The sequence below is a fragment of the Myotis yumanensis genome, unplaced genomic scaffold (genome assembly GCF_028538775.1).
Source record: "Myotis yumanensis isolate MYYU_CA2020_CCGP unplaced genomic scaffold, mMyoYum1.0.hap1 SCAF_7, whole genome shotgun sequence".
In the NCBI taxonomy this organism is placed as follows: Eukaryota; Metazoa; Chordata; class Mammalia; order Chiroptera; family Vespertilionidae; genus Myotis; species Myotis yumanensis.
The window spans coordinates 69,980,427-70,267,839 of record NW_027223758.1 but is presented as its reverse complement, the minus strand read 5'-3'; the positions used below and the strand labels follow the sequence as shown (position 1 = coordinate 70,267,839).

General features: G+C 47.8%; 4 protein-coding genes across 17 annotated transcripts; 2 read left to right on the top strand and 2 right to left on the bottom strand.

The window, feature by feature from the left end:
- The first annotated feature begins 43,861 nt into the window (after positions 1-43,861).
- TOX2 (TOX high mobility group box family member 2) lies at positions 43,862-156,778 on the top strand. 4 transcript variants are annotated; one of them, XM_070420910.1, is made up of 9 exons: positions 43,862-43,972; positions 89,965-90,030; positions 118,245-118,490; positions 150,268-150,507; positions 151,881-152,108; positions 152,539-152,619; positions 153,625-154,020; positions 154,719-154,846; positions 156,411-156,778. In XM_070420910.1, exons 1-9 carry the CDS (start codon positions 43,874-43,876, stop codon positions 156,475-156,477), a joined length of 1,551 nt encoding a protein of 516 aa, XP_070277011.1. In that variant the 5' UTR covers positions 43,862-43,873; the 3' UTR covers positions 156,478-156,778. The 4 variants fall into 4 exon arrangements, with proteins under 4 accessions (XP_070277011.1, XP_070277012.1, XP_070277009.1 ...); XM_070420911.1 differs by lacking the exon at positions 156,411-156,778 and adding an exon at positions 156,235-156,379; XM_070420908.1 differs by lacking the exon at positions 43,862-43,972 and adding an exon at positions 65,931-66,740.
- Positions 156,779-167,930: 11,152 nt separating this feature from the next.
- Positions 167,931-226,304, bottom strand: JPH2 (junctophilin 2). The gene is made up of 6 exons (XM_070420906.1): positions 225,094-226,304; positions 202,878-203,661; positions 172,158-172,276; positions 170,275-170,990; positions 169,406-169,500; positions 167,931-168,165 (listed from the first exon to the last, which is right to left on the bottom strand). Exons 1-5 carry the CDS (start codon positions 225,470-225,472, stop codon positions 169,420-169,422), a joined length of 2,079 nt encoding a protein of 692 aa, XP_070277007.1. The 5' UTR covers positions 225,473-226,304; the 3' UTR covers positions 167,931-168,165; positions 169,406-169,419.
- Positions 226,305-233,745: 7,441 nt separating this feature from the next.
- OSER1 (oxidative stress responsive serine rich 1) lies at positions 233,746-244,736 on the bottom strand. Its single transcript, XM_070420905.1, has 4 exons — positions 244,626-244,736; positions 240,860-240,975; positions 237,622-237,735; positions 233,746-234,569 (listed from the first exon to the last, which is right to left on the bottom strand). Exons 2-4 carry the CDS (start codon positions 240,934-240,936, stop codon positions 233,882-233,884), a joined length of 879 nt encoding a protein of 292 aa, XP_070277006.1. The 5' UTR covers positions 240,937-240,975; positions 244,626-244,736; the 3' UTR covers positions 233,746-233,881.
- A 203-nt stretch (positions 244,737-244,939) lies between these two features.
- GDAP1L1 (ganglioside induced differentiation associated protein 1 like 1) lies at positions 244,940-284,599 on the top strand. Of its 11 annotated transcripts, none has more exons than XM_070420899.1 (8): positions 244,940-245,445; positions 249,130-249,240; positions 252,809-252,994; positions 271,125-271,317; positions 272,403-272,576; positions 277,071-277,168; positions 277,959-278,073; positions 283,189-284,599. In XM_070420899.1, exons 3-8 carry the CDS (start codon positions 252,989-252,991, stop codon positions 283,530-283,532), a joined length of 930 nt encoding a protein of 309 aa, XP_070277000.1. In that variant the 5' UTR covers positions 244,940-245,445; positions 249,130-249,240; positions 252,809-252,988; the 3' UTR covers positions 283,533-284,599. The 11 variants fall into 11 exon arrangements, 10 of the variants coding, with proteins under 10 accessions (XP_070277000.1, XP_070276994.1, XP_070276995.1 ...); XM_070420893.1 differs by having other exon boundaries at positions 249,130-249,323; positions 252,825-252,994; XM_070420894.1 differs by having other exon boundaries at positions 249,130-249,323.
- The last annotated feature ends 2,814 nt before the right edge of the window (positions 284,600-287,413 follow it).

The window sequence follows — 287,413 nt, the reverse complement described above, 5'->3', positions numbered from 1 at the left end:
TCTGGTTCTTGGAGCCTCAGTGTTTTCACCTGTAAGATGGGGGCAGAGACATGCCTCTCGAATGCTTGCCCTGAGGATAGGTGAGATAAATACTGTGTCATCTACAGGTGCACGGAAAGCATTTGATAACTGCACAAAATATCCAAGACACAAGGCACCATCAGGTCATGAAGAGCAGCTTCTCCAGCCCCACCACAAGGCCATTGTCATCCCATCGGTGCCCAAGCCTGGTGGGGATGGTGACACCGTCACCTCCAGCGAGCCCTGTAGTCCAGGGCCCTTTTGCACCTGCAGCCTTAGATCTTAGGGAGGAAGACCCAGCATCAGGACCCAGGGCATACTAATCAAGAGGTCCAATAGCACTTGGAACCGAAAGCTATTAGCGATTACTATCTGCTGAACTTAATGCCTTTGTGCCTCAGTTTTATCACCTGTAAAGTGGGGATACGAACTGTGCCCATCTCATTGGCTGTCGTGAGGATGCAATGAGTAAACCATGTGCCTAACACATGGCGAGTGCTCAATAAAGGTTAGCTAATGTTTTCCTGGACACCTAACCCGCTGGCCCCAGGATCCAGTGATCCCTGCTCAGCACCAGCAAGATGCCTTAATGTCTGGCTCTGAGTGGCCCACGGAGGGCCAGGCCCAGGCTCCAGGCGGCAGTCTCTTCCAGCACCCTGGTGTGATAGACTTTGTCACCGGTTCTGTCTATCTCACTGCGATTTATGAATAGAACTAGGAGACCCATTTGTAAGTGGAGAGACTGAGGCTGTGAGGGGCCGAGAAATTCTCTCTTGTTGGTAAGAGGTGGTCAGGACCAGAGCCCAGGTGGGCTGGTTGCTCATTCACGCATCTGCCACCATTCACCTGAGGCTGATTGAGAACCTGCTATGTTCCAGGTACTGTCCAGGTGCCAGGGCCACAGTGAGAGAAACATGGATGTGACTTCTGCCATCCTTGGATTTTTACAGAAGCCCGCTGCCTCAGGAGTGAGGGAGCAGCCAGGCCTAAATATTTCTGGCCAAGCATCGATCACAACATCAGCTGAGCTGTGGGTCATCAGTGATGAGCTTGAAGGGTTACAAAGAAACAAGAGCCTGATACTCTTCTAGCTACTGATCACTGCTTTATCTGCGTGAAGGGAGAAGCAAAGATTGGGATGCCCCGAGCTTCAGTGATAGAGTTATAACACCCAGAATACGGGAGACGCGAGTCCCACTTGCTGCAGTTCTGGACAGACCTCATCAGTTCTGTCCTTCGGGTAAGTTGAGCATGGGTCATTAGAACACATGTCATGGCCTACGGGGCATAATTGAGGGAGCTAGGGTGCCACATCAGGCAAAGAGGACTTAGCTGGGGCATTATTGTTTTTAGCTTTCCAAAGGCGTCTTGTAGACCAGCTTGGAGTAACTTGGCTGGTCTTAAAGTACACCTGGACCAGTTAGTGAACATTACAGGGTTCATATGAGAAAGAACGTTTGACCTATCAATGTTCTTAACAATGGGTGAGGCAGTTCCCATAGGCAGTGAGGTCTCTGTCACCTAAAGTGTGTGAGCAGAAGCTAGAAGATCATTTGACCACTGGACAGGGGAGTTGGACTAAGGAGTGCTCCAAGCTCCTGAGCAGTTCGTGTCTACAGTCTTTGCACGTACTCTTCTGTCCGTCTGGAAGATTGTTCACATGTGCCCCTTCATCCTCCAGGTCTCAGCTCTAATGTCACCTCCTCAGGAAGTCTCCCTTGATTACTCACTCAGTCTCTTTCTCTCCCGTCTTGCCATTCTCTGTTTCAGAGACCTATTTGATTCCTTCATAGCATTTCCATTATTGGTAAACATTTAGTGTGTTTACTTGTTTAACGTATGAATCCTGGTGGAGACCAAAATGTCTTGTTATTATCTGTATCCCTAGGGCCTGGCACATAGTAGGTTGTCAATAAACATTTCTTGCATGAATATATGCATTATGTATAGATGTTTGTATGGATGGTTGGGTGAATAGATGGATGGAGGGGGGGTGGGTAAACTGATGGGTTACTTCCCAGGGTTTCAGATTCCAGCTTCTCCTCTCTGTGCCAGGACATCCATTTGTGTAAATTCTCTGCAGAGAGGTGAGCAGTGTGTGCATTACATCTTCAGTTCCCGTGGACAAGAATTATGACTTGTCCTTGGAGATTCACTGCAGTGAACCGATTAGGAGCTAATTACAAGAGAAAATTTTTATGTTTTCAACCCCAGAATTAACCACCTGAACTTTGATGAGGAGGAATATCAAGGACTGGGCAAATTCATTAGTTCTTGTTTAACATGCCCTTTCAGCTTGTAGGCTGCTAATAAGCATGACTATCTTTCACATCCAAATCTCTTCTAAAGGGACCCTCCTGGGTGTCCCGGAGTCACTGCCAGCTCTCTTTGAAGTGTGTCCCAAAGACTTCCGGAAATAGGTTCACGCTGAGCTTTGTTAAAATGTAGATTCCGGGACCCACCCAGACCCAGTGAATATGAACCTTAAAAGGGGGCTCAGGATGGGGAATTTCTGAAGTACCTGGCGATGATCAGGAATTCACCTCGATCCTAGAGGGTGTCAGAGCTTTGGCATCTGGGAGACCATCTAGTACACCCTAACAGGTACTGAAACTGAGGTTCAGAGAGGAATAGTGAGCTCTCTGCGGCCACACAGCAAGTTCATGACAGAGTGCAGACTAGAACTTCCTCTTTCTTCTGCTAGAGTTATAGCCTCCTCTCGATAATGGGCCAGAGGGAAGGGGATTTAGGGTTAAAATAACCATAATGCTCTCAACCTTAAAATTATATTTAACAGTTAGTCTCAATTTTCTACGAATAATGTCCATTAAATAATTAATGTTCCTTAAAATAGCTTGGGCTCCCTCATGCCTTTTTATTCTTGGATCATCAAACCCTTTCAGATCATAATTAATTAAGAAGCTTGATGGCCCCATGAGGTAGGCAGAAGCTTGGTGATTGGTTCTGAATGCCAAGAGACACCGTCTGCATTCCAGAATTTTCCTGATTTGAGGGCTGCTGAAGGAAGGAAGACGGGGTGGGATTGGAGAGAGGTGATGTGGGTCGCCACACACCAGTAACATTCACGGTTCTTTTCACCAATCCTGGCAAAGTCTCTCCATTGTACACATGGAGGCCACGGAGACTCAGACCACAGGGCGGGCTCCTCAGCAGAGGGGCACTGGAGGGGGAGGGAGATCTGTGTCACAGACTCACGCCCCCCGGTGGCGGTCAGGCTGGTGATTTACCCCACGCTGTCGTAAAACACTCTTGGCTTGTGGTTTGACTGGTCCTTGACCAACTTGGCTGAGGGGAGAGGAGCGTGTTCCTCCTGGGGTCAACCATGGGGGGAGGAGGCGGGGTCTGCAGAGTTGGGGTCTGGGCTTGCAGAGACCCTTCCTCAAGGTGAAGGCTTCTTTGTAAGTCTGTTTCATCATCTTTATAAAGAACCTCCCCTCACATCCATTGAGGCCTTTACAGGCTGCAACGCACAGCCACCCCTAGCTATTTGTGCATTTATTCATTCAACCAATGTTAGTTGAGCACCTACTATGTACCAGGCATTGTTTCAGCCACTGGGGAAATAGCAGTGAGCGGGACAAACTTGTGGGTGAAACAGACAGCAAATCAGCAAGCACATTAATGAATTACCATTGTGGCCCGTGCGATGAAGGTTCAGGGCACCCAGGGGTCAGGCTACCCCAGAAGGGTGGACAGGTGGTCAAGGCCTCTCTGAGGGGTGGAGGTTTTAGGCTGAGAGCTAAGGACTCAAGGACGGGGCAGAGGAGTGAGGAAGGACAGGGAGGGGCCGGCTGTTGGCAGATGGTGAGGAAGAGTGAGCCGGGCACATGCCGCAGCTGAGAGGTGAGGGACAGCTCCATCCGTGTGTGGGACTAAGGGACTCACATTCCTCCAGGGGTGGTGGGAGGTGGGAGGCCGGAGAGGGCAGGGCCCTCTGATCTGGGCCAGGCCAGCAGGATGGATGTGCACGCGGGTGTGTTAGCCCTGGGTAAGGAAATGGGGGCCACTGGAGGGGTCAGAGCAGGGGCTGACACAAACTGACTCACGCTGTGCAAGGTCCCTCTGTCTCCAGGGTGGACTGGAGGTAGAGGTGCTGGGGGCTTGGTCTGGGGATGGGGTGAGGTCAGACCCAGACATACTTGGAGGGGGAAGGGACACCACCAGAGCTGTCTCTGGGTATTCGGAGACCCCTCCGGGCCAGGGAGGGGACTTTTCTCCCATTTGATAGGTGATGTCACCTCCTCAGGAAGTCTCCCCAGTTCTCTCCAGCATGTGTTGCCCGAAACAAGGCCTCTGTCCACCCTGGGGCGTGGCCAAACCCGGGACCTTGTCCCTCAGGATGTGAGTGAATCCAGCTTAGGAGCGACCCCAGTCCTGCAGGCGCTGAGGGCTGACCCGACTGTGTGTAGAGCGAGCCCTCCGCTGGGCGGGACAAGGAGGCTCAGGGGGACGGGAGGTCCAGTGGGCTCTGGAGGAGCCACAGTCCAGGGGGAGGGAGATGAGAGGCCCAGGCCTGACACAGTGAAATAACCGCTCAGCAGCAGTGAGGCCTGGACACGCCCTGGCGGTGGGCAGCAGGAGGCCCTTCCCGAGGGGGTGAGTAGCCGGATGGGAGAGAGGCCAGTGAGGGTAGAGGGTGGTGGCCCGTGGGCAGCAGTTGGGAGAGACCCTCTGGTTGAGGGTTTGGGGGAGGGAAATGTTTTAAGATTGAGGCTTGAACCTGGTCCTGGCTGGGAGGCAGGAGACCTGGCTTGTTTGTGACCTCGGTTCTGCCCCAAGTAACCGGCTGAATGGTGTGGCCAGTCTCATCTCCTCTGCAGAGTTCTTCCCCCACTGAGGTGCCCATCGGCATTCCCCACTTGTGGTAGAAATAATCGCTCCAACCCTCTGAGATGTATAATCTCTTTCACTTCTTTTATATGGTATATGGTAAAAAGTTGTTAATTATTTAGGCCAGCATGCTATTAAAGATTGCACTCATATTTAATACAATTGTTATATAGAAGAGATAATTTTTATCTTGCTCCTTTAAAAAGAGATACACACAATTTATTTCGAATTAATTACGTAATAAACGGCACCGTTTGCTGACAAATACATCCTTGGATGACGCATCATGTTGGATTTGGGGAACAAACGCGTATTAAAATGTAGATGGACATTTAATCATGTGCTTATCATTGAAGAAGAGTAAAGCTGCTTTCATGGCCTGATGTTAGGGATTTTTGTATTTTGTGGCTAAAATGAAAGCCATTGGCTGATTAGTTAGTTTTGAGGTTTTGTTTCAAAATGACTAAATAGGAAAAGGGCTTCAGGCTGGTGTTGGCAAGACCTAGTCCAGGAACACACTGTGGGCGCCCCCCACCCCCACCATCATGAGTGAAAAGTCAAATTGATAACACTCATCCCTGAATTCCCTCTCTTTATAACTGGTTTCCGAGGAAGCATGTGGATGTGCTTTGCAAGGACTCTGATGAGATGACACCAGTGAGTGTTACCATGAGGCACAGCGCGTGAACTGGCATCATTGCAGCAATGCTCATCAGCTTGTATTTCAGATTCACCGTTCTCAGGCTTCCTGCCTTGAACCGATATTCTGTTGTGGATATAAACCCAACAGGGTGTGAGAAAGAACGTGAACAACTCGAGCTGTCATACGGCCCAAATCCTGCAAACAAACGTAAAATCAAGCAGTGATGCTCGTAAGACGCGTATCGAAGCGCCTGCGATGTACTCGGTGCCCAATTGGCTATGGTAATGGCGACGGTCGACACTACGAAGTAAAGGAACGTGGAGTGGAGTGTGTGTGACATGGGATTTGGTCCAGAGAGTGAGGGCTCGGGAGCCAAACTTTTATGTGTGACCACGGCTCACCTTTCTGTGCTGCAGTTTCTTCATTTGCAGCCTGGAGATGATTAAGGTGCCTGTCTCAGAGTTTTGTTGTGAAGTTTAAATGAATTAATACATGCAAAGTACTTAGGATATTCTGAGCATATGGTACGAGCTCCAAATGTTACTTTTTAAAAATCATCATCATTTTATGATCATCATCATCATCATCATATTGCTATATTAGCCAAGGGAGGCTTTCCAGAGGAAATGACTTTGAGATGAGCTATGAAAGGTGTCAGTGGTAGCTAGGCAGCAACAGGAAGGACAAGCATCCCAGGCTGAAGGAACAGCATGTACAGAAGCCCTGTGGTGGTTAGGATGGTGGTGCATTGGGGGAGCTGAGTAAAGCTAATGGGGCTGTGATCAAGGGGGAGCGTGGTGAGAGAGGAGGCTGGCCAGGTCAGCTGGGACCACAGCAGTTAGAGCTCGGGGACCTTTATTAGGGCTTTTGGTGTTTTACCCTGAGAGCGGTGAGTAACAGCAAAGGGTTTTCCGCAGGGAAATGCCAAATCTGATTTGTGATTTGAAAAACTCCCTCTAGTGGCCGTGGGAAGAATGAATGGGAAGAGAGAAGAGGGTTTTGGTGGGGTGGGGCTGGCAGGGATAGAGAGATGACAGCAAAGAATCTAGTAGGTGACCCCTCCTGAGCTCAGACCGGCCTCTTTGCAGCGTTAACATGGAGGCTGCCTCCCTGGTGGACACGGTATGTTGGTTCTGTCTGTTCCAGGCTCTGCCTTCAGCTGCTGAGGCCAGAGTTCACTGACCGAAGGTGGCTGACCCAGATCCCAGCCCCTCGCATCGGTGACGGCTCTGCCCACCAGCCGCCCGTGTGTTCAGGACTGAACAGGAGGTAATGAGTCTGCTAGAAAAGTGGGTCAGAGGCCCATTAGCTCAGGCTCAATGCTGCTGAAAGCCCCGGCCACCAGTGTCTGCTTTACCTCTCACGCGGGCTCCCCGACGAGCACAGCTGGAGTGTTGGGCCTCTTGAGAGAGGGGCCTGGGGGGCACGGGACTTGGAGATGAACCAGATTCCTGCGGCAACTTCCCAGGGCCCCGTTGCCAGTCCTGCCACCTGGCACCTGCCCCACGCTTAAGCTCTGAGTACCATCTGAGTATCATCTCACTTCACCTTCTCAATGACCCCAGTGTCGCCATGGGGCTCTTCCCATGACCTCATCCAAGCCTAATTACCCCCAAAGGTCCCACCTCCAAACACCATCACATTGACTATTAGGCTTCAACATATGAATTTGGGGAGGGGCACACACACATTCAATCCAAAGTCTCCTCGGACCTTCAATCTCTTACAATCCTCCGGGTAAAAAAAAAAAACAAACCCCAACCTGCCCAGCCCCTGTGGCTCAGTGGTTGAGCTAGCCCCATGAGCCAGGAGGTCACGGTTGGATTCCCAGTCAGGGCACATGCCCGAGTTGCAGGCAGCCAACCAGTGATTCTCTCTCATCATTGATCTTTCTACCCCTCTCTCCCTCTTCTTCCCTCTCCTTGAAATCAATGAAAACATATTTAAGAAACAAAAACAAAAAAAAAAACCCTAACCTTTCTGAGCCATAGACCTCTTATCTGAGCACAGCTTTTAAAAGCATGAAATAAAATGCAATACGAAGGGTTCCAATTATATTGAAATGCAGTTATCAAAATATTTAAAAAACATTTTTGATTGAGTAATAAATGTGCTTCTTTATTAACACACGAAGTTACAGGAGCGAGGGACAGGTCTAATTAGCATCATCATTTTGAAACAGTGGTGAGCGCACACGATCCTTCGAGATAGCTGTGGTGACAGTAACGTGACATGAAAATATCTGTGATTTCTCTTGGTGACAAAGTCCTGGGCAACGCAGAAGTCGTTTTCTGTCGGCCTCCGCAAGGGAAGGAAATGCTGAATTTTAGTGAGAAGTGAGTGAAGAGAAAGATGTAATTTTTTCCCCTCTGAGTTTACCAACCCCTCCACTAGATTCCCCACCGTTGGCAGGAGTTTGCAGCGAGCAGAGGAGAGCATGGACCCAGGATTTTTCAGAGCAGAGAGCGGCTCCTGAGGAGTGTACCGTCTGCAGCTAAACGGGGACAAGAGGGAGCAGGCCCAGCAGCCAGCAGCCCTGAGCACTGCAGCCCCCCCCCCCCCCCCCCCCCCCCGCCCCGCTGTCCTGGTGAGTCACCCCACGTCCCTTCTCAGGAAGACCAAATATAAACAGTTCAGGATTATCTTGAGAACAAGATGTTTGTTTACTTTTCAAAACTGCAGAGATGGCAGAGTGCTCAGGCCCACAACTGCAATTAATAATAATTTAGGTCAATCTCTCCTGGGAGAAGCTGCTTCTCAATATCAGAGACAGAAACCAATCTTTTCCTTGTTTTTGTGTTCAGGTACCGGTGGGTTGTTTATTTCTTCTTAGTGCCTCCGCCCCCCTCCCCACACACCCCAGATTATACAAGCAATACATGCTCATCGTAAAAATTTCCGAACACGACAGAAAGTGAAATTTCCTCCCTTTCAACTCCTTCCCCAGAGAGAACCACTGACAATGGAGTGGAATATGTCACACATGCTTTTCGTCACCATACATGTAACTTACACACATGACCACTCGTGTAATTCTTTATTTCCAAGTAGCATCCTATGAAAATTATTCTACAATCTGTGTTCTTCACCTAATATATCACAAATATTATTTGTCTAAATGTCTGTTTCCTCAGCTGGAATTTGAGGTTTAAAGGGGGAAATACAGTCTTTTTTAAATCTTTATAAATCTTATACATTGCACAACAACCTGTGCAAAGCAGGATTCAATAAATGTTTGCTGAACTCATAACCAAATTAATGAATAAATACGTTTTTTTCCAAAATGATAGCATACCTGTCTATGTTTGTCCTTTTTTAAAAAAATTAAGTATTTTATTTCAATCAAATTAACTAATTAATCCAAGAGCAGTTTGACTTTTAAAAAATTTTTAAATATATTTTTTATTGTTGATAGTATTACAGTTATCTTCCATTCCCCCCCTCCCCATCTTTACCCCCCCCCCCCCATCTTCACTATCCTATTGCCTGTGTCCGTGGGCTATGCATATAAGTATTATAAGTTCTTTGGTTTACCTCTTTTTAAAAAAATATATTTTATTGATTTTTTACAGAGAGGAAGGGAGAGGGATAGAGAGTTAGAAACATCGATGAGAGAGAAACATCGATCAGCTGCCTCCTGCACACTCTCTACTGGGGATGTGCCCACAACCCAGGTACATGCCCTTGACCAGAATCGAACCTGGGACCCTTCAGTCCACAGGCCGACACTCTATCCACTGAGTCAACTGGTTAGGGCTGGTTTACCTCTTTATGTTGTCCTTTGAATGATACTTCATTGTTTCAGAATAGCTGAGAATTAAGTTGTATGAACATGATTAACTTTTAAAATAATAACAAATGAATCCTTGGACTTAGGTTATTTTCAGTTTTTCAAGCTTATATCTGTGGTGCACTGAATATCCTTATAACATATGTATCTTTGCATACTTCTTTATGCATTTTTTAGACTCAGAAAAAGGCTTATTTTGATAGATATTGCCAAATTGCTCTTTCTATATAGGTCAGACCAAATTACCTGTCACTAGACAATCTGTTTTTCTGCTCTCTCACTAACATTTAAAAAATATTTAAAAAATATGCCGAAACCGGTTTGGCTCAGTGGATAGAGCGTCGGCCTGCAGACTGAAAGGTCCCAGGTTCGATTCCGGTCAAGGGCATGTACCTGGGTTGCGGGCACATCCCCAGTAGGAGATGTGCAGGAGGCAGCTGGTCGATGTTTCTCTCTCATCGATGTTTCTAACTATCTATCTCTCTCTCCCTTCCTCTCTGTAAAAAATCAATAAAATATATTAAAAAAAAAAAAAAAAAAAATATTTAAAAAATAATATACTTTGAAATTTCAAGCTTATGAAAAAGTCACCAGAACAATACAAAGAACTCTCATATACTCCTCACCCAGATTCCAAAATTGTAACATTTTATCACAATTCGGGCATGCGCTATCTCTCTTCATAATTCTTTCTCTGAATCTTTGGAGGGCAAGATGCAGACATAATATCCCATCATCTCTAAACATTGCAGCGTGTGTTTCCCAAACCACATTTATTCTGCTACATCTCCTCCATGCAGCCCTCCAAGAATACCCAGCCCCATCCACTGCACAGACCCCATTCAAATAACTGTCCCAACTCCACACCTTTCCCCTGTGGTCCAGGATCTTCTCCAAGAATATGCATCTCCAGTTCCTCCCAAACTGCAATAGTTCCTCCCCTTTACCTGTCTTTTGAATCTTCTACAGTTTGAAAGGTATGGATGGGCCTTATATTGTCTACGATGACCCGCAACCCAGACCCACCTGATGCGTCCTCAGTTCCAGACTCGGGCCATGCTCGCGAGACAGGAAGACCACAGTGCACAGATGTGCTGGCGTGTGCTGTGCTCCCTCAGTGCCTGTGGCAGGAGGTACCTGGCAGCGACCCATCGCACCCTGGAGATGTGAGCCTTGCTACCTGGTTATGTCGGTGTCTGTTCCGTATCCTACCGTAAGCTCACCGCTTCCATTTAGTAACCGATCAGTCTGTGGTGGGGACTCTTTCTGAGTTTATGCCAGTATTCGGTTCCTAGTCATCCTCCTCCGACGGATGACTCCTGCAGGATCAACTACCTCGGTGCAGCGGCTAGGTAGGATTGTCTGTTTCCATTTTTCTTACTATACTTGTTAGGTTTCTGTTGGAAGGAAAAGCCTTCCCTTTGTCACATTTATTTGTATCAGCAGGAGCACATGGATTCTTATTTTATAATCCTGTCTGTCCTTAGTTATTTTGATGTCCAGTTGTCCCAGATTTGCCCGGGAGGGAGCCCAGTGTCCTTTGATACGCGTCCGTCATTCATTAATTATTTCTTTACTTTCTGGCACAATGAGATATTCTAGTTTCATCTGCTCATCTTGCATTTTCCCTACCTCAGCCCTGGAATCAATCATTTCTTTGATCAGCTCTGGTTCATTTCAGTGGAGGCTGATATTTAAAGCCAAGATATGGGCACTCACTATGCACGTGCTACTGGGATGTCACTGCCTCTGTCTATCTATGTATCTATCTGTCCATCTATCTATGGATCTAAGTATCTATCTGTCTGTCTGTCTGTCTACCTACCTACCTACCTATTCCCTGTGTACAGAATTTAATATATCATATATACTCATATTTGATTAATTTTACTATTAAGCATATTATTTGGATTATTTATATTCTTATTATTTTTACTTTGACCTTTTATTTTTTATATTATTTTTCAAATACAGTGTACCTTTAATATTATTTTGAATTCATTTCAGGTGTACAGTATAATGGTTAGACTTAACTATCAAGTACCAAGAGAGAGGAGTTCAAGTTTCCTACTCTTGTATTTCTATTGGCTTCACATTGTATTTATCAATAGTTTTTCTTTCCTATATTTTGATGCTACATTATCTGGAACGTAAAGTGTCATGACATGTATTGTCACTGTGTTTATATCCTCTGTCATTACGGGTGACGATTTTTCTCATTAAATAATTTTTGGTTTCAATTCACCATTTCCTGATATTCCTACCATGGATCCTGGTTTCTTTCACTTTGCATTTGCCTGGCATATCCTTGAAAATCATTTTAATTTCAACTCCTGTCCAGTCCTTGTCCTTGCCTCCCACTTTCTCTATTCTCAACTCCACTCACCAGTTACTGATACAGTTTATCATATGTCTTTACTTTTTTATTACAGTGGGGCCTTGACTAACGAGTTTTTCGAGATACGAGCCGTCTCTCGGCCGATTTTTTGCTTTGAGCTAAAATTCGGGTTACGAGCCAGCTTCAGATACCCCACCGCTAGTTGGTGCAGCGAACGTCACAGTGAACGCCACAACATCAGCCCAGCATCACGTGTCTCACTCATTCACTTTTAGATTTGACATACCAGTAATTTGAGTTATGAGCTCCGTCACGGAACGAATTAAACTCGTAAGTCAAGGCTCCACTATATTTTTATTATTTTTTATTTTTTTGTCTTTGCTTTTTAAAAAAGTAGCATACTCAAACCTCCGTTTCTTGATTTATCAAGAAACAAAACCGTAGATAATAATATCAATCAACTCTTTACTAAGAAAGATTACCAATGTAAGGATTCATATTTCCTCCCCATCCCAATTTTGTTATGATCTGAGATTTTTATCACAGTGCATTATATGCTTTTTTAATTATTCATTTTTACATAATACGGATATCTAAAGGAATTATATACTTTTCATTTTGACTTAAAATTAATGTTCACAGTTATGGAGCCTTAGTTTTATATTTAAAAGAATCCGAGACTCAGTTCTTGTTCTTTCGTTCAGTAACTTCCTTATTTCTGACTAATTTTGAATTATCTTTTGGTTGTCTGAGTTTTATTATAAAAACATTTAAAAAGTTGTTGGTGGACCTAATGATCCCCAAATGAATATTAATAAGACAGTTCTTGGGAATAAAATTCTTAAGTCACAGTTTTGCTCCCTCAAAGCTTTGCAGATGCTGCTTGGTCTTCTGACAGCGAATGTTAATATGGAGAAACCGAGGGGTCCTGGGTTCTTCCTCTTGTTGATAACTTGGCCTGAATGCTTATATAACTCCTTAAATCCTCTCAGTTGAGCATCTTTTATTGCTTTTTAGAGAGAGAGGAAGAGAAAGAAGGAAACATCGATATGAGAGTACAACATCGATTGGCTGCCTCCTGCACGCCTCTACCCAGGATCGAGCCTGCAACCTGGGCATGGGCCCTTGAGCGGGAATCACCCCAGCAACCTTCTGGTGCACAGGACGACACCCAACCAACCGCTCCAGGGCAAAGTTGAGCATGCTGATCAGAATACATCTTGCTTATCATCTTCCTGTAATGGTTTTGCAGTGCCATATACTCTTTCCATCTTCATATTCAGTTTTTTCCTTTATTATATGATGGATTATTTTTTTATGATGCATTTGTTTTGTTCTCTTATTTAAGGCTACTCCTCGGTTTGTTTTACTTCCATTGTCTGTCACCCATAACAATCATCTTCTCTAATTGTTCCTAACTCTTTGACCTGAAACTCATCCTGGATTCTTCCCGGCTTCACCATCCAACTAGTGACCCTGTGTATGCTCTGCCCCACAGGCAGCTCAATAACTTTTTGCACAACCTCCAATCTCTCTTGAACTCAGTTTCCCCATGAAGGAAGAGGCATATATGTATCAGATCCATGTAGTGTTTTTCCCCCATCAAAATTTCAATCATATGATATATGCAGAACATACTGTCCTACATGATTTTTTCATGTTACGGTGTATCATGTATGTCCTTCTATATCATTGAATATTCTTCTACCTAATTGTTCCGTGCTCTACAACATTCCATTGTTAAATAATGAAATGGTTTGCTTTTTTTTTCATTACTATGGTCACCACTGCAATAGACTTCCCAGAAACTAACTCTGAGCATGACCGTGACTATTTCCCAATAGTAAATTCCTAGGAATGGAATTGCCAGCTCGAAGGATAAGTACTTTTTGAGGCTGTTGCCGCATATTGCCAGTTTGTAAACGTTCACTTTTGGACATTGCAACCATTTACCCAGCTACTCAGACCAAAATTCTTGAGTCATGTTGTACTTTTGCACTTTGTGTATCTGTAGGATTTCTGTAGGATCCCTGGAGATGGGTGTGTTGAACAGAAGGGTATGCTCATTTTCCATTTTGGTAAACACTGCCAAATTGTCTTCTAAAAGTATTTACCCAATCAAATGTTTTTATCCATAAATGCGCTCTCTCTCTCTCTCTCTCTGTCTCCTCCCCACCCTCCCTCTCTCCCTCTCTCCTTCCTTCCCTCCCTTCCTTTTTCCTTCTCTCCCTCCTTCCTTTTTATGACTAAATACTTTATTTATTTATTTATTTATTTATTTATTTTTATTTATTTTATTTTATTTTTGCTAAAAGTATTACAAAGGGTATTACATAAGTGCCCTTTTTATCCCCCCCACCCTTAACAAACCCCTGCCCTCCCTTACCCCCCAGTGTATGACTAAATACTTTCATAGTGTTAGGTAGTTTTTCCCTTTTTCATATAGACCATGCATATTTATTTTCCAATTGATTATTGCTGGAAATCTAAGAAAGCCATTGATTTTTGTAATTTTTTTTGGCCTTACTGAAACTATTATTATTTCTAACAGGTTTTTAATTGATCTTCTTGTGTGTGTATTTCTAGGGAGAAAATTATCTAATGTGCAAATATTGATCATTTTGCTTTTTTCCCGTAATATCTACTGATATACCTCTTATTTTGTTGTCTTGCCTGGTGACTTTAGTAGCACTTCAGAAGAGATTGCAAAAACTATGGTAAATAGCAGTGTCCTTGTCTTTTCTCATGATTAAAGGGAAATGCTCTTGGTCGCTCCCCACTGAGCATGATGCCAACAATCATTTGATGGGCAGTGTGTAATTTTTTGGGGGGTCATGCTACAAAAATATCCTTTTATACTAATCTTATGAAACATTGCTCTCAGGGATAGATGTTATGTATTTACTTTTAGAAAGAGAGGGAAAAGGAGAGAGAGAAACATCGATGTGAGAGAGAAGCATTGATCAGCCGCCTCCTGCACACCTCCTACTGGGGGTCCCCATTGGACATGATGACAACAACCCGGGCATGTGCCCTGATGGGGAATCAAACTGGGGACCGTTTGGTGTACAGGACGATGCCCAGCCAACTGAGCCACACTGGCCAGGGCTAGATGCCATGTATTTATTTATTTATTTGTTTGTTTGTTTGTTTATTAATCCTCACTTGAGAATATTTTTTTCCCATTGCTTTTCAGAAAGAGTGGAAAGGAAGGAGGGGGAGAGTGACAGACGAGAGAGAGAGAACATCGATGTGAGAGAGACACATCAATTGGTTACCTCTCACAGGTGCCCCAATCAGAGCTGGGGATCCAACCTGCAACCTAGGTATGTGCTTTTGACTGGGAATTGAACCCTCAACCCTTTGGTACTTGGGCTGACAGTCTAACCGTTGTGCCATACTGGCCAGGGCGGCTAGATATTATTTTAAAACATTGTTTTTTAGGCGTTTATTGAGATTGTTCTTTTTCTTCTTATGTTAACCTTCTATCAAATTTTGAACAATCATCACTTAATCTCACATTTCTTCTTTTGACATGCTATTTAATTTAGTTGCTAATATTTTACTTAGTCTTTTGCCAGTGTATTCATAACTGAGTCTGCGATGTTCCGTTTTGTGCTTTGTCTACTTTTACATCAAGTCCTGCATAATTGATAAAAATAATTGAAAATTTTCTTTCATTGTGCATTGGTGTTGTTTAAATGGCAACAGACTTCTATGATGGTGAACACTTGAGAGGATTCTACTTTGTCTGATGCGAACACTGTGGCTTTGCTTTTTTGTTTTCATTCCCTGGAACATCTTTGTTTTTCCTCGTACTCATAATCGTTCTGAGTCATTTTGTCGTACTTAGTGTTTTGTTGGCTTTCTGAAGCTGTATTTTGTGTTTTAACTAAGTTTTTCATAAAGTGTGTGTTTATTCCATTTATGGTCATAATAATTTCTGTTGTTTAAAAGTGTCGTTAGGTTATTTTATTTTTTGTTGTGATTCATTGTGGAAAGATAGATTTGTATCTTTTGCTGTGTTATTTATAATTTTAAAGTAATTCAATGGCTATATAGATTCTGTTTTTTAGATCTCTTGACCAAATAAAAATTAGCCCTACATTCTCCAATCCATCAATTTTATAAGCAAGACCTTGTCCATTTTCTCTCTCTCTCTCTCTCTCTGAAAGAGGAAGAAAATGACACTTTTTAACTTCCCTTTATTCTCTCCTCTGTCAAGCTTAACTCCAAATCGATTCCACCAGATTTGTGTATCCTAAATTTCTGTCCCAGTATATAATAATGAAACTAGAGGCCCAGTGCACGGATTCGTGGGGTCCCTCGGCCTGGCCTGTGCCCTCTCGCAATCTGGGACCCCTAAGGGGATGTCGGACTGCCAGGCTAAGGGACCCCACCGGGTCTCTAGTATGCATATAAGATCTTTGGTTAATCTCTTCCCACCCTCCCCCCTTCCCTCTGAGAGTCATCGATCTATTCCATGTTTCCATGCCTGTGCATTGAGCATCTGCCCCCTGGTGGTCAGTGCACATCAGAGCTATCGGTCGAATGGTGGAACGGTTGAATGGTTGAACAGTCGCTTAGGCTTTTATATATATATAGATTATTATCAATACTGTATCATGTTCCTTACTCTGTCAATGAATTTAGTATTTTCAGTTTATAACTATATTTCTCACAGTGACTGAGTCTTATTTCCATGTTTAGAATTTGGATGGATCTGGCTCTCATCCCAGCCCTCCCACACACAACTTTCATGTTTAAAAATACTTATTCATTCAACTAGTTCTTGAGAAAGAGTGTTTAGGCGCTCTCCTCCTCGTGTCCTCCAATGTTTAGCATCTTGTCTGTTTCTTAACAGGTGACTGGCACCTTGGCTGGGTGTAGAATTCTGGGATTATTCTTTTTATTCTATTAAACCTTGTTTTGTCTTCTGGCAGCGAATTATATGGCAGAAAAGTCAGAGTCCTGCTTCTTCTGTATGGATATTTACATAAAATGAAATGATTTTTATCGGAATTTGGCTTGGTCTTGTTTTTTATTTTGTCCTCTCTGTGATGGACTGCTTTGAGCTTCAGGATGAGGTCCTGTTTTATATTAGGAAAGATCTCTAAGTCTTTTGTGTTTCCAACACTTTTTCTGTCCAGTATGTTCTGATCTCTTTCTTAGGAATATCTATTATCTTATGTTGACTGTTGTCTTTTCTTCATGGGTTTTCTCATTATTGGTCATTTGTCTCTATATTCTGCATTATTTTTCTTATGTCTACCCTCTACTTCACTGATTTGGGTTTCTTCAATGAGAGTCTGTTTTTCATTGCTTCTTATACCATTTTTAAAAAATGTTACAATAGCATTGTGTGTTTCCTTAATATTTTTTTCTTAGAATTCTGTCATCCTGATCTGTTTTTATAGGATCTCATTTTGCATCCTTTTTTCTTTGGAGTCCTTGACCTTTTCCCCATTCCAGTGAGAGTAGAAAGTAGATTGGCCCCAAATTTACATCTGTCCTATGGGTTCGCTTTTCAGAGACATGCTCTTCATATTCTTGTGCTGCTGTGTTTATTTCATTCTGTTGTAAAGTTTTCGCTTATGTCTCCTTTTTTCAACTTCAAATAGGATTCTATTTAGGTTTTTAATTTGCCTCAGACTAGCATGGACAGATTTCCTTTGATGATTCCCTACACCTCACACTCCACCCCTATTGTTCTGAGTAGCTTTGAATTACATTACTAGAACCATATAAGTGTCTGTACATTTGGATGTGTTTAAACAAAGATTTTAAAGGATACAAAACCAACAGAAAATATTGGTTACTTCAAGGCAGAATTGGAAGGAGAGAGAGACTATTAACTTTTTCTTTAAAAATATCTTTTTTAAAAAAATAGACGAACATTATGAATATCAGATAACATTTTAAGTGACTAATTACCATGTAAAAAGATGCTTGACATTGCTGATCTCCAATGAAATGCAAATTAAAATGACACTGAAACATCGTCTCTGGCACATCAATTGGAAAAACCATTAAAATTTTATGAAATCTAATATGGCAAAGATATGGGGCAAGATGCACTATTTAAAAAAATGTTTTAAGGACCGTATTATGTAACTTTCAGTACTGCGTCAGGCATTTTAAGATTGAGATGGGACTGTGGACAGAGTGCGTTCATTTAGTCTTTGTGTATTTTGTTTTCACTTAAAGAAATATTTTATATACTTTAAAGAACACTCTGATCAAATTCAAGATCAGACCTTACTTGCCTTAGGATGGCCTTCAGTTTTTCTGGGCTGTTATGTTTGTTATGTTTTGCCTAAAATGCTGACCCCTCCACTGCTTTATCAAGAGCTGGACTTGACCAAACACATCAACATTATAAAATAGACACACACAGAGCCTGAGGGCTTCCAGTTCCTGTCAAGGTGACCTTGTAGCCCAGGTTGGGGGCTCTTGCCCTCAAACTCTACCCTGGAGAAACCGTAGAAATGTGAGGAAATGTGGATTTGTGGAATGGTTAGCAATCCCTGGGGAGGCTGAAGGCTACCTTGAGCTGTGTGTGTGCCTGTATGGTGTGTGTGTGTGTTGTGTGTGATGTGTGTGTATAATGTGTGTGCTCTCATGAATGTTGAGGGCAAGGGGAGAAGGCAAGCAAAGGCTACGGAGGGGAGATAGGTTAGAGCAGCGAATCTCCGTCTTGACTACACATTACATATGCATGCACTAGATAACAATGTTTGTAGGGGGATGTCCTTATTCTTAGGAGATCCATGTTGAAGTATTAGGGATGAAAAGTTGATGTCTGCAACTAGTTTTAAAAGATTCAGCCAAACAAAATACTTGAGAGAGAGAGAGAGGGAGAGAGCACAAATCGGGCAACATTTGGTGAATCCTGGTGAAGACCATACAAACATTCATTGTACTATTTTTTTCAACTGTTTTGTAGATTTGAATCTCTCCCCGCCCCCCTCTCCCCTCGACCCCATATACAATGTTGAGAAAATCTATACTCCCCTCCAGGCCTCATCTCAGGCATTCTGGTTTTATTAGTCTGTGATGCTGCAGCATTTTAAAAATCTCCATGTGTGATTCTAGTGCAGAACCAGGATGAAAACCCACTGGGTTTTAAAAGTTCTGCTCCTGCCCTAGCCGGTTTGGCTCAGTGGAAAGAGCATTGGCCTGCGGACTGAAGGGTCCTGGGTTCGATTCTGGTCAAGGGCACATGCCTGGGTTGCGGGCTCGATCCCTAGTGGGGCATGTGCAGGAGGCAGGCAATCAATGATTCTCTCATCATTGATGTTTCTATCCCTCTCTTCCTCTTCCTTCCTCTCTGAAATCAATAAATATATATATTTTTTAAAAGTTCTGCTCCTGCCACTCCTTCTGAAATGTCCCGATAGCATCTTTGACGCCCACTTCACTGTGGAGGTAGGAGCAGCAGCCCTGAGTCCGGTGTCAGTGCAGTAAACAGCTGGGTGCGCTGCGGCCATTCTGGGACCGCAACCTCTCAGGCTGAAAGAACTGGACACCTTAGAAGTCCATCTCTTCTGAAAGAAAGACAAGAACCTGAGTGCATTGCATTGAAGCAGAACTACTGAGACCAATGGATCCAGAACTTAAAATAAGCATTATAAGAAGAAGGAAATAAGGGAAGATGTTAAGAGTATGAAGAAAAAGTAGGGAATTGATCTTTTAAAAAACACACAAAAAACAAGTGGAGCCCGGCTTGGCATCGCTCAGTGGTTGAGCATCTACCTAAGAACCAGGAAGTCATGGTTTGATTCCTGGTCAGAGTATATGCCCGGGTTGAGGGCTCGGTCCCCATTGTGGGGCATGCAGGAAGCAGCCAATCAATGATTCTCTCTCATCATTGATGTTTCTATCTTTCTCTTACTCTTCCTTCCTGTCTGAAATCAATAAAAATATATTTTTAAAAAACCAAGTGGAAATATGAAGCATGAAAAAATATAATAATTGAAGTAAAGAATATAAGAAATGGGATTGAGAGCAGGATGGAAACAGCTGAAGAAGAAATTCAATGAAATGGAAGTTAATGTTGCGGTCCCAGGGAATGATAAAGAGGAAAAAAAATATTTAAGTGCTTTGAAATATAGAGAATGGAATTAGAACTGCTTATTTTCAGACTATAAGGACTTTAGGAGAGGAGAAAAATGAACAAGATGAAATGTTTGGGTAAACAGAGATGATCCAACTTTCTAAAATTGGAGCTGAGAGGCTCTGGCTTGAAAGGCCTAGAGAACACCAAACAAAAGAGATGAGATGCCCTGCTGGCATGGCTCAGTGGTTGAGCATCGACCTACGAACCAGGAGGTCACGGTTCAATTCCTAGTCAGGGCACATGCCTGCGTTGTGGGCTCGATCCCCAGTGTGGGGTGTGCAGGAGGCAGCTGATCAATGATTCTCTCTCATCATTGATGTTTCTGTCTCTTTCTACCTCTCCCTTCCTCTCTCTTTATAAATCAATAAAAAACATTTAAAAAGAGAGAGAGTGGAGAAGAACCCTATACCTTCATTAGGGAGAAAAGCAAGGGAAAATTCTAGATGTTTTTGGAGATGAAGTAGATTGCCAACAAATAAAAATCAGACTGACATGAAGAGACTACAAGAAGTAATATGGAAAATAAGGAATAGATATAAATATTGTCAAGGTCAATGCACAAATAAGGGAAAATGAATTTGAGTATGGGACTTAAACTAAGGACAACCACCACAAGACCAAAAGCTAAATGTATTCTTTTGAATCAACAAAAGGAAATTCTCTTTATCTTATGGGAAGCAGAAAAGAAAAACATTCAAATTCTTGTAAGTGTATATTGTAAAATATGTTCTAATGTAACAATAATTGCAATAAATGAAAATGAATCAAACTCACTAATTAAAAGACAGGGACCTAAAATTAGATTTTTTTTAAAAAAAAGAGTCAGTATTATGTGTGTGTTTTTTCAAAAATAAGAAATAAGTTAAGTCCAGCCGGCGTGGCTCAGTGGTTGAGCATTGACCTATGAACCAGAGGTCAGGGTTTGATTACTGGTCAGGGTACATGACCGGGTTTCGGGCTCGATTCCCAGTGTGAGGCGTGCAGGAGGCAGCCAATCAATGATTCTCCTCATTGATATCTCTATCTCTCTCCCTTTCTCTCTGAAACCAATAAAAAAGAAGAAAGAAAGAAAGAAAGAAAGAAAGAAAAGAAAAGAAAAGAAAAGAAAAGAAAAGAAAAGAAAAGAAAAGAAAAGGAAGTAAAAGAAATACAGTTAATACAAAAGGCAAAGAAAGTTAGAGAAAGATTGCTTCCAGGTAAATATCAAAAGAGATCTAGGGGGGTAATTTCATTATATGACAAAATAACATTGAATGTAAATATTTCATAGTGAACAAAGCAAGAGGTTGTAAACTAGTAAAAGGAACAATATAAGAAGAAAATATAACCAACACAAAAATATATGCGCTTTGCCAAAGGGGAGGTGGTTGGGGAGCTGGGTAAAAAAGGTGAAGGGATTAAGTACAGACGGGTAGTCACACAATAGTCCTGGGGGTGTAAAACACAGCATAGGGGACGTAGTCAATAATATCGTAATAACTACGTACGGTGCAGGTGGGTACTTGAAATACCAGCAGGACCACTTTGTAAAGTATATGATTGTCTAACAACTGTGCTGTACACCTGAAACTAACACAACATAATATTGAATGTGAACTGTAATTGAAAAATACAAATTTTAAAAAGTATACACTATAAATATATGAAGCAACAATGGACAGAACCTCAAGGAGATGTTGATTAGTCATTATTTACTGTTGGACATTTTAACATGCTCCTCACAGAATGGACAGGTTAGGTGGCCTAAAAGTGATCAGGAATATTTTTTAAATCTTCTCTTTGCTACCAGTGTTTTGTTCTTTTGGTTTTGGTTTTGCTCCTAGTGTTTTGAAATTTCACGATGCTACACAAAAGCAGATGGGGAATCTGCTTTTGTCCCTGTCCCTGGGTGCTAATGACCCTTTTCAATCTGGGAATCGATGTGTTTCTCTTTGGGGCAAGTAGTTGTTTTGTTGCGGACACTCCCTTTGTTTCTCTGGAATGCCTCTTTTTTGCAGGGGCTGTATTTTGGACTTTTCTTTTCTTGCCTATTTTCTATATCTTTGTCCTTTTGTTCTATTTTCTGGGAAACGTCCTCATATATTTCTTTCGGCCCTGCTGTTGATTTAAGAGAACACATTTCTCCTATCGTATTTTTAACTTCAACAGCACCTTATTGCTCTCAGAGTGTTGCTTTTTAAAAAACAGAATCCTGTGCTATTTCATGCCTGCAATGCTTCATTCCTTTAATACTTTTTTAAAAGATTTTCTTCTTCCTGAATCCTATCTCTTTCTTTAAATCCCCCTGTGTTGGTTTTTTTCTTGCTGCTGTAACAAATTAACACGACACACATTGATTATCTTCTTATTCTGTAGGATAGAAGTTTAATACAGATTCCACTGGGTTAAATCGTGTTGTCTGCAGGACTGTGTTTCTTTCCAGGGCGCTTGGGGAGAATCTGTGTTCTTGCCTTTTCCAGCTTTTAGAAGCCACCCGCATTCCTTCTCTCATAGCTTCCTCACCTTCAAAACCAGCAACATCACATCACTCTGACTGGTTCTAGCTGACATATCTCCCTCGGACCATGGCCAGGAAGGGTTGCAGGCCTTTAAGGATGCATGTGACTAGATCGGGCTCATTGGGATAATCTAGGCTAATCTCATCTCAAAATCAGTTGATCGGCAACCTTAAGTGCATTTGCAACCTTTAACCCGCAAACGTGCCATGGAACATAACATATGCCCAGGTTGTAGATAAGGACATGGGAGTTGTTGGGAGGGCATTATCTTGCCTACCATATCCTCCCCCCTTTTTTTTTTGTTCTCTGATTTTCACATGAAAGGTTTTCCTCAAATGTCTGGTAGCTCTTAGTTACCTGAACATATTTAATAATAGGGAACTAAGAAATTTATTGGAAGCTTTAAAAACATCAGTGAGTGGAGCTTGTTGGCTGTATCACGTTGGGTAGTTGGCCATTTCCTGGGACAAAGCCAATGTCAGGCTCTCGGGTCTCTCCCGTTGGGCTGGTCAGACTCGCCGGGGAAGAGGAGACTGTGAGAGTGTCCTGCCCAGAGGAAGGGGATTGGCCACCACTGTTCTGCCAGCTGAGTAGGGAAGAGGCGTGGGGACTTCAAGATCCAGAATGTGTACATTTACTTCTTTTGTTTTCTTCAACTAGGCTCGCTGGTAGCCTTCCCCAGAGGGCAGACATTCAGCCTTGGGCCTGGGTGTGAGGAGGCAGGGAAGGACTGGGGAGAGAGTCCAGCTGTCTCTCTCTCTCTTTTTTTTAAAAAATGTATTTTATTGATTTTTTTACGGAAAGGAAGGGAGAGGGATAGAGAGTTAGAAACATCAATCAGCTGCCTCCTGCATACCCCCTATCGGGGATGTACCTGCAACCAAGGTACATGCCCTTGGCCAGAATTGAACCTGGGACCATTCAGTCCGCTGGCCGACGCTCTATCCACTGAGCCAAACCGGTTAGGGCTCCGGCTGTCTCTTAAACAGACTTTCAGTGCATCCCCAACTTTTAGTTGAATCCCCATCCTACTTCCAGAGATACCAGACAACAATGGCTGGCACTTGGGGGGAATTCTTGTGTGTAAATTAAATTTGTCCTTGGACTTACTTCCTGCTGTCTTTGAATTCAGCTTTCTTAGTGCTGGGCTAAATAAGTTTTACTTTTCATCTGCTCTTCAGCTTCCAAAATATTGTTGTTGCTTTTTCTTCTGTTAATCCTTGTTAATATAGGCTTTATTTGTTGTTGATAGATTCCTTATTGTCACTTTAATAGAATTTCTAAGGGGAGCGGACCTCAAAGCTTGGGTTCAATTCATCATTTTTAACTGAAATTTGGTACATTTTTCTATATTTGTTGAACCCGCTGGGTAACATGGAGCTGGGGAAGTGCCACAGCCATAGTAATATCCAGGATCATATATGTTTAAATACCAGGCAACCGAGACTATTAAGCCCCCCTCCCCAATCCATTTTCTAATTTACAACAGCCTCCAAAATTTTGGCCAACTTAAATATCAAAGACCATTAGGTCATCATTGAAATAGATATTTACTTAAAAATCTTACAGGAATAATTTCACTTACATACACACATTGTGACTTATATGTTATAAACTATTCTAATATACTGTCTTCTACTCCTTTGTAAAGAAGCGGTGCTATTCCCACCCTTCACTGGCATCTTGGCCGCCAGTGTCTGTCCTGACAGAGCCGTGTTGGGAATCATCCGACACGGTTTTCCACAGCGCGTGGCGCTCACATCCATTTGAGGCATCCAAGATGCATTCATGTTTGAACCTGTGTGTTTGCGCTCACAGAACTCTCTATCCCAAGCCACAGTGATCCATTAAGTCAGGACGGGTTCGGGTTGTTTAATTTGCTCCGGTGGCGTCTGTGCATGATTTCCACAGACAACCACTTCCTGTATTGATTTTGAAGGGAGCTTTCAAAGGCTTGTTTACGAAGACATCTGACACTTGCGATTCTGAGGTGCTACCTGCAGCAATAATTACTAAATCTCTGTCAAGTGTCTCTGCCTCCCCTATTTACTGATTCTGTCAGGTGCCGTCCCGAATCATCCCAAACCACCACTGACTGAGGTCATTTCAGGTTGATGTTTCTTCCCCAAACAGGATTTTTGTTCAAGATAAAGAAGTCAAGAGCATGGTCTCCTCTGAACCCAGAGTCCTGCCTTGAGCTCCGGTCTGGTTGACAGCCTTTGACCCCACCTTCCCTCTTCTGGCTCCTTTGGGAGCTCTATTTTTTAAAATGTATTTGTATTGGTTTCAGAGAGGAAGGGACAGGGAGAGAGAGATAGAAACATCAACGATGAGGGAGAATTATTGATTGGCTGCCTCCTGCACGCCCTACTCTGGGGAACGAGCCCGCAACCCGGGCGTGTATCCTGACCAGGGATCGAACCGTGACCTCGCAGATCATAGGTTGATGCTCACGCCAACCGGGCCATTCTTTATATTCCCACCTACTAGCCAGGGTCCCATGACAAGGACTGTCACACCGGTTTCTCCCTTGTTGTGAGGTTAAAGAGGGACACACAGACATTAAGTCCAGAATCTGGCCCACCCCAGGATGGAGGGTGTCCAGGGGAGGGTGACTGACAGCGGCTGAGATGGAGGAGCTGAGAGTCTACGGCTCTGTGAACAGTGTGTGGTCCTTGAGAACCTACCCCTGCTCTGCAATGACTAGCATAGTCCCAGCATTTAGAGATCTAGGTTAGCGCCCTAGATCCAATATTACACCCTTGCTCAGAAAACCTCGCTGGCTTCTCAACAAGAGACGAAGTTTAGTCTCACATTCACATTTCTCTGGAATAAGACCGCAGCTCACCAGTCCATTCTCCTGTGCAGTTTCCCCAGCATCGCCCATCCTTCTTTGGTACACCTGGACAAACAGTCCGCAAACCCGCACTTCTCCCTCGTGCTTCTGATATGCATTCAACACAATACAGCAGACAGCGTGGACTTGGGATACAGGGAGACCTGGCCAGGAAGTCCATCTCTGCCATTGGCTAGCTGTGCGACTGTGAGAAAGCCACTTCAACTTCCCAAGTCTTAGTTTAGTTTTTTTAAAAAATATATATTTTTATTGATTTTAGAGAGAAGAAGGGAGAGGGATAGAGAGATAGAAACACTGATGAGAGAGAAACATTGATTGAGCCTGCAACCCAGGCATGTGTCCCGACAGAGAATCTAACCAGCCACCTCTTGGTTCATGGGTCGACACTCAACCACTGCATCACACCGGCCGGGTGGTTTTAATTCTTTTATCTGTCGAAATGGGGAATAGGCCCACCCCTCCCACTCAGTGGTTGTGAGATTTAAGTGGAATAAGGTCTGTGAAAGCTGTAGGGAACGAGGTTTACCTGGTCCCACCTTTCTGTTGTTGGGAGAGAGGCTTCCCATCCTATTTCCCCTTTGGCTCTGTGGGCTGTCAATCATTGCAGCTTACTTCCCCAGCTGGACCACAGCCCGGGGCAGAGATCCTGTTGGGGCAATAGGAGCCTTCCTGGGAATTTTCAAGTTGGAGTTAAGGGAAGAGGTGTGACAGCTTTCAGATGGGATAGCTTGGAAGATGTGAGGGAGGGAACTGGTGTATCGGTGGCCCAGGAAGCCAGCGTGTAAGAATGAAGTCAGGAGAGAGTCCCGGTGGCACTTCACTTTGGGTTCTGGTTATTTCTGAGGCCAGCTGCAGCTCTTTCCACGTTCAGCAAACTTAGCCATCAGTTATCCTTTTTGCCCAGGGTGGGCTACCATAGGGTCCCGATTCCTGCATGAAGTCACCTGCTCCAGAGGTCAGGGGTGGGGAACCCTCCGTTGAAGGCTTTTGCCGCCTGCATTCCCTTCCCTCCTCAGAGCCCGCATCACTCCAGGCCTATATTACTGTCCTCTCTGTGATATCTTCCCATCAGGTCTGAGACTCTGTGGGAGCAGAGAAACAGGCCCCCGACTTGGTCTTCCCGGTGAGCAATGTTTGAGGATGTATTTCTGAACTCACAAGGCTCAGGCAACATCAGCAGGGCACCCACGTCCTCCCTAAGGGGCGAGGGTTCTTAGCAGCTCCAAGAAGGTTGCCGGGACTTCTGCCAGCTCCCAAGGAGGGCTGGATTTGGACTTCGAGCAATCTCAATGGACCACCTTCATTTCCACTGGGACTCACCACGTTTCTGGAATTGGAGCCTGAGCATCCGCATGTTTGCCAAGCATCTGGATGATAGTAACGTGAACAGGGCTGTCTTTTACGATGCCCTGCGTTAGCAGTTTTAGTTCTTCCAACTCCTGAGCAGAGTAGTTGGGAGAAAGTTACGACTAAAGCAAGCCGGTGAGCTCAGCTTCTTGTGCTGATGGTCACAGAGGCCTCCTAATTACACGACTACACAAGTGGCCCATAATTAGTGTCTGCTGTCCTGTTCCCGGGGGTCGATTGTTCTGCGACAATGGCCATGCTCAGCACTGGGCAGCCACATCCCGCTCAGCTCACTCCCCTCCACATTCCATTCTCATGAGAGAAGAGCCCCCGAGTTCTCAGCACTTTAACCCTCTCCTGCCAGGACCCCGAGGACTGGCGCTGAGGTGGGAGAGGGCCGGGATCTGGGGCTGGGCACCAGGGGAGTGGGAGAGAGACCCTGGAATGACCGAGCACTGGGGGCAGCCAGCGTGTCGCCCCTAAGGCTATGTCTCACTCAGAACAATAAAGCACACCTGGGGGGCTGAGGCACGGCTTCCTCTGGGGTCTTCTGATTGTACCAGGATTGGAGCCGCGCTGGCTAAATCCTCACCTCTTCCAGGCTGGAAAGCTGGCTAAGAGGGCAGCCGGCTTACTTCCGACACGCCTGAGCAGCAGTGTCATGGTGCGGTGACACAACACACATTTGGAGCCCTCTCTGGGTAGCTCAGTTGGTTAGAGCAGCATTCCCATCGGCCAAGGTTGTGGGTTCGATCCCCAGTCGGGGCACATACTAGAATCAATCAATGTATGCATAAATAAGTAGAACAAAAATATATGTTTCTCTCTCTCTCTCTCTCATAATTAAAAAACCCATACAGTTGGTCCTAAAACATGTGTCAAATCCTGGCTGCCAGTCACCATCTATGTGATTTTTGGAACATTGTTTAACCTCTTAGCTGCAGGTCCCTCGTCTATAGAATGAGGATGAGAACACCCACCTCTATCATTTGGATATTCAGATTGTTTCCACGTTTGTTCTTTCTTTACAATATTCTTGGCATTAGGGGTTTAGCATTCAAGACTCTGACCAATGGATATACGTGGGGTGCCCATCAAAGCCGTCTGGGACACTTTTACAAAATAAAGACCCAGATCCACTGAGTTGGAATCTATGAGGGCAAAACTAACTCAGGAATGGGTATTTGGAGAAAGTTCTGCAGGCCCCCTGATAGACACGGTTTGTTAAAACCCATCTCTGAGAGGCCTGGAAGGACTTAGACCCCTAAAATATGGGTGATGTTGCTGCGGCATCAATTTAAAGTGTGCACCTGAAATACTGGAGCAAGTTAGCAGGGAGTGAACCAGCATAGACCTGTGTGTCTCTTTTCTAAGATGCTCGGTGTCCTAGACACCTCATTTGATTCTCTTATTTAACCCCAAGTTTGTATTGCTAGTCGGAGCCCCTCCTCTGACCTCCAGCCCCAGGTATCCCGCTATTTGCCTGCTGTCTCCCCAGGGAACTGAATAGACATCCCCAGGGGAATGTGTCCTGATTGAATTCCTGATATCCTCCCGAACCTTCCTCCCCCTCAACCTCAATGGCAACTTAATTGCAACTGAAAACTTATATATATTTTAAGAAAAGCTTACCATACTCATGGCCACCCCTCTATCCTAAGCCACCATCACCTCTCTTATGAATAATTGCTGTAACAGCTAAACAGTCACCCTGTTTTCACCCTTGACCTGCCCTAGTCAAATGTCACCTTCACCAGAGTCCATTCCTGAACAGTCCACCGCACATGTAATCCCCTTACTCCATGCCATTCACCTGCTTAATTTCTTGTATGCACTTACCATTAGTGCTTTGGAGGCTGTGAGCAGCAGTGGGGAAGGCTGTCCAGGAGGGGGAGTTTTGGGGGTGGGAGCCACAGGCAGGGAGGGTTCAGAGGCAGAGCAGAGGTTGAGGGTCACAGGCCCTAGCGCTGTCACTTGCACCTTCCAATCCTCCGATTTGCAACACGCTTCCTTTGCTACAGGAAAGTTACTCTCGTATCCTGTTTTCAGGAAATATTATTATTCGTGAAAAGCCCATCTTGAAACTAATTACTTAATGGGTTCATACACTCAACAAACGACTTATTGATTATTTAACTCTAATCCACACCAAGCTAGGCCCTGGGGGTACTCTCCATATTGATGTGTTTATAAATTTTAAGGCAATGCGAGACTGCTTGGATTTAAATGGGAAAACCAAGGAGAAATATGCAAATATGACTACGTCAAAATAAAAAGCTCTGCAGGAGAAACTAAGGAGAAAATAAACAAATGGGACTCCATCAAAATAAAAAGCTTCTGCACAGCAAAAGAAACCATCATCAAAATGAAAAGTGAACCTATGGTTGGGAAGAACATATTTACCACTGGTACATCAGGTAAGGGGTTAATTTCCAAAATTTATAGAGTACTCATACAACTTAACAGAAGGAAGACAACCCAATTAAAAAAACGGGCAGAGGACCTAAAGAGGCACTTCCCCAAAGAGGACGTACAAATGGCCAAGAGACAGATGAAAAATTGCTCAACATCACTCATCATTAAAAAGGCAATAAAATGACCTCACACCTGCCAGAATGGCTACCATCAATAAATCAACAGACAACCATTGCTGGCGAGGATGTGGAGAAAAAGGAGCCCCAGTGCACTGCTGGTGGGAATGCAGACTGGTATAACCACCATGGAAAACAATGTGGAGTTTCCTCAAAAAACTTCCATTTGACCCAGTGATCCCATTATAGGAATATATCCTAAGAAGCCTAAAACACCAATCAGAAAGAATATATGCACCCCTATGTTCACAGCAGCATAATTTATAATAGCTAAGATGTGGAAACAGCCCAAGTGCCCATCAGTAGAGGAGTGGGTAAAAAAGCTGTGGTACATTTACACCATGGAATACTATGCAGCTATAAAAAAGGATCTCTTACCCTTTGAGACAACATGGAGGGACCTGGAGATTATCATGATCATCGAGATAAGCCAGTCAGAGAAAGGTAAATATCACATGAGTTCACTTATATGTGGGATCTAATGAACACAATAAATTGACAAAATAGAGCCAGAAGCATGAGGGGGAAGGGAGAGATTAACCAACGAACCTGTATGCATATATGCATAACCCATGGACCCAGCCATTAGTGTGGTGAAGGCCTGGGAAGGGGTTGGAGTGGGGAGGTCAGGGTCAATGGGGTGGGGGGAAGGGGCATCTGCAATACTTCCAACAACAAAGATAAATTAAAAAAACATATGGGAAAATCACAAATCACAGTTTTCTCGGCCGACTCAAATTCGCTGCCTTCCAGAGGGCTCAGAGGGTTTTGTATCCTAGGTTTACTGGACCTGCTGTGTGCTGGACACTGGGCGGAGCGCTGGAATCGCAGCCCTGTGATCCTCATGTGGCTGTTAATTTAATACGAGGCCCGAACGCAGCGTCCAAAGTGAAACAACCTTTGGACTGACACAGCCTGTTTCAAAGCAGCTGAGATCGGTTGCCTTTTTGGCCTTTGGTTTTTGGTGCTGCGCAAAAAAAAAAAAAGAGGGTGTGGGGGGAAATCTCATCATAGATGCTGCTATTTAATCCACTGTCACTTTGTGAGGGTCCCACTGAATTTTTGATGGGAAAGATGTCTGGGTCCACCTTCAGGACAAAGGGGAATGTAACAAACACAGGGACAGAGTTGATAGTGTTTAAAAACATGTTCAGAGACCTTTACTATGTAACGGAGTTGCTGAGCAATAACGGAAGAATTCCTGACACAGCAGGGGAGCCTGGCCAAGCCCAGCCCACGGGGGCTGGGGCACAAAGGCCCCTCCTCCCAACTTCGGGGGAAAGAAAATGCGAGTCCTGCAGGCTGCTTGCTCCCCCTTCTTGCCTGGGGAAGTGTTGTGATGTGACAGGCTGTCTGCCGGTTTTAATTACTTTAGATGCAGTGGATCAGAGGCGCTAGCAGCAGGGCCCTGGGTTCCAGTTCTGGCTTCACCCTGGTTGACTTTGCTTAGTGCACTCTCTCTGAATCTGTTTCCTCATCTGTAAAAAATGAGGGTCAAACTTAAGGTAATTAATTTTATACACCTGCAAATTGTATAATGCTACGAACCAATGTTATCCCAATACATTTAATAATAATATTTTAAAAAGAACAATGAGCAGATGAGCTCCATTTCCCAAGCTAAGTGAGGATCAGATGTACCGTAACGACCTTCGGTGAGACAGTCATTCCCTGCTCCCCCCCCCCCCCCCCCCCCCCCCCCCCCCCCCCGCCCCACCACACACACACAACTCATCTCCATGTCCCAGACAGACGCTCAAGCAAGGCCAAGAGTTGCATTCAAGGCTCACTTGGTGGCTGCCCTTGTCCGTGGCCACTACCACAAATCTGTTCCCTGAACCTCCGATTTGTTCACAGACCTGTCACTTCCCCTGTAGGTGCACCAAAAATCTGTGCTGCCCATCCGTGGGGGAACACTGTCTTCAGAAGGTAACTTTCCAGTCTGGAACTACATTTCCCAGCCTGCCTTGCCTCTAAGGTTAGCCCGGGACTAGTTCTCACGAAGGAAAGCTAAGTAGAAGTCATGCATCATTTCCTGATTATAAGCAACTGTGACTTCTCACTGTCCCCTGCCTTTGTCTGCCAGCTCGAGGCAAAGGACTCCAAAGCCTTAAGGGATGGTGGCAGCTAAGGTAAAGCCTGGGTCCCTGAATCACCACATGGAGGAAAGCTGTCAGCCAAGGGAGGAATAACTAGACAGTACTCTCCAGTGAGGTTAAACCATTGAAATTTGGGGGCTATTTGTTACATCATCTAATGTTACCCTAAAAGATGCATATTCTCCAAATAGACTCCTCTCCTGCACACCCTTCCCTGCTTCCTTCCCTTCCAAATCTCTCAGACATAGACAGATGCTATTCAGAACATCTTGATCACTCATGTTATCGATTTAGTCATGGATGGAACAAATGTTTATAGCTCATGTACCACGTGTGAGGAGCAGGGATGAGCATCTGGGACACAATACAGATTCCACCCCTATCCTTTGGGAAGACCAGGGTCTGGCTGCTCCCTCACCGCTGAGTCCAGCTGCTGGCCTGCGGTCTTCTTCTCCCACCTTGGGATCTAGCCCATCCAGTCTTCTGGTTCTGGACTTCCCTTTCTCCAAAGACATCCCATCCTCACTGCCAAGGATGCACCTAGAGATGACCTCCCCCTTAGTACTGCCACTCGCCCATCTTGAATTAATATGTCTGACTTGTAGGCCTCACTGTATCATCCTCAGCCTTCTCACTGTTCCTCCAGCCCCATCCCATGGAGACTTCCAAAACCAGAACCTCCTCCCTTTCTCAGAATCTGCCCCATCCTGCCTTGTCTTCTTTCTCAATCTAGAATTGACTTGAAGGCTGAGAGTTTCCACTGCTCCTTTGCAAATGCCTCCACCCACTGGTGCAGATGGCTGGAGAATCTGGGTGGATTGGGGTGCGGGGGGTGGGGTGGCTGCGTGTTCAGACATCACTGGCAGCCCAAATGGCCCCCCGTGAATTGCTAGGGCCTTCTCATTTATCCTCATTCTTGCCCAGCCTCCTTTTGGACTTGGTACCTCCTCCCTCCAACATACTCTGTTTGAAGATTGGACTGAGGACACTGTTGCCCACCCCTGGGAACAGACACCTGAGTTACTGATGCCTTTGCAAGCTGACCTTGGTGCCTCTTTAAGTGGAAGGATTCAGCCATGGCCACCGGCTAAAGTTAAATGCAGGCTGGATGGCAACTCCACTCATCCCCTTTACACAGTACACGACCTGTACAACTGTGCATGGTCCACTTGACTTCAAGCTCTGAAGCCTGGCTCAAAGGGTCCTCTCTCTGGCTTTGCCTCTCCAGCTGTATCAAGGCCCCTCCCTGCCATGCCTTGTATTCTCTACCAATGACCAGCTTCATAGGAGCAGGGAAGGTTGTACATAACAGGCTACCTCACACCACTCTGTCTCTGTTTGGGCTGTTTCTTTGACCGAAGCGTTCTTCGTTGCTTAGGCAGCTCCTGGTCATTCCTTTGTTTGGGAGTGTCCTCATCCTGGAATTCTTTCTGCACTCCTTACATCCTTCCTTCTTGCCTCCTGCAGCCGCCACCCCCCAGCTCCTACAGATTCTGGGTAACCCCCTTTGGGTACTCACTGCCCTCAACTGCCCACACATCTGTCTGAATGCAGCGCCTCTCAGCAGGGGCCACATCTGTCATCTTGGTAGCCTTCCCCAGCTCTGGACCTGGCAACAGAGGACCGCAGGACATGGAATTCCATGAGGAACATGGCTTCAACCTCTAGGAGGGCCTGATAGGATGAAATGAGTCCATACTGATACTGTAGACTCATTCATGTATGATTTACTGGTTCAACAAATCCTTTCTGAGTACATACTGCGCGCCAGGCAGTGTGCTGGCGCCCGATGCACAGTGACTAAGACAAACACCTTTCCTGGTTATGTCGGCGCTCCCAGTCTTAACGTCCACACACAACTCTGCATCAGAGAGAACTATGAAAGGTGGTTCTGGTGGGAGCAGTGATAGAGGAAAGAAAAAGGGGCTACAAGAGCCTCAAATGGGCTCAACCTATAAGTGGTGGGGGTAGAACCCCAGGGATCTGGCAGCAGCAGGAGACACTGGCCTGTAGCCTGGGCCTGGGGCTGCTCCCTATCAGCCTGTGACCTTGAAAAGCCTAGGCCCGGACGCCTACATGCTGGGCCCCAGCCTTGCTCTCCGGGGACCAGCTCAGCCAGCTTGGGCAAGGCACTGCCCCTCGGGCTTCAACTTTGAAGGAGGAGAGTCCAAGGCTGAAAGGCACTTGAGCCCCAGCTCTCATCCCTGTAATGGGGGGGCTGCCCTTAGTGCAAGCCCCTTGCTTTGGGGTCTAGAGCCTACTCCAGAGCCAGGGGCCATCAGGACCACTTTTAGGGCCAGGGCCAGGCTGCTTGCTAAAATTTGAACAACGCATCTCCTCACCACTGTTGCTAGAGTTGCCATTTTTAATAACCAAGTTCAGGAGACTCAATTAAGATTGGGAGCCTCTCTCCCCCCCAACCCCCACCTCTTTCCAGGGAGGCCTCACAATCAGTGTTTTTCTTTGCGGGAGCACGAGTGGGGCCCTTTGCAGGGGTTTTTGTATGGCAAGCTGCACAGAAAGAGAAAAAAGAAAAAAACAACTTTGGTCCAAAGATGCCCATAATAGGGGGTTTCTTTTCCCGTTTCCCTATGGAAGGTTGTCAACAGTGCAGGCATAATCGGGCGGGCGGCTGCCCTGCTCAGAGAGTGGGACGTGTGCTCCTTTGTTGCGATGGGCTGAATAGGATGTCCCTGCACCCAGACCTGGCCTCCCGGCTAACAAAGGGCCCCTTTGTCACCCTGGCAAAGAGTGCTGCAGAGGTTGCCACAGCAACTCAGGGACACAGACTTAACGTGCAAGTGACATTTCAGATGGGAAAGCGGGCATTCAAAAATTTCAAATTTCTTTATGTATAAAGATTTCCTTCTCTGGATATTTTAAAGGAACCATACAACAGACAAAAGAGAAAAACAAGTAAGCCAACAATAAACACACAGCCAAGCAAACAAACATCATTGCAAGTCAGCATGCTAGTTCCTCCTCCCTTGATGAAAAACTTGGGGAAAAGCCTCATCAAGGGCATCGCCGAGGCCCCTGGGTGAGCTGTGGGTTCTTTTTTACCAAAAGGCAATTGGACACCATTAAAGAAAGTTTGGGGGGAAAATCTGGAATTCCACCTGGGGGACACAGGACACTTGTTCCTCTCTGTCTGTGCTTTCCCTACACACTCCTAGCAGATCCACTGCACGCCAGGCCAGGAGCTGGGGCGGGGGGCGCAAAGATAAATCCAGTGCTTGCTGTCCAAGGTTGCCGGTAGTGGGGTTCCCGTGTGCATGTGACCTCCTTACAACTCCGTGCGCTTTCGGTTGCAGTCTAAGCAGTTGCCCATCGGAAGGAGTAACTGATCCTGCATGGGGGAAGGGGCTGAGCAGGGCTTGATGGGCGGGTGTGGAACCTGAGAAGGGATTTGCTGCCAACCCAGCGTTGGACTTTGTTGCTATTTGCTGGATGGAATGAGGGAGAAAGGCAGAGAAGGAAAGAAGGACTATTTTAAAGGGGAAAACATCATAAATAACATCATAAATATTCAGGCATAAATGTTTGCACACAATCGCCACCACAACATACAACTTTTAATACTCTACTATGACAGTTGAATAAACAATGTTGAAAGAATATTACCGTGAGTGCCTGCATATCCACTACCCAGATTCTGGCCATCAACATTTTACTCTCCTGGCTTTATCACATACTTATCCACTTAGCCATTTCTCTACCCATCTATCAATCCATCTTTTTTTGTTGTTGTTAAAATAAATTTCAAACACGGATATCCTTTAACTCCCCCTAAAATACATCAGACCACATATCATTAATTAGAGTCCAATATTTGTTTACATTTTTTCTTTGGACTTGAAATTTATATGCAATGAAATGTACAAATTTTAAATGAAAATTTGCTGAGTTTTGACAACTCCATCTGCCTGTGTAACTCAAAACTTTATCAACAATATAGAACATTAGGATCAACCAGAAAGTTCCCTCATCCTTCCCAGTCAATCACACACACACACACACACACACACACACACCATTTTGTTATTTGCTTTTCACTTACCATTACAGCAAAATACTTTTTCTATGTTGCTTTATATATATGTGTATATATATTCATTGAGGTTATATATTTTTCTGAGATATATTAATTAATACTTATACATTATGTGAATATATAATATACTATATGTATTTCTTAATGTGTAGGAATACTATTACAGTTTTGAATGTTTATCTTGTATAGAGGAAACTTATTAAACACTCTTATTTTTAAATAGTTTTTCTGTAGAGTCTTTTGGATTTTTCTATATAGATTATCATGTTATCTTGAGAGAGAGAGAGAGAGAGAGAGAGAGAGAGAGAAGGGAGATTGATTTTGCTCTTCCTTTCCAATCATCTTACTATTTCTTTCCTTGTCTTTTCTTATTGCGATGTCCAGCACTCCTTAGAATGGATGTAAAATAGAAATGCTAAAGTCAGTCATTCTTATATTGATTTTAACTTCAATAAACACACAGCTTATGTTTCATCATTAAGTCATTAAGTAGGATACTTATTGTAAATTTTTGGTAATCCTCTTCATCAATTAATAAAGTTTATTGGCACAATTTGGTTATAGTTTACAATGCTTTCTTAGCATCTATTGAAATGATCTGGATTTTATCTTCTAACCTATTGATATAATGTATTATATTAGTAGGTACTATTCATGTTAAACCATCCTTGAATTCCTGAGATAATTGTCAGAACTTCTAATGGGTCGTAATTTATTTTTTAATATGCTGAAAATTCCATTTTCATTTATTTCATTAAGAATTATTTTGCCTCTACATTAATAATTGAAATTGATCTTGAATTTTTTGTGCTGCTATTGCCAAATTTTATGTGTCAAGGTTATACTGATTTTGTCTGAGTTGGGGAAGAAAATTTTTTTTTTTTTTTTTTTTTTAAATATATTTTATTGATTTTTTACAGAGAGGAAGGGAGAGAGATAGAGAGTTAGAAACATCGATGAGAGAGAAACATCGATCAGCCGCCTCCTGCACATCCCCTACTGGGAATGTGCCCGCAACCCAGGTACATGCCCTTGACCGGAATCGAACCCGGGACCCTTCAGTCCGCAGGCCGACGCTCTATCCACTGAGCCAAACCGGTTTTGGCGTGAAAATTTTTGATAATTGATTCAACTTCTTAAATTATAATTGGATTATTACATCATGTTTTTCTTAAGCAGATTTTGGTAAATTATAGTTTTCTAGAAAGTTGCCTATTCCCTCTAGCTTTTCAAGTATATTCCTGTAAATATATTTATAGTATTATCTTATAGTTTTAAAACTCTCCTGTATCTATTACCTAAGCCTTTTCTCTTCTTTTCTTAATTAATTATACTCATGGTTTGTCTATTTCATTAGATTATATTTTTCTATATTCTATATTTTCCATGGTTTTCCAAATTTTCTGCAGTGACTAGCTAAAAAAGAAATAATTAACTTTTTAAAAGAAAATCACAAAGAAAAAATATATAAAGTACCTGGCACTTAGAAGTATTTGGCAAATATTGGTTAAAGTAATATATAAAAAAAATTTTTGAGCACATATCAGAGACTAGAGATTCAACTATGATCAAGACATAATTTGTGCTTTCAAGAGGCTCACAGCTGAATTGGGGAGATAGGCAAGTAAATAATCAACTAACTACAGTGCAGTAAACATAAAAGAGGTGAGAGTACAGGGTGAAATGGGAACACAAAGAAGGGTTTTTGAAGGAGTTGACGTTGAGATGATCACTGTAGGATGAGGGGGAGTTAGCTAGGTGAAAGAGCCGGGTGTCCCTTGGCCCTATCCTTGGAACAGGTTGGAGTGCTGCTGGTGGGTATAATGGATGGGACCCCACTAATGCCAACTGCTGCCCCAGATAATAGCTAGCCACTCAACTAAGTTCCTTAGGGAGATGTATGCAGCAGACATATATGAAGCGAGACTACCTAAGGAAAGCAGAGTTCTCTATTGTTAGATGATCTGAGCCCTGTAGCAGACACTACAGGTGCTCCATTCACATTCATACAAATTCACTCACCATTTCAGCACATGGAACCCCAACTTCTGACAGTTGTTAACCTGCATCTCTTTGTCTAATGTCTTTCTCTGGTTGCCAGAGCCCTGGTCTGCTTAGCAGGCTGAATTGTCTGGGAATTAATGCCCTCTGGGAGCAGCCTTCAGCCATGATTGTCAGGAGTTGGTGGGTAAAGACCCCAACTCCTCGCCTCTCATGTGTGATAACTCTAAGTACATGTTTTCACATTGTTTCCCAGAATTTCCCCATGGAGTTAAACTCCACTTGTCCACGGTGGTAATTTGCCCTTTGTTGACTATCTTCCTTTCCTTGTCTTCCTTTTCCACTCCCCTACCTGTGTGTCTTGGGAATCACTCTCCAATAAAGTATTTGCAATAAGATCCTTGTCTTCGGATCGGCTTTTGGAGGACCCCAACTAAGAGAGGTAAGTTTTCCCAGGGGACCTCCATTTTGCACACCCCAATCTGGCTTTACATATCCCACTACATCTTAACCTGAGTCAGCTCTTATGCACGCTGGCTCCTGGGAATGAAGAGGCAGAGGGGCAGGTATGGCTGGACTTTACCGGCTAATTTGTGACTCCAGTCACTGTCCAATGTGGCTCATCTGTGCCCTGGAATCTGAATAATTTGGAGGCTCCTTCTTCCTGAGCTCGTGAGTGCTTAGATAGGAAGGCACTTGAAAGCTCGCCTCCTCTGGAGGAGGGCATAAAGCATCCATATGGTGTAAGCCCCTGTGCTAGTCAATGGAGGCACCAAAAGGAGTGAGCCATTGCCCCTGCCCCAGAGACACTCATAGGGCAAACGTGTTATTATAGTTTGCTGGAATTGACATTAATAGTCTTGTGTGCAGATGGTTATTGGAACAGCAAATAGGAGCACTGAGTTGGAGTCTTGGTGGTCTTCACCAAAGAGGTGTTACTTGAATAGGGTCTTAAAGAATGGGTTGGAATTTGCTAGGGTTAAAAAAAGAAGGGAATGGGGTTAAGTACGCCCAGACTCTAAAAGCTCCCACCTGGAAGTAACATACCACTTCACTCATGTTCCCTTGGCTAAAGCAAGTCACATGGTTGCTGGGGGCCAGCCCCAGCGGTCCAGGGGTTCCCAAAGGTGTGGACGGAGTCGGCCAAGAATGTTTTACACAGAGACAGCGTTCAGAACTCTCTAGCTTCCCTTAGTCTCCGTGGAGCTTCCCTGTGCCTGGCTGAGGCCACAGAGAGAGATCCCAAGGCAAGCTGGGCCTTTATTTTATAGTGAGAGGTAAACAAGGTAGTGGTTTCCATAGTTACACAGTTCTCGTGAGTTTCACTTGTTTTGGCCACTTCCTGCACTTCCCTCAGCCCATTAGCTTCCCAGATAAGATCTAGAGAGCCTCATAAGGTCAAGCCTAATTATGCTAAGAGGACTGTGCCCTCTAAGCTGGGAATTGTTTGTGACTTTGCCCACAGGTCAGTCCGAGGCTTAACCCTATATCAGCTCCCCACACATGGTCATCCCTAAATTCAAGTGGGAGAAGCACAATTCTATTATAAGGCAGACCATTTATGAACAGGCCTTAGCTCCTCTGCCACAGCTGTTCTTCAGTGGTTGGTCATTTTTATTTAAAGCCAAGTCTTTCCCCAGGTAAGGGTGGAGTGGGACCCATGGGTAAGTGACCACATGTATTAACCATGTCTTTTCTGTATTTGATGCTTTGACAACAGGGGCCTTGAAGACAGACCCTTCCAGGGTTAGCCAACGCCTAGAGAAGGTAAACAATTCTCCTGTGCATGTGCTTTTCCAGTGTAAACAAAACAATCCAGAACCCACACCACCAGCCACCTCCTTCATCCAGTTCTCATACCCCAGGCCACCTGCCCTCATCACTGAGGGACAGGTATCAGACAACTAGGGACAGCCCCTTGGCCCTAGAGCCTGTTAAAATTATTCAAATTAGCCAACCCTAAATCTGCTTACCGGGCCTCATCCATCATTTCCTGCATAAACCACAATTCTGCCTTCTCCCTCCTGACTGACCCTGGTGCTTCCCCCTGTGGTCCCCCAGGGCGTGGCATGCCCCCTCCTCTTGGGAACTGTAACAAATTATCTTTTTAAAAATATATTTTTATTGATTTCAGAGAGGAAGGCAGAGGGAGAGAGAGACACAGAAACATCAATGATGAGAGAGAATCATTGATTGATTGCCTCCTGCACGCCCCATACTGGGAATTGAGCCCACAACCCAGGCATGTGCTCCAACCAGAATTGAATTGCAACCTCCTGGCTCATAAGTTGACGCTGAACCACTGAGATATACTGGCCCGGCCAAACTATCTTTTCAATGGCAACTGTCTCCTTATCTTTTTGCCTTGCTGCACCTAAATAATAATAAAGCATAGTAAGATATATCTATATTTTGATATCTCAGCTATTTATGATACCCAAAACTGAGAATTAGAAGATAAACAAGCAGATATTCTGGGTTCCTAAACTGGGTTGTTGCAGGCAAGGCATGACCAAGCTGTCCTGAGCCAGCTGGTCACTGTCTGAGACCTGGGGCTCTGCTCTCACAGATCCCACATAGGGTTAAGAGGTAGAGAGAAGAAGGGCTCAAGCCCTACCTCCATCCTGAGGACAGTAAATGAGGCTGGGTGTTTCTTTGGGAGAACGGAATCATCAATTTCCTATCTGATCAACTGCCAACATAAGAAGGCAAGTCCAAGATTTGGGGTGTGCATAACTTCCCTGCTGGGCTTCACTGCCAGACTTCCCAGAGACCTCCTTGGTGCTGTGCTCTAGGTGGGATCTTCAGGCTTAGGTACTGCTAATTAGTCCTGCTATTAACACTGTGATGGTGAGCATTCCTCCCTGGGCCTCATTCTTCTGATCTATAAAATGGCCACAGCAGTCCTATTTCCTGACCCAGAGGATGGCTGTGAGGATTGACCTCCCCAATGCACAACAGAGCAGGCATCTACACAAAACAAAATAAAATGGGGAAAAAAAAACCCACCACAAAACAACACCCACATAAAACCTCCCAATGTTACACTAAGTAGTATAATTATGGTGAAATATTGATAGCTTTACTTTTGAGATCAGGAATGAGACAAGGATGCCTGCTATCATTACTTCTTTCCAAAATTATACTAGCAATACTAGCCAGTGTAATAAGCCAAGAAAAATAAATTGAATGTATAAGGACTAAAAAGGAAAGGTTAAAACTCGTTTTTGCAGATGAGATAGAATATGGTATATATATTTTAAAAGCCAAAGAATCTACAGATTGTTAGAATAATTGAGTTTGGCAATGTTGCTAGATACAAGGGCATTATACACAAGTCTACTTCTATATACGTTCCAGAGCTATATTGCTGAGTAACAAATCATCCCAAAACTTCAAGGATTAAAATAGCAATAATCATTTAATCACTTATTATCTCTCGTGGTTTCTGTGCATTTTGGATTCATGAAGGGCTCAGCTGGATGTTTCAGGGTTTTCATATGGTTGCATTCAGACAGTGGATGGAGCTGGAATAGCAGGGGCTGGCCCTACTGAGGACTGGCTAGTCATCTTCCTCTTCATTTTGTCTCAGGGTCTCTGCATGTGGCCTAGGGTTTCAAAGACAAATGTCCCAAGAGAGGGAGTCATGCAGCATCACTTCTGCCACGTTCTATTTATTAAAAAACAAAACAAAACACTAAGACCAACCATTTTAAAGAGGAAGGCTATTAGACTCCACCCCTTAGGAAGAGTGTCAAAGAATTTGTTGACTTGTTTTAAAGCCACCATGCAATACAGGCAACAAAATAAAACACCATATAGAGAAACCATTGATAATAGTACCAAAAACATAAACACTCAGGACTATATCTAGTAAAAAATGTACAAGGCCTCTACATAGAAAACTACAAAACATTGCTGAGAGAACCTTAAAGAAAACCCCTAAACAAAGGAAGGGACATACTATGTTTATGGATAGACAGACAATATTGAAAATGTCAATTTTACCCAAATTGATCTAAAAATTCAATGTGATAGCAATAAAAATTCCAGCAGGATTGTGTGTGTGTGTGTGTGTGTGTGTGTGTAAATAGACAAGCTGATTTAAAAAAATATATATTTTTTATTGATTTCAGAGAGGAAGGAAGAGGGAGAGAGAAATAGAAACATCAATGATGAGAGAGAAAATCATTGATCATCTGCCTCCTTGATGCCCCACACTGGGGATTGAGCCCACAACTCAGGCATGTGCCCTGATTGGGAATTGCACTGGGACCTCCTGGTTCATAGATTGACATTCAACCACTGAGTCATGCTCCTGGGCCAGACAAGTTGATTTTAAAACTTCTATGGAAGTGCAAAGGTCAGGGACAGCCAAAGCAGTCTTGAAGAAAGAAGTGGGTAGACTTTTCTATAGGAATTAAGACACTCAAAAGCTACAGTAATCCAGTCAGTGTGGGAATGGCACAAGGAGAGAAAAACGGACCAATGGAACAGACTAGAGAATTCAGAAACAGTCCCATGCACACACGGACTACTTGATTTATGACAAAGTTAACACTGCAGAGAAGTGGCAGGGGGAGTGATCTTTTCAACAAATAATGCTGGGTCAGTTGGATGTCCAGATGGAAAAAAGGAAAGGAGCCAGTGGGAAATTCCTTCTGATGAGATATGGCCATGTATTTCTAGAAACAATGACTGCTGAAATTTATTTACTAGTTTTTTCCTTTCGGAGCTGTAATTTCCCTCTGCTGTTCCACAATCTTTGGTGAAAACGTTTCTCAGACATAACTTGTATTAATGGATCCTTATGGCCACTGTTGACAAAATAAAGTCCAAACCTACAGAAATACTTTATAAGAGTTTATTTGAGTCAAATCTGAGGCCTGACCCAGAAGCAAAATCTCAAAGCATTAAGAAAATGCTTTGAAGAATGGCTGTTTTGCAGTTCTTTTTATGCATTTAGAATTAAAGGCGAGAATGTAAGCAAAGTTACATGAAGTCCATTGGTAGTAGCTTAAGGAAGTGGAAGAAAGCAAAGTGGGGAAATCTCTAGGACTGGAAAAAAGTAAATGGAGAGATACATATTTCCTTTACATTGCTGGGTACCGGAGAGTTTACATTAAACAATTATAGTAATTAGAGATGGTGTGTAGGCAACAAGATAACAGTGAGGGGTCTCCTGTGGTTTTGTGCTCTGGTGCTGGTGGTTGTGCCTCTGAGGGACCTGGAAAACAAAATTATTCTGACAGTTCAAAGGTATGTTATCCTAAATGCAAAATAATGGACAGGGCTTGCTTAAGGTAATAACTGACCTTGCTAAAGAAGCTATGGGCCTGAAAGGTTACTACCCACTAGAATGCAATCAGGAATTTATGATCACATCATCCTATGTGGTTACTTTCCATCACTGAGTTAGTTAGGCTTGCCTTGAGGGTGCCCCCCGCTCCCCTCCCCCCCCCCCCCCCAACGGTAGCCTGTCAGGTCTGCTATGTAGCACCTTTTATGTTCACCTCACAAATAGAGGACCAAGTAGCAGCTGGGGGCTAAGTTCCACGCTGGCTCCTGAGTGAGCAAAAGGCTCACTCCCTTCTCTCCAAATAGCATCCCCTGCTCCATCCTGACCCACTTCCGGCCTCCTGGCCCTCCCCAGCCAGGCAGTGGTGGAGCGGTCGGTAGGAGGTAAGGGAGTGCAGACTGCCAGTGCAGACAACTCTTGGATAAAAAGGGGAGGAGCAACAGACCAGCTGCCAACAGGTGATGTGAGGAGTGAGGGGGCTTCTTGTGGGTGTGCGAGAGGGACCCTGCTTCCGTCACCTCTTGCCCGGCCATGGGAGCCATCCCATTTCTGTCCAGGATCCCATGAGGTGGGGCAGGTTCTGGACCCCTCCTGAGAACTTCAGTTTCTAGACCGTTCCTATGCCCCCCCCCCCCCCCCCCCAGTCATTAAAGGGGGCAGCATCCTTCTTCCTTCTCCCAGTGGTTTCCGTCTTGGGAACTCTGGAGGCAGCGGAGCCCATGCATCTGGAGCTCCATAACTGACAAAAAAGTCCTTGCCTCAGTTTCCTCTTATGTAAAGTGAGAGATTAAGCGAGCAATCTCCCAGGGCCCCTTTCGCAGGGACTCGGATCAGTGGGACAAGTAGGCAGCCCCTTGCCCCCTGACCCCCACCCCAGAAAGCACCCATCTCCGAAGGTGTTCCTCCCTCTCCCCCGCCACCCCAAGCCGCGTGGGGCCCACTGTCGCCTTAACTATTTAGGGCGAGGGGTGCCCCACTTCTGGGGAGGAGTGGCTTAGGGGCTTCTCTCTCCTCTCACCCTTGGTGGCGAAAGGCGGGACGGAAAGGGTCTCCCGGACAGGCGCACAGCCCTCCCGGACTCCTGGGGCGGACGGCCAGACCCGGGACCCTTCGGTGGCCCGGCCAGGAGGAGGGGCCTCACCTCTGCGTCCCGGCCCCGGGCCCCCGGCCCCCGGCGGCGCCCGAGGCCGGAACAATAGCGCGCGCGGGCGCGGGCGGGGGCGGGGGCGGGGCGGGGCGGGGCGGGGCGCTCCGCCGGGCACCGCCCCCGGCCCGCCCCCCACGCTCGCACACCCGCTCTCACACCGACTCCCACCCGCCGCCCGCCCAGGCACTGCCCGCGGAGCCGCCGCCGCCGCGCCCGCCATGGACGTCCGCCTGTACCCCTCGGCGCCCCCGGTGGGCGCGCGGCCCGGGGCCGAGCCGGCCGGCCTGGCGCACCTGGACTACTACCACTGCGGCAAGGTAGGGCGGTGGGGGCCCGCGGGGGGCAGCCCGCGCCTTCGGACCCAGCCGAAGCCCGAGCGCCCCGGGCTGGAGCCCGGGCTGGAGTCACCTGGCGGCGTCCTCTCGGGGACACGCGCGGGGGAGGGGGGTGCCGGCGGCGCCCACGCGCGGAGAGGCGCAAACCGCAGCCCCGCCGACGGGCACACGCCGCTCGCACGGATCCCTGCGGTGACACTCACGCCCCGAGTTGCTCTCATCACAGGCAGAAGTCACTCCGACAGGCGCTCACGCGACGACAGGGACACTCGCGCGTACCCATGCCCCCCGACAGCCACCATTCATTCACCAGCGGACCCGCGGTCACACCGACAGCCACGCACCCGCCTGCAGCCTCGCCGTCCCGCCCGAGCCACCCTGGCAGTCACGCACAGTGACACGCGCCCCTCGCCCACACGCACACACGGTCACACCGCCGCGCACAAGCCACCCGCGCGCCACACACCTCGCTCCACGCCCGCCCGCCCGCGGTCACGCCCAGCCACAACTGGGGACGGGCACACAAAGAAGGTGCTCCGACAGCCAAACGCTCGCACTCCCGACGACTCCCACGGGCACACGCCGCCACGCACAGCCGCCCAGGGACGGTGACCCTCGGGCACACTGACCGCCCTGACGGCCACGGCCACACGCGGTCACGCAGGGGCAGCCGCAGCCGCAGCCCCGCGCCGCCCCTCCCCCACCGGGTCAGCCACCCTCGCGCGTCAGGGTCCAACTTCTCTGGCTTCGCGGCGCACTAATTGGGCCGCTGACTAATTGGCTGTTCCTGCCCGGCGGGCCGCGGATTCCGAGTTTTCAATGGCCAATCCAGGCCTGCTCCCTCCCCGAGCGGTGCACGGGGCGTCCCTCCAGGCAGGGGCTGCCGTGAGGGGCGCCGCCCTCCCCTCCCCAGACCGGCTCCCCCCACCCCCGCCAGGTTCCCGCGGCGCTGCGTGTCTGGAGCCCAGGGCAGGAGACGTCCACTCGCGCTCCCCACGCTCAGCAGCCCGGGTCCGTTAGGTGCACCTGCGCCCTCTGCATCTCTTCCTTCGCCCGAGAGGAAACTTTAAAACTTAGTTAGGAGCGAGACTGTCCGTGCGTCCGCGGGTCGGTGCATCTGTCCGGGGCCGGCTGGAGCCGAGCGCGGCTCTTCGTCACTCGGAGCCCGGATTGAACGGCGCGCGTGGGTTTCCTCGCGGCCCTGGCGCAGATGCGCGGGCTCGGTGGCGCTGCTCGGTGAGTGGTGAGTGCGCGTCGGGCGGTGGGATCGCGGCCCTCCCAGGGTCTTAGCCCCACCCCACCCCCTGGCGTTTCCTCCGGCCCCTGGCTGTGGGGGTGCTGTGGCACGCGGGGCTCCCGCGGCCGGGCCTCTGAGTGCGTCCCGAGGCCCTGGGGAGCGGCTGGAGGAGCCCTGGCAAAGCCCTCCGCAGTTTGCCCCTGGCGGGGCGTGGGGTTGGGGCCATAGGGCCTGGGGCGGCCTGGGGGTGGGCGGCTAGTGAGGGCTCTCCAGGATGGCTGTGATTATCTTTTGTCCCGTGACCGGCAAAGTTGGAAGTCGAAGAGGGGGATGGTGTGTGTCCTGAGGAGAAGACTGGTTCTCTGGCCGTTTCCAATATGATGGAGGAAAAATTGATATAAAGTAGCAAGTGAAGTCTTCAGGGAGGAGAAGACAGTTAGGTGTGGGGGCAGCTGGTCTGTCTTCTGCCCTTGGTTTTGTTATTTTTTAAAATATGAAGTTGGCAAGGCTCCAGCCTTTGGTTTGGGGATACGTCTGGGGATTGGGCATTTGTGCCTCAGAGTCTCGTTGGGTGGGTGTCCCTCGTCCAGGGAGTCCTCCTTGGGGGGCTGGTGTTTCTGTAAACCTCTCTAGAGCAGGGCAGTCCCTTATGGGAGCCTTTGGGAGGCGGCACTCAGCCAAGGGCCCTGCTCTATCCTGATGCTCTGTAAAGCTCTGACTCAGCACCAGGAACCCGTGTGAAAACCCTGGCCGGGAGGGAAAGGCACAGGGAATGAGAAACTGGTGATTCCGGCTTCTGTCTGTGGTCTAGGACCCGCACCTGTCCCAGGGCTGAGGGTGTGTCCAAGTGGAGCAGGGTGGCCAGCTGAGCCAGGAGGATGGGCGAAAGAAAGGTCTGACCTTGCACTTGGATGTGCGGCACGCTTCTCGGTCCTTCAGGCTTGTGGCATGGAAGGCATGGCAAGTCACTTGGCTCAGCTAGGGGTGGGTCAGAGGCCTGTTAGAAGCAGATCCCAAGTGGTCAGGGGCCTTCTGTAGTGATGGTTGGGGAATGGGGCGTTATGACCAGAAGCTGATGGGGAGGGATTGGGGAGGGGAATGCCCAGGCTCCATCCTTCAGCTGCTCACTGTCAGAACCGGAGGAGAAACCAAAATGCAGCCGTGGTCGCACTTAGGGCCCGTAGATGGGGCTGCAGAACCAGGACATGGGCCGCACACTGGGGGCTGGGTCCTTGGTGTCCAGACAATAGGCTTGTCCCCCGGGGACCCAGGCCTGAGAAACACAAGGGCAAGCATTTGCCCAAGTGATACCGGACAATCACTGTGCAGTTGACCTGGAAGGGCCCTTGGCGACTGTTCCCTTGGTGACTGTCCCCTTAGCGATCCTCTACACAGAGATTCCAGCCTCTTTAAACCAAAGTCATGAGCAGTGGCTGTTCTTTTGGTATCTCTTGTTTGAGAAAATACACAATGGCAAAACGCTGCTATGGTTTTATTTTTGCTTTAGATGTGTATTTTATTAATCAATAATATTAGCATGCATTTTAAAAAATAGCTTACCAAGATGTGAGGCAGGCACATTACTTATTGTATATAATAACAGTGCTTGGTGAGCAGAGGTGCTTGTGGTCCTGTGGCCCCTAGGATCTGGGGCACCATTCTGGGAACCATCGATCCCCTCCTTCCTTGCTTCACAGAAGGGGAAACTTAGTCATGGAATAGTGTACTCAGAGGTTACAAGGCAAGAAGAGAACAGAGCTGAGGCCTGAACGCAGGTTTCTTGCCTCTCAGCTTGACACTCATCTGGCCTCCCCACAAGCCTCTGTTGTGGTTGGGGGACTCGGGGGCTGTGACAGCCTTCCTAGGGTAACTGTGAATACCCTTCATTCAGATTTTGGCAGGGTACTTCACCACACTGGGCATTGTCTTAGGCTCCCTGCTCCACTAGGGCAGACGTATGTAAGCTGGCCATTGGTTTGGGCAAACCTGGGTTCAAATCTCCATTATGTCTTTGTGACCCAGGGCAAATGATTTCTTAGCTCATTTTTTGTTGGGATATGATTTACATACTATAAAATGCAAATATTAAGTGCACAGTGGTTTTGATGGCAACCACCATCCCATTCCAGATATACTAGTAGAAGCATTTCCATCACCCCAGAAAGTTCCCTCATACTCCTTTCTAGTCTATACCCCTTCCCCCCCTCTAGAAGAAACTGCATATCTGATTTCTATTATCAAGCTTTGTTCAAGTTCAGTTTAAGTGTACGAAGTATATTTAAGTTTTACAACTTCATATGCAGCATATGTATTTTTGTCTGGCTTCTTTTTGCTCAACACAGTGTCTTTAAGATTCATTGTATTGTGTATATCCATAGTTTGTTCCATTTTATGGCTAAGTTATATTACATTGTATGATGTAGCACAATTGCATTATCTATTCACCTGATGATAGATATTGGGTTTGTTTCCAGACTGAGCTATTATAAATAAAGCTGCAGTGAACATTCTTATAAAAGTATTTTTGTGGGTGGGACAAAGAATTTAATATCTCTGAGCTTCGTTGTTCTCCCAAAGACAGCATTGACTGCCTCAGAGGTTTGGGAGGGTTAAATGAGAATGTAGGCTAGGATAGTCCTTGGTACATGCCAGCTATGAATTACATAATGATGGTACCAACCACCTGGAACCTATCCTGGTAAGAGGCTTAGCATCTCTGTGTTTTAAGCATCTTTCATCACTGGTCCAAACATCCTTCAAGGCCAACCTGGGTATGACTTTTTCCCATGCAGTGCTCCATGGCCAACCACCTTCTTTCTTCTCCATGCTACCCCCAAACTGGTACTGCATGGGATTCAGCATGTTCTGCCATCCATCAATAGATCAACAGTTATTGAGCATCTCTTTGTGCTAGGCACTGTGCTGGGCAACCGATGCTATAGCATTGAACAAATATAAGTCAGATCGCTGCCCCCTGGAGCTGATAAATAGTATGGAAGTCATAAGTACTGGTGTATGGGTGAAATATGTGGTATTGTGACCAATGGCAATACAGTTATGGAGAAAATGAAGCCAGGAAGAGGGTTAGGGTTGCCAAGGCCAGATGCTGGTTTGCAAATAGGGAGGTTGGGGAAAGCCTTGTGGTCTCAACCAGTGGTTCTCAAATTTCTGTACACGTTAAGAATCACCTGGCCCTGGCTGGCGTGACTCAGTTGGTTGGACATCATCCTGTGCACCAAAAAGTTGCCGATTCGATTTCTAGTCAGGGCACATGCCCAGGTTGCTGTCTTGATCCCTGGTAGGGGGTGTGCAGGAAGCAGCTGATCGATGTTTCTCTTTCACATCGATATTCCTCTCTCTCTCTCTCTCTCTCTCTCTCTCTCTCTCTCAAAGATTAAAAAAAAATCATCTGGCAAGATTTTAAAAACAGATTTCTGGGCTCCCCCACCAGAGATTCTGATTCAGTGGGGCTGGGGTCCTGAGAACTTGCATGTTTAATGAGCTCCCAGGTGAGGCTGCTGCTGGTCCAGCAACCACACTGTAGGTAGTAATGGTTTGGTTGTTTGTGGGCTCCCAGCAGGCAGGAACCATGCCCAGCACCTGGCACAGTGCCTGGCCCATAATTATTCAGGAAATATGTGCTGGTGCGTGAATGAGTCAACTCTTCACCCACCCACACAGCTCTGGAAACAGCATCTTGTACCTGGCTGGGATCTACACAAGTTTGGTTATGAATGATTGGCGTCTCCTTGTGATAAAAATCCATGAAGTCGGAATTGCTATTCCCACCTTATCTGGACTGGAGATACGTGGGCCCTGCTCAGTGTCCCTGCTGGGTGAGGTCCTCACAGCTTTTTTCTGCAGGGGCACAGGTGGATGTGGGTGGACGTGGAAAGAGCCCCGGGCCAGGTGAGCTCTGAGCTGAGATGGCGGGTCCCAGGGAATTCTGGAAGGATGCCTGCATCTCTGTTAGGGGGTTCTTTTTTACTTTCCATCTATAGCTCCTCCCCCAGCCTGTCCTGAAGGATCCTCTAGGATCACACTTCTGTACCTTACCAATCTCAGGAGGGGTAGCCCAGCCTGGTACTGCTGCCCCCAGTCTACTGGCTGACCTTGAGCGTGGCAGTGGCCTTCTTTGAGCAAATCAGTGACTATGAGCCTAGTGAGATAGGGAGCTGTGGTGTGGAAACACAAGGAAATAAAGGCTGGGCATGTCTTTTATAACTGTTGGAGTGTACCCAGCAAGGAAGAGGATGATGATGAGTCCTCACAGGGCAGTCACCACTATCTCTACCTTAACTTTTGTATCCCCATAAGTCTGGCACATAAGTGCTCAATAAGTACAGGGTGGGCAAAAGTCGGTTTATAGTTGTTCATAATTAATCAATAATAATAAAAGAATGAACTCGGTTTCCCATATTCACAACTGTAAACCCACTTTTGTCCCACCCCGTATTTACTGAATGAATGAATGAATGAATGAATGAATTCAGGGTAGCCTGTTGTACCCTCTGGCTCAAGGAACTTAGCATCTGTTTGGCTCATAATCTGAAGACTTTGTGGTGAGCACATTAAGTCCACAATAGGGCTGGGGCCAGCTATCTTTTGGCTGACCTGTCATTCTTAGGGGGCCATCCCTGACAGAGAAGACCCCTGGACAGAGCCCAGCACAGGGAGCAGCCAGTGCGTCAGGATGAGCAGATTTGAGTCTGTGCACGCAGGATAACGCCCCAGGCCACACCCTTGTCCCAAGGACTCTCCTACAGTGTGACTGTCAGCTCTGTGTGACTCCATAGGGCCATCTGTTTGCTTCTCTGATTTCCTAGAACTGGTCTCAGAATAGGAAGGCAGCATATGTTCTGGAGCCCGGCAGACCTGGGTTTGCACGCTGCCTTACCGTGGTCGGCACAGGCAAGTCAATAAGCTCCTCTTCTGCAGAATGGGCACATCAACCCCTTGTCCCCTATGGGGCTGCCTGCTAAGAGGGTTGGAAATCAGGCACGTACAGCACGTAGCCCAGCAGGAAATGCGCTCATTTCTATTCACAAAGAGCAGCGCAATTGAAAGTTAAAATGCCAGGGGAGCCTAGTTTCAGCGGGGGCTGCTGGAGGAGGGGCCATCCCCCCAGTGCAGGGGGTCCTCCTAACATCAGGTGTTCCCAAGCCTTGGCCTCTGGATTGGATTTTCCCGAGCCTCTGATTTAAGAGGTCTCCTGTTGGACTGTTCAGGATTATGAATTGACAGGCAGCTGCTCATTTCCTCTGCGCCTTTCTGTTTTCTTCTTGAATCTGTGTGGGAGGGGAGGCAGAGAAGACTGGTTCACATCGAAGCTGCCCCGTTCACTGGCGTGGACTGGTGACCCGTGCACATCACGTAGCCACTGCAGGTCTCAGTTTCCTCATCTGTACCAGGGGCCCTAATGCCTTTTTCATAGTATTGCTAGGAAGCTCCGATTGAAGTAGCAGATACGGGAATTCCCTTTAGTTTAGAACAGTGTTTCCCAGCCTCGGCACATTGACATTTTAGACCTGATAGCTCCTTGTTGTGGCGGTCGCCCCAGGCATTATAGGATGTTTTATAGCAGCCCTGGTCTCCATCAACGAGATGCCAGTAGCAGCCCCTCTCTAGTCATGAAAACCAAAAATGTCTCCAGACTTTGCCAAGGAGCCCCTGGGGGAGAAGATCGCCCCGATTTGAGAACCACAGATCTAGGAAGCGTGGTGCAGGCAAAGTAGACAGCAAAGGTGATGAGAGCGGCAGAGGTTTAGGGTTCTTGCTTTCTCTCCAGTATTTTAGTTCTGTGTCTCTCTGTCAGTAAATTCTCCATGTGGCTGACAGTCATCTTGTTTACATGGACCCAAAACCTACACAGTGGTTTTTCAGCATGGTTAGGAGCAGCAGTAAAAACATATGGTAAGTAATTATTAACTTAATGAGTCGTGGTAAATTGTAATTTTATATCTTATGAAAACATGTGGTGTAACACAGGGTAATAAATTCTGATCAATTATCCTGAAGCTTAAACTTGCTCTTGTACAGTTGTGATTTCTGGTGTCTGCTAGAGTGAGCAACGTTGCAATTTTCCAATATGTAATTACCTGTTTGCTGCTGGTTGACAGGTGTTCCACAGGTCTTTATTGAGTGCCTACTGTGTGCTGGGGGTTTCAGCCATGTCCTGAAGGCTCAGTGACTCAAGGGGAAACTTGTCCTTCTTGGATGAAAGGATCTGTAATTTGTTTTTCATTTTATATGTAACTCAAAATGTAATTCATAATTAAACATATACTTGTCTGGGGAAGCGACAGTGCCAGGGGCGTGGGAAGGCTTCACAGGGCAGAGTCTTACAGGAAATGCCAAGAGGCCACATGGCGGGTGGGGGTGGGTGTAGAGTGGTGGGAGGGCATTCTAGGCAGAGGGAGCAGCCGTTCCAAGGTGGCTTGGAGGGTGGTCTGGGGCTACTGTCAGCCTAGGGTGGGGAGGCCTGCCTGCAGGGAGCTGGGACACCAGCAGAGACCATCCTGAAGAATGGCTCAGGCCAGACTGGGGAGTTTAAGTAGCAGAGTTCCTTGGAGCCCGAAGTGTGGGGCAGGTACGGAGTGTTTGCTGTTGCAGGATTCAGACTGTTGTCAGCAACTGCGCCTTGGTCTTCTGCTGATGGGAAAGTTTAATAACTTGGTTTGACTTTCCCCGGTAGCCAGGGATGCTCTGCTTTAGTGCAACAGAAGCACCTGGAGGGCAGTTAGAACACAGATTGCTGGGCACCAACCTCAGAGTTCTCAGCAGGGCTGAGGAGGGGCTGAAAATGCACTCTGCTAACTAGTCGATGATGCCAGTGCTGCTGGGCTGGGAGGCACACTTAGAGAACACGGCTCTAGACTAGATTATGGGAGGGTTGTCCCTCCTTGCCGTAGGGCCATAGGGATGTACTGCTGGCTTGGGCATGTAGCTCTGGCCAGGACATGGTCAGGTATCCCGGAGACTCCTGCCTTCGTCAGGCCGCCTGCAGGTCATGGGGGAGTCTCCTTCACCTTGGAGAGACTCTTACATTGGGTTCCCTGGACACAGACTCAGTTGGAGAGTTGCTGTGGGAGGTTTCTTTGGGGGGATGTTCTTAGGAGGTGCACTTCTAAGGGAGTGAGGAAAGCTTAACTGATCAGAGGGAGATGCTGGCCCAGAATGTGGTTACCGATGAAGGCAACTCACCGGGAGCTCTGGGGGCCAGGGGGCTGCCCATGCCTTAGATTCTTGCCCTCCCCTGTCAGTGGCTGTGGTAGTTCCCTGTGGCAGGGAGCAGTTCCCAGTGGAAGCTATAGCTCTGAGCCCAGCAATGACATTCCCAGCAGTTGGGGGATGAATGCATAGAAAGGGGAGCACCACCATTTCAAGGGGATGCATCTTGGGGAGAAAACTCGCCTTCCTCTTGTTTCCAAGAACCATGAGTCACTCACTGAAGGTTCTTCTCTATTTCATGGCGTGAGTGAGAGCTGCAGGATAACTGCTTCTCAGGTCCTAGTGGAGTGAAAAAGATCACAGTGGAATTTTCTGGGGCCTAAGGAGATTCTCCTAACGTTCCATGGTAGGAGTCTAGATTCTTGGGCTGTGATGTCACATTTTCCTGTTTGGTGTGGAGGACTCCAGACTGGTTTCTGATGAGCTTCTGGGACATGCCTCAGGGGGTCACCTCTGGGCAGGGCACCATGGCTTTCTCTTGGGGCTGGAGTCCTGTCACATTCTTCAACAAGGGGCTCTTTGCCCTGCCTCCGCCTTGATGTAGGTCAGTGTCCATGGCTTTGCCCTTCACCATCTCTGAGCTCCCAGGAAGGTCAGAGGCAAAAGAGTGGGTCCCTTGGAGCCATAATTACAGCATATCATGGCACATCTTTTGCTCATTACTCACTCCAGATTGCATTTCATTCTTCTATCATTTCCCCCTTTTATCCTGAGTACCCCCATTCTTTATTTTTAAAATTGTGTTTTTGACCCTGGCCGGTTTTCTCAGTGGTTAGAGTGTCAGCCTGTGGACCAAAGGGTTGTGAGTTCGGTTCCTGGTCAAGGGCACGTACCTGGGTTGCAGGCTTGATCCCCAGCCCCGGGTCAGGGTGCGTGTGGGAGGCAACCAGTAGATGTGTCTCTCTCATATCCATGTTTCTTTCTCTCTCCCTCTCCAGTCTCTTTAAAAATATCAATGGAAAAAAAATCCTTGCGTGAGGATTAACAACAACAAAAATTGTGTTTTGTTCTCCGTAAGATACACAGAAATAAGAAATTAGGCAATAAAGGGGGAAAGTGGGGGTCTAGAAGAGAGGAGAGGTAAAATGTATGTGCTGTATCTGCCATCTTGAACTAAAAGTCCCCGCTAATGGATTTTAATTTTTAAAATGTATTCTATTTTATGGAGAAAAGTGGGATAGAAATAAGCACAGATTATTCTCTGAGCTCTCACCACATCTCAGGTACATTCACTCGTATTATCTCATTAAGGCTTCATAAGAACTATGATAGGCAGATATGTCCCCATTTTGTGGGTGAGCTCCAAATGGGTCAGGTTTCAAAAAGCGGCAGAGGAGTGGTCAGCAGAGCTGGGCTTGGCCTGTGCGCACTCTGCCCCTCTGCCCTGCAGCCTCCACCCGCCAGGTGCCAGGAGCGCCACCCTCTGCAGGGGTGGAGGAGTAGGGTCAGCTTGCCCTTGTTTTTGCTGTTGGTGTATTGGCTCTTCCGGGGGGCCAGGGGGTTCCCAGCTAGGCCTCCTGCCTCGGTTTTCAACTACAAACATCATTTGCTAATAGAGTGCCTCCACATTAGAGCTAATTAATACGTGCTTATCCCAGAGTGGGGCCTAATTTGCAGGAATGATTTAGAGACTTGTTGGAAGTGAATCCAACCCAGGAGCATCGCCCGGGATCAATCTCGTGCATACACTCCGCTGTTCCGTTGTGCTGTGCTTTGGCTCGAACTGAACTTGATAATGTGGAAGGTGGACTCTGGGCCTTTTGTCGCTTACTCTGCAAATTTATCGAGTGCCTATTGGGTGCTACCTACAGTCTTTAAAAATATCCCTCCACCCCCATGCTTTCCCTGTTCTATAAGACCTCCTGAGCTGTAAGTTAATTTTTATGCAAAACCAGGTAGTGGATTCCAATGTGACTTTCGAGTTCAGTGGAAGTGCCTGAGTTCCTAACCTGGCACTTGCAGGCTGTGTGGCTTTGGACCTGTCACTTAAGTTCATGAAGCCCCTGTTTCCTCACGTGACCTTCACTTGCATCTCGGATTGTGGTGAGGCCTCTGGGACATCAAGTAAATCGCCCCTCCCTCATTCCTGCTGCCAGGTGCTATTCAGGCCATCGAGGCCCCTCGTAGGACAGCGAGTGTGGGCTCCATCCCAGTTTTATTTTTTAAACAACAATAGAGTCCAAGGAGCTTCCCAGTTCAGAATAGGTGTAGTGCTTCTGGCTGGGAAGGTCTCCTTTCTCTCCTGTATCGGTTCCCTTTTGTCTCACTGCAGCTCCCACAGGGACTCTGTAAGGTCCCATTAAACATTCAGACACACAAGACTCACACAGGTGACACTTGGGACCTGTCTCCTCCAAGGAGCTGGGACAGGAATCAGCACCTGCCAGCAGAGCACATGATTGCTCCTCGGTCTCTGCAGTCGCCCACCGAGGGGGCCGGGCGTGCATCTTTGCAGGCTCCCCACCCCCATTCCAGGTTTTAGTTCAGGGGCAAAGGAATGAGACCCACAGAGGGTGAGCTGGGAAGCCACCCTGGCTTAGAAGCCCTATTCCCCCAAAGGACTCCTGTTGTTTGTTGCAGTTTCATTCTCTTTCCTTTAAGGGTCCCTGCAAGGGGCGTGCCAGTTTCAAGAGTCACTGTGCTCAGGAAAACCTAAAGCGTGGCTTCTTTATCAGATATTTATAATTTATTTATAGTTTCTTCCAGTCTAGATGCAACTTACCAACCAAGGGTCATTTTTACATAAACAGAGTTGCCTAGTAACATAGTTAACATCCCAACTTCATCAGATTTCCAGGGGAATTATGCTAGGCAATAACAAAGGTGAAATTCTTGTGCAAAAGGGAAAAGGGTTTGGTTAGCTTTTTACTCAGATTCGCATTCTATTTCTCCCGAGGGGTGGTGCTTTTTGGCCTCTATTTTGGAGGAACGAATCCCTCAGTGTGTTTTGTAATATATCCCATGTTTCTGTACAGTTTCTGGTTGATCCATAGAAGATACATACACATTCTGGCCAAGAGATATGCTTTGGGATCATTGGCCTCGGATCCAATCCTGGCTTCTTAACTTAATGAGTTATTTCATTTATTCATTCATTTGTTCAGCTACCCAAAGAACATTCACTGCCTGCTGTCTGCAGGGCTGTGTGCTAGATGCCAGGCATGGGCAGGTGACTAACACCTGGTTCTAGCTCTTAATGAAGAGACAGGCAAAAATAAGCAATTCCAAATGGGTGTGGGGCCATCACACCAGGAGTAGTCAGGGAGGTCTTCTCAGAGGAGGAGACATGGGCCTGTATTTAAAGGTGAATTTGCCACATGAAGAAGGTAGAGAAAAGCATTCCAGGTAGAAGGAACAGCATGTGCAAAGGCACGGGAAGAGATGACAGTGTCAAGTGATGAGGCTGGAGAGGGGAGCATGGGCATTTAGAAAGCTACTTTATATCTCTGGACCTCAGTGTCCTCATCTACAAAATGGGGTTAACAGTGCTTCCCTGTTTGTGAAATTAAATGAGATAATAATGCATGTCTAAGCACCTGGGATAATTTTAATTTCCTTTCAAAATATGTCTGTGGATGCCTAAGGTCAGGCTTTGATTTTAATACTGAAGGGCCTGGCCACCCACCTGTGCAGTGCAAGCACTTCCTCCCGGGGCTCTTCTGTGAGTTGTCTCATCTCTCTTGGATGAAGCACTAAATGTTTGCACGCTATCTTGGATTATGTCTTACAGTATCAGTGAAGCACATAATTGTGTTTTCCTAATGGCTCGACATTAACAATAAGCCGTGACCCTGCTGAGGCGTTCTCTGGGACGATTTTCCATCTGCCGACAGCCACGCATCTGTCTGATGCCCTGTCAACACGTCCTGTCATTTGCTGCTTTGTCTTGCTTTTCTCAAAGGTGGCCGGCCACCTCCCACATACCAGCTGGGGATGCTTAGCTTTGGGGGCATTTACTATCCAGTGACCACGCGTCACACATCAGGATGAGCTGAGGAGCCATCCTGGCCACGATCGAGATCCTTCTGATCTGTAAATTGGATCCTGTCATTTCTCTGGGCAGTACCGCCCAGCGGGTCTCCCTTGTGGCACGGTGAACTCTTACCGACCTGTCAGACCTCTGCTTACAACCTTCCAGTGGCTTCCCCTAGTGTGTAGATAACATCAGAGGCCTTTCTTGGCCTCTGGATTTTTGTGTGATCTAGCCCCTGCCTGCTCTTCCAGCCTGTCCAACACACCAGGCTTTGTGCTGGGGATACTGTGCTGAGCAAAGCCGGCCCTCCCCCTGTTGATTCCAGTCTAGCTCCCCAGGCCTGGGTAGTTTTCCAGATACCCGCATCCCTACTCTTTATTGCCCGAGGGCCTTGCACATGCCCTTCCCTTTGCGGACATGGCTGGCTCCTACTCATCCTTCAGGTCTAAGCTTTATCCTCACTTCCTCAACGACTCTGGTCCCCTAATCTGTGCAGATCCCCCATTATTCTCTATCATAGTCTCCAGTGTATTTTCCTCCCACTGCGTGAGGTATCTGTGAGATTACTTGAGTGTCTGCTCCACCTTGAGGACAGTGAGCTTTCAAACCACTGGAGTCGTGTTTGTTGGCTGCATCCCTGAGTCCCAGCACCTGAGCATGGTGTCCGCTTGTAGTAGGTGCTCAATAAAACACTGTTGACGGAATGAATGAATCAACGTGGTGGTTATAATTTCCAGAGATGGCCACTGTAACATATCCCAGGCTGTGTGTTCAGGAATAATTCTCTCACCCTCTCTGGGCCTTACTTATTTGGGCACCGTTGCCAGGAGGCATAAACACATCTATGTGAGAGACATGGTGCCTGGGGCTGCAAGTGCTAGTACATGTGAATTAACACTGGAACACCATGCCTCACCTCCAGCCCAGCCCAAGGGAGAAAACTGAAATGGGAGTCGAGAGGGTTGATGTTCGAAATCCTCATCATTATGGTTCTTAATGCTGACTCCCGGGGCCAGGGCTGGCGGACCTCAGCGCAGCCACCCTGTTTGTCCACTTCCCGTCTCCCTAAGGTTAGCGACCTTGCCGTTTGCAGGGGAAAGGTGTCACTCCCGGTTGCTTGGGTTGGGGTATCTGGGGCGCAGCCAGAGTGGCCTTCGGAGATCACAAGTCTCTCTCTGGTCCGTGAGGAAGTTTCTGTTGAGCAAGCAGCACTTTTTGGGGACTTTTCTCCTAAAATGGTCACCCTTCCTTTTTATTAAACGGTAAGTGATGAAGACTATGTTTCAAAAATGGGGAGAAGTGACTTGTTACTCTCCCCCAGGCAGACTCAAGAACAGTGTTTACTTGGGCACTTGGCTTAGTATTTAATGCTGCAAACTGCTCCACCCCAGCCTGGTCCCCAGAAGCCTCTTACCCATCTTTCTCTTCTCCCCTCCAACCTCCAACCTCCAACGTGTGTAACTTACCTATTTATTACGTTTAGTGTTTATGTCCCACCCCCGCCACCAGCTTCACGAGGGCGGGGCTCTGCCATTTGCTCGTGGGTGTATCTATGGGAGCAAGTGTAACTGCCTCTGGTCTCAGCATTTACCCTCTCACCTGGGAAACTCCTGCAGACATGTTTTCAAATTTCTGCTCAAGTGCCGCCCCCTTCAGGAGGCCTTCGCTGCTCTCCCCAGGCCTCTCTCCTTGCCCCACCCCAGCACCTGGCTCAACAGAGGCTCCCTAGGAGCTGGGCTGCTCTCTGTCCTTAGGAGATGGGGCCTTGAACGCCGTGTCCAGGAGCTTGGACTTGACCTCCAGGATGGTGGGAGTTGAGGTGTGTTACATTTCAGAACAATCTTCGTGGCTGTCCTATAGGGAAACACTGGATGGGGCAAGAGTGGATGTGGGAAGACAGTTGTGCGGTGATCACTATGGTATAGGAGTGGCTCAGTGATGGCTGGAGGTGCCCTATCTGATAGGGTAGCCCTCGCCACATGGGGTGATTTAAATTTAAAATCCTACCCAATCAGATTTCATTCCTCAGTTGCACCAGGCATCTTCCTATAGCAAGCATGTCAAACTCGTGGCCCACAACGAATATTTTTGTGGCCCAGCCAATATAACGGTATGTAAGAAACGTTTTGATAAAAATTTCGTAACTTCATTTTTACAATATCCTGTTACACATAATTATTAATAACAAACTGCAATGTTCACTAATGACTGATTACTATAATCGTGTTGCATTCATTTCCCTTACACGACTTACGCGCAGGCACACCATTTCTCTCCACTAATACTAGCAGTGAATATTTTAGCAGCCGATTGCCACGTCATTAGTCTTGGACTGACTTGTTTGGTGTGTGCAACAGGAAATATTTCGCTTTCAGAGAACAAGAAAAATAGGTTTATTTGCAAAACGCTGATTAATTTGTGCAGTTATTCAGTGTCTGGTAAGTTAATGTTCAAGAAAAAATATTAATTTTTATTAAAATGCTCTATTATTTTATGATAACGATGACTCATTTATTTCAGCCCTTTGTATTCAGCGTGTCTCTATCGAAATAAACCTACGTTTCTATGAAAATCGAAGCTTTTGTTTTTTTGTGGCCCACATAACTTAAACCTTGTTTATTTGGCCCGTGTTAGCATTTGAGTTTGACATGCTTGCCTCTAGACTAGCCCCTAGTGGGCCGTGGAGATACAGAACTCTCCCATCATCGTGGAAAGCTCTGTTGGCCCATTCCAGTGTGGCATGTAGTGGAGGGTGGGAATGGAGGGTCATGGAGAAGCTTGGGAGATATTAGGAGGGAGAATGTATGCGATTTGGGGATGGGTTGGATGGGGGGTGTCATAGAGATGGGGTGTCAGGGGTAAGACTCAGGCTGTTGGCTATGGGCTGAAGCAGAGCTCCTGTGTCAAAGGAGTGAGCATTTTTATGGCTCTTGTTAAGGTGTCCTGCCATTTTCCAAGGGGGTCATGCGTGTTCAGCAATAGCACGAGAACGCGCCCAGTTTATTGCACCTTTCTGCATGGCTTATTATCTTTTGAAAAACCTTCCATTGTGTATATACCTCTTGCCAAATCTGCCTTCACTTAAGTCTCACCTGTGGACCAGGAGGTCTTTGTGATGAGGGAATTATATGTACATTAATGCAGATTTCAATAAAAAGAGTTATGTTTGCCATTGTGGTACAGTCCGATGCTGTTTAAATGCCTTTGGTAATATCTTCAATCAGATGGCAAATAGAAAACAGGAAAGTTCATAATAAAAAATGAATTAGGGCGATTAGCAAAAGGTGAACTTCTTCCCTCCTCAGGCGACAGGCAGAGTTGACCGAGCTTTGCAGGGTGTCTCCTGTCCAAACACATGTCTGGATTATTACAGACTCTGAGGTGGCCCTGGGGTCTGCTCAGCACATAGGACTTGGTTATTGCATTTAGTTTTGCAAAGGTCATGAACATTCCCTTGGAGGGGGCGCCAGGGGCTCACACCCTGGGGTAAGCGGGATGGGCCTCTTAAAGAGGGGTGTCTGACTCAGGGCGGCCAGGAGCTGCTGCTTCCAGGTAGGAGCATCAGCGGCCTTGCTCCCCCTCCCTGCATCCTGTGGGGCCCTGGAGAACCCCATCCACCCCTCTTTCCAGCACCTTCCCCAGGGGTGCTTTTGGGGAACCTTTCCCAGCTACCCAGCTATCTGGTGCTGGGGGTGGAGTCCTTTAAGAACGAGGTAGCGGCCTGGCTGGTGTAGCTCAGTGGACTGAGTGTCGTCCCATGAACCAAGAGGTCCGGGTTCAATTCCCAGTCAGGGCACATGCCCGGGTTTCAGGCTTGATCCCCATTAGAGTGTGTGCGGGAAGAAGCCCATCAATGTATCTCTTTCATCGGAGTTTGTATCTCTCTCCTTCTCCCTTCCTCTCTGAAATCAATAAAAATATATTTCTAAAAAGAATGAGGTAGAGGTAAAGGCTTTAATTAACTATTGTAAACACTGGGACTGGTTTCTGTGGCTTCAAAGAGAAATAGAATTTTGTTGACTGAGTAAAAAGTGTGTGGGTTTGGAGCTCAAACCAGAAGGACATGGAGCTTCCACCTCGGTAATATCGGAACTCACACTCACCCAGAGCGGGACCATGGAGGTCACACCACTGGTGATCGGGTGTTATGTCCACATTAGCTGGCTCACCTCCACAGTCGATGGTCGGGGTTGGGTGACACCCACGTGAGCTATGATGGACAGGTTAATACCATCCGAGTTAGATGACCTCCACAGGGGGCTGGTAACTACTGACCTTAAGCTAGAGCTTGTCAAACCTTAATTTGCCCGTGAATGGCATGAGGTCTTGTTAAAACGTGGTTTCTGATTCGGTAGATCTGGGGTGGGCCAGAGATTCTGCATTTCTAACAAGGTCCCAGTGATGCTGAGCCTGTGTGCAGTCGAGACGGTGTGGGCACCTCGGTGAGTGGACAGTCAGAGTGCAGCCAACACTCTTTACCAGGCCCTGATGTTCCAGAAGCTGTCTTCCCCAGGATAAGCAGAAACCATGGCAACCGGGATGTATCACGTGGGGCCGCAGCCCATCCTTCTGGCCAGGAGAAGGGCCTGTACCAGATGCCTCCTAGCAGTGGAACTGCCCACGGGGACCCCTCAGCCCTCCCACCCTGCCCGAGACAGAACTGAGAAGTTCTGGGAAGATGAAATACGGACTTTGGGTTTCAAATCAACCTCAAATTTTATTATTTAATTTTATTTTTCAGTCCCATTCCAGAAAGCCTGTCATGAATGAGATAAGTTGGAGCAAACCCCCCGCCCCCCACCCCCACTCTCACCCTGCCTCTGTCCTCTCTTGATTGAGACCCTGGAAGGAGTTGCCAGGACGATGCTGGAGGTGGGCAGTGAAACGCTGGAAATCTGTGGGAGGGAGGGCACGAGGCCAGTGGGCTCTGCAGTCTCCACAGACATGCAGAGAGGGAGTGGCATTAATATCCCACTTTACGGAGACACTCACCCTTACCAAAGGGGCATGGTTAGTAGGTGGCAGAGCTGGGGTTTGAACCGGGTCTTCCTGCTACAGAACTCGTTTTCACACTGCCTTTGGGTGAATGGGGGCTCAGAGCTACTGTGGCCAGAAAGAGTGCAGTTTTGGTTGAGGAGGGGAGGAAGGAAAGGGGAGAACACCAGGTAGACAGGCCCACTGGGCCAGCTGTGAGACCTTGGGACACCTTCCTAACTTCTCTGAGTCTTGCTTTTGGCTTGGCTTGTTTCTTTTTGGTCACTTATTCGTAAGAATGCGTATGAGATATAAAAGTATATATCATCCCTTACAAAATTAGAGCCAAAGAAAATATAAAATCAAACAAATTCTAGGTGGGAATGAAAGCAGCTATGTTGGCTCAGGCTTCTACAGCTCTTGCAACTGGCCTGCAAGTTTGGCTCTGGGCTTCCTGGCGGACAAGTGAAAAGGGAAATGGGTTTACTGCATGATCTCTTCATTTGGGAGAAGAGGCTTGGCGGCTTCTCACAGGAAGCACAGCCTTCACTGGCATTTGAAGCTAAAAGAAATGTCTCTCACCAGCCTCGTGGAGGTTCTCAGGCCTCAGTCTCCCAGATGTGAAAAGGGGGCTGAGACCCTGGTCCCTTGCCTCTGGCTGAACCTGGGGAAGGCGTGGGTATACAGTACCTGGTGCATGCCTGCTGTGTAGTGGGCCCCTGAGGGCAGAGTTCCCATCCCTCTGCCCCATCACAGCTAGTTCCTGTCAGTTTCTGGGTAAAAACTGAAGTCAGCACAAGGTCAGCCCAAACACACCCGGGCTTGCTCAGAGTACAGTTCTGCTGTCAGAACCCAGGCAGGGGGAGGGGTGTGTGTGTGTGTGTGTGTGTGTGTGTGTGTGTGTGTGTTGGGGTGGGGGTGTTGGAAGCTGCTTAATAGTAGGATAGATACCCACAAGGCCAGTGGGGCAGTTTGACAAAATGAAGCTGGCACACAGTATTGTGCATACGCCCCCAGAGTAGTGGGGTGGGAGGATGAATGAGGGCCCCTTTGGTTTGACCATCTATGTGAATTCGAATTCTGGGAGGGCTGTGGGGATGGGGGTGTGATGACAGAGGACGAAGGGAGGCAAGGCTCGGTGCGTCCTCAGGCACGCAGCATGGCCCTGTGGTGGTCGGCATGTTCAGCGAGGAGGCACCTGGGATTCAGCAACCACCATGTCCCAGTGGCTCACCAAGTCACTTCCCTTGGGTGAGATTTGTTTAATAGAAGCTTGTAGTTTCTCAGCACTTACAGGTGCTGACGGGGGCATCACAATATTGTGAAATTAGGCAGCAAATCCGACTTTATTTCCAGCTTACTTGGCAAGGAAGCAGCCACCTTAGTTAGCACCGATGGTTGGGTATGACAGAGCTAAAATTGAGCTTGGCAATTACCGCCCGTGAGCAGTTCTCGGTGCTGTGAAAGGAAGGTTCCATGGAAATCAACCCTGGTAATCACAGGGTTTAAAATTAGTCAGTTTCTATTAAGGTTGCTCTGTCAGCATATGCTTCGGGGTGGGAGGGGAGGGGGTAGAAACTTGGGTTCTGACTGTCTTGGGTTCCCTTGTGTTCACCTGCACCAAGTTTTAAAAAAAATTACATGAGTTACCAGGTAAAGGTTTGAAAGACCCTGTGTTACTATCATGATGCGGGGTGGCCATCTGAATGATGGCTCACTTAAAAGCCCGTTTCTTTTTCTGTGTGTGAGCTCACACCTCTCTCTCAGCTTTTGGGTTTTCTCTAGACTTGTGAGCAGTTTTCCAAACAGCTCCCCCCCCCCCCGCCCCCCCGGATGTTGCACGTGAAGAACACAGCTTTTGTTTGGCCTCTCCTGGTCCCAGAGGAAGCAATGATGTGATATTGTTGAGGGTTTCTGTGCCCTTCATGGAATCATTCTCATCAAGCCTTGACTAGACGGTTTCAGCAACCTCAGACATGGTGCCCATTTTGCAGACAGACAGTGAGAGGCTGGCGGGCATGTGGCTGCTGGTGCAGAGAGAGTCAGAAAGGGAAAGCTTGCGCAGATTCAATTCTAAGTTGGCCTGGGGTATGTGCATGGACCCTCGTGAACGAGAAGATAGAAACTCAAGTCAACTCATTGCTCCGAGCCTCAGTTTCCTCATCTGTAAAATGGGAACTTGTCCTGGGCAGAGTGAGGATTAAATGAGATAGTCTAGGACAGTAGAACCTTAGCACCAGTGGCTGTTGTTATGAAGAGTGATATTTATTGTCCACCTACTTTGCGCCAGGCACTGTACCAGACCCTTTCCAAAGGCGATGGCTGCTTCACACAGAGAGCCTGAAAGGAAGTCTAAAGATAAATCAACGCAGGCTCAGAGAGGGTATAACTCTGTCCAGATCCTCCACGTGAGTAGGACTAGGGCCAGGATTCCAACACAGGGGGCCCGACACCCCGAGCCTGGCTGCTGTTCCTGCTCCTCCCTCTGGGAACAGCTGAACAAGAAAACAGGCAGCCGGGATGAGCTCCTCTTTGGCCCAGATGAGAGAAGCATTAAAACAGAAATATCTTCTCCAAAGGGCCGTGGCTCCTCCACAGGAAGCTGAGTCATCTCTCTTTGTTTTGAACCATCGAACTGCCTCAAAATCCAAAAACTAAAACTAAAACTAAAAAGTGCTGAGTTCCATCAGGGTGCACGGCCCCTCCCTGGCTTCTCCCCAGAAGGAGCCGAGCTGAGGGTCTCTGGAGCTGGGACCCCCTCCACCCGGCATTGGCTACCGTGGCCCAAATGGTGCAGAATGAAGAAATCCACACACTGGGGTTTGCCCTCCTGCCTCAGCCTGCCAGGTGGGTGCACCTGGCCCAGCCCTGCCTGCCCCATGGGGGGTGGGGCACCCTCTCAGGGTGAGTGCCTCATGGTCAGGACACTGCTCTGTCACTGCACACCTGTGACAGCATGGTCACAACCCAGAATACCTCCTTCCAGCACCTGTGGCAGAGTCACGTCCAGACTCTCTCGTCACCAGGCTCAGCTCCCACAGACTTCGCTTCCTGCACTTGCTCGCATTTAGTAAGTGACGGAGAGTGCAGGGACTTGTCCCTTATTGTCCCACCTCTGCCTCTGAACATGCTTCCTCCCTGCTCTCTTTCTAGCTCTGCCCCTCCTTCGAATCCCAGCTTGAATGGCACCTTTTTCGTGAAGTCCTCAGTCAGCTGATGGCCCTGGGGCCGTAGCTGTGAGCACTGCCTCCCTTACATCGTAAGTTCTCACCTACTTACATGAGCTGGGAAGTATGTCTTTTAGGGCAAGGACAGTTCACATGTTGCCCTATATGGAATAGGGAGTAGGCAGAGGAACAGAAAGTGTTTGTTGAGTGAATGAATAAGTGATAATTGAGGGAATTTTACCTTCATGCTTTTTCTGTAACTATCAGTTATATCTTTTGCTTACCAGAGTTTCTGGTTTCCAGTGAGCAAGTTCAGCATTCAACAAGCAATCTGGGCCTCTTTCTGTATCAGTAAACGCCAGTCATTTTTCATGACTGCCTAGTATTCCATTGTGCAGAGAGCTGTGATTATTTAACCGATCACCGTCTATGGGTTTTATTGTCATTTCCATTTTCTTACAAATAATGCTGCAATGAAGAAATAAATGTCCTTGTTCATATGAAATTGGGCCTACAACATCTTTTTCTACCTTAAGCATACATAAGTACTCATGGGTGGTTTCTTCTCTCACCCATCCATCTCTCACCCATCCAGCTTTGTGGGTGGGTTTCCAAATCTTCAGTATGTCTGAAACTTCCATCCATCTTTCTGTCACAGTGCAAAATGCGCAGCTCCCTTTCCTTCAGACAAGCTCTGTGTGCTTGGCTCTTGGCCTTGGACTTACGGATTATGTGTAATTCCTGTTTGTTATGAACCTACTGTGTGTTAGGCTCTGTGCTAGGAGGTGGGGCAGATGAATGAGACAGGTCATCCTGGCCATCAAAGAGTTCACAGCATCGCGAGGAAGATGCACAATAGACATAGAAATAAAAACCATCAAAACAAACAACCAGAAGCCATCAGCTGGAGGAGCGTGCCACGAAGATAAACCCGGTGCGGGTGAAATCAGAGCCGCCCTCTCTGGGGAGGGAGGAGATATATGAGTAGGAACCAGGGATGAAGAGTCAGTTTTGTGAAGGTCTGGGCAAGCGCATTCCAGGCAGAGGGAACAGCATGAGAAAAGTACAGAGGCATGGAAGCAAGACTTCTTCCTTCCTGGAACCTTTTCTCATCCCCCCACTGCCCCCTCACACAGACACACGGGTACCAGCCTTTTATCACTCGGTGTTGGCCGTCGCCTAGGCCCTTCTCTCTGCACCTCATTTATTATTGTTACAAGTGCTCAGTAGTGAGATGATTCCCCAGAACTCCTTTTACTCAGTCCCGGAGGCGCTCTGACCTGCGATGCTTCCTCAGCAGCCTCTGGTGTTTCTGAAATATCAACAACAAAAAATTAAAAATTGGTTCAGCAGTGCCCAGCATAGTACATGGTGCGTCAGAGGTCTGTCATCCACATTTTACAGATGAAGAAACTGAGACGCAGGGAAGTTAACAGGTCCAGCAGGCAGAGCTGGGATTAAACCCAGTTCTGTTTGACTTAAAAATCTGCCTTCTTTTTGGAGCCCCAGGCTAACTGCTCTCGTGTGAAAGCTAAGGACACTGCAGGGGGATCCCTATTGCCCGCTCTGTCCCAAGCTCGGTCCAGTCGGTGGTAGGTGACCTTGGCCCTTGGCCGACTGTCTTCAGAGGAGTGGGAAGGAACCAGGGGAGGCCCTTGTGTTTTCATTTAAAATTACAAATATAATACATGCTTGTGGAAAATTAAAAAAAAAAAAGAAACAAGAGAGAAAAAAGCAACTGAAAATACCTCCTTCTCCTACTCCCCGGGGGAACCACTATTCACAGTTGGGAATTTTCACAGTGCATATCCAAACACACACACACAGTTACTGTTTTTATACAAATAGGGTCGTGGCCTTGACTTTCTCCTAACTGATTCCAAGTCGGCAGCTACAGACCTTCCTCATTCCATCATATTCCACAGAATAGATGTATCTCAGTCCACTCCCTCCACCCGATTGTAGATGTTTGCCTTGCCTCTCATTCTCTGTGCAGACGTCTGTGGGCACGCATTGAGCACACAAGTACAGGCATTTCCGCAGGAAGGGTGCCCAGAAGTCGAATTGCTGAATGAAAAGGCACATGATTTCCACACACAGACAGGTGCCACCCAATGGCCTGGAAGCCTTTCCCGTTCAACACCCACTGCCCTACACCCCAGGCGGAGGGTGAGTGGAGACGGCTCTTAAGCCACCAGTGATGCTGAGCTGGGCTGTATACACAGGCTGCCTCCTCTGCTGCTGCCAGGAGCTCTGAACACATGGCCCAAATTGGGATAGAAGATGGATTTTGATAAGAGAGGTTAAATAACAGGTTTTTCCATTTCACCTTACAGGAATGGGATGGGGGTGGGGGTGCTGGGCCTTCAGCCAATAGAGGACCAAGAGTTGTCAGGAGGCTTACAAAGCTTGCTATTTCTGGCATTTTTTTCCTCTTTCTCTGCTGATTATGCAGCAGAATTGCACAGAGGCTGTCGTGGGCGCATTCTCTCACTGTCTGGGCTTCTGTGGAATGAGACTCAGGCTCCTTCTACTTGCAAGACACTGGTGCATTGCAGGTGTGTTTCAGCAGAAGGTAATCAGGCGGTGCCTGCCATCTCCTGGGGTGGAGGTGGTCAGATTGTCGCTGTGGGATGAAGAGATAGACGATGCCTGGGTGGGAACAGGCAGGGACCTGGACTGGTGCTTGTCACATTGTAGAAAGAAGATGTTTTAGAAGGTCCAGGAGGCCTGCAGTTGGCCCTGGACAGCAGGGCATTGGTGGCCAGAGCATCATAGGTGCCTGGGGTGCTCAGAAAGCATTTGGTGGTTCAGTCATTCATTCATTCACTCGTTCAGCATTCCTTGCAGTGGGCCTGGCCAAGGGTGGGTAGGGACTCCAGCCCACTCCAAAGCAATGATGGGGATAGCATGTGAGTAGGAGCCCAGAAAATACCTGGGGTGAGGCGTGGGAAGGGCCCTTCAAGGAAGGCGGGGTGAAGAGTAGCTGGGGACGTCACCAGGAATGAAGTTCGAACTGCCTCTTCCATTGGATTTTGGAATTTGTGGAATCAATAAAAGTTCCTCCCCAAATTTGGTGAGTGCCACCTTTTCCTTTTGTCCACTAAGGATATTGAAAAATAACCAGTTGAGGTTACCTGTTGTCATTTTTGTGGGAGAAAGGACAGCAAAAAACGAGGAAGGACATCATCACAGATTTGAGGACAAGCACATCTACACATAATAGGTGACAGATTTTGAATGCAGGAACCTAACATGAATGCCATTTTCCAGCTGTCCCCAGCTAGAGATTGTCTTTGTGATGGGAGTTGTCTGAGTTGGGGGCGGGGCTTGTCGCAGTTGACAGGGCTGCACCCAGCGCAGCAGGAGCCTGACCTCTTCTGGTGCTGATTTCCCACAGCCCTTGTTGAAAATCTGCGTCGTGCACGTGTGTCCCAGAAATGGAAATGACCCAGTCAGGCCTGGAATACCCCGGGCAAACCAAGAGAGACCAAGAAATGGGCTGCTGTGCCCCCTGGGTGATCTCCACTTTCTCCACACGGGGTCTAAGAGCAAAGACCACAGGCCTCCAGGTCTGCTGTGAGGCTGTGGAGCCAGCCAGCCATTGAGGAAATAGCTGTTGAGTGCCCACTGGGTACCAGGGTCTGGGTTAGGTTTCAAATCCCAGCTGGGCCCCAAGTACAATTAATGACGTAGCGCAAGCTTCTTGAGCTTTGCAAGACTTACTCTCCTCATCCATAAAATGGGAACATCGATACCTACTTCCCTCTGTTAGGATGATTGTGTGTGTATATGCTTGTATGTGCACACATACGCACAGCCTAACACTTTGCCTACTAAGTAGGACCTCCATAAATGAGAACGAATGAATGACCCAGAACATCCAGGTGTGCTCGGGAAGAGGATTTCATGGCTCACACTGAGTGTGTGTGTGTGTGTGTGTGTCCTGGGGAGCTTTCCTCTTGTGCTTATAGCCAGAGACCCTGTGTTCTGCTTTTCTTCTTAGGGAGCGCGACCGTAAGGCGACAGACAGTATGCTTCCCGGCCCTGGCTGATAGGACTTTCTCTGGTGACTTTCATGGGCTCTTGACTGGGAGAGGGATTAACAGGGACTTACCGGCTGTCTTGAAACAGAACTGACTCTTATTTTGGACACTTTCTGAGTAGCATACTGAATACTAGTCACCAGCATTGCGTTGCTGGGGTCTCGGGAGAACAGCCAGTCACAGAACCAGTGCTTGCTGAGAGCCCGGGGCTGGCCGGGGAGGACGGCCTTGTAGGGAGGTGATTCTGGAAGGGAGGGTGTGGCTGGAGTATCCCCCCTGACACCCCAAGCATGGTGAACAGAAGCCGAACCCATGTTTAAGACTTGGCTGTGAGCCCTGGCCCTGTCCTTGCTTGCTGTGGGACCTTGCAGGTCGCCTTACCTCTCTGAGCCGGGGTTTCCTTGCCTACAGAACGGCGGACTGTTGGGTGGATTAAATGGGATAAGATCTAGGAAGCCCATTGCTGGTGCTTGGTAAATAACGATGTGCTCCCCTCCTGGTGAGGGGACCCGGGGAGCCTGTGAAAAGGGCCCAGGTGTCTGCCGGCACAAGGTCTTGCACGCAGGGGGCACCCACTGAATATTTATGGAAAGAATGAAGGTGCCCAGGGAGTGGGAGGCTGGGTTATATGTGTGTGTCCTGCTATGTAACTGCGCTGTGATCTTGGGTAAGTGCTTCGCCTTGTTTTGGTCTCCGATTCTCTCAGAAAAGTAATTCAGGCTGTCCCCACCAACCCCGACTGTCTACTCCATGCTGGAAACCAGGGCTGTGGTGGCACCTGCCGGGGACGGTGAGCGTCATGTTTGAAATTCATTTCCTTCCTCGGTTAGTGGCATCCGTGAGGACTCCCTCCCTGCTGCCTCGTGCATTCACAAACCCTACTATTCAGTAATTAATGAAATTGGGAGCCCCAGGAGGCAGCTCTGCTGCGGCAGCCCCGATGGCCTCAGCAGGACCCCAGGGGGCCTGGGAGTCCCCATCTCTCTCTGTTCAGTCTGGCAAATGTTCCCGTGTGTGGACAATCGCAAATGAAGCCCTGGCATATCATGGACCGGGAGTGGCTTCCAGCTTCTGCCAGACCCTGGAGGCCGTTTCCCAGGGAGGGCATGGGGTCTCCTCCCGCTGTGTGTTGGGCTGAGCCCGGGAGTGGGATCAGGTGGGCCTGGATCGGCGGGCTTCGCTCTCTTGATTTCTGGCTCTGAGGCTTTAGGCGATGTACTCACTCACCTTCTCCGGGGCTTACCTCCTGTGCAGAACAGTGGAGCCACAGGAGCAGCAGCCCCTCCAGGGTGGGGAGTCGTATGGAAAGGCAGCTTTGATTTGCGTGTCCTCACCCAAGAGGGTTCATGTGAAGGAGACAGTGGCTTTAAGAGGTCCTTGTCTTCACTCACACCCCTCCCCCGGACATGCCCTCTACCATCATGCCCATTTGGTGAGCACCAGGACTGTCCACTTCTTGGCTTAAGGCATCCTTGACTCCCCTCTCTGTCCCACTTCCTGCAGGTGCCTCACTCCCTGCTGGCTCCACCTTCAGGGCACAACCATTTTCTCCGCCCTTCCCTTGGGAGCATCCCCCAGGCCTCCATGACTCCACCTTCCCCTGTGGAATCTGCTCGCCCCACAGCAGCCAGTGGCGTCTTTGTGAACCCAGCCCCAGCTTATAGCCTTGGATTGGATGTCCCATGTGGCCTGCGGGATCTGTTTGGATACCCTCTATATGCCCACCTGGGGCACAGGTCTCATTTCCGTGTCTGAAGTCAGCAAGCTGCTTCCTCCCTGCCAGGCAGAACCACTGCCCTGCTGCTTCCGAAAGGCTCCTTCCCACTGATCAAGCTGTCATGCTTCTCGATTTTGTATATGCAGCCCCTTGGTCTAGAAGCAGGGTTTCCTCCATCCCTCAAACTCCTGCTTGTTCTTGTAGACAGAGCGTGGCATCGCTGCTTCCCCGAAGCCTTCTCTGATTGCCCCCCGCCCCGTCCCACCTCCAGCAGTCTGGGCCAGGGACCCCTTCCTGTGCCCACCCCGTCAAGTCCTCCCCAGCAGTACTGAGATGCCCTTGAGGGGCACACCTGCGATGATGCATCTTTACCCTCCCGCCTCTGGAAGCCTGGACAGCACAGAATAGTTGCTTGGGAACATTAATTTGGGCAGAAAGTGCAGAGATCCTTGCAAATTAAGTGGCTTCAGACCTAGACAGACTGGATTATAATCCTCAGCCTGTGGTCTGATTTGGCTGTGTGATCTCGGACAAGCCACCTAATCCTTCTGAGCTTGGAGGGCCGTGAGGAGTGACAAGATGACACCGGCAGCCAGCGCCTTCTTCTTTCCCACTCGCCGGACAGTAAATGTCCCCAAAGACACTTAGGACATTTGCTCTGAGTGGAGCAAACCCAAAGAGGGGCCAAGCCCAGTGGCCCCCAGTACTGTCCACAGCAGAGCCCTGCATAGAACCCCCAACAGGAGCAAAAATAGCAGCCTTGGGGCAACCAGAGATGCAGAAGCCACAGGAAGAAGCCGCAGGCCGAGCGGATGTCAGCTGCTCGGAGGCCCCGCTGAGGTTCCTCCGATGTGTGTGCCGAGCTTTGCAGCCTCACCCCTGCCCTCGCTGGCTCCTCTGACCACAGCATCAGATAAGGCCTCGGAAAAAGTGCTGGCTTCCTTTCTCTGGGGAGGGGTAATCGAGTGCCATCTGTGGGGTACGCTCCGTCCCCTGTTGCCTCCCTGCTTTCTCCTCCCCTCGCTCCTGGCTTGTTCTGCCCACCCTGCTGCTCTCCACTGGCACACTCCCACCCTAGGGCCTGTGCACGGGCCGCTTCTCCCCCACATACCTGCCTGGCCCACTCTCTCACCTCCTCCTAGTCTTTGCTCAACTGTCATTTTCTTAACGAGGACTGCCTTGACCACCTGTTTAACTTGCAGATCCTCCATCCCAGCACTTGGGCTCATCTCACCTGCTTCCTGTAGTTCTTAGAACCTTCTACCTTGTGGTGCAAGTGACTTCTTGACCATGCTTTTTGTTTGCTTTTGTCTCCAATGCAAGAAGGACGCTCCAGGGATCTCTAGTCAGTGCTGTATCCAGGGGCCTAGAACAGTGCCTGGCACCAAGCAAATGCTCAATAAATCTTCCTTTAGGATACGGAGGCATGAGTGAAGGGGGAAGAGCCAGCCAAGCAGAAGGGGGTCAGGCTGGGTTTGTGTGGATGCTTATTTCATGTGCATGTACACACATGGGCACATGTACACACTCACATACATGCCCTCAGCCACTTTCGGAGCCTCTGTGTGTTCAGGACAGGGCTGGCCTGGCACTGGTGGTCATCGAGTGTTTGTAGGAAGGAAGGGGAGACTGACAGCAATGCCAGTGTACAGGAGACCTGTGCTCCAGGCCCAGCGCCTTGGCACGTCCAGGCATGGTTCAGCTGGCAGGAGAGTAGCGCTCCTGTGGGAGGTGGGGAGGGCTGGGGCTGGAGGCATCAGCAGGGCCTGGGCACCAAGGGGAAATGTGGGCCTTCATCCTGACAGCAGGGCCTCCAAGGGTCTTGAGCAGGGGAGTGACTTATGGATGACAGGATGGACTTCTCCTGGTTTGTGATTAGGTGCAAAAACCCAGGCCTTGTTCTTCCACCCTATAAGCATCAACTCTATGCCAAGAACCTCTTGGCAGTGCTTTCACAAGGTTTCTTTTTTCTTTTTTTAAAGTTGATTTCAGAGAGGAAGGGAAAGGGAGAGAGAGAGAGAAAAACATCAATGATGAGAGAATCATTGATTGGCTGCCTCCTGCACACCCTCTACTGGGGATCCAGCCCACAACCCAGGCATGTGCCCTTGACCGGAATTGAACCCGGGATCCTTCAGTCTGCAAGCTGACGCTCTATCCACTGAGCCAAACCGGCGAGGGCCACAAGGTTTCTTATGAGCCCATTACATAGATGAGAAAACTGAGACTCACAGGATGGAGTCTCACAGAATCCATCCTTCATGTGGCAGCCTGAGTCATCTTCTGCTTGTTTGTCGCCTGCCTCCCCCAGTGGACCCTGAGACCTGTGGGGGCTGGGGCCGTGTCTGTGGAGGATGCAGGGAGCTCTGGGCCTGTGAGGATGGCCAGATGCTCCTGGACGTGTATGAGGAGACAAGTGCCCGAAGAGGAGCAGACTGATTCCTGTTACACCTGCTCTTGGTCTAGTCCTTGTGCAGCCCATAGTCTCCTTAATGTGAAAACTCGGCGTGACATTTTAGCAGCCTGAGGGTCCACGTGTACATGTGGAAAGAGATCAGATCTGGGTTTGAATCCCAGCTCAGCCACCTAATAGACAAAAGACCTCGGGCAGTTTCCTTTACCTGTCTTAGCCTCAGTTTCCTCATCTGTAAAATGGGGATATAGAAGGATGGTCTCCCAACATGTGTGCCCAGTGCTTGATTCAGTTCTGAACACCCTCATCTGAAATCCAAAGTCTGGGTTCTGACTAATGGTCTGTGGATCTGTGTGTTGCCATTGAGGACTCTCGTGGGGCACAGGGCAGAGCCAAAAACCTCATTTCCTCTGTTTCTCGGCAACCAGTGTCTTCTTAGTCACCTGGGGTTAAGTTGGGTTTTGTTGGCTCAGGAGCAGAGGTTAAAGCTTGGGCAGAATGAGCCCAGGTGTGCAAGCATTTCTGGTTTGATTTAAAAGGCAAAATTTTTTTTATGAATCATCAGAAAAAGAAATCAGAAGGAAGTGTGTGACCAAGGAGAGGAAATTAAGGGTTTGCAAGCTGCATGAGTCACCCCTCTTCTGACTCCTGGGGATCCCTTGCTCTTGGCACTTTTCATTCATCTCAGACTTGGGGTTCTGCATTTTGGAAAACACACTGGGGACTGTCGTGGTTTTAATCTGGCTCCCTTTCTACCACCGATGTAGATTTCTCTTTCTGAATCACTGACACACTGTTTTAATTCTCATTGCTTTATCGGATGTTTCTTCCCTGCCCAGGCTCTCCTCGGGTCCTGCTTCCTGGTCCCAGCCCGGATCGTCACAGCAACTTCTGCCTGGTTTCCTAGACAGGCTCCAGTCTCGCCCTCCCCAACCCATCCTTCGTCCTGGAGCCAGAGGCCAGCTTCTAAAATGCAGCTCCCCAGTGTGGCCCTGAGTGCTCCCAGGATAAGGTCCTGTTTGCCTTTGCATCTCAGCTCTCACTACCTTCCTCTCCAATGAATGAGCCCCCATCTCCAGCTCTCCGCCTTGGCAGATGCTGTTCCCACTGCCCTCTCCCTTCCATTTGGTGCTTTCTGCCCTCACCTGGCTAATTCTGTTCAGCCAGCAGGTAGATTTGCTCGGAAGCCACCCACCTTCTCTGAGCAGGCTATGGGCTCCCATGTACTCTGGTTCCCAATATACTTATTTCAGTCCTGTTCCCCTCACTACTCCACAGCTTCAGGAGGACAAAGACGGTGTCCCTTCCATCACTGCTACCCTCCCCAGCACTCAGAACAGAAGGCTGTTTTAAGCAAGACGGAGTGGGCAGTCCTGCTTGATGGGCTTTGTGGTGCGGGGGGTGCCTCCTGAGGCAGTGGGCAGGGGTCTTGGGTCCATGTCTACCCTGCTCTCTGCCTGGGGTGGGGGATGGGGGATGGAATAGAGGGGGTGGCCACCATATTGCTTCGTAGTACTCTAGGAACTGTTTTCCCTGATGGCGGAGGTGGGAAGCCTCCGTTTCACTATAATATCTGTGTTTATGTACGGTCCCCCCTTTGTCATCGAACCAAGCGTATATTTTGTTCTGTGTGTGTGTTTCTGGGTAGATTGCCTCCTCTGTGGCTTTCCTGCTTATGTCGTTTCTTTGTGTCCTTCGGCATCTTGCTGTCTCTTTAATTTGACGGAGCCATTTCTGCATCGTATATATTAACTGTCTCATAGTTGGTGCTATTTTCTTAGTCTGATGTCCTTTCCCGTTTGGCTTTATTATGCTTCCTTCTCCAGAAGATATTAATGCGTGTGTATTTGAATCTGTCAATCTCCCTTCCTCCGTGATTGCTTCGAGGGCTGAGGAAGTTATCCCGCCGCCGCACATCTGATAAACATTCTGTTCTGTTTTCTGATATTTCCCTAAAACATGACTTTTTATATTTAACTCTTTAATCTGTTTCGAGTACATTTCGGTGGGCGGCTTGCAGCGGGTATCTGGTTCAGTGTTCCTGAATGGGAACAGGCTAACCCTGTTAGCCCCATTCTGTTTATTAAATAATTGGTCTTTGTCTCTTTGTTTTCCAAAGGAGAGACAAAATAGGGTGGTGGTGTGAGTGTGTGAGCTCGCACAGTTAAGATTGTGGCTTTGCCCCTCTCTGGCTGAGATCCTTGAGCACGTTGCTTCACTTAGGCTCTTCTTCCCTATTAAACAGATTATAATGCCTCCCTCATAGGCTTGTTGCGAGGACTGAGTGCAATATGGGATGTGAAGCTCGGCACATGGAAATGGGCACATAGTAAGCGCCCTCCTGAACCGTAGCGTGGTTCCATACAGGGTGTCTGATTCTGCCCTCTTTCTGTTCCATTGATTTAAAGTTCTCCGTCAACGTCACTGCCACACGGCTTTAACGATTTAATTGTTGCTTCACAGATCATTTTATTACTCTCTGGCCAAACTAGGCACCCAGCCTGACTCTTCTTTGAGAAACATTGCTTCAGATGCTCACCTTTTTCTTTTCTCTTCAGTGAATGTTGATTCCCCATCCACTTTGCACGGTAGCCCCACTTCAATGATTTCTAGACAGCCCTCCCCCCAGCATACACCCCACTTTTATCATCCTCCCAGCTGCCTAGCCTTTGCTCACTCTGGTTCCTCTGCCTGAGAGGGGCACATCAACTGCTCTCACCTGGCCTATCTCCACCTGGTGCCCTGCACCCCCGGCGTCATCAGTGCTAATGCCTCTGCTCCCCGTGGACCCCAAGCTTCCCTGGAGATCTGTTCTGTGCCCCTGGTCCCTTCAGAGACTGGCAGGTGGCTGGGTACATCATAGGTGGTCAGTTGGGGCTTGGCGTAGGCAGGGAAGCTCCCCACATCCTTGAGCTAAATCTGGCTTCTTCTGGACACACGGCTTGGGGACCCGGTGATGCGGTGGCTATAACTCTTGGCTTACTGTTGCCAGTAACTGTGGGCCATCTACCAGCCCGGGCCTCAGTTTCCCCAATGGGATCATGAGACGGTCTCCGAGTCCCTATGGTTTATCTTACACTTGGTGGCTTGGTAGTAAAGATGGAGTAGAAGAACTCATTGGCATCTGATGTGCCTTGAAGCAAGGTTTTCTCTGTCTGTTTTCTGGAGAGAAAAGGTCGGTTAGTACAGAGCCCTCCCCCCACCTACCCCCCTGCCCTCCTGGCTCCTGTGGTGCAGGGTTGCTAAGGAGAGCCCAGACCTGGGGCAGGGAAGTTCGACAGTCAAGAGCAGAGGGCAGCTGGGGTGAACGGAGGGCCCTGCCTTTCTAGGGCACCTCGGTGTGCCCACGCACTGCCAGGCGGCATGGACACCCCCACCGAGGCCATTCCCTTCTTACAGGAGAGGATTCTGAGCATCAGAGAGGTGGGACCCCCGCCACCCCACACAGCGGCTGTAGGTGCGGAGTCGGGCGTGAACCCAGGTCCACGGGCTTCCAGAACCGGGCTGCCCCACTGTTCTCTAGGCTCCCAGGTCCAAGGCAGATTTTAACACAGCACTTAAATACACAGCCGCAGTGTTTACAAATATCATTTCCTGTGTTATCTGGTCCTGGCAGAAGGAAGTGAACGTGGTACTTTGTGTTAGGTTTTGGGGTTAGATGCAAAAGTGCCAAGTTCAGATGACCTAGAAAACCTTTCTAGGTCAAATTACACTTTCAAAAGGTTTTTTTTTTTCCCTTCTTTTTTTAACCGCCCCACGATTGAACGCTGTCGTTGACATATTTCCCTTCCAACAATACAAGCCCTTTGTGGCATGATTGCGGCTTGTTTTGTAGCGCTGGGGAGAAAATATCTTCCAGATCATCTGCCGCTCATTGTCCCAGCCACACTTGCCCCCTGCCCCCAACCCCGTGCCACAGTCCCACCCGACTTACGCTCCTGTGGCTGTTAGTTAATTGTCTTTGGCAAGGATCTGTTTTGGGACTTATTCCCAACTGCTCAGATGATAGATAATTGTCAGGCACAAATACTGGCAGCGCTGGGTGACCTGAGGCTTTGGGCCGCTGACCGCTGACCACAGCTCAGCCTCTGGGGAGGAGGCTGCAAGTGGACAGCTCTGTGTCTTTGTGAGGCGGCAGGGCAAGACCGCAGGAGAGGCACAGCCTCATCATTAGAGCCTGGGTTCTGAATCCTGACTCCGTCCAGTTCCTGACTCCATCCAGTTCCAGTTCCTGGGTTTGAATCCTGACTCCATCCACTTACTGGCTGTGTGACCTTGGGCAAGCCACTTAACCTTGTGTGTCCTCAGTTTCCTCATCTGTATAATGGGAACCTTAGGAGTGTACCTTACCTCATAGGGTTGTTGTGAGGATTACATGAGCTAATTTTTGTAAATCAATTAAAAGAGCGCCTGGCTTTTGGTAAGCGCTATGTAAATGTTGTCCAAATGAGAACAGATGATCATCGCTGTAGGGGATGCTGTCGTAAGTCACGTAGATCTCTACCTGACTGAGATGCTCATTTTGCCAGCCGTTGACAATGTTGGCTGTGGCTGGCTCACAGCTAAGCTCTCTCTGGGTATTGCCTTTGGTAGAAGGAGGGGGCCTTTGCGGAAGGTCATCAGTCACCCTCCGCCAGGGCGGCCTGGATCCAATGACTGCCCATTGGGAATGCAATGGCGTGGCTTCCTGCCTCAGTTTGGGACATCTCTGCAGAGCCGTCCCAGCTCCAGACTCAGTGAAGGCTGAGGCTTCTAATGTGAGCTTCTCACAGTTCAGCTCGTCCCTCTGCCCTGTCCTCCTCACTGTCCCGCAGGCTCCCCAGTGAACTTCCTGCCTCATCTCAGCGTGTTTCCTGGGACCCTGCCCTACAACCACAGGTGACCATAGATGCTGAATGGATCTTTTTAAATATATATATATATATTTATTGATTTCAGAGAGGAAGGGAGAGAAAGAGAGAGATGGAAACATCAATGATGAAAGAGATTCATTGATCAGCTGCCTCCCGCATGCCCCCTATTGGGATCAAGCCCACAACCCAGGCATGTGCCCTTGACTGGAATCAAACTCGGGACCCTTCATTCCGCAGACCAACGCTCCATCCAGTGAGCCAAACCAGCTAGGGCTGAATGGATCTTGATATCCATGTAAAAGACACATTCCTTTCACTTGCTTGTACTTCCAGAAGCTCTTTGGGGAGTAGCCTTAGGGTTCTGCACGGTCCCTGTGCCCCATCTTTGCGGTTGTGCCATTTGCGCATGATAGACGTGCCCTGGCTAGCTCGCTGTGCTCTGGAGGGGCCTGGCTGGTCTGAAGGCAGGTTGTGGAGCTCTCACTGTTCAGCTGGGAAGAGGAAGGTCTAGCTCTGGAAAACCCACAAAAGTCTAAACTTACCGAACTGCCCAGGGGCCGAGAGCCTTGCCCATTCAACCTGTTCACACACAAATGAAGAAACTGAGGCCAGAGAGAGGAAGGCCTTGTTCAAGGCCACACACAGTGAACGAGTGCCTCTCCAACTTTGGGGGGATGGTCCTTTGGGGAAATAGTGGGGTGGGGTGGTCTCAGAAGTGGATGTGGGGCAGCTGGTTATGGTGTTTTGGTCCAGCCAATGCTTTCATAGATGTTCCCCAGCAGAGGGGCAGCCCTGTGGCCTGGGATGGGTGTCAGCCGTGGTTTCCTGGCAGGGGGCAGCATGGGAGTGAGTGGAACTGCAAGGAAAAGAAAGAGAAGAGAGGTGCAGGTGGAGTACAGAGCTGTGGAGGCCTGGACGTGTGGGGGCTTGTGATCCATACAGTGATCCCAAGACATCTCAGAGAGGCAGAGCAGGGGCGGGTGGAAGAGGCACGGAGGCCAGCCTGGATGGTCAGGTTGGCAGGGGGCAGGCTCCCAAGCGCATTGAGTGCTGCAGTAAAGAATTGGGACTTTTCCTCAGGCGGGGAGTTGGGGCTTGAAGGAGAGGGACCTGGGCAGAGCCAGAAGGGGCCTTCTCTGTTGTGATCCCCTCTGGCCCCTCACTGCCTGATCAAGTCTATGCTCAGCAAATAGTTGTGGAATGAATGACTGACTGAATGGGAATGGAAGATTGTTCTGAGAAAAGATGGCTTCAGCTGCAGGGGAGGAGTGGGCAGGTGGGAGCAGGGAAAAGCCCTAAGGCTTTGAAGAAGCCAGCTCCAGTGGGAATGGGTTTGTGGGTCAGAGCTGGGCGTGCGGGTCCTATCCTTTCTCCTCCCCACCCCAGAGAGGCCCATTGGCACCAGCTTAGGCGAGACTAGACACACTGCAATGTGTGACACACATTGGCATCTCCTGCAGCAGAAGCTGGGTGGCGCAGGGTCATTAAAGTCACAAACCAAATCTGAAGGGGTCCTGGCCCTGCCCTTGGATGGCCTCATCCACCACGCCCTGACCCACTTTGCAGGCCCAGCTCCTGCCAGCGCAGGCAGCCCCGTTGGAACCGTTCCCCCTCAGAGCGAGCAAATGAAAATGTTTGTTGAAAACAACATGTGCATAATTAAAGCTTAATGAGCACTTGTCTGTTTGGAATGTGCAATTAGATTTATAATCGGGGATGGGAGTGAGCTCCAAATGGCTTTAAATGGAACTGAGAGAGAGGATAATTTTTGCCATAAATCTGCGGTAATGCGGACAGTAGGTAGAGACACGGGCATGCCAGGCGGCCATGCTGTGCCCACTGGGCAGTCCTGCCATCAGGCCGTCTTGGCGGCTGCAGCTGGATAATGGCCTTTGCGGTGTGTCTGCTCTGGGTCGGGGCTGGAGCTCCAGTCTGCAGTCTGTGAGCTCTGTGATCGGGGCTGACTGTGGGGAGATGAGAGGTTGGTGCCAAGTCCAGCTGCTCTGGTCCCGGGGCGACTTGGCCAGGTGAGGAAGCCGGCGTCATCACCATGTCACCCCTGCGCTGGGTTGTGGCTCCCTATTTTGTTCTCTGCTGTGTCCCAGCGCTTAGAACTCAATGAGCATTTGTTGGATGAGTAAATGCCTTGTACCAGACTCTTGCCTGAAACAAGTCCCTCTCCCTCTGTGGGCCCCAGTTTCCCCATGTCTGTCAGGTGATTTGGATTCAGCTATTGCTGATGTGGACACTTCTCTCTCCAAGGTTCTGGGTGTGGAGCAGAGGGTGGCTGGGACGGCATCTAGATCAGCTCCGTCTAGTAGAAATATATTGCAAATGGCATATGGACCTTATAATGCTCTAGTAGCCACATAAAAAAAGGGACAAAGAAATAGGTGAAGTTCATTTTAATAATATATTTTAGTTAACCCCATATATCCAAAATCTTATCATTTCAGCATATATTCAATAGAAATATATCGATGCGGGTATTTTGCATTCTTTTTAACACTTTTGGTGTAATAAGTCTTTGAGACCGATGTATATATTACACTTACACACATCTCAGTTTGGACTGGCCACGTTCTGAGTGCTCAGCAGCCACATGTGTCTGGTGGCCACCATCCTGGACAGCACAGGTCTAGAAGGAGCATGATGTGGTTGGAGCCAGGTGGGAGGGCTCTGCCACCTGGGGACAGTGACTCCCGCATCCTGGAGGAGCCTCCTGGTAGCCCTCTGCCACTGGAGCTGTAGTGATCAGTGGTCTTGACACTCTCTCAATGTTTTTTCTTGACTAAAGCAAGTGGCACCATTCACGGAGGCCATTCTCAGCAATGGGGAGGGGTCCTGCAGTGGCCACATGCTGGGCTTGCTCAGGAGGCATGCTCCCAGTGCCTCTGGCAGGCTGTCCCCCTCACAGGTACACAGAGCCCCCGGCCCAGAGTGGTGAGGTCACCAGCTTGCAGATGGCGGGAGTGAGAAGCCAGTGTGGGCTATTGAGGGGCCAGCAGCCTGGGCTGCAGACTCAGCTTGAGCATGTCCTGGCTGTGTGGCCTTGGGCAGATGCCTAACTTCTCTGGGCCTCAGTCATCACACTGGATTATATTTCTCGACAGGCAGAATAAGAAAGTATGTTATGTCTGACAAAGCAGGACCACCAAGAAGGAGAAAACTTCTTTTTTTGGGGAAAGAAATTGATATTTGATTTTTTAGGAAGAAAGTGTGAAGTCATCATCATGGGGAAAATCAGGCTTCAGTTGGACTCTCTTATGAAGATTTTAATTTATGAATTTTATTTCAAATTATATATGGTGGCTAGAGGCATCAGAAGTCTATTCCGTGCTTAGAACCTTAAAAGTTTGCATGAAGCCCCATACAGTTTCTTCATCTACTGAAGAGAGGCAATTATAGCACCCGGATAGGGTGTTGAGAGGATTAAATAATAACATAAGTAATAGCTAATAATTATTAAGTGCTTCTCTGTACCAGGCAATGTTCTAAGCACTTTCTGGATATTAATGTATTTAGGCTAAAGGGTAGTTATACCCATTTTCTAGATGAGGAAACTGAGACACAGTAGCTTAGCTAAAAGTCTCACAGCTTGAAAAGCCAGGGATTTAAACCCAGGCAGCCTGGCAGCATAGCCCATGTTTGTAACCGCTGTGCTATCATCCTTCCCCAGGTGCTAGTGGCCTGGAGTTAAGCACACAGGGCCTGGTCCGGGTTTGAGCCTGGGGCTCTATCCCTGTCCCATTCCATCTGTGCAGCGCCTCTCTGTCCCCCTCCCCCAACATCTTCTGGTCTTGATGTGTATCTCTGTGAGATTTCCACCTAAAACCGCACTCTCGGCCGGGCCCAGCGTGCAGCTGCACATTCGCTGCCTCTGTCTTTTGAACCGTGTTTTATCTGTGCAGAATGAGTGTTCTCATGGCCCCTTGTGGGGGCTGGAGGGAGCAGTGTATGCGGCTTTGATTGTTTCCTCTGTAGATCTTCGTGAGGCTCATCTCTCCGTGTCTGTGACTGGCTGGGCTGAGGCTGTGCACCCTTGGTCTTTGATCTGTGTGTCTGTGCAGAGGGGAGGGGCAGCAACTTCTACAGAACAACTGTTGCTTTCATACTTGGGGTCAAGGCCAGGTTCATAACTGACTGTGTGACTTTGGGCAAGTTCCCCAACCACCCTGAGCATCACCTTGCTCGTCTCTACAATGGGCTGGTCATGCAACCTTGGGATCTGGGAGGGCTCCGATGAGACAGCCAGTCACAGCTCTGGCCTGAGGTCTGGTATACAGTAGGTGCTCACATCAGCCTTGGATATCATGTTCCCTGCTCTTCACCTGGCCAACTCCTAGGTGTCCTCCAAGCTTCATCATGGAGCTTCCAAGCCACCTTTGTTGGATGCCTCTCTGAAAGGCCCTCCTCCCTGCTTCCACTCCCCTGCGATAACCTCATCCTGCCACAGTCACTTTTGTCAGAGATGTCAGAGATTGGCCATCACTCGATATCTGAAACAAGATGCTGAATTCATTGCTGCTTTGCAAAGCTAGTCCCTCCAAATCAAGCAAGAGATGATCTTTGCAGCATTTGGGGAAGCAAAGGGTCCTGGGATGGGAGGCTTTCAGAAGCAGGAGGTCTGAGACTGGCTGACCCCCAGGTATGGACACGTAGCTATCGAAGTAAGACTGTTAGTGATCACTGACCAATGGGAATGGGCTTCACACAGGTTTTGTAGTTACTCGTTCTAGTATGGGGACTGTGGGCAAAGAGAGGCCTGTCTTCCTTTCTCAGACTTGAAGATTTCATTCTCCCAAGCTGCTTCCAAGGACTGGAGGCTGCTCACGGGCAGGGGCTGTGTCATCACCCTGACAGTATGCCTGGGGCCAGTCCAGTGTTGGCACATAGTAAGCAGTCGCTAGATATAGTCAACAAACAATGGCAGTCGTCCCCTCTGTAACCTCACACTTTCTTTCCTTTTATTGCTTTTCAGTGCCTGAGACAAACTTTATTTATTGTAAATCCCCAGTGGTTGGGAGCATGTGACTAAGTGCATTGTAGGTACTTAGTACCTGATACAACAAGGGAACCAACTGATTTCATATTGTTCAGGTCTTAGACCAGGACTCAGGGTGGGAATGAATGAGGAGAAGACATGGGAGGGACGGGGTCAAGGTGAAAGAGCTGACCTTGAACAGGAGATAGACACTCTACCTTTTCAGTCTAAAGGAAAAGAGGTCAGGGTGGGTGTGATATAATGTGGGGAAGGGCAGAGAGTTGGGGGAGGGGGTCTTGGATGGACTCAGTGACATAGGAGACGTGTTCCTCTGCTAGACAGAGGGAATGCGGCTGATGAGGGGATGAGAGTTTAGCACATAATAACAATAATAGGTAACATTTATTAAGCACCTGTCAAAAGTAATTACCATTATTAAGCATTATGTTATAGATATTAACTCATATCTAATATCTGATAACAGATATAAAAAGCTTTATGAGGCAGGAATTAATAACTGCCATCAGTACCATGTTACAGGCAAGGAAACTAAGGCAAAGAGATGGTCACACACAGCTAATAAGTCGTGGAACCAATCAATACTCTGATTCGGCAGTCAGTGGTGCTGCCCAGTATATCACACTAGACCGGGGAGTTGAATTAAGTCCAAAACTGACTTGGGATGGAAGCTTGAAGGTTGGGCTCAAGAATATGGGTTTATAGAAGCAGGCAAGACTGTTAAGGTTGGAGTGCATTGCCAGAAAAGAAAAAAAAAAAAAAAGACCTAAAAAGAGTTGGATTTCAGTGGGTTGAGGAAGAGAGAGGGAGTAGAGTGCTCCAGGCTGATGATGGGACAACGTAAAGGCAGGGGTGCTGGAGGTTCCTGCGACACGGGATGCTGTAGGAGCTGAGACTCAGGGCCAGTTGTCATGGAGCTTCCTGGATGCCAGGGTTCATGATGTGGAGCACTGAAGGGTTTTGATCTGAGGAGTGGAGTGATTGCCAAAAGATCCCTAGTGATAGCCAGGGTGGAAGATGGATTGGGTGTTGTGGGGCAGGGGGTGGGGAGAAGCTGAGAAGAAATATTTTGCAGGTGATTGGATCAGAGGGTGTAGGATGGAAGGGGTCTAGAGTCACCCTGTGGCACTGTGTGGAAGGTGACCCCTTCTCTTGTGATGGGGGAACACTGGAGAATGAGCAGGTCTACACATATGTCATAAGTTCAGTGTTGGGTGTGTTGAATTTAGGATGCTCATGGACCAAATGGGGTAGATGTCCAGGGGGAAACTGTATCTTAGAATCTGGAATGAACTTTGTGAAAGATGAACATTTGAGTCAGTGACATGTCATAGCCCTGAGAAACCATGAGATTGTCCAGGGAAAGCATGAATAGAGTGAGGAGGAAATATCAGACCTACTTATCTACCCACAATTCTTCCCACCCACCCATTCAACCCATTTCATTCACCCAGGCATCCCAGACATCTACCCAGGCAGCCCCCACACACATCCCAACCATCTATTTGTTTATCTCCCCACCATCTCAGTCTTCTTCCCATCCACTTATTTCTTCATATTCACCCAGCCATTCCATCTCATCCACTACCCACCCGTTAATCCCTCTAATCTCAACTATCCACACATCCCAACCACCCTTCTGCCTATCCATCCATTATTCCACATACCCATCTCATCTTCTGATTCCATCTACCCAGCCGAGGTGTCATCTCTTTATCCACCTAGTGGCATCTCTCCCATTCATTCCCCAAACCATTCATCTTTCCCTTCCACCCATCTGTCCATTCATCCATCCAACCACCCATATACCTACTGACCATGCATTCACTCATTTTATCAATTCCTGTTATTTCCTGCCTTGTGGCAGCCACCAGCCACATGTGACTTTTGAGCACTGTGGCTACTAGAATATTTAAAACTGCACATGTGGCTTGAGTTATATTTCTGTTTACAGTGATTTATACCATCCACCACACATCCATCTATTTATCCATCCATCCTCCCTTCCTTTCATCTATTCATCCACCCACTTACCATATTTGCTCATCCCACAGATGTTTAATTTATACCTATTATGAATAAGTGGCTCCATAGGCCATAAGAATGAGGAGACTGAGGCTTCAAGCAGTTAAGGAGCTTGCCCGACGTGGCTCAGGTAGAGCCAGCATCATTTGACTAAGATCGGGGCTTCTCACCTTTCACCTTGGCTGCCTATTTGCTTGGTTTCCTTAAAGATTAAAAAAAAAGGATCTAGATTGGGTGGGGCTGTTGGAATAGGGGTCCCGGAGCCCCTCTGGCCAAGGGGAGTACACAGCGTGGGGAGAGAAAGCCCTCTTAGAAGCCTCTGTGAACTGGGTCCCCGGTGGCTGTCATGAAAGGGTTATCCCACACATTCGATGTTTGCAGAAATGTGGGTTCTTTCAGATTCCAAAACTCATTTCCATGACAAAACTCTTGGGAAGAGAAGATGAAGGCCTGGCTTTTGCAGAACAATCTTCCAGCTGTAATGAGGACTGAGGATGGCGATGGGAAAAGGAATTATAATTAGAATATGAAATGGGGAAAATTAATCTATTCCAGTCAGTGCTAAGAGGATGGTTCTGGCGCTTCATGGAAATTCTTAGACCAATCTTTCCCTCTACGTTTTTCTTTTCACGTTTTAAAGCATACAGAGGGCTGTGTGGTGTGAAAAGAGGTTTTTGACTGAGGGACTGATGAGTTGTGAGCTATGCACAGAATGTAAGTCCACGTGCATCTTTGCTTTGTATGTCTCTACCTGCTCAAGTCGTATGTGTTTGGGTGCACATCCATGTGAGTTATCTTTACACGGCTGCACATGGTGTATTTACACACACCTGGGCCTCCCCTCTTTCCCATGTGTGCATGCTGTGTATTGTGTACTCAGGCCTGTAAATGGTCTCTGATATGTGCACACTTATGCTTATGCTGTGGACACACCTGTTTGTGTTGGTTTGTGTAACCCAGGGATGTGGTACATGTGTGACTAAGCGCTGTGTTGAACGCTGTGTTCTGTGTGACATGGGCCCCCGCTGGTTTGTGGTGCATATGCGGTCACCATGCTTGGGCACACTGTATACGTTGTATACCTTTGTGGTCTCACACACACTGAGCATTCACTGTGTGGTGGATGTGGATGTGGTGTTGCCATCATGCTTGTGCACATAGAGAAGGAGGTGGCCCTGCTGTGAGCAGAGGCTGGCTTAGTGACATCTCCCTGTGACCTGTAAGTTCTTTCTTTCAGAAAGGACCCTTCAGGGGGAAGGCTGAGGGGTAAGCCAGGCCTTAGTGCCCTGGAGACTAAGCCCTGGGAAGCCTGGGAGCCCTTGGGGTCCCCCCCTCTCCTTTCTTCCCCCCTTCCACCCTAGGCAGAGGTGGACAGAGAAAGGATGTCCCCCCATCTCAGGGCTCTGCTCATGGCTGCTCAGTAGCCAGGTCCCGAGCCCAGTGTGCTCCCAGCACCCATGCCAGGCACCGGGGTAACCAAATGGAGGCTGACCCAGGCCCTGCCTTGAGAACTGCCACCAACTCCTCAGGTGCCCCTTAAAAGCAGGAAGCAGGCTTGACTCCCACATGTGGAGGAGACGTGTGAATGCATAAGCCCACTGGAGGCAGACTCTGGTGATGTCAGGGGACCCACTGCCCGACCGCCTTCCTACCCCCAGCACACACATGAAAATCTAGGGTCTCTCTTGCTCACATCCCCAGTGCCATTCCCCTCTGCTCACTGCAGATAAGTCCTCCCTCCCAAACCACTAACACATCCTCCTCAAACACCTAGCGTGTGCCGGGGCCGAGCTGATCATCGGTTATGCAGTGTGGGTGCAGCAAAGCCTGGTCCCTGCTGCCAAGCAGCTCCCAGCCCGGAGAGCAAGCCGAGGAGGCAAACAGACCCTCGGAAGTCCAGCCTCTCCCCACCTGCGCCATCTGACAACTGCTTATCGTCTCAACCCGTTTCCTCGGTTTTCAACAGGGAAGATAGAGCCTGCTGCTTTAGGTTGTTGCAGGTTTGAATGAGACCTTTGACGGAGAGTATTTTCGGTGGTGGGTGCACTCGGATTTGCTGAGTGCCTACTGTGTGCATCGAGGGAGAAAGCACACAGGGCCCTCCTTTCATGGTGGCCCCGACCCGGCCAGCATTTAACAGATGGGCCACAACACAGGCCTTTGGGGTCATCGTTCCCTCTTCTCCTTCGATACATATGTCCATGTTTTTAACCCATACAGCACTGTTTGATTCCTATTGCTTTATCAGATGTTTCAAGTACCTGGTTAAACTTCATCTCCCTCCATTTCCAGTCTTTCTTTTAGAACATACTTATAAATTATATGCGGTTTTTTAAAAAAGTTTCCCTTTTATCAAAGTAATAGATAGCCCAGGTGACACGCAGGAGCTTTTGTTGAAAGCTCCCTGCCCTGCCCATTTCACAGTCCCATTCCCGATGCCAGCCTGTGGCGGGTGCTGGGACTTGGAGATGACCAGAACACTCTGCCAGCCTCGATGTTGCTCCCACACAGGGGCAGAAGACAGACGTGCAGACAGTCTATGTTGTAAGTCAGTGGAGGTGACAGCATGGCAGACCTGCTGGAGGAGGTGATCTCTGAGGAGGCCTTGAAGCATGAGCTCTATGTCCAGTGTGTAGACGGAGCTATGCATTTGGAGTCACTGCCCGGATCCTAGGCATGACATGGCCTTTTCTTTAGTTAATTGAGCAGCCACGGAAGGATCTCTGCCTGTCCCTGTGCTGGGAAGGCATTTGGGTGTAACCACCAATTCCACTGCCTTTGATGGGAAGACTGCGCTGGTAAAGATAATGTGTTTCATCCATCCATCCATCCACCCACCCACCCACCCACCCACCCATCCATAAGCATTTATTATCTCCTGTGTGCCAGGCACTATTTTAGGTGTCTGGGAGCCTCCATTTTAGTATGTATGTGAGGGTCCAGCTATAAGCAGTGAACTTGGTAAATTATGGAGATGCTAGAACAGGGGTCGGCAAACTTTTTGACTCGAGGGCCACAATGGGTTCTTAAACTGGACCGGAGGGCCGGAACAAAAGCATGGATGGAGTGTTTGTGTGAACTAATATAAATTCAAAGTAAACATCATTACATAAAAGGGTACGGTCTTTTTTTTTTTTAGTTTTATTGATTTCAAACGGGCCGGATCCGGCCTGCGGGCCGTAGTTTGCCCACAGCTGTGCTAGAAGATAAAGGGGGCTATGGAGCAAAGAACAGGGAGGAGCAGGGCGGCAAGGGGACCTGGGGCTGGTGGTGGTGGTGGTGGAGGCTGGCCTCCGAGCCGGCTGTGAGGAAAGCCGCTCTGACTGAAGTGGGTCTGGATGGACTGACATCTTGTGCCTGATGGTGGGAGTGTGGACTTTCACAGCCTCGATGAGAGCTGCTTGGCAATGTCTATCAAAGTTACAAAAGCACACACAGCTGGACCCAGCGATGACACAGACGAAGCTATGGATGCACAAAACTATTCATAGAAACAACCCAATTGCCCTGTGCCCATCCAGTTCCATGTATATGTTACATCCATCCCGTGGGGTACTAAGTACCAGAAGACAGAATTCTGTGCTGATATAAAAAACTTCCCAGCCTAGCCATCGTGGCTCTATGATTGAGCGTCGACCTATGAACCAGGAGGTTGCTGGTTTGATTCCTAGTCAGGGCACATGCCTGGGTTGCGGGCTTGATCCCCAGTGGGGGGCATGTAGGAGGCAGCCAATCAATGAGTCTCTCTGATCATTGATGTTTCTATCTCTCTATCCTCCCCCTTCCTCTCTCTCTAAAAAAAATCAATAAAAACATATTCCAAAAATAAAAATAAGGCTTCCCAGATGTGTTGCTAGGAGAAACATAAGGTGCAAAACAGTGTGTATAATATGCTGTTATGTGTGTGAAAGAAACGACTATGAAATGTATACATGTGGGCCATCTCTGGAAGGATATAAAGGAAGCTGGTAGATGCAGCGACTGCCCCTGGAGAGAGGCAATGGATGGCTGAGAGGTGGGGTGGGAAGAGATTTTTCACTCTGTTGCTTTTTGTACTTTGGGAATTTTGAACCATGTGCCTATCACCTAAGGCATAAAATGAAATTTCCAATGAAAATGGCCAGCTGCTGTTGGTGCCCCACCCAGACACTTCACTAGCTAGCACAGCCATCCCCCACCTGTCGTGAGCTCTGGCTGCAAATGGCTCACAGCTGGCATAGTTCTCTGGCGAACTGTCCTTGGCCACACAGGGGCCGCCCTACTCAGAAGGCTATGCCTCCACCTGTCTGCTAGGGGCAGCCCACAGCCAGTGGAGCTACAAAAGGCCAGCCCCTCGCTTCATGCTGGGACTAACTCGATGGTGCAATTCATGCGCAGAGCTCCCCATGGGATCAGGCTGCAGCAAGTCTCCAGCGGAGACCACATCCTTTGCTTAGCTCCTTGCACTACCCTGTCCTACCTCGCTCCTTGCCTGTACGGTTATTCCTAAAGGGTACTTCTCCCAAACCACATGCATTTGAATTTTTGACTCAGGTTCTGCTTCTAGGGAACATGGTCCAAGTCACCTGTCTTAAGGGAAGGGAACTACCTGGAATTGAACCAAGTGCTCTGCTGGTGTCAGTGCAACATCCCATGAAGAGGGGACTCTTTCAGGATCCCCGTTCAATGAATGAGGAACCTCAGAAGTTCCGTCACCAGCTCAAGGTGACACATCAGGGAAAAGGGCAGCCAGTGGCCCCAGAGCCCACGCTTCTCCCACTGCACCTGCTCCCTCTGCACAGAACTCTTCCTGAATCCAGACTTGGCAGCTGCTCAGAACATAGGACTGTAGTTCCTCTACATGGTTCCTACCACGGTCCTCACTGCCTGCAGCCAGCAGTGGCCTAAGGGGCAAATGTGAGGGGGCAGAGCAACTTAAGACCTGGAGGGCACATCTGGGGCAGGCTGTCATGACACCAAAGCTCTGGAGACCTCAGCCTCCCTCCATCATGTGGAATTCCAACTCTCACTGATAGCCTGCGGTCATTTTGGCCAAGAGAGAGATTTACATACTTCCAGAGATGGGGAGCTCAGTATCAGGCAAAGCAGGCTGCCACCTCTGTGGACAAGGTATAGAGGGCAGAAAGGTTCTCTTCATCCTACGTGTGATGAATGATGCTCACCCTCAGGGAGCTGGGGCTGCTGCTCCACCCTGGAGGGATCCCTGCTGACAGGGAAGCCTGGGCTCGGTCTTTGCTCCTTTCCCCTCCGAGCATCCAGTCCCCTGGACTCCTCTGGCTTCTCCTGGGCCTTCCCGAGAACATTCTATTCAGAGCTTCTTCTCTCTCTGTGTTCCAGTTCGATGGTGACAGTGCCTACGTGGGGATGAGTGACGGAAACCCAGAGCTTCTATCAACCAGCCAGGTGGGTGCGCCGTCCTTTCTGAGTTGGGTGGCGGGTGTCTAGCCTTGGGCTGGCTGGAGCCAAGCTGCTCTGGGGTGGGAGGGGCACAGAGTGGGGGGCACAGCCCACCACTGTCCTCTTTCAGAATAATCAAGAATATCAGTTGAATCCCCCTAGAAGGGATGATCAAACCAGGACTATAGTGTTTTCTGTAAATCACCTATCATTATTAAAAATAGGATAAAACTCAAAATGTGTTGTCCATCTTCCCCATGCACAGAGGGGAAAGTTTTAGCAGCACTGAACAGAGATGTCACATGTTCTCTGGTGCTGCCTGTCCCTTGCCACCACACAGCACCCATGGGGGCATACGTTGGCGTGGAGGCGTACACCTCATGCAAAGGCACGTGGGTTTCTCCTGCTGAAATCTGACTTTCCACTGAGAGCCTGGTCTCTGAAGATTAAGGTGTTTTTCAGCTGGGAGCATCCTCATACACTCTAATGCCGGGAGTTTCCTCACAGCAGGCTGGGACTCCGGGGAGGGTCCTTGCTGCAGGCTGTGTTGAGGAGGAGTAGACATTATTAACCCCGTTTTATAGATCAGGCAACTGAGGCTCAAGGATGTTTACTGACTCATCCTGGGAGAGGTCCAGCTGGCATTTGAACCTGCATAGCTGGGACTCAGAGCTGCACACATTACCTTGCTGTGTATGTGGAAAGCTCCATTCCCACCTCAAGGCTGCCGCCAACTTGTTTCAGCCTAAATGTCATTCTTTAGAGAGCTCTTGGTGACCCCAAAATCCAAATTAGGTCCCCTCCACATGATTCTCTCTCATGGTACCGTGTCCTTTTAACTCACGACATCTGCCACCGTTTGTGGTCGTCTGCTTACTTGTGTAATGACTTGGTTAACATCCGATTTCCACTCCAGACTGTGTCCTCCAAGAGGGCAGGATCTGGTCTCTCTTTTTCACAGTTGTGTCCTCCATTGCAGCACAAAGCCTGGCATATAGAAGGCACTCAAGAAAGATTTGTATAATGAGTGGATGTGGCTCCTTCTTTCTCTGACTTGAGTTTTCCTAACAGTGGAATGTGGTGGTGGGACTCACAAGAGTCTTTTCAAGTCCCCTGAGCCATCACTCAGAGAGTCTTCTTAACTTAGAACTTTGTAAGGAAGACACCAGGATCCCCTGAGATTGACTAAGTCCACCTGGTGGCATGAGCCAACCTTGTTGTGAATAGATTTTGTGATTATAATATAGACTTCTTATAGTGTATCAGTTAGCTTTTGCTGCATAACAAGCACCCCAAAACTTAGTTTCTTAAAGCAATAAATATTTACCTACTTCATAATTTCATGGGTTGGCAGTTTGGTTGGGTTTAGCCAGGTGGCTCTTCTGGTCATGGCTAGGATCATTTAAGTGACAGCAGGAAGCTGCTAGGTCAGCTGTAAGCTGATTAGTGTGAGGGACTCACTTCTACTCAGATGGTCTCTTGTTCTCCGGCAGGCTAGCCCCAGGTTGTTCATGCAGTGGGAGAAGGGTTCCCAGAGCAGGAAGAGCAGAAGCTGCAGGATCCCTTGAAGTCTAGGCGTAGAATGGGCACATGACTACCTCCAGTGCATTTGATTGGTCAAAGCAAGTCATAGGGCCAGTCTAAATTCAAGGAATGGGGAAATAGACTCCACCTGTTAATGGGAGGTGCTGCAAAGTATTGTGGTCTTTTCACAAACTAGCACATGGGAAACCTGTGGCATGTTATTCATGCCGTTTTGCTGAAGAATAATGGACTCCCTGGGACCTACAGCTCCCAGTGGCTTGGTTGGGCTCCACTGGCCTCTAGTTCTTAATGGCAAAAATGCTGAATATTTCTTCCCAGTGTTTTCCCTGGAGTGCTTGCTTGAACTCACACACGACATTTGCACACAAACATGCAATCACCGTGTGTTGCCTCATCCACTGCAGGAAATGTGTTCTCCCAGCTACTGAAGGATTGACATAAACATGTGACAAAATGCAAGACTTGTAGCCAATAGAGGATTCCGAGGATAAACACTCTAAATGGCATAAAGTGCAGTTTATAAATACAGTTAAGTACAATGTTTACCCATTTAGCAAATGTTTATTGGGCAGCTATTATGTGCAAAGCTCTGGACATAAGCTGGAAGCCATTTCTGGGAGATGTTTGCTTCTAGAACATCCATTTTCATCATGTTGAAAACCTGCTCTTCCTGAAACCCCATCTTCTTTATTTAGAAACTGCAGCTGAGACAGAGGTTCTGACAGGATATACATCAGCCACTGTATTCGCCTTTAAAAACTTTCAAACCAGCTCTTTTGGGCTTGAAGTTTCTTTTGCAAATTCATGCTCCATTGTTTGGCTTTTGCAAGTCTCCACAAAATTCCTGCATAGCAGCTTTAGCGTTTACATATGATCACTTCTTCCTCCTCCCTGGAGCTTGCATTTCTTTTGTACTAGACTTGCCTGGGTGGTCTGAGACCTGCTGCTGTTCTCAGGCATGGTTTCTGGCCTGTCAGCATCGTCTGGGGGTGGAGGGCCTGGTAGAGATCAGCTCTTCCCCAGTTGGGAGCAGACCCAGCAGGAGTTACAGGGGTTCCTAGTTCCTGGTTATGTGACCTGGGAGGTGTAGAAAGAGGAAAGGAACTGGCCGAGGAAAGGAACTGGCCGGGGATCTCAGCAGGCCTGCACTCAAATCCCAGCTCTTCACAGCCCAGCCAGGAGCCCTCACGTAAGTTATGCCAGCTTCCTGTCCAATGGGAAGAGTCGCACCCGCCCCGAGGCTGTTGTGAGAGGTCCATGAGGTGTGTGTTGTGAATTCTGTTGTGCCTCCCAGTTTCCCTTCACCAGGCCAGGGCAGCTCTTCCCAGCTGCCCCCTCTCTGGAGAATTGGCCTCTGCTGAGTGGGAGCCATGAGCCGAGGGGCAGTGGGGAGACCTGGCCCCTTGTCTCAAGGGGAGACCAACTCTATAACTCTGCCAGATGCCCTCGCTCAGCTCTTTCCTGCCCCATACTGCTTCTCTCCCTTCCTTTCTTCTGAGTCACTTCTCAGTAAGTCTCTGTCTCAGCAATTCCCATCTCAGGTTCAGCGTCAAGGGAATCTAACTACGACAGTATGTAAAGTACCTGTGTTCCATAAAACTAGTGAGGACTCCTTTTTTTGCATTTTATTTTATTGTTTAAAGTATTACAGATAGTAGTACATATGTCTTCTTTTTTCCCCCCATTGACCTTCCCAGCCCCACCCCGTGTCTTGCGCCCATTGGTTATGCTTATATGCATGCATACAAGTCCTTCGGTTGATCTCTTACCGCCCCCCGCAACCCTCCCCAGCCTTCCTGCTGTAGTTTGACAGTCTGTTCGAGGACTTATTTCTATTGGGTTTTTAAAAATTATTTGTAACTTGATTTGCTACCATTTTAAATTATTTGAGGATGTGATTTTATTATTTTTTTCATTAAATTTTTTTCAATGACAGTTTACTTTCCTATTATTGTGCATTAGTTTCAGGTGTACAGCCTAGTGCAGTGATGGCAAACCTATGACATGCGTGTCAGAGGTGACACGCGAACTCATTTTTTTGGTTGATTTTTCTTTGTTAAATGGCATTTAAATATATAATAAAATAAATATCAAAAATATAAGTCTTTGTTTTACTATGGTTGCAAATATCAAAAAATTTCTATATGTGACACGGCAGGAGAGTTAAGTTAGGGTTTTTCAAAATGCTGACACGCCGAGCTCAAAAGGTTCACCATCACTGGCCTAGTGGTTAGACAGTCCTATACTTTACAAAGTATCTTGTAAAGAAAATACTGATATTTCCAGTACCCACCTGGCACCATGCGTAGTTATTACGATATTATAGATTATATTTCCTGTGCTGCACTTTATTGTTTCTATTGTTTTTATTACCATAAACAATACTTTGGTTGAGAAGACATATCTCTGCTCACTTCTGGTGCTCATTTCTAACTCTGAGCCTTTGTATGCACTCTTTCCTCTGCTAGACATCCCCTAGCCATTCACCCAACACATGCCTGTTTGTTCTCTCAGGGACACACAAATGTCACCTCCTCCGTAGTCTTCCTGGCTGTGGGTAGAGTTTCCACTCTCATGGCTCTAAATACTACTACTAGGGATTTCTGACTTTGTCCTAGGAGTTACTGAAAAAACTGTGTGTGTGTGTGTGTGTGTGTGTGTGTGTGTGTGTGTGTGAGAGAGAGAGAGAACGAACTGGAACATGACTATTTCTAGCACATTCAGTTAGTCAAAGCAAGTCACTGGGCTTTGTTAGTGAGAAGGAGAAAAGAGAGAGATTGATATTGAATGATGTGATCAGATTTGCCGTTTTCAAAGCTCTCAGTGGCAAAGGTGGATACAGGGAGACCACACAAGAGGGTGTGTAATAGGCCAAGTGAAAGGGTGATGTGTCCTAGATTGTGGTAGAGGAAATGGAAAGAAGTGGATGGATCTGAGATACGTTTTGGAAATCAAGTTGGTAGGTCTTGACGATGATGGATGTGGAGGGACAGAGAAATGGAGGAGAAAGGACGCCTCTCACTCAGGCGTCCAGCATGGACCCGTTTCCCAGCACAGTGGCGCCATTTTCTTAGCTGGGGACAGCCGGGGAGGAGCAGGTTTGGTGAGGTCGGACTTGGACATGTTACATTTGAGAGGCTTGTCCAAGGAGGTAGATAGTTGTCAGATTCTGGAGCTCCTGCGGGAAGTGAACTTGGAGGTATTAAAACCTTGACAGACTGAAACTTGCAGAGAGGACAGTGAGAAGAGCAGAGGACCAACGACCCTTACATTTTGAGCGCTCACATTTAAAAACAAAGTAGAGGAGGAAGGGAAGACCGTGAAACAAGTGGAGAAGCAGTGGCCAGCGAAGCAGCAGAACATGGAGTCTTAGAAGCCAAGGGCAGATTGTGCCAAGAAGAAGGGAAGGGATCTGGGGAGAAATGATGTTAGAGCCACAGCTACTTCCCTATCAAAGAATCAACTTTAAGTAATTGAAAGGTTTATATGTACTCAAGGAAACTATAAAGGCACCAGAAATAATGCCTTTGAGGTATATGTTACAACTTTGGGGTAGAAAAGACATTTTTTATGCCTCAAAGTCTTAGAAGAAAAGACTTAAAAATTTGACCATGAATTAATGAAAAACAACTTTTGCATGGCCTTAACAGCGTAAGTAAATCAAAAGACAAATGAAAAATTGGGCAAGAATATTTTCAACTCACAATATAGTCAAAGGACTAATTTCCTTAACATGTAAAAAGTCCTTAGAAATCAATTCAAAACCCAGTAGAAAAACAGGCAGGAGATATGAACCAAGCGTTTACAGAAAAAGAAATACAAGTGAATCTTAAATAAATGAAAAGATGCTAAAAACAATTTAATAAGAGAAACAAATTAAAATTACTTTTTTTTTTTTTTTCCCGTTAGAGTGGCAAAAATCCAAAGGTTTGATAACACGCTCACTCTGCTGGAGCCCCTGTGGGGACACAGGCACTTTATACATAACGCAACGAGAGTAAGTTGGTGTGACCCCTATGCAGGGCAAATTGGCAACATCTATCAAAATTGCAAATGCATTAACCTTTAACCCAGCAATTCCCTTCTTGGAAATATATCCTACAGATATCTTTGCACACATGAGAAATGACATATTCAAGATTATTCATTTTGGTATTGTTAATGATGGCAAAAAATTGGAAACAACCCAATTTGCAATAATATGGGACTAATTAAAGAAATTACGTACGTCTGTCGAGTGGAATACTGTGTGGCTGTCAGAAAGAATGAGGAAATGGAAGAAATATGGAATTTCCTTAGATACATTATTTACTGAAAAAAGCAAGGTTGAGGACAATAAGTACAGTATGTTACCACTTGTGCAAAAAAAGGGCAATAAGAATGTATGTTTCTATGTGCTTATATTTGATTAAAGCAACTCTGGAAGGACACATGGAAACTAGTAACATTGGCTTTGTATATTCTGTGTGTGTTTGTACATGTTGTGTGTGCATGATGTGGAAACTGGGCAGGTGGACAGGGTAGAAAAGAGACTTTTTTCACTGTACCTTTTTACATTTCAGGGGTTTTAAACCATAGGGATTTGTTATAATTTCAAAAAGTTATATAAAATTTAAACAAGAAGGAGAGGCTCAAATGCTTCTGAGGGATTGGCTGAGGTAAGAGTCAAAATGTGTCTAATAGTTTTAGGAAAAGGAAGCTACTCAGGACCACAGAGAAAGCAGGTTTATTTTTGTTCTTTTTCTTTTTTTAAATTAAAACTTATTTTCAATTTAAAAAAATTAAAACTTACTTTCAAACTATTTTCAAATGCTAGAAATATTACCAGATGGAGCCCGGGGCCCTGGCCCTGAGTGGGTCTGCCTTGGGCCAGGTGGCAGTGTGTGGGTTCTTGACTTGAGGCAGGAAAGATTTCACACCATAAGTCCAGGCAATTTTGAGAGTATGTTTATTACAGCTGGGGACAGTGAAATGAAGGAAGGGTTTAGGACAGAAAAATCAACAGTTGAGATTGGGCTGCTTTGGCTTTTTAGAAACTTTATAAGAAAGAAGAGGCCACATGAGCTGCATGAACTCACTGAGAAGTAAAAGTCATTGTGACAGAAGTGAGCCAAGACGGGCTTGCTGTTAGCTCACTTCAAAGTCAGAGAAAAAGGGCCCTGGGGAGACAGGTTCAGGGGGTGAGCCCGGGACGAGCTGCCTCTGCCCACTGCTCCCCTAGTTGCAAGTCTTCTGGGGACCCTTAGAGTTTAGGAGGAGAGCAGAGATACATCCCTAAGGGGGAAAGGCATGGGTATGCTCTAGAAAGAGAGCCCTTGGAAAAAAAGCAATTTTGATGGGTAGGGGATGTTGTGTAGGCCCCAGGGATGTTGTGTGGGTGGAGGAGTGTGAGGTAAGGATGTAAAGTAAGTATGGACAATCTGTGAGAAGTCTGGCTGTTCGGGACATGGGCAAGGGCCTTAGCTCAATGAGATGAGGACTCCTTAGAAGAGATTTTATTTTTGAAGGACAAGAGAGTCTTTAGAATGTTTAATCGCTCGTGGAAGGAGTCCAGAAGAGAGGGTAATGCTCAGGGTTCAAGAGAGGAAGGGCTAATTGATGGTTTCGGTTTTGGGAGAAGGTGGGAGTGGGTGGGTCCTGCTCAGAGCTGGACAGAGTACCTTTGTATATGGGATGGCTCAGAGCAGAGGGCGGCTGCATCTGAAAGCATCTGCCTCCTCAGAGAGGTTGATGGGCTGGCACTGGAGGTCTGAGAGGCGGAGAAGGTCCGGGATATTGGTTGTGGCGCGCAAGAGACTGAGCTGTTGGTGCAGGGGCTGTGGGTGCAGACAGTTGGGCGAATCCAGGGCAGGGAACTTGCCAGGCACGGTACCCAAAGGACACAAGCTTTTTCTTGCCCCAAAGAGAGACCGAAGTGAAGGATCAGGGAATCTAGGCGGGGTAAAGAGAGAAAGAGAGGAAGGAGCGGAGGGTGAGGACACGTTAGTCACAGAGTGGACGTGGGGTGGTGATTCGAAGGTGAGCAGCTGTGGCTGGGCATTGATGGGTTCCTGGGTGTGTCCAGGGAGAGGGGAGCTGACATCGGAGCCGAAGCTCCTGGGAGCGGAGGAGCCAAGAGCCCAGCAGCAGCATGGTGGCTGCTAAAGGGACCCAGGCTGGTGCTGGCGTGGGGTGGGTGAGAAGCTGGAGCCCAGAGCTGACGGCCGGAAGCACGATGGAGAAAGGGGACAAGCAGGAGATGTGGGGGCAACCTGAGTGGCTTGATGCTGGTGGAGCTGAGTGGGGTGGGGTGGGGTGGATTTGTAGGGAAGGTGATAGTGGTCTGGTTGGGGCAGTGGAGAGGGAGGAGGATATCAGTCCTGCCTTCCAACCTGAGATACGTGGGCAGTGGGGGAATGGGCAGCTCATCCCAGAACATGTGGAGGAGACAGGTTCCCACTGTGGCAGGAGAAGGAGGGGAAGGTGTGTTCTAAGAAGCATCTGGAGAAATAGGGGACTTGTTGTTCTTAGAGTGGGAGTCCCAGTGGCCCCAGTGGTTGTGTGCTAGGGGAGAGGTACATAGGGAATAAGGTTCAGGGGCCTCTTGGGTAATCCTAGGCCTATGGAGCGGTGAATACCACCATTAGGAGCACTGCCAGGTGTGAGCAGTGCTCAGCGTGGGCCCTTCCTAGACATACCAGCAGAACATGTGCTGGAGTGGAGTTATCGTATCCCAGAGGCCAAGATTTCCACAAAATCCAGGAGCTGGTCAGAGTTAGGCCTACAGTCCCGGGGCACTGTCCTTGTGGCCTTGAAGGCGCATCCTCCTTCCAGCAGGGGGCAGTGTAAGACGCCCAGAATGGGGAAAGAGCCGGGAATGCTGAGTTCGGGTTCAGCTCCACTCTATACCCTCTTCCTGTGTTGGTATCCCTCTGAGCCTCAGTTTCCTCATGCAAATAATGAGGGTAGATGGCCCGTTGGCTTTTTTCAACCCTAAATAGTAATGATGCTGACAATAATGACATTTACAGTACAATTCCTTGGGCCCAGGCACCGGGGCTAAATGTTTTCCATAGCTGGTCTCATTTCATCCTGTGAACTCTATCGGGTAAACACTGTTGCTCTCCCATTTTACAGATGAGGAAACCGCAACACTAAAGACATGGTGATGGAGTCTTTTTTAAACAAACAAACAAAAATGTTTCCCATCCAATGTACTGAGAGGCAGGAGGCTCTCCTGCCTTTGCCATTGTCGGAATCTAAGATTCTGGGCTTGGTAACTCTGGCCTCTGAGTCTGTGTACCTCCTAAAGGGCAAAGACCACATGGCTTTTGTTGCTTTAATTAAAACCTGGGTGAAGGACTTTCAATTCATATTAAAATGAAATTGTGTTTCGCCTGCTGTGGTGCAGAGAAGGGAACAGCAGCGATTACTGCTAAGATTACAAACAATCAAACAGAAAAGGCCTTTTGCAAGCATTTCCTATTAAAGCCACAAACATCACACTTTAAAAATAATTACGGTTGTGTTATCGGAACATGATTCATGAATTCTGAATAAATATGAGGGGCCTTAAAGGAAACGGTTTCAAGACCATAGATTTTGCTCAAATCTGATGAAATTTAATATCATTGCGCAGCTGGAGGATAAAATGCGAGGAGGGGGAAACCCCATCCTCCTATGTATATGGAAAGAATTGAGTAGATGTCAGACTGAACTAATGAGCTTCCTCACATCAGTCCTTACACCCGGGCTCAGAAAAATGGAATAGCCTCTCTGGTTTTCAGTGCTGCGAAGGGGTTGGCACTTACACCTCACCAATCTTAATTTTGCATTCCAGTGGCTGAAAATTTATTTATTTTAAAGCTCTAGATTCCCGGCTGTGAGATGTTGAAATATTTGAGGGCACAGGCATGGAGGCATCAGGGGGCAGGTTTGGGGGAGGGGGGCCTTTGTCTGCATTTATTGCGCCTCCCCCGCAATAAAGACATTTTTCATACAATGCAGTGAATGTTTACAGCATATAGTTTTGTTTCCTTCCAACTATTATGCGAGAAATTGAATCCCTGGAAACATTCACTCTCTCTAAATGGAATGGAAACAATGAAGATGGTGCAGGAAGTTTACGGGGTGGGGGCGGGAACAGCAGTGAGGTGGAAATGGGATTTCAAGGATTTTCTTTAAAACAGCACGCCTCTCCCATTCCCAGCCATCCCGACCTTAGCATCTTCTGCCGGGCCTGGGTCTATGCTGGGGAGGGTGGAGAGTCCCCGAATGAACACATTTACTCATCACCACACATGTGACCCAGGAGTAGAGAGGAGGCCAGAGGTGGGGCCTGTCTGGAACGGTGCTGAGTCCTTCGCTTCTGGAGGATCAAGAGCCTGGGTCTGGCCCTCTTCAGCCTCTCTCGCTGTGGGCCCTTGGGTGGGTCATTTGCCCTCTCTGAGCCCTGGTTTTTGCATCTGTGAATGGGAGCTGAATGGTGTCTGCAGGACCTTCTAGGTTATGTCTTGTGGCCAAGGGATTGGCCTCCTCCATCCACCTGAGTCCCAAGGAGGGACAGTGATCTGTCCAACAGACCAGAGACTGACCTCCCCGAGCTGGGTGAGCCGGCGCAATGCTGAGGGGCGGCCCTGAGGTCTGAGGGAGGTTTCAAAGAGGTGTTGTTGGTCAGGTGGGTTATAAGGAGAAGGACACAGAAGGCAGGCAGACCTGGGCTCACATTCTGATCTTGACATTTCATGGCTTGGTGACCTTGAACCAACTTTTCTGAGCCTCCGTTTTGTCTTTAGAATCTCCTCAAAGGGATGTGGGGAGAAGTAAGATACATTTACACCCAACGTTATAGTGCTTGGTACCTGGCAAGTGGTGGTTGGCATGAGGTCTATGAAAGTATCCGTTTCGTAAATGAAAAACTGATTTTCAGGTGATCAAACAACCTGCCAAGGTCACCCATCCGGGACGTGGTGGGCGCGGGACTCAAATGCAGCATCAGAAACATCGGCAGAGGGGAGGGCACTCAGCTGTTCTATCTCATGAAAATCAAATTACGTTAAGGCTTGAAATGAGAACGATGATATTGGAACTGTCTTGCTTTTAAAATGTGCCAAGAAACGCACCCTCCCCTCCTGATCATTCTCAGCCTGTTGAAGATGTGCCACCCTCGCTCCCACCCCCTCTGCCCATTTGACCGCCCTCCAGCCCAGCGCTCAGGGAACAGCTGGGTTTGCCAAGCCTCCTTGATGCACATCTCACTCTCATTAACATGAAAAGGCCTTCATGGGTCCAGACAGCCAATTTCTTGTCTCTTATCTACTCAAAGCCCGTGGCTCTGATGGGAACAAAGGTCTAGGTCTGAGGTCGTTGCCCTGCCAGACCTGGCATCCTTCTTGCCAGCTCCCGTGGGAGTGTGGAGTGCGAGGGACTCTGTTGCAGATCTGTGCTCCAGGGGACTCTTGCTTTTGCCTTGTTCTCACTGTGTGACCTCAACCAAATTACTTAACCTCCTTGGCCTCGCTTTCCACCTCTGTAAAATGGGAGTGTTACTACCTCCCTTGCAGGTTAGTTAAGAAAACCAGAAGTGGATGCAGTTTAATTAAGTAGTGTAGTTTAGTTAGACTAGTTAGGTGAGTGTAGGTTAGTTAAGAGGACTGGTTAAGTGGGTATTAAGTAACCAGTTCAGACAGTGCTGCTTATGATAGGAGCTTGATAAAGTTTTTGTTGTAACAATTTGCAGTTTAGAGAAGAGAAACACATTCGTGGAGGAGCGAGGAAAATGCCTGGTAGCTCCTGTTTTCTGTGGCCATTTTTTATTCAGCACTGGGGTGGAATGAATGAGATGGGGCTTGCGTGTCAGGGAAATAGAAATCCAGCCCAGGAGCCCTCAAGTGCTGGGGTCTCGCCTGGTAGCAGAGTCTGAACCATCACCCAGGGGCACTGAGCTGGGTGTGCTGGGAGCGCTGGGGTGCACAGCCCGAGGGGAGGTTGTGCCAGCTGGGGAAGGACAGGGAGAGGGACCATGGGAACGACAGGTGGGAGGGAGATGGGAAGGAGGGCCTTGCGGAAGTCTTGCTTTGCACTGAGTTGGGCTTGTCCTCATCCAAGTCCCCTCAAGAAAACCTTAAAGCTCTGTGTAACAGCTCAGGGTCTTGGGGGGGGGGGGGGGTCTGTGCCACTCTGGCTGTTCACTGTGCTGGGATGGCCCTCAGAGCAGGTGGTGTATCTGTGCAATAAGTAAGCACAGAGCAGCTGTAATTTTATTGCTGCTGCTGGACTCAATCAGCAATGACCAGAGGTAACAATGGAAGGGGACGAGCAGCAGAAGGGTGGGGAGCATTCTGATTTCTGAAATACCGCCTTTTATAAAGCACAAAACTGGAAAAATCCAAGTGTCCATCAACAGTAGATTGGATAGATGATTGCAAAATATTCTAACACAGTGGAATACTATGCAGCGATGAGCATGAGTGAATTATAACACATGCAATAATACGGACGAGTCTCATAGACACCAGGTTGAATGGAAGGAGCCAGGCACCAACACAGCACCTTCTGTGTGGTTCTATTTACATAAGGCACACGCAGAGGCAAAGCTGACCCACGGTGACAGAACTCTAACTGTGGTTATGCCGGTGGAATGGGGACTGAGGGGCCTAGAGGAGCCTCAGAGATGCTGGTAGGGGTTTCTTTCTTCATTTGGGTGCTGTTTACACAAGTCTGTTTGCCTGGGCAAGATTCATCATCGAGCTGTACACTATGACTTGTGCGTTTTCTATTGGCATCCTCTGCTTCAATAAAGAGTAAAAAACTCGCCGAACCAGTTTGGCTCAGTGGATAGAGCGTCGGCCTGCGGACTGAGGGGTCCCAGGTTCGATTCCAGTCAAGGGCATGTACCTTGGTTGCGGGCACACCCCCACTGGGGGGCGTGCAGGAGGCAGCTGATCGATGTTTCTCTCTCATCGATGTTTCTAACTCTCTATCCCTCTCCCTTCTTCTCTGTAAAAAACCAATAAAATATATTTTAAAAAAAAAAGAGTAAAAAACTCATCAAGGCATTTGTACAAGTGTCTCCATGTTGAGAGGTGGCAGATGGGAAAGGGAACCTGGCCAGATCAGTTTATTTGCATCTTGTGTCGATCACTGTGTTCACTCCAGGTGTGGATGACCAGCCCTTGACAGCCTGCGCAATTTATTGAACTTGCTGGGAGGGGAGGAATGGTGTGAGCCTCCTAAGGGATGACAAGCTGTGAAATTGCTCCAGCCCTGGCTTGCCCCAGGGAAACAGGTGATATGGGATTCCCCGCGTTTGCTCAGCTCTGCAGGCTCTGACCTTCACTCCCGTTTATCTGTGGACAGAGTTTTCAGAAAGGTTTGACAGCATGAACACCTAAAATTAAAAAGTGTGTGTGGCTGGGTGTGTGTGTGTTTGTGACACAATATCGTGGTGCCAGAAAATTTTGATTATGGAATATTTGAAGATGTCTCTGGAAAAGTGCCTCCAGGTGCACATGTGTGCGCGTGCACACACACACACAAGTTTGTATGCAAACACGTTCATGCACACATATGAGCACACGTCCCCGTCGTGTTCACACAGGCATGTTTGCTGATAGACACCTGTTCGCATGTTAAGCATCACTCTGTGACTCTGGGCGAATAACTCAGGGCCTCAGTTTCCTCAGTGAAATGGAGGTAATGATAGCACCTGGATCTGGGGCTACTGTGAGCAGTACACACACACACACACACACACACACACACACACGGATGAGATTTTTATTTGTGTTATGTTTTCAATGGCCGCCTCCCTCTTAGACTGTTGGTTTCACAGGCGCAGGGACCTGGCACATTGTAGGAGCTGAATTAATACCTAGTGAGAGAGGAGGGAGTGAATGAATGAATGAACAACTCTTGCAAATCCACTGGCACACGCGCTGACATTTACACACATTCACATACACATTGGTACGAGCGTTTGTACCTGTCTGCAGACACATCCACTCACGTGTATAGACATATACGGGAATATACATGCACACACACCCAACACGCGGCAGACCCAGTAGTGTAGTTTAGTTAGACTAGTCAGGAGGGTGGGTTTAGCTGCAGTTTCGAGGCTCTGGACTGGAAGTCACAATACAAGGTTCTGTTTGTGGCTCCAGCTAACTCTAATTTATTATGTGACCTTTTGTAAGTAGGTCTTGTCACCTCTCTGAGGTCAGGGGTTTTTAGCTGGGATGTGACAGAACTGGAGTTTGAACCATGGTATGTCTGTGTCAAAGTCTGTGCTTTGAAGGCCTGAGGACTTGCTGTCCAGTGTGATCCATGGACCGGCAGCATCCCCAGGGGCGTGTTGGACATGCAGCATCTCGGCCCCAACCTCCTCACTCAGAACCTCCTGGTCATAAAGAGGCAGAATCACATCGTCATTAAGAGTGCCAGTTCATGAGGAGACTGGTTCCTTTAAAAACAACATGTATTAATTGTCTTGTAGTTCCTGTGGGTCAGAAATCCAGATGTGGCTTAGCTGGATGCCTCTGGCTCAAGATTTCCCGTGAGGTTGCAGCCAGTGTGTTGCTCATGGGCTGTGGTCTCATCTGCAGGCTTGACTGAAGGAGGATTTGCTTCCAAGCTCATGTGGAGTTGTTGGCAGGATTCTGATCCCCTGAGCTAGACTTTTGAGTGGGAATCCCGGCTCTGTCCCTTCCTAGCTGTGTGACTTACAGCAAGTTCCACATCTTAGTGTCCCCGTTCCTTCCTCCATGAAATGGTTATAATAATACCACCTGGCTCATAGAGTTGTTGTGAAGATGAATAAATTCATGTTGAAAGTACATAAAGCAGGGGTGTACCTGGCACACGGTAAGTGCTGTATAAATTCTTGATGTTATTATTTTCCCCCCAAAGCTGCACAGGATAGCACAAGCCTGGCTCACAGAGGGGGATCAATAAACCTTAAGGGGTGGATGGTGTCTGGATGGCAGTTTCCTGATAGAACTTTCAGGGGCATATTAATAGGAGCATGGGCTTCAGGCTGTAGGAGGAGGCCTTCTCCGTTCTGCTCAGAGCAGGCATAGAGCCCTGAGCCCAGTCCTTGGTGCTGCCAACTGGGAAGGCAGAAGGGTGTTGTGACAGTCCTGAGGGGTGAGTGGTATCACCTGGGAGGACAATGGGTCACTCAGAGGGTCTGGCACACCCAGGGACCCGGTGATACCAGAGCATGCAGTGTCTGGGGGCTGCAGTGGGCTCACTGTGCCTGGCATCAGGTGACGTTGCAGGATCTGGTCCAGGAGGCCTCGGTTGCCAGACAGATACTGGAACGCTGCTCTGAAGGCAGCGAGCCTTGGAAGGGTCTGAGCAGGCCAGCGTCCCCAGAGCAGCGTGGCCTGGGGGCTTCCCTGCTCGGCGCAGATTCACAGGACTTCACAAAGGCCGTCTCTGAGAACTTCAGCACCTTCATCCCTAGGCAGCTGGCCTGGCATATTTTTAGGCGATGCTACTTCTGTAGTTTTCAAAAGGTGGAAATGGAAAAGAAAAAAAAAAGCTGCAAATAGACATAATTTTCCCCCAGAAGCTATTTTAGCACGGAAACAACTGGAGAGCCTACTCATCATTTTAAAATGCTTTTAACATCAGCACTGCCTCATGTCTGGCTGTTTACCTGCAAACCAGTGGTACAGACATGAACTAAAATCCCTTGGTCCACTCCCTCTTTTCACAGATGGTGTCACTGAGGCCCAGTCCCAAGGTCACAGTCCCTCAGGGGCAGAGCTGGGACTCAAACCTTCATGGGGAGATGATTTCTATGAGGAACCAGGAGACCCTCAGAAGTCAAGTTAGAATATTTTTGTACTGAGCAGCATCTCTGAGGGGAAGGCCACTTCAGACCTTCTCTGACTTCTTAGAGCTTACAGAGAAGGTGGTACAGAGCCCACCTGGCCCTGTGCCACAGCAGCATCGATAAATTAATTTGTGCATTCATTCATTCATTCATTCATTCAAAACATATTTACTGAGTACTCACTGTGCGCTGGGCAGTGCTCAGGGTGCTTGGATATAACTGTGAACACAGTAGTCCAAAACCTCTATTAGTCATTCATGTATTATTTTATTTAGCAAATGTTTATTGAGGGCCTGTTATGTGCAAGGCACTGTCTTTGGCCCTTGGGATAATCAGCGCCCAAACAGTGAATTTATATTTTAGTAAAGGGAACAGGCAATAAGTGTATTTTTAAAATCAAGTATATTTCCTTTTAGATGGTAAAAGTTATATGGGGAAGCAAAAGCACCCCTAGGAAGGGATCAGCAAGCTATGGCCCATGGGCCAAACCTGGCCCTCTACTTGTTGTTTGTAAATAAAGCTTTATTGGAACACAGCGACACTTGTTAGTTTAAATATTGACTATGGCCCTAGCTGGTTTGGCTTGGTGGATAGGGCATCGGCCTGCGGACTGAAAGATCCCAGGTTCAATTCCGGTCAAGGGCACGTGCCTGGGTTGTGGCCTCAATCTTCAGTGTGGGGTGTGCAGGGGCAGCTGATCAATAATTCTCTCTCATCATTGATGTTTCTCTCTCTCTCTCTTCCTCTCTGAAATCAATAAAAATATATTTTTTAATAATTGACTATGGCTACTTTCATGCTACAAGGCAGAGTTGAATAGCTGTATGACCCACAAAGCCAAAAGCATTTATTATTTGTACCTTTGCAGGAAAAGTTCTCTCCTCTGGGACATCTAAGGGAAAGTGTCATAGAGGCAGTTGGAAAAGTGAGCTTCTTTTTTTCTGTAAAACAGGGTACTGCTCAGGCCACACCCACACTCCAGTTTTGTGCCCCAAGTCATCCCATGCCTTGTTCCTTCAGTTTTGCTGGGATTACTTCCTCCTAAAGTAGGAAACCCACTGTCCGTCGCTCATTTTTCTAGACCTCCTCCCTCCACAGGCCATCAGTCCGGGAAGCTGTCTGAAACTTAAAATGACTCAGATTATTTTCTGAGCAAGAACACACGGGGATTATCACGTTTGTTCCAGATACAGTTTTAGTAAACAAAACGCATGTCTAATGGGACTGTCATTGTCCCAGTCTAATGCCTCTCTCTGCTCTGATGCAAGCATGTCAGGGTCCCCTCAGCAACGGGAGGGCATTATACGGCCTCCTTCACCCATATCGCCACGGCTGGGAGATTCTGCCTGTAAATAGAGGCTTAAAAAGGTACTGCGTTCTCTACCCCCACCTCCTCCAGCATCCATATGTAATTCTAACAGTATGGCGTTTTCACTCCCGTTTCATTTATGTATGGCAAGGACTTTTATTTTTTTTAAAGAAGCATTTTTAGAGCAGGAAAATGACAGCCCAACAAGAAGGCATAACTGTACTGATTTTCAGAAGTGTGGCAATACTGCAGATCTGATGCACAGCGAGGCATGAATCAGATTCTATTAAACATCTCTGGGACGGGTGACACCAGGGTATTATCCAAGATGATTAATTCGCCTTGGTTATTATGGACACAGACGAGCCTGACAAAATTGCATTTCATTCCCCGCTGAATTTGTAAAATCACTGTACATGTAATAAGTTACAGTGCTGGGTGCCCTCTCCATTGGACTGGGTTTCAGGTTTGGATAAGGTACCATTTTCCTTGTTTCGAAACAGAGTCAGAAAACACTGAGTTGAAGGACAGTCCCTTAGCTGAGATGTTCACATATAGGGCGTGGGTTTTATGTGTTCAAACGGTAGATGGTAGGGTGGCCATGTTATTTGTTGCCCAAACCAGGACGATTTTAAAGTGAAAGAGGGCACTGTTAAACATCACCCTAGGCCCTGGCCAGTGTGGCTCAGTTGGTTGGGCATCGTCCCATGGACCGAGAGGTTGCCAGTTGGATTGCCGGTTAGGACACATGCCCAGATTGCGGGCTTGATCCCCAGTAGGGGGCGTGCAGGAGGTAGCTGATCGATGTTTTGCTCTCGCATTGATGTTTCTCTCTCTCCCTCCTCTCTCTCTCTCTAAAATAAATACAAACATATGTTTTAAAAAAATACCCTGGGACAAGAGGCAAAAACCAGGAGTGTCCTGGGCTGATGAGGATTGGTATGTGTGAATAGTGGTCGAGCACACGCTGGCTTTGGATAGTCAGGGCTTCTGGTCCTTGTTTCCATAAATGCTATTCATGTGACTTTGGATACGTCATTTTGCCTTTTTGAACCTCATTTTCCAAAATGGAAAAGATATTTAACACGTCTGCTTACACCTCAGGTCTTCTCTTCCCTTCCTTGGGTAGGGAGGAAGGAATTGTGGTGACTGCCTGTCATGTGTCTTCACATCTGTCTCCTCCAGTGATTCTCTCAGCTGTCAGGAGTAAGCAGGTGGGATCACTTGCCAAAGGCCCCTCAGCAAGTAGGTGTCAGGACTGAAATTCCCTCAGGCCCTCCATTCTTTCTACAGATCCAAAAAACAGTACTCACTGATTATGAATTCTAAGAATCTTCAAGCTTTTGGGGGAAAAAATATTTGAAATACTTAAAAGCATTTGGAACCCCTAAGTCCTGTGTGAACTTAAGGTATTGCCGCTGTTACGCTGTCACTTCTGGTTGTTCAGTGGGCTGGACTCCACAGGGTACAAGAAAGCAGAGGAGGTCCCCGCCCCCTGTCTTCTTCCCTCCCCAGCTCCTGGTCTCTCCGCAGTGGGGACTGGGGTGGTCCTCTGCAGCTGCAGGAGACCCTGGGATCAGGACAGGGTGCAGTGTCATTAAAGGGCCAGGGTCACCCATTTTGCCGACTCATACTGTTGATGGCCTGCAGCTGATGCCCACCACTGGTGCCCACTGATATAGCAGGCTGTCTCATGCTGGCTCTTTTCCATGAGGCACGCTGAACTGGGGATTCACTCTGCAGCTAGTACACCTGCTGACACACCTCCTACTGCTGAGGTCCCCAACCCTATCAGGCTACTGTCTTGAGTGGGGCCCTCTAATTGCCTTCAGCTGTCTGTCTTCCTTAGCTTTCACTTGCCCGTCAGCAACTCCCACCTCTTTGCTTGGCAACCCATGTACGTGCAGATTGCTCTCTGCCTCTCTCTCTCTCTCTCTCTCTCTCTCTCTCTCTCTCTCTCTCTCTCTCTCTCTTCATTTCAGGCAGCTCCTATTATCCTCCATCTTCCAAAACCTCCCAGCGACGGTGTCCTCCTGAGCCTCTCAACTCTGGGGACGCAAGGTGGCTGCTCCTGAGAGCTCTCTCACCAGGCTCTGTCAGGGAGTGCGATGACACTTCCTTTTTGTGCTGTACTCAGAGTCCCCACAAGCTGTGCTCCTGGGGCTTTTCTCACTTGACTTGAAAGTGGGGGCCCAGGATGGGAGAAAAGTCAAATCACCCTCCTACAGTTCCCTCCGTGAATCGTCTGCCTTGCTCTTACACAGAGTTGGGGTGATGGAAATGGATAGTCCAAGTGTCAGTCAGAGAACCTTGTAGTAACCATTAATGGGGATAAAGTACGAAGCCATGGAATAATGAAAATTACACTCCCCAAGAAGACATGATCATTAATTTGTAAATAATAATATAGATCTGAAATAAATGAAGCAAAAAAAATTGAACAGAAATACAAGAAGCAATAGATAAAATTACAATCATGGTGGACATTTTTAACATACCTCTCTCAGAAACCAATGGATCAAGCAGAAAAAGAAAATGATTAGTCATTTAGAAGATTTAAACAACAGAATTAAGCTGGAAATAATAAACATTTTTGCAAATTAACCTTATACTGTGTTACAAAAGAACTTCTCAATGATTTTCAAAGAATCAATATATCTTTCATTCCTTTTAGGGTATCTAAAGAGGAATGAAAGAGCTTTTTTTCTTCTTCTTCTTAGTGGTTTACTATTTTGTTAGCCTTTTCAAAAAAGCAGCTCTTCCTTAGATTATCTAAAATTTGTTTTCTGTTTTATTACTCTTTCTTCAACTGACATTTGGTTTATTTTGTTATTCTATTTCTAGCTTTTTGAGTTGAGTGCTGAGCTCATTTATTTTGTATTTCTTATCTTCTAGTAAATGTATTTAGGTAAAAAGTTATAAACTTTCCATTGTTCATCTCTCACAGGTTTTGCAGGCAGTGTTTTCATTATCTGTAATATCAGTTGTGATTTCCTCTGTAACCCAAAGCTATTTAGAAGATTGCTCTTAAAGCACCTAAGTTTTTAGGAGCATCTGCCTCCCTTCATTATTTTTTCTGCTCCTTTGTGCTCTACCTTCCTTGTTTTTTTTGTTAAAAACTAGGTTAGTGCATTTAGATCCTAGAGCAGTGATGGCGAACCTATGACACGCGTGTCAGAAATGACACACGAACTCATTTTTTGGGTTGCTTTTTCTTTGTTAAATGGCATTTAAATATATAAAATAAATATCAAAAATATAAGTCTTTGTTTTGCTATGGTTGCAAATATCAAAAAATTTCTATATGTGACACCCCACCAGAGTTAAGTTAGGGTTTTTCAAAATGCTGACACGCCGAGCTCAAAAGGTTTGCCATCACTGTCCTAGAGTGTGGTCTGTATCATTTCAACCTTTTGAAAAGTTCAAGATGATCTGTGTATCTAGTACATGATCATGTGTTTAAACTGTTCCATGGACATTTGACAATTATATGTATTCTTTAAATATTGGGACAGATCAAGAGGGGAAATTATGTTATGCAAGTCTTCTATCCTTCCTGATTTTTGTCTGATTAATTTGTCCATTTTTGCAGAGATGTGTTAGTGGTTTTATTAAATCCTCTTTGTACTTCTAAAAGTATTTTACATTTTATATTCGTGTCGTTTATTAGTCAACATAAAAATTTTTGTCTTTCAGTTCTTCTTAGTGGATTATATCATTTGTCAACTTAAGTATTCCACTTGGTCTCTGTAATGCTTTTTGCCCTGAATTGTACTTAATTTGTTATTAAATTTTCCATTTTTGCTTTTTATTTGCCTGATATATTTGCTAATTTTTAGCCTTTTGTGTCATTTTATTTTATATGTGGCTATTATAAATCTCATATAATAGATTCATTTATTTTAATCAAAATATTAATTTTTTCTTTTAATAATGGAATTAAAACATCAATATTTATTGTTATTACTAATATTTAGTGTTAGTACTGTCATTTTATGAAGGTTTTTATTATCATGTTTCATAGTTCATTACTATTTTTATTTCTTTTCAGATTTTTGTTAGATTGATTAGATTCTATTTTTTCCCCTTTCTTTTTGTTTGTTTGTTTCTCCAATGGTGTGGAATTTCTTTTTCCCCTTAAAATTTCAATAAATCACTAATAAATTCAGCAAAGTTTGAAGTATAAAATCAATACACAAAAATCAGCTGTGCTACTATACACCAGCAATGAATAATCCCACAAGGAAACTATGAAAACAATTTCATACATAATAGCATTCAAAAGAATAAAATCTGTAGGAATAAATTTGACCAACAAAGTGAAAAACTTGAACACTGAAAACCATAAAACATTGCTGAAATAAATTAAAGAAGACCTAAATAAATGGAAGGGTATCCCATATTTGTTGATTGAAAGATTTACTATTGGTAAGATGGTGATGCTACCCAAGTGATCTACAGATTCAATGCATTTCCTATCAGATTTCCACCAGCCTTTGGGGGCAGAAATGGGGTAACTGATCCTCAAATTCATATGAATTGTAAGGGACCCTGAATAGCCACAACAATCTTGAAAAAGAAGAACAAAGTTGGATGGCTTACACTTCAGAATTTCTACAGAGCTACAGTATTCCAAACAGTGTGGTACTGGCATAAGGATAGACATATAGAACAATGGAATAGAATTAAGAGTCCAGAAATAAACCCTAATATCTAAGGTCAATTGAACTTCATCTAGAATGCCAAGACCATTGGATAGGAAAAGAGCAGGCTCTTCATCACACAGTGCTGGGACAACTGGATAGCAACACGTAAAATAATGAAGTTGTACTCTACCTCATGCCATATACATGGGCCCATGACCTAAGTCTCAGGGCTAAAATCATAAAATTCTTAGAAGAAATCATAGGAGTAATTCCTCATGACCTTGGATTTGGCTGTGGATCTTAGATATGACATCAAAAGCATGAACAATGAAAGAAAAAATGGGTGAACTGGGCTTTATCAAAATTAAAAACGTTTGTGCATTAAAGAGCATTACAAAGAAAGTAAAAAGACAGCCTACAGAATGGGAGAGAAATATTTGCAAATGCTATATCTTATAAGGGTCTAGTATCTATAATACATAAAGAAGCACTCTTACAATACAACAACAAAAAGACAAACAACCTAATTTAAAAATGGACAAAAGACTTGAATAGTTATTTCTCCAAAGAAGACATGCAAATGGCCAAGACACATATGAAAAGATGCTCAACATCATTAGTCATTGGGGAACTACAAGTCAAAGCTACAACAAGATACCACCTCACACTCACTAGGATGGCTATAATGAAAACAGTGGGCCCTAAGTGTTGTCTGTGAGGATGTGGAGAAATTGGAATCCTTCCTGAATTGCTGGTTGAATGTAAAATTTGAATGGTTTCTCAAAAAGTTAAACATACAATTACCATATGACCCAGCAATTCCACTCCTAGTTATATAACCAAAAGAATTGAAAACAAGGACTCAAATGTACATACTTGCTCAAACCAGTACTATTCACAATAGCCAAAAGATGGAGACAGCTTAAATATCTATAAATGGATGTATGGATAGACAAATTGTGGTATATACATACAGTGGAATATTATTTAGCCATATAATGGAATGAAGTAATGATGCATACTACAACATGGATGGACCTTGAAAACATTATGCTCAGCGAAAGAAGCCAAACACAAAAGGTCACATATTGTATGGTTCCATTTACACACAAAATAGGTAAACTATCCAGAATAGGTGACAGAATGCAGATTGGTGGTTACCAGGGATTTGGGGGGCAAGGGAATAGGGAGAAATTGCTTAATGGGTGTGGGGTTTCCTTTGGGGATGATGAAATGTTTTGAAATTAGATAGAGATAATGATTGTAAAACATTGTAAATGTACTAAATGCCACTGAGGTGTTCATTTTAAAATGGTAAATTTTATTTAATGTAAATTTTACCTTAAGAAATGGTAACAAATGTATTTAAACTTATATTTTTCCTTGCAATATCAATAATTGGTCAGTATCTGTAATTTTCTCCTTTAAGAATGGCACAACTTCTAGCTGAAATCCTCAAGGTTTTTAGTTTGTGATCATTATTAAATTTATAATCCCATACCTCTTCTATTTTAGGAATCTTTATAAAATTGTCACATTAAATCCTGCAGTTATCTTAGGAACAGCTGCTTTTTTCAGCTCACCACTCCTAGAAATCTCTTGGGTTTACGTTTTTTTCTCGAAGTTCAAGCTTTGAGTATTTGTTTCAGAAATAATTATTTAAAAGAATTTATGTATTTTTTACTTCCTATCGTTGATTTTTCTATTCCTTTGTCATTTTATTTTATTGTGGTAAGTGAATGAATTTATTCTGAGAATTTTATAGAACATACACTTATCCCTGCAACGGGCTTCTGGTCCATTGGATGTTCTCAGAGTTCTTCCTCTCCACCACCTCCCCAAGAACAGAGAAAGGGCTACCCTCTGCCCATTTTCTACCCTGCCTTGAGGAGTCATTGCCTTCAATATTTTTAAATATGTTTTTATTGATTTTTATAAAGAGAGGCAAAGAGAGGGATAGAGAGATAGAAACATCATCGATGGGCTGCCTCCTACACACCTTCTACTGGGGATGTAGCCTGCAACCTGGGCATGTGCCCTGACTGGGAATTGAACTGGTGACCTCTTGTTTCCTGGGTCAACACTTAACCACTGAGCCACACTGGCCAGGCTGCCTTCAATATTTTATTAACACCCTTCCTCCTAGGAATTCTAGGAGAAGGCTTACCCTTCTCTGACCCAAGGGAAAGCCACAGGCCATTTGAATTCGTCCAGCATTCTTCCCTCCCTGGATTGGTGCAGGAAAAACCCAATAGCCTCCTTCTCAAGTCCCCTTCTATCCCAGCCACATTGCTTTGCTTTGAATCCCAGAGTTGATTTGGAAAGAGAGAAGCGCAAATGGAGGAATTGAGGAACAAGGTTATTGTAGTAGTCGCATAACCCATATCTGCTTGATATGGAGCTCTCTACCACCTTGCGTGTTGGTAACCTCCTGGCCCTGACATTTGCCTCAATGCCTTCTCCCCACAACTCACTCCCACAAAGAACAGTCAGTTATAGTTTTTCATGGACCACTTCCATGAAGTGAGGAATGCTGGACTGAATCAAACAACCTGAGTCTTACCCTTGGGCCAGAGTCAAGAATAAGCTTTCTCCTAGACAGGGGATCTTCATGGTCAGCCAATCCATTCATTTTCTTACCACTATTTCTTCTGGCATTTGGTGAGTAGATCGTTAGTTTATTCGTTCACTCGTTCATTCATTCGTTCATTCGTTCGTTCAGCAAATAGTTCTGTGCACTTGTTACATACCAGGCACTGTTGAAGAAACTGGAGATAAAACAATGGCAAACCATATGAAAACCTCCTCCTTCATGGAGCTGACATTCTAGTGAGGGAAACAGATACTAATTAATAAACACAATAAATAGACAAAATATATTGAATGTTAGAAGATGGCAGTTGATGAAAAGGAAATACTAGAGCATGGCCGATGTTTTGCGATTTTAAATTGAACAGTGAGCATAGACTTCATTGAGAAGGAGATGTTTGAGTCAAGGCCTAACGGGGCAATGGAATGAGCTGTGTGAATATTTGCGAGAAGCATGAGCTAGGGCAGCGGTTCTCAACCTGTGGGTCGCGACCCCTTTGGGGGTTGAACGGCCCTTTCACAGGGGTCGCCTAAGACCATCGGAAAACACATATATAATTACATATTGTTTTGTGATTAATCACTATGCTTTAATTATGTTCAATTTGTAACAATGAAACTGGGGGGTCACCACAACATGAGGAACTGTATTAAAGGGTCGCGGCATTGGGAAGGTTGAGAACCACTGCTCTAGGTAGAGCAAACAGTCAATGCAAAGGCTCTGAGGCAGAAGCACACCTAGTTTGCCAGAGTGGCATGAACAAGGAGAGTGGTAGGAGGTGATGTCAAGGAAGTGAAAGGCACAGAGGTGGGAGTGGGGGCACTAGACCAGGTAGCTATTCTAAAGACCCTGTTCGTACTGGGAGTGAGAAGAGTGCCACTGGAGGGTGGTGAGCAGAGGAGCGATGTGATCTTACATGTTAACAAGATAATTCTGGCCCCTGGGTGAAAACAGACCGTAGCATAGGTGAGGCAGGGCAATCCGATAGGAGACTACCATAAAGAGGATGATGGCTTGGGCCAGAGTGGTCACACCTTAATACTTATTCCAAAGATGGAGCCAGTAGGGTTTCCTGAAAGAATTGGTGTAGGATGTGAGAAGAAGAAAGGAGTCCAGGATAGCCCCAAGGCCTTTGGCCTGAGCAACCAGAAGGCTGGACTTGCCATTAGTTGAGGAAGGGAGGACCATGGATGGACAGGTTCTCTTTTGGACACATTAAGTTTGAGAAGTCTATTAAATGTCAAGCAGAGGTGTCATATAACTGGGCTATGTGCATCTGCGATTCGGTGGAGAGGTTCGTGCTGGAGATAGATTTGAAGACACGTGGGTCAGCAGCACATCGATGGGGTTTGAATGACAGCACAAAGGACGGAGTGTGCTTAGAGGAGAGGTTTGGAATCTGAGCTCTGTGACGCATCAACACTCATAGGTTGGGGGGAAGAATGGGGACCAGCAAAGGACATGGAGAGGAAATGGCTTGCGATTTAGGAAGATCAACATGTGTGGTGCCCCAGAAGCCGGTGAAGAAATTTGTTCCCAGGAGGAGGGGGGTCGACAACTAGGTCAAATGCCGCCAAGAAGATCAAGGTGGTCAGGTGGGGATGGAGACCTGACCATTGGATTTAGTAACACAGGGGTTATTGGCGACCTTGCCAAGCAGTTTTGGTGGACGGTGGGATGAAGATGTGATTGCAGTGGGTTTGTGAGAAAGCGGGTGGAAGGGAGAGACGGCTCTTTCCAGAGGTTTCCCTGTAAGGCTTTGCTAATAATTTTAGCTTCTAGAACTCTTACAACTCGGATCCCTTTCTTCATTCTCGTGAGGACACTGGTGCCAGAGAGCAAATTAGGCACCATTGAGTGCCTGTCTCTGACTCAGGGGAAGTGCGAAATGGGAATCTTGGAGTGTGGGAAAATGCTGGATTCAGAGTCACAGACCTGGGTGTGAATCCCACCCAAGACTCACTAGCTCTGTGACACCTCCACTCTTTAAGCTTCATCTTTGTCTGCAAAATGGAGAGAATCACCACTTCTTTGCAGAACTCATACAGATTACGTGGACAGTGCATGTCGAAAAGTGGGTCTGGTGCCTGGCACACAGTAGGCGCTCAGTATGAGTTCGTAGCAGAAGGGTTTGGTCTTCAGTTGTCACGCATTTAGGGTTTGATTGCATTAGAAGGAGGCATGTACTTGTTTGCATGTCTAATTATTTTTAAGTGTGCTAATTGCCTCTTTAAATGAATTGTCATAACTGTGTTATTCCAATATTTTTATACAACATATGCTTACATTTGCAAAAGGCTTCTGGTGGATTGGGCCAGTTCCAGTGTGCTGAGGTTTTGGTTTTAAAGTGAAAGGAATGGACTTATGCAGCCATTTAGTATCCACTGGACACGTGCTATGTGCCAGCACCTGTTCTGGGTGCTGGTGGGCAGAGTGGAAGGTGGGACATTGACAAACATGAACAATAGGTCACGTAGGGACTTAGAATCTGTCAGGAGGGATAGATTTGAAGACATGTGGGTGAGGTCTAAATCTAAAGCCTGGTGCACTCCCCCATTTCATGTGCTCATTCAGCACCTTCTAATTGAGCACCTACTGTGTGCCAGGCGCACTGGTGACAAGATAGCCTTAACCCCTACCCCCATGGAGCCAGAGGTCTGGGGGACAGGAGGCAGCAGAAAGTAAGTCAGAATCAGACATAATTTCAGGAGGCAATGATACTATAGGGAGCACATACAACAGGCTGCGAGGGGGGATGAGAGGAGGGGAGTCTTATTGTAGGATGGGTAGAGGGCTGGGGAGGGCTTCCTGGAACTCTTGTTTTCTGAGTTATACGATGCCGGTGGCTGAGTCCCATCTAAAGAAAATCAGCCCCAGCCCATCTCCATGATTAGGCTGAAGGCAGACCACCTCTTGGTGCACAGACCAGTGTTGGGAGGCATTAGGAACATTCACAGCGGGGAAAACAAGTGCATGGGCTGCTGTGTACTCACTCTGTGTCCTTGGAGAAGTTTCTTAACATCTCTGAAACTCCAGGCAAACACAACAACAACAGCAATAACAACCAACACAGAGAGCTGGCTATGTTCCAGTGTCCTGAGCAATTTGCACGTACTGATTTATTTGCTCTTGATAGCAAGTCTGTGGTATGTACTGTTATTACCCTCTTTTCGCATATGAAGAAACAGGCACAGAGAGGTTAACTGACGTGCCCAAAGTCACACTGCTAGTGCACAGAGAAACCAGAATTCAAACCAGGCTCTCTGGCTCTTAACCGCTTGCGCCATGCTGCCTCCTGAACAACAGGGATGGTAACGCCCACCTCCAGGGCATCATGAGGGATAGGTGGGATGCCGACATGCGTGCTTATGGCATCTATCCTAGGAACTGGCTCATTCATCCATTCAACTAATTGGTTTTGAGCTCTTTGTGCCAGGTTCTGGAAAACAGGACATACAAGGACTGTCCTGGCAGAACTCACATTAAACATTAAACAAATAACTAGACGAGAAGTTAGTTAGCCACAAGGTCGATGAGTGCTTCCAAGAAGAAATGCAGGGCAATCTGGGGATGTACTATGGGATCTGACCTACTCGGGAGAGTATTAGAGAAGACATTTACACCAAACCTGCTGAGTCATGAGTAAGAATGAGCCAGATGAAGGGGGAGCAAGGGGTGGGGCAGAGAATTCCAGTAGAGGGAATGCTCATCATTTCTTTCCAACGTTGTATTGGAACATCCTGGTCTGACTAGCAATGAGGGGGAAAATGAACAAATCACGATCAGAAAGGGAGGTTTCTAGTATGGCTCCTAGCTTGTACTCCGAGGAGAAAGTTTGTACTGTTCAAGGTGAGAAAGACCAGGAGAGAACCCAGTTAGGCCGGGTATTGGGAGCACATAAGAGAAAGTCGTCCTGCTGCCCTGGAAAACCACAGGCCTGGAGTCAGAATACTTTAGCTCTATTTCCAACTCATATACTAACCTGGGGTGAGCCACTGTCCTTCCATGGTGGATGGTGGGATGAGTAGTTCTCCCATCTGTAAAATGGGTGGGCTGGGACAATGGATTCACGGTGGGCTGTCGTGGCCAGATCTGGCGGGAAAACAGAGCAGGTGAACGGGAGCAGGCCCCACCAGGAGGGCAGGTGTTGGTACGCAGACCTTCTAGCAGGAGGCTGCACCCATCTGGGGATGGGGCAGGAGCCTGATCAGGGGCCATCTTGTTATCACCGTTGTTTTTGGTGCTGTCGAGCATGTCCTGCACTTATAAGTCACTGACCCTTGACAACGTGCCCTTTGAATGTTCTAGACCTACAACAGCCAGAACGAGAGCAACGAAGACTATGAGATCCCCCCGATAACACCTCCCAACCTCCCAGAGCCGTCCCTCCTGCACCTGGGGGACCACGAAGCTGGCTACCACTCGCTGTGCCACAGCCTCGCGCCCAACGGACTGCTCCCTGCCTACTCCTACCAGGCCATGGACCTCCCGGCCATCATGGTGTCCAACATGCTGGCCCAAGACAGCCACCTGCTGTCGGGCCAGCTGCCCACGGTGAGTTGCTGTTTCACCATAGTTCCTGCCAGTTCCAGCAGGGAAGCGGGTTGGCAGGGAAGCAGAATGTTAGTGCCTTGATGAGGACCCTGTGCTCGTGTGCAGGGTCTGGGCTCTGGGTTGCTTGCATGGGCATCTGCAGACTATGGGGATGGGCATGGAGGAAAGTGGATGTCTTCACACTGCTCACTTCTGGAACCCTGTTTAGCATTCTTTGTATTCTTTTTAATAGTATAAACTACCTGAATTTTTATTTTTATCAGTTTTATTGAGGTCTAATTCATATGCCTTATAATTCACCAATTTAAAGCGTACAATTCAGTCGCTCTTAGTATATCCAAGTTGTGAAGCTGTCAATACAACCCACTTTATGTTTTTGTTTTTTTTAAAACCTGAGTGAGAAATAAAAGGAGAGAAAGGAGGGGGGGAGGGAAGAAGCCAACTCAAGATCCACATTTTATAATGTTGGAGGTCTGGCTAACGAGCTCGGTGGAAATTGATGCTCCATTTCTTGAGGAACAGTTTTCTGTGGGCCCATCAATAATGCAGGGCCTGAGCTTCCTCTTCTCTCTAGGAGAACTGAAGGTACCACAGCCGTATGGTTTTCATTCCACTTTGACAGAATGCTTATACCTGAGCTGCTTGGCAGCCAATTTCCTAACAAAAGCTTCCCCCACCCCTTTAGACTGTCCCAGTTGGGGATTTATGCAAACACGGGCCAGGGTAGGGCTGTGAGTGCAGAGGTGAGGATGGTTGTGGTTCGGGGCCACGGCGTCACAGGCCTTTGGTGATCGATGGCGACCATGTGGAGCCGTGTGCGCTCCGGCCTCCTACAGACTTGCCTTAGATCTCAGCTCCGCTGTCACACTTCAGTTCCCTGGTCTTGGAATCATCACAGTGCCCACCTCCTGGCTGCCGTAAAGTGTACCTGAGATAGCGGAGGCAAAGTCTTAGCCAATGTCTGCCACTGAGTAAACCATCGGGGGATATTTGCTGTTAGTAGTAGTTTCAATAAAAGTGAATCCCCCACTGTAACTGAATGGCAGTGTGTGCCTGTCAGTCGCATTTAGCTAAAGGAACAGGCTCTCAGGTACCTTTGTAGGGTCACCTGGTTATTATAGCTCTGATAATTACAAGAGATGTTATCTGTTTATCAAAGATGACCCCCTGATCGCTCCTCCTAGGAAATGCTTCTGTTGGGCTCGGTCCAAATAGCCACTTTGCAGTCATTCTCCAGATTTCTTTCAAACAAGCTCATGTTAAAGATGCTTCACAAGTTCAGATTGCTTTAATTCTTCCATTAGGCAGCGTTTTCAAGGGCCCATTGAGTTTTATATTCCCTTGTTAAGTAATGAAAGATAAGCCAAGTCTTTCACCCAGGGAAGGGCTACTGGACCAATTAGGAAACCAGGTAAGAACATGTCCGTCCACCGGGACTTGAGCAAAGAGAGACAAGCACCATGAAGACAAATCCTTAAATTTGTCAGAGCTGCAGGAAGCAGGTGTGTGTCTGTATGTAGATGGATGTGCATTCTGTGTGGGTGATGCTGGAATGTGTGTCATCACCTGTTAGGAATCAAGCACCATGCAGAGGGCTTTACAAACATGTTCTCACATAATGCTCCCAAACCGAGTGAGGCAGGTATTACTGTAATGAGGAGATGGAGGCTCAGACCAGTAGGTGACTGTATCAGTGTCCTGTGGCTGCTCTAGCAAGTAGTCACAAACTTGATGGCCTAAAACAACCAGAAATAGACTTTCTCATAGCTCTGGAGGCTAGAAGTTGAACTCGGTATCACTGGGCCCAGATCAGGGTGTCAGAAAGGTGAGCTTCTTTTGGAAGCTCTGGGGCAAACCTGTTCCTTGCTACTTCTAGATTCTAGTGGTGGCCCATATTCTTGGCTTGTGGCCGCATCCGTCTAACCTGTCTTCACGTCACTGTCACCTTCTCTTGTCAATGAAATCTCCCCCTGCCTTTCTTAGGAGGATGCTTGTGATGGCATTAGGAATAATTTAGGAGAATCTCCTTTGCTCTGGAGCCTTCACTTAATCACACCCACAAAGACTGTTGGGTTTCCCCCTCAAATACAGTAACATTTACAGGTTCCAGGAATTAGGACCTGATGTGCTTAGGGGACCATTTTTCAACCTATGGGTGATCAGCTGTGCAGCAGCCTTTATTGACCCCCTACTAGGGACCAGGCATTGTTCTGAGCCCAGGTCTGAGATGCCCTTGAAGAACTCCTCCTGCCGGAGGGAGAGATGAGTGAAAACTCCATTTCTGAAAATGTAGTAAATGCTCTGATGAGATCAGTGTATGGTGCTATGTGCACCCAGAAGGGGCGCCTTTAGGAAGTGATGGCCTGACACATAGTAGGCTCTATGAATAAATGAATAAATGAATGAATGTCACACAACTATTAAGTACAAAAACCAACAGAATTCAAGTCCAGCTCTGTTCCCTACCATGCACCTCTCAGTTTTACCAGGTGTTTGAGGGCTGGAGCAGCTGGGCTGGGGGGCCACAGGTGGCACCGAGGTGCCCCGATGGGCAGGATGCCACAGACACTGTTTGCACAGACTGCAATGCATATTGTCCCTGGAGACGTGGGTGGAGCTAAGGCGTCTGACATGCATCTCATGAATGCCGAGTCCCTGTGGCTCTGACCCAGAGGCTGCCCTGGCCCTTGCGGCCTCCTGATCTGCATGGGAGTCGGTCCTTTTGCTCTAAAGGCATGGCTGCGGGCGGGAATCCTGTACAGTGGTGGAACAGGGCCCCTTTACAGAATTAAATCTGCTGGAGGCTTCTCCCTCGACTTCTGTGTCTTAACTGATTAAACATTCATTTCCAAGACAAAAAGAGTCAATTTAGTATGAAAGATATATTTTGCCGGTTTAATTTAAAGCGCTGCACCTCCATCTGACCCCTATTTTCATAACTCAATAATTTTATCCTGTGTTGATTGTCTCATTTTGAGAGAGATATTGTATGTATAAATCAGCTTCTAAAATACCCAAAGAAACCAGAAGAGTGGAATTTATTAAGGGGCCTCTGGTAAGTCTGAAATAATTTATTTTGGAGTCGTCCTTGGGAAATGTTCAAGCTTATAGTCCTGGTTTACCCGGGAGAGGAATTATCCTGGGAGGGACAAAGCGTGATGCTCCCAGCCAAGTTCCCCGGGGACCTTGCACCCCTGGCAGGACCAGAGAAATCCCGGAGAGCCTGGGGCAGGTGGAAACGGGGCCTGACGGGAAATGAGTGCTGGCACAGCTCTCCCTGCACCAGCCGTGGGTTCTGGTGATTCGGGAAGTACAGGTTTCCCAAGGCGGAGCCCTGGGGTCACTGGAGCTGTGTGGTCCCGTCTCCGGCCTCGATTAATACAGGGGACGGTCACAGCTGTCATTCAAACCTTCTCCTCCAGCTTTGTCTGCTTCCTCTGGGATCTTGGACAAGTCACTTCTCTCCCAGCCCACGTTTTGCCATCTAGGGAGTGGAAATTGGGATTCCAACTCTGGCAAACTCACACCTAGAAAAATTGGAATAGTGGCTTTGTCAGCTCTGACACACTGGACAAGTGTATGGGTGTGAGGTCAGATAAACCTTCCGCTGGCAGGATTGCACGTGCCTCTGACCTGGAGTTTACATCTTATTAACTTGAGTCAAAACCCTGCATGCTAGAGGAGTTATCTTAGGAAGGGACAAAGCTTGCTGCTCCCAGACAAGTTTCCTGGGGACCTTACACCTTTGGCAGATCCTTTGTGCTCTGGGTCCCTGTCCCAAAGCATCTTGCCAGGACTGGTCCTTGGGAGAGGGCAGGAGCCGTGGCCCAGGAACCCCCATGCCAAGCAAGGGGTCTCTCCAGGCTGGTCTCCTGAGGTAGACTGTGGGAGAGGGCTGGGTAGTACCTTAGTTGCCACTTCACCCCTTGCTTTAGAGATGGTTCCCATGGGCGAGCCTGGGTTAGGGCTTGGCGCCTGGGGGCAGGGCTCAGGGCTCAGGGCTCAGGGCTTAGGGCTTAGGGCCACAGCCTGTGTATTGACTCTGGGAGCTCCTTTAAATTCCCCCTAAAACCTACCCTCTTCTCTTCCTGTGCTCTACTTTTCCCCTCCAGTCTCTCTCTCCTCTTCTTCCCTCCTCTTCTTCCTCATCCCTCTTCCCCCCAGGAGACTTGGTCTACTTCTGATTCTCACAAATTGAGATGAGGAAGGATCTCCTTCCAAGTCTGAGGAAAAGAGACCAAAGACCCTCAGCAACTTGGTGGTAGTTGAGACCCTCCAGTCAAACCTAGTCATTTTATTGCCCTGAATGCATAATTTTTTTGTTTTGTTTTGTTTTGTTTTGTTTTGTTTTGTCGTAGGATTGTATCAGTTTTTGCTGTGTAACAAAACCACCTCAACACTTAGTGGCTTAAAGCAAACCATGAACTTTGACTATTTCTTGTGATTCTGTTGGGCAGCAAGGTAGCTCTTTTGTTTTGTTATGTTTTGTTTTGTTAGTCCTCACCCTAGGATATTTTTCCCATTTATTTATTTATTTTTAAAGTGGCAGGGAGGGGACTAGACAGAGAGAGAGAAACATCGATGTGAGAGAGACAGCATTGGTTGCCTCCTGCGTGCACCCCACCCAGGGTCAGGGATTGAGCCTGCAACCAAGGTATGTGACCTTGAGAGGAATAGAATCCGGGACCCTTCAGTCCGAGGGCCAGTGCTCCATCCACTGAGCCAGACTGGCTAGGGCAAGGTAGTTCTTTTGAACTGGACTGGCTTGGCTGATTTCTGGAGTCGCTTACAGCTCTGCTGGGATTGCAGGGTCTAGGATGGCCTTGTTCACATCTCGGCAATTGGCCCAATGTCAGCTGGGGCCAATGGGGATGACTTGGCTGCAGGTCTGTCGTCCCGTCGTGGCCTGGGCTTGTTCACACGGCTGTGATCACAGGGTTTCCAAGAGCATCAAGAAAGGGTAGGCCCCAATATGCAAGCACTTTTCAAATCTTCACTTACTATTGTCCCATTAGCCAAGTCACGTGTCTAGCCCAGATTCAAGGGGGAGAGAAATGGACCCACCTCTTGAAGGAAGAAACGGAAGAGTCATATTGCAGAAGGGCATGGCAGGGAGGCAGGGATGTGTAGCCATTTTTGTAATCTGCTGTAATAAAGTTTTGCTTTCTGTGTGTTTTTGTTTTTTTAACGTATAGCATCACCTAGTAGTTAGGAACGTGGGCTTTGGGGTTAGGCCAAGCCAAGTTCAAACCCAGCTCCACCATTTGTTACCCTCCATTCCTGAGCCTCAGTTTCTTCATCTGTAAAATGGAGGCAGCCCTAACCAGTTTGGCTCAGTGGATAGAGCGTCGGCCTGCGGACTGAAGGGTCCCAGGTTCGATTCCGGTCAAGGGCATGTACCTTGGTTGGGGGCACATCCCCAGTAGGAGGTGTGCAGGAGGAGACTGATCGATGTTTCTCTCTCATCGATGTTCCTAACTCTCTATCCCTCTCCCTCCCTCTCTGTAAAAAATCAATAAAATATATTTTTTTAAAATAAAATAAAATGGAGGCCATATTATTGCCTCATAGGAACTCAGGAAGATTCAGTCATCAGATGTAGGAAAAGTACTCAGCCCAGTGCCTGGCACACAGTAGGCATTCAATAAGTGTAAACTACTCTGCTTATTAATTGGTTCATTTTACTGACAGGATTTGAGTGGCTTCAGTCTCGTTTGTCCAGTCTGACCTGCTGGGGGTCGGCTTTGCTGGGGCAGTGGTCAGGCTGGATCCCCAGTGCGGGGCTGGTCCCAGCAAGAGGTGGGTGTCAGAGGTGGATCAGACACCGAGGTGGTTGGGGTTGGGGAGAGGGCACCGTCTGGGGGGCGGGGGGAGGGCATATGAAGTACACCAGGACCTCGGTCGGGGCGGGGAGCTTGAGAGCAACAGCAGAATGACAGTCCCCCCGCTTGCGAAGAAGAGAAGGTCCCAACCCTAACTCTTCTTGCTGGGTGACCAAAGGGCAGGACCACCTTGGCGAAAGCAGGGGTCCGCAGGGCACTTCCTGCTTGGCCTTTTCCTGGGTGCCATGCTTTTGTCTCATTGCCCCCTGGGAGGGGGACTGGGAGTGCTCACCTCCCAAATGGGCCTCTGAGGACCCCAATGGGGGTAACCCAAGGCCCGGAGGTTTCTTTATATTCAGCAGAGTCCAGATGAAACTCCCTCCCCCTCCCGTTTTTCAGAGGCAGTAAGCGAAAGAAATATGTCTTTTTACATTTTATAAAACTCAGAAAAATGACTTTAAACAGCTTTTGCTCCCCTGCTATAATTATTTATTTTCAAACACTCCTTCAGGGGACTGCTCCGTTTTCTTATCCCACACTCCTCTTTCTCATAAATGAACCATCACTTCAATAAATCATTATGAAAACAGAGACTAACACCGGCTCTGAAAGGTTGAAAGATTTATGTAACACATTTATGTTTCCCATTTTCTCATTCTGGTACTCGGCTGCAAAAGCTAAGCTAATAAAAGCTGCTATTAATATTTCTTGTTGCCTAGCAACCCCAGAGCGGGAGTAATAGCTTCAGCTAGAAAAATAGATGACCGATAAGGAAAAATTCAATTCTTTTATTATCTCAGGGGGAAATGGCCTTTTACTGGAACATTATGATGTACGAGTGCGAAGTTGAACACAAAAGGGTTTTTTTGTGTGTTTGTTTTTCTATTTTTAATGAACATTATTTTACCTCCACTAACTCTTTTAGGGCACTTTTGTTTTCTTTCACATGCCCACCCCCCTTCCCCCTTCCCTCATGCTTAATTTAGCAGCTATAGTAGTTAAGAACCTGTCAGCGTTTTTTAGTTTAAAAATGGCTTTTGCAAAGGTTTAGAACTCGGTCATAAAAATTCACTCCCTGTTAAAACTCAGGCCAGTGATAAGCCAACACAGGCTAGCTCTCTGTGAACAGGCTTGCGTTTGCGGAGAGATAAGACTCATGGTTTTCACTAAGAGAAAGGTCGGAAAAGAACAAAATGTGTTCTTTTCCATGTCCCAGTTTCCTTTGGAATTCTGGGATGCTGTCTCTTTGGAGAACTGTTTAAAGTTTGAAGTGTGTGTTCAAAGGGGGACAGGACGGGGCATGGACATTTATGGAGCACTGCTGTGCACAGACTTGGTGTCATTGCCTCTTTTCAACCACCCTCTGAAGTAGGAACTGTTATTATCCCCATTTTTCAGATGCAGAAACTGAGGCTTCGAGAGGCCAAGGAATCATCCCATGGTAGCCTGATGCCATGAGGTTTCACATCTTTGTGCTTTGGCATGAGGTGTCTCAACTTAGCATTACCAGCATTTGGGGGGGGGGGGGGCGGGGATAATTCTCTGCTGTGGGATGTCCTGTGCATTGTAGGCTACCCAGGCCTCTGCTCACTGTTCATGGGCTCTAATAGCACTCCCCCAGTCAAAATAAAGATTTAAAATGTCTCCATTCATTGTCAAATGTCCCCTGGAGGACAAAATTACCCCTGGTTGAGAACCACTGCCTGCTGTTCCCTCTGCTTGAAGGGCTCTTCTCCCTTGTCAACCTGGTGAACTCCTACTCCTGCGTCAGAACCCAATTCAAAAGTCATCTTCTCTCTGAGGCTGTCTGGATGCTCTGGGCTGGGAGGAGGGTGAGGAAAGTGAGACACTGGACTTCATCACAAAATTTAAGGGAGTGCCAAGACACTCAGTAATCAAGATTAATAATATTTTCATATAGTATTTTTATAAATAAAATTACCACAAAAAGCCACGATGAACAGTAAATAAAAAAATTTGAATAGAGGTGGGATCAGCCTGAATTCATGACAACTGGTAGTTGTCCCTTTAGATTCCTGTCTGTGCTGCCAGCCTGGGACAGCCTGAAGGCTAGGTCTATGCTTTATGTCTGTCTCTGGCACCAGTATCTAGCACAGGGCCTGCCTAACAGATAACCCTCAGTGGCTGTTTATCGACTGAATGAATGGGAGGAGAGAGATGACTTGTCCAAGGTCACATGGTGAGAAAAAGAGTAGAGCTGGAACTTGAACCTGGGCCTCTGACTCTAAGCCCAGTGCTCTCTGCCCCCTTCAAGCTGTGTTCCGTGTGAATGGAGGTTGCCTGCAGAGTGGTGCGTAAGCCACGGGGGATTCAAAGATGTCCTGGGCACTCAGTCTGGGGGAGGGGGACAAGTAATGGCAGCCAAGTGTCCACTTGGCTCACTTCATCCTCACAACCCTCATGCCAGGCAAGAGCTGGCAACTCCCTGAACGTCTCCAAGAGCAGAGCGTCTCCAAGAATAGAACTGTGAGGTCCGTGCTGTGGAACGCTGCCCATGCTCACTGTGACACAGTGTCTTGATCTTTGGAGGCTAAGGACCACACTTGTGTGACCCCATATCCTCTTGGTGAACTTTTCCTAAATGAATGGATGAATTATCAGCAGCTGAAATTTGCTAACATTTATTTGGCACATATTATGTGCTTGGCTTCCACCTAAGCCCTTTTTATTTGTATCTCATTTAAACCTTCGTCCTGAGGAGGAGGAGCTGTCATCGTGGCCATTTCACAGAGGAGAAATCAGAGACATGGGGAGGTAAACCACTTGATTACACAACTCTCATGGTGGCACTAAAATTCGAACCCAGGCATGCTGACTCCCCAGCATATGTACCCCATAGCTCACCTTACAGGCTTCAAATGAATGAGTGAATGAAAACATGAATGAGCAAGGGAGTGATTAGGCCAGGATTGAGACCCACTTTATCCGACACTGAGTCAGGCCATTCAAATTCATAAGTAACCACAACATGAAGCATAAGGTGCTTGCTAGGAATGCATAACAGATGAGTACTGAGGAGCTCAGAGGTGAAGAGTAGCAGGGAAGGCTTCCTGGAGGTGGTGGCCTTGGGGCCAAGCCTTCGAAGCCAGAGGACAGCAGCAGAAGCCTGAGAGGAGGGAGCATCATACCTGCCTACACTTTCTTGTTCAGACCCAATCGCCACCCTTGCTGCTGGGATTCACAGAACAGCTTGTGATGTATTATGATGGTTTCGGCGCCCTCTGGTGCCCATCCTCTCAACCCTAATGGGAGTCCTGACCCTCTGGCTGTGAAGGCTGCACAGGCCAGACATTTAACTTTCATTCTGGGCGAGGTGCCAAGCTTGGCAGAGAACCGCTCCCTCTGAGACTGGCTCCTGAGTCATGAGGGAGGACTCAGGAAAAATCGCGGCAACATTCGTCAGCTGCAACTTCGATATTACCCTGTATAATGGCTCTTTGCTCCGACTGCATATTCAGTGCCATGTTGGGGAAAATGAGCTTTTAATGTACCGCCGGCATTGCTGAGAAACCGTCGCTGGCTCCGTGGAGTGTCTGGAGCACATAAACTTGAGATCTATTGGAGTCATTTCCCTCTGCTCCGGCTGGATAATAAAAAGTCAGTCTCGGGTGCTCTTTCTCTCATCTTGCGGCTTTGTCCATTTAGAACCCGGTGTCTTCATAAAAGCCAACAAGACAAATAAAACTCATCTACATGTTAAAGCTTCCGAAGAGGGTGTCCATGCACCGCTGGGCCAGGAGCATTTCGAGGAAAGGCGCGCCCTGTGGGAGACGTTAGCACAGCAGCTGGTCGGGCCGTGGCCCGGCTGTGATGGTGGCAGCCCTGCTGTCCACGCCCTGGCACTTAACCGGAGTCTGGAGTCCTGGGGTTCCTATCCTGCCGTGCTGGCTGATCCTGGGCATTACTCTTTCTCTGAGCCTTAAGTAAGATGCTATCTAACCCACAGGGTGGCTGTGCTATTGAAATACTGCTTAGCTTTGTGTCGGGGATGTAGCAGGTGCCTGAGAGGAGTTTGTTGACAGACTGACTGAAGGAACACACAAATGCATGAATGAAAAATAAAGGCTGCCTCTGAGAACGCGTCACAGACTAGAGTGCTGTTAGGTCATTGTTGGCAGGTAACAGTGACCCTCCCGCTGACTTCAGAGGAGATGGGGTCATCCTGGGCTCCAGATGTGTTCCTGAGGCGCAGAGGGCAAGGGGCTTGTCCAGAGACGCACAGCCAGGAAGTTGTGGAGGCAACAGGAGGACCTTGTTCTCTTGACCTCAAGTATTTTACGCCCTCATGGTGCAGAGGCAGCTCTCACCCCCGCCCCCGGGCCTCTGAGCTGGGAGGTGGGACTGTCTCCCTGTCCCTCTGTCCCTCCGTCCGTCCAGCGTGAGGTGGTCAGAGCTCTCACTGAGATAGGCGGGAGGGGCAGAAACGTTAGCCTGGGTGGCCATTTCCCAAAGTCTTGGTAGCAAAGGAAAAGGGGAGGGGTTTGGGGTGAGTCGTCAGACCCTGTCCCTGGTCTGTTGGATGGAGTGTGGGCCTGGGATGCTGGCGTCCTGAAGAGTCTGTCCTGAATAAGCCGTTGCCAGTTCTTCCAGAAACGGATGGAGAGACTGGAGTCGGGAAACCTGGGTTCCTGTCCTGTCTGCCAACACTAGCAACTCTGTAGGGCAGGTCACTCTCTTCCCAACCTCAGCTCTTTCATCTGTTGATTGGACAAAGCCCCGATTACCAAGGAGAGTGGTAGAGATCAAGGGAGAGAGGTCTCTAACGCATTTCATGGATGGGCCCTGCAGGGGGCTGTTGTCACTGGGGTGGCAGATCAGAGCCACAGGTCCGGAGAGCTGGTGGGTTGGGAGGGAGTGCTCCGGGGCCAGGCAGCTGCATGCGTCACCAGCTGTGGGACCTTAGCCAAGCCACTTAACCTCTCTGTGCCACAGTGTCCCCCTGGGGCTGTTGCAAGGAGTAAATGAGACATTCCGGATGGTATTCAGATCCGTGCAGGAGTGGGAGGTGGGCCTGGTCCCACAGGGAGCTCTCAGGCATGAGTTAGACCAGGGAGTTGCTGGCATTTGTCCCCAGTGTGAGGTGTGAGTCAGTCATGGGTGACCGGCTGGAATGGGAGTGTGCCTCCTACAGGACTCTCTAGGCAAGACGGCGCTCATTGGCCAAGGGCCGTTCTTGGAGAGGGAGGCAGCTGTGAGCCTCTGACAGCCAGCACTTCCAGGAATTGATCTGGGTGGGGCTCGGGGGACTCCAGCAGCATCTGCATCTAAAATGAGGCCTTCAGGCCAGCAGGGTCCGCCTCACCTGGGAACCTGTGACTGACACCGCTTCTTACACCCCACCCTCGACCCCAGCCCCAGGCTTAACCAGGCTCCCGGGGCGGCCGTCACCCTCAGGAGTCCTGAACTCTCCAACGTTTTCAGGACTCACGGAACTGCCCCTTGTGTTTCTGTTTGCCTTGAGGATTTCCTCACATCTGTTGCAGTTGCACACTTTTCCCCCAGAGAAACCAGAGGACCTACAGCTCTGCCTGTAGCTCCTGACTCCTCCCAGCCCCTCATGCCTCCTATGGACACAGGCTTTGAAACAGACAGCCTGGCATGACCGTCCCCAGCCCGTGGTGAGAAAGGGGCCAGGCCATCTCTCCCTTGATTGTGGAACGTCTCATCCTTAGGAGGCTTCATGGGTCACTGTGCAGAATTAGAAATAGAGTGCAATAGAAGAAAAGAAAACCCAGGACAGGGAGATCGCTGGGATCTGTGTGTGCCAGCCGAGTGTGGGGTCCCCACCCGAGAATCTGGGGCCAAAGGGTCAGCCTGAGGTGGTCACTCCCCATCCCACAGGACTCCTCTTCTCCCTTGGGATCCAATACCTCGGCCCCCATGTCCTTGCCCCTGAGACCCCTCTTCCCTGCTCTCTCATCTGCCTTATGAACGACGTAGTCTTACTTGGTAGCCAGCAAATTGGCCACATCCTTCTGCTATTGTCCACCATTGGGACCTGGGTCATGCTAAACTGGAGCTGTATCTTCCCATTACTCCCTCCAAAGAGATTCCCAAGCGTGGTAGGGACCACGGTCACTGTGCCCCAGCACGTGGCAGAAGGCTGCAACTCGAGCCGGTATCTACAGCACTGGTGACCTGTGTCCAGCCAATGACACGAGACAGTACTCTTTCGGGCTCGACTGCCACTGTGGCCCCTTAATGTGGACACTCACGTGGTGTCACTGCCCTGCTGAAAGGGGTCAGTGCTTTGCCAGAATTAATGTCGCTGGCTTTGGGCTTCGAGAGACCTGGTTTTAAAGGAGCTCCTCCAGCTACTTGCCACGTTGAACACATTACCCACCCCCTCTGAACTTTGGTTTTCTTACGTGTAAAATGGATATGTTAATAATCCTTGAGGGGCTGTTTTGAAAATTAAATGCTGTGATGCTTATAAAATGCTCAGCATGGTCGTTGTAGCAATGCTATTATTTGTCTCTAAGCACTTCGTGTATGAGCTGCCTTTGTTTTTCTTCCCTGCCAACCCACATGGAAAACTCTGTGTCCTTCCTAGTTTCCCCCAAGGTATTCATCTGCCAAAGTATTGAGGGACAAGGTCAATTCCCGGGGGGCCTTAGGGGGTACCCACCACAGGCGAGCGATCTCTGCTCCCAAGTCCCCTTTGGGCCACACTGACTCTGATGCATTTTCCACATCAGAGGTCATGTACCATGTACCCAAGGCCCTTATTAATCTGCTGTAGCAATGGCATCCATCCAGCACAGGAGCTGGACATTTTAATTTATTCTCTTGTGGTTGGTCTTTTCTTTCACACTGTCCAACCTTCCATTGGGGCGTTTGTGAAATTTTATTGATTTAGCATAGCTCTTTATATATTAAGGATATCATCCCTTTTGTCATGTATATTGCAAATATTTATTCTCAGCTTATTTCCTTCTCATCTAGTTAATGGTGGTGTTATTCTTTTAATTTTAAATCTTTTCCACGTTTTCTTTGACCTAAATCTGTGTTCTTTTTTATGGTTTCTGCCTTCAGTGGGAACCTAGGAAGCCCTTTTCCAATAAAATACCACATTGGTTCTAATATTGTTTTTCCAAATGCTAAATGGTTATCAATATCATTTACTTAAAATTCATCCCTTCTCCCACTGACTTGATTTGTTACTAAATATGCTACAAAAATATACTAAAAAATACATGGGTTTTCTTCACTTTTCCATTATTTTCTTTTTTTATGTCCTTACGCCACTGTCTAAACTCCTCTGGCTTCGAAGTATGCAATACAACTTTTCCACAGTTCTTGCTCTTCAACTGTTTTCTGACAAATCTCACTCATTTCTTCTTCCAGATGGATTTTTAAGTCACTTTGACAAAAACCATTCTTTTTTTCTCTTGAAATTATTTCATTGTATCCACCAAATAAAATGGGGAGATTTTATGTCATCATACTATTGAGTGGTCCCATTCAGAAACACAATGTGAATCTCCATTTATTTAAATAAATTTGCCTCTCCTTATAGTTACGTGGGTCCAACATATTTCTTATAAATTTTATTCCTTAGAATTTTATATTTTTGCATTACTTTGTGGTTAGAATGTTTCAACTCTGTTTTCTAACTTTTTTTATGGGTAAATAAGAAATCAGTGTATTCCTTTTACTTATTTTGACTGTCTCAAATTCTAACTTCTTAGGATTTGAGGTTTTGGGGGTTTCTAGAAATTCTATCACATCTGTATAGATGCTTTCCAGTGGTTGTAGCTCGTTGCTTTTTGTTTCACTGCATTGGGTCAGATTTCACTAACTGGTGATGTTCAGTGACCAGTGATCTTTGCTTCTCCCCCAATTTAATGGGAATGAAGTCCACCCTTAGCATGAAGTCAGTTTCTTTAACAAACAAACAAACAAACATATTTTTATTGATTTCAGAGAGAAAGGGAGAGGGAGAGAGAGAGAGAAACATCAATGATGAGAGAGAATCATTTATCAGCTGCCTCCTGCATGCCCCACACTGGGGATCAGCCTGCAACCTGGACATGTGCCCTGACCAGGAATCAAACCATGACCTCCTAGTTCATAGGTTGATGCTCAAACACTGAGCCATGCTGACCAGGCTGAAGCCAGTTTCTTAAGCATACTTTTAAAAAATTCTTAATCTTTCAGTTTACCTATAAATTTTTGTTGAGTTTTAGCCAGTGCCTATTAAGTATGTATTGAGGTGATCATAAAGTTTTTCTTCCTTAGTATATTGAAGTGATTAATTTTATTAATAGATTCCCCAATATTGATATATTCTACTTGGTTATGGGATACATGTATACCTACGTATTGAAACATACATACACATATATACTTCTTAATATGAAGCTGGATTTAATGTCCTATTATTTAACTTAATATTTTTCTTTTATATTTTTCTAGTGAAATAGATCTATAGTTTTCATTTTATAAGATAGCTTTCTCATAATTCTATATACTATAATCTACATAACCATTATACAGGTTATACCATCTTCATAAAATGAAGTTTATTACACTGAGATCTATAGTTATTACCATTGAATTATATGTAGTATTATCTTAAACTTTTTATAGGCTTATTCCCCACTCATATCCCTAAAATTGTGTATTATAATTTCTCTCTTATTTCATGTGTATTTTTACCAGAGCTTTATCCAGGTTACTCGCTTACCTACTTTGTTTTATTAATTTTATTCAGGGAACCAGCCATCAGAGTTATGTTTCAATTCTGTGACTTTTCTCCTTTTCTTAACTTATTCATTTCTCCTTTTGTGTTTATTAATCTTTCTTTCTGTAGATGTGTAAATGTTTTATTTTAGATTCTTTAGTTCACTTTTTTTGTTTAATAATAAAACATTTATGGCTGTACATCTTTTTGGAGTATGGCTTTGCCTTTATTCTATAATTTTTGAAATGAATACAAAATTCTTCCAAAAACATAGCTTTATTGATTTTTCTAAAAATGGCACATGTTCATTGTAATAAAAAAATTAAACATAAATAAATAAAAGATCATTAAAACCTCACCATCCGCAATAACCAGGATTAAGCTACCCACTTGCTAAGTATCTTTGCCCTCAGACCTTTGTGCATTATACTACTACTACACATATACCTGACATAAATGGGACCATGCTATGGTGCCTTTTCCTGTGCTCTCTTGTCTGTTCTAGAACTGCCCATTGTCTGCAGGTCTGTAATGGGTGTATTTTCTTGTCGGTAATTATAGTTCATGCCCTTATTTTTAGGGTCTGCTCTGCATAACATTCCGATGTCACAACGGATGTTTCATTGTAAATGTAAATAATGTTCTATTGGCAGACATTTAGGCTGTGTCTGACTTTCCTCTATTATGAAATTCTCTTGGGATGGGTTCCTTAAGAGTTGTGAGAATGACTTCTAAGGGGGTGATGTCAGGAGAGGGAGGAGAGGAGAGCTCTACCTTGGGCAAGTTTCTTAGCCCTCTGAGCCTCAGTCTTCTCATCTGTAACAAGGCGAATCATCCTAGTGTCCGCCTCAGAGGAGGGGTGTGAGAATCAGTGAGGATCTATTTGTGGAGCTTTTGAAACTGTTTACAGCCTGTGGGGGTCCTAATGCTGACAGCGGGAGAGGGGACACGTCCCTCTGAGCTGGCCGTGGCGGGTGGGAACTCTGACTTTTAAGGCTGGACTCAGCCTGGATTCTAAGACAGCCTGCTGCCCAGAGCCGCTGTACCTGCTCTGGCAGCATCCGGCCACTGCCCTGAAGTGGCTGGACTGCATGGAATGCCTGGCTTCCTCCCTGTTCCCAACATTGTCTCCGGGACAGATGTCCCCAGCCCTCTGCACCAATTAATTTGTGGCCGATGAGGCAGCGGGAACCACCTCAGAACTCTGAATCTGTCTGCCTTGGATTCATTGTGTGACCTCAGGCCAGGCCTTGCCCTCTCTGGGGCCTCCCATCCTTAGACCCTTCCGGCCTGACCACCCGCAACTCTTCCAAGAAAGGATATTGGATATTGGCCTGCAGCCTCCAGCCCTCTCCTGGGCATTTCAATCTCGGCTTAACCAGGGACTTCAATAGGCAACGCTTTTCTCGGGAGTTCATGAACACATGTAAACACGGGTGAGGATACAAAATATTGAGCTATTGAGCGGCCAGGCGGTAAAACACACCAGTGTTTGTTGTGCTGATTGAATATTCATGAGCTGACTGTTTAAATTACAGTTCACAACTGTTGCAGGGCCTGATGAATAATTTAAACGAGGGTGGCCAAAGAGATTTCAGCACCACATTAGCCAACTGCTCAGGATCAGCTACAGAGAATTTATAATTAGCTTGGAATATCCTATAATAAATTCTTTGGAAAGATGGTTTTAATTAGCGTGTGTGCTAATTCACAATGGAGAATGTTACGCGTTAAGGGGGAGGAGGTGAGGAACCCTTCCCTTTTCTTGTGCTCCCCTCTCATGTGGGGTCCGAACACCTGCCAGGAGTCTGAGCCATGCTGAGCCTGCCTCCGGAATCCCTCCCCCCTCACTGCCCCGCCCCAGGCCCACTGCCCATCCAGCTCAGACGTCCTGTCACGGTCCTGCTGGTGCAGAAGCCTGACCTGGTCTCCCTGCCCTGCCTTTCCCCTCTGGTTCATTCATGAGCTGGTTCCTTCCCAGTGTAGCTTCCAGAATGCAAATCTGACTCCACTCCTGCCCCTTGTAGAGCCCCTCAGGTGAGAAAGCCCAGGGGATGGAGTGGCTGGTCAAGGTCATTCCGTCTGGTCTCCGGAGGTACAACAGGTGATGTGTGGGGACAGGAGAGGCAGCCCTGGCAGAAGGAACAGCATAGGCAAAGGCAGAGAGGCACAGCATGCAGTGTGTGGATGGCCAGTAAGGAGCAGGACGAGGAGGCTTGAAGGAAGCAGGAGTCTGGCCATGCCATACTTCAAACCCTTGGAGAGGGGCATGGCTGGAGGAGACAAGTCCCACTTAGGGGTTCGAATCCATGGGCCTGACTTGGAGGTTGGGGAGGCCTATCGGGCTCATTCCTGTAACATTTATTGAGTGCCTGCTGTGTGCAGGCCTGGGGCAGGACACCAGGAGCAAAGCAGGTCCCCTCCTTCCTAGACAGAGCACACAACTGGAATCATTCACACGAGGGTGAGTGTATAATTGCAGTGATGTCAAGGTCAATAAAAAACCACAAGATGCCATGAGAGGCAATAACCGGGGACCCTGGTTTAGGTAGGAGAGCCAGGGAAGGCTTCCTGGAGGTGGTGACATTTGAGCTGAGGACTGAAAAGTGAGTAGGGGTTAGAGAGGCAAACTGGGTTCCAGGAGGAGGGAGCTGGGCCAGCTGGGCATCAGAGCTGCCCCTCGCAGAGAGAGAGATGCTGAGGATGGGGGTCTAGGGCAGTCCCTGGCAGTGGCCTGGGCAGGGGGGTGGGAGGTGGTGGGTGGGGAGCTGGACTGGTAATAGGAAAGAGGTGCCTGTGTATGGGGAGGTGGAGGGAAAATACCCCCCATGTTCTGGACCCAAACCCTGGCTCTGGTGCTTAAAGGTACAAGACCTTGAGCAAGACATGAAGTTTCTCAGCTTCACCTCATCAAGATTCATTCATGTGCTTTTTCATTTATTCTATAAACGTTTATTGAGCCCCTACTCTGTACCACGTGCTCTCCCAGGCCCTGTGCAGATGACAATCCCTGATCCATGGGCCTTACATTCCAGACAGACAGACAACGAGATAAAGGAGTAAAATACATCCTCCCTGCCACTGAGATGGAGAGGCAAAGGTTCCTGCCAGATAAGCAGACGCATCCTCCCAGATTGTGTCTCAGCCCCTGCGGGAGCAGCGCCAGGATCCCAACCCATGGCCCAGGGCATCAGCCCTCCCCTCCCCCCTTCAAAATAGGAACCGAAGGTCAAATTTGGGAAGAGGGAGGATTCACGCTCAGACAGGTCATTTGGTTATCTGCCTCCTGAGACCAAGGGCGCTAGCCCCACCTCCTCAGCTCACCCTGGTCCATCACAGCCCCCAAGTTCTCCTGACCTTTGACCCTGAGCACAGGAGACCTGCCAGGCCACCCCCACTCACGGCCACCAGGCTCCCCAGTTTCTGCAGGACCACCCTCATCCCCTGTGATCTGCCCTTGGCGCTTCCCCCAGCTTCATCCCTGCCTTGGCCCCAATGTACCCTGAAGTCCTAGAACCACCCCCCCCCCCCCCCCCCAACACTCAGGGACGCCTTGCTGACTCAGGACCCCAAGCCTCGCCTTACAGCCAGTTCCTTTGTTTTTGTCCAACGGCTCCCCAAGAGTTCAGCAGTAGTCAAAACAGGACAGATACGCTGTGCCGACTCCGTGTGGTGATAAGTGTCCTTTCGGGCAGTCTGTCCCTGCCGGCCCGGCCCACACCGTGCCCCGATGCCCTCAGTGGGGAAAAGAGCTCAGACTCTGGGTCAGGCAGACCTGAGTTGGGACCTGGCGCTGCTCCGGACGAGCTGCGGACGGGGACCGACGGACGTCACCCCCCTGAGACGCCATTCGCTCAGCTGTAAATTGGGAAGAACAGCTGCCTCCCAGGAGACCAAAGCTAAGAATGTGGCTGTGAGCGTAGTAGCCAGGCTGTGGCCATCAGTGCTGTCGTTAAGGTCCCTTGGGGGCATTTCTGTGACCGGAACAGGAACACCCGCCCTCCACGACAGCACTTTCCCCTTAGCACCCGAGTGGAAAGTTGTCCTTGGACACCTGCCTGCTGTCCCATCTCGGCCCTGAGGGTCCCAGGGGAGCTTCCAGGGAGGTCCTCGTCCCGGTTGTCTGTGTCCCCCTCCCCCCCATTCACGCTGGCTTCTGCCCGCCCCCTGACTATGAAACGGCTCCTCTCAGGGCCCTGGTGGCCGCCTCCTGGCCAAAGGCATTGGGCACGTGCTGCCTTTATCACACTTGACCTTTGGCTGTATTAGACCAGCCGCCCACCCCCTTCTTCCTGAAACTCCCCCTCCTCTGCTCCCCTGATGAGACTGTGGTGCTTCAGTGCTCCTGGTGTCCTCTGCCCTCAGACCGCCTCTCCTTGGCCTTGCAGGCCCCTCCTGCATCTCTCTCTGCCTGACTCTCCACGGTTGTGGCTGGTACCACTGGGGACCCAGGTCAGTTTCCACTGCTTGGCCCCCCTCTGGGCACTGGACCATGTAATCAACCATCCCCACCTGCCGACCCCACTTGGAAGCAGTGCCCAATCTCAGCCTGCTCACCGCTGACCACTCCCCCCACCGGCCTGGCCATGTCTCTCCTTCCCTGGACCAGCCTGTGGATGTCGTCAGTGACCTGGTGTCATCCTTGACCACCTGCCATGAGCACCAGTTCCAAACCCTGACCCTCTCCCATGGCATCTCTCACACTCATCTCTTTCTTTCCATCTGAATCTCCAGTGATGGCTGCGTCACTTCTCACCTGGAAGCTGCCACCCGCCAAGCTGGCCTTTCTAAAGTTCAAGTCACCACTCTGCCTAAAACCCTTCTGGGTCCCCAGTGATCCTCAGGATAAAGCCAGAGGTCTTCACCTGGCACCCAGGCCCTGCGCAGCCTGGCTTGTGCCTGGTTCTCTAAGCTCATCCTTCCCCCTTTCCTCACCCCAGCCACTGTCCTTTCTGGGTCCCCAGTCTGCATTTGACACCCTCACAGTGGCCGGTGGCTCCCCTCCCAGCACGCATCACCCCTGTGACCAACTGTGGATTTGGGTGTGGAATTGATCGGTGTCCGCACCCTCCCGGGACTGTGAGCTCCATGGGGACTCACCCGCATTATTCACCGTGAATCCCAGTGCTCAGCACAGCGCCTGGCACAGGGCAACAGCTTAATAAGTACAATGCAGGTAGATGCAGTCCTAAAAAACCTGCAAAATACTGAAAATAACAGAGCTTACAGAAAAAAATGGAGCTGGGGCAAACCTCTCAAGGTCTATACAATTTTGTAACCAGAGCACTTACAGAAAACTGTAAGGATTCTAATGCATATACCTGCGCAGTTTAAAAATAAAAACAAAAGTCTTAAGTTCCTACTAAACCCTCAGTAGGAACTGGGAAGGTAGCTGGATGGAAGGGGCCGCAGGACATTTGTCATTGGTGGGTTACAGAGAAAAGGGCCAGTGCACAAGGATTGTGGAGAAGTGTGTGGTTAAGTGCTGGAGGCTGAGAGAGGGCTGGGTCTCTGGGATCCCCCTAAATCAGACCCTTCGGCACTGCCGACATTTTGGGCGGGGTTATTCTCCATCGCGGGGCTGTCTGTGTATTGTAGGGTCTTTGGCCAAGTGTACCCTAGAGGTCAAAATGACACCAAGCGGGAGAAGGTTCCTGAGGGGGCAGCATGCTTGGTGTAAAGGGTAGAAGGAGGTGAGCGTGCTGGTGTGGAGTGGAGGGGGTGGAGGAACAGAGGGGAGAAGGCCAGAGAGGTAGCAGGTGGTGGTGGTGGTGGTGGTGGTGGTGGGGTTGTTCTAAGTGTCTGTTGCTTAGTAAGGCCTTAGGCTTCTTCTCGAGTGAAGGAGGGAGCTGGTGCAGGCTCTGAGCAGAGGTGTGGGCCTGTGCGCCAGAGATGGGAAGCATAAGGACACAGCCCCATCCCAACCTGAGCGGAAATCTCTCACCCTGAGGCAGGCAACCCAGACCAATGTCTCAGCGCCCAGTGTCTGCAGACCTTCCTTCCAACACAACACCAGCCAGAAGGGGACAAATTGCTTTGCATTTACGTCCTTCCCTCCTGGTGCCTACATATTCATAACAGGGTGATCAGCGTAACCAGGAATGGGGCTGTTGCGTTAAAGGATAAATTAGTCTGACTCTTAACTCAATAATTAAAACTGTGATGGCGCTTGGCCTGCAGGGATAATGTACTATTATTATAGTCGTTTGTTTCAATTAAATGCTTACTGATTTTACAATAGCAGCTGGGCACCTGTGCACTGTAGCTATTACTCTGAACAAGACATCTCAAATTTCAGGAGAAATTTGTCAGCGTGCAAAGAATCTCTCGCCAAGCATGAAAGTTTATTAGAAATACTTACAAGGATTCCGGGTGAAGGGAAGGCTTCCCAATGGGAAAGGCTTCCTTTTGGCTTTCTTTTCTCCTCTTTTGTGCTGGAATTTTTCTTCCTAAAGGAAAATGATTTTCAAATAGTTGCTTCTGAAAGCCCGAGGAAACCTCAGAGCAGTGTGCTCCTGGAAAGGTTGGCATGGAGGGGTAGCTGGGGTGCAGAAGACTGTATAATCCCCCCAAGATGTCCCCCACGCCCTAATCCCTTGAGCCTGTATGTTACCTTACAGAGGGAAAGGGATTTTGCAGATGAGACTAAGTTGAAATTCTTGGGCCCCAACTGGTTTGGCTCAGTGGATAGAGCATTGGCCTGCGGACTGAAGCGTCCCAGGTTCGATTCCCGTCAAGGGCATGTACCTTGGCTGTGGGCACATCCCCAGTAGGGGGTGTGCAAGAGGCAGCTGATCAATGTTTCTCTCTCATCGATGTTTCTAACTCTCTATCCCTCTCCCTTCCTCTCTGTAAAAAAATCAATAAAATATATTTTAAAATTCTTGGGATGGGGAGATTATTCTGGACTACTTGGGTAGGCCCAGTGATGTAATGACAAGTCCTCATAAGAGGGGACTGGAGAGTCTGCTATAGGCCCAAAGAGCACCAGATGTTAGACTGGGGAGGTCAGACCAGACTGGGTTCAGCAACTCAAGAACTCGATATTTGAGTTCTGGCTAGGAAAGAATTCAGAGCCAAGACTCAAACTGTAGGAGAACTTTTATTTATAAAATCACAGAGGTGCCCAGCCGGTATGGCTCAGTGGTTGAGCGTAGACCTATGAACCAGGAAGTCAGGGTTCGATTCCCATTTGTGGCACATGCCCAGGTTGTGGGCTTGATCCCTAGTAGGGAGGTGTGCAGGAGGCAGCTGATCAATGATTCTCTCTTATCATTGATGTTTCTGTTTCCCTCTCCTTTCCTCTCCAATTATATATATAATCACAGAGGTGGAAGAAGTAATTCGTAGAAGATATGGGCTTAGGAAACAAATTATAAAAATAAAGGAAGAGCCATAGGAACTTAGGAGTGAGGAAGGTAATAGTAACACACCTGGGGCGGTGGGGGGGGGGGGGGGGGGGGTGGAGAAAGGCCCAGGTGTGCTCCCAGGAGGGTTTTAAGGATAGAGATTTTAGGGGAGGTCCCAGGGGAAGAGCTCAATAGAATATTCAGCAGCTTTCCAGGTGTGTCTTTTCAGGGTCAGGGTCTCTACTGATTGGTCGGCGCCAGGGCAGGGGTCATTATTCAGTGCAGCTGGTCCTGAGGTCAGCCATGGTGTCTCTTGTATAGTTTTGCTGCTTTTCTGGACCTGGAGCTGAACTACAACTGAGGTTTATGTGTTATCTCTAGGGAGGAAGGGTCAGGGGGTCCAAACCGGTGCTATGCTAGGGGAGGAAAGCTCATCCTGGGGGTGAGTTCCCACCTACAGTTGCCCTCTGCTAGTCACCCTGGGCTTTCCACCCTGGTGACCTCCTGTACCTGGCCCATCGTCCTTGCTCTGCTCATGTCTGTCTAACTGCCCACAAGTCCAACACCTGGAGCAGCTGATGTGATGGTGGAAGCAGAGAAAGGAAAGGCCATGTGATGCGGGGCCACGAGACAAGGCACAAGCACCGCATCCATAAAAAAACAAACAAACAATTAGATTCTCCCTTGGAGCCCACTGAGACTGCCTGGACTTCTGGCCTCCAGAACTGGAAGATAATGAGTTTGCGTTCTTTGAAGCCACTGGGTTTGTGCTGTCATGTTACAGCAGCCATAGGAAGCTAACACAGTGTCTCTGCTGCTTCCCAGGGGCCTGAGACCACTTTCCCCAGGAAGGTGGTTCTGCTGCAGATCCCAGAACTGCCCGGCAGCTGTCGGCACAGGGCACAGCCCTGGGTTTGACACCCTCTGCTTGAAGCCTGTGGCCATCCACTTAGCACCTGCAGGCACGGTCCCTCTCTGCTGAACACACTGGCCCTCCAAGTCCTAACCTCGGGGACCTCTTTATCCCCACCTCCCACTCTTCCTGACACTCTAGCTATGCCTGGCTATGATGGGCAGCTTGCAAAGCTCATCGTGCCACTTGTATTAGTCAGCATTCTCCAGAGAAACAGAACAAATAGTTTAGAATCAGATAGGTAGGTAGGTAGATAGATAGATATTAAAAGGAATTTTCTCACTTGATTACGAAGACTGAGAAGTCCCAGGATCTCCAGTCAGCAAGTGGGAGACCCAGGAGAGCCGATTCTGAAGGCAGGAGAAGCCAAGGCAGAAGTTGCCTCTTACTCAGCCTTTTTGTTCTAGTCAAGTCTTCAACTGACTGGATGAGGCCCACCCACAGTGGGGAGGGGAACCTGCTTTATTCATCCATGGAGTCAGTTGCTAATCTCATCCAGTAAGACCCCCACAGAATAAAGTTTGACCAGATGTCTTGGAAAGCATGGCCCAGTCCAGCGGACACATAAAATTAACCCTCACACTGCTCTATGCCTCTGTGCCCGTGCATATGCTCCTGCTCCAGGGAACACCCTCCACCCTGTCTTGTTCTGCAAACCTCCCCTTCAGGAGTTAGCTCAGAGCGTTCTCCTAGGGCAGTGGTCGGCAAACAGCGGCTCTTTGGCCCCCTGAGTGTGGCTCTTCCACAAAATATCGACTTCTGCACATGGGCCACGAAGTTTCAATCACACTGTATGTGCGTGCCCGCACGTGGTATTTTGTGGAAGAGCCACACTCAAGGGGCCCAAGAGCCGCATGTGGCTCACGAGCCACAGTTTGCTGACCACTGCCCTAGGGAAAGGCTTTCTGGCTCTCCAGTCCTTGGAGGGACCCCTTTCTGCCTGGCCCAGGTCCCTCTGAACACCTGTGCTGCTGCACTGGTTACAACCGTGTGGGCACATCTCCGCCTCCTCCATCAGACTGCACTCAGGTGGTTGCTTTTGGTCTAATCTTGGTCTCCTGCATCTAGCCCAGGATCTCAGGCATAAGAGCTCTTAGAGAATGTTTTTGAATGAATGAATGAATGAGTGAATGAGTGAATGAGTAGCAGGAGCAGTCTTGGGGACCCGAGAGGATTAGAGAACTCAGATGACCACAGAGGTCGTTCTGATGAGGGCAGCTCAAGGCAGAGGCCCAGTCAAGGACATGAGAAGGAGGCTCAAGACAGCAATGGAAGCTCCGATTTGGAGTTCAGTGGCCAACTACCAGATCTCTGTCACCAGTCCAGGTCTTTCTGATTTTCAAGAGAGGCTGCAGCATGAGCCAGAGCAAGAGCCCAGTGGTGGCCAGGGCGGGGTTTAGCTGAGGGGCAGCACACCTGGTGATGCAGTGCCTGAGGACATGGGCGGGAACCAGACAGACCTGGATTTGAATCCCAGCTCTAAAAGCCTGGGGCACATTTCCTTCCCTTTCTGAACCTCGGCTTCCTAGTCTGTAAAATGCTGATAATAAACACACCTTTCCTCCCATGGCTGGGTGAGAATTGAACGTGGTCGGGAGAACAGTGCGGAGATCAGTGCCCGGCAGATGGTAATTGCCAAATAAAGGTAGTGCTGCAACCAGTATTTCTTTTTATTTGACAACATTTGACTAACACAGCAGTTGTCAACCCATAGCCATAGGCCAAATCTGGCCCTCTGCTTGTTTCTGTAAATAAAGCTTCATTGGAGCTCAGTCACACCCATTGGTTTACATATTGCCTGTGGCTGATTTTGTGCTACCACAGCAGAGTTGCCTCGTTATGACAGAAACCATCTGGCCCTTAAAGCCCAACATATCTTATACCTGGTCGTTTACAGAAGTTTGCCAATTACTGACCTAATAAATGTAACAAAGGTTGTGAAGCATCTCTGTACCAGGCCTTGTGCTGTAATCTTTATCATCATTGGAGCTTTCCTCCTGGTTTCCCTCTTCTCTTGTATTTTAGAAACTTCCAGCATTTGTCACCTCTTCTTAGCTCATTTGAGATTAGGTTCAAGCTCATACCTTCAGGAGGTTTGAATGAAGGAAAGGAAACCTCCTTGTGTTGGGCACCTACTATGTGCCGGGCTCTGTGCTAACCTACCTTTTCGCTGCATCCTCACCGCTGCCCTGTGAGAGCAGGTTCCTGACCTTTCCCCCCAGGAGAGCCGTGAGGGTCTGTGTGGGTGCAGGGAGGGGACCCCAGTCTTGAGAAACAGCCAGGATCCTGACTTTTCTACTTCCTAGCTGTGTGACCTTGGGCAAGTGGCTAACCTCTCTGAGTTTTAGTGTCTTTATTGTAAAATGGGGATGATACTGATGTCAAAGATTTGTTCATGAAGTGCCTGGCGCACAGTGAGCCTCACTAAATATAATAGCAGGTATTATTGTCATTATTACTAGTGTCACCAAAACAGGGCTATGACCTATCAGGAAGGTCTACTCTGAGATAGTGGAAGGGACGGTGAAATGCTCTCAGTGGCTTGATAATTTTCCTTTGGGATCTGACTGTGCTTGGGAGAAGTTTCTGGACCCTCTGGAAAGAGGCAGGGGCTTTAGGGAGGGGCCACAAGGAGCAGAACCGCTGTGGCCTCCGGAGAGGCGTTCCGATTCCCAGGCCGAGTGTGAGGCTGTGTCCACCGACACCTCGTCCCTGCCTCGGAGGAAGCAGGCAGGGTGTTCATTCTGTGAATCCGCAGAAGATGGGAAAGAGAAAGGTGCGATTTCTCCTTCTCTCCCTACTGTGTGGGGGCCCGCAGCAGGGCTTGTGAATGGGGACTTTGCGGAAAGCCCCTTTGTGTTCCTGAACCCTGAGCATGTATTAGCCAGGCGAACCTAATTATGCTCACAGCGGCTCCTTGTTACTGTTTCTTCTGTTTCATCCTCCCTGGAGAGGGTGCACGCGTGGCTCTTGGACGTGTCCATATGCTTCCAGGAGAAAGCAGGAGGCGTGGTGCAGTTGGTTACCAGACATCTCGTTAGTGCCAGCTGTGCGCCAGGCAACCTGCCCAGGGCTGGGCAGGCACGTTATGTGTCTGCACATAAGCAGATGCTTGGTACCCACTATGCTGAGCCCTGGGAAAGTCTCAGGAAGAGGCAGTGGCCAGAGGAGAAGGGAGGAGAGAGACGTCAGGGAAGGCTTCTCTGAGGAGGTGACATTTCAGCTAAGTCTCAAAGGATGACACAGAGGAGAGGAACAGTGAGCCGCAGGGCAAAGGCTGCGTCCTAGAGAGAAGCCCGCATGTCCCGGGAGCTCCGGGAAGGGGCTGGAGAGGTAGGACCAGCAAGATGGCACGAATCTCTGTGGGTGTCTTACAGGCGAGGACAAGGCTAGCGGCCACTGGGGAGCGACAGAAACATTCTGAGCAGGGAGACCTTTCATACTCCAGAAGGGTTCTCTGGTGGCCAGCATGGCACCTGGACTCAAGGAAGCCATGCAGGAGGCTGAGAGAGGGCTGGCTTCTCTTTAGGATCCCCCTCAATCAGACCCTGACACAAAGGTTTGGGTGCAAGTATTTTGTCTGGGGGGAGTCTGCAGGAAGCCCTGTGAAGGAAGAAGGGAGGTGAGATTGGAAGGGAAGAAAGCCAGCAGGGGGTGGATTGATGAGTTGTGATCACCGTGGCAACTGGGATGCAATCCTGCTGCAGACCCTCCAAGAGGCATGTGGGACACAACTCAGAATTGTCCCGTTGAGGGGAGTGGAAGTGGAGGTTGAGGGTCACTCCCGGGGCCTTAATTGCTCATCATTCCCGGCAGTGAGAGGCAGGAAGCCATCAACAGGTGCAGTAACCCTCTGCAGGGAATGGGGGGGGTCCTCCAAGGTCAAAGGGCAGGACCTAAACGGCATCAGCTGTCGCTGATTAGGACAAAAAGTCAATGGCTGCTGAGCATGTTGGGCAGAGCAGGATGGGTTCTAATTGGGAAAGGGGTTGTATGAGCTAATAGGTGTTCTAGAACAGTGGTTCTCAACCTGTGGGTCGCGGCCCCTTTGGCGGTCGAACAACCCTTTCACAGGGGTTGCCTAAGATCATCCTGCATATCAGATATTTACATTACGATTCATAACAGTGGCAACATTACAGTTATGAAGTAGCAACGAAAATAATTTTATGGTCGGGTCACAACATGAGGAACTGTATTTAAAGGGCCAGAAGGTTGCGAACCACTGTTCTAGAATGTGTGAAGGGATGGCCATTGTCTGGCCACTTCTGTGTATCCATCCTGTGAGCTCACCTTTTTGTCTTTTAAAGCCTGACATTGGCTTTAAATGAAACACTTTCTTAGGTGAGATATCAGAATTTAAAGGCATCACCAGGCGTCGCCTCCTACCGCGTAGCAGCCACAGACTCAAGGTGGTGGTGAGTGGGGGCTGGGGGTGTAGAAAGGAAGGGGGTTGGAGAGAGCCTGAGGAATGCCAGTGCTTAAGGGTGGACTGAACGAGACCAAGAAGGACTGGCTAGAGAGGTAGCCAACAGCCAAGAGCTGGCCCTGGACAGAGGGAAGAGGGCTGTGAGGGGAGGCAGCAAGCCCAGGAATCCAGGACCAGGGAAGACGGCGTCAAGAGAGGAAGTGCGGTGGCCTAGAGAAACCCAGCTTCCGGTCGGTAGCCTTGTGGTCATGGGCCAGCGCTGAACTCTCTGAGCCATGATTCCTCGGCTGGGGGTGATTATATTACCTCCTAGGGTAGCTGGGGCGATCAGTGTTATAATAGAGACAGTTGGCCCTGTTTCTGGCACACATTAAGTACTTAATACAAACTGCTCCCCCGGGAGGACGGTGGAGAGGAGGATGAAGATGATTCTAGTGGGACAGACAGTATTGAAGACACGCGCTGGGTGAGTCGCTGATGGGAGGGGAGGTCCCAGGGGCAGTGAGGATGATGGTTCTGCACGGAAGAAAGTTGGGACAGAAGTTGTTAGGCCTGGAGTAAGGGAGATTTCCACTTAAAGCCGGGAGAGGGGTGAGCATGATTGGGTGCTGGTGGGATGCAGTCCCCAAGGCGGGGGAACCGGTGGGCCTGGTGGAGGGTGACAGGTGAGGCCCCTCGAGCAGACCCCGAGCTGAGGGTTCTTGTGGACTTTGTTTATCGAGGGAGCACTCTCAGGAGAAGGGGGCTGCAGGGATCGGGGTCTACAGAGGAAGGAGCCCAGCAAGGACTGGCCTTGGGCGCGGGGCGCTCTGGGGCTCGCCTGCACAGCAGGGAAGGAGTTTTGTGCCCCTGTGTCAGTCCAGCAGGGGGTGAGGTCTGCTGCGGGGTGGGGCGTGGGGTGTGGGGTGTCATAGCCTCTGGAGGAAGGCAGCTCCCGTTTGGCAGTGACACTTGTCTGGAGAAGGGGACAGGGGCCACACTCCCAGCACTGGGACGGGCGCAGCGGCACGGTGAGAGGATCTGGGCCAGGCCCTCCAGCGCCTACACCGGTGATATCCTCAGACCTCACATCAGAGGCATGTTTTCTACTTTGGAGAGATTAGGACAAAAATCTTCAATGCCCTAGAAAATCTAGGATGCGTAATGGCTGTACCCATGTCTTGTTGGATTGTATCTATTAATAACCAGCCATATATTCTCTTTATGTAGGGGTCTGTCTCCCTAATTAGCTGTGAGGCCCTGCAGAGCAGTTGTGTTTGTGTGTGTGGCGGTGGCGGGGGGGGGGGGGGGGGGGGGCGCGAGGGGGGCTCTCTCATTCCCAGAGCTCTCCTGTCTGCTTATGTCTGCCACAGAGCAGACATTCATGAAAGGCCTGATGCCCATTTATTGAGAATATTTTTGTAACCAGGAGTGAAGTGGCCCAGAGTCCCACCCACCCTCCATGGTGACCCTGGACTCACTGAGCTAAATTTGACATCATTCCCAGATCACACCCAGTTCTGCTCTTCTATCTTTAATTTTATTCAACAGGACCAACAAGCATTTGATTTTTCTGTGTGCAAGGTGCTGATCTAGTTATTAGAAATAGAAATAGATACATGTACAAAAACTATAGTTCTAAAGGAGGTCCATTCTGAAGCTCCTACTCCAGTGAATGGGGGAAAACCGCTCATAAGTTACAGGCTTCAGTTATGTCGTGCAATGTGAGGAAAAAAATTTGAAATCAGGAAAGATTGTTTTTACGTAAAATATGTGATTATTGGACTTTAAAATGCAGTGAAAACCGATAATCAAATAACAGGATTTTCTCCCCAAATTCAAGGGAGACATTAAAGAGCTCAAAATTATGACCGAAAAGATAAAAGACCTGATGATTCAAAATGGATTTTTAACAGGAAAATTCCTTTTAAAAGGCCAATGGAAAAGGGGCAATAATCAAAAAAATAACCATAGAAAATATCACTTATCTGAAAAAAGTGGGAATTATTCAACTCAAAAGAGCTTACCAAGCATCAGACAAAATTAAATAAATGCGGCCTACATACAAAAATAGCCTCATGCAAATTTTTCTTATTTCAAAGGAGCTTTGGGTTAAAAAAATTACTTAGAGAGGCAATTACCTTTGATTGAGAAATGAATTAAAATAGATGAAATATGGGAAATATATGGTATAAAAAAACGCAGTGGTGTGAGCAATGAAAATAGCAAAATCCAAAGTTAATGTCAAAGTACTGTTGTTATCATGGTATGAAACATAATACAACTGTCAGAATAATGATTGAAATAAATTATTTAGTGAAAAGCAAAAAAAAATATTCATCTGGAACCTAAACCACTGATGGAGAGAAAAATTAAAAGCTTAATTTTTCTTCTTACATGAGGAATTAGAGAAAAATCACTAGATAAAATTTGATCAACAAAGGAAAGATGGGGGAAACTCAAAGAATCAAAAAAACAAACTGTAATATCTATGAACAAATGATTCTATCTTTATAATAAACTAGAGGCCTGGTGGACAAAATTCGTGCATGGGTAGGGTCGCTAGGCCTGGCTGGCGATCAGGGCCAATTGGGGCCTTCCAGCTGCCTGCCGGGGCCTTCCTTCGTTCCACGCTGCCCCCTGGTGGTCAGCACACCGCACATCATAGCGAGTAAGTGAACTCCTGGTCTCCGGTCGAACTCCCAAGTGGACACTTTGCATATTAGCCTTTTATATATATGATATGAATGGATTAAATTTTCTGATTTTTAAACGATATTTTTATACATTGGAAACTGTTTTACTTACATATCCTTGTTTATTCTTCTACCATTTTATTCTGTACTTTCAAGGGGGATTTTATTTGGATTATTTGTGTTATTTATGCTTTCTTTGCTAGGAGGGTAAAGGAAACTTGAAGAAAAAAAGATTCAGAGAAGATCGAATCTCATCTAGCTCATTAAACTCTTAGGAGATTGTGGACTCGATAGGGAATGACTATGTCCTATCCCAAGTCTGATTCAAAGAAGGAAATAGCCAAATAATGTCACATCTCCAGTTCTCGCCAATTGTGCCCCGTGCTGCTGCATAAACAACTCTCATTCCATCACATTCTCAAGAAAAGAGGCAGCTGGGGAGTTTTACCTACCCGGAGCGGCATCCTCCCCTCCCTTCCTTTTTCTATCCTTTAACAAATATTTTTAAAGTACTGACCTACTGCGTTCCAGGCACTACCGAAGACACTAGGGATACAATAGTGAACAAGTCCTCTGCTCATCGAGTTTCCAGAGGGGAAGAGAGATGATAAACAGATAGATGGACAACATAATTGTAGCTTGAAATTGTGAAGGAAACAATATGATGATAGAACATAAAGGTAGGGGGTTAGGATTTTCAGACAAAGTGGTCAGGGAAGGCTTCTCTGAGGAGGCGACATTCTAATTTAGACCTGAAAGATGAGAAGCCACATGCAAAGAACTGAATTAAAAGTACAACTAAAATGAGAGGGAAGCAACAGTAACAAATTTTTAAAAATTAGAGAAAGGAATCAATAAAGGTTAAAATGATATTAAAGAAATAGAAAACAGAGAAGGATTAGAGAGATCAAAAAAATGTGAGATTTGATTCTTTTGAGGAGAAAATAGAAATCCTACATCATAAAATAGAAAACCCATGAACTTGCTTAGTAGAGAAAAAGTGAGAGGAAAACGCAGATACTTGAGATGAGAAATTAGAAAGAAAATAACCACAGATGCAGAGAAAATAAAAATAATTGAAAGAATATTCAAATTGATATGCCTCGCTGAACAGTGTGTGTATCTCTAATTGTTAAAGCAAAAAGTATACACTATTCTCAACATGTACTTAGTATGAGAAATGCCTACATGTAAAATCAGTAGCTTTCTTGTATCCCCAAAATAACCAGTTAGAAAATATCATAGGGAATAATTAATACAAATATTACTGAGCTACAGGAAGAAAAATGCAAAACTTATTAAGGGATTTTTTTATTCTGTGTATTTAACAAACCCTTATACATACAATGTAGGGCTTACTATGTGCTAGGCTCATTTACTCCTTAACAGCCCTAAAAGGTAGGTTTAATTATTACCCAGACGTTTCAGATGAAGAACCAAGGCACAGAGAGGTTAAGTCACTTGGCAAAGTCACCCAGCTTATAAGTGACTGAACCAGGATCCCAAACCAGGTCAGCTTCCAGGGCCTGTCCTTTGCTATCATGCTGCATAGTGAATAAATGCAGAGACGTACCATGTGCCAGGAGGGAAGACTCAGTCTCATAAAATGATCCATTCTCAACTGGACCGAGCGCTCCAGCGAGGGCTGAAATGCTGATTGTCTCTCCAGGCTGAATGTCAGCATAATGGCAAACTGTCAAGGTGCCAGGCCCCCCCATGGGTGCACCAAATCATGCAGGGCACTCACCTATGAGGAATCCACCGGGAAACCACCCTCCACTTCTCACCTACATGCCTCTCCCCTGGGCCCCCGCAATTCAGATATGAAGATGGGGCAGGACAGGTCCTTTCTAATTCAAAATGCCCTGTCCTCCTCTCTCAGATCCAGGAGATGGTCCACTCAGAGGTTGCTGCCTATGACTCGGGCCGGCCAGGGCCCCTGCTCGGTCGCCCAGCGATGCTGGCCAGCCACATGAGTGCCCTCAGCCAGTCCCAGCTCATTTCTCAGATGGGCATCCGGAGTGGCATCGCCCACAGCTCCCCGTCGCCCCCAGGGAGCAAGTCAGCGACCCCCTCTCCCTCCAGCTCAACTCAGGAGGAGGAATCGGAAGCGCATTTCAAGGTAGGTAGGGTGGCCATGCAAAGCCTTGGGATGCCCTCCCGTCAGCAGGAAGACGGGCCCTGCATGGAAACAGGCATCATCTACCAATAGAAAAGATGCAAGAGTCTAAACAGACCCTTTGCTGGAAAACAAGGAGGGAGAGGATTTTGGGAGAAAATGAAGTCTTATTCCTGAATGGCCAGTGGGCTGTTTCAGTGGCATATTCTGGAAAAATGTGTGGCCCAGCAGAGGGCGCCTCTGGGCAGCATTGACCTTGGGATAGGGCTCTAAAAATGACCCCTCCATTGGGGACATGACCCCTGCACACGTGAGGATGCGAGCTCACCAGCTGCCCAGGCTCTGGCCCTGGCCAGGCTTTGACACTGATCAAGTCTCCCTGTTAGGGAGCATCCGGTTTAACTGGGGCAGAAAACAGGCCCAGAAGGGCCAGCGATGGACGTGCTTGCCGGGAGTCTCCCAACGAGCTAGTGGCAGAATCAAGACTTGATCCCACACGTCCTGCCTCTTTCTTCTGTCCACGTGGTGGCCCCGCAGAGGCCTGGGCAGTAGCCATGGCGCCCACGCCATCTGGCAGAGACCCTGACCTTCTGGCTGGGGCAGGGGGAGGGTGCCTCTGGATCCTGGTCCAGCTCCATCACCACGATAACTTGGTCTCTACCACAGGCCAGGCAGGGGTGGTTTTCCTTTTCTTTTTTATTGAGAAAACATTTCTAAAACAGTTCCCGTGAGCCAGCGTTCTAAGCGCATAAGTACTGACGCATGTGATCCTCCTCACAACTCCCTATGGCAGGTGCCGTGATCATCTCCCATTGGCAGGTGGGGAGACTGAGGCATGGAGAGGTTAAGTAACTTTATTTTGATTTATTCTTCGTTACTGATTGGGATATTTTATCCTCGGTAAAGGTTAACTCAAGGAAAAGGTGATGGGGGCGTACGCGAGTTCTGTCTGATTACAAGGCGGATTGATTTTTCCCTGTAGAGGTGCAAGTGACTTCTGTCCAGCGGAGAAGATGAAACGAAGTCCTGAAAGTGATCCTTTTATTACTCTACCTATAGGGCACTAACCAGTTTCTCTCTTTGAATCAACTTTACCACCATGCTGATTGTCATTAATGAGTTAAACAAAAAAAGTCCAGGGCTCCTGTCCAGAATGTGTGTGTGTCTGTCCGTCTGTCTGTCTTGTCTGCCTGTCCATTGCCTCCCCAACCTGGGGAGTGATTGGCCCCGCAGTGTGGCCCAAGCTTCCGTGTTCAAACCTGGGATGGTCAGCACCTGTGTGCGAACAGGGCCTGCTGAGCCTGCGGCTGGGGCGGGGCCCCTTTGGCAGGAGTCCCCGGGCATCTCAAGTTTTCTGACTCCTCTCACCCGGGCAGATGTCGGGAGAGAAGAGACCCTCAGCTGACCCAGGAAAAAAGGCCAAGAACCCAAAGAAGAAGAAGAAAAAGGACCCCAATGAGCCACAGAAGCCAGTGTCCGCCTACGCGCTCTTCTTCAGAGACACTCAGGCTGCCATAAAGGGACAGAACCCCAGCGCCACCTTCGGGGACGTGTCCAAAATCGTGGCCTCCATGTGGGACAGCTTGGGAGAGGAGCAGAAGCAGGTGAGTCTCCATCTCTTTCTGGGCCGTAGCCCTGAGGTTTTGGGGTCCCAGAGCCAAGGACAGACTTGATAAGCCTAGAACTAGGGGCTTTTGCTGGGCTTGGTTTGCCCATCTGTGAGATGGGAAGTTAGGTCCCTTCCAACTCTGCTGTTTCCCAGCTGTGTTCACTGGCGACTTAACTGTCCTGGGCCTCTGCCTCCTTATCTGTTAGATAAGCGAGGACATGTCAGTCCATCTTGTCCTCCAGCTCTCAGAGTCTGGGGTCAGACCAGAGCTTTCCTATACCCCTGACCATGTGCCTGGGGCCCTCTCAGGGGCTTCCAGAGAAAACTGGGAGTAGACAGAGCTCACAGGCCAAGGCCCCCAGCAGTGTGACCTCAGGCTGAACACCTAACCTCTCCCCTGGCTGCTCATGTCTTGGATCTTTCAGGCCTACAAGAGGAAGACCGAAGCGGCGAAAAAGGAGTATCTGAAGGCTCTGGCAGCCTACCGGGCTAGCCTGGTCTCCAAGGTAACCCCTGGAATCCTAGGCACAGGCTGTAAAGTGCGGGACCACTGAGGGGTGGAGCAGGCACTGAGGCCCACGGGAAAGGATGGACACCGAGGTCACTTCTCCAGTGCACCTACTATGTGCCGGGCTCATGCTGGCCACTTGACATGTATCTCATTTCATTTAATTCTTCCAACAAGAATCCAAGACTCAGAGAGGTGAAGCATCTTGCCTGAAATTACACAATGTGTTAGGTTGCTGTACTAAGAGTCAAACCCAGATTGGCCACTCTTCAAATTCGGCCTTTACCCCTGACCACACTGTCGGCCTCCTCGGTCAACACCAGCACTGCAGGCGGGAGGCTCAGGATGGCGGTGGACTTGTGGCCCAAGTGGGGGCAGGGCTGTTGTCTGGAAGCTACTACAGAGGACATGGCAACTGGGCTACGCCATAGAGCAGGGGTCCTCAAACTTTTTAAACAGGGGGCCAGTTCACTGTCCCTCAGGCCGTTGGAGGGCCGGACTATAGTTTAAAAAAAAACTGTGAACAAATTCCTATGCACACTGCACATATCTTATTTTGAAGTAAAAAAACAAAACGGGAACAAATACAATATTTGTATTTGCATGTGGCCCTCAGGCCGAAGTTTGAGGACCCCTGCCATAGAGGGCCAAGCAGAGAGGGTGCTCCAAGTCAGGGGAACAGCACATGCGAACACACAGAGGCTGGGCAGGAGCGTAAATAGAGGACGGCCCCGTTGGGTGATGCTGGCCTCACTGGCCAGGCTGCGGAGTGTGGGTCCCCCATCGGCAGGGGAGCCCCAAGGATTCAAGCAGGGCTGGTTGGATGGTTATAGCTAAGTGCACTAAGGACCCAGAATTATCTCTGTTAGTCTACAGATATCCCCTGAGGGGCCAGAAAGCCAGCCAGGGGGTCATGTCAGTGGGTTGCAGAACCTCCTGGTCTCACGGCCCAAGTCTGGTTTCTCCGTTTTCTCCAGAGTGACAGGTGTCTGTCCCCTTCCAGAGTTCCCCGGACCAGGGTGAGACCAAGAGCACCCAGGTGAACCCGCCAGCCAAAATGCTCCCGCCCAAGCAGCCCATGTACGCCATGCCAGGCCTGGCCTCCTTCCTGACGCCCTCGGACCTGCAGGCCTTCCGCAGCGGGGCCACCCCTGCCAGCCTCGCCCGGACGCTGGGCTCCAAGTCGCTGCTGCCAGGCCTCAGCGCATCCCCGCCACCACCACCCTCCTTCCCGCTCAGCCCCCCGCTGCACCAACAGCTGCCACTGCCCCCTCACGCCCAGGGCACCCTCCTCAGCCCACCTGTCAGCATGTCCCCAGCGCCCCAGCCTCCTGTCCTGCCCACTCCCATGGCACTCCAGGTGCAGCTGGCGATGAGCCCTTCACCGCCAGGGCCACAGGTAAGCAGGGCTGAGTAGAAACCTGCCCTTCTGGGGTCCCTGTGGAGGGGGGCAGCTCGGGATGTTAGATACTAGCCGCACCGCTCACCAGCTATGTAACCACAGCCTGGGCACCTTACCTCTCGGAGCCTCAGTTATCATGTCAATGAAATGGGTCTGGTGCTCCTTATCTGTCATGGACTCGCGGGGGCAGGGAGTTGACAAGCTGCCAGATGGATTGCTCGGATCCTTAGATGTTCCAGGCCCCCCTCCTCTCATCCTCTGTCTATTGCTGTCTGTCTGGCCTGAGGGGCTGCAGCCACGGCGGTTTCTGCCAGGTCAGCCCTGGCCCTGGCTCTCCCCAAAGCCTTCGAGGCCCGACCCCAGTAATGGTGCCACAGACACTGTTCCGTGCGGTCACTCAGTCCAGGAACTCCATTTTACAGATTGGGAAACTGTCCCAAAAAAGGCAAGGCCCTGAGTGCAAAATCCTTCCCCCCCGTGGTGCAGCCAGGACAGGGCTGAATTCTTCAGAAGGCGCTCCGCTGGGAAAAGGAAAAGCATGCCATGCTGGGCAGAGCGGAGACGTGTGCAAGCCAGAGGGCGCGCCCTGTGAACACCTCGGGGGGCACAGGCAGGCCCCGTCCCACCCTGGCTGCCTGAGACATGCACCCGTCCTCTCTCCTTCGCTCACCTGCCTCCTCCTTCCCCCTCGCCAGGACTTCCCTCACATCTCCGAGTTCCCCGGTGGTTCCGGATCCCGCTCCCCTGGCCCATCCAACCCCAGGAACAGCGGAGACTGGGACAGCAGCTACGCCAGCGGGGAGTGTGGCATCAGCACTTGTAGGTCGGTCCTCGCCCCGTTCACGTGGGTGCTGCCCTAGGCCTGGGATGACGGGACGGGAAAGAGCCGGGAGGGATGTGGTGGACAGGTGGCCCTCTCAGCTGCCGGTGCCCACTGCCCCGGCCCTAGCTGTCCGCCTCCCCGGTCCTCACCCTGCCATGCCCTCTGGTGAGCCAGCAGACGTGGCATGTGCCCCCCTTTCTGCCGTGCCTGGTGAGAGGGTCTACCTGGGTGGGCTCGCAGCTCAGCAGTGATGCCCTCCCCCACCCTGAGAGGTACAGCTCCTCCCACTCAGCCCTCCCCCAGAGCCAGAGCACTGGGGGGCGGGGTCTTGAGTGGCCCTCACAGCATGTCAGAGCTTCCCCCCCACAGGGAGGCCAGACCCCAGCAGTGCCCTGGTTTTTGTTTGCATTTTTATGGAGGCGTCATTGATGTATTACATTGTTAGTTTCAGGTGTACAATAATGATTCGATATTTACATGTATAAATGGTCACCACAGTGAGTCCAGTGAGCATCGTCACCACACACAGCTATGATTTATTTTTCTTTATGAGAACTGTTAAGATCTACTCTCTTAGCGGCTTTCAAACATGCAGCACAGCATTGTTAGCTGTAGTCCCTGTGCCGTGCGTTACATCCCAGCACCTTAGTATAACTGGAAGTTTGCGCCTTTTGACTCCCTCCGCCATTTGCCCACCCACCCAGCCTCTGCAACCACTGGTCTGCTCTGCGTATCTATGAGCTTGTTTTGTTTTGTTTTGTTTTGGGGGGTGTTATTTTTAGATTCCACATATAAGTGAGATCCTATGACACTTGTCTTTCCTCGTCTGACTTCTTTTACTGAGGATAGTGCCTTCAAGGGTCATCTATGTTGTCATAAATGAGTGCCCTATTTTAACATATTTTTTTAAAACTTAAATTTTTTTTATTTAAGAAAGAGAGGAAGGGAGAGAGAGAGACATTGATTTGTTATTTCACTTATTTATTAATTTATTGGTTGATTCCTGTCTGTGCCCTGACCGGGGATCAAACCCGTAACCGTGGTGTCACTGCACGGCACTCTAACCAACTGAGCTGCCCGATCAGGGCATGAGGGCCCGACTTAAAAAACACAGAAAGCACCTGCTCGCCTTTAATTCTGTTTGAAATTTACAAAAGAAACACTGACTTAACCTAGAGTGATGGTGGTGTTAGAAGGACAGACACACTGCCTCCACCTCCCCAGCACTGACGGGGTGGGGGGAGGGGGGTTGCTTGGATCGCAGGAGGGCTGCATCCAGGGTCGGGGTGCAGGGCAGGTGAGCAGCTGGCCCGGTGTTCAGGCCCTCGAGAGCCCGTGGCGCCAGGTGGGGTCACGTGAGCTCTGACAGCCCCTCCTCTCTCCCACAGCCTGCTCCCCAGGGATAAATCTCTCTACCTCACCTAACCCCACCTCCCTCTCCTCCCTGAGGCTGCTGGAGGGGCCACAGCAGGAAAGAGGCCTTGGCAGGAAGCAGGGGACCCGAAGAGAGAACAGTGACACGCTAATGCCCCACGGCTGAGTCTCTTCCTCGACCTCTTACCAGACTCTGCAGAGGCCGCCCAACGCCCGCCGCCAGCCCAAAGAACCTGCAGGCACCTCCTGCCCCCTGACCGCTTGCTCCAGGGCTACTGTGGACCCCACTCCTCGTCCTGCACACCGTACCCTATGTCTGGATGCCTGGGCCCGGCCCAGCTCATGTGGGCTGCCCCTGCCGGGGTCGCTTGCCAACAGACACCCACCCAGATGCCCGGGGCAGGGGCCAGCCCGGCCACAGATGCGCACATATGGTGTGACAGCCTGAACAAGAGATTATGAACCCATACACTGTTGGCTTTGTGTGAGTAGTTGACTACGTGTTTTAGAGCTGTGCTGAACACATCTGTGAGATTATTTTGGGGCGGGGGGCGGGGGAGGAAAGTAGTTTCCTTTAAGGTCAAAAGCGTTTTTTATGACCCTTAGCACATGTTTTTTAAGTTTTGTCTTAAGGGAGACGTGCACAGAGCGGCCGCCAAACCGTTCCATCGTCTGTTCCCGCCGCACTCGGAGGCTTTGCGCTTTTTCTTTTAACCACACGCCCATCTATTTAAAATTGCCGACGACGACTGTTGTCTATTTATGAAGAAGACCTGAGGACAGAAATGCAGTTGATCAGAAAGTGTGTGCGGTTTGGGGCTTGGTTGGGGTTGGGGTTCCTCATGTTTGCAGCTGTTTCCTGGCCCTGGCGACCGCCTGGCTCCGTGCCCAGTGCTTCTCTCAGATTCCTTTATAATAAAACTTCTGAAACGTTGAAAGCGGGTCTGTCTCTTCGTGCGCTTCGTGAGCCAGGGCCAGGCCTCCCAAAGTGTGGCATTCGGTGGTGGCTTTGCCAGGACAGAGCCCCTGATGCCAGTCGGGTTCGGGTAAAGTCTCACCTGCCCGTTCACCCGCCCCCGAGGGTGTCTGTTGGTGACGGGGCCTCTCTGGCCTCAGTTTTGCCATCAGTGGAGGAGGATAATAAGGGTGGAAGACATAGGGTTCTGTGATGATGAAAATGGGTGTGGGCCACACAGGTAGTGCTACTTCAAAAAAGAGTAATAATTCTGTCACTTTAGCTGAACCTGGAACAATCAGCAACGCCTGGAATGGAGGAGCTGTTAGGAGGCTGAGGGTATTGGGCCCAACACAGCTCTTTTGAGGTGACCTAGACAGAGGAGCCCCCCACTTCTCTGGCAGCTCTCGGGGCCTCTCATCCTCCAATCATGTGACCCCCCACTTCAGCCCCAAATGGGGTGCAATTTCTCTGTGAGCCTTTTCCTCACTGGAGGGCATTTTGCAATCCACGTTGGAAAAAGAAAAACGAGCCCTGACGGGGTAGTTCAGTTGGTTAGAACGTTGTCCAGATACGCCAAGGTTTAGGGTTCCATCCCTGGTCAGGCCACATACCAGAATCAACCCATGGCCCCAGCCGGTTTGGCTCAGTGGATAAAACATTGGCCTGTGGACTGAAGGGTCCCGGTTCAATTCCAGTCAAGGGCACGTACCTTGGTTGCAGGCTCAATCCCCAGCCCTGGTTGGGCCACGTGTGGGAGGCAACTAATGCGTGTGTGTGTCTCACGTCGATGTTTCTCTCTCTCTGCCTCTCCCCCTCCCTTCCACTCTCTCTAAAATAATCAATGGAAAAATATCCTCTGGTGAGGATTTACAACAACAAGAGAGAATCAACCAGTGAATGCATAAATAAGTGGGTAATAAATTTATGTTTCTCTCTCTCTGCCTCTAAAATTAAAATTTAAAAAAGAAAACCTAACCAACAGACAAAGCAACACGCTGTCATGGCGGTAACATCTTTGCAACATGAAGCATAAATATTTCATGGGGTTACAATTCCCTTCCTCTGAGGAGCTTGTCAGGAACACGGTGACTCCTTAGACAGTTTAACTCAAATTACTCTATCAACTCAATGCAAAAAATCGGCCGAGAGACAGCTGGTATCTCAAAAAACTCGTGAGTCGGGACACTCGTAAGTCAAGGCCCCACTGAACTCGACTCCTGCTTCTGCATTGGAGGAAACAGCCCAAAGCAACACGATGCGGGCTCTGGGTTCCTGCCCCGGAGGCAGAGCCCGGCCCCTCAGCGCCTTGCCAGGAGCTTGGAGTCCTTTGGAAACGTCCAGGCGCCAAGGCTGGCCTCTCCGCTGCCAGGGATGTCAGAGAGGCCCACACTGCCTCCGAATGCCCTGCCTACAGAGGGCAGGGGATTGCCAAGTGGGTGCGTCTGGTGGCCCTAGAAAGTGGGAACACAGCGAGGGGTCCGTGGAAAGTCCGAGAGCGCTGACTTGGGGGCCGTGGAGTAAACTTCGCCCCCCACCCAGACCCCTTCATTGCCAGTGCCCATCCCCGGCTCCTGCGTGTCGGCTGTTCATTGTGCACAGCCGCCCACTTTGTCCGGTCCTTGCCCTTGATGCCTTCCCCCCAGCACTGCCCCCAGCTAGTGACCAAACAAAGCAGCAGCCAACTCCACGTGCCAGTCCCGCCCCAGGGCCCCCCAGGGTCAGGCTGCGGCCACTCGCCTCCCCCCTCGCCTTCTGCGCGCCCCTCCCCATACATAAGTCACTTGGCCAGAACCCCCGTCTGGGCTCTGCCTGTCTCTGGGGAAACCTGTGATACCAGCCGAGAGCGAGTGCAGTGGGGCCATGTCATCGGCAATGTTCTTCTCTCACTGGCTTGGGCCCTGCCTGCGAACACAGACTCCGCCCCTGAAACCAGCCCACACCTGGCCCGAGGGAGGTCAGGTTCCGTGTGTTCACAAAGCAGCCTCTCCTGGGGAAGGGTCTGCAGCTTCCTTTCTAGGCCATCGGCGCCAGTGATGGCCACAACCCAGGGAGCCGCGAGGGCCCAGCGCCACCCCCACCGTGAAAGCACTGAGGTCTCTGCCACAGATGCCCGCCCCCGCCCCCACCCCTTCCCGGCCCCTGTGCTCCCAAAGCTGCCACCCTGGGTTCCACAGGCTCGTAAAGGACCAGGTGCCACTGCGGCCGTGGCACCCCCGATCTGCCAAGGCCCGGTGGCCTGGGCCCACCACACCTCAGGGCCACATGTTCCTGCCTGGACCCTGACAGTGCCCCTCACATTGCGGGCCCTCAGGTCCTGCCTGCAGCCCGCCCACTGTCCGCGGAGCTGGTCCAGGGATCAAAACCACTTCCCTTCCCGTGGAGGGCACCTGCTTCAATTCCTCATCTCACAGCTCCCCCCACACAGGCCTTGGAACCCTCACAGGAGGCACAGCTTGGGTAAAGGCCGAGCCGTCCGCCCAAGAGGAAGGCATGAATAATCCTAAAATCACCCAGCCATCATCCCTCCCATACGAATTTCCACATTCCACCAGGACGTTTGAAAGAACTCACATGCAGAAAAGATCTGACATGCTATTACAGGTTCAAATTTTTAAAAAATGCCCAACACATCAGTTGTTACTTAGCTCTGCTCCCCAAATTGCCTGAAACTAATAACCCCAAACCCACCAGATGCTGGAGAGCAACCTTTCATTGAGAAGGGGCTGGAGTGGGGTAGGTGGGGGGCAGGAGTGCGGAGGGAGGGAGGGAGGCTTAGGGCACAGCCTGCCCCAGGGAATATCAACTCTGCTGCCTACTGTGTGGTAAAACCTCGGCAAGTTTCTTACTCTCTGTGTCCTCGTGTGTAACTTGGGGAGGGTAACAGTTTCCTTTTCAAAGGTGGTTGTAACTATGAGTTAACACACACACAGTTCTTAGAACAGTAATTAGGATCGTTGTTATTTAATCTCTACCCGGAAGGTAAAGTTTCTTGTGTTATGTACTAGTCGGGATGTGCTAGGGTCTGCTGCAGTAACAATTCCTGCCATCTCAGTGACTTCAACCCAAAGTTCATGTCCGGCTCTCTCTGCCCCGCCACACAGCGGCTGGGTGCCCCCATGGTACCATGAATCGAATGCTGCCTTCGAGAGATGGGACGGGGTCCAGCGAGTATTGGACAGGCGACTGCAGTTGCAAAGCAGCTAAAGGAACCACTTGGAGGAAGCTCCAGTCAAGAGAGAAGGGACAGCTGTGATTTGTCTGTTGCCCTCGACTATGTGGACTGAACTGTGTCCCCTCAAAATTCCTATGTTGAAGTCATCTCCCGATTTGGAGATGGAGCCTTTGGGTGGTGATTGGGTTTGGATGAGGTCATGACAGTGGGTCCTCATGACGGCATTGATGCTCTTATAAGAAGAGACACCAGAGAGCTTCTGTCTCTCTCTGTCTCTCTGTCTCTCTGTCTCTCTGCCATGTGAGGACACGGAGAAGACAGCCATCTGCCACCTGAGCTCTCACCTTGATCCTGGACATCCCTCCTCCAGGAGGGATGAGGCGTTTCCTGTTGGTGAAGCCCGGCCTGTGGCATCCGATGGCGCCTGAGCTGAATGATGCCTCTGCGAGTCTGCAAGGGCTCGGAGGGGCCAGGAGAGCGAGGCAGGGCCCCGCGGCGCTCGGAGCAGCAGGACCCGCGGGCTCAGCAGTGTGAAATCGTGCCGTGGGGCACCGACACAGTCATTTCATGCTGTTTTATAACAGCAATTAGCATCCACATGGGAGGAAGAATGTTAAAGTCCAAGGTCCTTGACTTCAATTTAAAAACCTCAGCACTACACGTGCGTAGCTTAAAAGTCAGCCGTGCCACGCAGCTTACAACGACACGGCTGTCCTCCGCCATCCCGACTCCACCAGCTGACCACACACTCAACTCCTCAAGCTCGTTCCTCGGTTATTTAACAAATAAATATGCATATACTATTTGTTTTTTACTGAGGTGACATTGGCTAATAAAATTATATAGGTGTCAGGTGTACAATTCTATGACACATCGTCTGTATATTGTATTGTGTGTTCACCACCCCAAGTCTCTTTCCATCTGCTATTTCTTGATTCATATTGTTTATGCATCTATTTTATCCTCCATCGAAGGCAGTGGTTCTCAACCTTCTGGCCCTTTAAATACAGTTCCTCCCTCATGTTGTGACCCAACCATAAAATTATTTTCGTTGCTACTTCATAACTGTAATGTTGCTACTGTTATGAATCGTAATGTAAATATCTGATATGCAGGATGGTCTTAGGCGACCCCTGTGAAAGGGTCGTTTGACCGCCAAAGGGGTCGCGACCCACAGGTTGAGAACCGCTGATCTGAGGGCACCTATAACACTACTGAGGGCCTACTAAGTGTCAGGCATTTCATATATCAAGTCCGTTTCATTTGATACATAAAAGCCATTCACCCCATTTTACAAATGAGAAAACTGAGGCACAGAGAGATGGGACAATTGGACCCAGAGCAAGTCAGTGGCAGAGCCAGAGTCTGACCCCAAGTGTGTTGGCCTCCAGATTCACACATCCAGTCGGGTTTCTCAGCCTTGGCATTACAGACAGCGGGGCTGGGTAATTCGTTTGGGAGGAGTGAGGGCGCAGGGAGGCACTATCCTGTGCGTCCTAGGAAGTTTAATGGCATCGCTGGCCTCTCCGTGCTAGGTGACAGTAGCACCCTGGTCTCCCAGGGGTGACAACCATCTCCCCAGACGTTGCCAGCTGACCTGTAGAAGGAAACACCACCCCAGCTGAGAACCACGGATGCCGCAGAAGCTTTGGCTGGGCTTTTGGTTGCTGCCTTAGGCCAGGAAACAGGGCTCTGCCTTTTGGGAGTCCCGTCCTGTCTGACGCCCTCCCTACAGGGTTAGGGGTCCGTGGAGCCGAGGAGTCGTGCCACCTGCAGCACTCCGCCTTTCTGAGCCACACTGCGTTTCCCAGGGCCCACACGGGCTTACAGCCAGGGCAGAGGGAGGTGGACGGAGCTGGGCGTGCAGAGGGAGGTGGACGGAGCTGGGCGTGCAGAGGGAGGTGGACGGAGCTGGGCATGCACACCGGATGGTCTGGACACAGGCACACCCACAGCCCCTCCGCTGCAGGAGGCCTCTGAGAGGGGGAGGGAGGTGGTGGGCTCTGGGCAGGGCCTCCCTTTGTACCTTGACTCACCCTGTAAATAGGAGGCCGCCTGCTCCAGACCCCAGCTGCTGGTGTCCCTGGTAGGAATATGGGTATAGGTCACTCATTTGTGACACATCAGTTTAAGTTTATTCTCTTCTTTTTGTGGAAAAAAAAGGATTTAGTGCTCATACACCTCCCTCTTTGCTTCCTCTTCCCCTCTCCTCCCTATGAAGCTCCATAATAGGTGTGGTTAAGTCAATACTCCAGGTTGACATCATTATTATGTAAATCATGTTTACTGATGGGCCAAGTTGAGTCCTTTCATATTTTCCTCTTGAGTAAGTTTTTGTTTTTGTTCTTCTGGTGTGTAATTTTCCTGTTTTGTCCCCCAAATCTCACAGAACTAGGCACTCACTCTGCCTATGGACCGACACTTGACGCCCAGTTTTCCCGCTTTCTCACAGCCTCACCACCGGCACCGGAAACTTCCTTCCAGTGCTACTGAGCAAATCCCTTTGCTCCTCTCCACCGAAGGGTCTTCTCACTGGGTCCCGTCTTCTCCTCTCTCTCGTTTTGCTCCTCTGTTGTGCTGGAGCACAGCTGCTGGTAGCTTTCTCCGAAAAGGCAGATGGGAAAGAAATGCGCAGGTCTGCCGGCGTGTTTGTTCTCCCCTCACACTCGGCTGATAGTTTGACCAGTGAAGATGTCTGGGCTGAAAGTCACTTTCTCTGCGAATGCTGAGGCCTCACTGCCTTCTAGCTTCTGCAATGGCTGCTGGGAAATCTAATGCGGCTCTGCTCCCCTCTTCCTGGCATGTTGCTTGCCTTCTCCCTCTCTCTGGTAGCTCTTAGCTTTCTCTTTGTTAAGTCTTGGAATCATACGTGGTGTACATGTGGGTGGGTCTTTTTCATTATGCTGGCCGTAGGCAGACCCTTCCAGTCTGAAGAGGGACAGATGGCTCTCCCTCCAACTCCTGTCTCATTCCTAGACCAATGAGGAGAGGACTATCGTTAAGTGGCGAGTGTCTGCACAGCCCCAAGCTTTAAGTCCAATGTGTTTTAAGGCACCATGCTGGCCAAAACAAGTTTGCCAGCCAAACGCAGCCTCCAAGCCTCTAGTCTGTGCCATCCACTGAAGACATTGTCACGAGTATGGGCTTTGCCCTGGCCAGTTTGGTTCAGTGGATAGAGTGTCGGCCTGCAGATTGAAATGTTCCAGGTTCGATTCTGGACAAGAGCATGTACCTCGGTTGCAGGCTCAATCTCTGGCCCTGGTAGGGGCCTGTGCAGGAGGCAACCAATCAATTCTCTCCCACACATCCATGTTTCTCTCTCTCTGTCTCCCTCCCTTCCACTCTTTCTAAAAATCAATGGAAAAATATCCTCAGGTGAGGATTTAAAAATTAAAAAAGAGTATGGTCTTTGAAGACAGACAGATGAGCAGACAGACCTGGTTTTAACTCTTAGCTTCTTATCTGTAAAATACAGTTTCAAATCATAGAGCTGTTGTAAGGAATATATGAAATAATGCAAGTAAAGTGCTTAGTGCAGGGCCTGGCATGTAGTAAAGGTTTAATTTATAATAGCTGTTATTGTGGTGAATCAGAGAATAGTATATATATAATGAAAGGGTAATATGCTAATTAGACCGGACATCTTCCATTCTGGACATGCTTCCTGATGAAGCCGAGGCTGGAGGGAAGCCAGTGTCTGCAGCCTGGGGAAGGAAGGCCTACTCTTGCATGAATTTTCCTGCATCGGGCCTCTAGAGCCAATTCATGAGATTCCCTCACATTTGGAGCAGTGGTGCCACCTCGTGCTCATCACTAAGAACTGCAGCGCAGTGTAGCGAGCCTAACAGAGGTTTCAGAGCCAAGTTGGGCTTTAGGGTCAAACAGACAACGGTATTCATCATTTCGGAAAAGAAAGCCAAGAAGCTTTGAGATGTTAATGGAAAGAGACAGGATTTGAACCAGCGGCGCAATTTCCTAGCTATTGCACCAAACCACACTGCTGTTCTGCCAGCACATAGCAGTGTCTGACCCACAGCCACCCAACTCCATCAAATGCGGGGCTTCCCTTCTCTTGGTGGGCCAGCAAGACAGGGGCAGAGAGGGAGGGAGGGAGATGTTCAGCCTCCACAGGCACAGTCAGAATTTTGCACAAAGAAAAAACATTAAGAGCCTATTTTAGTTTCGGCATACGTGCACGTTTTGTGTTGTACAGTTTAGGTATTGTTTGCATTTTGTATTGTTTGTATTGCATGTTAGAGGGTAGATATAATTTTTTGTTAGAGGCTCCATATAATTTTTTCCATTTAAGGTTGTAATCTGGTTGTAATCTGGCTGGCTTTCTATTACATGCAGCCAAACATCTCTTCCAGCACAGCCCGATCCTCTGTGGCTCCATCAGAGATTATGAAAATTCCCTTCTTGCCACAAATCCCAAATCTGAACCCACAGCTCCAGGGCCCCTCCCTTTCTCTTCGTGGAAGAGTCCTGCTGAGACCCCAAGCCAGTGGTCAGTGATCATGGGCCTGGGCATTGCCCACAGGGTGGTTTTTAGTTCCCTTGCAGCACAAGCACCTTAAATGAATCCAGTCGTGGCGGAGGACCAAACTGCCTGGAGATGCCGTTGGCCTAGACTGGAAAAGACACCAACTAGGCTGCACCTGGGCCACCAGGGGGCGCCCGACTCTGACCAACCTTACCTGACTCCCGGGTTCCAATAGGGGCTCAGGAATGAGCCTTCTTTTAAACCATCCAAGGTGATTTTAATATACCCATCCTGCTGTCCCTAACCCCTCTCTCCCATTACACACACACACGCACACGCACACGCACACGCACATGCACACGCACACGCACACACAGCCAGTCTACAGACCAGCCAACTGGGCTGGCTGCCCACCCCTTCCTTGTTGAGTATATTTTCAAAGTCCTGGGGATTAGAACTCTCTCCTCATTCCACTCCCCTGTCCCCACTCCTCCAAGTCCATCCTTCTTTCTGGTGATCTTTAGATCATTCTGGGGTTTTGAAAACGTCTTTATCACCCATAATACACCTCCTTCGACGCTCACAGCTGTACTACCAGTGAACAAGGCGAGCAACGGATTATGGCCTCCTTGGCAGGAGAAGAAACTGAGGCACGGTCGGATGTAATGACTGACACACAGCAAGTCACTGGTGGCACTGGGGAGAGAACCAGGTCACCAAACCACTCCCGGACCTGCCTGAATTCCAGCCTATTGATGGGCGAGGGACCCTCTCCGACAACCATGTCACCAGGGCTGCGTCTTTGGGAGAAACTTAATGGCAAGTGTTGATTCACAAAGAGGTCAAGACAACTGCTTTTTTGCCACTGACTTGCTGTGCAACCTGGGGCAAGTCTCTCTGTGCCTCTGTAGAGTCTGAAGATGGCCCCTGGGTCCCCCTCTGAGACGTCCTGTGGCCTTCTCACTGGGGCCTGAATCATCTCCACCCCTTTGGGGCTTCCAAGGTGGTCAATCAAAACGCCCAGGGCTAATGGCAGCGCTGTAGCTAATGTGCAACAGTAGTGGTGACACCAATTTCCATTCTCAACTGCTTTCTACAGCTGGGCTCCCGTAAGCCTCAGCGTTTAGTGTAATCCTTACCACCACCCAGGAGCCACCTGGTTCTATTACCTTCCCCATTTACCCAAGGACACGCTTAGAGAGAGGGAGGGAGAGAGAGAAAGAGAGAGACACCCCGGAATATGCCCTGACAGAGAATCAAACAGGTTACCTTTCCATGCACAGGATGATGCCCAACCAACTGAGCCACTCCGGCCGGGCACCTTCCCCATTTTATAGATAAGGAAACTGAGGCTCAGAGAAGTAAAATAAGTAGGTGAGACTGGAGCCCAGGAAGACCTGACTTCAAAGGTAGGCTCTTTCTTCTACCATATGCTGCTCAGGGAAGCTTCTGGAACTCAGCTTTAGAGATTCGGGGTCTACCTAGCAAAGTCTGTGGTCCCTGAGCTGCCCCTTGCGAGGTATTATGGGAACTGTAAGACAGAGACTGAGCCCAGACCAGCATGGCCCAGGGCCCCCAGCCTCCCACAATCCCTCCACCAGTCCCGCATCCCAGGCCCACAAACAGACGCCGCAGCCCCGCCGGAGCCTGTGAGCAGATGCAGATTTATTATCGCACAGATTGCAGCATCCTGAACCCTTGCCCCAAACACCAGCCCCCAAACCAGGCCTGGAAGCTGACAGCCTGGGCCAGATCAAGAAACCTGGACAACGACCCAGAGCCCAGGCCTGGAGCCTGGCAGCCCTCAGCAGTGCCCAAGCTGCCCCTCATTCCCCAGGAGTCCAGAAAAGCCCAAACACAGAGGCAGAGCCATGGGCCCTGGCCAGTGGAGGATGGCGAATCTGCAGGCTTCTCTTCGCAGAAATGCAGTCCATGACCCAGCCACGCCGCAGGGCTGAACAGCAAGTGTGAAGCTGGACAGAGGTCCCAAGTATTGAGGGGAAGGGGAAGCACAACCATCAGAAGGCACTTCAGGCCACAGAGCTGGCCTGGGGAGGCCGGGCCACCACTCCACGGCCCCCAGGTCCACAGGAACAGAGGGAAGGAGAGCAGCAGCCGGTCAGCTCTGCCTGGACGTCACTGTCCCGTCCTTCCCACCTGGGGGCCGAGAACGTTCACTCCATCCGCCCAGGGCAGCTTCTGCCAGCCCTCAGCTTCTACCCATGGCAGCCAGCACAGGCCCGAGACCCAGGTGGTGCCAAACACCTGTGACGAGCTGCATGCAAACCTCTCTGCCACGCAAGCCGGGGGCTCGTCATCACACAGACGCACCGGGTGGGAGCCTTGGACCTGGTCCTCTCCCTGGGAAACGCTTGCTGACAAGCAGCCTGTCTTCAGCACCTGCCTGAACGTCTGGCCCAGGGGAATCTGTCTGGGCTTCCAAAAGCTTCCATGCGCAATGTCCCCTGAGCCTGCTGCGGGCCCTGGTGGGGGAAGCGGCCAAACCAACTCACCAGGCATCACAGCAGCTTTATCTCGCCAGCCCAGGCTCCGGCACGGTGACCTCCGCACCCTGAGCACACTTGAAACTCTAAGTGCAATGCCAGCCTCGGGCTCAGACACACCCAAACACAGGGGCCATCCTAACTCCCCAGCCCTTCTTCCCAGCCCCACTCCCCGGCCACCTGGTCGGTAGCTTCCTAGCCAAAGGCTCCAGTCCCTCCTCTCTCCTCCTCTTCCGTTGGTCCGGAAGGGAAGCTAGCTGGACAGGTGGGAGGGGACAGGAGCACTGCATTCTGGGATATTCAAACCGAGCATGTCCATTTCCTCTACTGTCATCCAGAACACCTATAAGCAGGGAACAGAGTGTGTGCTGGGTCAAGACCTTCTGAGAGCGTCTCCCTTGCGGCTGGCCCACCCAGGGAGCTGTCAGCCCAGCAGCCAGAGGTTAAGTTAAAGCAGGAGAGGGGGAGCAAGAAAGGGACTGGGAGTTCATATTAATACTCTGGTTTGGTGACTTCTCCCAAAACACACAAAGCCCAAGGAGGGGGTGACCTACGGACAAGGTGAGGGAGTGGATGAGGATGAGGGACAGGAGCAATCAGGGCTTTCCCTGCCCCTGGGCAAAGCTCTAGGAGGGTTTCCAGCACATTCTATCCCTCTGGGCACCTCCGTCACCCAGCACGGGCACCATGGGAGGCCTCCTTAAATGTTTGCAGCGTGGGTGTGAGCTGGGACCCAGGGCTCCGGGTCCAGAGTCCAGTCCTCCTTGGCCACCCTGCCCAGCACTGCAGAAAGGTGGGTCTCTGTGTCCTCAGCAGGAACTCCTGGCTCTGCAAAGAGACAGCGAGAAGGTCAGGTGAGGGAAGGAGGGAGGGTACACGGAGGCTGGGCCAGGTTCAAGGCAGGGTTCAAGCCTTGGGCTTGATCTTCTCTGGGGCAAGATACCTGCCCCACGGCTCTGACTCAGTGGGATCAGACACAATTCATTTTCCCTCCAGATGCTGCCTCTGCTCACTTGCAGGTGCTGTTCCCTTTGCCTGGTTCACACTTCCCTTCCTCTCTCCTCCCTGCTGCCAACAGGCTCACCCCCTCCCTCCTTCAGGTCCCTGCAGCACTCATTCCTGACCCCCTGTGAAACACACATGTACCCCAGGCGGCACCTACAGGCTAATGTTGTCATTGGCTGTTTACATGGTGACAGGACAGGGATTCCTTCTCCTTCTCTGGGACTGAGGTGGATCCCCCTGCCCACACTAAGCTAGGACCTGGGAGAAGGGTCTTCGGTGGGGCAGGCAGGAGGCAGACACCCTGTTAGCATCACCAAGCACAGGACTTAACCTGTAAAGACTGGTCCTAGCAGGAGAAAGATTTTATTTGTCTGGTAGATACTTCAGCCTGAGGCCAGTGAGACCCACTTATCCTTTAACCCAGCCCACTTCACCTCCTTTCCACGGGACCTTACCCAGCCCGCCCTCCCAGCTCCATCACAGGGAGAAAACCAACTGACTGACAGGGTTTCAGGAACGCTGGGGGCTGGGGGGGGGGAGAGAGAAAGAGAGGCGGAGAGAAGAGGGTCTGGCCATCCCAGCTGAACTCACTCCAGACCTGTGAGGGTCTGGGGAGCCAGGGGCAAGAGCTGTTTTGCTTGACATTTGAGCTGCGAGACTTTTACACAATGAGCTGTAAATTAAGGGTTTACTCCCACTGTGTTCACCCCATTTCTCATTCCCTAGGAGTCCAGGAGTGAGTCCCTACTGTATCCCTAGATCCCAGCAAAGCAGTTGCTCAGTAAATGTTTGTCAAATGAATGGATAAGTGAGAGGAGCCCCCAGTGCGCACCTGATAGAAACCAGGTGCTCACAAATGTTGAGCTAATGAGAGGTGCACGTGTGTGTGTGTGTGTGTTGACCTATCAAATCCACATTCTAGATCCCTGCCTCTGATGGGGCAGGTATCCTCAATTAACCACAGGATGAAGGCCCAGGAGGCAACAGGCCATTTTTTCCAGCCATTCCAACACCCTGGTGCCCAGAACTTTCGATGAGCTCCCACCCCCTCCCCAAGCCTCACCTGGCAGACGAGGGTCAGGTCAGGAGGTGAACGAAGAGGATCGCCAGGCCGATGTTCAGCAGGATCACCATGCAGATGAGGACGGTGTTGGGGACCTGGGAGCAAGGGAGAGAGGCTGCCTGCGTCCCCATGGCCTCTGAACCACCCCCTCCTCCCCTCCCCATCACTACAGGGCGGACAGAAAGCAGGAACCTCGGAAGGGCCCTCGAGAGCACCCCTCCCCCCCCCCCCCCCCCCCCCCCCCCCGCCTGCCCCTGCTGTGTCCAGCACCAGGATGGAGGCCACCAGAGCTAGAAGAGTTCTTGAAAATAATTAACCGAACCACTCAGGGTCCCAGGGTGGGCAAGGACATGTCCCAAGCACTCGGCGGGCAGTGCTGGGCTTGGAACCCAGGAACGGGCCTTCCCTCGAAGTCCTCCGGGGCTGCATTCATCAGTCCCTAGGAGCCTAGTGTCACTGTCACTGCAATTCCTACCTAGGTCCTAGCCTCCTCTAACAAGCCCTAGTGGGCCCTTGCCCACCCCGACTCCCCCCAGGTAAGCCCTCCCTGCTACACCTTGTAGAAGAGGATCCCCCTGGCCCTGCAGATGCACCCCTCACTCCCGGTCATGCCAGCTGCTTAGGCTCCCAGCTGCCCCCTGCGGACCAGATAAAGGTCCACAGGCCAGGCCCCTGGCCCGCCGTGGGGGACTCTGCAGTGTCACATGCTCCCAGGTCTCCCAGGGATCAGGCTGTCCCTGACTGAGCCCACTTCCCTGTTGGGGTTCCCCCAGCCCAATCCTGTGCCATCACCCTCCCCAGCAAGCCACCCTCCCGGGACCCTGCCCCTGCAGGGACCTGGGCCTCAGCCCCTCCTGCAGCAGCCTCACCTCCTCCACTTCCACCTCGGCCCCCGCCGCCAGCGCCGCCTCCTTCCGAGACTTCTTCTTGGCCGCAGCCTTGCTCAGCCCTCGGGCCTCAGTCTTGCGGGCCTTGGTCTTGGGCTCGGCTTTGGGGACGATGGGCTTGGGCTCCAGCTTGGCGGGCGGCTCCGGCGCGGGCTCCGGGGCCCGGAGCGCGGGGGCCTGCGCCGGGGCGGCGACCGGGGACGGGGGCGCAGAGTCGGACCCGGAGACCTCGGACGCCGGCTCCTCCTCGCAGGGCGGCGGCGCGGAGGGCCCGGTGCGCACGGCGTAGCTGTGGTAGCCCTGGTAGAGCGCCACCTCCGGCTCCCGCGACGGCGCGGGCGGCACCTGCAGCGCCTCGATGGCCATGTGCTCGGTGGCGGGGCGCGCGGGGCTGAGGCGGCCCCCGGACGGCGTGGCGGGCCGGCTGCCCTCGGTGCCCGACTCGCCGTTCCAGGCGCCCGGGCTCAGCAGGCCGTCCTTGGCCGCCCCCGGGCGGGGCCGCTTGGGCTGCGGGGGCGTCCCGGCCGGCGACGGGGGGCCGCCCTCGGGCCGGGGCGTCTCGCGCTCGTGCAGCTGCGGGCTCTCGCGGGGCCGCCCCGGGAGGCCCGCGGCGCCGGCGCCCCGGCCGGGGGGCTCCAGCAGGCTCTCCGAGTTCTCCAGGATCTCCTGCAGCAGCCGGCGCTTCTGGTATTCCGGACCTGCGGGAGGTAACGCGGGGCGGGTTCGAATCCGGTCCCACCACCCGGTGCGGCGCCCTGGGCAAGCTGCTCCACCGCGCCGAGCGCCTACCCACCAGCTACCGTGTGCCAAATGTTTCCAAATACTAGCTCGCCTGGTAGTGTTAACAGGCCTGTGGGTCGATGTTATTAGCCTCTATTTTACAGATGCAGAAAGGGAGGCTCAGAGAAGCGAAGTCATTGCCCAAAGGCACCCAGATGACAAAGGGCAGAGCCAGGACGAGCGCCCAAGGAGTCTGGCTCCAGACTGTATGCTCTTAACGGTCACGCTGGTCTCTTTCCATTCCCTTATCTGAAAAATTGGCCTAATCATGCCTATTTCATAAATAGTAGTAAAAGGATTAGGTGAAAAAAATGCAAGGCCAAGGCAGAGGCAGCCAGCCAGTGTCGCTCTTCCTGGGACCAGCAGGGGGAGCGCTGGGACCAGAAGCGACTTAGCCTCGCAGGCCCAATTCCGGTTCCCAGCTCTTTTTTTAAAAAAATATATTTTATTGATTTTTTACAGAGAGGAAGGGAGAGAGTTAGAAACATCGATGAGAGAGAAACATAGATCAGCTGCCTTCCGCACACCCCCTACTGGGGATGTGCCCGCAACCTAGTGACCGGAATCGAACCTGGGACCCTTCGGTCCACAGGCGGATGCTCTATCCACTGAGCCAAACTGGTTAGGGCTTCCCAGATCTTTTATCTAGTTTACCCTTGGTCTCCTTGCTGCAGACAGAATCATGTTTAGAAAACAAATCTAATCAGGCCACTCACCTTAAAACCCTCCATGCAGAGAACAACAATACCCCACTCTGGGGGGCTCCCGTCACTCTAAGTACAAGTTCTGTATCAGAGCCAGGAGGTCCTCCTTACTCTGCAGCCTCATTTCTCAGAAAGAAGAGACAGCCTGGAGTGGGGCCAGTCTGCAACTGGGGGCCTCTGATACCCCCACCACAATCTCAGCATGAGTCCTGTGTCAGACCATCCCATGCCTCCTGCATCATGCCCACAGCTTCTAGAACTCACAGGCTATCGTGAACACACTTGGGCATCTCAGCTTTCCAGCAAAGGAAAAGAAAAGTGTCCGCCCTTGGGGACCTCCCCCCACCCTCTCCTGACTGTCCCCTCCTCGGCTGGCCCTACCTGGCTGGTAGAAGTCTGGAGCCAGCTCTCTGGCCAAACTGCGGGCAACGTTGCACTCTTGGTTGGCAGCCAGGGCGGCCTGTTCTGCAGCCTCAGCTTTGGCCTTGGCATGGCTTGTCCTAGGAGACAACATGATAGAAACTCAGCATCCTTCCAGAGAACCAGCCCTCTGTCCCTTCTCCCCAGCTCACAAAGAGACACCTTGGACGGAGCATTCATTCACTCAGGCTGTAATGAATATTTATTGAGGCCTGTGGCCCAATACTGTGCATTCCCCAGACCTTTTCCTCTTCTTTCTGGGCATACAGATAGACATTTCCCAGCCTCCCTTGCAGCTAGGCCCGGTCAGGTGACTGAGTCTTAGGTAATGCATTGTGGGAAGGAGTGATGTGTGCTCTTTCCAGGCCTGGCCCATAAAAACTTCTCCTGTGATTCTCTGTTTCCTCTCTTTTGTCTCCTGTTGCTGGTGAAATGCAAAGGAGGCAAGGCCCCAGAACAGGGTACTTGATCTTTTTTGTGTCACAGACCCCTTTGGCATCCGGTGGCGCCTATGAACCCTTTCTCAAAATGTTTTAAAATGCAAAAAGGACATATGACTACAAAAAGATGCCATTATATTGACCTGCGGTTATCAAAATATTTAAAGGACCACATTTGTAATATAATATATTCTTTATTAATATATGAAACAAAATACTAGCAGGTCTATTACCTACTGCAATTTTAAAGTACAGATTAGCATAACGGATATTTCAAGGGTCTGCAACAATAGTAATGTGACATGTGATTTCTACTGGTGACAAAGTCACAGATACACTAATACTACTGTAGTTTATTGCTTATTTCCACGATTGAGGAAAATGCTAAGTTTCAGTTAGAGGCTGATAAAAATGAAGATGTAGCTTTCCCATCTGTGGTAAACACTTTTGGTGCTCCGCCATGATCCCTTTAGTGGGCAGATGTACCCACCCCTAGGTGCTGTACTCCCTGCTAATGGCTCATTGCTGTCCCATAGAATTGCAACCAATAGAAGACACCTTGCTCCAAGGCCAAAACAACCTCCCCTCCCTGCAAACAGGCAGGCAGCCCAAACCCAATGACTGATGACACCCCAGTTCCCTCCTGCACCTAGAGGAACCAACTCTATGGTACAAGCCAGGCTCAAAAGTGCCTGTGGGATCAGGTTAAAGCAGGATGCCAGGTAAGACATCCTTGCTTAGCCACTTCCCTGTCCAATCCTGCTTCTTTCACTCCCCTCTCTCCTGAGAGTATTTCCTCATTAAACCATGTGCACAAAAATCTCCACCTCAGACTCAGCTTCTAGGGAATCTAACCTAAACCAGCATCCAAGTTCGTGTACTCCCTGGATAACATCCAGAGAACCCTCTGTGGACTCCACTTTAAGAAACACTGTGGAAGGAACCTGGGTCCATAAATGACTACTACATAGAGCAAAGTCCCCTCCCACAGTCCCACATTGGAATGTTTAAGCATTAAATTTAAACATTAAATGTAGAACATTTAAGCAAGTCTTAAACGTGTATTGCATTAAACACCTGAGATTCAAGGGATGCTTATTTCAGCTGTTAGTCCAGTGGTCGGCAAACTCATTAGTCAACAGAGCCAAATATCAACAGTACAATGACTGAAATTTCTTTTGAGAGCCAAATTTTTAAAACTTAAACTATATAGGTAGGTCCATTGTTATTAACTTAATTAGGGTACTCCTAAGGCTTAGGAAGAGCCACACTCAAGGGGCCAAAGAGCCGCATGTGGCTCGCGAGCCGCAGTTTGCCGACCACTGGTCTAGCCTGATTAATAGAAGCACCTACTAAAATAGTAACAGCCCCATTGATGAATGGGCTGGCACCGCTCTAAAGGAATTAGGAAAAATATCTCATGTAATCATCACAATGCCTTAAAAAGCCGGTGCTGTCATTATTTTCCCTATTGTACAGAAAAGGAAACTGAGGCATGGAGAGGTTAAACGTGCCCTTGGTCACAGGGTCATGAGTGCAGGAGCTGAGAATGTGAACCTGGTGACTCCAGACCTGTGTGCATGAGCATGTGCCATGCATGGCCAGGAGCTGAGGACAGAGATCCCGACGGACGAGAAAAGCCCACCCCCTGTCCTCGTCAAACAAACAACAAAAATCTATAATAATAATAAAAGCATAATATGCTAATTAGACCAGACAGCCAAATGACCTTCCGGACATCCTTCCGGACGAAGCTGGGGCTGCGAGGGCCAAGCCCCTTGCATGACTTTCGTGCATCGGGCCTCTAGTTATTTAATAAACTGGAACTGGGTTAAGAGTACTTCACTGTGGGTCATGAAATGTGCCATGAAGGAAGAATAGAGAAGGCCATGAAAATGTAGAGGAGAGAGACTTGCTAGAGATGGGGTGTGGGCGTCAGGGAAGGTTTCCTTGAGGATGTGACATCTGCGGTGAGACCTGAAGACATACTTAAATTAGGCCCCTAAGAGGTGAGGTGGGGACAGCAAGCCAGGTAGAGGGAAGAGCATGTGCAAAGGCCCTGAGAGGGGGCAAGAGCACAGTGCCTTGGGGAACTGAAAGGTCAAATTAGTGCTCACATGTGCAGGTGAGTTATTCCTCAGCCAGAGGTGCCCCTGTGTCTCTGTATCTCAATCTCCAGCACAGAATTGGGCCCCCAATAAGGGAGGTACGTTTTACTAAGCGCCTACCATGAGCCAAGCCCTTTATGTTATTCCTTTCGATCCTCAAAACTGCCTGGGAGGTAGTTTTTACTGTCCCTACTTCACAGGTGGGGAAATTGAGTCTCAGACAGGTATATTGCCCAAGGAAGCAAAATAATGGTAACACTTACAAAGTATTTACTATATGCCAAGGACTTTACAGAAATTAACTCACTTAATTTCCCCAATAACTGCATGTGGCAGGTGTTATCACCATCACCCCCCTTTACAGAAGAGAAATCCAGGCTACAAGAGTGCTTTAAGGCTCTCGCCCAAACTTACACAGCCAGCAAGTGACAGAGTGAGATTTTGAACCAAGGCATTCTGGGAGCTGGAGTCTGTGTCCTTAACCACAGACTATGCTTCCACTCGATAGTGAGTAGTGGAGCCTGGCTGAAGTGGCTCAGTTGGTTGAGCATCATCCCATGTACTAAAGGTTTGACTCCTGGTCAGGGCACATGCCCGAGTTTCATGATCAATCCCTGGCAGAGGGCATGTAAGAGGCAGCCGGCAGCCGATCAATGTTTTGCTCTCACATTGATGTTTCTCTTTTACTCCCTCTCCCTTTGTCTCTCTCTCTCTCTCTAATTCAATAAAAAATATATATTTTTAAATAGTGAGTAGTGGAGTTCAAGCCCAGAACTACCCGAGCTCCAAGCCTCTGGCCGCTCCACTCTGCCATGATGCTGTTTACTGAAGGAGAGCATGTTTTACCGAATGAAAGTATACATAACCGAATGCACCATGCACATATGTAAGGCGAGGGGGCAGCATAGGGGACAGTTAAGAGTGTGGCTTTGCAGTCAGCAGCCCTGGACTCCAGTTTTGGCTCTGCCAAGGCTGGGGCCAGGCTGACGCAAAAAGCCATCCACCTCGGGCTCTAAATTTAGGAGGGTGCCAAAAACATCGGTATTCAAAATACATAATATTTTAATGAGATGTTTTTAAAAGTCAAAATTCATGCAAAGAAAAAGCCTTGACGAATAAGCTATAACAAGTTTAAATAAAGATCGAGTCAGACCCAGCACTTGCACGAGTCCCCCTCGCTCTCCTCACCTCTGTCCCAACACCACTGGGACTCTAGGACCTTGGGTGAGTGAGTGGCTTTGCCTCTCTGTGCCTCAGTTTCTTCAACTGTAGGATAATAATTCTCCCCTCTTGGAGGTGCTGTGAAAACTGAGAGGCCGCACATGAAAGTGTGTAACAGCCCAAGATGGGGCTGAGTGATGACGATGATGATAACGATGATAATGGTGTTGTCGGTGGTGGTTGTGGTGGTGCAGGAGGAGGAGGAGGAGGCGGAGGAGGAGGAGGAGGAGGAGGAGGAGGAGGAGACATTTGTGACATCAAAACTCACTGTGTTACATGCATTTCCCAGGCTCATATTTGCCGGTCCATGGGTATGTGTGATTCAAAGTTCTAAACTTTTCAGAGACACGTACGTCCCTGGAAACCTGAAACCCCAGGTGGGGGGAGCAGGGAACGGGCTGGGCAAAACTTCCAACTGAGAAAATGTCCTTTTTTGGTAAAGTGAGCTGGTGAGCTGGCTCCTGGTGCTCTGAGGCTCTGCTGCTGGGCTCCTCAGGCCCAATGGCAGCCTTCACACTGTGCCCTGGAGGATTCTCAGGCGGGGGGTGGGGTGCGGGGGAGGTCATCTGTGGACCCTCCACAGAGCCAGAGCGGGGTGGCCACACAACACACTCTTCTGCCCATGTCCAGCAGTCTGGCCAACGGATTCCTTTATCAGCCCCCCTCTTCATTGCCTGCGATTTCTGGTATGGCTCCCCAGTGCCTTCAAGCCAGGAGTCCCAGCGTTCTCCTGCACCTTCCCTCCTCATCTCCTTTCAGCATCCACAGCCACCAATCACCACCTCTTGTCTTCTGGTCCCTCTATGGCTCTTGAATTTGCCAGTCTCTCCATTCTTCTGTCATTTCTCCTGTAAAGCCCGCCCCCCCCCCCCGCCCCCCGCCCATCCCTCCCTCCAGGCCCGCTCCCTTCCACTGACTGCATTCAGAGGCACTTCTGGCACCTGGTGAGCTTGCTTAACCCAGACAGCCAAGGGCTTCACCTGTTGCTTAAAATCTTTGCAAGGCTTCCTGTGGTGCTCAACGTAAAGTCCTCATTACTTGGCACGGCCGGCCTTCAGGCTCTCGCACCCTGGGCCAGAGACAGTCTGGGAGGGGTATACCTGGCAGCTCACAGGTGAAGACAGGCTGTTACCCAGAGGACTCTCTTCTAGTTCAGTGCCTCGCAGTGCAGTGCACCCTCCCCAGCCTCCCAGCATCCGGGAGCCTGTTGGAAATACAGATTCTCGGGCTCCACCCCAGACCCGCTGACTCAGAATTTCCGGGGAAGAAGCCTGGGAAGCTGTGTTTGAGAAGCCCTGCAGATGCTTCTGCTGCTCACTAACGTTTGAGAAGCATGTGCTGGACAGACAGAGCGAAATCCAGCTCTGTCTAGTACAGTTCCAGGCTGCTCAGCCCCCTAGGAGCCTCGGGGGTTTCTCTTTAAGCCCCAGGATCTCTCCCAGGTCCTGCCAGGCAAACGCTGGAGCCATTTCTTCTGCTGTGGCCACTCACGGTGTCAGGGATGAGTCCTCTGGGCGAGGATGGCTCTGACCCCACTGGGTGCAGGGAAGGAGCAGTAACTGGGGCAGAGGGAGGGGCAGGGATCAGTCACTCTTCTTGATTTCATTCGGATGATCTTTCTTCTCTTTCGTCAGCAGGGTTAAAAATAAGACTGGTGGTTCAGGGATAGGGGCAGGGTCTGAACCCCAGGGAACCACTCCTGGAGCATCCACCCCCTCACCTGCCTCCTATCCCAACCTAGACCCCTCACTGCCTGGCTACAGCCGGCCTTGCTGCCCAGTTGTCTCCCCAGGCCCTGATGGCTTCTTTGGGCTCACCCCTGAAACCCCGCCTTTGCTCCTAGAATGCCTTTTCCCCTCCTTCCAACTCCCAGCCCTAAAGACCAGCTCAAGACCCTTCTATGTATGGATTCATTCATTTCATACAATTTCATGGAGTACCTGCTACATGGCAGGCACTGTCCGGGGCGCTGTGGATACAATAACAAACCAGGCATCAAAAAATCCCTGTAGAACTCCCATTCTTTTGCAGAGGAGGGGTCGGCAAATCACAGTGGCAGGCTAAATCCAGCCAGCTGCCTGTTTTTATACCGCCTGTGAGCTAACAATGGTTTTTATATTTTTAAACAGTTGGGGAAAAAAAACGGTAATATTTTCTGACACGTGAAAATTTCATATGACATTCAAATTGCAGTGTCCATATAAATAAAGTTTCACTGGAACACAGCCACACCCATTTGTTTATCTATTGCCTAGAGTTAAGTAGTTGCCATGGAGACTGTATGACCTGCCAAGTCAAAAATATTTACACTCTGGCCTGGCCGGTGTGCTCAGTGGTTAAGCATCAACCCATGAACCAGATCACAGTTCGATTCCTAGTCAGGGCACATGCCCAGGTTTCGGGTTTGATCCCCAATAGGGGATGTGCAGGAGGCAGCCGATCAATGATTCTCTCTCATCACTGATGTTTCTATCTCTCTCTCCTTCTCCTTTCCTCTCTCTGAAATCAATAAAAACATTTTAAAAATATGAAGGGAATATCCTGTTTTAAAAAAAAATTACAGTTCAGCCCTTACAGAAAACTTTTGTCAACCCCTGTTCTAATGTATTTACTCAACAACTGCCTCTTCTACTACTATTATTAATAACTAGAGGCCCGGTGCATGAATTTGTGCACCAGTGGGGGGTCCCTCGGCCTGGCCTGCGGGATCGAGCCAAATCTGGCTCTCTGACATCTTCTGAGGGGTCCCAGATTGCAAGAAGGTTCAGGCCAGGCTGAGGGACCCCACCAGTGCATGATTGGGGCTGGGGAGGAACGCAGGAGGTTGGCCAGCTGAGGAGGGACCATGGGAGGGCTCCAGGGTGTGTCCAGCCTATCTTGCCCAGTCCTAATCAGCCAGACCCCAGCAGCAAACTAACCTACCAGTCGGAGCACCTGTCCCCTGGTGGTCAGTGCACGTCATAGGGACTGGTCAACTGGTCGACTGTCTGCCCCCTGATGGTCAGTGCACGTCATAGAGAGCGGCCTTAGAATATCATTAGCATATTACGCTTTGGTTGGTTGAATGGAAGACCGGCTGATCGGACGCTTAGCATATTAGGCTTTTATTATATAGGATAATAATCTGTTACTCCTGGAGCACTTTGCCCAGCTCTGTGCTATGGCCGCCTTTACACATATGACCTCAGAGAGGTGGAGTCACTTTCTCCAGGTCACACAGCTACTAACTCTGGCCAGGTCTTCCCTATGCTGGGACCAGGGATGGAGATGACTAGGACCCAGCCATGAAATCTCTCTGAAAATCAACGGAGGCACAGGGGCATGGAGCGAAGCCTCTAGACCACATAGTGGAGTGGCTAAGAAGGGGCAGCTCTGGCCAGGTGGCCTGGGTGCAGGTCCTGATTCTGCTTCTTGTATCCTTGGGCAAGTCTGAGTCCCCTGAGCCTCAGTCTTCTCATCTGTAAAATGGGGATAATAACAGCACCCACCTGGGCAAAAATGCTGTAAAATATAAATGAATGAACAGTCATATGGCCCTTAGAACAGTGGCCAGGACAGGAAGTGCTATAGAGGTGCATGAAAATAAAATAAATAAGAAGCACATAATAGTACGTGGGTTTTTTTGGAGAAGGAAGACTACAAGGAAATCCTGAATGGACTCAATGACACTGGTTTGCTCACTTTAAAATTAGAAAAAAGTCCTTCAGAACAAGATGTCCGTGGTCGGTGTGGAGGCGATAATCTGCAGGCTGCAGAGGTGCTTGACAGGGACAGGGCTGCCAAGTGTCTTCCCGAGGTGGGATGCTTCAGATGCCGCTGCCCCACCCTCTCCCAAAATAGCCTCTCGCCCTGGCTCTGGCTGGCCATAGCCATTTCCCCAGAACAATCGGGGTCAGAGTAAACCTGAGGAGGAACCACAGCTGGGGTGTCTAGCCACCGGCCCAGAGCTCCCTGGGAAAAAACACCTACCCGCCCAAGGATGCAGGCAAGGGCCCAGTTAGGGAGCCCTGACTGACAGGACCTTCCTCCCCATCACACTCCTGGGCTCCATTTGGCAAATGTGTGCTAAGTCCCTGCCCAGAAGGCCCTCCCCAGAAGGGCTAAGGGCACAAGCTCATGTTCAAACTGTAGCACCATCTGACCTTTGCTCTCTTGGCCTCAGTTTTCTCAACTGTGAAATGGGGATAATAGTCATTTCACAAAGTTACTAGGAGTCTGGAATGAGGTAACACAAACGTGCTTAGCATAAGCTGAGCGCTCACCAGATGTTGGCTATCATTATTACTACGGTTTTTGTTATTATTATAACAATGCTTACCAGCAATTCCCTTCCAAAACTTTATGGACTGTCAACAAATTAGGATGTTAACATTGTTTTAAGGTTCACTCACCTTGTGTCATATACCTGTCTATTGTCAAATAATGGTCCATTGTGTGATAAACCATATTTAGTTTGCTTGTTCTTCAGTTGAACATTTAGCCTGTTTGGTTACTATGAATCATGCTGCTGCAGACATTCACGTACAAGTCTTTGTGCGGATGTATGTTTTCACTCCTCTTGGATGTATACTTAGGAGTGGACTTGCTGGGTGATATGGCAACTCCATGTATGACCGACCTTTTGAAGAACGTGCCTGTGGGTAACTTACATGAATTCTCTGTGCTGTGGTTTTTTAATCTGTAAAATGGGGACATGAATAGTCCCTACCTCACAGGATTGTTGGAATTAAGAGAGCGAACTAAATTGTACACAAAGTATTTAAAACAGGGCCTGGCCCATAGTAAGCTCCCTGCAAGTGTTTGGAAAATTTAGAAAGTGGATATGTTCTAGTTGAAGTGGCGGGGGTTGGGGGGGATGAGCATGGGTTCTGAGTCGGGGGTTGGGGCTGTGGCACCTCCTATGTCGAACCTCCCCCGTCAGAAGCCCAGCCTGCAATCCCCAGGCCATGGAGGTGACCTCTTCCAGATCATGTTCTACGGTGACCCTTCTCCCTTTCTTAAAGAATGCCAGTCTGGCTGGGAAGTCTCCTCCACATATGACTGAGTACGTGATCCCTGCCCCAGTCTAGAGACGGGGATGCAAAGCACAGAGTTGCTGTTTACTGAGTGTTCACTGCGTGGCAGACGCCTGACTCGTGTGGCCTGCTGAACAGCCACCCCAAAGATCTCCAGGTCCCAACCCCTGGAACCGGTGAATGTGACCTTATACGGCAAAGAGGCCTTGCAGATGTGATGAATCGAGGATCACGAGATGCCGGGATTATCCTGGATTATGTGGGCAGGCCCTAAATGCAATCACAGTGTCCTTTTAAGAGGGAGGTGGGAGGAGATGTGACGACATGAGAGAAGGCGATGTAAGGATGGAAGTAAAAACTGGGGTGATAAGCTTGGAAGATGGAGGGAGGGGCCACAAGCCAAGGAATGGGGGCGGAAAGGATTGGATTCCCTGCCAGAGCCTCCAGAGGACCCAGCCCTGCCAACACCTTCACTTTAGCCTGTGAAACCGATTTCAGGCTTCTGACCTCCAGAACTGGCAGAGAATGCATTGTGTCATTTTAAGCCTCCAAATTTGCCGCAATTTGTTATGGTAACGACAGGAAACTAAAGCAATCTGTGTGATCGATCTCATGTCATCCTCAAGACAACCCACTTTACAGGAGGAGAAATGAAGGCTCAGAAAATCATTTGCTCAAGGCTCAGAGCTAGGAAGTGCCAGAGCCAGCTGGACCTCGGATCCAGGTCTGTCTGGTCCCAAAGCCTTGGCTGACTCACGCATCTGCTAGGCTGCTTCAGTGCAAGTTCCCTTTCCAGAAGGGCCTAGTGGCTGGGACTCGCCGCAGCCGGGCCTGCGTTCTACATCCCCACCTTCATCCTCACCATCTGAGAGGAAGGGCCCCAGGTTCATGGTTACCAGCAGTGATGCCCTTACTCCCTTGAAGAAAGGCTAATCCATCACCTGGAGGACCACCTATGACCGAGGTCAGCTGCACTTTGGCAAACCCTAAGGGTATCATCATGATCACTAAATAGACAGGAAAACCAGGCTCCCAGAGGCAGCATGGCCTAAGGCAGTGGTTCTCAACCTTCCTAATGCTGCGACCCTTTAATACAGTTCCTCATGTTGTGGTGACCCCCAATTTCATTGTTACAAATTGAACATAATTAAAGCATAGTGATTGATCACAAAAACAATATGTATTTATATATGTGTTTTCCGATGGTCTTAGGCGACCCCTGTGAAAGGGTCGTTCGACCCCCAAAAGGGTCGCAACCCACAGATTGAGAACCGCTGGCCTAAGGGCAGCCACATATCAGAAAGTGCAAGGGCTGGAGCTGGACCCCAGGTCCTGGTTTGATCCCAAGCCCGCGTCAGCCAGCGTGCAATGGGCCTTAGGGACCCATTCCAGTCTCACCCCTGCCATCCCCACAGGAAGAGGGCACGAACTGGGTTAGGACTAGGGTTTCCTGAGCTGGTCCTGCACTATCTGATGTTCTCTAATGCTTTCTTGGAGCTGGAGGGCTTGACTGAAATGTGGGCATTGGGGCGATATTAAAAATATCCAGCAACTGCTACAATGTTGGGGGGCAGGGGGTAGCCAACCAATGAGAATGTGTGGAGGCCCCCTGCTGTGCCATGTGGTTAACTAGATGCTGGGGCCTGGGGAAGTCAAGTTCCTGGGCAAGAGGCCAGGTGAACAGGGCAGTAATGGGGTGGCTGGAGCACTTAAGGGGCTCAGGGCAGCTGCTGATTACAAACCGATACAAACTGGAATATTTCAGGCTTTTAACAACTGGCATGACGGTACTGGAATGTCCAGCTGAAGACTAACTCTGGATGTAAATTTTCCTTCTTATGCCCCATCTGGTCCAGGAAGCCTTTCCCAGAAGCCACCCCCAGGAAATTTGATCTTGATCTTCTGTTCAAGACCCCACAGTGTCCTTCCCAGTGCCTGAAGAGTAACATGAAAATGTACACACGACTTCATGACCTAGCTCCTGCCAAACTCAGCCCTCCCGATAGTCAGAAAATAGTTCTTCACATGTGCCCCACTGTTTCCACCTCTGGGGCTTTTACACGTGCTCTTTCCTCTCCTGGGAACTCTTGTCCCCAGCCTCATCCTTTACCTCTTCATTGGGTGAACTCCTATTCATCCTTCAAAACCCTTACTCGGGAAAGCTTACCTTGACAGCCAGCTCTCTGTTCTTACAGTTCCCTGCACTTAGCTGCCAGGTCATTTTATCTCCCTCTGTGAGGCCCACAAAAAACAGAAGCCTCACTGTTGTGCCCCTGTCACCAGAACAGAGGCTGGCACATAGCAGATGTTCCATAAGTATTTGTTAGGTGAATGTTGTGTTGACTGGGTCACACATACTTGGCTGTGAGACTCACAGGGCTGGAAAGAAAGCACCTCCTCTCATTTAATAACAACACAGCAACACGACGGAGAAACTGAGGCCCAGAGAAGCCTGTGTGATCATTTCCAATAACTGAAAATTAATCATGGTGATGGATACTCTGTCACAGACATGTTAGAGGGTCATTTACCAAGTGCTTACACATATTTCATCACTTAACCCAAACAACAACTTCATAAGAGAAAGACGACTGTTGCCATCCTCAGTGTACAGACGAGGAAACGGAGGCTCTGGGCTTTTCTACAACTTGCTCGAGAGTACACAGCCAGCAAGGAATGGATCCCAGACGTGTTTCTCCCACACTCCCCTCTGCTGCCACTCCACAGTGTGGCCACAGACACTCCCAAAGAGGGCAGCAGGCCCTGCTTCTGTCTCTTCTATGGATTCCGCCCCAGGCCTGGGCACACAGTAGGTGCTCATGGAAATCAAGGTGACACAAGAACATGGTTGTGTACCAAGTAGTAACAGAGGCCCCTTCCAGCCTCTTGCTTTGGAAACCCAGGCGGCCTCAGATGGCCTAGGAGTGGCCCTCTCCAGATGGCCACGATTGTCACCGTGCTCCACGAGGGGACAGAGCCTGCTGGAGAATGGCCTCACCTTCCGCCCACTCTGCTCCTTGGGTCCAGTCCAGCCAGGAGGATGCTGAATTCCCTGGGGCCCATCCTCCTCCTCCTCCGCCTCATCACCATCAATAGGCAATAGCTGTGAGTGCATTCTGTGTACCAGGCACGCCGCTAAGACTTTTGCCTGTTTGATCTCTTTTAGTCCCCACAGTATTCTCGAAGGTAGATACCACTATCAATTCCCAATTCACAGATGAGGGAAACTAAGAGTGAAAAGGGTGTGTAACCCATCCAACTCACACAGCCCATGAAGGGAGAAAGCCAGGCATTCCAGTGAGACTGAAAACAAAATAAGAAGATGGAAGCATTGTGTAGTGTTGGAGTCAGACAACCTGGTTTCAAACCCCAGCTCCCCCACTTTCAAGTCGCATGACCTTTGTCAAGTCATGGAACTTCTGCAAGTCTCAGTTTCCTGATCAGTAAAATGGGTTAATAATAACACTTAGTTACCACTAGAATTATTGCGAGGATCTATATAGTTATTGGATCGTGACCAGTATTTACTAAGCACCTACTGTGTGCCATGTCCTGGGCTGGGTGCAGCAGTGAACAGGAAAAACTCATCTCGTGGAGCTTATAGACTAGCCTAGCGTGGTGCACTGCACATAGTAGGTACACTCCATGAATGGTAGCTACTATTTTTATCATTATTACTTAGAAAGTAATTTTTCTCCCCAGGGGTTGAACTTCCCACCCTGGAGAGCCGGGTCGCCTGCCCCAGAGAGGCTGCAGAGTCGGCTCACAGAGTTGGCTCAGGGCGCGCACCCCCACCTCGCCCCACCCCGCCAGGGAGCCAGCCTGCAATGGCATCCCACAGGCCCGGAGTCAGCAGACATCTCCTGCCTAAATAAGGACAAGGTGCCCAGGAGAGCTCTCTGTGAGCCTGAGGAATGTGACAGCTGAGCCCTCCCTGCCCAGCAGCCTCCCCCGCCTCCGGCCCCTCCCAGGTGGGACTCCACTATGGCATTCCAGCTTTTCCCAGAGCAGCCCCCAGTGTCCCTGGCCCCTCTCATCCCACTCCAGGCTGCTCTGAAAACTGATACGGAGCCTCGGGAAGGAATTCCAGGCAGCTATATCTACTCCTGGGGGCTGGCATCCCGGCTGCCACAGGGAGGGGCCGGCCCAGCCCTGGAAAACGCACATCCCTTGGTTGAAAAGCATTCCCAGAGGTTTTATTTGGCCCCAGGAGCTATGCCAAGCATGGGGTCTCCAGAGGAGATTCCGACCCCCACTGCTATCTTCCTGTCACAAAACCATGTCACAGCAGTCAGGACGGGGATAAGCCCATGGCTCCTGGTGAGGTGGGGCAGGGGACACACATCTCGCCCAAGCACTGGTAAGGAAAGGAAGGCCTCGTGGAGAAGTTCTCGCTGAGACTGTGGTTGAGCGAGAGAACAATGGCACCAGATGACTTGGGTTCAAATCCCAGCCCTGCTTCTTCCTGGCTGTCTGCCTTAAGCTAGTTATTTTACTGCCCTGTGCCTCCATTTCCTATCTGTGAAATGGGAGAATAATAGCACCAACCTCATAGGGTTAGTGAATTAAATGAATTGGTATTTGCAAAGTGATTAGAGCAGTAATAGTGGTTATGACCTCAGACTTTGTGTGGAGTGACTGGAGAGCTTATCATTCAAACCTGGGCGCCTGAGGGTAAAAGGCAGCTGTTAATATCTAGCAGGAACCAAGGTTGTTCCAGGCACTTGGGCATGTGGTCATCCCAGCCTCGACCACACAATGGTGCCAGCTGAGGCTGAAGATCAGCGAGTATGTCTGTCATTTTTGTGACTTCTGCAGCAATGAGCACTCTATCCCCCACACAGTAGGTGCACAAGGGCTATTGAGGTTTTGGTGGGTTTTTTTTTGTTTTTTTTGTTGTTGTTGTTTTGTGTGTTTTTTTTTTTTTTAACAGATATTACCTTCATATTTCCCAGGAAAAATAAATAATACTTACAATGAAGAATTTCAAACTGAGACTTGAGCTAGAAGCCAAGGAAAAATCAAGGATTTTAATGCATTAATGAAGAGATATTTATTGAGCTCTTCATGTGGGTCTGTTTCTGAGCCCTGGGATGGCAGACTGGTGGGGAAGGGAAAGAGGTGTCTAAGGGAACAAAATAAAGAAGTAGAGAGTTCCATTCTTGGTGACCAACCATGGCTGGCTGGTTAAAGAGGAAGGATTTGGAGGCAGGGCCAGAGACAGAGAAGACACCATTAGGGAGGGGTCAGGTCATGAGTGGGCCTGAGGGATGCATCCATGGAACAGATCAAATGGGTAGAAGGCACTGTGGGGAAGGGCATTGAGAACAGCCTGAGCAAAGGCAGAGAAGTGGGCAGACAGGGGCCTGTGGGCAGGGTAGGGCATGTCACAATGGCTAAGAACCAGTTCCTGGGACCAGAAGCCAGGGTCCTAGACCCATCACCACCCTTTACACACCAGCTGACCTCTGGTAATTCATGTGACTCTACTTCTCCTCACTTCCCGCGGCAGTACGATGGAGCTAATGATACCTTTGCCCTTCAGGGTTGCCCAGACAGCAAGTGAAATGGTGCCTGTGAAATTCTGCTAAGTTTGTGACATGTTGCAAATGTGAAATGGAAGGGCCACACGAAATGGATTTTTGTCTATTTTGTTCACTGATGAATCCCCAGCAGGATCTAGAAGGTGCTTAATAAAAATGTGCTGAATGAATAAACAGTAGCCATTGCTATTACCGTAATTACTATGCAGCGATAGGCCTGACTTGGTCGGAGCAGAGGAAAATAAAAGAGACCCTTTTACAGATGAGGAAACAGGTCATACTGCCACCAAGTCACAGATCAGGAACTGGCTCCCTGGCCAGGATCTCCAACCCCATCACCTTCCGTCCTTTTTCCTGCCTGCCTTCTAGAAGCATTTTCTAGGTGCCTACCTACGAAGGATACGCATATGACAATGCAATAGGGCTATAAAGAAACTTGGACCCTAACCGGTTTGGCTCAGTGGATAGAGTGTCAGCCTGCGGACTCAAGGGTCCCAAGTTCGATTCCGGTCAAGGGCATGTACCTGGGTTGCGGGCACATCCCCAGTAGGGGGTGTGCAAGAGGCAGCTGATCAATGTTTCTCTCTCATCGATGTTTCTAACTCTCTATCCCTCTCCCTTCCTCTCTGTAAAAAATCAATAAAATATGTATTTAAAAAAAAGAAAAGAAAAGAAACTTGGAATCAGAATTCTGGCCATAGGAGCTTACAGTCTAGTAGAGAGGATCTATAAGAAAACAATCCAGTTCAGAATGTGCAGCTTCTAGAATAGGGAACCCAGTGGGAAAAGAGGGCCTGGCAAGCTTCCCTGCAGAAGAGACCTCTGAGCTACAGCTTGAAGCAGAACAGACATACAGAAATCAAGCCGGGAGCTAAAGGTGTGCTGGAGCTGCTCGTTAAAGCCCTGCTTGCCCAGAGAGCAACATGAGCACATGTCTTCCCAGCTCTGCATTCAGTGGCTGGTACATTGATAGCTTGAAACCAGCCATAGTGGTAGTATTTACACCAGGGAAACTGGCAAACTCCAGGAAGCAGGGTTCTCCACACACACACACACCCAACCCTTCTAAGAGCTATTTAATAAGCATATTACTTCTCAGAATAGACATTAACTAGAAAATAGTTAATTGTCTCAGCAAATGCAGACCTTTATGTTTCACCTCCTCTTTGGACAATTTCTGCAACCCCCCTTAGAAAAACAGGTTACTAAAAAAAAAGCTCTAGAGTAGCGGTTCTCAACCTGTGGGTCACAACCCCTTTGGCTGTTGAACAACCCTTTCACAGGGGTCGCCTAAGACCATCCTGCATATCAGATACTTACATTACGATTCATAACAGTAGCAACATTACAGTTATGAAGTAGCAACGAAAATAATTTTATGGTTGGGTCACAACATGAGGAACTGTATTTAAAGGGCCAGAAGGTTGAGAACCACTGCTCTAGAGGTTTGCTATCTTTGACCACAAGGTCTCCTCTCCCCTATTTATCATAGGATAATTCCCCGAGTGAGTCTTGAGCAGCATCTGTTGTAAAAAAATAACAACAAAAAAAACCAACAACAACCTTGCAATTTGCTCATGAAGGAGCTGGGGTAGCTGAAGACACCCCCACCCCACCCCAAGCTGTATACAGGTGTCCACTCTTCTCCCTGTGGGTAGTTCTTGGAAAATGACAAAGTCTTATTTTATTTTATTAAATATATTTTTATTGATTTCAGAGAGGAAGGGAGAAGGAGAGAGAGAAACATCATTGATGATAGAGAATCATTGATCAGCTGCCTCCCGCACTGGGGATCCAGCCCGCAACCTGGGTATGTGCCCTGACCGGGAATAGAACTGTGACCTCCCATGCTAGCCGGGCTGAGGGATGATTTAATGATGTTTACTTCATTGTATTATCTTTTCCTTGTGTGTATGTATTTTCTGGTTGTTGTTGTGTTGTTTTTTTCTAACTTCTCTTTATATAGCACTGACTTCTATTTATAGCAATGAACTAAGTAAAGTTCATTGCTATAAATGTAGGTTTAATAAAGTTAAAGTATTTTAAATTAGTAAGGAAATAATAACCCAGATGGCACAGGGATATGGTATGGCTCGGGAAAGTATATCAGTGATTGGCATTTGGGAATTCTGCCTTACCCCACACTGGCCCACCTCTGAGCCTTTGCCCATGCTGGTCCCCTCTGCCTGCTCTTCCATGGGCTGCCTCGGCCTCCATCAGGGCTGAAGTCATCTCCCAAAGAAGCCATGGCAACAGTAGCTGCGCGTGGCTGGGGCATGGGAAAGGCCAGGCAAGGAGGCGAATCTGGGACAGCTATTTTTCCCAAGGACAAGGCAAAGAGAGCTCAGTGCCCCAGGAAACGGAGACCCTTAGAGGGCAGGGACTTGCCCACGGCCATTTAGCAGTCAGCTGCGGGTCTTCTCACCCTCATTCATACATGGTGGAAAGGAAGATAAAGACGGACAACCACTACAGAGGGCCTTTGCTAAGTAACGCCCTTCAGGGAACTTATCCTAGAAAATACAAGTCCATGGGTGAAATGGTGAGTGTACAGCTTTGTTCTAGCAGCTAAATTCTGGAAACGACCCAAGCAATCCTGTTCAACAACAGGGGTCCGAATAAATAAATTATGTATATGATGGAACACGGTGCAGGTGTTAAAAACTGGTGAAGTTCTACGTTTGAAAAGATCTCTGATACATACACAGTGAAGAGAAAAAAGCAAGATTCAGAATTGTATGCTTAACATGCTCCCTTTTATGTAAGAAAGAGGAAAACTGGCGTCTAAATGTGCATTTGCTTATTTTAGGTGGAACTGTATAAGTTTACATTTTGGAAGTCAAACACGGTCACATATTAGCAGTTTCCTAAATTCCACCGTAATATAGGCAACAAGTACCTTTGGAAGGGAAGAAACTGCAAACAATAGTTGCCCATGGGGTGAGGAGGTGGCACAAGGGGAGGGCAGGACAAGGAGACAGACTACATTTTTATAAATGGGATTCGGAATGGTGTGGACGTGTAACCTATTAACAAATAAAGGAGGAAATCATTAGGGCTCCAGGGTGGCTTCTCTGCCACACAATGCTTGTCTCTGCTTCCACCCCAGCGGGTGGCCAGGGAAGAATTCTGCAGGTCTGGAGCCCAGGGACTGCCCCGAGTGGGCCTCTGACACATTCCCTTCTAGCGGGCCCACTGTGCGCGTTTCTGACCCTCTACCTGGTGGGTCAGAGCTCAGGGACCCCACCCTTGGCCAGGCTCCTGGCAAAGCCACAGCAACCCCCTGTGGGGTTACAGCTTTTGGCAGTGGGCAGCCGTGACCTTGCGGTAATACCCCTTCCCAGCTAGGGTTTCACGAGCCTGACTGATGGGAACGGCACTTCAGCAGTAATGTGATAGGATGTGGCTTGGCTCAAGCGGCTGTGGAAATGGATCCCCACGGCAGCCCCTCCCTCCCCTCTGCAGTCCCACTGCACACCCCTTCTCCACGGAAGGGGGGAGGCTCTCCCGGGGGTGACTGCTGGGATTATGGAAACACCACAGGATCCCAGCGGTGTTCAACTGATGTGGGCTCTCTGGTTCTGCATTCAACACCAGAAGGAACCGATGAGGCAAGGGCAATAGTAGTTAGAATAACAAAAATGACAAGCGCCACTACTGAGTAGTCTGATACCGGGCGCCAGGCACTGTGGTTAGTCCCTGACGTGGGTTATCTCCTGTTGCCCTCACAACCTCAGCAGTAAGTACTATACTAAATTCAACCACACTCCACCTGTTGGGACACTGAGGCTCAGGAGAGCAACTCGCAGAAGGAACCAGTGTTGTCCAACCCCCAAACCTCTGCTCTTGACCACCAAACCTGTGCCTCTGTTTCTCCAATTGGAAAACGGAGAAAGTGGGGAGACGTGAAAACGGAAGCTGAGGGAAGGGCCTGGAGAAGTCGAGATCAGAGAAGACTCTTGGGGCTGTTAAGGTCACAATCTTCAAATCTCTGCAGGGCTGTCTCTGCAGACATCGCTAGCACCTCACCGAGCACCCATTCTCCCCTTCATCCCCACTAACAGAGCCTCATCTTGCTCAGGAAAGCGATGTGTCCGGCTAAAAATATTCACCTCCCGGACTCCTTGCATCAAAGGAAGGCCACGTGATCCATTCTGGAGAATGAGGTACAAAGCCGGTGGGCTTTACTTCCCCTGAAGAGAAGTTTTGCATTTCAACCTCTGCCCTGGAATACAGAGGTGAAGCTAGGGAAGCAGGGGTCATCTTTGGGTAAAAGACCAGAAGCCTCACTCCAAGGAGAGCAGAAAGTGGAGGTGGGTCCCTGAGGGCATCCTGGAGCTGCCTCTCTGATCTTCTGATGAGAAGATAATCCCAGTGGCTAAGACACTATGGGCAGGTTCTGTCCCCTGCTACTGACCACAGTTCTAATGACACCATCCCGGGGGCAGAACTGGGACCAATGTTTAGAAGCTACAAAGAGGCAGAACATTCTTCTGGTTTTAGCAAATCCAACAGCAAAGCTGTCCGAAGTCGGCCTGGACTGTCTCAGAAGGCGGTGAGTTTCCCATGCCGGGAGATACAGAAGCAGTGATTGCAGGGCTGTGTTGGCAAGGATGCTGGGAAAGGCATTCGGACATTGTCTGGGGCTGGACCAAATGGCCTTGCATGCTTTAATCATACCCACTTTGGGAGGTGAGGAAAGGACCCCAGGATGTGTGCCCAGTTATGCGTGAGCAAGGTTGTTGCCCTACAATGAATGACCTGCAGGGCCCTGCTAAGGCATGACCCCTCAGACTTTGAGCAATGAGGGAAATGGTCTATATCTGTGCCGTCTAATACGGCCGCTGTCGGGCACTTGGCCTGTGGCTACTGCAACTCCAGAATGGGACTTTTATTTCATTGCAATTAATTTCTATTTAAATTGCTGCATGTGGCTAAAGGCTCCCATACTGGCATAGTGATCTGTCCCCACCCCACCCCACCCCACCCCACACTCTCTCTGGCCTCTTCTAGTCTTGCCCTCCTCTCTCAGCCCCCATCAACCATGCCGGTCTCCTTGCTGTCCCTACAGCGTGCTCGGCCTGTGGCCACCTTGGAGCTTTCTCCTTGCTCTGCCCTCTGTTGGGCTGCTCTTCCCCCAGATACCCCCTTGGCTAACTCTTCCAACTCCTTCATGTCACTTTCTCAAGGAGGACATTTATTCAGAGGCAACTTGCAGCCCTAGTCGGGTAGCTCCGTTGGTTAGTCATCCTGATACACCAAGGTTGCGGGTTCGATCCCCAGTCAAGGCACATACAAGAATCAACTAATGAATGCATCAATAAGTGGAACAACAAATCAACGTTTCTCTCTCTCTCTCTCTCTCTCTCTCTCTCAAATCAATAAATTTTTTTTAAAATAAAGGCAATTTGCTCTGTAATTTATTATGTCTGCTATGCTATCTCCCCAAACAGAATGTAAATTCCACACAGGCAGGATCTTTAGGTTTTCTTCCCTAAAAGCCTAGAACATGACCTGGCATGTAGTAGGTGCTCAACAAATATTTGCTGAATGTGTTTGAAGGCTTAAATGAGTCCAGTGGAAGGTGCCTCCCATTATGAGATGGTTGAGACCTAATACTAGTCACTCACCATGTTCCCTGAGCCTCACATATGTGCTGGGTGCTGGTGCCTAGCAGTGAACATGGCAAACAGGGCCCTTATCCTCATGTAGTGTACAACCAAACAGGAAAACAGAGTAAGTACAGATGGGGGGGATGGCAGTTGAGGCAGGAGCGCACAGGGTGCCAGGGAACCCAGACTAGATGGGAGCTCAGAGCTTCCCTGAAGAACATTTGAGCCGGGTGAGGCCTGATGAACAAGATGGAATTAGCAAGATAAAGAGTCAGGAAAAAGCATGTGCAAAGGATGATGGGCAGAAAAGAAAATGGCCCTTTGACGGGACTATGGCTGAAATTTCTTCCCCTGGCACTTCCTGTTTCCGTTTTATGCCCAGAGCCTGCTCTAATGCTGTGTGAGCACATCTCTAAGCACCGGGGGCTTATGCCCCCAGGAGAAATCTTCAGAGAATGGGGGACTGAGCCAATGGGTAATGCTTTGCCCACCCCGCCCCCACCCCACAGGCGCACAATCTGGAGGTCCTGTATGAGGTCCCAGCCTCTAGCCTTCAGTGACACTCAATAACAGGCATTTATATGGGCTTTTCCTTCTTCCCTGCGTCACTCTACCCACTCACTTCCTCTTGCCTCCTCCTTCCTGGCATCACCTCCCACTCAACTTACCTGCACCCAAATCCTTGTCTCAGGCTCTGCTTTCAGGGAAATCCAACTAAGGACCCATGACAGTTTTGCTCACTGGAATGGCACGGCCAGGCTTACACGCGGAAAAACTCACTCCAGCGGCTGTGAGGAGAAGAGTATAGGGCAGGAGGAGGGGCCCTGAGTGTGGTGTGGTGAGAGGGGCTGGTGGCAGGAGAGACAGAAAAGAGGCTAGAGACAATAAGGGGCACTTGGTTCCGCTCAGGACCAGAGGCTCGGAGGCCAGGTGGGGTGACGTGGACGCTTGGCCTGGGGCCTACCTGGCTGTGACAACAGCCTCTCCAAGTTCCATCCCTCGGGCCAGCCTGGCTCCAGAGAGAGACCTGTGGCAAGGGAGCTATTTTTAGAGAGCTGGTGTTTACTTGAAGGAGTTGAAGGCTGGGCTTTATTTTTAACTCCTCTCTCAATGGCACAAACTCACTGGTATGAACTTAGGAAGTCAGGTGGAAGTTAGACTGGGCTTTGGAAACCCAGGGGCACAAAACGGACGGCAATGGGAGAAGATGAAGCTTGGAGGAGGAGCCTGCTGGCCCCTCTGAACCACTGAGTCTTGGGGTAAGAAGAGTGATGATAAAACTGGCCAAGGCCTCTCCTTATCCAGCACCCACTGGGCATCAAGACCATGCAAAGTCCTCTACACACATCACCTCATTTAGTCCTCACCATAATCTGGGAGGCAAGCTGCTACTGCCCCCATTCTATAGAGAGGAGAGTGAGGCTCAGAGTGGATCAAGGACACACAGCCAGCGAGCAACAGAGCAGGGTCTGTACCTCAATTTCTCCACCTCCCCAGCCTAAGCTCTCAACAGCTCTGGCATACAAAAGAGTATGGCCACGCGCCAACGTCGAGGCAGGAGAGTAGCATGAAACCTTAGAGCTCAAAGAATGTGAAGCCTTGCTGTGCCAGTTTCCTCATCTGTGAAATGGGTTAATATAATAAATGGCACCTCCTTCATGAGGATTGCATGAGATGATGCAATATAGGAAACTGGCACAGAGCCTGGCCCTCAGTAGTGAGAACGGGGCACTGAGCTGTGCCGGCATTGTCCGAAGCACTTGATCCTCTCATATGCCCCACAAGGCGGGTTCTTGTGTGATCCTCATCTTTGAGATGAAGAAATGGAGGTACAGAAGGTTCCGGGGAAAGTCACTTGCCCCCACAGGCAGCAAGTATCCAGGACTAGAAGGAACCAGGCAGCCTGACCCTGAGTCTGAGCCCTCAAGCCCGTACCCTGCGGCAGCCACTGCCATTCTCATGATGACTGTTAGTCTAACACCTCTGTCTGGGCCGTTCTGGCGTTGACCCCCGAGTCCCTGACACTGGTCGGAACCAAGCACTGGCTTCATGCGTTTGGACCTTTCACTGAGACGTAGGGAAACCCTTGCATTGGGGGGAAGGGGTGTTTTTATCTCCAGTTGCAGGCTATTGCCTGTCTGTTTTCTAACTCTGCTGTTTAGGCTGAAAACATCAAGCTGGAAAGGTTCTGGACCTGGATCATAAGCACATTTCGTAGAGTGCTGGGGCCGGGAGAGATAAAAACATTCCTCCCCGCCTCCCAGAACCCTGTCCCCTGCCTAGCTGATTTTTTCAATGTGACCCAGAAGCCAACCAAGGTCTCACAAGAGCCCTCTGGCCACACTCCTCCTCTGCTCTGACCCTGAGTCACCGTTTCTTTCCAGGCCTCAGTTTCTCCACCTGTGAAATGAGCACATTGATGCATTTCCACTCTGACCAGCTTTTTCTGAGGGCTGATGGGAGCTCTCGGGGTCTTTCCTCTGGTTCTCCACTCCCCAAGCTTGGAAGGCCTGGCTCCCCTAAACACGTTGTCCCTGTATTTTTCCAGAGACCCAGGCAAGCTCTTCTCTCTCTCCCCAGACCATCAACTCAGAGGCCGGCCATGGAGTCACAGTTGCCTCGTGTATGTCACGAGAGTCTGGCTCTGACAACTCAGGACATTCCATTCACCCGGGTCTCCAGTCTCTGGGAGCAAAGGGATTCTGTCCATCTGGTCATTCTAGAAGGAGGGATGTGATGGATGGCAGGAGTCTGGGGTGGGGTGTCTGTCCAACATTTCAAGGGAGTTTCACCCCAATCAATGGAGCCCCATATCCAGGAATCTCAGGACAAGAGCCAGAAAGAGAGAGAGCAAGGGCAAACTTTTGCCTCTATGGGCATGGGCAGTGAATGGCGGCCACTGGGGCCAGAATCTCAGTTCTAGCATTTACTAGCTGTGTGATTCAGGCCATGTTAAAAGCAAAATCTCTATATGCTGCAGTTAGAATGAGATAAGAGTATTCAGCTAAGCACTCAAATCGTGCCCGCCACATAGTAAATCTGAAGCTCCTTAACCTGGCACTCAAAGCCCGTCCTAGCCTGGCCCCAGGCTGCCTTCCCAGCCTCATCTCTAATCTCATTCCCTATACACGCCAGTACCCCAATGACTCGCTGCTCCCAAAATACACCACACACATTCCTACCTCCATGCCTCTACCTGGTACGACCTTTCTCTCCCTCTTCTCCAATTGACAAGTTCTCAACCAGCGTCATCCACCACCTTCAGGGTCCTTTGCCAGACCACCCCTGGGGCAGTTAGTCACTCTGCTCATGCCTCCCTTTCACCCACCAAGATGCTGTGCCCTCCCTGCCTGTCTTTGCCACTAAGCTGGGAGTCCCCAAGGACACTGACCACTGGGTGTCCAGTGCTCCAGCACAAGCCCGGCACAGAGTAAGCACTCATGAAAGTCTGTGAAAGAAAACTGGCCGAAGGTCAGACTGGTCCAGAGCATTCTAGAACCAGGTCTCCTGGTTCTGGGGTCTCAACTCCCAGCTCTGCCATTACTCGGCTGAATGACCTTGTTTGAGACACTTAAGCTGCCTGTGCCTCAGTGTCCTCATCTGTAAAACGGGAACAAGAGAACCTTCCTCAGGGTTGCTGTTTGTAAGTTATTATACGTAAGGTAATTAGAATCCTGCCTGGAACACAGAAATAAAAACGATGTGGGTATTTATTAAATAAAACTAAATAAACAGGCTCAAACACAGGCAATTACCAAGACCCTCCCCTCAGACCTGGCCCAGGGTCAGGCCCTCTTCCCCCTGGGTGGTCTGCGTACCCTGGTGGTGAGGGAAATGGAAGCCGGCAGTGCAAAGTCTGAGCCTGAAACCGCATCAGGTCCATTCTTCTTGTGAGTCAAGGACAAACCTCCGTCAGGTGCCCACAGGTATTTCACACCTGCCGATCTCTTGCCAATGTTGCTTTTGAGCAAAAAGAGAGCAGACTTCGGGCTCAGCACCTCTGGCACTAAGAGTTTGACCTCAGACTTGAATAATAGCGTTCTCTTTTCCGAATTTCCCAAGTATGGGTCTCCCACTTTGACCAGTGACTCAAAAGTCTTCCTTTTCAATAAATGCATGTGTTCTTAAGTAAGTTGAATTAAAGACAGAGACTAAAATGGTAAGTAGGAAAAAATGGTAAGTAGAGGTGGTGCATGGATTTTAAAAAAACCTGAAATTGTGCAGAAGATGCCAGTTTGGAAAACAGTTGCAGGGACTTTGAGAGAAGACAGGGCCTTCCCTTGCGTGATTTCATTCTCAGGGGAGACACTTCGATGAGTACAGAGCGATACATGATTCATAGGAACAGCTTCTACCTCCCTGCACGCCTTCAAAGCACAGGCCCTTTAATGGGCTAGTTCTTTTGCTCTGTAGCCATACTTTGAAGGAAGAATTAATATAATTCCTATTTGAGGAATAAAGAAGAAAATGGGGTCCAGAGAGGTGAGGTTACTGGCTTATGGCCACACAGCTTACAAGAAGTTGAAATCAGATTCAAACCTGGGTCTGTTCAACTCCACAGTCCAAGCTCTTAGCTACTGTACCATAGGGGCTCCTGCTCACCTGAGAAATTCCTTTCTCAGTAACTCACAAAGCCAGCTCTAACCCTGCACTAAACTTGGGAATTCCCAGGGCTGGCGTGGGGAGGAGATGGAGGTGTGGAGATGGAGAAGCAGAAGACAGACCAGTTCAGGGTGCCCTGTCTCAGGGCCACACCGAGGCCACCCTGGTACAAACCCTGATGTTCCGGACCTCACTCCCTGGGGCAGCTGAGAACCCCTGCAGGCCAGCCCCTGCCTCTGCTTCTGGGACACAAGAACAAGAAAACCAGACGGTGACAACAGCAGCTCACATCTATTGAGCACTTTCTGCTTCCAGCCCTGTGCTGAGGGCTTTACACACAGTCTCTGATTTAACTCCTGTGAAAACACTTCAAAGTAGAGATCATTATTCTCTTTCCAGAGATGAGAGCATTGAAGTCTGGAGAGAAGGCAAGATATGGTAAGTGAGAGGCAGACCCAAAGCCTCACTGTTAACCACTCACTGTGCTCCTTCCAGAGGAGAGCCATTCATCAGGGCGTTGGCATGACAACCAGAAAAGTTTAGACACCTTCCCAAACATCCCAGCTTCCCTCCCAGGCCCAGTATTTATGACCTTAAAAGGTATTACAGAAAGGGTTCTTCACCACAAAATAGAAGACAGGAGGCTTAGTTCCCCACTGACCACGTAGTGGCTAGGGTTCCTTTCATCCCTTTCCAGACCTCAGTTTCCCCATCTGGTCAGTGAGGGGGTTGGACTAGCTCCTAGGGGCCTGAGTGGGTCTAGAGCAGGGATGGGGAACCTTTTTTCTGCCAAGGGCCATGTGGATACTTATAACATCATTTGCAGCCCATACAAAAGTATCAACTTAAAAATTAACCTGCTATATTTGGTCAAACATTTAATTAACTCACCCCTAATGCCTTGGCAGGGCCAGACCAAATGATTTCACAGGCCTTATATGGCCCACATGCTGGAGGTCCCCCACCCCTGGTCTAGAGCAAAAACACTGTCCAATAAAAATATAATGTGAGTCACACATGTCATTTAAAAAGTTTCTAGTAGCTACATTCAAAAGTAAAAAAGAGACAGGTGCAATTAATTATAACAATACATTTTATCTAATCCAATATACTTAAAATATAACCATTTCAACATGTTATCAATATAAAAAAATGATTCATGGGTTACTTTACATTCTTTCCTTACTAAGTCTATGGACCCCAGTGCCTGTTTCACACTTAAACTTGGGGATTTCCAGGGCTTATCTTAAGCGCATCTCCATCCAGAGCAGCCACATTTCAAGAGCTCAACAGCCACCTATGGCTAGTGGATAGTGCAGGTCTAGAATCTTCTTCAAGCCCATTTTAGGGGGAAGAGACATCCCAGTTTCCTTCCTTCCCTCTAGGAAAGCTATCTTAATCCTAGACTCTGAGCTGACAAGTCCCAGGTAGGCCCGGGGCAAGGAGCCTGACATTACAATGGAGAGAACTCCCCCCACTCCCACCCCCGGCCCCGCCTGCCAGGGCCCAGGAGGCTTGTGGCTGCAGGGTAAGCTTTCTGCTCCTCTGTGGCCCGATTCCTCACCAACGCCCCCAGGAGGGAGACAACCCTGCTTTCCCTCCTATCCCAAAGGTTTCCTTAATTGGAAATTCCTTCTGAGCTTAAACTGAGCCAGGCAGTAGTCATCGTCCTCCTCCCTTCTCCCCCCAGACCCCTCCCCCCCTTCTCCACCCCGCATGGCACATAGGACAAGTTACTCAGACACAAGAGGAATCCAAATGTCCCCTGCACTTCCCCCTGGCAGCACCGTGTGGAGGGAGCTGGATACCACCTTCTCATTCTTGGGCCTGGCAGCCTTCATAGAGGGGGCTCAACACCTTCACATCCGAGGGCAGAAGGGCAGGGAAAGCAGAGGGGCAGGGAGGGGCAAGAGTTTGCCCCAACAGGTGAGAGCTTGGGGAAATCCTTCCTTGTCCCCAAGCTTCTCTTCCTCACCTTTAAAATCAAACATGTTAGATGATGACAATGACTGCTTTCAGCGCTGGCTGCTCTGTGCCAGGATTTTACAGGCATTAGCTCATCTACTCCTCAAAACAGCACTAGGAGGAACGAGAATCCAGGGCTCAGAGTGGTGAGGCAACTTGGCAAGGTCACACAGCTCTGCAGTACAAGGGCCAGAATTCCAACTCATGGCCTTGCGAGTCAAGAGCCTACACTCTTACCTACTCTAAGCTCTGCTATGTCCCAGGACAGTCCTTGCGTATGCCTGTCATAACTATATACACTTAGTACAATAATTTAAAATGTCCCATTTGGACCTGGATAGTGTTACGCTAAGTAAAATAAGCCAGTCAGAGAAAGACAAGTATCACATGATCTCACTCATGTGTGGAAATCTAAAGAATAAAATAAACTGATGAACAAAATAGATCCAGAGACATAGAAGCATGGAACAGATTGTCAAATCTCAAAGGGAAGGTGGGGGTGGGAAGAGATGAACCAAAGAACTTAGATGTACATATGCATAACCCATGAACACAGACAATAGCGTGGTGAAGGCCTGGAGTGGGGGACGGTGCAGGCCAGAAGGGGTCAATGGAAGAAGAGGGGGACATATGTAATACTTTCAACAATAAAGATGAATAAAAAAATAAATAAATAAAATTTCCCATCTGGAAGAAGGGGCAAGTCTTCCCTACAGAAGAATTCCAAATAATACATATTGATACTCCTCCGTCTGGAGCTTAATTCCAGAAACTTCTCCTCCTCAGGTATGGGCTGAACTTAATGTATTCCAAAGAACAGAGAATGGCAAGGGGGAAATGGTAACTTACAGCAGAGAAACCTGGCAGACACCACCTTAACCAAGTGATCAAGGTCAACATCTTCCGTGATAAGTCATGTCGAGATCATGTGCTCCTGATATGATGTGACGAGAAGGGCACTTTATTTCTGTGGTCTTCTTCCCCCAAATCTATAACCTCAGTCTAATTAAGAGAACCGCATTGAATTGAGGGACATTCTCAAAATACCTGACCAATCAATATTCCTTGAAACCGTCAAGGTCAAGAAAAACAGGAAAGATGGAGAAACTGTCACAGACCAGAGGACACTCAGAAGACTTGAAATCTATATGCAATATGGGATCCTGGGACAGAAAAAGGACTCTAGTGGGAAGCTAGTAAAATTCAAACAAAGTCTGGAGTTTAGTTACTAGTAACGAACAAACTGGCTTGACAAATATATTGTGGTCATGTAAGAAGTTAACATTAGGGGAAACTGAGCAGAGGGTATGTGGGAACTTTCTATACTATCTTGGCAACTTTTCTAAAATTATTTAATCTAAAATTATTCTAATATGTAAGTTTCATTTTTTAAAAGTGCCCCCTTTAACTCATAAAAGTGTCCAATTTTAAACAACAAATTATATGATCACCCTGGTCATAAGCCTGGCCCTGCCCCTAACCAAGAAGCCTTATGAACATTACCCATACCTCCTTTCCGTCTTAATGGTTCTAACTGCTCACACGTTCACAACAATTAAAAGTTTACAAAGTTTAGCGGTACTAAGATGTGCTGGGAGAGCTTGGAATCAGAGAGCGAGGGGCTGAAGCCCTGGTTCTCCCCCTTGCTTGCCAGGTGGTCTTGAGCATATTGCATTCCTTCTCAGGGTCTCAGTTCCCACATCTGTAAAATGAATACAGTGAATGACAACCATGGCAAATAAGGTTTATTGAGCTTTTGCTAGGTGTCTAGACTGTAATGGATACTGTCATGTGCCACCCCATTCCCCCTTCAGGACTGAAGACATTATTTCTACACCCCACCCCCAGCTGCTCAGAGTGCTGCCAGCTGTCAGCCCTGTCCAGGGATTGCCCTTGGCTGAAGAGAACCATCCGGCCCCAGGTCACGCCCCTTTCCAGAGGGCCGCCTGCATCCAGCTCAGAGGATGTAAAGATCCAGCTCCTTCACCTCAACTTGACTATGAAGATCATCTCCACTGCAGCACGGCCCTGTGGTTGGCATAGGCCTTTGTGGGGACTGCCCCATCTCCCTCTGCCCAATCCTGCTTCCCTCTCTTCCCCACAAGTGTTGGTCCTCAGAGCACTCCCCCAGAAACTTCCAGCACACTAATCTCCATCTTGAAGTCGGCTTACCAAGGAACTCATCCCACTACAGGGTGTGAACCAGCCACTGGACCTGCACCCATCTTTCTCAACCCTTAGACCAACCCCATTTGAATAGATGACACAATTGAGGTTGAAGAAGAAAACTGGTTTGTCCAAGAACACACAACTGAGAAGCAGTGGTACCACGGATGGGGAAACGAAGCTCAGACAGGCAAACTGATTTGCCAAGTCTCTGAGCTAAAAAATGTAACACCAATATTTGACCCTAGGTTTGCTTTACTCTGAAGACCAGTGTCACAGCCTCCAGCCCAGTCCATGTAGAGCCACCGGCAGGATTGCTACAGGCACTGGACAGGCAAGTACCTTTATGATTGTCTTGCCACACCCACTGCTGTCCCTGCAGCTCACTTCACATTTGCAAAAAGGGAATAACAACAGTACCTACCTCATCAAGAGCTGTTAAAGACAGAATGAATTTATATCCGTAAAGACCTCAGAACGATGACTGGTGCATAGGGACCCTTCTACAAGTGGTAGGTTAAAAACAAGTACCTAAGCAGCATAATGTTGCTGTGAGACATTCTAAGAAGATGTTCATGTGGCTGAGTAATAGTCAATCTGTGACAGGGGACTGAGCACCATCAGCTTTCTAAGTGGTTCAGGCTTGACCTGAGCTCTGAAGAAGTAGGAATTAAGGGGCAAGAGGAAAGACGAGCCGTCTAGACAGAGGGACCAGAAGAACCAAAGCCCTCCGGCAGGAGAACTAAAGAAGACTGATAAAAGGCCAGCATGACTAGCACAGAGAAAAAATCCAGGTGCAGGTCAAGAACGGTAGAAAAGGAGGCTGAATAGGAAAGTAGGAACTAAATTATGAAGGGCCACTTACTACATGGACGATTTGCCACAAGTCACCTTATCTCTCATTTGGCTCATCTGTAAAATGGAAATAAAAATAATATCGATCTTACAAGGACCTTAAGGAAACAGAATGAGTCAATATTCGTAAACCATTTAAAATAGTGCCACGCACACAGTAGATGCTATAAATGTTTGAAGACAACATTAGAACTTTTTCTGAAGTACAATGAGAAGACATAAAGATGTTAGAATATGGATGCAAGGAGGATGGATGAAGGCAGGGCTGGCATATGGATAGGTCAGAGTGGTTGAGTAAATGGAAGTGTGGATAGATGGTTGGATGGAAGTATGGTTGGGAGATGGAGGTGGTTGGATGGATGGATGGATGGATGGATGACTGGGTGAGTGGAAGTGGATGTTGTTTCAGTGGATGGAAACATGGTTGGATATTAGGATGGGTGCCTTGTAGATGGAAGTAATTGAGTGAATGTGGGTCATTGTACGTGAGGAGATGGATGAGTGGTTGAAAGGTGTCTGGATATTTGGATGATGGGAGTCTAGATGGTTGGGTGGCTGGATGGTTGGGTAGGTAAAGAGATGGAAAGTTGGATGGGTGGATGAAGAAATGGCTGAGTGGATGGGTAATTGTTCAGATGGATGCTGGGAAGGTTGAGTAGGATGGATGAAGAGGGTGAGTGAGGAGGGGTTGTTCAAATGTTTAGTATGAAAGTTAGGTGAATGGAGGGGTTGGGTGAACAGATGGGTGACTGGGTGATTGGATGGGTATCTGGGTAGTCGGGTGGATGGGTAGGTGACTGGGTAGTCGGATTGATAAACAGAAAGTGGAGTGGGTGGGTAGGTAGGGTGGATCGTTTGGTGAAGATTGGTTGTTCAGGTGAATATTAGAAAGGTTGGGTGAATGGCAGGATTAAGTGTATGGAGCGGTTGGTAAATGGGTGGATGGGAGTAGTTGAGGGAGAACAGGTGACACCAGATCCGAAGCGCCTCCAATGAACTCTCTAAAGATCCTGGAAGATGTTCTGACGGTTAAAAAAAAGGGGGGGGGGGGTGGGGACAGAAGCAGGTGTGGAGACATGGCCTCCTAGGTGGCCCGGTCCCAGGACCCCTTTCCTCAAGTGGGCCCATCCCATCGGTGCCCACGCGGGTCCTACCTGGAAGCGGCGATCTCGGCCTTCTGGCGCGCGATGGCGGCGGCGCGCTGGGCGCCCTCCATGCTGTGCTCCACCTTCTGGCGAACCTTGTTGCTCTTGAGCGGCAGCACCCGGCGCTTGGTGCCTTTGACCAGCACGTTGTGGCGGTACTTGCCCTCCTCGCGGTGGCCGTCGGGCAGCGTGGTGCAGCCGTAGCCGTGGCGCAGGTTGTCCAGCCACTCGCCCTCGTAGCGGAGGCCGCTGGAGCGCTCGCTGACGCCGAAGCCCGAGCGCTTGTCGTTCTTCCACTCGCCCATGTAGGTCTCGGTGGTGGTGGCGTCGATGTCGGCCTCGAAGGGCGCGGCCTCGTCGGCGACCTCGCCGCCCTCGCCCAGGCTGGCGGTGGAGGCGGCGTCGCTGCCGGAGCTGAGGTCGCTCTTGAGGAAGCTGACGCGGCTGCGCTGGCTGCCCAGGGACGCGCGCGACTCGGCCCGCCGCAGCTTGCCCAGCAGCGCGCCCCGCTGGAACAGGCCGCCCTTGGGCGCCCGCGCGGCCGCCTCGGCGTTGGCCAGCAGGCTGAGCGCGAAGCCGCCGCGCGGGATGGCGGGCGAGGGCAGCGGCGGGCCGTCCGAGGCCGGCGAGGCGGGCGAGTCCGGGGCCACCGTGCCGTTGCTGTGCTCGCTGCGCAGGGACGACAGCGACGTGCGCAGCGGCGAGCGCACCACCACGGCCATCCCGTAAGGCACGCTCTGGCGCACACCGTAGCCGTGGCGCATGCCGTTGGTGAACTGGCCTTGGTAAGTCCCTGCGGGCGAGGAGAGGGCGAGAGGGCGAGTCAGGGGAGCGGCAGGATGAGGCCCCTGCGAGGGCACGGTGTCCTGGGTGTGCCAGGGCGGCAGGGGCAAGGCCGTCGGAGAGGCAAGGCCATCGGAGGGGCAAGGCGTTCGAAGTCATGAAAACAGGCCAGGCTCTGAGGGTGTGAGGTTACACGCGTGTGCAAGAACATGAGCGGACAAGCCACAAGGAGTTTGTGCAATGGTATGAATAGTTTCATTGGTGAACATGACAAGGTCACAAGTGTGCGAGATAGAGTGAGGTTGGGAGAATAAGAGCGTCAATGGGAAGTTGTGTGAGCAGGTGAGGCCCCGGCGTGAGCTTACACAAATGTGCGAGAACACGAATGGGCAAGCCAGAAGGGGTTTGCATGGTGCGGATATTTCTGATGGTGGGAACACACCGAAGTTTTTAGTCTGCAAAATAGAGCAAGGTTGAGGTTAGCAGTCAATTTTAAGTGAAGTTGTATGAGCAGGTGAGACTGTGTGTGTGAATTTAAATGTGTGCACAGATTTCAAATTACACACAAGAGAGTGATGGTGCAAGAGTGAGTAGGCAAGACATTGGGTTTGTACAGTATTGTGAATATTTACACTTGTGGGGGTGTGCAAGGTAGCGGGAACATGAACAATCATGAATGTGCAAGGCAGTGCGTGCACAGAAGGTGACCAAGATCACGTGCATCTGTCATAATGATGTAACATAAGCTTATGAGAGCATTCGAGGTCTTGAGTGCAAGGAAAGGCAAAGTTGAGTGAGGGTGCAAGACTGTTAGAGGGTCAGAGTGCAAAGTTGTGCAGCACGCAAGGCTCTGTCAGTGTGTGAGGTTAAATATGTGTGCATGGTCATGGTGGTGTGCAAGGTGATGTGAATGTCGGAGTTCACGAATGAATACGACAGTGAGTTTGCAGTCATGTGAATGTCGGAAAGCATGTGACTGTTGGAGAGCATGGGAGAGTGTGTATTTGTGCAAGGCCATGTAACTATATAAGCTCATAAGTGTGCAATGCAGTGTATCTACAGTGGGGTGAGTGCCCAAGGTTCTATGGAGGTGACATTATGGGTGTGTGAGAGGTTCTGGGTGTTCAAGCCATCTGAGTACAAAGCACAGTATGAGGAGATACTCCAGGAAAAATGAGTATGTGAGGTTGTGGGCATTAGTGAAACTGAGACCATGTAAGACCAGGTGGGTGCAGGACAGTGGTGTGTCAAGGAGACCTTGTGTGTCCATGAGTGAGCACGTGTGTTCCTGGGAATACGACTGTGAGTGGGCCACCATGTGCAAAGAGGGAGCACAGAGTAGTAGTTAGGAGCACAGACAACAGAAACCAGGCTGCTGGGTCCAAATGCGGCCCCTGCCATTACTAGCAGTGCAACCTTTGGCAAGTGACCTAACCTCTCTGTGCCTCAACTTCCTCATCTGTCAGAGATAATTGCCCCTTAATCCATAGGGTTGAGGTTTAAATGAGCTAAGATTGCGGGAAAAACTCAGAAAGAAAAGGTACGTGTGTAATAACGTGATTCTACAAAGCTGTGCTAGTGTGTGAGGTCACCTGAATTGTATGAACAGGTCAATACAAAGCAGGCAAAATATCTTCCTACTCCTCCACCCTTATGTGCTGTGCTCCCCAGGGCTCTCAAAACCTTCTCCCCATCCTCCCTGGGTGATTGAACCATTGGGTTTTTATAACTGTCATCTATGTCCTGCTGACTCCCTCTGCCCCAAATATATCTTCTATATATCCCTCTATATACTCTCTATATATCTTCTATATCCCCTCTCGAGCTCCACATGTCAGCCTGGAGATGGAAGGCCCCCAGGTGTGACACAGCCACCACCAACTCATCTCCCCCCGACACTCCCCCCCCCCCCACACACACACACTGTCCACCGTCTCTCCCCAACAGCACCACTGAGAGCCAGTTCTCTGCCTTCATCTTCATGCCTCCAGCTTATAGAACAGTACCTGACACAAGATTCACTGAATTGGGGCCAGGGAATCCAGAGCTTTTGTTTTAAGCACATGCTTATACTTTCCCCTGGTTAACCAAATAATCCCAAATGGCCTTCTCCTCATTAGATCCTTCTGCCCCAGGTGGCTGGATAACTGAACAGCCAGTCAGCCAAACAGGCATGCTCCCAGTGGGGCCTTTGCATAGGTTGTTCCCTGTGTCTGGGTCTCTTTTCTTCCAGATAACTGTCAAGTCTTTTGCTCAATGAGCCCTACCCTGATGGCAATCTGCCTGCACCCCCACAAGCACCCAGACATCCCCAATCTCTTTTTACTTTTTTTTCTATTGCGTGTATTACCTTTTAATATGCCATGTGACAGGCTTACTATATTTATTGTCTTTCTCTTCCTGCTAGAATGGAAGCTCCATGAGGGCAGGGCTCTCTCCTGTTTTGTTCTCCGATGTATCCCCAGCACCTGGAACAGTGCCTGGCACAGAAAGGTGCTCCACAAATATTTGCTGACCGATTGTCTGAACCTGTACAGAAACTCCATCTCACTGTGTGACATTGAGCAACTCTCTTCTCTTTTTAAGGCTTCCACTGCCCTATTGGCCAATGACATGGTTGGCCATGAAGCTCACTGAGGTTTGGCCTAACGTTGACTTGCAGGGCTTCTAGAAATTGGGGCACTGTGACTCTGGAGGGGAAGGACAGCGTGTCCACATGACTCCACGCTGCCTGGTCACCCCCAGCACAGGCAGCTCCAGCTCAAGCCCCCTCTCCTCCCCGCCCCCGCCTTTTGCCATGAAGAACCCCATCAGGACCATGCACAGTGTCAAGAGCTCACTTAAACCCCTCAGGGTCCTGTGAGGTGGGTCCCAGGATGATGCTGGTTTATAGGAGAGGAGGTTGGTAGTCTGAGAGCTAAGAAGGTAGATCCAAACCCAAGTCTTCTGACACCCAGAGCTCATGCTCTGAGCCCATGATCCTGAATCCTGACTCCCACTTTAGAAGTTCTGAAAATAAAATACAGACCCCCTGGGCCTCACCACCAGAAATTCGGCTTTAATTTGTTGGAGAGGGACCCTGGTACTTGCAGCCCCTCTGTAAGTGGGCAGGAGCAGCCCGAGGTAAGAGGGACATCAGGGCTCCCGTCCCTTCAGTGACCAGTCACACTGCGATGTAAGTTCCATAGAGACATGGACTCATTCTTTTTTGTCCTCAGTGTCCGGAACAGTACCAAATGGGTACTCGGTGAATATTTGTTGAATGAGTGAATGAATAATGAGCAACATGCATTCTATAACTGTTTATTCTCTCCTTTCTGCTCTACCCATCAGAAAAGAGCTCTGTGAAAATGGCTGCAGAGGTATTTAATGATTCCTATGAGACTCCCCCAAGATGACACAGCTAATTAACCCACCAGAACCAAAACTCACATCCATGTCTAGCTGTGTGCCTTTGAGTTGTCTCAGAAGAAAGGGTTGGGGGAGTGGGGAGAAGGAAAAGTGAACAAGAATAGAGCAGAGAAGGTGGTAAACTGGGGAAAGAGAGAAGACATCTAATCTCTGGGTTGGACAAGTTTGTGAAATTAAGTCAACCCTACTACCTTTAGCTTAAATTTGGCATGAGATGGGCTGACATGGTCCCTTTAAGCCCAGGAAAAGCTAAGATTGCAACAGAAGAACAGCTCTTGGTGACCAGTTGAGGAGGAAACAGTCTGGCTATATTAGGAAACTTACAAGCAAGTGTCAAGAGGCACAGACACCCAGGGGAGGCTGGGAGTGACGGCTCTCTGAGAAGGACTGGAAAAGCCAAGTGCTGGGGCCATCGCAGCCTGACTCTCTCTAAGACAGGACCGTGCTCTCTGGGGGACAGGAAGAACGCATTGGGAGAGGGAGAGAAGGAGGACCCTGCTCAGTTTTCTGGCTGACAGAGGCCCTCTGTGGAAGGAAGTGCCTCCTAATCCCCTTAGGGCTGGCCCCTCACTTGGCCTTGTAAACACTGCAGGGTTTCCCACTGCCCTCAGGGTCAGGAGCAAGGTTCTCAGCAGCCTACATGGCCTGGCATGGGCGGCGGCTGCCCACCTGTCCTGACTCATCTCGAACAGCTCTCTAGTCACACTTACCTCCCTGCCTCAGGGCCTTTGCACATGCTTTCCTTCCTCTTCTTGGCGTGCTCTTCGCCTCCCTCCTCCCCTGGCCAACTCTGTTGATATTTCAAGCCTTGGCTTAAATGTGACTTCACCCAAGGAAGATTTCTTGAACTCCCCTCCCTGAGTACTGCCACGTGGTGTCGTGTCATTCGTACTTCTTGGCACTTTCCCTAGTTGCAGTTAGATACTTATTGTGATCATTTGTTCACCTTTAGCCTTTCCTACCAGACTTCGGCTTCCAAGAGAGAGGGAGCCTTGTCTAGGTAGTCCTGCTATGATCCCAGCATCTAGAACAGTTAGTTACCAGGCCCCAGGAAGCCCTCAGTCAACACCTGATGCATCTGTATCTCTCCTGATTGCTACCCTATGTTCTCTCAGGGGCAGGGACCACATCTTCTTTTCCTCGCGACTCAGTACTTGGTAAGTGCTCAGTAGTGATTGGCAGTGACTGCCGCCCTTGTTCAGGGCTTGAGGCTCAGCAGCTCAAACTCTGGGCGTTACAGGGATACTTATAAAAGGCTAATGAGGGCCATAACTGTGGTACATACAGTCCAGTCCCTCAGATCAGGCTCCTAAACTTAATAAAACCTGCATATCGCCTTCTCTCACAAGTGCCCGTCTGGTTTAGTGGAGAATGACCCGAGTTTTAACCTTCACTCTGACACTGAATAGTTTTAAAATAGGCATAATTTATTTAAACCTGCTGAGCCTTGTTTTGTCCTTCTAAATTGGAGGTAATGAGATCTACTTCATTTATTCCTTTGAATTCAACAACTATTTGCTGTGGATACTGCAGTCCTGGTGCTAGGTGCCAGGGCTACAGCAATAAATAAATTGACATGGTCCCTGCCTTCAGGGGCTTGGAGTCTAGTGCCAGGGGTAGACTACATTTAACCAACCAGCACAGAAATAAATGTGAGGCAGCCACAGCAGTGGTCCAGAGAGGTGATGGGCTGGGACTCAGCAGTGGAGTATGGAGGGTTGGTTGATCAAAGATTAATTGAACTATATAGGAGGCAGCTAGGACAAAGTAAGTGCTCAATAAAGGCTAGCTTTTTAAGAAATATTTTTATTAATTTTTTATTTGATTTCAGAGAGGGGAAGGGAGAGGGAGAGAGAGGAACAATGTGAGAGTGAAGCATTGATAGGCTGTCTCCTGCATGCTCCCTACCGGCCCGCAACCTGGGCATGTGTCCCAACTGGGAATTGAACCAGTGACCTTTCGGTGCATGGGACGATGCCCAATCAACTGAGTCACACTGGCCAAGACTAAAGGCCAGCTTTTTGACAGGTCAGAGTCTTTGCTTAGAAATGCTGGCCCAGAAAGGATTAACTGGAAAGATGAAAAGGGCCCAGGGAGGACAGAGAGAAATCAGAGGGAGGGAATGAGACCAGCCCCCATTTTCTGCCTTGGTCTGCTTGTTTGTAAGAAAGCAGACTTGAGCCTTGAAAGGCCCAGCGGTCACTGGTTTGGGCACACCCCTGACTGAGGGAGACCAACGTGCCTCCATCCTTGGGAAGAAGAAAATTTGGGAGTTTGTTCATCAGTGAGACCTGCCTCCACATCCCCTAAATACACACACACACATTGCAGAGTAGTTTCTGGAAGCCATACCTGTAGTATAAGACCACACTTGCCAAACCAGAGGTTATGGTTTAATTGATGTGGATACTGGAGTTTTTAAAAGCACCTTAAGGGATTCTAATATGCTGCTTGGAGTAGAGCTGTGAAACCTCTCCACTAACTCCAATTAACCAACATGCTCTGTTCCTTCTGTAAAACCTGCTAACTGATGCCCTTAGCCCCCGATGTTCTGGCGGGCAGGCCAAGTTCTAATAGTCCTGAACTAACACTTCTGAAACCACGTGGAGTTGCATGTTTATTTAAGACTGTTCCCAAGTCAGCTGTGCTCATTATGGAAGTTATGTGGTTCACTAATAGTTATATCTAAGCCTAAGTGCTTAGAATATTTAAAAATGGTTTTAAATAAAAAGAGCGTTTTATTTCTCTGAAAACAAACTGAATGCTTTTGTGTGTCCATGAAGGACAGTCTCTAAAATATTGCCCTTAAATTCAGTATTAATAATTATAAAAGGTTGGGAATGAAATTATAAAAATCTAGACATTTCCTGCACTGAGATTGTTCAGCAAGTGCCTTTAACTTCTCACTCCACTCTAAAGAAACTGACAGAAACTGGACATTGTAGATGACATATGAATGCCAGGTAGGGAGAAACTCCATCAGCTCAACCTGGGGAGGACAGGGGAGCGGGTATCGTGCCGATACTGTGGGTTACCCAGCTGCAACTCTCCCTTCTTTGCTGATAGAACCTCCACTCTGTTCCAGGCTCCAGGTCTCCTCCATGGGACCCAGATAAAGGTCCCTAATCCAGGGGTAAATCCTGATTGCTCTGAACCAGACATTCAGGCCTGCCCACCTTGCCAACGATTGGATCAGATATGACCATGCGATGAAATCTGGCATTGAGACCTGAGGGAAAGTCGGCTGGTTGGGTGGCGAGAGGGAGACAGGAAAGAGTTCTTATAAAGACAAATATGTAGGGAAACATGCCCTTTTCTGCTGCTGGATGTTATTGTGTGTGAAGATGACCCCAGAGCAGTGGCAGCCATTTGGGAGCCATGAGGGGAGGTAGCTGAGAACAACGGTGACACTGTACGGGTGGCAGAGCAAAAGGTGGCAGGAACCTGAGTCCTTGTTGATGCTGTTGAGCTTCCATTAACCTCTACCTCTGGATTCTTGTTTATGTGAGATTATAAATATCCTTATTGTTTAACTTTGGGTTGTCCAATATGGTAGTCACTAGACACATGTGTTTACTGAGCACTGAATTTCAAAGAATTAGTACAAAAAAGAATGTCAAATATCTCACTAATAATTATATATTATAATAATAATATTCAGCAGTGATAATATTTTGGATATCATTAAATAAAATATATTATCAAAATTAATTTTACCTTTTTTAATCTGACTATTAGAAAATTTAAAATTATATACGTAGCCTACATACATTATATTTCTATGGAAAGAGCTGGTTTAAGTCTTTCAGAGTTAGTTTTTTGCTGCCTGCAGGCCAAAAAAATGTACAGGGTTGGGCAAAAATAGGTTTATAGTTGTTTGTATGGAAAATAATACAAGAATAAACTCTGTTTTGTGTATTCACAACTGTAAACCTACCTTTGCCCACCCCTGTACATCCTAACAGATATGGGTTAGGATTCTAGAGTTGGAAACATTGAAACTAAGAATTTAAATGACTTGCTCATGATCATGTAAGTGTGGCAGTGGGTGGTGGTTGCAGACAAGGGACTCGGTAGTGCTTTCGCCTCTGCACCACTGCAAAGCTGAGAACATCCCTTGCAAGTCAAACCTCAGCTCCAAAGAAAGCCTGGCCGTTTCAGAAACTCAAAGGAAGTCTAGGAAATCCAGAGTTCGCTTTGAGACAGAGAAGAGACAAGTGGCCAGACCAGGGACTCTGCCTCCAAATAGAGAATGGGCACAGAACACCGCCCCTTCTGGCCAGTGACACCTGCCTATTTCTAGAAAACTGTGTGAGGTCCAAAGGTCAGTGTCCCCGGAGAACTGAACAGAGATGGAGAGAAAGGAATCAGGACTAGCTCTTCTCCAGGGGTCTCCGCTGCCTATGGAAGTCCTTACCCAACAGCCCAGTGTCTTCCTGACCTCGACCCCATTTACCTTTTCAGCTTTGTCTTCCCAAATCTGCCAAAGCCCAGTTTCAAAGCCACCTCCCTTAGGACACCTCCCAGGCCACCGTCTCCCACCACGGTCTCATTGCTTCAGACATTCATCAATTCTTACTTGCTGTGGCAACTATCCTGTCTACATCTTGCCTATTTCGTCTAATAGCCATCCCTGGTCCTTCTGCATGTCCTCTCACGTTGTCTCAGATGTGAGCCCAAGATCACTGGGCAGGACCATGGAAGCATCAACAGATTTCACCTGGGGTTTACAATGGAGGATGCGTACCAGAGAGTTCAAGGGTTAGTGGCCCCTGTCCAGGCACAGAAAAATCAGACCAGATAAACCAGGAATGTACATTGTGGTGAACATACCTGGCCATGCCATAGTCACCCATACAGGTCCGCCTGAGGTTAGAGGGCCTATCCGAGCTTGGCTCTAATCCACCTTGAAAAGACCATGAACCCGGCATTCCAGAAAGACAAGTCAAGCCTGGGACATATTTGGGGGCAGCAAAGAATAATGGAAATTGCCTGGGCTTTGGAAACAGATAGACCCGATTGTGAATATCCCTTTAACGCCTCCACTTCTCTTTATTCCCACATATCCATCTAGCCCAGGCCTCACCAGTCCTCCCTGGTTGACTACAATAGCATCTTCCCTGGTCTCCTGCCTTTCCTGATGCCTAATTCAATCCACCCTTCACTCCACCAGCCTCATCGCCTTTATAAGATGCAGATCTAATCTGGTTACCCCACTTAAAACCCTACAGTGGCTTCCCAGCGCCTTGAGAGGATTGTCTTGGGTCCTAGAAAACACATTCTGAGACTAAGATTGAGTGGGGACGATTCTGTGGTGAGTGCTCTCAGATCAAACAGCTGTAAGGAAGGAAGCAGGAGTCAACAGCGGAAGAACTTGAACAGTTACTACCAAGGCGTCAGCTGATCCCATGAGGATCTCTGGAGCTGACCCTTCAGAGTTGTCCAAAATCAAAGCAAGAAGGCTGGGTCTTTGTATTCTGGTATCAACCAGTCATTAGCTATGGGTTGCCCCAGAGTGAGGCACCGCTCTTTGACAGAGGGCAGTGTCCAGCTCTGAGCCATTGGCAGCTGAGGGAATGAGGACCCTGGTCCTGATGGGGCTCTGAGGGTGTCCTGCAACATCTACCATAAGGATGAAGTCACACTCCTCACTGTGACCCATGAAGCCCGCATGACCTGGGCCCTGCCACCTTTCCACCCTCACCTGTCCCACTTTCTTTCTCAGTCTCTGTGCTCCAGCTTTTTCTTAAACACAACAGACTCCATCCCACCTCCAAAGCTTTGCACGTGATGTGCCTTTTGCCTGGCACAGTGTGGCCCTCCTGGCACCCAGTCAACCCCTGTTCATTTCTCTGCTGGGCAACGGAAGCCTAGCAAGCCCACTCTGCAGGTGGCTGTGAGCAGTGCCTCCAGCGATATCTCAGGCTCTGAAATGTTGGCTATCTTCGCTTCATGGGAAAGAATTGCAGGGTGACCAGTCATCCCAGTTTGCCTGAGACTGAGCTGTTTCCTCCAATGTGAGACTTTCAATATAAAAGCAGGACAGTTCCTGATCCAAGGCAACTGATTTGGGCATGGCTGGACACCCTAAATCTGGGTGGAAAGGAGAAAAGGGCATTTCATATTAGCACCATGTTCAGTGGTACACTGGTAAGACAGCTCTTTGGGAAAAATAAACAACCCTGATTTGTAACCTTAGCCAATTTCCATCATAGAAATATTCCCATCATTGCCAGTCAAGCTACCAACAGTTGAACAGCCAGCTTGCAAGAGTCTTGAAAATTTAACAGTGGGCTCTCATGAGCTGGTAGGACCTGGCGCCGGCACCCGTGTCTAATACAGACTGTCATGTTCCTGATATCTGCAAATAGGCAACGTGTTCATACACAACCTCGACTTGGCAGTAAGTGAGGGTGTCTTCATCCCAAGGTCACTGCTGAAGTGGACCTTGGAGACCATCTAGTCCAAGGCAACACGTAATCTGCCACACGGGCCACCTCTTCCCCAGGCTCTGTCCACAACAGACGTTGCTACTTGATCTCAATGCTGGACCCTCCTAATGTGGTCGTGCTGTCTCCCCTCACCACATCTCCAGGCAGACACAGTCAGTTAGCTGGTGTTGCATATGAAAGAAAATCCACTTACCCTTAGAAGTAAGTGTAGTTCAGCCTCTCATTATACAGAGGATGAAGCTAGGGCACAGGGAAGTAGAGGGACTTTTCCAAGACCACCAGCCAGGCTCAGCTGGGACTAAAGAACAGATCTCCTGCCTTGATTGTTCTTCCATCTTCCTTGCTTTGAAGAGCTGAATCCCACAGTGGAGAGAAGAACAAAGGGCAATCTTATGGGATCTGAGCCTACATTCTAGAGAATGCTGCTAAGAGCCCCCAAATGCTTTTTATACCTTGAATGTCTGTATATTAATGTCATTTATATGTTGGGAGGAAAGGCACTTTTTAAAATTAGAAAAGTCATATATGCTTTTTGCATAAAATTCTAACAATAGAGGAGTACTAAAAATAATATTTCTCCAGGGGTAGTCACTGTTAAGAATTTAGATCCTTCTGTTTTTTCCCCCTCTCATTTACAAGTCTATACAAATAACAAATAGACTAAAAGGTTAGCTGTTCCCCACTCTACCACTATCCCTGTCATGAGAACACTACCTAGCACATACTAGGCACTCAATAAACACTTGTTGAATGGTCCTTGTTCACTTTAAATGTCTCAGATTCCTTTCTAGGGTGTGGGTGGGTCCACCTTGGTCTTCTTACTGGATTTGTGCTTCACGGCACGGTTTGTGAGTGAGCTGAATGGTCCCTTTGGGAGAGCATGTAGACTGAGCTGTTTTTCCTGTAACAGTCCCACAGCCTAGCATGTCCAACAGGCATCGGTGTCCAACACTGAGCTCCTGACCTTCCCTATTCGAACCCTCATTCCATCTCAGTTCATGGCAACACTGTCCTTCCGTGGCTCAGGCCAAAGCCATGAAGCCATCCTTGACTCCTCCTCCTCTTGCTCCCCATCCAATAGATCAGAAAAACCTGTGGCTCTACCTCCACAAGAGCTCTCTAGCTGGCTTGCAGGGTGGCACCAAGTCCCTTCCCATGGCTCCCAAATGCTGCCGCCCGTCAAAGCGCCTCTGTCTCCGATTTCCCAGGATCACCACTCAAAGACCTAATGTGGAGGAGCTGATGACAAATGTCACCAGCTCTAGGAGCAGGGTCAGGTTGCAGGGGTGTATGACAAGTCCCGTAGCCTGCAGGGCTCCAACCCGCGCCCCCCCTCCCCAATCCAGAGGCTGCTGCCCTGGATGACGCCCCACAGCTTGCACAAGAAGCAGGGGATTAACCAGGTGACATCGCCTGGATGCTGACAGCCTGGAAGCCTGTGACCTGGGTGAAGCCCCTTTGCCAGGCACTGGATCAGCTCAGCAACCCTGTGGGCCTTGGAAACCAGAAATAATTGTGTCTGTGAAAGGGAGAAGCAAAAGGGATCAAGGGCAGAGTGTCTTGGTTCAGAAGGAGGCCACCCAGTGGTCATTCAGGCGCCTGTGTTCAGCCCTCCCCACAACCCTCATGTCCCTGTGGCATGTCTTAGAGGCATCTGCCATCCTCAGTGTTCAACACTGAGCTCCTAACCTTCCCTCTTCGAACCCTCATCCCATCTCAGTTCAGGGCAACACTGCCCTTCTGTGGCTCAGGCCAAAGCCATGGAACCATCCTTGACTTCTCTTCCTCTTGCTTCCCATCCAATCAGCAAAACCTATGGGCTCTACCTCCACAATAGATCCAGAGTTCAACCACTTCTCTCTGCCCTTGCTGTGATGAGTTGGGGGTCCAAGCCACTGTTGCTTCTCATCTGTTTTATTGCACAAACTCACTAATAGGTCTCCCTGCTCCACCTTCCTGCACCACCTCCCCTCTCCCAAACAGTCTCTCAAAACAGTAGCCAAGCCCGGCCGGCATGGCTCAGTGGTAAGCATCCACCTATGAACCAGGAGGTCACGGTTCGATTCCCAGTCAGGGCAGATGCCTGGGTTGTGGGCTCAACCCCCAGTGTGGAGCGTGCAGGAGGCAGCAGCTGATCAATGATTCTCTCTCATCATTGATGTTTCTTTCTCTCTCCCTCTCCCTTCCTCTATGAAATATATATACACTGAGTGGCCAGATTATTATGACCACCCCATCAGTACTTCATTGACACATCCAATACTGAATATTGAAAACTTCCTAAGCAAATACTCTCAAGGTTTTATTATTATTATTATTTGCATAACTAATTCACTTCATTGTACTGATGGGGTGGTCATAATAATCTGGCCACTCAGTGTATATTTATATATATACACACTAGTGGCCCAGTGCACGAAGTTTGTGCACGGGGGCAGGGGGATGTCCCTCAGCCCAGCCTGCACCCTCTCCAATCTGGAACCCCTCGGGGGATGTCCAACTGCCGGTTTAGGTCTGATCCCACAGGACATCCCTCTTGCAGTCTGGGACTGCTGGCTCCTAACCGCTCACCTGCCTGCCTGCCTGATCACCCCTAACCACTCTGCCTGCCGGACTGCTTGCCTCCAACTGCCCCCACCCCCTTGCTGGCCTGCTCACCCACAACTGCCCTTCCCTCCTGGTCTGGTCACCCCTTACCGCCTCTGCCTTGGCTGCGCCACCATGGCTTTGTCCGGAAGGTCTCCTGGAAGGCCTCCCGGTCTAATTAGCATATTACCCTTTTATTAGTATAGATAACAGTAGCCAAAGGAATCCCTTTAAACCAAGGCAGATCATGTCGCTTTTAGAGGCCCCACTTTTCTCAGAGTAGAAGCCAGATTCTTACAGTGGCCTGCAGGTCCCTGCATGAACTGTCCCCACTCCACTCTTCCTGGCAGGGATGTGATATGGGTGATGTTGCATCCTTCCCTATACATTTCATCAAGGGCCATATTGTCAGGTTGTCTTATCATTGATGCTGTGAGATTTGATCACTTTGTGAAGATGGTATCCATAAAGGATTCTAATGTTGTTAAAAAATAAAAGGAATAGAAATTATTGTGCACGCCAAACAGCATTTCCTGCAGGCCTCGGTGAGTGACCCCCACTCTGAGCCCTCAGCAGCATGTGCTTGAATACTTCCAGACTCAAGGTGCTCACTACGCGAATGGCAGGAGGAGCGGGTGCCCGAGTTCTCACTGCCCCTGGATCGCTCTATGGATTCTGTCAGCTAGGTCTAGACCAGCCGTGGGCAAACTACGGCCCGCGGGCCGGATCTGGCCCGTTTGAAATGAATAAAACTAAAAAGAAAAAGACCGTACCCTTTTATGTAATGATGTTTACTTCGAATTTATATTAGTTCACACAAACACTCCATCCATGCTTTTGTTCCGGCCCTTCGGTCCAGTTTAAGAACCCACTGTGGCCCTCGAGTCAAAAAGTTTGCCCACCCCTGGGCTAGACCCTCAACTCTCAGTTACACAGGAGCGAGTAGGGGGCCTGGATGCTGCACTCGAGACCAGGCCTAACTGCTCACCTGCTTAGGAAGGATAGGAGTCAACAGGACAACGCTCTGATCTATGGCAGGAAGAAAGCCCTGCACCCCACACCCCACCCTCTGCCAGGGCCCTCAGAAAATGAGACTCCACATTCTTTGCAAGGGTGTTTCAGCAAGGGCTGGTCCAGGGAACAGCTGCTGGGGACATGGAATTAGCAGGCCCTGGAAACTCAGCAAATCCCAGGAGACCAGCCTTGGACGGGGGACTTGGCCGGTTGGACACATGCATCACAGAAAACAAGGCCACAGAGGGGAAAGAGTAATTACGCCCACTTCCCTGTCTTGCTGAGGGTCCACTCTGCTCCCCCCGGCGTCCCAGATAATGCCAGGGAGCTGGCATGACTGCAACTCAGCCGGCTGTCACACTGACGCCTGGCTGTGAACTGAGGCATGAGATTTTCAAGATGAGGTTAAATTATGCTGATTCTACATTCGAAATGGAACCATGCCTGGCATGGATTTCATCTACACTGGCAGGACTCAAGGCAGAACTAAGTGAATCAAAGTCTTGGCTTATTAACTGCTCCAAAGTCAAAAGCTAATTTTGCAGGCCGTCCTGAATTAGTTCCCTCTTTGGATTGTACACAGAAATACAGAAAGGAGAACGTATGTCTCAGCATTCCTATGTGGTAAGCATTATGCTAGGTTCTCGTATGTATCATCTCATTTCATTGTTTCAATCATATGTTGAGAAGGAGTTTGACATCCTTAACGGGGGAAAGGAAATGGAAGCTCAGAAAGGTTACACAATGTCCCCAGGTTCATAGAATTAAGACGTGCCACAGCTGGGATTTGAACTCAGATCTGGCTACTCTAAGCCCCAAGTGCTTAAGGACCATGTGTCTCCCTTTCGTACTATCAGACTCTCTTAGGACTTCTACACATGATGTTTAATAGCAATCAAGAAATTTTCAATTAAAAGATGTTTTTCTTAAATCTGAAAGTCAAAAACAAACAAAAAAAATCCTATTAGAATGAAGAAATTAATTTAGCAAGGTAAAAGGATCCAAAGCCAATATACAAAAGTAATTGTTTCTATAACCTAGCAGTGAACAACTAGAAAAATGAAATTTAAAATGCCATTTACTACATCATAAAAAATACCTAATTTTATTTAACAAAAGATATGCAAGACACTGAAAACTGCAAAACATTGCGGAGTGAATTAAAGACCTGAATAAATAGGGATATATACCATGTCCATGGACTGGAAGACTCATTGCTGTTAAGATAACCATGCTCTCCAAGATAACCATGCTCTCCAAACTGATGCATAGATCAAATGCATTTTTAATAAAATTCCCAGCAAACTTTGTAATAGAACTCTACGAACTGGTTTTATAATGGAAATAGAAATGGAACTAACCTAGAATAACCCAAACAGTCTCGAACAAGAAGAGCTAAATTGGAGGATTTACTCTGATTTAAAGTTTACTGTGAGGCTCCAGTAACCGAGGCAGCGTGATATTGGCATAAAGATGGACAAATAGATCAATAGAAAAAATATTCCTTTGGGGAGCAATTAAATAAATAAATATGGACACTGATTCAAGGAACACATATCGCAGGCCCAGATAATGTGACACCAGGCTTAGGACTTCATCCTGGCAAATTCATTTAGCTTCTATGTCCGGAGTCAGTTGGGCTAAAATGAGTTGAAATTATCCACTTTGGGGAGGAGAAAAAAATTGAACATATTTAGAACATAGACGCTTGGGTTTTTGACCCAGTTGTCATAGTTACACAAATAAATATAATTTTTCCAGCATGTAATAATAATAAAAGTGCTAAACAGATGCCAAACGCTGTTTTAAGTGCTTTTACATATATCAGGGCATCATTTAATTCTCTCAGCAAGATAGAATAATAGTTCTCTATCAATAGGATTGAGTAAAAGAAAATAGCAAGTACTGCATTGAGAAAGGGATGATCTTATGATGTCTTGTGATGAACACTTTACATTTGTGTGTGTGCGCATAGGATCAAAATATGAAGTACGTACCCCACAGTGGGTTGCAATCATGAACATTTCAAAGCTGCTAGTGTAGTCAATGAGAGGGTTGTTAAGAAGCCTAAATAATATAATGCATGGGAGGTACTTAGCACAGAGCCTGAGCTTCACTCATATTTCCTGGGCAGCTGCATGGGGCCCTGAGCTTAGAAGGCCCTGCACGTGTTTACTGCTCTGCTGTCGCCATCTGAAGTTCTTACCGATTTGGTAGAAGGGGCCCCACATGTTCATTTGGCACTGCTCGTCCTGATTCTTTTCTGTAGTCATTTGTCATTCGTTAAAATACTTATATTATGAAATATTACCAGGCATTATCAATTCTACCTCTGTCTCTTGTTAGCTAGAGGGCTGTGAGTGAGAATACTTAAAATAATCTGTGTCTAAGTTTCCTCATCTATAAAATAGGGGGAATGCAGTCACTATAGAAAACGCTATGGAGATTCCTCAAAAAATTAAAAATAGAGCTGCCATTCTCTAGCAATTCCACTTCTGGGTATTCATAGGAAGAAGACAGAAATACTAATTTGAAAATAATACTAATATGCACCCCTAGTTCATTGCAGCATTATTAGTGATAGTTAAGATATAGATGCAACCTAGATATCCACAAATAAATGGATGGATAAAGAAGATTGGTGAATATATACAATGGGATGTTATTCAGCCACCAAAAGAATGAAACCTTGCCATTTTCAACAACATGGATAGAACCTAAGAGCATTATATTAAGTGGAATAAGTCAGAGAAAGACAAATACTGTACGACCTCACTTATATGTGGAACATTAAAAAAATGAATAAACAAAACAAAACAGAAGTAGGCCCATAGATATAGAGAACAAGCTGATGGTTGCCAAAAAAAGAGGGGTGGGAGGATGGAAATTTAGAAAATACATTTTTTAATACAAGAAACAGAGAAAATATAGTTTTTTCAACAAAATGGTCTTACCTAAAAACAAAATAAATAAAAAATTAAAACCTTTCATCTACTACGGAAGATAACTCATCCCTTAGTCTTTCTTTTCCTGGCCAATTAAGCCAATTATTTTAACTTTTCTCATAAAATAAGGCAAAGTAAAATAGGAGTGATTTTAGCACTTCCCCGTAAGGTTGCTGTGAGAGTTTAAGTAACACATGTGCCACATGCCAAGAACAGCACCCCGCACATTGTACACACTTCCCAAATGTTAACTATTACTATTATTATTATTATTATTACTATTATTATTAATAGCCTCATGGAAAAGCTGGTTTTTCCACTGCACATTCTGGGCGAGGGGATTATTGAGTTAGATCAATAGTTGGGGAACTTTGTTTAATAACCTGTTTGAGCACCAGATTATTTTGAGAATCTGAGGCTTTCTGAGGAAACACCTCCCGGAGGAACACAGGTAGTCCACGCGCGTATGCACACATCTTGCATTGCATACATCTCGCCTCAGCTTTAGGGCACTTATAGGCCTCTGAGGCCAAGGCTTGGGGCCCAGGTGCACAACCTCAGAAACCATCGCTCACTGAAGGCCCTTCTAGTCCCGAAGTCTGTGGGTCTCTGGGAACAGCCAGGCACCCCGCAGTGTACTACTGGAGGGCCCGGGCTATGCTTGCTTTGGAGTTTTACCGTAAGTCAGCAGCTATTTTTAGTTTGGCTATACATGGCCAGGGGAGTAAAGGGCTATAGGCAGGAGGAGGGTACCAAGAGGCTTACAGCAGGCTTCGGGGGCCAGAGCCCCTGTGCCTGTACCACCGTCCCCTTCCCACCAGACAACTGGAGGGCTCACCTCCAGCCAGAGAGACACTTTAGAATCATGATTTTCAAACTTTCTGACCACAATACAAAAGTTTAGTAAGAAATAAAGTTGCTATTATAATACACACATAAACGTAGACATTTATACACACTGAGTGGCCAGATTATTATGACCACCCCATCAGTACTTCATTGACACTTCCAAAAATACTGAATATTAAAAACTTCCTAAGCAAATACTCTCAAGGTTTTATTATTATTATTATTTGCATAACTAATTCACTTCACACATACATACACACACACTATGTCTCCAACTGAACAAATATTTCAGGAAACAATACTTTATCTTATTCTCCATGAAACACTGTGATGTTTTCTATTCTACTCTTTCCTTAGAAAAAATGCAGGTCATGACCCACTGTGCCACCTGTTAATGGATTGACACCTCCAGTTTGGAAGAGTGCAGTTTTCTTCGGTTTACAGCAGGCACCTATACCATTTGACTGCCAGGTAAGGTGGGGAGTGGAGGAAATGGGGCACATGGTCCCTTTGATCACGACATCTCAGAACTTCGGAGAAGATGCAAGTTTCAGCTCAGTCTCCGGCTGGACAGCAAGTTGTGGACCTCCTGGCTTTGTACCCTTTCTCTCCACCTGGAGCACTTGTCCTCCACCCTTGTCACCTGGCTGACTCCATTCATAGGAGCCTGGCTTGCCACTTACTCCAGGAAGCCTCCCTGAATGCCTGTCTGGTTAGCTGCCTGCCTCGGCTCCCTTAGTCCCCCGTGGGTACTCCCCTGCCTGGTAGCCAACACACTTAGTACAATTTCATGTTAGATTCTCTGGAAGGCAGGTACCTTTTTCATTCTGTTAATTTCTCTACTCTACCCCCACCACCCAGTGTAGTGTAGTGCTGGCTAAATAAAAATCTCAAAACATTTTTATTGAATGAATTAATGATAGTTAATAGTAATAATAGCAACTACCATTTATTTATTTATTTTTTATTCCTCACCCGAGGATATTTTTTTCATTGATTTGTTTTTAGAGAGAGTGGAGGGGAGGGAGGAGGGAGAGAGAAAGAGGGAAAGGGAGAGGGAGAGGGAGAGGGAGAGGGAGAGGGAAAGGGAAAGGGAGAGAGAGAGAGAGAAAGAAAGAGAAGAGAGAAGAGAGAAGAGAGAGAAAAACATCGATGTGAAAGAGAAACACTGATTGGTTACCTCCCACACACCCCGGTCTGGGCTGGGGATTGAGCCTGCCACCGAGGTATGTGCCCTTAACCAGGAATCAAACCCGTGGACCCTTCAGTCTGCAGGCTGACACTCTAACCACTAAGAAAACCAACCAGGGCAGCAGCTACCATTTACTGAGTGCCCATTTATCCCATGAGAAGTCTTAGTAGAGATTAGGATAAACTCATTTTATGGATGAGGAAACTAAGGCTCTAAGAGATTAAAGAATGCGATGGAGCCAGGATGTGTAATAACCCAGGCTACCCGACTCCCAACCTTCCTCAGCACAGGATCTTAATTGTCCACATTCCGCCCAGCACTACCCAGATGGGGCAAAGGGCAGGTCCTTAACAAACCCTCGGGGAACCGATGACAGGTTGATTAAAGAGATTTTCCAAAGCAGTGGCCACATCTAATTTTGGAGAGTTGCACCTCATGTGTGGCTTGGGAGAGAGGATCTGTGAGGTTTCTAGGCTGCCTGAAAGTGGGGTTCTCTCGTTTGGGAAAAGAGGCTGGACCAGGTCTTCTGGTCACCTGACTACACCTCGGATAATACCCAGGCCCCTGCAAAGCCTCCTTGATCTGGCCCATGCCCACATCTCCGGGCCGCCGCTGCCTGCTCAGCGCTCTGGCGCTCTTGCTGTTCCTCAAGCACCCCAAGCCCAGTCCTGCCTCAGGGCCTTTGCAAGGGCCATTCCTGCTGCGGGGAAGTCTTCACTCTAGAACTCTCCATCCTGCTTCTTAGACTACCCTATCCAAAACATCACCCTCTTCCTTCTTTGCTTTTTTTCTCATAACACTCGCAACTTCTGGAAACTACATGTGTTTTCCAGTTTATTTCTGTCTTCATGAGAAAGGAAACTTCCTGAGGACTTTGTTCACTGCCCCAACCCCTGGAACTCGTGTAGGACGGTGCCTGGCATATAGATGATGCTCTATAATATTGGTTGCATGAATAAATGAGCCCCCCCCCCCCGCCTTTAGAGATATCAGGAGATCAACCTATAGCTTCCCCAAAATATGTGTCCCTCTGTCTCACATCCAGGCCCCAATCACACACACCTTGGTTTGCAAGCGGAAAGAGAAGAAACATTTGACACCCATGCACTGTGCACCACTTTGCAACAGGAATTGGTACCTGGCAAGCACTCCAGGGTTATCTCCGTCTTACAGCCAGAGGAACTGAGGCCTGCTCTCTGCTTGTCCCTAGTGCTTAGCGTAGTATTGGGCACAAACATCTAGTGAATTGCGTTGCACTGAATTGCAGAAGTTCAGCAACAGCTCATGGTCACTGAATTAGGAAGTGTGGTACACAGAATTAGGAAGTGTGGTACCAGAATTTGTCCTCAGTGCTATCCAGTTCCAGCCAGTGCTGTGCCACCGCCATGGCACACATAGAAACTCCAGGGATATAACCTCGTTAACATCCAGACACTTTCGAGGGTGGACCCTCGCCAGATACCCACCGACTGGCAGCCCAGAAAGACCATCCTGCACCGGGGGCCACTCTCTCTACATGCCCAAGGGCCTCAGCTTGAGCAAACCCTGGGCTGACTGTGTCCTTCCTGCCCCCTGCTCCAATGTCCTCTGGCGCCAAATATGTGTTTTTTTCAATGAGCCATAGCTTTGAGTTATCTGTGTCAGAGCCTCTCCCCAACAGGGCACGTGAGGGAGGCATAGAATGACCCTGGGCTGGAAGGACCCTGAATGAACACTTACAGCGGGAGCCAGCAAACTTTTCCTGTCGTCGAATAGTAAATCTTTTAGGCTTTTGAGCCAAGAGACAAAATTGAGGATGTCATGTAGGGACTTTCATATCATTTTCACAAACGGTGTTATTCTTTTGATTTTTCCCCCCAAACATTTCAAAATGTAAAATTACTGCCGGCTGCCAGGCTGCAAAAAGCAGGCAGCAGGCCAGCTTGGCCTGCTCTCTAAAGTTTGCAAGCCCCTGTTTTAAAGCAATACTCCTTAAGCTTTAACATGCGTAAGAATTGCTGGATGGGCTTAAAACAGATGTCTGGGTTGACCCTCAGATTCAGATTTAGCAGGTCTAGGGGGGACCCCTGAATTTGCATTTATTTCTGATGCTACCTGTCCACTGACTACATTTTGAGTACTTATTTGAAAATACCCCATTTTATGGATGAGGAAACTGAGGCTCAGATAAGTAATATGTTCAAAGTTACCCTCAGTGGAGGGTATCTTTTCTGCCCTCCACTGTGATGATATCTATTCTGCCAATTCCCAGGGCTGTTTTGCCACAGAAAATTTCTCTCCATTTCCTGAACCCACTGAGTTCTCTCCTGCGTCTGAGCTTTTTACTTATTTTTCTCTCTCCCCCTCCCGCCCTCACAAATGCAATTTCCCCATCAAGATCCAACTCACATGTCCCCTCTTCTAAAGCATCCTTCTCTTTACTGCCACAGCACTCTGTACATACTTGTATATAATGGTTTGTCTACAAGCCTATCTTTGAAGCCTTGGGCTATCTCTTATTCCTCTTTATGTCCCTTTACAAGGCTTGCAAATAGGAAGTATCACAGAAATATGCACTGAACAAAAGAATGTATGCATGGATGGGTGGGTGGATGAATGAATGAATATTTTATGATCTATTCCTTGAAAATCATTTTCTTGGCAAAGTTGAGCCTAGACCCCAATTCTCCTAGAGCACAAGCTAGCTAGAGTCTATTCCACAGTTGATGGAAAACCTAGCATGTGAACGGCAGCAGTTACATCTTAATGAATGTGTGTTGGGTGTGTGTTTATATGGCAGGCCTTTACTAAGCACTCCTGCCAGTCCTCTCCATAGGCCTTGATTGGCCTCACCTTTCCTAACAAGAGAATGGGTCCTGGAGAGGAAGTTTGCCTGAAGTCACACGGTAAATAACTCCCTGGCCCCTCTGCTTCTGTGTCAGGCGTGCCCCTTGCTCCTCCGCCTCCACCAGTGCTCCTCACCACCTGGGCCCTACCCCCGCTGCGGGGCTCACCTCCGTCTGCATAGGTCTCAGTGCCGTAGCCGTCCTGCAGGCCGTTGTTCCAAGTGCCCTCATACTTGGCTCCGCTGCTGCTGCTCTGCCGGGTTCCATAGCGTCCCTTGAAGCCGTGTGTCCACTCGCCCTTGTAGAGCCAGCGTCCCTTGGTCTCTATGCCCAGCCCATGCCGTTTGCCCTGGCTCCAGTATCCCTCGAAGGTGTTGCCGCTGGGCCAGGTGTAGACGCCCGCCACTTCAAAGCCAAAGTTCCAGGAGCCCGAGTACTCGCCCTGGCCCTTGGGGCCTGTGCACAGCCCGTGCCCATGGGCCTTTCCATTCTCCCAGCCTCCACAGTACGCCCCCCCATCGTCAAAGTCAAAGCGGCCCCCACTCATCTCATCATAGCCCCCGACAACCTGACTGTCCTCCAGCTTGGGGGTCGAGGGCGATGGGGGTGCCAGCGGCACGCTCCCAGCTTGCTCAGGGCCGGGCCCCCCACTCACCACCGCCGCACCCCAGCAGGGGGAAAGCAAGATGCCACCAGAGGCTGAGTGAGCCCAGGAGCCAAGTCAGCACTGGGTGGGCTGGTCAGTGCCATGCCTGGGAGGCCCCTCTCAGTCAGCCAGAGGAAGGCTGCCAGTTGGGAAGGAAGCAGGAAGGAGAGATTCAGAGCCTCCACAGAGCATCCCAAGTCTGGCTTCCATGGAGTCAAAGGAAAAACGCTGTGATCCCTTTAAGAAGCACAGCGAAAGGGTGGGGTGGCGGGGTCCCCAGTCCGTCTCAAAGAGGGAAATTCCCCTCGGTGACCGTCCCAGCCCCCAGGCTGAATTCCTGCAGCCCGCTGGCCCCTTCTCCTCCACCCGTGGGTGTGGGGTGTGTGGGGCTGTCGATCTCCTCGAGGCTGCCCCGCCCCTGTCCAATCCTGCCCTCCTCCCGGACAGAAAGGTCAGTGTTGCCCTAACAAGGCCATTGGATCTCAGAAGCTGCTCCCAAAATAACCCCCTGGCCAGCCCAGCCTCCTTCAAAGTGGGAGGGGTGTTTCAGATGGGGCTGGTGCTTCAGACCCTGGGAGTGGCTGGAGGGATGAGGAAGGGAAGCTGAGAACAAAGTGTAGGCAGCTGGGGCGATCTGATGGCTCCTCTTCCCCTGGGTAAGAGCTCTCTTCCACCTCAGGGTTCCCAGAGTCTGTGGGAGCGAGCGGGCGGAGGAACTGGGAAGGGAGGGGAGGGAGACGAGCAGAACACCCTGTGCTGGCACACTCAGAACCCCCCAGGGCAAATCTCAGCCCCACCGCCACTCACATGCCCTCACAGGTCCTGGGGCTACGGCACCACTGCCAACCCCCAAAAAGGAATCTAGTGACTACAGAGAAAGGAATGGGGCCTGGTTTCACAGATGCTTTTGAAAGCAGAGAAGTGAGGGTCTAGAAGCGGAGTCTGGAGCTGCAGCAGATCTGGGTGCAGAGCTCATGCACAACCCGAATTCCCCCCACCCAGGAACTCTGAGAAAACCCGGGGGGAACCAGCGCAAAGGCTCGGATCACTCCCGTTCCCTCCTGCGGGGTAAATACCTACTCTGAAGGGCGAGGAGTCTGTCTGTCCTCCATCTCTGAGACAGAGTTGCCAGTTGTGTTAGAAGGAGTTCATCTCAGAAACACTCAAGGATCATGATGATTTTTTTTTTTTTAATTCTCTTTCCAAGTTCTTCTGCTCTGGTGTCCTAAGAGCGGGTGAAGCCAGACTTCATAAAGTTCCTGGGGCAGGTCAGGTTCCCAAGCTCCAATGAAAGGGACACATAAATCTCCATGACATGAAGCTGTGGCCGGGGCTAATGACTGGAAATCCCAACTGAGCCCAGGGTTAACAGGAGCATGGAGTAACTCCGAGGAAGGTGGGAACCACCAAGAACAGGAAGCTCTGTGTGTGTGTGAGGGGGCGTGGGGGAGGGGAGGGGTGGGGGGAGAGAGAGAGAGAGAGAGAAGAGTAAGAGAAAGAGATGGGGGAGGAGAGGATAGAGACCATTAAGAAAGCAAGTACAGGAAGTCTCTGAGAACATTACACGATTATCTGATTTCAAACTTATCATACCCAAATTGCAGGATGACTTAGGCCACTTAAAATCACAGCAGAAGTTTTGTTCATTTCAGAAACGGATAGAAAATGTTTTCTTCCTCCCTCCCAGCTGATTCCTAGTTCTTAAGACTTGGCTCCTTCATCGTTCACAGCCCCCTGCCTTGAAGGGCCCCTTTCGTGTCCACGTTTCACCCCCAAGTTGAAACACCCAGCCTCCGCAGGCACTATCACTGGCTGTTTGCCAAGCTGACAGTGAGTAGCAGTAGATAAAGACTGTATCATCTGGGTTTTGTCTCGCCACCCGCCAGGCTGACTGACAGCCTGCGAGCACACTTCGCTAAGAACAACCCCTCAGTGCTGTCCCCAGAGAGTTCTGCTCTTGCCACTTCTCACCTAAGTCCCTGGAGAATCCCCCCTTTCTTTCTAGCTCTGCTCTCCAGGGGAGGGGAAAGCACATCTTACACTGGAAGCCTTTTGTAGTTAAATGCTGAGCAAATCACCATAATACTGTTCTAAGGCTGCCTGGCTGCTGTGTCCTAGAGGACTGTTCACCTACATAAATTTAGCCAGTTCCCCCGTGCGGCTCCCTACAGTGGTTCCCTACCAAGGGCCTGTACACATAACAGTCACCAGTATAACTTAAAAGATACAAACAGATTCCAGACCCCTCCCCCCCACCCCCAACCTACTGAATTCAATTGTCCTGGGTGGAGGCCAGGACAGTTAAATTCTTTTTAAAAGATCAGACGAATCTGATTCTCATTCCTGGTTAAGAACCACTGTAATGTCAAATTAAGAAACTGTTTCTTAATATAACATTTACATATTCATGAATCTACTTACTTAACATAGGCTGTGTATGTTACCAAACTCAAGGGGTTCACTGCTTTGGGGTACTTTATTCAAAAATGAGACATGGTTGTCCCAAGGTAGTTTTGTTTACTTGCAGCAAGTAAAGAAGATGAGGATTTATAACCAAAGCTCTGTCTCCTGGAAGGGAGGGTTAGCCATTGCTTAATACACTATTTGGTCACTTTCATGTTGTTATTTGATGTTTGTGTGGGTTTTTTTGCAGTTGGCTACTTTCATCCCCTTAAAGTTCTTGTCACCTCATCCTGTTTACTGTCACATCTGCAAAATACTGTGCTACATTTTAACATTAAGCAAGAAATAACATTTAGTAAGAATGGCCCAAACCTTGAGACCCTTGTCCTATCTAACACTTGGGGCAAATAATTGTGGAGTTAGATATCTGTTCAAATCCCAAGCTGTGTGACTTTGAACCAATTGTTAATTTCTGTAAGCCACAAATTCTTCACCTGCAAAAGTACCTTTCTCAAAGGGTTATTAATATTAAGGCTAACAGTATCTACCTTATACGGCTGGGTAAAGACTATATGACTTAATACTATTTTAAAAAAGACTGAGAACACACTACACAACTAATAAACTTTAGCTATTATTAATATTATCTTCACCTGATGTTACTTTCAAACTATTATGCTTAATAAAATAGTCACCAGAGGGAAGCGATCACTCCCTAAATATTAAGTACAGTGAAGTACTCCTTACTCTTCCCAGTATGTGTTCACTCAACATCACCCTGTGGTTTTTTCATTTTTAAACTGATAAACTATGTTACTGTTAAAGGGACGCTTTGACTTCTTAAAAGTTTAAGTAAATTCTTTGCCAAATTTGCTGCTGGCCTTACTGGGACCAGGTTGAGCTTCTTGACCCCGCCATCACTTTTTGGCCCTGCCCTTTAAACCAATACGGTTCAGGGAAAGGGAGACCTCTTGTGGCCAGAGAGGTGCATTAAAACAGATTTTCCTTAGGAAAAGGAAGTTCTTTCCACCAAATGGAATTTACTAAAACTTGGAGTGAATTTAAACAGTTTTAAAAAGTATCTATCTCATTCCTCTTTTTCCCAGGTCTTTTCTTGCTCTGTGGTTCTTTGGTCAGATGGGGTAGTCACTGTGTCCTATGTTTCCTTCTCAACTTAAGCGTGACTGCTGACTGGTTCCTTATCTCCTCCTGAGTCCAAGCCTTTATAATGGGGAGAAGGGAACTGAAAATCCAGAACAGAGAGGACCACACATGGAAACCCACCTGAGTTCTCAGCGCTGAAGACTCAGCTGAAGAAGCCTCATCTTCCCAGACAAGACTCCTGGCTGGTTAGGTAACTTCCCATGCTGGCTCCTCCCCCCAACAGGGAGGTGTTTTGAAGCAAGGATTATCTTCATTCCAAAACAATGCATGAACACCTACTCTGTGCCTGGCACTCTGGCTCATCTTTGTATGCCCTTGCCTGCACATAGTGGGTTTCCCTAATCTCTCTTTCTCCTTAGCATTTGGCAGCTGACAGCTCCCTTCTTAAAATGCTTTTTCATTTGACCTCTAGAACTCCTCTCTTGGAGTATTCCTGCTGATACTACTCAGTTTTTTGCTGGTTCCTCCTCATTCCCCTGCCCTCTATACCCTGAGAATGTCCCAGAGCTTGATCCTTGAGCTGATTATCTACATTTGCTTCCGAGGTGATCTTCAGTCTCATAGTTTAAATATAAGCATCCTGACTCTGTCTCTAGCCTGAACCGCTCTCCTATCTTCAGTCATATATCCAACCACCAACTTAACAGCTCTACAAGATGTCATAAGCATCTCAGACTTAATGAAATCAAAACCAAATTCCCAATTCCTTCTCCCAGACCTGCTCTCCAGGTTATTAAAACCATTGGAATCACCCTTAATTCCAATCTGTCTCTCATACCTGATGTCCATTAGCAAATCACTTCAGCTCTACCTTCAAAGTGATTTCAGAACAGCTCTCTCCTGTACTGCTAAGTGCCCAGGCCACTGGAAACTATTGCCTGATTTACTGCAATAGCCTCCTAACTGCTCTCCTTGTTTCCTTCCCCTGCTCCCCCTAGTCCAGTGGTCGGCAAACTCATTAGTCAACAGAGCCAAATATCAACAGTACTTCTTCAAAATAGACTCACCCAGGCCGAAAACCGACTTCTGTGCATGGGCCACGAAGTTTCAATCGCACTGTACGTGTGCCCGCACGTGGTATTTTGTTGAAGAGCCACACTCAAGGGGCCAAAAAGCCGCATGTGGCTCGCGAGCCGCAGTTTGCCGACCACGGCCCTAGTCCACACACAGCAGCCAGTGCTCTTTTAAAAGGCTAGGTCTTTGTGGCTCAATCCCCAATGTGGGGCGTGCACGAGGCAGCCCATAAATGATTTGTTGTTACTATTTCTCTCTCCCTCTCTCTTCCTCTCTGAAATCAATTAAAAAAAAAAAAAAGCCCAGCCAGCGTGCTCAATGGTTGAGCATCGACTTATGAACTAGGTCACAGTTTGATTCCTGGTCAGGGCATATGCTGGGGTTGTGGGCTCGATCCCCAGTGTGGGGCATGCATCATCATTGATGTTTCTCTCACTCCCTCTGTGAAATCAATAAAAAAAATTTTTTTAAAAGGCCACATCTGATATGTCTCTTCTCTAAACCCAAATGGTTCCTTATCTCCTTCTGAGTTGAAGCCTTTATAATGGCCTAAAACAGCCGTGGGCCCGCGGGCCGGATCCAGCCCGTTTGAAATGAATAAAACTAAAAAAAAAAGAGACCGTACCCTTTTATGTAATGATGTTTACTTTGAATTTATATTAGTTCACACAAACACTCCATCCATGCTTTTGTTCCGGCCCTCCGGTCCAGTTTAAGAACCCATTGTGGCCCTCGAGTCAAAAAGTTTGCCCACCCTTGGCCTAAAAGGTCCTCCATGAACTGCCCCTGCCCCCTGCCTCTGTGACCTCGCCTGCCTCAAGACAGATATTCTTGCTGTTCCTCTAAACACACACATGGCTCGCTCCCTCACTTTCTTCAGGTCTCAGCTCAAATGTCACCTTGTCAGAGGCTTATCTGATCACCCCAAATAAAATATCAGCCCCTTCCCCTGCCCAGCCCTGATTATCCCCAATCCTCTCTCCACAGCACTTTCTCTGAGGACAAGGATAAGTTCTGCTTATTGTTCTATTCCTAGTATAGTGTTTCTGGTGTTTTGTAGACTCTTGGTAAATGTGTTAAATAAGTGAATGAATATTCAATGAGTAATTATTAATACACGTCAGGATGTTCCTCTTCTCAACATCAGAGTATTAATTTCTCAATCCACAATCTGAATCAGTTTTCCCAGGACACATCAGAGAAGGATGAGTTCTGTAAGTGGCACTCACCGAAGATCAAATGTCCCAATGAGGGATGCATAGTAATGTTGGCCCAAATAGGTCTGAACAGAGTAATTTTTAACTTTAAGATTCTTGTTTTGAGGAAGATATTGAAATGTAAATACAATTCATTCCTGCAAATCTGGAATGCCTAAGCTTCCATCCAAGTTTGGATTTCTTCAACAGGTTACTCAAACATTGGAACTTTCTTTTTCATCCTGACACCTCCTCCTCATAACAACTTTGTCTGAAAGGAATGTGCACCATTCTTCATTCTCTGGTGACTGTTCTGTTAATATACAGAACGAAGCAAATAACCAGACTGGTTTGAAAAGCAAACCAAAAAAGATTTAGGGACTTGGGAACCGTCTGAATTCAAGTAACATGTTAAGCCCATTTGCTCCATTACTCTCCAGTAAAAAAGGTGAAAACAGGAGTTGTGGAGGTGAGCGTGGGTGGTGGGTACAATCAGCTCTAATGGCCTACATTAGTGGTTCTCAAAGTGTGGTCTGGGAATCTACTCTTTCAGAGGATCTGCAAGGCCAAAGCTATTGTCATTAAAAGTTAGGTGACATATGTAAAATTAACATTATTTTTTCAAACTCTTTGTCTCACAGGTGGTTTTCCAGGTCACATGACAGGCAATGTCACAAGAGACTAAATGCAGAAGCAGACATGAGAATCTAGCTGTCTTCAATTAAGCCAAACATTACAGGGATTTGCAAAAATGTAAAACAATGCAACTCTCCTCATTAAATACTTTTTTGTTTTGGAAAAGTTGTTTTCCAATTTAGAGTCTATATATATGAAAACCTAATATGCAAAGTGTCTCCTTAGGAGTTCAACCAACCGGGAGTTCGATCACTCGCTATGATGTGTGCTGACCACCAAGGGGTGGCGTAGAACGAAGGCAGGCCCAGCTGGGGGAAGGCCCTGGCCGGCAGCTGGCAGCCACTGGGGACTCTACCCATGCATGAATTTCGTGCGCTGGGCCTCTAGTATCCTAATAAAAGGGTAATATGCAAATCACTCTGTCACAAAGATGGTGGCACCCATAGCCACAAGATGGCGGTGCCTAGTCCTCTCAGCCCCACCGGAATCCCAGGGGGCGGCCACTGAGAGCAGGCAGCATGAGTGGCCTGGCGGAATGCTTGCTGTATAAACAGTGCACCTTCTGTTAGCATTATGAGACCAGTACCTGTTACAGTCCCTAGTGCTGTGATGGAAGGCATTCTGCTGCCTTGCTTGATGCACAGCCTTCAGATACTACTCAATCCACACTAAACTAGTAACTAGCAGGGGTCTCTCACTGAAGTTCAGGGCTTTTCCAGTAAATACCTTCCCCACTTCTCCCAAGTACAAGTCCACCTATTTGTAAGCCCAAACTCCACTGTCATGAATCAACCCTGCAGACAGTGGGATGTTTTAGTAAAGAGTAAACCTTACTTTGTAATCTATGTAAAACAAACTTTTTGTTAACATAGTGTTAAAATGGCTAGACAAATTTTCACTGCATTCAATGGGCATGCTTAGGATGGTCTGTATTAAAAGTTAGGTGGCATATGTAAAAATCACTTTGGGACTACATGAAAAAGATAGGGATTCATCCTCCAGCTGAAATTGAGGATTTTTTTTTTTTAACCAAACTTTAGAGGGCATTTCGGGATGACTGACCAGAAACACAGGATATGGCATGTATAAAATTCTCTTAGGGGTTACTGGGGTAGGAAGGCAGAGCAAAGATAATATCCATTCAGAGCATTTGAAACTGAAGTATGAGATCTACATTACAAGTGACTGAAACATGCCATATATATTAAAATGTGAGAGACAGAGAAGACAAATACTAGTTTCAAAAAATCCCCTCGCTCCAACTGAAGCAGCCCATTCCAAGCTGCTTCTCCCATGAGAGACGTCATGTAACATGCCTCAGGATGACCACCACCAGCAGGGTTTGCTTAGTGATGGCTAATGATTCTCTCAAACAACACAGGGTAGGCCAGCTAGTTTATTCATATTAAATCTAAACTCTGGATCTCTGGCTTAATAACATAAGAAACCTGTAAAGACAATAAATTTTGCATTAAATCAGAGATGGCTTAAATCAGTCATAGAAGTTCTAATATTCTGAGCTGGCAATTACTGCATAACAAATGTTCAGTCCAGTTACAAAACCACATTTCACTTCCTTGGCCACAAAATCTTTCACAGATTTGAAAAATGCTTTTACCATGTACCCACTGCTACCAGTCACGTAATTATAGTTTCTTCATCCCCCAGGAACATCACTCAGTGAAAGGACTTTTTCTTTGATCAGTTTGTAGGTATGTAAGAACTCTGAGAGTAAGTTTAAAGAATGAATATGAACTGAGATGCCAAGTAAAGTTTTTATTGCAAGCACAGTGAGCAGGAGGTGTCTTCTCACACAAAGTGGCTGCCAGGTCTGCCATTAACTACATCTCTCTGACAGCCCTTCATTGGTTTAAAGCATATTAGTTGGTTCTTGCTATCAGGTGTACATCATTTCTGCCATGTGGGACATTTTCTTGGGAATATACAAGTAATATTCCATGTAGCCTGACAGGTCCTCAATGGTCACATCATCCACATAGACTCGAGCTTGCTCAGAACAGGAGCGCGGGGAGCCAGACAGAGTTCTGGTGTGAAGCGACTGAGAGTAGTCCTCAAGCGTGGACCTTCGTTCTGGGGCCAAGGGAGGGACATTCTGCAAGCCTGAAAAGGAATACACCTCCATATCATGCCACCTCTTACACTGGCACTCCTTGCCTAGGCATGCACATGGCTGGCCCTGGTTTAGCTTGGAAACAGATTGAAAGTCAGAGAGTTCATTGGCCTTGAGACTTGCTTGGGAGACTTGAGTAGCATCAGAGGAGTCTTCCTTCTTACTCTCTGACGGCAGCCTTGGAACCGAAGTTCTCAGAGGCTCAACAACTGCCCCTGTGTGATTAGTATCGAGCGAAGTAGAGCATTCTCCTGCATTGAAGTCTTTAGGGGTTGAAATTCCCAGCCCACTGTTGCCATCAGGGGAGTCAGTCTGGCCTTTGTGCTTGAGCTGGCTGCTGGAAGAAGATGCTATTGTACTGCAATGTATAAACTTTGGGGGATGAAGGACAGGAGATTTAGATCGTCGACGACGTTGGGTTCTCATTGCTCCTCGTGAAGACTTCCGTGTAGAGCTAAGAGGAAAAAAAATGTACAAGATGTTGGGATACAGAGCTCTCCTAAACAAATGCTTTAGGACAGTTGGAAATCTGCCCCCTCTCAGACTTATGAGTCTAAGAGGTCATAAGTTTCCCCCATAGGGATGTGCCCACCTCCCTTTTAATCTGCCTATGTCTCTGTGTCTCAAAAACGTCAACATCTCCATATTAGCCAGTTATAAAAACAGGAGAGGTAAAGGGTAGTTTTTACTTGCATTTCTTGAGCCAAACATTTAGTGCAGAACACCCACCCTGTCCCAACCCTTGGCTCAGGAACCTGTGACCCAATGGGTTTAGAGAAGCACCCTGCACAGACAACTGTAGGGTGTAAAAACTAAATGTTTCTATGCCTTGAATTCAGCAGCTTCAGTATCACTGTGAGGCTAATGCTACAAATGGCCATTATGGCATGATCTCTAAACAGAGCAGCAGGTTTAGGGTTCATTTCTATCACTGATTAACAGCTGACAGATTTAGACTCCTGAAGTTTTCAGATACTGGGACATATTAGATAAACTACATAACTTTAAAAAAAATATTTAATAAACAAAAGAACCAAGCAAAGCAAAAAGGAGACAAAATTGCCAAGCAAGTTTGAAAACAGAACCAAATAGAACTTTAAGAAATAAACTTTATATTTGGAATTAAACTAAATGGATGGGCTAGGCAGAATACATACAGTTAGGGAAAGAAATACTAAACTAGAAGATATATCTAAATTATTTATAACAGGGGTCAGCAAATTACAGCCTGTGGGCCACAGAGACCAGGCTAAGGTGTCCGTCCCCCCCCACCCCCCACCTCTTTGGCCATTCTCCCCGTCACTCCCCATGCCTGCCTTCCCGGCCAAAAGACATCAGACATGCCACACCTCTGCTTAGGGTCCATGCTGACTACTATTTGCATGTTAGGGCTCTGCTGTCGGCAATCACTGGGCACTGAGAAGCAGAATCTCAGTTTGAGTGTCTGGCCTGTGTCAGGCTCTCTATGGAAAAGAGAAAGACATACTAGAATCTGAGTACCACTAGGGCAGGAAGTAAAACTGACCCTGGCATTGCCCCCAACCCAGCCATCCCACAAGTCTAGTCATTTCATCCTGAGACTCTCAGCAGCAGAACACAAAGTGTGTCCACCAGCCAAGATAGCCCACATCAGGCAGGTAGGGCAGGAGTTTTCTCACTTATGTAAGTACCTACATAATATCCTCAGATCTTACTTCTCGCCTGCCAAAACCTAAAATATTTGCTATTTGGCCCTTTACAAAAAAAAAAAAAGTTTGCTGACCCCTGACCAAGAAGGCAGCACAGAGACATGGAGAGCTGGAAAAAAGTAACAGTTAAGAGATGTAAGACTAAGAAATCTGGAGTCTCTGAAAGAAAGACTATAGAAAAGGAAAGAGAGTGATTTTTAAAGAGATAACAGCTGGTAAATTTTTTAAATTGATGAAAGGGAATCTATAGATATAGAAAGCACACTGAAGCAAATGACAGATACACTGGAGCAAACTATAGAATACCAAACCCAACAGGAACTGCTGAAGAGCTGCCTGAGACTAGACAGATTATTTCCAAAAGAACAATTAGATGAAAAGAAGGTTTTTCAATGTCAACATGGAAGCCAGAAGACAAGAACTAAGAGAAAATAACTATCAAATCTAGAATATGATTTTAGGTATATATCAACTCAGGTATATCTTCAAAGAACAAGAATTAAATAAAGCCATTTTCAGATAAATCAAAACAAAATATATTTACCAATAGAACATGATGTTATACAACTCCAGAAGCATTAAATTTATTCTATATGGAGTTCTATAACACAGAGGCCCTATTTGCCAATAAGACCTTCACTAAAGGAACCTCTGAAGAAAGTACTTTAGGAAGAAAAAAAGTGATCCTATGGAAGGTGTGAGATGCAAGAATGGTAAGAGCAAATAAAGTGTAAATGAGATAAATCTAAATAAACACTGTCTATTTAAATAATAATGAAGGTAAATAAAACCTAATTTGTAAGTCTAAAAAGTGATAGAACTAAAATACTGGACAACTAGATCATGGAAGTCAGATCAGAGTAAATGGGTTTTAAGAAAAAGGGTTCAAATACTAACTTTTGTCTTTGTTAATAAGCATGTATGGTAAAATTTCAAGGCTAACTACTAAAATAATAGAAACAAAGTATACAATCTCCAAACCAATAGAAGGGAAAATGGTAGGGGGAAAACAAACCCATTTCAAACAATTTTTTTAAAGATGAGAAAAGGAAATTAAAAAAAAGGACAACAAATAGCATAAAGTAAAATCTATGTAAATGAGTTTAAGCAGTTAAAAAATTATCAGATTAAATAAAACAAGTCATATATATTTGTGAGACACACCTAAAATTTTAAAACACAGAATGATTGAAAATACTAGAAAAAGATACACTAGGCAAATACTAACTAAAAGACAACTGTATTAGCTCTATTAATTCCAGACAAAATAGACTTTAAGACAAAAGCCATTATGAGGGATTAAGAATGTCACTATATGATGAGTCTCAATTCACCACAAAGAAAACATTCTAACTGTCACAAATGTAGGCTGTATGATCCTACAAAATAGCCTCAGAATACATAAAGCAAAAATATAGAGCGTAAGGGGAAACCAGACAAATGGATTCCCATAGAGATTTCAACATACTTCTCAATGATTGATAAGTCAAGCTGACAAAAAAATTTAAAAAATTCAAACAACACTGTCTATTTTAAATAATAATTAAAAGCTTAATTTAATGAACATATATGGAACTCAAGAATGATTAGAGAAAAACTCATTCTTCTCAAACAACATAGAACATTTATAGAAATTGACTATGTATCAGAACATAGAGCAAATCTCAGCACATCCATAATTGGGAAGAATGGGTCTTCTCTAAACATTGAGTCTTGGGTTCCATATCATACATACCCATTTCTGGATACATGGGAAAGAAAATCCAGTAATATTTTAAGGTATTGAGTTAAAAATCATCTGCAAGAGGCAGCTCTTACCCATGCCAACTGTCTTTAGATGCACATGTGGTTTTAGGTTTGGTATCGTCTGCTGCTGTTCTGACTGATGCTCTGACACATGGGCCTTCTCCAACAGACAGAGATGCTATGGACCTAAAGAAAATAAACAAAATTTACAGCTACAGCACTTATTGTTCTCACCAACCCAAGCAAAACTTGTTTTCTTTCTAGTTTGAGTTTCTCAAAAATTATTCAGCTTTTAATGCAAATTTTCCTTTGGAACCAAATTTAGAGGATCCCTAAAAAGCCCACTGTTGCAAAATCACAAGCCAAAGAATGATTCTTAAGTATAGCCAGCAGCAGGATAAAAATAGACTTTAGGCTGTTTATCTGGGGCAGATCAGGCCTTATGTCCAGGGAGAATGCTAATGACACTGACCACTTATTTTATGTGTGCAACCAGAGCTGGAAACTAAGTTTAGGAGCAAAAGCTTTAGGAGACTCAATCTAACTTGAAAAGGAATACATTTTCAAATATTATACAACTTTTAGAAAAATATTCTAATTTTTACAACTAATAAACTTGAAATATTTACTGAGTTAAATCTTGGCAGTTTGAAATTACACAAGTAATATGGGTTTCCAGTAAAGAAGATGAAAAAATGTAAAAGAGAGAAAAAATAATTATCTATAATCTCACAACCTGGAGATTAGCAACATTAACATTTTGGTATGAATCCTTTCAGACCTTTTCAACACACACACACACACACACACACACACACACACGGCTCCTACCTCACATGTTGTGGTACTGATAAAAACCCTTTCGAAATATAAAACCTACTAATGTAAAATAAAAAGATGTCCACTGAAATATAATTAAAAATAAAAAGTGCTGGGAATAACTTAAATATTCAATAACAGAAAATATTGCATTATATGAATTATGGCAGATCTATGCGATGGAGTATTAGAAATGTATTAAAAATTAAGTGTATAAAGACCTTTTAATAACATGAGAGAATGCTCATAATATTAAGAGGAAACAGCAGGGATAACCACCTATACATACATTATGATCTCAACTGTGTACAAAAAGTATATGGTGTTATATATAGTCTATATATTAACAGTGATTATGTGATGTTTACTTCCTTTTTTATTTTTGTGAAGTTGTCTATAATATGCATGTATTATTTTATAGTCAGATAAAAAGGATTATGTTGTTTTATAATAAATATATAGAGATTTGTCTTGATAAGACAAATACCACTAGAAATCAAAACCTGCTTAACAGGATCATGCTAAATTCCAGGCAAGGCTTGGTTAGTTTATGAGTCAGTACGTCAGATGTCCCATTTGTAAGTCAGCAACAATATGAAACAACTAGAGATGTATGATACATTATACAAGTCTTATTCTGCTTACTCATGGTAATGACTCACCCCTTCTACTCTTATTTGTTCAGTTTTCTCAAATGCTCTTCACTGCTACTTCTCTTTCTATAATTGTACTCAAAGCAGATCACATGCTACAAATATATAATATTTGGTCATATATTATACAGATATTTTGAAAGGTTTTTTTAATGTTCCAAGTAATTTTTAAGAGTAGTGAAACAGCTTAATTTTATGCTCCAACTTCTTTTTTTTTTAAAATGTATTTTTATTGATTTCAGAGAGGAAGGGAGAGGGAGAGATAGAAACATCAATGATGAGAGAGAATCATTGATCACTGCCTCCTGCACATCCCCTACTGGGGATGGAGCCCACAATCTGGGCATGTGCCCTTGACCAGACTCGAACCCGGGACCCTTCAGTCTGCAGGCCAGCGCTCTATCAACTGAGCCAAATCAGCTAGGACCCAACTTCTTAAAATACCAGGAAAAGAATCTGTATATCAAGAGTTATTTATATAAATGTATATACTAAGAAATTTTGTATGTATACATATATATATGCAGCATTCCTAGTATTTTCCTGCTTTAAACATTTTTTTTTACTGTACCCAAAATCATGAAAGCATACACTATGACCACAATCTGGAACTGTTTGTCTGCTTTGTTTCCATTTCCCAAAATGGCTTATAAAGTGCCAATCAACTTTCATGGCAAAATGACCACAATATTGAAAAAACCACTGGGAAGAGAGAGATACTTATTTGAAGTATCATGGAAGCAAATGTGAGCACCTGTAACAGCTATTACACAATTAGTATATTTAGCATAAATCAGTCTATTAGTACAAATCTCATTTGGTAGGCCAAAATAGTGTTAGCAATAAGCAGACAGCTATAACAACATCTATTTAATTTTTACTATCTGCCAGGTACTGCATGCATTTCTTCAAGTTGTCTTCAAGGTACCATATAAAGGAATGGTTAAGAGCACAGGTTCTGGAGACAAACTGTCTAGGTCTCTTACCGATATGACCTTTAAGAAGTAGCTTAATTCATCTGTGGCTTGTCTGTAAACTGGAATAACAGTAATAACTATCTTCTAAGTTGGTAGTGAGGACTAAATAATGTATGTAAAGTAATCAGGCTAGTGTCCAGGACATAGTGATATAATTTTTAGTGATTATTATTATTACTTGTTGTGGAGTTTTGTACTCTGAGTTTCCAGTGTTTGGTTTCCATTCATGAAAATAAATATTCTTATATCCATTAAAAATCTGAGGTTTCTTCTGGCCTGGGGCAAAGAATGGGGATGAGAAGAATACTACACAAAACATTTTGCAAAGGGTGAAATTTTAACATTCAGACAGCAGCTGGTCTGTAGGTGCTCTAATTATTTTGGCCAAAGGGTCCAAGATTATTGATCTCTGTGACAGAACCCTAATGAATAGGTTTCCATAGTGATAGTCTCAGCAATAGAGCCCATGAAATCGACAATGTCTGCAGAGATTTCTATTGAGGTAATTCACTTTTAGTGAAAAATACTGTGATTCCCTAGAGATATACGAGAAAATCCTTAATGGGACACTGCTTGATAATGTTTGATTAAAAAGAGAGGGGGAAAGCACTCCTCAAAGTTAAGGAAAATCAAACCACGGAACTTTGGAGTACAAATGAACTACAACTTTTCAAAATTTAACAGAAGAGTTTCTTTTACAAGAAATACAATGCTGTGCAGATTTGGTAGAATGTCACACTATTAACATTTATATCTTCTACAAATAATGAGAAATTTTAGTAGAGAAAAAGCTCTTCAGAAAAAAGGCTATTTAAGTCTAGTGAATAATTCCCAAATAACATATTATATATATATAATTACCCTGATGCATCCACTCTTAATTTCTTGAAAGCAGTTTGTAGACTCTCCTCCTCTCCATCCTTGGCTTCGGATTTCATTGTGAAACTTTTTACACTACTATGATGTTCCCGCTTATACTAAAAAAGAAAATCAAAATAAAATGAGCACAGTGACAACAGGTGGGTTCAGAAGTATATATTTTGTTAAAATCTTTATTCCTGATACTATTTCTGTTTGTTAGAGGAGAGGGGAACAAATTTCTATTTCTAAAAAGAAGTTTCAGTGTAGATGATTTCTTGAATTTATTAAGATAGAATTTAAAATGCCCAAATACTTGATGCCAATATCCTATTACACAGTTTTGGAAACAATATCACCTAAAATCTGTTTAAATATACTTTTTTAAAGGGAGGAAAATCTCTCCATTTGTAGAGGTCTAAAAACCTATAGACAAAATAACCTTTGCATCAGAAATAAAAGGGAAAAGCCAAACGAATAGCATTCTGATTCTTTAAAATGCTACTATTCATCTAGTCTAATCCTAAAAATTCTAGTTAAGTATAACTTCATGATACATGGCAGCATTTCTCTAAAGCAATCCTGAATATCATTATTCATATCAATATTCATATCCAGATATCAAACTGGATATGAATATCAAAGCAGAATTACAAACATGTTTACTGATTATTCCACAGTTAACCCATAAGGTTGATACCTTCATTTTTTTTAAATAGCTTTGAATATTTTATTATAAAAGATAAAAAATGAATTATACTTACAATTCAAAAAAATATAAAGAACTTATTCCACAGTTAACCCATAAGGTTGATACCTTCATTTTTTTTAAATAGCTTTGAATATTTTATTATAAAAGATAAAAAATGAATTATACTTACAATTCAAAAAAATATAAAGAACTTAGCCCCCCAAAAAAGAGGTAGGAAGAAAAAAGAGAAATTACTGTTCTATAGATGAACATTTAAGTGATGTTCAATTTTTTAAAGCCAAAAAATAAAAAACAAATAATCAAGTTTTTTCTTTCCACCCTGATTATTACATTTAAACAAAGAAAAGGGAAAGGGGAACCAACCAAAGCAACAAGAAACACCACTGAGGTATGTTAATAAATTCTTTGAATCTAGTTTCCCAATTATTTTTTCACTTGGTAAAAGATACTAGTTATTTTTTCAACTAGTATCTATAATGTCACAGAGAATCTGAAAAACATTAAAACAAACAAACAAACAAAAAACAGAAGATGGGGAATTTTTGAAGCGAAGGAGTCACTCTACCTCTTCTTTCTTTATTCCTAACCTGCTTGCTACCCCTTACCCTCCCCCCTCCCCCCTGGGGACTCCCAGAGAGCAGTGCCTCTCTGTAGAGCCCTGGATCCTCTGAGTCCCTCTCTGCTCATTTCTCAGGGTGGGCTTGATGCATTGTGAGACCTCCAATATTCCAAAGGTCAGAGTGTGTTGTAATATGTTAGATATAATGTGACCATGTAGTACCAATGAAGCAAGGAATCATGACGACTCGTTTCCTTTTTTATTTACGTAGAGGAAGATATTTTAGTCAGCTCTCTCCAGGGAATGAAACATTGAACACTGAAAACAGTCTCAAAAGAACTCAGCTAGCGTTCACCTCAACTTCTCAAGACAAAAAATTTAAATACATTCCCACATATATTTTGCTGGTTTATTTAACCAGTGTATGAACATTATCAATTCTATACTTCACTGGTTTCTAATCTTCTAGATGTAGAGGACCCCCCCCCCCCCCACACACACAATAATGTCCTACATACCTAGGAAGAGGGGTGAGCAAAGATCACATTCTAATAATTTTAAAGCCCACCGCATCTGAAAGAGTGCTATCGTAGGTTGTAAACAAATTCATTCTGCGGGCAGAACTACAGTAAAGTTTGACTTACAGTTTTCCTCAATTACTTTATAACCAGTCAGTCAAATGCTCACTCGGAGGAGTGGCCTTTATAGAGTTAAGTCATCTGAGCCGAGTCTCCCCAGCCCTGCAGACCCCGCACTAACCCTCTCCCGCCTCTCTGGAAATCAGTACATCACTTCTAAATGTACACTGCTGAATTCTGCAGGCGGAAGTTCTCTCCCTCCACAAATACAGAATTCTTACCATGGGCGCAAGCACTAGGCTGGACTAGGGATACACAGGGGGACTTGACACAGACCAGGGCTGGGAAGCCCCTGCCTGTGTTCCTGCCCGAAGACTGTGTTAAGAAGCTCTATACCCAAATAGGTAACGTTTAATTATATAGCGCTGATTTAAGAGCACCGCAGGTGACCTCTAAAATCTAGACGTTAACACAAACTTAGTTAACATTCTTGTTGACACACTCAAAGTTAAAAACCAAAACAGACCAAAATAAAAACTGGCTGCAGACTAAACGTTTAGGAATGAAGTTCCATTTCAATTATTTTCAGACTTCAGCATTTTTGATTACCCACCTTTTCTCTCGGTTCTATTAACGCTAAGCAAAGGTAAGTGTTCGGCACGATCTTAAGCGCTAAGTCAGAGCCTGTGTGTAATTCACAAAAGGCTTATTATACTCCTCAGTATTCCTACCTTCCTATTCACTCACATCAAGAGCTCTAGGACAAACTCCGGGGAACACAATTCACATGAAACTTGTGGGAGACTTCCTTGCCGTTTTCACAGCGCTGATTTCTTGAACTATCTCCCAAAAGATCAAACTGTTAAAGGCCTATTCGAAGTTACTTTGTATTGCTTTAAGTCAAATCACACAGGGCAATTTATGCCTCCGATTTCCCCCAACCTTTCAAAAATGACAAGCAAAATCCTTCTAAGTTCCTCCATCAAAATTTCTGGTTTTCTCTGACTTTCAACGAATAGCACGTGTCACAATCTTATTTCTATCTTGCCGTTTTCACCAAAACCTCTTTCAACCTCGAGCCTAGGAGAGACCCGGGGAAGAATAAACGATCCGCGCGTCAGCGCGTCATCACAATGTTCAAGATTTAGGAACTTCCCCGGCCCCCCGGAAGCAAGCGCGGAGTCGGGGAACGAAAGCCCAGTCCAGCGAGTCTCTAAGTCTCCAACACGACGAGGTTGAAACCATCGGCTCCCCCGAGATGAAACACAGTCACACCTCTCTCTCCACACCTACTTCAACTCCGACACACGCTCTTCTTGCTAGAGCCAGAGCACAATGTTGTTCTTTTCACCCAGAATCTGGAGGGGTCGCAGTTGGGAAGGATCGGGAGAAAAGGTCAGAGCCCAGCGGGGCTCGGAGAGCGGGGAGTTGTCCAGGAACCCCCAGGTCTGGCCGCCTGGGGTCTCCTGCTGGGAGGCGGCCCCTCCAGGACACTCCCCCGTCCAGAATGAGAGATTTCAGTTGGGCGAAGGGGCCAGGGATGCAGGAGGAGGCAAAGAGGCAGCCAACGAGACTGGGGCTCAGAAACGAGCGGGAAAGGGCGGGAAGGGGCAAAGGGCGGCCGAGGAGAGTGAAAAGGGGAAGCTACGGCCAAGCGGGAGAAGGCGGAGGAGCAAGACCGGGCAGGGGCAACGAGAGAACAGGAAGGCGGGAAGGGGCGATAGAGCGAAGCTGGGCAGGGCCAGGCCGCAGCAGCCGAGGAGGTAGCGAAGAGGCCCAAGCCCGGCCCGGCCCCGCCGTCAATGCCCGCCCGGGCGCGACGCGACAGGAGGCGGACGGGCCCGAGGAAATCGCCCGCGGCCAGGCTGGGCCAGGGGACCGAGGGGCGGTGCCGCGACCCCTCCCTGTCAGGACTCTCACCTTCTCGCACTCTGGTTACCCAGTCCCGTCGGTTCAGCTAGTCTGTCCCGGATCACGGAGCCTGACTGACCCGGATCCAAACCCGCGGAGGGGGCGGCCCGCGCCTCCGAGTCGCACTGCGCCTGCGTCACTCGGGCACGCGCCCCGCCCTCTATTTATGCTCCTCCCGCCTCCGTGACTCGGCAGCGCGGCAGGCGGCGACTGCGCAGGTGCGGAGCGACGGCCTCGGCTCTCAGACGCCTCGGACCGGCCCTCTTGGAAGCACGTGCGCTGCGTCATTTCCTGTTATTCTCTTTGCTCCCTCCTCCGTGCGAGTGGGTTCGCTCAGGACCGGCTCGCGGGGCGCGTCTACTTCCTCCTCCTTCGGGCGCGTGAGTAGACGCTGCTCTTCACAGCCGCGAAGCAGCTTCCACTTGGCGAGGTTCACTGTGCTTGGAGGTCTAGCTGAGCCACCAAGGCAACGGAATTCCTTGGGGTGAGGCCAGGTTGGGCGTCTTCACGGCTCCGGAGCCCCTCTGAGCGCCTAGCCATTCCCCTGGGTGTTAGAATCTGGACCGCCTGCAACGTCTCCAGGACTCGGGGGACACCACACCTCCTGGGGGTCTTTCAGGGCCTGCGGAGAAGCCAGGCGGTACCAGACCGGGGCCAAGGCCAGGAATGGAGGCCAGAATTGCCACTGAAAAGCCTTCGCTTTAGTGCCCCTGTTGTTGACTGGAGCGACCGCTTTCACCTCTCTCCGCCTCAGTTTCTCCATCTGTTAAGTGAAGAATCTTAACAGCCAGTGTCGTTTTTCTCAGGCATGGACTCCTTTAAGAACCTGGTGAGAAATAATAGACCCTTTCGAAGAGAAATGCACTAAATGTTTAGCAAAGTTTTAGACAGTCCACCCAAGTAGGTGATTCTGATGGTTGCCCCGATGGCAGGCGGGGAAGGGGTGAGCTGGGCAACAGCTGGCGGCCCCTCCATCACTGGGACTGATTCGGCTGATCTGGTTGTGCCTCCCCTCACTCACCAGCTCCACGTCTCCGCTTCTCTGAGCTTCGTGGGAAAGAATGGCTTTCCTCAACAGACTTGGGTAGAGTTGGTTTCGGCTCAGCCGAGGGTGGGAGTTGTTGCCTGAACCCCAACTGGACCCTCCCACCTCCATTCCCCAGTACTTAGATGCCGTCATCTAACTGGACAGACCTTGGAGCGCCCGACCCACGTCAGGGAGTGGAATCTACAGGATATTGTATAAGGTGGTCACACACAAAGCATGTCATGCGGCCTCGGTGGGACGTTTAGAAGTCTCCTGTTCACACCAGAGGCCCCACTGATAGGGCATGAAAGAATAGCTACCTGTTCATGGTAAAGTGCCCACGTAAAACCTAATGACGGTAATAATAATGGCGGCCCTCTGCTGTGCAGCAGCTGTGTACACGTTCTCTCATTTACTGCCCTGCGGTTTTACACCTGTTACAGCTGAGGATGACTGGGATGCCCAGAGGTTAGGGAACTTGTTCTTGCTCCCGTTGGCCTGTGTCACACAGTGCTAGTAAGTGACTGGGATTTCATCTCTTGAACGCCTGTCTCTCAACATCTCCTAGAAAAGAGTAGAAAAGGAAAATAGACATTTTTTTCCCCTCAGGAGTTGCCAAGTGACCTGCATCAAGATGAAATATGTGTTTTAAACTATCATTTCAAAATATTTCTTCAGATAAAACACATCCTTGAGGGCAAAGACTGTGTCTAGATCAGTGGTTCTCAACCTTCCTAATGCCGCGACCCTTTAATACAGTTCCTCATGTTGTGGTGACCCCCAATTTCATTGTTACAAATTGAACATAATTAAAGCATAGTGATTAATCACAAAAACACTATGTAATTATATATGTGTTTTCCGATGGTCTTAGGCAACCCCTGTGAAAGGGTCGTTCAACCCCCAAAGGGGCCGCGACCCACAGGTTGAGAACCGCTGGTCTAGATTAATGAATTCCTGGAGGTTAGTAAGTGCTAAATGTAATTTTGGTGAATTCTTCAGTTTACCTTAACTTCTACCCATTATGGCATCAAATACTAAAGCCCCAAATGTTTTAAAGTGCTTCATGTAAGCATATCTTCATGAAGTTAGATGTTTTTTGAGAATGTGGTTTATTACTCGGAGTATTTGGAAGGCAGGATCCCTCGGGAGGTCAGTAGGTGGCACCATTCACTCAAGCGGGAAATCCAGGAAGCCAGCCGGTTTGGGCGGAGAGTTCTGTTTTGGACACAAGGAATTTGAAGTGCAAATGAAAGTAGGAATCAGGTTAGGAAGGGTCTTAAAGGCCACACCAAGGGATTTATTCTAGGAACCGTGGAAGCTGTGGATGAGAAGAGGAAGGACCGTGTTATTTTAGAAAGATTACTCTGGTTTCCACCTGGATGGCACAGTGATCCAGACCTGAGATGGCAGTGCTCTCAAGAGCAGGTGGCCGTGGGAATGGAGAACAAGTGAACCGATTGAAACTTGTATAGATCAGGCTTTGGTGAGAGATTGTGTGCAGAAGGAGCAGTGGGAGAAAGTGGGCTGACAATTTGCTTTCTAGTTTGAGCAACCGAATGGGTATTGTTGCCTATTTCTCATGTAACTACTGAACCTAGCTGACAGGGAGCAGATGAAAAACAACATATATAATTTTTATATATAATTTTATATACAGTTTTTATATTAAATTTATATATATAATTTTTCATTGATTTCAGAGAGAGGAAGGGAGAGGGAGAGGGAGAGAGAAAGATAGAAACATCAATGATGAGAGAAATCAGTGATGAGGAAGAATCATTAATCAGCTGCTTCCTGCTTGCCCCCTACTGGGGATCTAACTGGAAACCCAGGCATGTGCTCTAAGAATCAAACCATGACCTCCTGGTTCATAGGTTGATGCTCAACCATTGAGCAACACTGGCTGGGCAGAACAGCATTAAAATGGAAAATAATAGTAAAAGATAGTACTTTTATAGCTCATTCTGTGTGTCAGAGATGTCATTCTAATCTTCACAACAATCCTATGAGATTACTAGTACAATTATCTTCCAAATGAGGAAACTGAACTAAAGTAACTTGCCTGAGATTACACATCTAGTAAGTGGTGGAGCTAGAATTGGAACCGAGGCAGTCCTGCATGGCTCATACCAGGAATGAGCCCACAACCTGGGCATGTGCCCTGACCTGGAATCAAACTGGTGACCTCTTGGTGCATGGATAGATGCTCAACCACTGAGCCATACGTGTGGCCAGGTGCCCATACATTTCTTGTGTCTCCAGTTGGATTCTAAGCTTCTGGAGGGCAAGAATTATTGTTACATTTTTCTCAACTTTCCCTCCCTCAGCTCCTATTCTCTCGGTGTAGGTTAAATGCTCCCACACTGTGTGCATCCATAGTACTTCACACTTCCTCCATCATCTCAGGGGCTGCATCTTGTGTCCCTGGTACCTGGCACAGGGTCTGCCACCATAAGTATTGAATGAGTGAGTGAATCCATCAGTAAGTCAGTCATCTCAGCAAATACTTACAGTTGCTTATTGGCTTTTTAGAACTATAACTGGGATCTCGACTCCTTTGACAGTGATTTTAGCAGCAGGGCCTTTTACTATAACATTCTCTTTTTGGGGGAGGGGTACAAATTGGTGAAAGTTGGGGAAGAGATTAACTGCACTTAACTGGCATTCTCTACATAGCCCCGAAGCTGTCTGCTATTTGATACTTGCCTTTCTGAAATGTTGGGTCACAGAGTGGGGAATGAATGAGGACTTTGGAATGCTTGACAAATGACTTGGCCACATCCCTCTGCACTGGTTTGGATTAAGTCTGCAGCAACTTCAGTCCTAGTCTCAGCGCTACAGGAGGAATGGGAGGCTTTTCTTGATAGTTACTGATCACTTGCAGAGGGAGCCCAGGATTACAGATTCTCTTTCCTTCATTGTGATAAGGCCCTTGACAGTAAGTTTTCAAAACTTAAAGACCCAGGGTCTTGCCTTCTCTCAAATGTTCATTCATTTGAACTTTAATCTGTATGATGACATCAGGAAGGTGTTAAGGCCAAAATATAGAATCTAGCAGTAAAGCTACAGAAGAAAATGGGTAAATGGTAAGGACTGGAAGGGAGTATTGAGCAAGGCTTCAGGGGTGCTGGTAACATTCTCTTTCGTGATCTGATGTTGCTCATAGTGTGTTCAGTTCACAAGCTGTACACATCGAATATGCTCCTTTTTCTGTGTGTATGTTAAATGTCAATTAAAAGTGAAAAGCTTTAAACAAATCTTTGTGTGTATGCCACAGATATGTTTATTAGATTAGGGTGAGCTGTTCTTTTTACCCCTTTAGTTCTTGACCTAAACTCCAGGTTAAGAACCACTGAGCCACTCTGGCCAAGCAAAATTAACTAATGTTTATAAGTCTTTTATAATTTATAAAATGCATTCACACACATGATTGCTTTGACCCTTAAAACAACTCAGATATTTATGTTTATCTCCATTTTACAGCTGAAGCCCAGAGAGGTGAGGCCACTTCCTGAACTGAGGAGTGACAGAGTCAGGTCTCAAATCCCTGCTCTTCCCAAAGCATGATGCCTTCAGCAAAGGAGAGCCAGAAGGGTGAGAATTGTTTTGGGAGATGAATACAAGCTTTGGTTGAAGGAATAAGAACTGAAGAGAAGTTAAAGGAGTTGGAACCACAGGTAGGAGTGATTCAGCAGGACAAGCATGTTAGGCCCATGGTTATAAGAGCCTGTGTGTCTGGACCTGCTCCTTTTACTTTGGGGTGCTCCTGTTACTGTGTGGCTGGGCTCCCACTTGCTTTCTCCTGGGCCACCCACTCTGCTGGTTGGCCCTTGGACAAGTCACTGCACTCTCTGAGTCTCGATTTCCTCATTTGCAAGATGGAAATAACTACCCCTCTCTGCCAACTTAGGAGAATTGCTTTGAGGATCTGATGAGGTGGTGCATATGAAGCTGCCTTGAGAACTTTAAAGTGTGCAGCATGAGGAACCCCTGAAGCCAAGTTTACTTATCCCAAGAGAGGGAAGGCAGGACTCTAATGAGGGCTTCTTTCCTTTTCCCTTTTTTTTCTTTTCTACTTCGTATTTTTATCTATATTATTTTACAATGTACTTGTTGTAAAATGACACAAGTGATGCTGAAATATTTAAGGTAGAAATGGAAAATTCCATATGCTACCTGCCTGTAGCCCTCTATCCTGCTGCACAGATAGATCACCAGTGTTTGTGGATTAGTACATCTCCTGCCAGGCTTTAAAAAAATATTACACACACACACACACACACACACCGCCCTGTCTGGATGGCTCAGTTGGTTGGAGGGTTGTCCCATACACTAAAAAGGTTGTGGATTCCATTCCCGGTCAGGGCACATACCTAGGTTGAAGGTTTGATCCCCAGTCGGGGCACATGCAGGAGGCAACTGATTGATGTTTCTCTCTCTCAAAATAAAAAAAATCAATAAAAACATCCTCAGGTGAGTATTTAAAAAAACATATGTGTATAAGTATCTACATATATATTTTTCAATACACATGCACTTGCTCATACAACTTTATTCTTTAGATTTCACAAAAATGTCCTCTACATTGTTCAGCACCTTTCCTCCCCTTCCCCTCCACCCTTAACAGTTTTATCTTGAAGAGCTCTCTACATCAGAGCTATTTAATTTTTTCTATATCTGAGCATGTATATAGTCTAGGAACAGATGTCATTTGGATCATTACTAATTTTTTTAAACATTATCAATGACGCATAAAAATGCTTGTCAAACAAGTTTCTACTTCTATAAATGTATTTTGAAGTAAAGTTGCTGGTGACACAAATTTTAATATTTAATAGATATATCAAATGCCAGATTCCACTCACACCAGTGGTGTTTGGGGTAGACATTTGACAGTGTCTGGGGATATATTTACTTGTCACTAAACATCTTAAAGTAAGAAAGTCCCCTCAAAACAAAAAATTGTGTTAGTAATGCTGGAGTTGGCAAACCCTGGCCCACACCTTGCCAGTGCTGGATATTGCCATTCTTTTTAAACTTGCCAATCTGGTCATTTGAAAAATGATACCTTATTTTACTTTGTACCTCTTCTGGAGAATAGACTTACTTCTTACTTTATATATTATTTACATTTGTTATAATGAACATATATTATTTTTGTTTTGTTTTTGAAAAACCATTAAAGATTTTTTAAAAATCTATGTCTTTGATTATCACTATGCAGTCTGTTCTTAAGATTTAATTATGTACATGCCTGCTGGTTTTTCCCTGATAAGGTATAGAAAATAATCCTCAATATAAACCTTAAGAAGTCATCAGTACTTCAGGTTTAAGTCTCCATCCTCTGGCCTTCAGAATTGCTCTATTGCCCTTACAAAGCACGTTCTCCCAGTGGACACCAAGACCCAGGAGCCACCTCCAGTAATCATCATCACAGCCCAGAGATACTCCTGACCACAGACCACAGCTCCAAAAAAATGTTCTTGCACTGGCCTACAACACCCACCATGGACTCATCTCCCAAACACCAGAAAGAAATCCTCATTCTCATTTCTCTCTGTGAAACCTATGGTCTATTTACCCTGTGAATTTCCCAGGCTGGCACAGCTGAGCCAAGCCCTGGCTTCTGTGGAGCCCAGAGCTGCTGGCATAGGCTCAGGTGCAGCATGAATATGTTTGAACACCCTCCAATATGTCCTGTCAAATGGAAAATAGGTGGAGCCCAGTCCTGAGCCCTGCCCAACATGGCAAGGACTCCTGGAGAAGTGCCCCCCTCCTTTCATTTAGCAAGCCGGAGCCAGCCTGGAGGAAGTGTCCATGGAGGACCTGTCAGTAATAACTGGATACTCCCAAGAAAATGTCCCATGTGGCCAAAATGGCCTGGGTTTACCTGCAGCCTTTGCAGATCACCCAGTAGCAGATTGGCAAACGGGCATACAGCTCCTGCCCTGGTCCCAGGAACAGGACTTCTGCCAGCAGTTCTGTGCATTGGATCTGTGCTATGGTTTTCCAGTAAGCAAAGGCATATGTGGAGGCTGCCTGCCTGGTTTTGTGGATCTCCACTCTCTAGAATGCACACAAATCATAGCAATGGAATGGAGTGTACAGTCTGTGAGGCCATGAATGGCTGAGATAACCCCTGCACTGCTGACTTAGTGAAAGAGAAAGGAGTAAGGGGTTCACAGTGGGAAGGGAAGGGAGTGATAGAAGGAAAGAACACCAGTCTGCAAGTCAGGGCCTGAGTTCTGCTCCTGCCTGGCTGTGTACCCTGAGACAGATAAATCACTTTACTACTTTGGGCCTCAACTTCCTTGCTAACTGGTAATTGGAAACATTCCCTCTGTTTTTCAACTTGCGTGTTTCTCAAAAATATTCCCAATTATATAAAGCTGGCTACAATGGTTTCAAGATTTAAAATAGCTTTTAGAAACAATCTACTTCCTATTGGTTAGTTTTTCCTACTCAAAAGTAATAGATGCTCAGAACAGGAGGAAAAAGTCAGATGATACAGCCAAACAAAAAGTAATTCATAGAGAATACCCATAATTCCACCCACTCAGAAACCATACTGTTGATGTCTTAGTGGGATCTGTTCAGATAAGTGGTTCTTAATTGGTGGATGGGTGGACTTTGGTGGGAGAGAGCTCCTGGATTATTTAACAAACCCCTTTTCATTGGCCATTTGAGATACTTTAGTTGTTTTGCCATTACAAAAAAAATGTGCAAATAGAAGCTGGATGAAAAGGAATTAGAACTTGAGAAAATGAGAAGAAAAAATGGGTAGTTTGAACACCTGACAGAAATACTTTAAAGAGCACAAAAAGATGCCTCATTATCCTATAGTGCACAAAAATTACCAGTGAGAAACAAACAAGGGCTTAATGGGCATTTCAGCTGTTTAAGTAAACATATTTACTGGGCAGGTGCTATAGTATGCTAGACCGTATAATATGAACTCCACAGGTAGTTCAGCCACTGACCTCACTGAGCTTTTAAACTAGTAGAGATCAACACAGAAATTGTGCATGAACAATAGTTTGTGTCTAACCAAACTGCCTTCATGACTAATTGGCACAGTAAACTGTAACCTCTCTCCCCCTAACTTCCTCTGATTGGCCCCAGAAATTCGTAAAGCAAGTCTGTCTGCCTGTTCAACCTACAGATCTTTACATCTTCAGGTGAAGCACCCAGTCGTCTGTGCTGTCCTTCCCTGGCAGGAAGGGCCTGCAAGCTCCCTGTTGATTCATCACACTGTGCACGTGCCCAGACCTTCCAACAAAGTGTCCGTGAACAGATGGCCACAGCATGGGGACAGTGAGGCCCAAACCTTTGAGGACAGACTATGCTGGTAACACTTGAAAGGGTTCTACAGCTTCAGGAGGTGGGTGGGGAGGGAGAACAGATGAGCCAGCCCTGATTGGAGGACCTGGTCTGCTGCCCTCCCAGAAAGAGCCTGTGTGCCTTAGATCAACACTTCATACTAAGCTGTGTGCTAATCTTCAGGGATCTTGTTGGACTGTGGATTCTGATTCAGCAGGTCTAGGGTAGGGACTGAGATTCTGCATTTCTTACCAGTTCCTAGGGATGTGCTGATATTTTCTTTCTCTGTTTCTCTTTCTCTCTCCCTCTCTCCCTCTCTCCCTCTCTCCCTCTCTCCCTCTCTCCCTCTCTCCCTCTCTCCCTCTCTCCCTCTCTCGCCTTCTTTCTTTCTTTCTCACCCGAGGATATTCTTTCCATTGATTTTCAGAGTGGGAGGGAGGAGGAGGAGGGAGAAAAACATTGATCTGACAGACACATCGATTGGTTGCCTTCTGCATGCCCCCCTGGGGCACGAACCTGCAACTGAGATTTGTGCCCTTGACCAGGAATTGAACCATTGACCTTCGGTCCAAGGGCAAACACTCTAACGATTGAGCAAAACTGGCCAGGGCAGTGTGCTGATACTTTAGACCACACTTGGAGTAGCAGAGCCTTAGGGATTGGTATCACAATTCCTTGGGATGCTTTAAAAATACGGAAAGTTAGATTTATCCAAACATACTGATTAAGAATCTTCTGATCCATTTCTTCAGTAGGTCTCCACCCAGACTGCACATTAGAATCTTTTGAAGAGGTTTTTCACTGCTAGTTCTCACTCATGTTATCTCTCTCTATATCTATTTCTCTCATTCCCCTTGATCCCCCTCTCTCCCCCTCTTCCTCTCTGTCTCGCTCTTTCTCTCTAGTTGCTTTAGTTTGAAAAGCTCTTTCAGGTGGCTCTGACAACCATCCAGTGTGGTGTGGGAGCAGAGGCAGTGGTTCTGAGTCCGGGCTGCACATCACAGTTACCTGTCACCTGGAAGTTTTACAGAATGTCAGTGTCAGCATTTCTAGGGTTGGTACCAAGAGATTAGCATTCACAAAGCTCCCCAGATGAGTCTAAGCCAGGAGTGGGCAAACTTTTTGACTTGAGGGCCACAATAGGTTCTTAAACTGGACCGGAGGGCCGGAACAAAAGCATGGATGGAGTGTTTGTGTGAACTAATATAAATTCAAAGTAAACATCATTACATAAAAGGGTACGGTCTTTTTTTTTTTTTTTAGTTTTATTCATTTCAAACGGGCCGGATCCGGCCTGTGGGCTGTAGTTTGCCCACGGCTGGTCTAAGCTGTAGCCCCTGGTGTAGAGCCTGCTATAAGAATCATCTGGGATTCTTGATGGAAATACAGGTTACCATAGTCTTCCTTGACTCAGATTCAAGGTCTGGGGCAAGGTTCAGGAATCTGTATGTGCAACAAGTGATGTAGCTGATTCTTATGAGATGGCAAGTTTGAGAAACACTGAGATAGAGAAAATGTCCCTGGATTGGTCTCAGAAAGACAGCGCTCCTGACTGCATAACTTCTCATGGCTCATTTAGCCTCTCTGAGATTTGTTTCTTCATCTGCAAAATGGAGATGATATTAACTACATGAGGAAGAGATGGGTAATCATCCCCCAGATATCTGTGTCCCCAGTCCATAGGATAGAGTTGTTGGAAAGGGGCTGCACAGGCCAGGCACTATGTTTCCCAGCTCCAATTAGCCTTTAGGGGGCCAGCCACAGGACTGAATTCTGACTGAGGGAACGTGGGCAGAAGGAGGAGTGCTTCCATGGTCCTCTGCTCTCTTTCTTCACTCTCTGCCCTTTGGATTTCAATGACCATTGGATATCAGTGCCTTGGTGATCTTGGATGCCACATGGGAAGATTGACAGAACTCCCTGCTCCTTCCCCCACCCCCCATGCTGCTAATTGGACTTTATGTGATTGAAAAATGAGCTTCTGTGTAAAGTTGCTGTGATTGAGCAGTTTATGAGTTACAGGGCTGTGTTAACTAGCATACTGCCTCCAGGATTGTGACAACAATTATCTAAAGCAGAAACTACAAACGGACAATGTAAAGGCTTAGATGCAACCCACAAATATATTTTGTTATGCCTGATTCTTAAAAATTTATCAACAAATTTTAAAATGAGCAATTTCAAAACAAATATCTGGATTCCCAGGTTCTTGAAAATCCAGAATAGCTATTGGCTAGAGCCAGGAGCAGCTGTCCCTGTAGCGTGGAACTCATGCTCTGGTCTTCACAGTCTCCACCACATCCTGTGGGTTCATACCTGGTCCGCCTCATGTTTATAGCATTTCTCTGGTCTCTGTAGCTTCCTCAGTCAGCAGGCCCTGATGTAACAGACGTAGAAATTAGATGCATTAGCCAGTAGGATTTTTCACAAAGAATTCCTTCAGGCACCTTCTAACTCCCAGGAGAGCCATCTATCTGCTCAGAACTTAGAAGCAAAGTCTCTTGAGTGATCTGTCCAGGCTGAAGGATGTCACCCACACGCACCGAATCTGTGTCTGTGACCATTTCAGCATCTGCATATGGGGGCAGTGGCATGAGGAGAAAGAGCTCAGGTGTATCAGGATCAGATAGATCTGGACCCCATTCCCAGCTCTTCTGCCTCCTAGCTGGTGATTTTGGGTCAAGCATTTAGTGTTGTTGTTTTTTTTAAATATATTTTATTGATTTTTTTTTTACAGAGAGGATGGGAGAGAGATAGAGAGTTAGAAACATTGAGAGAGAAACATCGATCAGCTGCCTCCTGCACATCTCCCACTGGGGATGTGCCCGCAACCCAGGTACATGCCCCTGACCGGAATCGAACCTGAGACCCCCTCAGTCTGCAGGCTGACGCTCTATCCACTGAGCCAAACCGGTTTCGGCAGCATTTAGTGTTTTTTGAGCCTCAGTTTTCCCATCTGTCAGGTGTGGAATTTAGTACTCTTCTTCTTGTGGGATTTCTGTAAAGAATCTGGCTAAAGGACACTCAGACCATGTTAATTCCTTCCCTTTTTCCTATAGTTCAAAGACCAGGGCCAGCTTGTCCCTAATAATATAAGGCAGAAATCAAGCAGTATCTCTTTTAACAATTTTGAATTATTTTTTTAAGATAGAAATAATGCACTTCTATCTAGGTGTGTTAGTCTGCTTGGTCTGCCATATCAAAATACCACAAATTGGGTGGCTTAAGTAACAGATGTATTGTTCTCACAGTTCTAGAACCTGGAATTCAAGATCAAGGTCCCACCAGGGTTGGTTTCTGGTGAGACCTCTTCTGGTTTGCAGATGGCTGCCTTCTCACTATGTCATCACATGGCCTTTCCTTGGTGCTTGATTGAGAAGAGAGATCTCTGGTGTCTCTTCCTCTGATAAAGACACCAGTCCTATTGGATTAAGGCCCCACCCTTATGACCCAGTTTAACCATAATCACCTCCTTAAAGGCTCTATATCCAAATACTGTCAAATTTAGGTTTAGGACTAAAACATATGGATTTTGTGGGGCTATAATTCAGTTCACAATACTAGAAAAACCAGAAAATCCAATTTTAAAAAATCACTTGGAATTTCCCTTTTATTCCTATCTATACCCACCCCAGTCTAACTACATAACTACTTTATTGACTATCCTTCTATAATATTTAAAAATTTAATTGCACATACTTTTTTGGTAGCCTTTTACATTTTAAATATTATAGTAACCTAAGCTAAAGAGGACTTTTAGAGTAAATTATTACTAGAGGTCCGGTATATGACATTCATGCACTGGGGGGGGGGGGGGGGGTCCTCAGCCCGGACTATGCCCTCTCTCGCAGTCCAGGACCCCTTGGGGGATGTCCACCTGCCAGCTTAGGCGTGCTCCTGGGGCGGGGGGGAGTAGTGGGCCTAAGCCGGCAGGTGGACATCCCCCAAGGAGTCCTTAGCATTGCTGCACTCACCAGCCATGAGCCCGGCTTCTGGCTGAGCAGCACTCCCCCTGTGGGAGCACACTGACCACCAGGGGGCAGCTCCTGCATTGAACTTCTGCCCCCTGGTGGTCAGTACACGTCATAGTGACCAGTCGTTCCACTGTTCGGTCGATTTGCATTTTAGGGTTTTATTATATAGGATAACCTGTTTTTAATTGTAATCTTTTAATTGTAATTTTTCTCATTTAGTGGATATAAATTGTTTCATGGAATGAATATACTCTCATTTATCTGTCTGGACACTTAGAATTCTATTGTCTATAGACTTGGGTGTTTGTTAGCTCTTGACTTTGGGCCAGTGATAACTTCATCCATCTGAACATCAGTTTCCTAATCTGTGTTATCAGGATAATAAAAATATCACCTCAGATAATGATTGTAAAGTGCTTCACAGGAAAACCCTCATGGCTGTTACTATATTACTAGAGGCCCGATGCACGAAATTTGCACCCTCAGCCCAGCCTGCACCCTCTCGCAATCCAGGGTCCCTCGGGGGATGTCCGACTGCTAGTTTAGGCCCAATCCCACAGGAATCCCTGTGGGATCGGGTCTAAACTGGCAGTCAGACATCCCTCTTGCAATCCGGGACCACTGGCTCCTAACCATTCTGCCTGCCTGCCTGATCGCCCCTAATCGCCTCTGCCTTGGCCCCTACTGCCACAGCTTTGTTCAGAAGGACATCAGGAAGGTCATTCAGCTGTCTAGTCTAATTAGCATATTACTCTTTTATTATTATAGACTAGAGGCTCAGCGCACAAAATTGTGCACGCGTAGAATCCCTAGGCCTACTAGCCTGTGATCAGGGCCATGTCCGCTACCGCTCGCTGCCACTTCCCCACGATGCTCGCCACCACTGCCTCGCTGCTCGCCGCGCGCCCCCCCACACCCCCGCCCCCGCTGCTGCTCACCAGTCCCCAGTCCCGCCCCACCGCCACCCCCCACGCCCCCCCCGCCCCCCATTCGCTGTGGTTCCCTGTTCGCCATGCTGCGTTCGGTTAGGAGCCTGCGGGGAGGCAGGGGAGGCAGGGACCGAGAGGTGGTCAATGCACCTCATGGCGACTGGTTGAGCAGTTGTTCCGGTCGTTATGCTTATGGTCCCTGGCCTTTTATTATATAGGATAGTGGCATATATTATAATCTACCAGTAGTGGACCCAAGTGAAATATTTCCTTGAGGCTCCCATCTCACTGTGCTGAGTTCACATTCAATGGCAACCTCTTGGTGGCAAGTCCATCCCTAGTTGCCATGGAAAAAGGGCATGAATAATCCCATCACTGAGAAGGAACATTTAGCTCCCAGTGTGAATTAATACATGGGACTGTCACTATAAGTACTTCAGGCTGTTTAAGATTTCTGGCACCCAAACTGGATGTTATTTCCCTGATTAAAACTTCCCAGTACCCTCAACATGTGATAACTCCTAAAGGTGGCTTAGCAGGCCTGACATCACCACTCAGCCTCATCTCTCACCTCTGCCTCCAGCCAGATGAATAGCTGTCAGTCCCTCAAATACACCATCCACACTCTCACCTCTGGGCCTTTTCACCTGCTTTCTCTGCCTGGAGCATGCATCCCTTCCCCATCTTCTCTTCATTTAGCTAATTCCTCTTCATCCTTAGCATCTCTGCTTGGAGGCCCCTGAACAGATGCCCTACCGGTTTCTCCCCAAACCTCCCCCCACCCCGACACACACACACACTTTTACCATTTCAGTGCACACAAGCTAACCCCCAGCTGCTAGCACCCATATTTATTGCCAGGGGGCTTTTTGTGGTCACTGGAACCCACTCTGCCAACTGCAGGACAAGCCTGAACTGCTGGGGAGTTAACATTCCTGGGAGCACTCCTAGAGCAATGACTGACAACTGGGTATATAAATTCCCCAGCTCTCTTCCTCCTCAGGCGAGATAATGCCAAGGTGTTTTATACCAGCCTCAGAATTTCCCTGTGTGATTAAGCTCCAGCTGCTCACAGTGCTAACTTGCTTGACAACACACCTTCCTTGGCTGCCTTTCCTGTCTCATTTCCCGGGATTTCCCTTCTCTCCCAAAGTAATTGCTTGTCTTTGAATTCTTGTCTCTGGATCTGCTTCAGAGAAACCCATACTGAGAGCCACTGCACCTGAAAGCCTTGACTGGCACGGTCAGCACCTGAGGAGGCAGGGCAAGCTGGATGTTCCTTCCCAGCTCTACCACAACCCCTGTCCTCACCCCAGTCAGCACTCATCATGCTGTGTTATAATTGCCCAGGTCCCACGGAAACCCAGACAATTTGCTGGGAAATAAATGTAAATGGCTTTTAAGCATTTAAAAGGATGGTCAGCTTCATTCATAATTAATAAAATTCAAATAGAGAATGCCAACTGATAAATGCAAATGAAAAGACAAAATTAGAAAATCGTTTTACAATCCCTGATAATTGGTACAGTCAAGGACCATCAATTGATGAGGAACTGGATGCCCACAAGGTTCGGGGGGGGGGGGGGGGGGCGGGAATAAACATTTAACATGGAGAGATGTGGTCACCACCATAACCCAGTAATCAGCCGAAACCGGTTTGGCTCAGTGGATAGAGCATCGGCCTGCAGACTGAAAGGTCCCAGGTTCGATTCCGGTCAAGGGCATGTACCTGGGTTGCGGGCACATCCCCAGTAGGAGATGTGCAGGAGGCAGCTGGTCGATGTTTCTCTCTCATCGATGTTTCTGACTATCTCTCTCTCCCTTCCTCTCTGTAAAAAATCAATAAAATATATTTTTTAAAAAAAATAACCCAGTAATCAAACTTGGCATCGTTAATAGTGGAACAACAAGATATTATGGACCTCCTGAAGTGAGGCAAAATGAAGCACACAGCACAGCCTATCAAGTATTAAATTCTCGCCCCCAAAATGTTAAACCTGAATCTAATCTATCCTTTAAATCTAAGTACTAGTTTATAGGAAATACAAGGCCGAGTATGATAAGTTAAAGGACATACCACAATGACCAACCAATGCTCCCTAAAGTGAAGCATTGTGCAAGACAGCTGACCAGTCTCTTCATGAGTCAAGGTTATGGGGAAAAAACTTTTAAAAAGTGAGGACCATTCTAGGACGTAAGGTGTAACAACAGAATTTACCACATGGTCCTTGATTGGATCTTGGTTGAAACCAGCAATGAAGACATTCATTTTTGGTACAACTGGATAAATTTAATTATGAACTAGATATTAGGGGCTTATTGTTATTTTTTTAAATGTGAAAAATGTGTTGGTTTATGTAAGAAACTGACCTGTGTTAGATATATAGTAATACTGAAGTTGTTAGTGAGTGAAATATCATGATGCCTATACTTTATTTCAAAATACTTCAAACTCTCTACCCCAAATTAAACATTTGGCAAGTTTTTATTTTTTTTATTTTTTATTTTATTTTTTTTAATTAAATCTTTATTGTTCAGATTATTACATTTGTTCCTCTTTTTTTCCCCCCATAACTCCCCTCCTTCCAGCTCCCACACTACCCTCCGCCCTCACTCCCCACCCACTGTCCTCATCCATAGGTGCACGATTTTTGTCCAGTCTTTTCCCACATCTCCCACACCCCTTTTCCCCCCAAGAATAGTTAGTCCGTTCCCTTTCTATGTCCCTGATTCTATTATAATCACCAGTTCATTCTGTACATCAGGTTATTTATTCACTTGATTCTTAGATTCACTTGTTGATAGATGCATATTTGTTGTTCATAATTTGTATCTTTACCCTTTTCTTCTTCCTCTTCTTAAAGGAAACCTTTCAGCATTTCATATAATACTGGTTTAGTGGTGATGAACTCCTTTAGCTTTTCTTTATCTGTGAAGCTCTTTATCTGACCTTCAATTCTGAATGATAGCTTTGCTGGATAAAGTAATCTTGGTTGTAGGTTCTTGCTATTCATCACTTTGAATATTTCTTGCCACTCCCTTCTGGCCTGCAAAGTTTCTGTTGAGAAATCAGCTGACAGTCGTATGGGTATTCCCTTGTAGGTAACTGAGTTTCTCTCTCTTGCTGCTTTTAAGATTCTCTCTTTGTCTTTTGCTCTTGGCATTTTAATTATGATGTGTCTTGGTGTGGTCCTCTTTGGATTCCTTTTGTTTGGGGTTCTCTGCGCTTCCTGGACTTGTAAGTCTATTTCTTTCACCAGGTGGGGGGAGTTTTCTGTCATTATTTCTTCAAATAGGTTTTTAATATCTTGCTCTCTCTCATCTTCTGGTACCCCTATAATTCTGATGTTGGTACGTTTGAAGCTGTCCCAGAGGCTCCTTACACTATCTTCATATTTTTGGGTTCTTTTTTCATTTTGCTTTTCCGGTTGGGTGTTTCTCGCTTCTTCGCATTTCGAATCTTTGACTTGATTCTTGCGCTCCTCTGGTCTGCTGTTGGGAGTCTGTATAATATTCTTTATTTCAGTCAGTGTATGCTTACTTTCTAGATGGTCCTTTATCACACCATTGAGGGTCTCATTAGATTTCCTGTACATCTCATCAAGTTTATCGACAGACTCTAGAAGCCTCTTGAGAGACCTCAAAAGTGTGGTTCTGAACTCAATATCCTCCCTTGATAGTTTTGTCCTGTTTCTTTGTCTCCGCATTTTTTACACTTTCTTGGTACACCCCCTAGTGGTCTTTGTGCGCAGTCTTGTTGTAATTAAGCCTTGATTGTTGTAGTTAATACTAGAGGGATTTGACCTCCAGGACGACTGGCTGTGTTAATCAGCTGTGTCTGCAGTGGAAGCACTTCTGTCCTCTAGGGAGGTGCTAATCTAGCCTTTGCCTGAGGCTATCCAGCAAATGCCTCTGTGCAGGGCTTGGGCGGGGCGGGTCCCACGGGATCAACAGGGCAGAGGAGGGAGCAGTTATGGCTGCTCTCAGTCCGTCCCCACGGGCTCTGCCTCTCTGTCCCAGCAACAGCTGCAAACCTCCGAGGGACCGTAGCCAGACAGTCCTGCTTCTCCCATTTGAGTCTGGGTCCCTAGAGACTCACCCGGATCTGGAACTCAGAGTCTGAGGCTCCCTCCGGATTGAAACAGACAACCGCACTCCACACCTTAGTATTTTACTTCAGCACTGCGCCTCCTCTGATTCTCGGTTCCTCCTAGTTGTAGAACTTCCACTCAGCCAGCCTTCCTGTGGTTCTGGATGATGTCCGTTCCGTCTTTTAGTTGTATTTTTGAAGTGGTTGTTCGAGGCAGCAAACTCCGGCGTTAACCTACGCCGCCATCTTGGTTTCCCCCTGGCAAGTTTTTAGAATGATGATATCTAGATGATGGGTGCTCATTGAGCTATTTTTGTTTGCTGTTTCATGTGTTTGAAAATATTTTTTAAAAATTTTAGCCTTACCCGAGGATATTTTTCCCATTGATTTCTAGAGAGTGGAAGGGAAGAAGGAGCAGGGGAAGGGGGCAGAGACAGAAACATTGACATGAGAGAGACACATCAATTGGTTGCCTCCTGCACAGGCCCCTGCTGGGACTGGGGAACCTGCAACCAAGGTACGTGCCCTTGACCAGGAATCAAACCCATAACCCTTCGATCTACGGGCCTATGCTCTAACCATTGAGAAAACTGGCCAGGGCTGAAAATGTTTTTTATAATAAGGCAAAAAGCAAATAAAAACTGTGAGATACCATTTTTCACCCATAGATTTTTAAAAATGTTTAAAATATGTTGTGTTGGCAAGGGTGTAGGGCAATGGGCACTTTTATAGACTGTTAGTGGGGAGTATAAATTGGGACTGCCTCTTCTGAAGGAACTTTGGCAAAGACATATTCTTTGATCCAGCATTTCCATTTCTAAGAATTTATCATACAGATTATTCTCAAATATGTGCACAAATACATATGAATAAAGATGTTCACTGCAGCATTGTTTTTAATAACAAAGGATTAGAAACAGCTATATATGTCCATCAGTAGAAGTTGTTCAATTTATTATGGTGCATCTATACAATGTTGGATCTTATAAAGTATGGGGTAGATCTGTATTGATAAGAAACTCTTAACAAAATGTATTGCTAAGGAAAAAATACAATGAGCAGACCACTGCCTATTCATCACTATGTCTCTTGTGTCATTGAAGTGCCTAGTACATGGTGGGTGCACAATTAATATTTGTTGAGGGGATGAACACACACTGAGTGTGATGCTGAGTCTGGCTCCCTGGATACATCAGGTGGAAGACACAGTCAGGGGCCAGATTTTCCACCTTGATCGAATTCTAAAGCCTTATTCCCCTGAATTCACAGACATTTGAATTTTCCCTCTTGACACAGTATATCCTTCTTTGCACAATAAAACTGAACAAGACACTTTGAAATAGAGAATTTTCTAAACGAGGTTGGCTTAATGTGGTGACTGGGACTTAGCAGAAAATGTAGCTCCAAGTTTCCTTGGCAGCCAAAGAAAAAGAGAGAAACCCATGAGCCACAGAACTTTTGTTAATGGGCGAAGGAACGCCATTGATTCCTCAAGAGCCATGCTTCTCTGCCTGGAGGGTGATGTGGCCAGGGGTCCTTGGTAGTGTGACTTGGGGGAGGGGTTGGAAACTTAGAAGCTTATTTTTCTGGTGCATCTATTTGCTCAATGGTAAATAAATTACAACAATATTTATAGTAAGGGAAGAAGGGGATATTAAGGAACTTTATGTAAAGTTCTCATGAATGTTTAGGGTAACCTCTGTTTCTTTGGGCTCCTCTGGTTGTGCCTCAGTCTCCTGGGGTGAAGATGTGACCTTAGACCAATGATTAACATCTCTGAGCTTCCCCTTCTTCATCTGGGAAAAATGATTATTGTGCAGATGAAATGAGATGATGCATATAAAGTATGTAGGTTGATAACTGCTTGCTGTGCTGCTGTTTAGATTAATATGTTCTCATGGTCTTATGGCTAAGAGCGTATTGGCTAAGACTTTGGAACCAGATAGCCTGGGTTAGAATCTCAACTCCACCACTTACTAGCTAGGTGACCTTGGGCAAGGTCATTTAGCTTCTTTGTACCTCAATTTCCTCCTCTGTAAAATGAGGCTATTCAGATTATTGTGAGGGCTAAATGGGTAGATGGTTGTAAAGCCTTTAGAACAGTGCCAGGATGCACAATAAACCATAGTTTGTTCTCTTCTTCTGCTCTTAGAGGTCCTTCAGGAGAAAAGTTAGAAAATAACAGCTTCAAAGAGAGACAAACTATTTCCAGACACTAATTTATAAAAGGAACGAATCTCTATAACACCAGTTCTCCTAAAGAAATATTTGCTTCTCAGAAGATCGAGGCAGAACTTGTTTACAATGGTGGAATTATCAGCAGGGGACTGACCAGATAGGAGCTACCTGGGGGGCATGGCTTCCTTCCCCGGGGCTCCAAGCACCCTTCCACGGAGCCTGATGGAGAGGACTGGTAGCTCATCTCTCTTGGGCCAGGGGCGGGCCACGGCAAGGAGGAGGGAAGGAGCTCCCGGGATCCCCCTAGCGCCTCCCCCACCGCCCGGTGAGTGATGACATTCACGGAGAGGGAGGGAGGGAGCTAAGGAGAGGGGCCGGCTCCATGAGGCCATGTGATGCTGAGCGAGAGAGCCGCGCTGCCGGAGCCTCTTTCCTTCCTCCCTCTGCTCCTGGCTGTCATGGCGACCCCCAACAACCTGACCCCCACCAACTGCAGCTGGTGGCCCATCTCGGCGCTGGAGAGCGATGCAGCCAAGCCTGCGGAGGCCCCCGACGCTCCCCAAGCGGCCAGCCCCGCCCATTGGCCCAAGGAGAGCCTGGTACTGTACCACTGGACCCAGTCCTTCAGCTCCCAGAAGGTACAGCCAGAGCAAGCAGAGGAACTGGATGCGCCTGGTGGCTCGGAGGCTTGGGGGGAGGGGTTAAGGGGCCTGGGGACCTGGTGTAAGACTGGAGGGTGGAATCTGGGGTTTCCAGGCCAGAGGACAGAGGCACTGGGCTGCTCCCCCTGGAGGTGACTGGCCCTGTCTTGGGCTCCAGGAGCACCGACCCCAATTCTAGGAATATCCATTCTATTCCCCTCCCAGAAAGGCCAGATCTGTTCGAGGGTGGAGAAGAGAGACAAAGGCAAGGGGAAGGGAATGGGCACTGCTGGGAAGGCCGCCTGCTGGAGGGGCGGCTGCGGGAGGGAGGAGGAGCACTTCCTGGGGTCCAGCCTCCAGCCGGGTAGTCCCCTCGCAGGCCAGGCCTCCCTGCTGCTGTCCTAGACACTACAGGCCTTTCAAGTTTCAGTTCCTCTGCCCCTCTGCACGATTTGGGGCCTTCCTCTGCCTGGGGGTTGGGGGATCTGTCTGTAGCCCCCCATCCCCAGCCCCTTGCTTGAGAAGGAAGGAGTTAATGCATCTTCTTAGACCAGTCCAGATGTAGAGCTGTGTTTTGTTCTTAAAGGCACAGATAGCCTCTCGACCACTTCTCAGACTCAGGGGACCTAGGGGGCAGTTGGTAATACAGCCTGGTGCTGAGTTATTGGGGTTCCCGCTTCCGGGGGAGTGGTGGTGGGGGGGGGGGATGAGGGCCCAGCACTGCGCCTGTAAGACAGGAGTGCCTCTAGGGGCGTAATTTCTAACCCAGGGTGACCGTCGTGTTTGTGGGGCATGGATTCAGCACCATGGTCAGGGCCCAGCATTTAGGCCCCATTGCCTGTCCCTATAAGATCCTTTTGTTCCATTCACTCATTTCCCAGATGGAGAAACGGATTCTATAAAGAAAAAGGGCCTTGGAACCGAAAGATTTGGGTTTGAGTGTTGGTCAAGGCTCAGTTTTATATTCTGGAAAATGGGATAATAATGATAGCTACTTTAATTCCAGCCCCTCTGGGGGTTGCTGAGAGGTTTGTTGAAGAGGCAGTGTGACTACTGTTCTAGAATGGCACTGCTCAAACTTGGTCGTGCATTGGAATCACTGCATGACCCTGGTTAAAGCACAGACTGCTGGGTCCCACCCCAGAGATTCTGACTCAGTAGTTCTGGCGTGGGACCCAGCGTACTGCATGTCTAACAAGCTGCCAGGTGATGCTGATGAAGCCCACAGGTGAAAACTGCAATCTCACCATTCTACTCAGAAGCTTGTAGTGGCTCCCTGGGTCCCTCCGGGAAAAAGCCTGAGTCCTCATCAGGGCTTCAGGCCCTATTGTAGGTCCACGGTCTCCCTTTGAGTGATCCCAGTTTAGGGTATAGACTCTGAGGCCAGACAATCTCTAGTGGGATTACCATCGTCCCCAGTAACTTGCTATGGGATTTGAACAGGTTGCTTGTCTCTCCAAAGCCTCAGTTTTATAATCTGTAAAATGGAGCTAATGGCAGTACCTTCATCAGAGGGCTATTTTGATGGTGAAATGAGATGATGCACAAAAAGTGCTGACAGCAGTGCCTGGCGTGGAGTCAGGCTCTGTTACTAATAGGTGTTAGGATGTCAATAAAGTACTAGGTACAGGAGAGGTCACATTAACCAAGGTCCCACTGGGACTCGTCCATAAGTTTTATACATGCATGGTGAACACCTACTGTGTGCCAGGCTCTGTGTAGGTTGTTGGGGGTTTGGAGATGAATCAGCCTGATCTCCAGATGTTAGAATCTCCCCCCACCCAGAACCTCAGGAGCCAGGCCCCAGTGGTGGGAACTGGATGGGAGACAGAGGGATGGTATGAGAGCCTGGTTCAAGATTGTCCTCATCCTCTCAGAGTTTGCCCTTGTCTTAGATGTACTTGTGGGGAGCCCCTGCCAAGAGTAATAGGCCCAGGTCTGGGTCCTGCCGTGGGCCAGTCCTGACACCCAAGATGGAGCATGTCTCCCAGAAGCCCCCTCCCAGATGTGGCAGCAAGGAAGTAAATGACCTCTACTTTTGCCTTTCAAGCTCTTGGGCACTGACCCCCAGCTATGTCCATATTGCTGCACTTGACCATTTACCCCACCCGCAGGAGGCCCACAGGTGAAAACTGCAATCTCACCCTTCTGCTCAGAAGCTTGTAGTGCAGTGGTTCTCAACCTTGGCTGCACATTAAAATCCAGAAATCAGGATTTTAAAAAGATTCCCAGGTGATTCTAATGTGCAGCCAAGGTTGAGAACCACTGTTGTAGTGACTAAAGCCCGAGTCCTCATCATGGCCTCAGGCCCTACTGTAGGATCCTAACCTTGCTGGGTCATGGACCCCTCATCAGTCAGGGGAAGCCCCTGGACCTTTCTCAGAATAATGCTTTTAACTGAATAAAATTATATACACAGGATCATTGGGTTAGAAGGGAAACCAATTTTATTGAAGTGCAGTTATTGACATATTTTTAAAACAAATTTGTTATGTAATGACATGTTTCTATATTAACCCATTATATAACACATCTAGTGGCAGGACTGATAGCAGCTGTGATACTGAAGTCGTGATAAGTGTAACTGGCACAACTGTGAAGTTATGAAGATATCTGACTCCTAGGGCTGACAATATTCCAGGCATGCTCACACTACCATGCTTTATCGCCTACACTCAGAAGAGAAAGCTAAATGTCAGTTTGAGATTACTGAAAATAAACATGTAATATTTCCATCCTAGTTCAAGGACTCTCTAAGTTTATTCCTAGAACCCTGGGTCTGGGAGTCTCAATTATAAGCCCCTGTGCATGGTCCTTTCTGTCCTCTTCCCCGTCCACCCTGCTCCAGCCACACTGGCCTCCTCCCACACATCCTTTTCAAACACTGCAGACATGCTCCCACCCCAGGGCCTTTGCACTGTCTGTCCCTCTGCCTGGAACAGTCTTCCCCAGATCCCTGTGTGGATCACTGCCTCACTTCATTCAAACCTTTGCTCAAAGGTCACCTTCTCAAAGAGGCTGCCCCAATGGATTACCCTATTTAAAATGATCACCTGTCTCCCTTGTACCCTGACATCCCCAATTCTTACCCTGATGTATTTTTTTCTTTTTTCTGTTGCACTTACCATCTTTTAACATATCCTATCATATTAACTGCTTATCTGTCTTCTCCCACTAGAATGTCAGCTTCCTGAGGACAGAGATCCTTGTTCACTGCTGAGTCTCCCAAACTTAGAACAAGACCTGGCACAGAGTAGGCACTTGATAAATAAGTGTTGGAAAGTGATGAATTTATAAGCCATAGGTGTTACATTTTTTGAAAAAAAAGGTATTTGATTCTGTCAACCTAAAACTGCTTTAAAATATAAAGTTTATTAATTTAAAACCAAGGTATTTGAGATAAATAAACTAAGGCTCAGAGACTCTAAGTGTCTTTTGCAAAATCACACAGCAACTAAATGCCTGAGAAGAGACACCAATTCAACCCATCACAGTTGCCTCAGAAACAAGGGCTTGGTGAGGAGGGACAGTGCCTGACCATGACAGTGAAGAGAATTTGTCCAGAGATGGCTGATGTCTGGTCACACTGAGTGGTGACCACCTAAGTCTGCTCCGGCCCCCAGGAGGCAGAGATGGCAGATGGCCTTGGCAACTGCATGCCCTTCCCCTGGGCCTGGCTTCCTCCTGCCTCCCCTCCCCTGCAGGATGGCGCATGGGCTCTGGCCTTCAACTCAGCTAAAGGAGAAAGTCTCCTTGGCCGCTTGCCCATGTGACCTGAGGCAGCTCCAAGCAGGACTGTTACGCCTCTAAAGATAGTCCCCTTCCCAGGCAGCAGCCCCACCTGGCACCCTCACTGGAATCTCAGGGCAGGACAGATGCCCTGCCAGGACAGAGGCCAAATGTCTGGACTTGCCAAGGGCAAGGGCTTGGTTTGGGTTCTGTTTCCATCCATTCAGAGGCCCCAGCTTGGCCCTGAGGCTGGATGACTGGGCGGAGCCTGACCTCCGAGGCAGGAGGAGAGGCAGGAGGATGCCAGGATAGGCCGGAAGGGAACGGGGCGGCTTGGCTTCAGCCAAACTCCAGCCTCAACCGCTCTGGGGCTTCTCCAGGGCAGTCACTGCCCATGAGCTCAAATGTACACATACACAGGCATCCTTACTCATGCATACTCACTCCTGTCCACACTAATGCACACGTGTTCATATAATACTTGAAGACTCACACTTACTGGTACACTCATCCATATACACTCATGCACACATATTCACACACAGACACACACACACACATTTGCTCATTCACACAGTTGCTACTCACGCTCAGGCACACACACTAACACACCTAGACCCAACAGATACACCCCCGGGTGCTCACTCTCTGCCACGGTTCCTCCCCTTCTCAGACAGACCCAGCAGTTCCCTCCCACGGCCTGTCTCCTGTGTGGTCTGAATGTAGTGTCAGCTCCCTGCAGGGCTGCAGCCCCTTGTTTTACTAATGAGAAAGAGGCAGCTCAGGAAGGGGCAGTGATAGCTCTAAGGTCACACAGCATTGACATGGCAGAGCCAGGGTGAGGATTTGAGAGCCTGCCTCCCAGTGCCATCTGCAGGACCTGCTCTGGCTAAGGCAGCAAATGAATTTGTGAATGAGTGTTGTGAGTTTCGGTGCCAATTACCTCTCCCTCCCCACAGTTCACTAAACAGAAGGGGGTGTTCATGTTAGCTGTGAGCATGGGGCATGAATCACTCTAAGACATCAACCAGGGGTTGTGGTGTGTGTGTGTGTGTGTGTGTGTGTGTGTGTGTGTGTGTGATAACAGTGATGTTAAAAACCATGTATTAACCTCCTGTCTGGGACTTTACCCACATCATCCCATCTCCACCTTGAGCCAGACTTGAAGTAGATTACATTCCTCATTTCACAGAAACTGATCAGAGGGGTACAGTGACTTGCCCAAAGTCACACAGCAAATAAACAACAGAACCAGGTTTTAAGTCCATGTCTGTCTGCCTTCGAAACCTAGTCCAATGCAAGTAGCTAAGATACATTACCTCTACTGTATGCCAGGCACCGTTCCACAGGAACTAATCATCTGATTCTCACAACAGCCCTCTGAGGGAATTGCCATTGGGACTCCCATTGGTCAGGTGAGGAAACTGAGGCACACAGATGTAAAGCTATTTGTAAAGCCAAGTTCAGCAAGTAAGTGCTATAGGGATTTGAATTGACACAGTCTGGCACCCAGCCCAACATGACCCCCTGCTGTGTCTTCTGGGTCTTTAACTCCAGACATCAGGGAGGGAGGCTGGGGATGCCCAGTTCCCAGAGCTTCCTATTGGCTGTGGGGACACTGATGCTCAGGAGGGGTGGAGGCACTTGCCATCTTTTTGCAGGGGGGCCTTGGGTAAGTCCAGCCTTCTTTCTGAGTCTCAGTTCACAGGAAGGGGACAGTTGGACTAGGTGATTGCTGTTTTCCAGCTCAGAAATTTTGGGCTGGGTTAGGACATGCCCCTACTTCAAGGCTCTCCATTAGCTTCTACCAGCTCAAATGTTTGTCTGGGACCCTCTGGAGACATAGGGGAAAAGCTAAAGAGGGAGCAGATCCAGGATTCCCTGGAAAGAGCCCCCAGGGCAGAGAGCACTGGTCTGGAGGGTCAAGAACCATTGCTCGCAGGTTTAGGTCTGCCACTAAATTGCTGTGTGACTTTGGGTAAGTTACTTACTCTCTCTGGCCTTTAGTTTTCTTATCAGTAAAATAAGGAGATAGTCCCTGCTCTGCCCTCTTCTGAGAGGCTACTATGAGCATCCAGCAACCAGATGGGAAGGTATTTGGGGACAGTAAAGGGCTTGATAGATGTTGGCAAGTTCTTTTTTTCCTCATTTTTTTCCCTCAAATAATTTGAAAAATTTAGCTCCTGACGATAAGAATTTCTGCAAATTTTCTGGCCAACTCCACCCCTGGAGACCAGGCTGAGAATCCAATCATGATAATGATAATTGGGAATTGAGTGCCATCTATACACCAGACACTGGATTGGTACTATTAATACTTCCATTTCGCAAATAAGGAGACTGAAGCTCAGAAAGTTTAAGGAATCTACTCAAACACAGCAGAACCAGGAATTTTATCCCCAGGTATGCCCAGCTGTGAAACCCAGCCCCATAACCACCAGGCCCTAGGCCCCTGGGAGATAGGCCCCCTACCCAGGGGCCCAAGAATGGCCTGGAAGAAACAGTGTCCCCTCCTGTGTGTGACCTCTGACCTCCCTCCCCACATGCCCAATCCCACCTGGGCAGAGTGTCCCTGTGTGTCCACCTGCCTTCCCCGCTCTGACCCTGGCCCCTGCAGGTGCGGCTGGTGATTGCAGAGAAGGGCCTGGCATGTGAGGAGCGGGACGTGAGCCTGCCTCAGATCGAGCACAAGGAGCCCTGGTTCATGCGGCTCAACCTGGGTGAGGAGGTGCCCGTCATCATCCATCGCGACAACATCATCAGTGACTACGACCAGATCATCGACTACGTGGAGCGCACCTTCACAGGAGGTATGGCTGCCGCCCCCACCAGAGGCCCTGCAGGTTCAGATGGGGTCCCAGAGCCTTGGGAAGCCTTTGGAAACCCACTGGAGCCATGGGCAAGGCTCAGTCTCCCCCAAGATGAATCACGGGCTCAGATACCCCTAGGAACTGCATAGCCACAGATCTCCACAATGCCCCCACTCTGGTACTACTACAGAGAAAGGACATGGTCCAGACACCCTCCCCTTGAAGCTCTGGGGCTATAGCTTCCTTCCTCAAAAATTCTAGAATCACAGGCATGGCCACAGACCCTTAGGGTCCCCTCGGGCATGAACAGTCCCACAGTTAGGGTAGAGATCTTTCAAGGATGCCAGGGCACCAGCAGGTCCAGCCCCCTGAAACCTATAAGCATAGTCAGGGCCGTGGACTCCCAGGAAGCCCACAGACATGGGCCCAGATATCCCAGAACCTTGCAGACAAGAATATGGCTGACACCCCAGAACCCCATACAATCCTATGTCCCTTTCCCTCCCTCCTTCGGTTCAGGAGCTCACAGCCCACAGCGGAGGCTGCAAACAGCAGCTGAGAGGGGATCAGGGCCCAGACATGCACAGTTTAAAAAGAATATGAATTAGTTGCCAACATTTAAAAATCAAGGAGATCTAATCGATGTGTTTTCTCTCACATTGATATTTCTCTGTCTTTCCCTCTCTCTTCTACTCTCTCTAAAAGTCAATGGAAAAATATCCTCAAGAGCATTAACAATTAAAATCAAAGAGAGTTGCATTTTAAACGTCCAGGTTTCCAGCTTCTGTTGAAGGCTGGCAGTAAGGAGCCCAGGCTCCCGCCTGCCCCTCAGAGGACAGCTTGGAGGTCTCCAGTGAGGAGGGGTGGTGGGCTGGACCACTAGGATCCCCTGTCAACTGGATGAGGACTGTATCTCAAGGAGTCCGGGAAAGGGTGTGGGCCGGGGATCTCTTGGCCACAACATTTTGGACTTCCAGGATGCTGGGGTTGGAAGTTGGGGTGCCAGAGGTTGGCCTCTCTGAATCAGGGGCAGGTGGCCGAGTCGGGCCTCATGCCCCTGGTCCAGCCCTGGCTGTGTCTCGCAGAGCACGTGGTAGCCCTGATGCCCGAGGCGGGCAGCCCACAGCACGCACGGGTGCTGCAGTACCGCGAGCTGCTGGACTCACTGCCCATGGACGCCTACACACATGGCTGCATCCTGCACCCCGAGCTCACCACCGACTCCATGATCCCCAAGTACGCTACGGCTGAGATCCGCAGTGAGTGCCCGGGGCAGGTGCACCAGCCCCTTGCTGACCCCCTTCCTTGCCCGCCTGCTCCCTTTCAATGGGAGTCCTCCTCCTCTTGCTCTCACTGGTGTATCTTACTCTCCTTTTCCCTCCTTCTCTCCTCTCTCTGTCCCTTTCTGTATCAGTTAATCTCTCTGGCTCTCACGCTGGGTCTCTCTCTCTCTCACTTCTTTTCTCTACAACATCTCTCTGGCCTTCCATCTCATTCACCCTGTATTACACTGAATGTCTCTCCCTCTCTTGCAGTCTCTGTCTCTCATTCCCATCTCCTGCCCCCTACTCTTGTCCTGCCATCCCATACAGAGGCTACAAGGCTGTTTATCTCTCTAGAATCTTGTCTTGTTCATGGGGAATTGGGCACCTCCCCACAGGAGTCCCAGCCCCAGACACCTAGGGTTGGGGCCCAGGGAGGTCAGGGCTATGGTTGGTGGCCCAGCATTGAGTGACATCAGTGTTGGCACCACCAAGGAAGGCTGCCCAGATATGGCAAGGCCCCCTATAGGGTTTCTGATTTCTAATTCAAGCATCACCCATGTGCTGGTAGCCTGGACGTGCCCATGGCCTAGTTCATCCGTTTGTTTCCAGCATCCAGTAAATGGGGGTTAGATGAAATCAGAGTATCCATCAACAAGTGTTTACAGACTTTTGTCCAGGCTCTGTGCAGAAACCATGGGGTCCTACAGACAGACAAAGCATGATAATTCGAAGTAGATGATAGGTGCCCAGTAAATGGTCACCCCCTCTGAAAGGAATAAGTTTAATGTTTGAAGGTGGGAAGAGGGCAGATTGTGGAACTCAAGCTCATCTTTGAACAAGACTCAGGATTTATCTATATTGTCCCATCCCCATTCAATCAAAAATATTTATGAGGTTTTTTTTATTACCCAAACCCTGGGCTGGGGGCTTGGGACAAATGAGGACAGACATAGCTTCTATCATCCCAGGGTAGCAGTTCCATGGAAGCAGAAAGACAAATGACCAGGTAATTATACCCTTTCCTGGACTCCTTAGTGTGGGATAAGTAAATTTGAACAACTTCTCCAGGACAGTCTGGCTCTTTATATCAAACATAGAAAGGACCAGATCTTGGAGATTATCCTGCAGTTACATTTGGGTGCATGTGCCAAGAAATATGTACATGGATATTCATTGCAGTATAGGAAGTGCTCGCAAGAGGATGGAAGTAACCCAGTTGTCCATGAGTTGGGAACTGGGTAAATAAATTCTAGACCTCTCACACAATAGAATACTGTGCAGCTGTTTAAAAAAATAAAGAAGCATATGGAATGCTAAGATGTATTAGAGAGTAGGAAAAAAAGTGAAGGGAAAAAAACATCAGTGTGCTATTTAGCATATTTAGAAAGAGGTTAAATTAGATGCACAAGTGCTTGCAAAGCAAGGAGTATTTCTGGAAGGATGCATGAGAAGCTGCCAGTAGTGCTTGCTTTGGGGGAGTGGAGATAAGGGACTACAGAATGAGAGGAGATTTACTCTTCACTCAACATTCTTTAATGTTGTTTGAATTTTTAAACAAGTATGTATGCATAATCTGTTCAAAACCAAACTGTTTGCTAAGGAGGCTGTGGGAACATAGAAGATGCCCATCCCAACCTCTGGGGTCATGGAGGATTCTGAAATGCAGCAATGTCCAGGGATGACCCACATCCAAGGATAAGTTAAAAGGGGAAGGAGAAGGAGAGTCTTTTCAGATTCAAGGGTAGGAGAGGGCATGGTGTGTTCTGGGGACCGAAGGAAGTTCAATGTGGTTGAAGTATAGCCCAAGGGTGATAGTGTGAGTCTGGGGAGCAGGTCTGGCAGAACTGGAATTTTATCCAAAGAGCAGTGAGTGGAGAAACAGTGATGGGAAGTGACATGATTGGATCTGCATTTTACAAAGATCACCCAACTGAGAATGGGCAGAGCAGTCAGGAGGTCCTGACTGTCAGCTAGGTGAGCAATGATAGTGGCCTGGACTAGACAGAGGTAGTCCCTAAGTGTTTCTGGAGGCTGGAGGTGCTCCTCCTTCCTACTCTGGGCCATTTGGAGGTACCTGGAAGGCAGTGGGGGGTCCAGAGCAGGCCAAGCCTGCTTCTTCCTTTGAAGAGGCTGAAAGGATCCCAGGGCTCCAGCCCAGCTGGAGAGGGGTGGAGAGACCTCACAGGATACAAAAGTCCAAGGTCTTCCCTTGGCCCGGTCTGTCCCCCTGGTGTCTGAAGAGAGCCATAGGGCAACGCCAGTGACTAGCAAGAGAGAAGATGCTGTACTTGACCTTCAAATTCATAAAACATCAATGAGGCTTAATATAGCCCCAAAGTGGAAAGATCTGGGAATGTGTTTGTTGGGTTTTTATCAGGCCAGGAGATAGGGTAGTGAATGGAGAAATCTCAGAAGTCAGAAATTTAACAACTTTTGTACCCGTTTACTAAACATTTCATTCATTCATTCATTCATTCATTCATTCCTTTATTCGTTCAACACTCACTGAACTCTTTCTGTGCCAGGTCTGTACTGGGTTTTAAGAGAACAGAGATAAATCTGACATAGCCACTTCTTTCCAGAAGCTCAGATTCTAGTGGGAGACACAAACATCCAGAGATAAGTACATGAGCATCAAATCTCCATGTGCAGCAGGACAGGTTGTGCACTGCACAATCCAGGGGGCACTTTTCTCATAGACGACAGTGTGAATGGAATTGTGCGTGGCAGCTCTGAGTAGTGTGTCTGCATTCTCTGGCAGACACCTGCACCATGTACACTGGATGACTAAGGCACTGAGTGATCATTTTTCCTAGAAGATCAGGAAAGGCTTCATGGAAGAGGTGGTCTTATGCTGTATCTGGAAGGGGATTTTCAGGAATACAGAAGACTATTCTGGGAGGAAGAAGAATGTGAGCAATGGCCTGGAGGTTTGAAATGGTCAGGCACATTCAGGAAATGTTAAGTATTTACTAGTAGAGTGGCTAAAATGTTACCATCTGGAGATAGGGACAGTTGGGGGAGCTCAGTGAAAGATGGAGTCAATGTGGGGAGAAGAAGTGCATCCTGCTGGGTCTTTTAAGACCAGTTGAGGAGCTTGGACATTATCTGAGGGCAGTGAGGAGCCTGGGACGGGTTTTAAGTAGGGAGTGGCATGATCAGATGTGTTTTGAGGAAGGTGTCTCTGTCAGAGTGGGAAAGGGCTTAGAGTGGAGAAAGTGCAGGTGACAGGGGTAAATCATAATCATCCAAGCAAAAGATTAACAGGGATAGTGAAAAGGTTGAAAGGGAGAAGGTAAGTATGAAAAACATTAAGGTGAAGAATCAACAGGACCTGGGGGCTGATTTGGTGTGGGGAGGAGGGAGACGGAGGGATTGAGGACAATCCTTAGGCATCTGGCTTTGCTTAGTGTGTGTGGGGATGCTGCAATCTGGGGAGAATGCAGGGAAGATGATGAGATTGGTCCGGCCAGGATGTCTTCAAGAAGCCCAAGGATGTCCAAATTGAGTTGGGGCCCAAGGGAGGGGGCAGAGCAGGATTGGGGTGCCACCACGTGCTTGATCTACCATGTCCAAGACTTACTGACCAAGAATTCCAGAGAATCCTGCCGCAATAAGGGAACAGAACCCAAGATCTTATCCCACTTAATATTTCCACCTCCTCTAGTAAAACCCATAGTTCATAGTTTACACTCTCAAAGTTAAAAATTTTCAAAGTTAGATTATAGGACACTACCTTTCTCCCATTAAGGATAATTCTCAAGATGCTGGCTTGAATTCCCATCATTGACCTACTTTCTTTCACCCTTGCCTTTTTGGCATCAAGGTCAGTTTTCCAAGGAAAGATGGGTCATCGAGTCCCTAAATCTTCGGGGAAGTTGCCTCACCACAGGTGGAAGTTTCAAGACACCAAAAGTCTCTTAGTTTTTCTTGAAATAAACAAGTTTTTCGTTGTGGGGGTGCAATGAATGAACACTAGACCAAGAATCAGGCAGACCCATGTTCAAAACATGCTTGTTATTCATGTGTGCGGAACATTATTTAGCCCCTCAGAACCTGTTTCCTCACTACAGAAAGGGTTTGGGGGACACACTGAAGTAGGAGTTTTTCCAAGTTTAGCATTATATTCATGCCTGACAAACTCCTGCTCGTCCCCTAGAGTGGCCTCCTCAGTGAGGTTTCTGGACGCCTGTCCCCCAGGCAGGTGGCTCTTTGGGTCCCACAGCATTCTGTCCACTCTTCATTACAGATTGACCATGCTGTTTTATAGGGGTTTCTTTAGATGTTTGTCTCTCCCACTATCCTGAGCCTACGGCAGGATGGCGTCTCACCCATCCCTATGTTGCAGCCTGTTGTGCCTACCAAGTGTTGGCTGTTGATATTGTTACTTCCCAGACCAATGTTTGCATGGGACCTATTCCAAGTCTGTGGGGGAAGTGATGGGGTACACTGAGTAACAGGACAGGACCTTTCCTATTCTTTCCCCAGGACATTTAGCCAATGCCACCACGGACCTCATGAAATTGGACCATGAAGAGGAGCCCCAGCTCTCTGAGCCCTATCTTTCTAAACAGAAGAAGCTCATGGTGAGTGCCTCCGGCCCTGCTCATTCCTCTTTCCCACCATCTTTTCCATGGAAAAGAAAAACTGGGAGAAGCTGGTCCTAGGTAGAGGATCAGTTGGTGACATGAAATGGGAAATCCATTGTTTGCTTTTCCAGTCCTGTCTCCTTTGTCATTTACTGGCTATTTGACCTTGGGCAAGCCACTCTCCTCCTGGAGCCTCAGTTTCCTCATGTGTTGGGTGTGTTCTTAATAGCAGAGCCTGCACTGGACAGAGGTTCTTGGGTAGTGAGGGAGTGTTCTGAGGAGAACCCAGAAGGATGGGAGAGATGGAAAAGAGGAAAGGACCAAGTTCATCTATTTCCACAGGGAGCTCTGGAGCACAAATGGCACCACAAGGTCAATCCCCCTTGAGGCCAGGGGCCAGCCTTTTATACCCTTATATCAATCAGCCATTGGCTACAGATTGCCTGGTGGGGGGTTGAAGGGTTGAAAGGGTGTGGGATAACCTTCCAAGTATTTCTTGGCACCTCCTCATTGGCCAAGAGCAATTCTCTGGAGAAGGGTCAGCTATGAGCCACTATCAACCAACCTTCATAGCAGCTGGTGTATGAGAGTACCAGCCCATGAAAGGGATCTGGGCAGGACAGCCAAGCTTACAGGAATATTGTGAGCTCCAGCTGAGGGTGCTATGATAATAGTGGGCATCCTATACTCTTGAGGGGATATTTGGAGATTGGATTTGCAGAACTGGTCATCCCAGCTCTATTGAGGCCAACTCTGTTTCTCTGGCTCCTGCCTACCCTGCTCCTAGGCCAAGATCCTGGAGCATGATGATGTGAGTTATCTGAAGAAGATCCTTGGGGAGCTGGCCATGGTGCTGGACCAGATAGAAGCCGAGCTGGAGAAGAGGAAACTTGAGAATGAGGGTGGGTACCAGCCCTGGGTAAGGTGGGTGCTGCTGCCCATCCACCCTTACCCACCCTGACCTTGACCAGTCCAGCTTCTTTTTTTCCCAAAGATCTCAGAGGACCCCCTCCCAGGGTTAGGATTATGGGCCATGGAGTCAGGCAGACCTAGGTTTAAGTCTTAGCTTGGTTACTTACTAGTTGAGTGACCATGGTTCAGGTACTTCATCTCCCTGGATCTCAGTTTCCACATGTAAAATGAGGATAATAATAAGACCTACCTAAGAGAGATGATGAGAAATTACATAAAATAATACATGTAGAGTGCTTAGATCACTTAGCACACAGTAGGTATTTAATAAAGGTTGGTGAAGATGATGATGGTGATGGTGATAGTGATGGTGACTTTTCCCCTGATCAGATATTAATATTATGACTTCTTTGTGCTGCAGCCAGACATCCAGGCTTGCCCAGACTCTCTGACCTTGACTCTTTCTGTTCTCAAGTGGCTCTCTTCTCTGGATCCTGAGCAGACCAGCTTCATTCCCACCTCCATACCTTTGCTCCTGCAGTATTTCCAGCCTGGAGGAACCTATCCACCCTCTCCTTTTTCCTCTTACATAACATCTTTGCCACAGCTCTTCTTCAGATTTTATTCTGGACCTTCCCGTTGCTCTCTTTTAGACAGACTTAGTCTTCTCTATTCAACTATGCAGTTTATGGAGCCTGTGCAATAGGTGCTGCTACAGTTACAGCTACACACACACACACACACACACACACACACACACACACACTTCTACTTGGAGCACAGTGACCTAGAAGATAAGTTTAGAGTCAGACAGGTTTGAGTTAGAGTTCCAGCTTTGCTGCCTGTACTGTGTGACTTGGACAGGTTATTTTCCCTATTGGAGCCTCAGTCCCCTCACCTGTAAAATGGGATGATAAAAATGCAACTTATGTTAACCCCACCTAGTTGGACTCTTGTAAAAATTAAAAGCACACAGTGAAGTGCCGGGAGCATAGTAGTTTAAGAACATATGACAGCTAAAGACGTGTACATTCTCCAGATGAGAAAACTAACGCTCAGAGAAATGAAGTGACTTGTTCGGGGTGACTTGCACACAGCTTTTAAACAGCATAGTTAGGGCAAGCACAGGTTCCCTCTTAATGGGTCCAGTGTTCTTCCAGCATCTCACAACTGAGGCCTTGAGCACAAAGCACACACAGGTCCCTAAAGTCCTCAACAGGGACATTGTCATGTGTAATGAAGCCAGCTGCCTTAAATCCCCTCCAGAAAAACGTATGGTATGGCTAAGAGAGGGAAATGATACATCCCTCCAGGAGGAACTTTTTCAGTTCTGTCAGAGAGGGTGCTGAGGGAGCCAGGACAGAAGAGTGCTTAGGGGCAAAGCCCCAGCTCTGCCATTCTCACTGGGTGACCTTAATTCTCAGGTGTATTTCATATATTTATCCATTAATTTGCTAGGGCTGCCATCACAAAATACCACAGACTGCATGGCTTAAACAACAGACCTACTTATTTTCTCACGAACCTGGAGCTAGAAGTCTAAGATCAAGGTGTTGGTTTCTTCTGGGGTTCGGTTTCTTTTGAGGCCTCTCTCCTGGGCTTACAGATGGCTGCATCTTGCTGTGTCTTCACATGGTCTTTCCTCTGTGGACGTGCCCCTGGTGTCTGCACAGCAAAATGTCCTCCTCTTATGAGGACCCCAGCCAGATTGGACCAGGACCCACCCTAACAGCCTCATTTTAACTTACTTCTTTATTTTATTTTTATTTATTGATTTTAGGGAGAGAGAGGAAGAGGGAGAGAGAGAAAGAAAGAGAGGAATCTCAATTTGTTGTTCCACTTACTTATGCATTCATTGGTTGATACTTGTATGTGCCCTGACCCGGGATTGAACTCACAACCTTGGCATATCGGGATGACGCTCTAACCAACTGAGCTACCCAGCCAGGGCAAACTTATTTCTTTAAAGACTCTTTCTCCAAATACAGTCACTGTCTGAGACCCTGGGGTTAAAACTTCAACATATGAATTCTGGAGGGACACAATTCAGCCCATAATGATTTATGTATTTAACAACACTTACTGTGTGCCAGGCACTGTTTTAAGTGTTTCACATATTTCAACTTATTTAATCCCATAATAACTCTAGGAGGTATGTAATATGAGTAACCCCATTTAACATGAAAAAATTAAGGCACAGAGAGGTTCAATAATCTCCCAAGGTTACACAGATAGAAGTGGTGGAGGCTGGATTCAAACACTGGCTCCTTGAGTCATTCTTAAGCACTAGTTCTGGCTCCTCTTCTGTTCTGTAAAAGGGTGTTAAATGAGCACCTACTTCACAGGGGTGTTGTGAGAATCAGTGAGAAAATGCATGTAAGGGGCTCAGCACATTGCCTGGCACATGGCATTAAAAGTGTCTGCAAATATTAGCTGCTGTTATGATCAAGGGAGACATGGAGCGTGACCTAGATGGAGGCCAGAGTTGACGGTCCTGGGGAATAGCTGCAGACACATTCCTCAGGTGGTCCTAGCCTGTGAGCCTCCTGCCCTCACTTTCTGTTTTTGTCCTGAGGTCTTCCAAGAGCAGGCAGCATTGCACTGTCCGATAGCCAGATGAATGGGATTGTTTGAGATGGAGAAGTGTGGGCAGTCCTTTGTCCCTCCAGGCTGAGGGAGGCAGCAGAGGCCCAGGAGGGTGGCTATCAGTTTTAAAGGTCAGACTGGCTGGGCCCACATGGTCTCTGGTGCTCAGTCACCTACCAGGGCACCTCCAAACCTCCACTTCTCTCTGTGTGGAGCAGAGGTATTGTAATGTCATAGTTAAGACCCATAGTGGAGCCAGGTACTGAGTCCTGATATGGACAAGGGGGACCAAGTGTTCACTTTGAGACACAGTAAGTTTGAGATGCCTTTTAGACACACAAGGGGGTATCACATAAGCCATTGGATATTCTAGTATCATTTTAAAAGGAGAAGTCACAATTTAGAGATAAAGATTTACAAGTCTTTAGCATATATGTGGTGCTTAAAGCCACAGAATTGAATGATTTCGTTTAGGAGAGAGTGGAGACAAAGAGGGGGATCAAGAACTGCTGTATTAGTTATCTACTGCTGCATAACAAATTGCTCCTGGACTCAGTATCTTAAACAGAAAGCACTTCTTATATCACACACGGGTCAGGAATTTTGAGCAGCTTAGCTGGGTGGTCTAATTAAGGTTGTATAATGCAGGCTGTAGTCAGGCTGTTGGTTGGGGCTCTGGTCATTTGAGCTGGAGGATTGGCTTCTAAGATGGCTCGTTCTTAGGGTTCCTAACTAGATGTCTCAGTTCCCCACTGGCTATTGGCAGGAGACCTCAGCTCCTCACCACGTGGGCATCTCAATAGGGCTGCTTGAGTTTCTTTGCAACATGGCAGCTGGCTTTCTCCTGAACAAGTGATCTGTGGGAGGGAGAAGCAGCAGAAGCCACAGTTCCTTCATGACCTACCATTGGGAGTCACTGTCACTTCTGCCACATTCCATTCCTTAGTACAAGTCATGAAATACAGCCCGTAGTCCTGGGGAGGAGAATCAATCTGTGGACACATTTTAAAACTCCATGCCTGCCCTGAGGTTCCCTCACATTCAGAGAGGCGTAGGGGCAGAGGAACAGGCAAAATCAACTGACATGGAGTGGCCAGTGAGGTAGGAGGAGCCTGTGTCATAGGCTCTCATAAAGGGTCTGAGAGGCGGAGTAAACCAAGGATAGCAAAGCGGCCCTGGATTTGGTCCCATGGCTTTGGTGGTGACCCTACCAAGAGCAGTTCCACTGAACTCGGGACAAAAGACTGAAGAGTGAGTGGGAGGAAGTGTGGCCAAGTGGAGACAACTCTTTTGAGAAGTTTATCTGTAGAAGGGAATAGAGAAATGGGGTGGGGGCTGAAGAAGTGTGAGGGGTAAAGGGAGCAATTTTTTCTTTTATAGTACAAGGTGTGTTTTCAGGATGGCAGAAATGGCCCAGTGAAAGGAGAAGGATGCAGGACCAACGATGCAAAGTCCATGAAAGGACAGAAGGGGTGTGGTCCAGGCAGGACCCCATAGGACACAGGGTGACCCCAAATTGGTAATTGAGGAGGCTTATTATAGGGTCTGTTTATAAATATATGTGGGCAGGATTTAGGGAAACCACAAGGAAAAGCATGGTATCCTGGGCCTGAGGTCGTGAGAGGTGGGAGCAGTTTCAGGAACTGGACAGACAGACTGCATAGCGAGGGCCACCTGACAGAAGCTGTAGCTTTCATTCTAGGGACGCAGCCAGTCGACAGTGACCTGCAGAGAGGAAACCGAGGGATGTAAGACTCTGACCTCACTCTCACCACCGTCCTCCCTCCTGCCACTGCTCCCCATTGGTGGAACCCCCTGGAACCAGAGTCAGTCTTCTGGGGCACGAAGCAGCAAGGAGAAGGGAGGAGAGTAGATCCACATGCTAGCTTTTCCTCCCAACTTACAAAAACACTCTTGACCTGTGTCAAATTATTAGTGTATCCTCTCCATTACAGCAAAATTCCTTGAATGAGTGATCTTTGCTTACCGTCTCCAATTCTTCTCCCTTTCTCACTTGAACTCCTTCCAACCAGGCTTTCACTGTCAGCATCTACTCCAGCTGCTCTTGTCAAGGTCACCAGCTGCCAAATATAATCTCCATTCTCAGGCCTCCTCTTACTTGACCTCTCCACAGCATCTGAACACAGCTGAGTATTCCCTTCTCCTTGGAACACTTTCTTATCTTGGCTTCCACGACACTACACACTAGTGGGCCTCTCGCACCTCCCAGGCCACTCCTTCTCATGCTTCTTCAGTGGTTTCTCCTGTTTCCCAGTATCTAAATCTTGAAGCCACAAAGCTCAATGCTTGCACTTAAAAATTCAGTTGATTTAAAGAAAAAATTGATAGGGATAGTAAAAGGATGCGGCAAAATCATTAAAGTTGTGTAGGAGTGAATGACCCTGGGGAAACACCATAGCAGGCGGACAAACATCAAAGGAGTCAAGGAGAGAGGAGCGAGTGCATGGGGTTGAAAAGCTGATCCCTCCTGCCCCCATCTCCTCTCTCTTCCACTCTAGGACAGAAATGTGAGCTGTGGCTCTGCGGCTGTGCCTTCACTCTCGCCGACGTCCTTCTGGGAGCCACCCTGCACCGCCTCAAGTTCCTGGGACTGTCCAAGAAATACTGGGAGGACGGCAGCCGGCCCAACCTGCAGTCCTTCTTTGAGAGGGTCCAGAAGCGCTTTGCCTTCCGGAAAGTTCTCGGCGACATTCATACCACCCTGCTATCGGCCGTCATCCCCAATGCATTCCGGCTGGTCAAGCGGAAACCGCCATCTTTCTTTGGGGCCTCCTTCCTCATGGGCTCCCTGGGCGGGATGGGCTATTTTGCCTACTGGTACCTCAAGAAAAAATACATCTAGAGCTGAGCCAGGCCTGGGCTTGGTGTCTGACTGTCAGTGTCTCTGTGCTGTGTGATTCCCAATGAGCTCTCAGTAATGCACTGTCTCATGAACACTTGAACAGCCCCTTCCCCACCCCTTGTTCGGAGTAATTCTATTGTCAGTGTGAAAACATTCCATAGTTTAGAAGTAGACGTTGCCAATGCCGTGAGTTGAAGCCACGGCTCTACTAAAGGAGAGAAAGAGTGAGAGAGAGAACAGAACAAAGCACGAATGCCTTTTCTTTTGATTCAAGGTCTCAAGATGGAACTGTGGGGACTGGTTAGGATCTGAGGTGAGTCCCAGGCCATTTCACCCATCAGGGCCCAGATTCTGGGAGGTGCTGGGGGCTCAGAGGGCCTGACCCCTCGCCTCCCCTTCCCTCTTGCCCAGGGAACTTTCCACAGGACAAAGCCAACATCAAGACTCAACTCTTCTAAGTGGTACCTCTGGGTGGGGCTAGAGATCCGGAGACTCCATGGGAGGCCCGTGAAGATCGGAAGGGACTTCATTCTTCTCCTGGACATGGACTGAGACAGCAGTGGCTCAAGCCAAGGCAGTGGCACCCAACCACCAAACCAGGACTAGGACGGACACCATGAGCACACCCTCATTCCCCTCCTGCTGTGGCCAGTGAGTTTGGTTTGGCACTCTACTAGTAATCCCTGAAGGCAGCATCCATCATCCTCTTCCCACCTGGAGCTGATTTTTCCCATCATGTGAGGTGGACTTTCAGCAAAAGCCAAGTTCACAGTCTTAGAAGGTCAGTCCGGCCCGAGTGCAGGGGTGGGTCTGGAGGTAGATGAACCTCAAGTCCCTCTCCTAGCCTCTGCCAAAGCCATCTCCTTTAATGCCCACCTGTCCCATCACTTGTGGGGTGCCTCGCATGCCCCACCATGCCACGCAGGGGGATCTCCTCACCTATGCTGCCCACCCTGGTCCTGTCTCACTTTCCTGTGCCTTTTGCATGTTGGGAGAAGGTCTGAGTGTCACTGCCATTCATGCTTAGAAACCACTGAAAGCCCCCAATAAAGCATCCAGGAGAAGCAGTTGCTTTTCATTTGTAAACCTGTGTTGTCCATCTAGCTCTCATTTCCAAAGGCTGGGATCAGAGGGGTGGAGACACAAGATTCAGCATCCGTGAGTTCAGGTTTCAAGTTGATGAGTGTAGGGATGGCTCCTGGATAGACTTTGCAAAGTTCTGCTCTTGACATAAACCCACCTCACTTGGACAGTGCTTCACAGTGTACAGAGCATGCTCACAGCCGTTTGCTTATGTACACGGACTGTCAGGGGGCTCCCAGGGCACATGTCCTCACAATTACCCAGAGAAAAATGTGTCCAAATGCCCCAAGATCCTTAAACCAGAGGTATAATTTGTGGAACATAAGGCATAGTCTTATTTATTTTATTAAAATGTATAAGAATTTTTTTCCATCGAGATGAAAAGAAAAAAAAAGCCAGGGCCAAGACAGGGCAAGCATTTAGATACTTGAGGCATTATCTAACACGGTCCACCCCTTGGCTACTTAAACATCCACGCAGACCCTCCCACTCATAATTAAACTCCACTAAAAGACAATAACATCATGCTTAATTCTAACAGGACCAATGCTCTCCTAAAATGGGGATATAACTTCTCTCTAAAAATGAGACCCACAAAGCCCCACCAGCCAGTACCATCACTCTGGATGATGTCAGAGTCTCTTTTTGGTCCACCTCTAGTCCCAGAGATCACAGGCACACCTCAATATACTGTAATATATAGATTAAGACATCAATTTAACCATAACCAGTAATCCTTATATGCAATATATATACGTATATGACAAGCAGGAAAGAAAACACTCATAGTTGCTTCAGCCCTCATTTTTGTAACTGATCCTAAGGCCATTGTTGATATTTATAATTTCTCTTTTTTTTTCCACTAGCTATTCTATGTTTTGGTTTTTTTTGTTTGCCCCCAGCCTGGACCTCATGTTTAGGGTATTTTACTGGTGAAATGATTCAGACTTGGGCTGTTGTAGTCTTCTATTAATCTTTTGCTGTTGGATGTGGAAGTATAACGGGGCACCCAGAGAATCTTCTAGTTCCCATATAGTCTTCCATGCCACCACTGTAGAATTTACTCTTGGTGATCAGACCAATCATGCCAGCCAGTAGAGTAACCTACTTCTTTGCTTATAGTTGCAATGGTACGAGGAGCTCAAAATGACTGAGTGGCAATCAATGTTTTCCTTAATAGAAGCATTCCTTCCTTGAGAACTATAATATCTAGCCATCAAAGTCCAAAGTTTCAGGGATGGAAAGCAACATTTTTGTGAATGGGTTATTTTGTGCAATAGTGAAAGTATTTCCACCTCAGCATTGCTGGATCCATGTTTCTTGCATGTGGAGAAACAGCATTATGGTTGGTACAAAGTATATGATGTGTCCTGTAGACAGCATCCCAACATTGCAGTGTCTCCCAGCTGGCCCTATAAGGGAGTCTTCATTAGGCCATCTCAATTTTCTATAAGTCTGTTGCTTCTAGATAAGACCAGAAAATTCCATAGGTATAATCACACTGCTACATTTATTTTGCTGTAATGTCACCTCTTTGGTCAGAAGCAGTATTGTATGGAATATCAAGACTGGAACCAAGGTGTCTGTTCATATGGTCAAAGAAGGCAAACCCATATACAGAATATACAAATTGCTGCTCCCTGTGTGATGGAAGAGGTCAATGTAATCAACCTGCCACTAGGTGGGGAATGGTACCATATCGGGAATTCATGCAAGGTGGGCCCTCAATGGTGGTTTTAGCTAAATCAGTCTTTATAAGAGAAGTCCATGTTATTGTGTCCACTTATAACCTCTAGCTCAATTACTGGCCATTTCATATATGAGCCTGTTGAGAAAAACCTGTCCCATGTGAGGCACCCCACAAGTGATGGGACAGGGGGGTTAGTGGGGAAAGGAAATACTGACATCAACAGAACAAGTCATCTGGTTCACCTATTTATTGAGAGTCTCCTCTGAAGTGGGTTTCTTAGGGGGAATATTTGCATAAAACACAATTATCCTCTTCTGTATCCACTGTTAAAGATCCATCTACGTACCTTCTCTCACAGACTTCCTTATTACCAATCCTCCAATCCTGATCATACAGTCGAACCATCCATCCCATGAATATGTGTAGATCCATATTTCTGAACTTCTATCTCCATCTAGATAGACAACCATATGTAGAGTTGTCCCTCATTATTTGTGGGGGATTGGTTTCAGGACCCCCCCACAGATACCAAAATCTATGCATGCTCGTAATTATATAAAATGGCATAGTATTTGCATAGAACCTACACTCTTCCTCTTGTCTGCTTTAAATCATCTCTAGATTACTTATAACACCTAATACAATGTAAATGCTATATAAATAGTTGTTGTACTGTATTGTTTAGAGAATAATGAAAAGAAAAAAAGTCTGTACGTGTTCAGTACAGATGCAGCCATCGCAGGCCTAACTACACAATACATATCAACAACAGTGTGCCCTGGCCAAGTAGCTCAGTTGGTTAGAGCATTGTCCTGATATACCAAGGTTGCAGGTTCGATCTCCAGTCAGGGCACATACAAAAAGCAACCAATGAATGCATAAATAAGTGGGACAAGTCAATGATTCATTCTCTCTCTCTCTCTCCCGCCCTCCCTCTCTAAAATCAAATTTTTTTAAGTAACATTTCCCCCCAAATATTTTGATCCCTAGTTGGTTGAATCTGCAGGTGCAAAACCTGCAGATATGGAGGGCCGACTGTATTGCTTGAAGTTCTGTTCACTGAAAGGATTTCCCTTCTCCAATATCTTTCAGGCCTTCCTATAGTGCT

Bases quoted from the DNA above. Each gene is read 5' to 3' on its own strand.
- TOX2 (XM_070420908.1), top strand. From the start codon at position 66,537: ATGTTTGCCTTGCCTCTCATTCTCTGTGCAGACGTCTGTGGGCACGCA. The intron at 118,491-150,267 runs GTGAGTTGCTGT...CTCCTCTCTCAG, and splicing joins TGTCGGGCCAGCTGCCCACG to ATCCAGGAGATGGTCCACTC. The intron at 154,021-154,718 runs GTAAGCAGGGCT...CCCCCTCGCCAG, and splicing joins CTTCACCGCCAGGGCCACAG to GACTTCCCTCACATCTCCGA.
- JPH2 (XM_070420906.1), bottom strand. From the start codon at position 225,472: ATGAGTGGGGGCCGCTTTGACTTTGACGATGGGGGGGCGTACTGTGGA. The intron at 203,662-225,093 runs GTGAGCCCCGCA...CCTCGCCCGCAG, and splicing joins TGAGACCTATGCAGACGGAG to GGACTTACCAAGGCCAGTTC. The intron at 172,277-202,877 runs GTAGGACCCGCG...GTTGTCTCCTAG, and splicing joins GCCGAGATCGCCGCTTCCAG to GACAAGCCATGCCAAGGCCA.
- OSER1 (XM_070420905.1), bottom strand. From the start codon at position 240,936: ATGAAATCCGAAGCCAAGGATGGAGAGGAGGAGAGTCTACAAACTGCT. The intron at 237,736-240,859 runs GTAATTATATAT...TATTTTCTTTAG, and splicing joins TTAAGAGTGGATGCATCAGG to GTCCATAGCATCTCTGTCTG. The intron at 234,570-237,621 runs GTAAGAGCTGCC...TTTTCCTCTTAG, and splicing joins TCTAAAGACAGTTGGCATGG to CTCTACACGGAAGTCTTCAC.
- GDAP1L1 (XM_070420892.1), top strand. From the start codon at position 264,533: ATGCTGAGCGAGAGAGCCGCGCTGCCGGAGCCTCTTTCCTTCCTCCCT. The intron at 264,776-271,124 runs GTACAGCCAGAG...TGGCCCCTGCAG, and splicing joins AGTCCTTCAGCTCCCAGAAG to GTGCGGCTGGTGATTGCAGA. The intron at 277,169-277,958 runs GTGAGTGCCTCC...CCCTGCTCCTAG, and splicing joins CTAAACAGAAGAAGCTCATG to GCCAAGATCCTGGAGCATGA.